Raw genomic sequence first — 280,051 nt, 5'->3', positions numbered from 1 at the left:
GTGTAGTAAAATTAAGTCAAGTGCAAACCACCCAGAAGGCTTCACTTACCTAATAATTCCCATGGCCCTTGCATTCAGGGTTGGCATCAAGATTCTGCATAGTTGGGCACCTGCTTGAGGGCACACTGACAAGAGCCCCCACGCCCACTCCTTCCCATCACTACTGAAAACCGCTTGTTCACCTATGTCTCACTCTCGGCTAGACAACAGTAGGAGTGTGAAGGAGGTACAGTAGATGCCACTGCCTACTGCCGCACTGCCTGTCAAGCAAGTGGGTGACAGTAATGAGGAAGAAGAGGAGCAGCAGATGACAATGCTAGTGAGAAGGGAGAGAGAAGTGTCTTAAACTGGGGCCCGGCCAGGGCCCACACACTAGACACATTTGAGGATACCAATATGGCTCAAGTGTGCAAGAACAATTTATGGATGGTAAATGCATGCAGAGAAAGCCAAAGAAAGCTTACATGTCCCTTAACTCTTGGTTCAGCCACTCTGGTTCCCAGGGGAGTGATGAGGTGCCGTTCCTTGGGGCTGGTTATCTGAGAAGGTGGTCACCTGCCCCGTCTCAGACGTGAATCTGTAACAGGCCAATTTGCTCAGGATTTAATAGAGCAAGCCTTGCTACGTTAGAAAACTGTCAGAAAGCGCACAAACTGCTCGCCCCCCACTTTACCAAGGCCGTTCTCCCTTGACAGCAAAATAAGTTTCTCACAGTACAGAAAGAAGCGTCCCTTATCAGAACAGGGGTCCCCAACCCCCGGGCCGCATACTGGTACCAGTCTGTGGCCTGTTAGGAACCGGGCCACAGCAAGGGTGTTGGAACCCCCTTACAGTGGGTCCACGGGGGGGGGAGGCGATCCGCCCCCCCCAGAATCCTCACTGGCCCTGGCCAGCCCCGCTCCGAGTCTGCGGAGCTGCCAGCTGGCTCCAGCAGCTGGCAGACTTCCGGCCACTGGGACACAAATGGTGTCCGTGCAGATGCCATTTGCATCCCTGTTCTTCAAGTAATAGGCTACGTAAATCTTTACATAGCCGATTACTTGAAGAACAGGGATGCAAATGGCGTCCGCTACGTGGACACCATTTCTGTCCCAGCGGCCGGAAGCCCACCAGCAACTGGAAGCTCCACAGACTCAGAGCGAGGCCGGCGAGGATTCCAAGGGGGGGCGGATCGCCTCCACACACCCCCGCGGACCCAAGGTAAGGGGGGTTCCCACACCCCTGCTGCGGCCCGGTCCCATCCCCCCCAGTCCGTGGAAAAATAGTTTTCCACGAGAACAGTCCCTGGTCCCAAAAAGGTTGGGGACTGCTGAGTTAGAAGGTACACAGTGTGAAGAGAGACTACTGTGCATTGTTTTAGCTTCTGTTAGGAGCAAAAAGTGTGGCCTTCACTGCATGTGAATACAGCTATGAGAACCATCGCTTAATTTTTGTAAACCGCCCAGAGAGCTTCGGCTATTGAGTGGTATAGAAAACAAACAAACAAACTCTAAAATCATGAAAATTGCCAACTTTCTAGCAAATCATTATGCTATTAAATACTGCATTAAATACTGCATATGATTCTGGGCAAATTCACACCTGAGTTCCTGTCGTTCTTCTGAAACCAAATCCAGTACACTCTACTCCTTGAATTTTCACAGATTCCTTATGCACTTGTCCATTAAACAATTAAAACAAATCATTTATGGTTAAGCTTGCTAGGTTACATACAAAGCAAAAAGACAAAGCAAGAAAATACCAATAACCAATGCAACAATGGAATAAAGCATAATACGTAGGATCTCAAATCCAACGTTACTCCAGTGTACAAATGTATCCCACCAGTGACTTATGGTAAAAGTTTACACTTGCTTAAACCATTTTAAAAATCTCATTCCCATCTCAATAGCATCACTTTAACACATGCAGAATCCATCAAGAAACATTCCGCTTAGCTTGCATTTTTTAATCTTGTGATGTAACTCTTACTGGTGCACACAGAAAGTTGGGCCTAAGCTACAATCCATGTTCAAACACATTAGCCAGTACACGACAATACAGACAGTCCCCCACCAAGACCCATTCCTGGCTGCCAATCACACGCAGTCGTTGCATCTTGATCCTTACAGGGGAGCCGCTGCTGCTGCTGTAGCTTTCGGTTGGCCTATAGGACCATGCGTCCAGCTGACCCAGATGACAGACATTCGATGATGAAGAGGAGTAAGAAAGTTTACGCCCCCACGTGGCAGGAACCACAGGCACAAATACAGGTATGAAGACACCTCTCTAGAGCAAAACAAAAAGTTACTGAGAACATTAAGCACATCATTCACATCTATGCAGTTTGCCTGATCCAAATCATTAGACTGTGACACTTCCAACCCCCAGGGAATGACTCAATAGATTGTACCCTCCCCATATGCTACCACCTCCTCCCACTTTGGGTGGCTAACTAGGGTAAAAAATCTGTACTTTCTGCCCCACGCACAACGTGAGTGCCTCTCCTGGTCTTGGGGCCCGCAATTACAAATTAGGGCTAGGGGCAAGGTACATACACACTCAAAGGGCATCTGGCTCCCCACAAGGACATTTGTTACACTGAAGTTCTATGTAGCAAAACACTATGGACAACCCCATCCAGGTCAGGGGCAGGTGTTCCCACTTTGATGTGTCGCTCTAGTAGTTCACTGTAGTCCTTCATGAGTACAATCTAAACTCCACATGGCCCCAGCTTGCCATCATGCCTTTGTCATCGACTCCAAAGGACACATCATCAGATACAGACATACAGAGCTCAAAAGGCAGTCTTGGCCATCTGAGGCAGCGTTCTTCATTCACCTCACTCAGATGGCCAGATCTCATTCCTGTCCTGGCTGAGATGTCTTCCACCCTGACAAGTCGGGATACCGCTTGGAAGGCTTCAGGATCAGGGTCTCATCTTCACTCCATTCATAATAAGGGCCGGTGGTATGGTTGGAGTTCCCCAACCCCTGGCCCTGCAGTCTGGGCTTACGTTTGTCTAAGCCATGCGCCTTCCAAAGTTCCAGCTATGCAGGGGTGGGTTTCCCATCAGTTTCACTCAGCAACAGTCCATCTTCAATCAGTGCCCCAAACACGTCTCTTCATGACACCTCTCACTTGCTCTCCTCTTCCTCCAGTTTAGTGGCTCTTGCCTGGGCCTGCCTTTCTTCCATGTCACGCGACTGTCCAAGCAACAAAACCACGTGTCTCGCCGGCTGTTTCAGGGCAGGCTCCCAGCGAGCCTCCTCTCAAATGTGGCAGCCCGCTACGCATGAGTCTGGACCTCGTGCCAGCTGTAAAGGCCGCCATGCAAGAGTCGCCATGTGCCGCAGTAACTGCCCGGCCTCTGCGGCACCACACCAGGCTGGGCTGCCCTCTCAGCCCTGTCCCACACACCAGGGTATTGTCCCTGCGCAGCAGTCGGAATCCCGTCAATCAGTGCCAGCATGGCGGGTTGACACCTCGAAGACTCCGATTAAGCGTGACAGCCCCCGTCTTCCGGAAATCTGCTGCGCCCAGGAACACGCCACGCGCTTCCCGTCCCCGCGCACAGGACAGCCAAACGCCTAGGGCCTCGTCAGGCAGCCGGCGGCCTTGCTTCGTCCGCTCTCGCATTTCAGGTCGAGACCCGCCCCCCCCCCCCCCCGCGCGGGGATTTTGCGCGCCAGGGCGCCCTCAGCTCTCCGAATCAGCGGGCGAGCTGGAGCAGCTGACCCTTCCGGCAAGCCCTCGTCTTCCCGCTCGGCCCGCTGTCCTCCCTCCCGCGAAGGCTGCCGGACGGTCCCGACTCCTTTCCCAGGCTCCCAGCCAGGCCGCGTGGCAGCAAGCGCCCGGACGCAGCTCGACGTAAGCGCAGTGCCAGGCCGCGGTGGCTCTAGCGAGCCCCATCCCCCGGCTCGCTGCTTCGGTTTCCACCGGCGACGCCCGGAGCGTCTGTGCGGGGCTGGAGCCCGGACTCCCCCCCGCCCCGCGCGCCCCCGCCCCGGCTCGCAGAGCCCCCGCCGCGTTGCCGAGACGTGCCCGCCCTGCTGGCGAGCCCCCGCAGCCGAGCCGCGGGCGGCAGCTCGCCGTTTTCGCAAATTAAGCCTTGCGCATGCTGGCCGGCTCTGTGCGGCCGGCCACTGTGCTCAAGATTCACTTTTTCGAAGAGGTTGCGGGGGGCGCGCGGCTGGGGGGGCCGATCCTTCCTCCCCATCCTGTCCCAGCTCCCGCGAAGGCAGCGGCGTGAGGGACGGAGGCGGGGGGGAAGCCCCTTCCGCCTTCCTCCTCCGGCCAAGCCGCTGCCCCCGCGCAGCTGGCCCGGGATGGGACGGGGGACAGGAGCTGGCCCGGGGCGGAGGGGCTCTCTCGGCAGCAGGCATGGGCAGGAAAGGCCCCGGCACCCCGCCTTCGCCGGGCTCGGCTGGGCGCGCTGGCGGGTCCGGAGCGGGACGCTTTGAAAGAACAGAGGCGGACACCGGAAAAGTCTCGGGCGGGGGTGCAGAATTTATTCTCGGTCGCTTGGGACACGCGTCCCCGCGCTCGGCGCGCGGATCCTGGACAGCATGAGGCTCGCTCGCCGAGCGGTTGCGGGGCGGGGGTCGTCGAGCCCCGCGCGGGTCGGCCCATCCCTCGCGTCAACGTCCGGGTCTCTGCTTTCCGCAGTCTCCAGCGCCTGGGCGAATTCACACCTGACTGCCCGCCACTCTTCCGGAACCAAATCCAGTCGAAGGGGTCCATTGACGGTGTCGGGCCCAAGGGCCCTACAAAACCTTCACCCTCTGCCGCCTGTGTTGGAAGCAAGCTGAACAGGTCAGCGCATTCTTCCCTCTTCGGCGGGAATTCCCAACTTTTGCGATGTAGCAAGAGTTAGAGCACGAGTTCGTCACACACTGTGATTTCGTGCCACAGGACCACACTGTTTTTGCTCGTTAAAAATAGCTTTTTATCAGTCTTAATAGCAGAAACGTCCTGGCACAGATGTTATAGAAGTCCTTAAACAGTAAGATCAATCTGCAGGCTGTGTCAGCAACGGCCATGCATATCCTGTACATCTTGGTGAATATGCTACTGAGCTCTACATGGTGTACGTTCAGAAGGGATAATATATCGGTGTTCAGATATGGCACATTTAGCCTGGCCGAGAATGCAGTGATGTCTTTGTACAGCATGTGCAGCCTGACGCATAGCAAGACCATGTCTGCCACAAACCTGGTGAATAGAATGAAGTTGGGAGGTAGCCAGACAAATCCAGTGACAAAGAAGACCAAAAGTACCCTCTTCCGTCTGTCGTCTAGATAGAAGAAGGCAACAGGGATGCCCGGGATGATGTCAGAGAAATTGACAAGTAACATGCCGAGGCTGATGTTAGCCATATCAGGAAGAAATTGCTATTGGGCCAGCACTAGTGAAACGTCCGTCTTCATAAATGTCACTGCCTCTTCTCCTTTCGTTTCTCTTAGTGTGATTATTTTCTACGATAAAGTTTAAATAGTCCCACTGGGCAAGGCCACACCCCTCTCTGTTAAAAACAACAGCCAATCAAAGCTCCAGAATTTATGTCGTACCACTTTCCCAGTCCGACGGAACAGTCTGAACCAATGAGCCAACCTTGTCCAAAGAGTGGCAATTGCTCAGCCCAGTACGCGTTAATGTATTCAGGCAGGAACATGCCCAGGCAGATGAACATGGTAATATGGGTTGTTAATATTAACAAAGCAGTAAATAATATGGCCAGTTTGGGAAACACAGTACTGTAGCGTGCATATAGATGTACATAATTTAAGCAGTGTGCCCACTGTGTTCACACACTGACCACATTTGACACATACAGACTATCGTCCCTCGTATTGGGCTCAAAGGGAATCCTCGTCTTCTGGTTCAGGGCAGAAGCTGGATTTGCAGAGTGCTGATTAGCCAGACCTTGTGTCAGTCGTGAAGCCACACCCTGACTCCTCAAAGCAGGGCTATGTCAACACAGATTTGCCACCTCTTATGTCAATCACAAGGCCATCTCCACCTTTGAGGATGAGTTATTAAATCATTTTAAAAAGTCGGGGGGGGGAATGAACCTGGGCAACAAATGGGACCTGCAGTAAAATGTTGCAATGTGTGCCATCCCCTAAAACAGGGATGGGGAATCTTTTTTGGCCCAAGGGACAAATTGATTCTGAGCAAGCATGTCAGGGGCCACATGCCTGCAGTGGGTGGGGGCACCCACCACTGCTGGCATGGAACCCTGGCTGCTTGTATGGACACACACACTCCGTCCATAGACATATACACCACACAAAAAGGCAGCAAAGTGCCATGGAGGGAGGGATCACCCTCTTCCTCCACGGGCTGCTTGCTGGCACTGCCTTTCCATGCGGCAAGCTGCCAAAGTGCCACACAGCACAGAAAGGCAATGAACTACCCATGGAGGGGGAAAGCCATGTCTCCTTCCATGAGCAGTTTGCTGCCTTTCCATGCTGTGCAGGGACAAAAGGAGCCCTTTCTGTGCTGTAGGGTGACAAAGGGGCTCCCATTACCACTGTGCAGCACAGAAAGGCAGTAAGAAAAGGGAGGGTCTAGGCAGTGAAGTGGCACCTAAGAAAGAGGCTGGCAGGCCGGATGGGGAGGCTCAGCAGGCCATATCTGGCCTGCAGGCCAGAGGTTCCCTATGCCTGCCCCAAGAGGAATGCTTTTGATCAGAGCTCCAGTCAGCCTGAAACAGGAACCTTGTGGTGCTGTTCAGGCCACTCAGGTTTTCCTGGTTTTGGTTGGAAAACTTGGTTTTCCACCCTTTTACCACCTCCATACATGCTGCTATTAATAAACGAGAGACTAAGGGCACAAGCCTATGCATAGTTAGATAGAAAAAAGTCCTACAACTCCCAGCATTCCCCAACCAGCCATGCTGGCTGGGGAATGCTGGGAGTTTTTATTCTATTTATTTATTTATTTCTATACCACCCAATAACCAAAGCTCTCTGGGCGGTTCACAAAAATTAAAACCCAACAGCACACAATGAAACAATTTAAAATATATAGAACATTATATGTTCTATCAAAACCACAATATAACAATATGTTATATAACAATATATAACAATATAATATATGTTCTATCAAAACCACAATATAACAATATCATTATATGTTCTATCAAAACCACAATATAACAATACAACCACAATAAAACCTAGCATCAGTGCAGGAGTTTAAAATACAGATTTAAAACAGCAAAGCTAAAAGTTTAGAAAGCTAAAATGCCTGGGAAAATAAAAAGGTCTTCACCTGGCGCCGAAAGGAATACAATGTAGGCGCCATGCGAACCTCACTAGGGAGCTCATTCCAGAGTTGGGGTGCCACAGCAGAAAAAGCCCTCCGCCTAGTAGCCATCCGCCTCACTTCCTTTGGCAGGGGCTCATGGAGAAGGGCCGCTGACGATGATCTTAAGGTCCGGGCAGGCACATATGGGAGGAGGCGATCCTTCAGAAAACCTGGCCCCAAGCCGTTAAGGGCTTTAAATGTTAATACCAGCACTTTGAATCGTGCCCGGAAATGGACTGGCAGCCAGTGCAGCTGAAAAAGTACTGGCGTAATATGAGCTTGCAGGCCAGTCCCTGTTAACAATCTTGCTGCCCTATTTTGGACCAGCTAAAGTTTCCGGACCGTTTTCAAAGGCAGCCCCACGTATAACGCATTGCAATAATCCAGACAGGAAGCTATCAGAGCAAGGACAACTGTAGCTAGGCTATCTCTGTCCAGATAAGGGCGTAGTTGGTATACCAGCCTAAGCTGATCAAAAGTGCTCCATTGTAGGACTTTTTTTCTATCTAAACATGCATAGGATTGCACCCTAATTCTTTATGACATACAGTACTCCTTATGTCATTATATAGGGATAACAATGTTAATAAAGACTTTAGTACAGTTCATTGATGTGTTACATATGACATTTCTTTAAAGAGCTTTTCTACACAAGGCATTTATTCTGCACTCATTATTCCTGACTCATGGTTGTTTACAGGTTCTTTAGACGATGTCATGACCCTCCAGTTTCACATCTGTTCTTAAAGAGCACTTTCAGCGAGTTTTTTTTAGAGCAGGGAAAACGTGGTATTATTTCTGAAAGCAAAAGAAAACACTTTTTCCGCTTATGTAATCATGCCACTCCACTATACCACAGTGCTGCCTAGAAGTTATGTAGGGGAAAAGCAGGAAAGAAAATGTTGTTCGTGTAGTGCTTGGATCTCAATTCTGCGATGAAACTGAAAGTAGATACAACGGATTAACAGCCTCGTGTAGAAAAGTGCAAAGATGTTTGACCAAAATGCTTGTACGTTAACATATTCCCACTACTGGTGAATCAATAGCCCTCTGGAATGACATCCTTGCTAACTTTGTTTGTTTGTTTGTTTGCAGTATTACCCCGTTCTTCAGCCAAAAAATGGCTCCCAGAGTGGCTTACAAAAATTAGTAATGAGGCAATCCCTGCCCTCAGGCTTACAATCAATTTATCGCACCAGGGTGAGGTGCCACCTACAAATAAGCTTAAACGTTGATTCTCTAATTCAACTTGGTGGTGTTCAATGGTTGTTTAGTCCACATCTGTTCCCAACTTGCTTCTGCTATCATGGCTGCATTAAACCATGCCCTAGGTGGCCCACCAGCTAATCCAGATCCCCACCTTTCAAATAATAAAAAAGAGTAAGTCTCTATCCCTTGTAGAACCCAAGATAGGAGACAAAATGTTCAGGCACTATTCTGTCCAAGTGTTCTGTGAGAAGCAAGCCTGCTACCGCCTCTTAGTGTGTTTGGCCAATAAAATCATGGCACAGCCATGATTTACATTTCAGGACCAGCAATAGTCCCAAAAGGATTGTGATCTGAAACTAGGGGATTTAACACCTACCCCTTTGTTTTGGTCAGACCTGTTGAGATTTAGACTTTCAGTGGCTTTTCCCCTTCACAACAGTGGGGGACCTATTAGAATGGTCCACCCTGCAGAGGTGAATAGATCCTTGTGGCTTTCAAAGGGCTCTGGGGGCTTTTCCAATTGGTATGACTGGTTATCCAGTTGAAGCCGTTTTTACTCTATAGGATATGCAGTTGACAAGGGCAGTTGATGTGATCGTACCCAAGCACGCTCTTCCTCTTAGCCCAGCAAATTAGCACTATGGTACTCCTTGGAACTGTGGGCAATGAAGCAAGTGGGATGTTGTCTGGAACATAAGTGGAGAAAGATTTGTCCGAATCTGACCGAAGACAGGTTAGAGAGCTCATTATCGAGCCTACCCTGTGGTGACAAGGGTGGCAAAGAAGTTCTTTTCCACCTCCATTTCATCTTCACAGTGTTGCCCAGCAGAGCTGTTTCAACTAGTGATGGGTTTATCATGATCTGAACCTGAGAGGAAGTTGTTCACACCCTCAATGGATTGCTATGATAAATTTGTAAAACACTTTGAAGGTAAAATAGCTGGTATCTGGTGTCCAGTGTTGCTATCTAGTCTGCTGGTGTGTTAGGGTTATTTTTAGGGAATTGCAGTTGGTGTGTGTGTGTGTGTGTGTACACGCACGTGCACATGCACATTAAGGACTGTACAGCAACCTGAAGGAAGGAGCGGGGTGAGATGTAGGCTACAATCCTGTACACACTTACCTGGAAGTAAGCCTCACTGAACTCAATGGCACTTGCATAGTAGACATGCATAGGGCTGTGCTGTTAATAAGGTTTCTTTGAGTTGATGTTCATGCAAAGATGGAGACATATGGGGGAAATGAGAAGCAAGAAGACATATTTTCATATTGGAATTTTTTTTAGCATGAAGGAGTTGGTGCCAGTCTTCAACACTTGGCTCTCTCCCCAGGGTCTCTATCAGATAAATGTTGAAGTGGGGTACTGGGTACATCTTGTCTCTGCTGTTGTTGTTCAGTCGTTAAGCCGTGCCTGACTCTTCGTGACCCCATGGATCATAGCACGCCAGGCCCTCCTGTCCTCCGCTCTCTCCCGGAGTGTGCTCAATTTCATATTCATTGCATCGGTGATGCTATCTAGCCATCTCATCCTCTGCCATCCCCTTCTCCTTTTGCCTTCAATCTTTCCCAGCATCAGGGTCTTTTCCAGGGAGTTTTCTCTTTGTATTAGGTGGCCAAAATATTTGAGCTTCAGCTTCAGTATCTGTCCTTCCAATGAGCAGTCAGGGTTGATTTCCTTTAGGATGACTGATTTGACCTCCTTGCAGTCCAGGGGACTCTTAAGAGTCTTCTCCAGCACCACAGTTCGAAAGCATCAATTCTTTGGAGCTCAGCCTTCCTTATAGTCCAGCTCTCACAGCCATATGTTACTACTGGGAAAACCATAGCTTTGATGGTGGGCACTCCCACACTGGAGGCGTTCAAGACGAGGCTGGACCGCCATCTGTCAGGGATGCTCTGACTTGGATTCCTGCATTGAGCAGGGGGTTGGACTCAATGGCCTTGTAGGCCCCTTCCAACCCTATTATTCTATGATTCTATGATTATACAGACCTTTGTCAGCAAGGTGATGTCTCTGCTTCTTACTATGCTGTCTAGGTTTGTCATAGCTTTCCACCCAAGGTGCAAGCATCTTTTAATTTCATGGCCACAGTCACCATCTGTGGTGATCTTGGAGCCCAAGAAAATAAAATCTGTCACTGCTTCAATTTCTGACCCTTCTATATGCCAGGAAGTGATGGGGCCAGATGCTATTACCTTAGTTTTTTTAATGTTGAGTTTCAAACTAGCTTTTGCACTCTCCACTTTCACCCTCAACAAGAGGTTCTTTAGATCCTCTTCACTTTCTGCCATTAGGGTGGTATCATCTGCGTATCTGAGGTTGTTGATAATTCTCCCAGCAATCTTAATTCCGACCTCTGATTCATCCAGCTTGGCATTTCTCATGATGTACTCTGCATATAAGTTAAATAAGCAGGGCGACAATATACAGCCTTGTCATACTCCTTTCCCAATTTTGAACCAATCGGTTGTTCCATGTCCGGTTCTTATTGTTGCTTCTTGACCCTCGTACAGGTTTCTCAGGAGACAGGTAAGGTGGTCTGGTACTCCCATCACTTTAAGAATTTGCCACAGTTTGTTGTGATCCACACAATCAAAGGATTTAGCGTAGTCAATGAAGCAGAAATAGACGTTTTTCTGGAATTCTCTTGCTTTCTCCATGATCCAGCGAATATTGGCGATTTGATCTCTAGTTCCTCTGCCTCTTCGGAACCCAGCTTGCACTTCTGGTAGTTCTCGGTTCACATACTGCTGAAGCCTAGCTTGTAGGATTTTGAGCATCACCTTGCTGGCACGTGAAATGTGCGCAATTGCACGGTAGTTTGAACACTCTTTGGTATTGCCCTTCTTTGGAATTGGAATGTAAACTGACCTTTTCCAGTCTTGTGGCCACTGTTGAGTGTTCCAAATGTGTTGGCATATTGAGTGCAGCACTTTAACAGCATCATCTGTTAGTGAACTAGTGAACTAAAATGGACAAGCATGGGCAAATTTAATTCAGGTGACCATTATATCTACTACTGTGGGCAAGAATCCCTTAGAAGAAATGGAGTAGCACTCATAGTCAATAAAAGGGTGGGAAAAGCAGTACTGGGGTACAATCTCAAAAATGATAGAATGATCTCACTACGAATCCAAGGCAAACCATTCAACATCACAGTAATTCATGTCTATGCCCCAACCATTGAGGCCAAACAAGCTGAGGTTGATCGGTTCTATGAAGACCTACAACACCTTCTAGAACTAACACCAAAAAAAGATGTCCTTTTCATCATAGGGGATTGGAATGCCAAAGTAGGAAGTCAAGAAATCACCAGGATAACAGGCAAGCATGGCCTTGGTGTACAAAATGAAGCAGGACAAAGGCTAATAGAGTATTGCCAAGAGAATACGCTGATCGTAGCAAACACTCTTTTCCAACAGCACAAGAGGCGACTCTAGACATGGACATCACCAGATGGTCAATATCGAAATCAGATTGATTATGTCCTTTGCAGCCAAAGATGGAGAAGCTCTATACAGTCAGTCAAAACAAGACCTGGAGCTGACTGTGGCTCAGTTCATGAGCTTCTTGTTGCAACATTTCGGCTGAAATTGAAGAATGTAGGGAAAACCACTAAACCATACAGGTATGACCTAAATCAAATCCCTTATGAATACACAGTGGAGGTGATGAACAGATTTAAGGGATTAGACCTGATAGACAGAGTGCCTGAGGAACTATGGACAGAGGTCCGTAACATTGTTCAGAAGGCAGCAACTCAATCCATCCCAAAGAAAAAGAAATGCAAGAAAGCCAAGTGGCTGTCTGATGAGGCTTTACAAATAGCTGAGGAAAGAAGGGAAGTGAAAAGCAAGGGAGAAAGGGGAAGATACAGTCAGGGCCAGAAATATTGGAACAAGGATAACTGTTTTGGCAGTTGGCCTCTGTACACCACCACATTGAAGATGAAAGGAAACACACCCAGATAGGAGCAAAGTCAGGACATTCAGCTGTCATTCAAGGGGTTTGACAAAAGTGGGGCACTAACCATTCAGGAAGGACAGCAAGTGGCATACACCGCCCGCCTCCCCCATCATTGGTGGCTCATAAGTAATGGAACGAATGGCTGACAAGCAGCTGCATGGCCAGGTGTGGCCTCTTTCCTGGGTGCCCCATGACCAATCAAGCAGAGAAAAGGCCTGGAGGTGGTTCTGAGTGTTACATTTGCATTTGGTAGCTGTTCACTGGAACTCCCAACATGAGGTCCAAAGAGGTGTCCATGCGAGTGAAGGAGGCCATCATTAGGCTGAGGAAACAACATAAACCCATCAGAGAGATAGCAAAAACAGTGGGAGTGGCCAACACAACAGTTTGGAACATCCTGAAAAAGAAGGAATTAACTGGCAAGCTCAGCAACAGCAAAAGGCCTGGAAGACCACGGAAGACAACTAAAGTGGATGACCGCAGAATGCTGCTCATGGTGAAGAGGAACCTTTTCACAACATCTAGCCAGGTCAAGAATGTTCTTGAGGAGGTAGGCATGTCATTGAGGAGGTAGGCATGTACAGTCAAGGGACGGCTTTATGAATGTAAATACGGAGGCTTCACAACAAGGTGCAAACCACTGATAACGCTCAAGAACAGACAGGCCAGATTAGCCTTTGCCAGCAAACACCTAAAAAAGCCTGCCCAGTTCCAGAATAAGATTCTTTGGACTGATGGAACCAAGATTAACTTGTACCAGAATGATGGGAAGAGAAAAGTATGGAGAAGGAAAGGAACAGCGCATGATTCAAAGCATACCACATCATCTGTCAAACATGGTGGAGGCAGTGTTATGGCATGGCCATGTATGGCTGCCAGTGGAACCGGGTCACTGGTGTTTATTGATGATCTGACTGCTGATAAAAGCAGCAGGATGAATTCTGAAGTGTATAGGGCTATACTTTCTGCTCAGATTCAGCCAAATGCTGCCAAACTGATAGGACGATGCTTCATATTGCAGATGGATAATGACCCAAAACATACAGCAAAAGCTACCCAAGAGTTTCTCAAGGCAAAGAAGTGGGATGTTCTTCAATGGCCAAGTCAGTCACCTGCTCTCAACACAATAGAGCATGCTTTTGACTTACTGAAGACAGGATTGAAGGCAGAAAGACCCACAAACAAGCAGCAGCTGAAGGCAGATGCAGTAAAGGCCTGGCAAAGCATCTCGAGGGAGGACACTCAGCATTTGGTCATATCCATGGGTTCCAGACTTCAGGCAGTCATTGACTGCAAAGGATTTTTCATCCAGGTATTAAAGGCGATCTTTAAGTTTGAAATTATGTGGGTTTGTTCCATTACTTATGGGCCACCAACGATGGGTGTGTGTGTATGCCACTGGCTGTCCTTCCTGATTAAACTCCAAAACTTGTGATTTTCAAAATGTGTTCTGAAGAGCCCTGGGGTGCCTTGGGAGCTTATCTGAGGTTCCTCAAAGAGAAGATCAGTAATGCCAGATGATTTACTTGAATGCTTGCTCACCACTGATCTTCATATACAGTGCACAGCCACAGGAGAAAGTTGGGTGTATTCTAGGAAGCAGACAGCTCGTGCAGGCAACAAGAGGTCCAATAGGCCTAGCCAACACTCTGCATAAATTGAATAGGAATTCTAGAACATGTTCCAGAATACACAAGGGGTTCTTTGATGGATACACCAATGGGAAAAGTGTTCTCTAAAGGTGGAAAGTTTGAGAACCATTGAGCAAGTGCTCCTGCCTCATCCATTTCCACCAGCTATTCTTCTCATTGTTGTAGTTCAGTTGTTAAGTCGTGTCCGACTCTTCATGACCCCATGGACCATAGCACGCCAGGCCTTCCTGTCCGCCGCTCTCTCCCGCAGCGTGCTCAAGTTCATATTCATTGCATCGGTGATGCTATCTAGCCATCTCATCCTCTGCCGTCCCCTTCTCCTTTTGCCTTCAATCTTTCCCAGCATCAGGGCCTTTTCCAGGGAGTTTTTTCTTTGTATTAGGTGGCCAAAATATTTGAGCTTCAGCTTCAGTATCTGTCCTTCCAATGAGCAGTCGGGGTTGATTTCCTTTAGGATGGACTGATTTGACCTCCTTGCAGTCCAGGGGACTCGTAAGAGTCTTCTCCAGCACCACAGTTCGAAAGCATCAATTCTTTGGCGCTCAGCCTTCCTTATAGTCCAGCTCTCACAGCCATATGTTACTACTGGGAAAACCATAGCTTTGATGGTGGGCACTCCCACACTGGAGGCGTTCAAGACGAGGCTGGACCGCCATCTGTCAGGGATGCTCTGACTTGGATTCCTGTATTGAGCAGGTGGTTGGACTCGATGGCCTTGTAGGCCCCTTCCAACCCTACTATTCTATGATTCTATGGTTATACTCTTCGGAACCCAGCTTGTACTTCTGGTAGTTCTCAGTTCACATACTGCTGAAGCCTAGCTTGTAGGATTTTGAGTATAGCCTTGCTGGCATGTGAAATGAGCACAATTGTACGGTAGTTTGAACACTCTTTGGCGTTGCCCTTCTTTGGAATTGGAATGTAAACTGACCTTTTCCAGTCTTGTGGCCACTGTTGAGTGTTCCAAATTTGTTGGCATATTGAGTGCAGCACTTTAACAGCATCACCTTGTAGGATTTTAAATAGCTCAGCTGGAATACTGTCATCTCCGCTAGCTTTGTTGTTAGTCATGCTTCCTAAGGCCCACTTGACTTCACTCTCTAGGATGTCTGGCTCCAGTTCAGTGACCGCACTATCATGGCTATCAGGGACATTCAGATCTTTCCTGTACAGTTCTTCTGTGTATTCTTTCCACCTCTTCTTAATCTCATCTGCTTCTGTTAGGTCCCTGCCTTCTTTGTCCTTTATCATGCCCGTCTTTGCACAAAACGTTCCCTTGAGATCTCCGATTTTCTTGAAAAGATCTCTAGTCTTTCCCATTCTATTGTTTTCCTCGATTTCTTTGCATTGTTCATTTAAGAAGGCCTTCTTGTCTCTCCTTGCTATTCTCTGGAACTCTGCATTCAGTTGGATATATTGTCCCCTTTCACCCTTGCTTTTCACTTCCCTTCTTTCGTCAGCTACTTGTAAAGCCTCATCAGACAGCCACTTGGCTTTCTTGCATTTCTTTTTCTTTGGGATGGATTTCGTTGCTGCCTCCTGAACAATGTTACGGACCTCCGTCCATAGTTCCTCAGGCACTCTGTCTATCGGGTCTAATCCCTTAAATCTATTCATCACCTCCACTGTGTATTCATAAGGGATTTGATTTAGGTCATACCTGTATGGTTTAGTGGTTTTCCCTACATTCTTCAATTTAAGCCAAAATTTTGCTTAAATGGAAGAAATGGAAGCAGTGACAGATTTTACTTTCTTGGGCTCCAAGATCACCGCAGACGGTGACTGTAGCCATGAAATTAAAAGACGCTTGCTCCTTGGGAGGAAAGCTATGGCAAACCTAGACAGCATAGTAAGAAGCAGAGACATCACCTTGCCGACAAAGGTCCGTCTAATCAAAGCTATGGTTTTCCCAGTAGCAACGTATGGCTGTGAGAGCTGGACTATAAGGAAGGCTGAGCGCCGAAGAATTGATGCTTTCGAACTGTGGTGCTGGAGAAGACTCTTACGAGTCCCCTGGACTGCAAGGAGGTCAAATCAGTCCATCCTAAAGGAAATCAACCCTGAGTGCTCATTGGAAGGACAGATACTGAAGCTGAAGCTCAAATATTCTGGCCACCTAATGCGAAGAGAAAACTCCCTGGAAAAGACCCTGATGCTGGGAAAGACTGAAGGCAAAAGGAGAAGGGGACGGCAGAGGATGAGATGGCTAGATAGCATCACGTATGCAATGAATATGAACCTGAGCACGCTCCGGGAGAGAGCGCAGGACAGGAGGGCCTGGCGTGCTGTGGTCCATGGGGTCACGAAGAGTCGGGCGCGGCGTAACGACTGAACAACAACCTGGGAGTCGCTAGTCTCCCAAGCGAGAAGGCGTCTCGCCGGCCCAGCAATTTCACATGTATCGCCGGCCCAACCTGGACTCGAAGGCTGATCTTAGTTCACGAACCGCGTGATCCGCAGTTCAGCTACTTTAGCGCTAACGCTCCGCCTAGATGGGCAGCTGCGCAAGCTAGACGCCTCCTCTCCTTCGCGGTCAGCAACGTGCTTGAAGGTTCCCCGTCTTCCGCTGTTGCCGAGCTCTGTCGCCGCGCGCTGGCGTTTAACGCCGCGAGGATCCCCCCCCCCTCTCCTCTCTCGCACGCACTCGCTCGCACACACCGCCGTGTTTAATCACTTTCTACGACCGTTCCTTTTAAAGCCGGGGTCAGTTAAAAGTAGGCGGCGCCTTTCTTCATAAAAACGAGACCACCGTCACGAACAGGATTCGAACCTGTGCGGGGAAACCCCATTGGATTTCGAGTCCAACGCCTTAACCACTCGGCCACCGTGACTCCCGGGCCAAGGCACCGCGGAGCTACAGCTAGACAGATTCATCTAACCGCTGGACAATTAGCAAGCGCGGGAAGAAGAAACCCGCTGCCGCGGATCCAGATCCTTCTTGGGAGGGGGAGGAGAATGGCGGCGCAAGCCTGTACCTCTAAGCCCGCTCTGCCCGCAGCCAAAAACAATGCAGCCTCTGGCCCTGCCCCATTCTTCCCCCCGTGGCGTTTATCTCCCTCTCTCCCGCACGACCTATTTCGCTGCCCCTCCGAGGGATCTTTCTCGCATAGCGATTAACTGAGACTCTATTTTCTACCTTCGCCCGCCCGCCCCCCTCACCCTTTATTGAACGTACTCCTTTCTCCCTAGCTCGTACTGATCGCTTCCCTCCACACAGGACTTGATTTTGTCTCCCTCGGGGGGGCTTAATGTGAATTGCGGGGTTCCAGATCTGTGGAACCGGCGTCAATGCCTATGTGAAACCATGCTGAAGCTCCCGAACATGTGCAGAGTTCCCGCTCTCTCACTAACGGGATTTTCAAGCGCCAGAAATGAAATGATGGGCAAGTTGCCACCTCTTTCTGGTGCCCCCTGAGAGACATCTAGACGTCTGGGATTAGCTTCTGTGGAGGCCATGGCATACAATAAGCCTTGGCATTTCCTAGTCTGGAAATTAGCCCGCCGCCGCCAGTGTCATAATCAGTGTTTCGTGCCCCTCAGGACACACTACTCAAGATCACTCAACAAACATCAGTTGCCTCTGGACATCCTTCAAACATGAGATTGAATTTCTAAGAACAGAGAACAGAGACCACTCCTCCGTCTGACAAGAGCTCTTCCCTAATATGTGATGAGTGGTTTTTCTGCTCATGCTCAGAGATGATGATGATTTATTACTGTTATTTTCACCTGCCAGAGTAGAGCTAATTCCTGGTAATGAGAATATGTGATCACACTCTTGTTATCTGGGCAACAGGACACGGACACACACACACACACACACACCCCTTATTAGGAACTCAGAATGAATTGAAGGTGCAATCCTACGCATGTTTCGACAGAAAACGTCCTACAGCTCCCAACATGCCCCAGTGTCTAAGCATGCATAGGATTGCGCCTTAAAGCTGTAATCCTATACCCACTTACCTGGGGGAAACCTCACTGAACTCAGTGGGACTTACATCTGCACACACATATATAGGATTGCAAGGTGAATGGCTTAAAGTCCTCACTTCATCCATAAGGCTGCAATGGAAAGGTGACAGGAAATCAGCTAAGGGCATTAGGAGGGTAACTTATATGTATTAAATAATCTTAACTAGGAGGGAGGCAATGTTTCTGGTGGAAAAGAGGTGCCAGTACTCAAGCCTGCAAGATCATATAGTGTTAAACCACTGGCCCTAAACAGAAAGAGGTTTGGGTTCCCAGCCTAAGCAAACACCAGAACTAGGGAGAGGAGTTTGTTTGTAAAACACCTAAAGTTTTTTAGGTGCTCTACAAAGATTAGAACAACACTGCAGGCTTACAGTCTAACAGACATGATACAGAAGGGGAAAGGAACAGGAAAGCAAGCAAATTCAGGCATAAACACTTCATAAAATCACACAAATGCCCGGTGGAATGGCCACGGAGGGAGACAGTTTGGGGAGAGGGGGAGTTAAATGGCAGTTGGTCCCAACCAAGCTAGAGAGAGTTGGCCTTACTGGCTCACATCTCCCCAGGGAGTTACCTCCACCCCAAATTCTATGGTGACCCCCACTCAGTCAACTTGTCAGATGCAGCTTGCCTTTTTTTAGCCTTTTTTTTTTTTTTTACTGGGGTGAATGAACCAGGAATGTATCTCCGGCTATTTCCAAACAACAACTACAGTTAAGGGTTCTTTGTCATTGGTGAACCAAATATTGTGTTCTGAATCAGTTTGTCTATTGCCTGATCACATGACGTTTTAAATGGCCTACGAAGCATATCACTTAAAGGAGCAACCCTGTGCAAGTTTAGGCAGAAAAAGTCCTACAACTCCCAGCATACCCCAGCCAACCATATTGCCTGGGGAATGTTGGGAGTTCTCGGGCTTTCTTCTGCCTAAACCTGCACAGGGTTGTGCCCTAAGGACCCAGACTGCTGGACGCACAAGGAGTGACTGAACGCAACGCATTCGAGAAGTTTATTTATGCAACAAGTTAATGTAGGTAACTTTAATTAAAATTTAGTGAAGCAGTCGTGATTGTGAAACTCAGTTCATTTGTTTTTTTACTAAATGCCAGATAGTCTCGAGTCCCTAATGGTGAAGGGTATAACCGTTCCGTTCCATGAAATTGAAATTACACACACACATATAAAACCCATTTCAGTTACTGTGGGAGACATCTCTTCTTTAATAATAATAAATGCTATTCTTGAATATATTATATTATAGTATAATATTATCATACATTATTGTTGTTGTTGTTGTTGATTTCCGGAAACGGGGGGTCCTCGGAGGCACGCTCGTTCCGACATCTCTCCCTCCCGCTCTTTCCACCATGGGCCGCAAAGTCGCTTGGTAATTGCGGGTTTTCGCCGGCAGGGGGCGTGTGGAGTCAGGCCGGCTGAGGCGAGGCTATTTTTCCCCCCAGCAGGGGTCGCTGCGCCTAAGTTGCCGGGCTGGGGAGGAGGGAGCGCGACCTGAGCGCGATGCCGCGCAGCGCGGAATAGTAGACGGCAGAGGGCGCTACGAGGGCCCTGGCAGCCGCGGCGGCGGCGTCGCACGGGGAGCGAGAGGGAGCGGGGCGAAGCAGCGCGGCCCAGGCCGGCGGCGCTGGGAAAATGGCGGTGCGGAAGAAGGACGGCGGCCCCAACGTCAAGTACTACGAGGCCTCGGACACCGTTAGCCAGTTCGACAGCGCGCGCGTCTGGCTGGGCAAGAACTACAAGAAGGTACCGGCCTGCCAGGCCCGGGCCTGCCTCTGCTCCACCCTGCCGTTTAGGCGACACCTTCGGGAAGCTCCCGGGGGAGGGAAAGGGCGCTTAGTCTCCTCGCCTGCCCCGCCGGCTCTCTTCTGCAGTGACCTGCCCGTTGCAAATGTGCTCAAGAGCCACCCACGCACCCCATGGTGCATTGCACACGTCGCCCCCGCTCCCACCTCACGAGCAAGACGGGCCTGGGTGTATTAGGGAGGGGCGGGTGTAAGGCGTTTCAAGATCGGAAGGGAGGGGGACACGCAGACCGAAGGGACCAGCATTTCCTCCCCCCATGGAGGTAGAGCGGTGGGGTGGGGCCAGTGTTAGAATTGGAGGGGTCTTTAAGACTGCGATCGAGAGCCACCCTCGGATATATGAAACGCGCCCTTTCACCCCGCTGACTCCATCCTCTAGCAGCGGGTTATCTTTTCAGCCAAAATAAATCGCAAATCATTTCAGTTTTCTCTCCTTTGACCCTCCGTAGCTCACTGACACCTTCCAGAAAAGCGGAATCCCATTTTGACAACTCTGACATCTCAGTTTGTTTTTCCTCCAGACCAGAGGGGTGATAGACTCCCTCTTTGACCTCTTGGTGGCTTGCTGGTTTCACCTGCTGCCCCATGCATGCCCCATTGTCCCTCGTCCTACATCCCACTAAGCATTTCTTCCTTCTTTCCTTCCTTCCCCATCCTTCTGCACAGATTCTTTCCTTTCTGGTCACTGAAACTTTCATTCATTGATACGTTAACTGACTTTGCATTTTTAATATTTTGTCTGAATTGCTCATCCACAGTTGACCTTAGTCATTCCTTTCCAATCTATTGTAACTGTTGTCTTTGGCCTGCTGAAAGGTACAGGATGTGAAGTCTTTGCCTTTTGGAAATAGGATGTGTTACGATGGTTGGGTTTTGTTTGTATTCCCCCAGGAGAGATTCTCAGCCACCCCCTTACTCTCCTTTGGGTGTCCTGCTTTGCTTTCATGTATCCGTTCTAATGTGAATTCCTGTCACTAGAAATAGGAAATGCTTTGTGTATTGCAGTTTAACCTCTTTACCTCATCCTTACAATAAGACAGTATTCAAGAAGAGATTCCCCACCCACCATGCTCAGCTCAGATTACTGTTTTCCCTCAACCCAGGTCATTTGCATGTTAGGTCCCCCTGCTCTTTTCAGCTTGCCTCTGTTAGGCCTCTGACCATAGTGGAGCCGAAGGCCTAGAAGCTGAAATGAACATTGATGGAATTTCTGCTGTAGATTCCCCCCCCCCACTGCTGCCCCCCCAGTATAGGAGGATGAACTCTGGTGTCTGTGGATAGATAACTTCTGGCTTGTGGGAAATGGGACACGTGCAGCCTTCTCCGTTGAAGGCACGTGGAGCAGAGCCTGATAGCTTTCCTGTGTTAGGGTCTCTGTTGTTTGCTGCTGCATCCTTTCTGAAGTAGTGTGGGCTTTGGTTCCCAGACTCTTACCTTTGACCTTCCAAGTGAGAGAGAGTAGCTGAGTCAACAGACAACCCTCTGTGTTTGGAGTGACAGCTTGTGACCTGATGTTCACCGCTTCCCTGCAAGTTCAAATCTCTTGCCAACCCCTTAGCTGTCTGCAACCAAAACTCAAGGATAACAACATTGAAGGGCTCTGTTTACAGGTCCCATAATATTAACAGAAAGCTAGCAATGTACAACTTATTTTTTATTTTGTTTGGATGCTGAGTTTTTTTAGACATAATTGAAATGATCCAGCTGCAAAAACTGAACTAAATGTTTATATACCTAGTTGGTACTTGTACACCAGACAAACTGAGGAGGTTTGCAGGGATGCCATTTAGGGATGATGGGAGGGATCCCCCCTCCCTAGTTTCTGGCCAACTCATTGCTTCATCAACTGAATGGCTGTAGCTATATACAGTTAAATGGGCCTCTGTACTAATTATGCATTAAATAGTCACAAATCCCTTTGCTTAAAAAAAGGGTGCCTGAGCCATGTTAATCTCGTATAACAGCCTTCCCCTTCAGATGTTTTGGACTCCAACTCTCATCAGCTCCAGCTAGCATAGCCAGTGGTAGAGTATGATGGGAGTTATAGTCCAAAACATCTGAAGGGCACTAGGTTGTGGAAGGCTGCTATATAATGTGTATTGTTATAAATACTGCTCTTTGTAAGGTATAACAAAGTAACCACAAGAAATGTGCTTTAAATACACTGCTTTAAACAGGCTACAATCCAGTGTGCCGTTACCTGGAAGTATGTATTTTTGAACACAGGGAGAGTTACTTCTGAGTAAAGATGTTGCAGATGTGTTGCGTGATTGTACTGTTCATCTTGAATATGTACAAGAGCAGGATTTTGTTGAGAATCTTCCTCACTCCCCCCAGATCTGAAATGGTATCCTTGCCCTTTGATGGGAGGGGAATAAAAAGATTTTACTCCCCCATTCACACATCAGTGCCCCAACTTGCCTAAGAGGATACAAGTTACAAGGGACAGGGCAGTAGACAAGGCAACTAAGAAGAAGCAGAATCTGAAAGCAGCAGGAGTGCAATAGCACAGCTCATCAGTTTCTGCAACCTTCCTACACCATGCATTCCATAGAAACGTTGTGCATAGAAGTTTATAATTGTGTAATTATCTATTATGACCTAGAGTTCTGAGCACTGAGATTCTAAAGAAATATTCAGCGAGTAACACTATGAACAAGATCAGATGAGTGGCAATTGTATCATATGAGGCCTGGAAAAGGGATGTAGTACTTTTTTGTCCACAACAGTGCTGCAGAATGATTTAAGAATATTGATGACAGTCTCATCTGTGTGCCACCTGAACTGATATACAATTAGCTTCCAAAAAGGCTGTGATCCTCTGGAGCTGGGAGTCTCATTGCCCTCATCTTAAAATACTTACTGGACCACTTTGAGCCCATGGGAAACAATGATCTGTTTGCAAGGTACCTAAATTCCTGCTAGTATAAACAAAACAAACTGGAAATAAAGAGAAATGGTTAGTGCTAGGGTGGTAGTTTAGTGATTTGCTTGGAAACTAAATGTTGCCTGTCACTATCCTATGCATGTTTACTCAGAAGTAAGTTCCATTGTGTCCAGTAGGGCTTACTCCCTTGTAAGTGTGTTTAGAATTGTATCTAATATATATAAATGCTAGAAAGGAAGATTATTTCTTCTTTGTGTTTTGGAACTGGATCTCTCTAGATGTGTTGTTTCTTCCTTCTGAGGAAGCATCTCTTTCACTGATGAGGCATTTATCCTGCGCTCATCGTCACCTACTCATGGTTGTTTATGGGTTCTTTAGACGATGATGTGACCCTCCAGGTTCGCATCTGTGTCTAACCAACTCTTTCAGCGAGTTTTTTTTTAGAGCAGGGAAAATGTAGCATTTAATTGTGAAAGCAAAAGAAAGCGCGGTTTCCTCTTGTGTATTTGTGCTATTCCGTTATACCACAGTGCCTCTTAGAGGTTATGTAGTGGAAAAGCAGGAAAAGAAATGCTCCTTATGTAGTGCTCGGAACTTAATTCTGTGACAAAACCGGAAGTTGATACAGCGAATTAACAGCATCATGTAGAAAAGCTCTGAGACTTGGAATCCACTTTTCAATTATTTTTTTATTTTATTTTATTTTATTTATTTCATTTCTATACCGCCCAATAGCCGAAGCTCTCTGGGCGGTTTTAATCCTAGCCTGCAAGTTAAAACCCATTTTAATTTTTTGTTGTTGTTGCTGTACATGCCTTTCTCCTTTTCTTTCCCCATTGCCTTTTTCTCTGTTCTTTCTCAGATACTGAAATACCTTCTTATTTCCCCAGGCACTTTAGTCTTTCAGTTTCTGTTTTTAAATATGTTGCTGCATTTTAAATCTTTGCACTGCTGCTAGGTTTTATTTTGGCTTTAATTTTTCATTTTGATTTTGTACTGTAGTTTTAAACGTTTATATTATGTCTTATTATGTTGTATTTTATGGTTTTAATTGTTGTGAACCTCCCAGAGAACTTCAGCTATGGGGCAGTATAGAAATGTAATAAATAAATAAAAGAAAAAAAATGGGGCTGGTGCTCCCAGTGTAACCCAGTTTAGGTCACTCAGGACAGTTGTGCTTGGTTGTGGTTTCAAGGAGCCCCTGGCAGGAGGCTCTGGGCAGGATTCTTCTAAAGCCTCAATCCTTTTTCCCACAGTACATCCAAGCAGAACCACCTACCAATAAGTCATTGTCCAGCCTAGTTGTGCAGCTGCTCCAGTTCCAAGAAGAGGTATTTGGAAAGCATGTCAGCAATGCACCGCTCACAAAGTTACCGGTGAGTGCCACAGCCTTCTTGATCTCTTTGTGGTAGAGGAAGAAAAAGATCTTCATTAGAATAGATTCTAATGTATAAGGAGCTGGCTTAAACAGAGCAGCCTAGTGTGATCAGTGGCTCAGGATCTTTGACAGAAATCTTCCTGCCCTTCTCCCTGAGAGCTATTCTACCTTATGCAGAATGCGGTAGTAGGCTGAGGGACTAGAATTCTGGAATTTGCCACTACATACTGCAGATGTATGGTATTTTTAAGTGCTTCCTTGTGTAAAAAGCTCCCTGCATATAGGGAAAGAGCACACAGAGGAGAGGGCTGAATTAAATCTTTCTAGCTGATATGCTAGTTTGCTACATGTGCTTTTTATTTAAGGAAGCCCTTACCTGTAGTCTGAGGTGGAACTGTCCGGAATTCTAACACCACAGCGTAGCACCTGATTCTACAGCTCTGAGATCTGGTAACTGGAGAACATGGGGATTTTATGCACAAACTTTGTGCCTTACTGGGTCGTCGTTCTTTGCAGGACTACATGGCACCCACTTGCCAATACAATCATGCAGTTTAGTGCTGGTGGGATTTTTCAGAACAATTAGGTTTAGGAGAAGAACACAGTAACTATTAATTACTGCATTCTCAGTGAACGCAGTTGTGTCAGGTTTTAATCCAAGCTGACGCTGACAGAAATTGCTCCTGGTGTACTTTTGGTAGTTCCGTTAAGCCAAGGGTGGGCAACTTCCGAGATTTGGGAGGCACCCCTCTGCTGCTGAGCTCTCAGGGATTCTGCTGAGCACCGAGGCATGTAGGGAGCCTCTGCACCTAGATTCCCAACAGAATGGGGCTCCTGTCGGGAGTCCCATTCTGCAGAGCGGGGGGCGCACATAAGGGGAGCCAACTCTGCAAGTCTTGTTTCCCTGCAGAATCAATGGGATTTTGGGCGTGGCGGCAGGGACCAGGTGGGGGCCAGGGTGATGGTACTCGTGTTGTCTACCCCTGCTAAGTCTTGGCAGGTTATAACAGCATAAAAACAACTTTTTATTTTGTTATAGAAATAGAAAACTATAGAATACAAAACATTTAAGGGGGCAACATTTACACCAAGGGTGGGGAATTACGTTGCCTGTAGTGCCCATCCCAAATGGCAATTAAGCATAAGAAAAAATCTTCCATTTGTGGTCATGTGCCTTGGTGGTGGGTGAGGGGAGGTTCCACAACTTCAATTTATACATAGTGTTTCATACATATAGATTAGCAGAAAAACAAATTACATTGATCACATCTACACAGTTATGCAAAATTCAGTGCAAGTATAATTTAAATCCACTTAAAATTTTTGGTGGCTAATCCAGTATCAGTTCATAACATCTTTGCTGCAGAGATACTATAATTTACTTTTGCTGATTCCCAAAAGATGCTTTCAATTCCTTAGCTACCAAGCAAAACAGTATTTGAATTTATTACATTGTCATTCATCCAAATAACATCTCTAATTAAGTGGCTGTGCTGGACTTTGCTGGACTTTGTGTTGTATTTTATGGTTTTAATTGTTGTGAACCTACCAGAGAGCTTCGGCTATTGGGTGGTATGGAAATGTAATAAATCAATAAAATAATAAAATAAATATTCCCTTTCTCTTTTTTGATAACAAGAGGAAGCTCTGTGGCCATGTTTTGGTCTTTCACTGGAAATATCAGACTCTTTCTTCAAGGTACTCTACTGTAACATGGGACTCTCATTATGTTTTCCATTGAAGTGGCAAACGTCTGAAGAAGGTGCAGCTGATATAACTCCTTACTTGGCTACCTCTGTCTCTTACAGATTAAATGCTTCTTAGATTTCAAAGCTGGTGGTGCCTTGTGTCACATTCTTGCAGCAGCCTATAAATTCAAGAGTGACCAAGGATGGTAAGCCCTCTCTTTACTGTTCTCACCACAACCCATGAAAGAGCAGGAACACATCCACAGGATAGGGGTTCTTGGTTTCATGTGGAAATGTATGAGTACCTGTTTAGTGCTTGTCAAGCAGATGTAATGTTGAATCTTGAAATAATACTGTGCGTGTGTGTGTGTGTTGCTAACACCAGCTTCTCTGCCCCCTATCCTTTCATTTTGTGGGAGGATGGGTTATAGAACAATGGCATGGTTTGTGTCTTGCTAGTAAACCTTCCTGAATGAACCTTCTTCCATTCCTCCCTCTACTGGCTAACAATACATGAAGTTGTATACAGTTTGTAAAGCACTGATGGTACTACGTCAGTGTCACTGCACAAGTAGTGCTGAATTGGGAGGAAGTGACTGCTGTTATATTTAATATCCAAGGCCATGACCCAGAGACAGTGCCCTGAATGGTGAATACAGTAGCCGTATAGTTATGAGTTCTTATATGAGTGAGTCTGTCTCCCAGAATGAATCTGGATCCACAGTGCTCTGTGGCCTTATTGAGTTCTCCATGCTCAGATATTAGGCTCCCCATCTTAGCCTATTTGTAAAACAGATTATCTATGAGGCGTGATCTGTGACTTTCATGAAAGTTGCTCTTCTCTTCCAATAAGGCGGCGCTTCGATTTCCAGAATCCATCACGGATGGACCGCAATGTGGAGATGTTCATGACCATCGAAAAATCTTTGGTGCAGGTAAAGTGACTTCCTTTTCCCTACCCCTGTATAGGAAACATTCCTTCTGGCCACCAGGTGTTAATTTGCGCCATGTGTTTCTTTCCCAGAACAATTGCCTTTCCCGACCTAACATCTATTTGCATCCAGACATTGACCCTAAATTGCAGGCTAAGCTGAAAGACATCATCAAACGACACCAGGTGGGTGACAGTGCAGAACAGCAGTTGCTCAGTATTGCAAGACTTTTCAGTGAGGTGTATATTGGTGAAAAGGTCTGAGCTAGTCATGTGCTTCCCCTTCATGGATCACTGCCTTGTTGTGGCGAAGGGGCTTGCGTAACTCAGTGAAGCCATAAGCTATGCCGTGCAGGGCCACCCAAGACGGACAGGTCATGGCAGAGAGTTCTGACAAAATGTGGTCCACTGGAGAAGGAAATGGCAACCCACTCCAGTATTCTTGCCAAGAAAACCCCATGGAATGTATCACAAGGCTAAAAGATATGACGCCGGAAGATGAGCCCCTCAGGTCGGAAGGTGTCCAATATGCTACTGGGGAAGAGCAGAGGGTATTTCCAAGTAGCGCCAGAAAGAGTGAAGCGGCTGGGCCAAACCCGAAAGGACACTCAGCTGTGGATGTGTCTGGCGGTGAAAAGAAAATCCGATGCTGTAAAGAACAATATTGTTTAGGAACCTGGAATGTCAGATCAATGAATCAAGGTAAGCTGGAGGTGGTCAAACATGAGATGGCAAGATTGAACATCGACATCTTGGGAATCAGCGAACTCAAATGGACAGGCATGGGCGAATTTAATTCAGGTGACCATCATATCTACTATTGTGGGCAAGAATCCCTTAGAAGAAATGGAGTAGCACTCATAGTCAACAAAAGGGTGGGAAAAGCAGTACTGGGGTACAATCTTAAAAATGATAGAATGATCTCAGTACGAATCCAAGGCAAACCATTCAACATCACAGTAATTCAAGTCTATGCCCCAACCACTGAGGCCGAAGAAGCTGAGGTTGATCTGTTCTATGAAGACCTACAACACCTTCTAGAACTAACACCAAAAAAAGATGTCCTCTTCATCATAGGGGATTGGAATGCTAAAGTAGGAAGTCAAGAAATCACCGGGATAACAGGCAGGCATGGCCTTGGTGTACAAAATGAAGCAGGGCAAAAGCTAATAGAGTTTTGCCAAGAGAACACGCTGATCATAGCAAACACTCTTTTCCAACAGCACAAGAGGCGACTCTACACATGGACGTCACCAGATGGTCAATATCGAAATCAGATTGATTATGTCCTTTGCAGCCAAAGATGGAGAAGCTCCATACAGTCAGTAAAAACAAGACCTGGAGCTGACTGTGGCTCAGATCATGAGCTGCTTCTTGCAAAATTTCGGCTTAAATTGAAGAACGTAGGGAAAGCCACTAAACCTTTCAGGTATGACCTAAATCATATCCCTGATGAATATACAGTGGAGGTGAGGAATAGATTTCAGGGATTAGACCTGATAGACAGAGTGCCTGAGGAACTATGGACGGAGGTCCGTAACATTGTTCAGGAGGCAGCAACGAAATCCGTCCCAAAGAAAAAGAAATGCAAGAAAGCCAAGTGGCTGTCTGATGAGGCTTTACAAGTAGCTCACGAAAGAAGGGAAGCGAAAAGCAAAGGAGAAAGGGGAAGATATACTCAACTGAATGCAGAGTTCCAGAGAATAGCAAGGAGAGACAAGAAGGCCTTCTTAAATGAGCAATGCAAAGAAATCGAGGAAAACAACAGAATGGGAAAGACTAGAGATCTCTTCAAGAAAATTGGAGATCTCAAGGGAACGTTTTGTGCAAAGACGGGCATGATAAAGGACAAAGAAGGCAGGGACCTAACAGAAGCAGAGGAGATTAAGAAGAGGTGGCAAGAATACACAGAAGAACTATACAGGAAAGATCTGAATGTCCCTGATAGCCATGATAATGCGGTCACTGAACTTGAGCCGGACATCCTCGAGAGTGAAGTCAAGTGGGCCTTAGGAAGCATTAGTAACAACAAAGCTAGCGGAGATGACAGTATTCCAGCCGAGCTATTTAAAATCCTAAAAGATGATGCTGTTAAAGTGCTGCATTCAATATGCCAACAAATCTGGAACACTCAACAGTGGCCACAAGACTGGAAAAGGTCAGTTTACATTCCAATTCCAAAGAAGGGCAACGCCAAAGAGTGTTCAAACTACCGCACCATTGCGCTCATTTCACATGCCAGCAAGGTGATGCTCAAAATCCTACAAGCTAGGCTTCAGCAGTATGCGAACCGAGAACTACCGGAAGTACAAGCTGGGTTTCGAAGAGGCAGAGGAACTAGAGATCAAATCGCCAACATTCGCTGCATCATGGAGAAAGCAAGAGAATTCCAGAAAAATGTCTATTTCTGCTTCATTGACTACGCTAAAGCCTTTGATTGTGTGGATCACAACAAACTGTGGCAAATTCTGAAAGTGATGGGAGTACCAGACCACCTTACCTGTCTCCTGAGAAACCTGTACGAGGGTCAAGAAGCAACAGTAAGAACCAGAGATGGAACAACCGATTGGTTCAAAATTGGGAAAGGAGTACGACAAGGCTGCATATTGTCACCCTGCTTATTTAACTTATATGCAGAGTACATCATGAGAAATGCCGGGTTGGATGAATCAGAGGTCGGAATTAAGATTGCCGGGAGAATTATCAACAACCTCCGATATGCAGACGATACCACCCTAATGGCAGAAAGTGAAGAGGATCTCAAGAGCCTCTTGTTGAGGGTGAAAGAGGAGAGTGCAAAAGCTGGTTTGAAACTCAACATTAAAAAAACTAAGATCATGTCATCTGGCCCTATCACTTCCTGGCATATAGAAGGGGAAGAAATGGAAGCAGTGACAGATTTTACTTTCTTGGGCTCCAAGATCACCGCAGACGGTGACTGTAGCCATGAAATTAAAAGACGCTTGCTCCTTGGGAGGAAAGCTATGGCAAACCTAGACAGCATAGTAAGAAGCAGAGACATCACCTTGCCAACAAAGGTCCGTCTAATCAAAGCTATGGTTTTCCCAGTAGTAATGTATGGCTGTGAGAGCTGGACTATAAGGAAGGCTGAGCGCCGAAGAATTGATGCTTTCGAACTGTGGTGCTGGAGAAGACTCTTACGAGTCCCCAGGACTGCAAGGAGGTCAAATCAGTCCATCCTAAAGGAAATCAGCCCTGAGTGCTCATTGGAAGGACAGATAATGAAGCTGAAGCTCCAATATTTTGGCCACCTAATGCGAAGAGAAAACTCCCTGGAAAAGACCCTGATGCTGGGAAAGACTGAAGGCAAAAGGAGAAGGGGACGGCAGAGGATGAGATGGCTAGATAGCATCACGGATGCAATGAATATGAACTTGAGCACGCTCCGGGAGAGAGCGCAGGACAGGAAGGCCTGGCGTGCTATGGTCCATGGGGTCACGAAGAGTCGGACACGACTGAACGACTGAACAACAACAACAAGTCATGTGCTTGTTTACTTTGGGATTAAGTATAATATAGCTGCACATCTGTTTACTTTCCAAGATGACTTACTCTGAAACAGCTGTTCCACAAGCAGTTTTCACTTGAGTAACTAGTTCTCCAGGAAAGGGCTCCAGGATATTTTCCTAATTGCTTAAAAAAATACATTAAAAAGAGTTTTTAAAAATAGACCTTGCTCTTAAAATGGCACATGATAATTCAGCGACCCCTTTAACTAATGCATCTCTGTAAGGAGGGGGGCATTTAAAACTTTTACCTAAGTCCCTGGAAAAACTAAAGCTGCCATTTGAGTCTACAGAGGCAGGTGTTTCACATCAGTGTACTGAAGAGCAATAAATTATTAGCTGCAGAGTAGGATGTCCTCTTAGATACAGAGGGTTCATATATGCAAAGCCTTTTCAAAGCTTGCAACCCAATCCTATGTTTACTCAGAAGTAAGTTCCACTGTGTTTAGTGCCGCTTATTCCCAGGTAAGCATACATATGATTGCAGTCTCTATGCGTTGTTAAAAAGAAGAGCTAAAATGTGAGTGAGAGTGGTGTCTCAGCACATTAATGGGACAGGGACTGCATACAGCATGTCTCTTTAGATGAGCAGGAGGCACCAAAGCGAGCATGAGCACTGAGAGTTAAAACACCACTTAACAATAAGGCGCTACGTAAGCGTGGGTGATTAACTGTTAGCAATTCAGCACTGTCACTATACATGGTAATTTACAAAGTGATATAAAACAAAAGGATGGACTCCTGCCCCAAGGAGGTCATAGTCTAAATGTTGAGAGGGGGGTGGGTGGGGGCAAGGGAAATAAAAGGATCAGTGTGAACAGTTGCAGTTAAGCATCCATAGGTTTTGTGGTGGTTGGGGAAGAGAATGGGTTAAGCCAAAGGCTTCATGGAAGGGGGGGATTTTTTTGGTGGGGAGGCAGAGGTGGTACCATGTTATCGGAGTTTCAAGAATGAGTCCCAACTATAACAAGCAGCAAAGGAGAATGAGCGGATCAAACCCAGACAGACTAGCCAAAGAGAAGGCAGGCCTAGACTGCTTACAGAATTAGATGCCTTTGCCAGACCGAAGTGCTCCTGATCTAGTAATGAGGATTTAACAGCTGTCTTAATTTATAAGCATCTCGAGTCTCTTGCTAATGTAGTTTGGGGTTTAACTGGATAAACAGACAAACTTGCCTGGATATCTTTCATTCTGTAACCTGCCTCATAATGAGGCAGACCTTCCTAGAAGATGGATGTTTTATGGTCTGGTCCTTGTATGCCCTTTTGATCTCTTTTCAGGGAACTGTAACTGAAGATAAGAGCAATGCTTCCCATATCGTCTTCCCTGTTCCTGGTAGCCTAGAGGAAGGTGAGACTTCAGTCTCTATTTTAGGCCAGTGCAATTGTGGTATTTTGGATTGTTGGATAATGCCACCCAGGATCGCAGTTAGACATGCTGCTGAACAGTTGGCAGAATGCAGTGCTGTTCATTGTTAGGCTTTGCAGGGACTTTTCCCCGTAGCTTTCTAGGGAAATGGCACATACACAATTGGAGTGAAAGCGATCACATTTAAAACAGCAGTGGTACAAAGGAGCTTGTTAAAATACAGGGAGAAGGACTGAGTTGTGGCGGAGAAGGAAAGTGAGATATTTATTCATCTATTAAAGCTAAATATGTAAAATATAGTAATTTCTATAGCACCTTTTCATGTTTAAAATACTTTATAATTTTTACTTTGCATATCCCAAAATGTACCATTCTTAGACAGAACACATTGTCCATATTACAATTATCCTTCTCTCCCTTCTGATATTTGTTAGCTACTTTTCTTCCGTTCTTTTGAGAAATGTCTCAAGACTCTTCTTTTTTTCATTTTGATCCTATTTCTAGCTTTTCATTTATATTTTTCATAACTCAGCAGCCTGTTTTATTAGAAAGCACACCCTGCAGGCAGAATCTGTCTGTGATTTTATTCTTAGAGAGTGCCCAGTAGACATAGAGAGCAATCCTGTCGCCACTAGACACTGTCTAGAGGGCTGTAGGATTTTTCGGTTTGCTGGCTCTGAGCTTGTAGACAGAGTGTGTAGCCCTCTGTGTGGTTTGCTTGAAGCTGTATGCGGCAAGGCTGAGATCAATTGTTCTTAAAGCTCGGAAATATTTCCTTCTTGTGAAACCAGGCAGTCCTGCTTGCATTATCCAAAAATAGGTTAGTACAATTCTATGTGTTTCTGGGTTTCTACTGTCCTCTCCTCCTTCCCTATGTCATTCAAGTGAGATAATTGAATGATTATCTCCCAGTCCATCTAACTGTGACTGTCTGCCTAGGTGCTCACTCTGGTCTACATCATGATTTCATTTTTATTTATTTAAAAGTTAATATTTTCCCCTTCAGCCATCCCCCTCATAAAATACGATAAAATACAAAATACAGTAGTAATTTTTTAAAAAAACTAAACAATAAAAGCAACAATTAAAATGCAAATTTTAAAAGCCTGTGACAATAACAAAGTTTTTGCCTGAAAGGACACCAGTGTAGATGCTAGTTAACTTTCCCTGGGGAGGGAATTCTGTGAACAGGACTCCACTACCAAGAAGAGGCTGTCTCCAGTTGCTACCTGCCTGTCCTCAGATAATGGGAGTGCCAATGGGAGAGCCTCTGAACATGACCTCAGGGCATAGGCAGGTTGATATGGGTGCAGCCATTCTTTCCTATTTAGAAGATCATATTTCACTTCCTTTAAAGGGACTCAAAGCAGCTTACAGTACCAAATGCAGTGTAATACAAATGATGTGACATAAGGCATTTTCAGTGTAAGCTGATATGGATAATAATCACTCTGCTTTTTCTTGTAGAGGAGTGGGTTCGGCCAATTATGAAGAGAGACAAACAGGTCCTTCTGCACTGGGGCTACTATCCTGACAGGTGAGCAGGACTTGGTGTTAGCATCATTCCTCCATAATCCTCTCAATTTAGGTATAGGAAGAGACATAGTTCTCCCTATAGCTTTTGTGGATTATAGTTCATGCTTTCAGTGTTTTTCCTCTGCGGTAGCCACTTTTTGTAATTAAAAGCTTAGTCTTTAGAATCTGAATTGGTTGAATCTTAATCTTTCCCTTTCTCTGATGGTGGGGTGTAAGTGAATTTGTGATTTATTTTCTGTGCACATATCTTGAGATTGGGTCTCGTATGCAGGTGAGTTTTGGAATTGACTCCTTAACCTCTACCTGCTTTTCTTCATAGTTATGACACCTGGATCCCAGCAAGTGAAATTGAAGCCCCTGTGGAGGATGCCCCCACACCAGAGAAACCCCGTAAGGTAAAGGATCGCCTTCATTTGATGATTAAGTATAGATGGAGCTTGGGGTTGGATCACTCCCAGCAACTATCATAGAAAGGTATTATCAAGCTTCATTGAATAGGTTATGTCCTCTAAGTTAGAGACATCCTTTGGCCCTGTTGCTCGTGACTGCTGTTTAGGACATGGAAGTGGGCTTTTTCTCGGTTCAAGGTGTCTAGTGATAGGCTTCTCTTTTCTTGACTCACAGGTTCATGCTAAGTGGATCCTGGACACAGACACTTTCAATGAGTGGATGAATGAAGAAGACTACGAGGTAAACGATGAGAAGAGCCCTGTCTCCCGTAGGAAGAAAATCTCTGCCAAGACTCTCACTGATGAGGTATGCCACTTTTGGAGAAGCTGTAAATCGTTCTGCAAGGGCATTGGGTCTAAGTAGCTTAAAAGGGGAAGGGGCAAAGAGACAATAAGTTGTTGCACCAGCTGTAAAATGTGAGTGAGGTATAAGGCAGGGGTGTGCAGAAAGTAGATTGTGATCCAGTATTCAACCACTGGCCTGTTTCTGGTGAACCATCTAGTGCTTGATGGCTGCTAGAATTCTTGCAGTGAATGTTGGACTACCTGGAGCTTGGTTGGATCCAGCAAAGCACTTCTTATAATTGTAAACAAGCGTATGTATTCAGGATCAGATGACATGGATTAGTTATGCCTTAGTTACTAAAAGATCGTGATGATGTAGTCTTGCTTTGTAAATTTAAAAAGCATCGGGGGAATGTAGGGATTCTATTAAAAGGGACAAAACCACACAATATTGTAGTCAGCTGACCTCTGATCTAGGCCTGAAGACTGGGAAATGGGAGTGGGTTCAATCTGAAATCATGCTCCTGACTCTGGTACTGTCTATGGCTCGGTCACCTTTGTTCTCTGCCTTAGTTTTCTTCTCATTAGAATTTTGGTGTATCTAGGATATCCCAAATGTTCTGGCTAGATACAGCTGCTGTACATCATCAAAAGCTCCCAGAACTTACCTATTGCTGAATTGTACTGTTTCAGGTGGGAGATTGAAGTCTGAATCCTCCTCCAGCTTAAAAAAAAAACTACCTGTGCATACAAAGCCAACCTGTTAACCTTCTAGTGGGAAAGCTAAGCTACACTGTCTTGTCATACAGTGAAGCAGGCAGAGTGGTACAGTCCAGCAATAGATGTGTGATAGGAGGCTGCTCACTGCTTTGTCTCTCTGACTGTTGAGATCCTGGTAACAGAGGCCTTCCAACTGTAAATCATTCATTATAGAGGGGGAGGAGCAGAACCATGAGAAATGTCCAGTCTGCTCCCTCGGCAGACACTGATCATCAGTACTTGCTGCTAATAAAGTTGCTGCCTTTCATCTCTCTAGGTTAACAGTCCTGACTCAGACAGACGGGACAAGAAAGGGGGAAACTATAAGAAAAGGAAGCGCTCTCCCTCCCCTTCACCTACTCCAGAAGCTAAGAAGAAGAATGCCAAGAAAGGGTGAGGACAGGCTCTTCTTGATTGCCTGGATATGAAGCAGCTCCAGCGCAGAGGGATACTGTGTGCGTTTGTGCACTTTTTGCCCTCTCTTTCTTATATTGCCTCATCTTATGTTGCCTTTGTAAGAAAGATAATTGCTTACAAAAGTCAGCACCGTTTTCTGCTGCCAGCCCTCTTGTCACATTCCTGAAGGCACAGCTTACTGGCAGAGGGTGGCCTGAAATAACCAGGCGCAAGGCCCTGCCTTTATCATGTCCACTACAAGTATTGGTTTAGCCAGCACTCCTGACCCCACTCCTTGTATGTCTGTATGTGGATTGGCCACATGAGTTCATCTTCCTTCTGGCACTTCCAGTTCAGTTTTCGTTAATTGGGGAATAAGTAGCCAGCTGCTTCCTTACCAGCACTATCACTTAAGGCACAAAAAGGGATTCTGCTTCCTTTCAGGTAAACAATGTTGATAAGAAGTGTCGATAATATCGGAGCGCCAACCAGGTGTTGTTAAGATTTGAATGCGATGGAGCTTAGGGTTTTCTGCTTGTGCTGGGGTGCCTCTAACAAGGCTTTTGGGATCTCTCCCTTTACCCCTCCCTTTACCCCTCCCTCCTCAGGCCTTCCACCCCCTACACCAAATCCAAGCGTGGCCATCGTGAGGAGGAGCAAGAAGACCTCACTAAAGACATGGATGAGCCTTCTCCTGTCCCCAATGTTGAAGAAGTCACGCTACCGAAAACAGGTCAGGACTGCATCCCACAGCCACTGTCCTTTCCCCTACTCCATACGTAAGGGTTGGTAGGTCAAGACTGTGCCCACTAGAGTCTCCACCGCAAGCAGTGGTACCTCAGTACTCTGTGCACCCATTTGGTGGATAAGGCAGGTGCACTAACAGGAAATCTGAACCTGCTGGGAGATGCTGCTATCATCTTCAGTGGCAGGGCAGAGGGGAAGACCGCTTAAGAGTTTCTCGTGCTAAAGTACTCCTTCCTTGTTCTCTCTTGCATAGTCAACACCAAGAAAGACTCTGAATCTGCTCCTGTGAAGGGTGGCACCATGACTGATTTGGGTAAGGGATCCTTTTTCCTTTGTAATCCTCTTCTTTGTAGGGGAATAAGGACATGCGCCTCAGTCTCCGCTGGCCACTGGGTAACAATATTAAGCAGTAAAGATCACTTGAGGAGCGTTACTTTTTTTCCTTGTCACACAAAAAGCAAAGGTAGCCGTGTTGGCCAAAAGCAAAATCCATGCTAGTGCACTACCTTTATTAGTCCAACCAAAAGATTACCCAAAACTTACAAGTTTTTGAGATCTCGAGATCTCTTTATCAGGCAAGGTGTTACAGAAAGCAGGTTGGCAGGGTACCTGACTTGATGCTGAAGTTATGGTGTCTTCATGAGCCTTATCTGAATGTCTGCAGACCCTTCAAAGTCAGATGTTTTCCTTCCCTCCTTTCTCCCAACCCCTACCAACCAACCAATCTGCTTTTTGTAATATCTGGAGACATCAAAAGCTTGCACATTTTTTGTGACCCTTTGGTTGGCCCAATAAAAGTTTTGGAATCTTTTTTTTTTGTAACTGGGGAAGAATCATGTGTGGGAGGGAAGCAAATCATAGTCTTGTAGGCTCTGAAAGGTGCACAAAAATCCCTTCATGACTTCGAGAGACTTGTGACTAGTATGTTGGGATGTTGGGCTGCTTCAGATGTGACATCTTTCCTGCAAGGGTGTACACTGGTGTAAAAGAAACTTGCATCCATTTTTATGTGTAAAGATGATGCAGGTGTTTGTTTTTGCCATGTGCATGCTTGTTTGGAACAGACTACCTGTTGCAGCTTCCAACTAGTGCAAGCCAGGTAAGTTAGACACTTGGGAAGCAGTCGCTATACTTCTCTTAACCAGGCTGAGCAGGTGTGAGTCAGATTTATGTGTCAGTCAACAGAGCTGGCAAATCCAGTAATATTAGCATATTATGCCTTGAAAACTCCAAAAGACAATAAGAGCTGCCAAATTGGAATAGTCACCAGAAGTTCTAGAGGGAGTCTACAAGGAGCCATAGGCTTATTGGCCAGAATCCAAAACGCCACATAGCTAGTTGTGTAAGCCCAAGGGGGCTTTAGACTTGTTTTTCTCAAATGAGAGCCTCCCGTGCCATATGGCAAATGGCTTTTAAAACCGGAGTGGTTCATAAGAAGTTTATTATGGGAATTAAAGAAAAAAAATCATTGTGATAATGCAAGCCCCTTGTGTAAGCTTAATCAGCAATTTGGATCCCAGCAATTATGTTCATCATATTTATTATTTACTGCATAAATTTATTAGTCACATTCTCTGTTTAAAAATAATTGCTTTGATGTACAACATAGATGAAAATATATATACAAAAGAGAATGCCACACTTACTTCCTGTTTTTGTCTGTTTCTTACTGTTTCTAGCACTCATAGGTTTATTTGTACATTATATTCATTGTTGTTGTTGTTCAGTCGTTAAGTCGTGTCCGACTCTTCGTGACCCCATGGACCACAGCACGCCAGGCCTTCCTGTCCTTCGCCCTCTCCCGGAGTGTGCTCAAGTTCATATTCATTGCATCGGTGATGCTATCTAGCCATCTCATCCTCTGCCGTCCCCTTCTCCTTTTGCCTTCAATCTTTCCCAGCATCAGGGTATTTTCCAGGGAGTTTTCTCTTTGTATTAGGTGGCCAAAATATTTGAGCTTTCTGCCATTAGGGTGGTTTCTCATGATGTACTCTGCATATAAATTAAATAAGCAGGGCGACAATATGCAGCCTTGTCGTACTCCTTTCCCAATTTTGAACCAATCGGTTGTTCCATGTCCAGTTCTTACTGTTGCTTCTTGACCCTCATACAGGTTTCTCAGGAGACAGGTAAGGTGGTCTGGTACTCCCATCTCTTTAAGAATTTTCCACAGTTTGCTGTGATCCACACAATCAAAGGCTTTAGCGTAGTCAATGAAGCAGAAATAGACGTTTTTCTGGAATTCTCTTGCTTTCTCCATAATCCAGCGAATGTTAGCAATTTGATCTCTAGTTCCTCTGCCTCTTCGAAATCCAGCTTGTACTTCCGGTAGTTCTCGGTTCACATACCGCTGAAGCCTAGCTTGTAGGATTTTGAGCATAACCTTGCTGGCATGTGAAATGAGCGCAATTGTACGGTAGTCTGAACACTCTTTGGCATTGCCCTTCTTTGGAATTGGAATGTAAACTGACTTTTTCCAGTCTTGTGGCCACTGTAGAGTGTTCCAAATTTGTTGGCATATTGAGCGCAGCACTTCAACAGCATCATCTTTTAGGATTTTAAATAGCTCAGCTGGAATACTGTCATCTCCGCTAGTTTTGTTGTTGGTCATGCTTCCTAAGGCCCACTTGACTTCACTCTCGAGGATGTCCGGCTCAAGTTCAGTGACCACACTGTCATGGCTATCAGGGACATTCAGATCTTTCCTGTATAGTTCTTCTGTGTATTCTTTCCACCTCTTCTTAATCTCATCTGCTTCTGCGAGGTCCCTGCCTTCTTTGTCCTTTATCATGCCCGTCTTTGCACAAAACGTTCCCTTGAGATCACCAATTTTCTTGAAAAGATCTCTAGTCTTTCCCATTCTATTGTTTTCCTCAATTTCTTTGCATTGTTCATTTAAGAAGGCCTTCTTGTCTCTCCTTGCTATTCTCTGGAACTCTGCATTCAGTTGGATATATCTTCCCCTTTCTCCTTTGCTTTTCGCTTCCCTTCTTTCCTCAGCTACTTGTAAAGCCTCCTCAGACAGCCACTTGGCTTTCTTGCATTTCTTTTTCTTTGGGATGGATTTCGTTGCTGCCTCCTGAACAATGTTACGGACCTCCGTCCATAGTTCCTCAGGCACTCTGTCTATCAGGTCTAATCCCTGAAATCTATTCCTCACCTCCACTGTATATTCATGTGGGATATGATTTAGGTCATACCTGAATGGTTTAGTGGTTTTCCCTACGTTCTTCAATTTAAGCCGAAATTTTGCAACAAGAAGCTCATGATCTGAGCCACAGTCAGCTCCAAGTCTTGTTTTGACTGACTGTATAGAGCTTCTCCATCTTTGGCTGCAAAGGACATAATCAATCTGATTTCGATATTGACCATCTGGTGATGTCCATGTGTAGAGTCGCCTCTTGTGCTGTTGGAAAAGAGTGTTTGCTATGATCAGCGTGTTCTCTTGGCAAAACTCTATTAGTCTTTGTCCTGCTTCATTTTGTACACCAAGGCCATGCTTGCCTGTTATCCCGGTGATTTCTTGACTTCCTACTTTAGCATTCCAATCCCCTATGAGGAAGAGGACATCTTTTTTGGGTGTTAGTTCTAGAAGGTGTTGTAGGTCTTCATAGAACCGATCAACCTCAGCTTCTTCAGCATCAGTGGTTGGGGCATAGACTTGAATTACTGTGATGTTGAATGGTTTGCCTTGGATTTGTACTGAGATCATTCTATCGTTTTTAAGATTGTACCCCGGTACTGCTTTTCCCACCCTTTTGTTGACTATGAGTGCTACTCCATTTCTTCTAAGGGATTATTGCCCACAATAGTAGATATGATGGTCACCTGAATTAAATTCGCCCATGCCTGTCCATTTTAGTTCGCTGATTCCCAAGATGTCGATGTTCAATCTTGCCATCTCATGTTTGACCACCTCCAGCTTACCTTGATTCATTGATCTTACATTCCAGGTTCCTAAACACCAAGGCCATGCTTGCCTGTTATCCCGGTGATTTCTTGACTTCCTACTTTAGCATTCCAATTCCCTATGATGAAAAGGACATCTTTTTTTGGTGTTAGTTCTAGAAGGAGTTGTAGGTAGAACCGATCAACCTCAGCTTCTTCGGCCTCAGTGGTTGGGGCATAGATTTGAATTACTGTGATATTGAATGGTTTGCCTTGGATTCGTACTGAGATCATTCTGTCATTTTTGAGATTGTACCCCAGTACTGCTTTTCCCACCTTTTTGTTGACTATGAGTGCTACTCCATTTCTTCTAAGGGATTCCTGCCCACTTTAGTAGATATAATGGTCACCTGAATTAAATTTGCCCATGCTTGTCCATTTTAGTTCGCTGATTCCCAAGATGTCGATGTTCAATCTTGCCATCTCATGTTTGACCACCTCCAGCTTACCTTGATTCATTGATCTGACATTCCAGGTTCCTAAACAATATTGTTCTTTACAGCATCGGACTTTCTTTTCACCACCAGACACGTCCACAGCTGAGTGTCCTTTCGGCTTTGGTCCAGCCGCTTCACTCTTTCTGGCACTACTTGGAAATTTCCTCTGCTCTTCCCCAGTAGTATATTGGACACCTTCTGACCTGAGGGGCTCATCTTCCGGCGTCATCTCTTTTAGCCTTGTGATACGTTCCATGGGGTTTTCTTGGCAAGACTACTGGAGTGGGTTGCCATTTCCTTCTCCAGTGGACCACATTTTGTCAGAACTCTCCACCATGACCTGTCCGTCTTGGGTGGCCCTGCACGGCATAGCATATGGCTTCACTGAGTTGCGCAAGCCCCTTCGCCACAACAAGGCAGTGATCCATGAAGGGGCCATTATATTTATAACTCCCATCTATGCCATATGCTCAGGATGGGTTACAGTATTTTAGCCAAAACTAGCTTTTAACCAAGGTATTGCCAGGAGGTTCAAGTTCTCAATAATTAATACAAGGTCTGAGCAGAAAGGAAACCAATAATAAATAATAATAAATTAAATGTTTTACAATATTTAGAGACCAAATAAAAGCCAGGAAATCTTGCTTTCCATCCAATAAAATATTCATATTACTGTTCCACCCTTGCCAAAACTGACTTGATACACATTTAGGTATATACATATACAGTAATCTCATAAGTATTCAACTCGTCCTTTGTCTTTGTTGTCTTCTTTAGGATGGGTGTTAATGGGCACATGGAGAATATAGAGGTTTCTTTTCCTGACTTGGGTTACCTATGCCATTTTTGTCTTTCAGATGAGCCAGAGGATGAGAGCATGGAGACTGCAGGCAAAGTGAGTAGGCAGGAGAGTTGCACTCTGTTACCTCTTGTTGTTCTTTTATCTCAGTGATGGGCAGAAGTAGATCTCCAGATGCTTTGGACTTCAATCCAGCATTCCTGAACATTGGCCCTGCTGGCAGGGGATTCTGGGAGTTGAAATCCCAAATATCTGGAGATCTGCGTTTTGCCCACCCCTGTCTTAACTCACGGAGCAATTCCATACTCCACGTGGGGAGATATGCCAGTGGAGGCTAGCTGAGTGAGCAGGAGGGGGAGGTGCCACTGCCTCCAAGCCCATCAGTCCCCCACACACACTGCTATTACTGTCCTGGCCTGAGGCCACATGTTGCAAAGTCAAAACCATGATTGAGCGGCATCCAGGATGGCGCGGGGTTGCCAGCCAGTCACTCCAGCAGGGCTCCTGTGTCTTGGACAGTGGCTGTACATACAGCAGTGCAATGTGTGCAATGTCCCTTAATGGCGCCAGCTCTGTGCTGGACACGCCTTCACCAGTTGCATAACCATCCATCATGAAGCTTGCAGGGGTACAGGAGTCTGCCTCTTACAAGTATGTTGTCAACCCCACGGAGGAGCATCCTGGTCATTGCTGCTGGTCATTGCACGGTCCTCCCTCATCATTAGTCAGCAGCTGGAGCTCACCATCCTTGAATCTGGGTGCACAGTAGATGTTTGTAAAGGAGTGAGAGAAAAGAGGGAGTGGTGCCACCTTAGTGCTCTGCCAGTGCTCATGCCTTAGCCTCCCTCCTTGCAGTGACTCATCCCTTCTCTCATAAGAATTGTAGTGAAATAATCTGTGCGTGGTGACAGCTTGCTCTGTTCTGTGCATCTGGGTTGTGACCCTGCAAGGCAAAAGTATGTTTGGCCAAGGGTGGAGGGATTGGAGTGGACCCCCTGGCCTTTGCCAACAGAGTGTGGGGGGTGAGTGCCTCCCCTGTGTGTGGGAGGCACTGACCTCATTTGCGGAATCACAGGGTGGTTAATAAGCCATGGTGGGTTGTTAATCACCCTGCACGTGCTGCCCAGTTTACATAATTACCCTCGCTGGGCCCTGCTTGTTGTGACATCTGAACCCAGTAAGGGTGGTTAGTTGGGGTGGTTAACAGATTGCCCAGAACCTATGGCCTGTTCTAGGATTGTGGGTTTGTTAACCACCCCACCCACCCACTCACCCTTGCCAGCTTCGGATGTCACAACAAGCCATGCCCAGCAAGGGTAATTCTATAAATCAGGCCAGCACACAACCAGCACGTGCAGCCTGGTTAACAAGCCACTATGGCTTATTAACCACCCTGAGTTCATGCGAACTGGCCCACTGCTTTTGGGGTGGGAGGTGGGAAAGGGTGTTAAAGTAGTCTGGTTCAGACAAGACACACTATTCACATGTAGCAAAGAGTGTAACAGTAGATGTGGGAAGGAGCTGCAAGCAGTTAGCAATTACAGCATGTGTTCCCCCTTCCTCTGCTTATCGGTTTGGGGTGCTTTGTCCTGGCACCTCCAGCTGGTGAAGTGGGGTTGGGGCTTGGGTTTTCTGTCTGTGTTCTGGAAGTGAGGTACCTGTTAGAGTTCTAAGTAGAGAATTGGTGGCAATGTGCTCAGGTTCCCCTGTGGGTTCTGAGGCTAGGCAGTCTTGTACAAAGTGCCCTTTGTCCATAGTTTCCCATCACCAGAGTTCTCCCTTGCGAGCTCTGTGTGTGTGACATGAGGCCAGAGAGAGAGAGGATGTGCATCATGGGGCTATCTTCTGACTTTGAATTTCTCTTTGTGGGGGATATATATTGGTAGTGGCGTGCTGTGATTGGGTGTTGAATTATGTCAGAGCCTATGCTCGGTCATAGCAAGGTAGGTAGATGGAACAGTCATTGGTCCAGAGTGGGTTTAAAACAAAAAGCACAAAACCTTCCCATTGGAGTCAGTGGGAGGGGATTTTTTTTGTGCAAAGTGTGGGGCTGGTGTAAAGTTCTGCCATCGACAGGAGCATGCCTGTAAATTGAAGGGGTATAGGATATGGTGTAAGTGTGCTCCTCTCCTCTTCTGCCCAGTGTCCCACTCACAATTCTGCCCTGTTTTAGCTGCCCTGCTGGTGTATCTGGGGTATTCCGCTGGTGTTATTTTCATGGTGGCAGTGTACCTCCCATACTGCCGGCATAGTGAGGCTTCCACCAAATCCTAAAGCCCCTCAGCCAGCGGATCTTGAGTGTAGGATTGTGCCCTCGGTGATTTTTATAGAAGCTTCATCTTAACTTTTCTGCTAGCTTGTCTGCTGTTTTCCTCCCAAGCATGCTAATATTCTTGTTCTTCTTTTCTCTTAGCCTAGTTTGGCCCCAGCAGAAGTGAACACAATTCTATTATGTCAGTGCTGAAAAGATACTGAAGAGCACCTCCTTGGAGGCTTGTGGCACCACCCATATATATCCATGTGCCTTAGTGTTCTCTCCAATAGTAAATCTCCCTTGATTCCTCCCTCATCACTTGGCAGTTTGTCTGTACACTTGCCTCCCATTATCCTCTTGAGTCGTGTACAGACAGGACTGTGAGCTCTTCAGTTCAAGGACTCGGGCTTTCTGAGCACTGCATGAATGAGTAATTCCATCCTAGGCTCCTCTTAAAATGAACCACCCAGAAAGCTTCGGCTGTTGGGCAGTATAGAAATGAAATAAATAAATACAATAAATAAAAAATAAATAAAGTTTAGGAACAGCAGTCAAAAGAAAATGATAGAGATCCATGCTGCCTATTCAGGAGACTTCTGGTTTCAGGATGAAGAGGAGAACAATGCTGGGAACAAAGGAGAGCAGACAAAGAACCCCGACCTGCATGAAGACAACGTGACCGAACAGACTCATCACATTATCATTCCCAGCTATGCAGCCTGGTTCGACTATAACAGGTGCTGGAGTGGTGCGGGAGAGCACTTCTCCCCACAGTTCCTCTCTCCTTCCAGCCTGCTCTAATGCTCCATTGTGCTTCCTCCACAGTGTCCATGCCATTGAGCGGAGAGCCCTCCCAGAGTTTTTCAATGGCAAGAACAAATCAAAGACTCCGGAAATGTAAGACTGCTCTTATAAATAGTGGCATCTGTACTGGGATAGCAAATATGGCACCCTTGTTCTTCTGGTAAGAGGAGAGTTGGTGGAAGTTTTTCCTTACTAGTCACTTAATCAATTTGAATAGAAATAAAGGTTCTGAACTGTCCTTTGTGGGTTTCATACTTATGAGAAAGAATAGGCTTGATCTTGTGGGAAAGCTTTAAAGGATGACATGAGTGGTTCTGAGTCTTTCCTTTTTTTTCCTGTCATATCCTAGCTACTTGGCATACCGCAATTTCATGATCGACACGTACCGGCTGAATCCACAGGAGTACCTTACCTCGACTGCCTGCCGTCGGAACCTGGCAGGGGATGTCTGTGCTATAATGAGGTACATTGAGAGACAGAATAGCTGAGCAAAACAAAAGGAATGTCTTTGGCATAGAGGATGACGGCTGTACTCTTGTTATTTTTTTTGTACAGCACTTAATGCAACAGGATTTTTTTCTCCAATTGCCAGTACAGTCACTGTATTTAATAGTAAAAACTGAATACACCATTGGTGCTAGAATTGATTGAACATGACCTTCAGGTCTATTGACAAAGGAACAAAAATTGTGGATTGTGCATCTTCCAGCTTGACCAAACTGATCTTCTGTATGTGGCTAATCAGGAGAAAATTGTATATTTGGCCCAGGGCTGTATTGTCTCTCCAAAGCAGAGAACAGAATTTGCCGCATGGCTAAAGTTGGTTTTGAACTCAGGATCCAACTCTGATCTTCTCTTGCAGAGTCCACGCTTTCCTAGAGCAATGGGGACTCATTAACTACCAAGTGGATGCAGAGAGCCGGCCAACCCCAATGGGACCACCACCTACATCTCATTTCCATGTTCTGGCTGACACTCCATCAGGATTGGTGCCGTTGCAGCCCAAAACACCCCAGGTAGAACAGGATGTTTTTTTCCAACCTGAGGAGAAAGTTAACATCCTTCTTTAATTTAGTTTATTTATTCTCATTTTTATAACTCACCTGACTTGAAGTCTCCAAGGAGTAGCTTACAAAATATATTGAAAACAAAATAAAAGCATACCCAAAATGTCAAAACGCTTACCAAAAATGTAAAAACGCTTGATAAAAGTGAATTAGTAGCCACATTAATCAGAGCAGTAGAAGCAGAATCATTGGGACAATCCAAAAGCTTTCCAAGGAATGGCTGCCTTGACTTGGAGTTTAAACGTCAATAAGGAAGGAACAAAGGGAACTTCTGAATAGAGAGGGAGTTCTACATTTGTGCATGCTAGGCTCACCTTGTTATCTTCAAATTATCCCTGCCGCCTCGGAAGATGCTTCATTCCTTTGTTTTCCCAACCTGAAATGTTGATCTAAATGAAGGGCTTAGAGCAGACTCTTGCTTCCTCTTCAGGGTCGTCAGAGCGATAGCGACACCAAGACTGGACGGAAGAGCAAGGAGATTGAGGACCTTGTCACAGAGACGGTGAAGGGGAAACCAGAGATGGTAGGAGAGTTTCTGGAGGGCACTGTAAATTGTCAGTGCTTGTGGGAACTAAGAGAGTGAGGCTGCATGGACTGTTTCCCATGGAGGACTAGAATTTCATACAGCGAAAGGCTGAGCTAGGCCAATCTGTTGAGCTTCTTGGGATGACTAAGAGGGGAATTGTCACATCTCCCACCTAGGGGGCTGTTAGATGTCATTGAATATAATTTCATCATAGGCTGGATAACCCTCTGAGATTTCATGGCTGGTGGTCAAGCAAGGCAAGTTTTACAAAGGCTTAAGAAAGGCAGGCATCTGGAGTTACTTGTCATGGAATGTTTAGACCCATCCCAAAAGTGGACAGGATACTATCCCAGAGGTTTGGTCTATGTATCTTCACAGTACACATGTAAGATTGCTCCCAACCATGGTGTAGTCTGTCCTCTAAATTGGCCACAAATAAGAGTCAGAGATTGGCATGTGTGTGTGTTACAGAAGGCCATGAGCTTTCAAGTCGTACTTCAGAGGTCTTGGGTTTAGGGCTTTCTTTACATCACATGATATCCATCCTTCTCTCTTCACAGCAAACCACAGCTTCCCAGCAAATGCTGAACTTCCCTGACAAGAGCAAGGAGAAGCCACCAGACATGCAAAACTTTGGACTTCGCACTGATATGTACACTAAGAAAAATGCTCCTTCCAAGGTAAAGGTTAGGGAGAAGGATTTTCTCATACATTCATCCAGGGAGGTATCAGTTCTAATGCACAGTCTCCCCATACAGAGCAAAGCTGCTGCCAGTGCTACTCGTGAGTGGACAGAGCAGGAGACATTGTTGCTGCTGGAGGTGAGTGGACAGAGAAGCTTTTGATTAACAGTAGATAGTAAACTGGCTTCTCACAGTTGCTACATTTTCTTTAGGGGACCCCCTCCCCCCATGCTTTTACTGTCAAATCTTCAACTTGTTTCCATTTTCATCAGCTAAAATGTCCTGGAAATCGAGTTGTTGTTTTTGCTATGTGGAAATTGTGTGTTGAATAAGAAGAAAACCAGGAATGAGTTGTTGGGTTTTTGTTGTCTCAAGCCATCACACGTGGATGTGTGTAGCACCAGCATCCAGATGACTGTGTTTGGGTCTAGAGTTGTGTGCTGTTTTTTCCAAGGAAGTTGGTTTGTTTTATATATGTATTTAAAATATTTCTGCACCGCCCTTCATCAAAAATTGATTCCAGGGCAGCTCACGGGAATGGTGTTCTTCCCAGCAGCATCTGTTTTAGATGCCCCTTTCACAAGATCTTGAAGATGAGAAGGACTTTGGTTATTTGATAATGGCTAGATTAAAAGTGTGTAGGATCTTTTTCCTTTCCTTTCAGCTTTGACATTGAGGGCCTATGCAGACAGAACACTTAACTATGGTTATGGAAAACAAACCATGATTAAGGGTTACACTGCATCTAGCTCAGTGGGTAGTCCACATGTTTTGCATAAAAATGGTCCTTAACTGGGAAAGACTGCTTCTTGAAACCCTGGAGAGCTGCTGGAAGTCATTATAGACCAGGAATTGGCAGAAAGTAGATTGGGATCTACAGGTATATCACTGGGTGATTTGCACTAGATTAGCAGGGGTTTCTGACTCCCAGTGTCAAGAACAACAGGCTTTCTTCTTCCCCCATCCCTTCTAAATTAGGCTGCTGACATGGAAGAAAGCTTGCAGGGAAAATCAGGAGTGTAATTTTGTGCAACAGACTGTGAGCTTAGCTGTGGTACTGAGAATGAATTCCTAGGCTGAGCATATGCTCAGAAGTACCCTGTTCTAAAAGTATGTTCTCAGCCACCATTTTGCACCTGGATCCAGTTAATGGACTTCAGGGTTCTTGTAAAAAACAAAGATCCCAGAAGCCTGATGTCTCCCCACTTCTGGCCTAGACAGTACTGAGCTAGATAGATCAGTCATCTGATTTGGGATTTGCCACAAACCAGGATGATAATCCATGGATTGAAGTGAATTTGAAACCATGGTTTGTGCTAGTCAGGGCTAAGTGTTAATATTTGTACTGAGCAAATTGTGCTTAAAAGTAGGTTCTCTGCTTGCAAGGTGACAATTAGGTCTCACTGGTGTCTCCCTATGCATGCTCTCTAGGGGCAGGGTTTGGCTCGGCAAGCTAAAACAAGATTTAACTACATAGGATCTTAACCAGGGTGATGGCATCAAACCATAGGTAGGGCTAACCTTAGTTAACTGTTACAACTGCACTGGCCTGGTTATTCAAAGGAAAATGGGCCTAGATATTTTTCCATCCTTTGCTCAGTTTTATTATTGGTAGCTTCTAATTAATACTCCTTTTAGTCACTTTCAAAAGCTTCAGGGACCTTCTGGCTCCATCCTCCTATCCCTCCTGCTCCCCCTTTTCTAGGCTGTGAGACTAATCTCCAGCCTTTCCTCACTGGCTAATATACATGCTTCAATTCTGCAGGTTATCGTCAGTTGGAGAGGAGAGCCAGTGGTGGTTGTTATTTGAAATTTGACAAACTATTCATAAAAATGCCTAAGACAGTATATGGAGTTAAGCATTTGAAGAGACTTCAGGGGTATGGCCGTGTTTGTCTCCTCCCCCCCCCCCCCCCTGTTTGCGCTTAGGCATCCACACACTCTGTGAAATGAGACATTAAATAGCACACTGTACAGACAATATTTTCTGAAGTTGAAGCTCACAGACATGCGCAAACACTGATTTAAAAACAACCCTAAACTTGGTTGCAGAATGCCAGTCTGAACACATCGCAAAAGGATGCTCAGGCTGAGTGCCTAAATAGCCTCAGATATGCGCATGCCAGCATTTCTCTTAACTGCTTTCTAGGCCCTGGAGATGTACAAGGATGACTGGAACAAGGTTTCTGAGCATGTTGGCAGCCGCACCCAGGATGAGTGTATTCTGCACTTCTTGCGTCTTCCCATTGAGGACCCTTACCTGGAGGACTCTGAGGCCTCCCTCGGCCCCCTAGCCTACCAACCCATTCCCTTCAGCCAGTCGGGCAACCCTGTTATGAGCACCGTGGCCTTCCTGGCTTCCGTGGTGGACCCCCGTGTGGCATCTGCAGCAGCCAAATCAGCCCTAGGTAATTAACTGGGACTCCCATGAGCATGGTGTACTCCTCCCACCATCCACAGATTGGCAAACCCCGATTCTGTAAGCAGAAGACATTGTATAAATTAAATTCATTCAGTTTCCAAGGTTATGAATTTAATAGAATCACAGTCTCTTTTGAGGTAAGGTCTTGGGGAAGGGAAGGATATTAAGACTGGGAAAGGGTGGGATTGTCAGGCAGGCTCTGGCCGCCATGGACAAAGTACAAGGTGCAAGGCATCATATCGCTACCCTACAGACTTGTGGAAATTCTGTCCATTCCACATCTTCTGAGACTTCACAGTGCTCTGTCCATATGTTATCAAGCTTTTCTCTACAGCAATAAGGACTAGAAACTTGGAGTTTTTAAAAACGAAAGCTGAGGATCTCAGGGTGCCGCATTCTGGGCCAGCATCCTGGGAACTAGTAAGGAGATTTCTTGCTGTTATGTATGATGTTATTGCACAGACAGAACTTAGACTGGAGACTCCAAAACACACCCTGTTTGTTTTTAGCATCATTCCCCCTCCCCCAAACATTTGGTTTGATGTCTCTCAAGTTTGCTACTTTGTGAAAGCCCAGCCACTGCTTCTCAAATGCCCCATCCCACAGTTACAACTCCTAAGGAGAGTAAGACCACTTCTCACAATGTAGCTCAAACCCAATGCCAGTATATGCTTCAGGGCTTTTTTCTTCATGGATTTTTGACAATCAGAACCTCCTTGCAGCATGTATTCATATTGAAACACCTGTCTGCAAATATTGCATGTTAATGTTTTTAGTGTGTGTGTTTTATAGGTACATGCTAAAAATCTAACGTATGAAGCAACCCAATGTATGTTGTCCCAAAGGTGTGGAAATCTTGATACCTGGAAAGTGCATCCACTGGCACTCAGTAACTGGGCCCAGATGTGATGTGGGTGTAGAGATGTAAAATTTCCAGAAATTTTGAGGCCATGGGAAAAGAACAGTTTTCTTCAGTTGGGGAATGGAAATTTGGGGGGAAATGGAAAAGTAAGCAACACTTATTTTTTTAGCCCTCAGATCTAAAATCACTTTATTGCTTTAAGACATCCTTCCCCAACCTGGTGCCCTCCAGATATTTTGGACTTCAGCTCCCGTCAGCCTCGGGCAGCATGGCTAATGGTCAGATATGCTGGCCATTGTAGTCCAAAACATCTGGAGGCCACCAGATTGGGGAGGGCTGCTTCCTGTACAGCAGCATTTCTGTTCCTAAAGTTATTTTATGTATAACTTGGTTTCCTCATAGAATTATCATTATACTTTAAAACTTTTAAAAGTAAACTCAGTTGGCAAATTTGTAATTATTGTCTAAATAAACTAGTACATTTAATGTACCAAACATGGTAATTTTATGAGCAAACCAAGATAAAAATATCATATTTTAGGTTCCTATTTAATGTCTGACCAGAGGGAACATCAGCAAGTAGTCCCTGAAACATCTAAGTCATCCTAGAAGCCAGAAGAAGAAGGAAGAACTGGAGGCAGAGGAATATCGGTGTACAGCATCTGTTCCTTTTTGTTAGGAGGATTAAGGAAATTCCTGAACCTGTTCCTGTTTATGGGATGGAGCTTAGGGAAATCTGATCTGAAGGAAAAGCTGTTGAGATTTTATTTAGTCAGGAAAGACTCCACTTAGGAATGTCTATCAGTAAAATATACTTTAAATTAAGAATTTTAATAAGAAATGAAATAAATAACTATGCTGGGAAGTTTACAAAGAGAATTAAAAATGTTTTCCCCATGGCTCATTATTTCCAGACATTTTATATTTCTAGTCTTTCTATAGAAGTGTTCTTATTACAATTTTTAGGAATTATTTTGGGCGGAATAAAGGCAGAGTAACAATATATAAACATTTTGTCTTAAATTCTGAAAGAAATTATTTCATTATCTAAAGCTGTTCAATTTTCAGAATAAAACGAAAATGGTCCTGGGGAAAAAAAACAGGAGGGGATTCCCCCCCCCCCAATTTTTCATTTTTTCCTGGGCCTTCACTTCTCTAGGTGGGTGTTTTAAATGAGATGCCAAAGCTGCTACAATCTGGTTAGATCCAGTTGTGCAGCTCCTGAGTCCTCAGGGGTCTCCTGCCCACCCCTCAGCCCCTTGTCACCTGCAGCTCTTGCCTGTCTCAGCCACTTCCTAGTGAGTCGGAGAGGTTGCTAGCCCTAGCACCTGCTCCTCTATGCCCATTCCACCCCTCTCCCTATATTTGTGTTGCACACACCATTTTGTCATCTGTTGCTCTGAAGAAAGCCTTTTGGCTGACTCTGAGGCTGTCTTCTGCAGAAGAGTTCTCCAAGATGAAGGAGGAGGTGCCCACAGCCTTGGTCGAAGCTCATGTTCGCAAGGTGGAGGAAGCTGCCAAGGTGACAGGCAAGGCAGACCCGGCGTTTGGTCTGGAGAGCAGCGGAATTGCAGGGACCACCTCCGATGAGCTGGAGAGAATAGGTGAGGGGGGCGAGCGGGGCGCCTTCCGCGCTTCAGCCCGCGAAGCGCCCTCGTTGGACCTCGCCCAGTGTGCGGCGGGGACTAAGAAGGGTGCCGAGACGCAGGAGACCAGAGCCGGCCTGGCTTCCGGCCTGGAGCTCTCACTCAATCGCCTGGCACAGGGTAAGGGATCCCCATCGTCTCTCCGACTAACCCCCCACCCTTTCAGACTGGGCAGAACAAGGGTTGGGGCAGATGGCTAAGACTTTTACCCTCTAGGAGGATATTGGCTGTTCCCCAAGTTGGAGCATGGGTTCTGGGGCCTTCCCTATCAGGGGGCCTCTGATTTTAAACTGGAACTGAACGGTGAGGGAAGGTGGAGGCTGGCATTTGGATCTTTTCCTCTGAAAGGAGCCCCAGTCCTGATCCTGCCTCAGGTCTGGAAAGCCAGCAGTCTGGAAAGAGCTCATAGGACCTTAATCCAGCGTGTCCCTCAGTTGTCGTTCTTTGTAAAGGTGCTTGGGACCAAATTCCACGCATCTCTTGGCCCCCTTGTTTCTTTTAGCGCATTCTTCCCCACCCCAATTTATTATTTCAATGCTTTTTTCCCTTTAGGGTGTGGGTGGGAGCCTTACTTGGAGACACTAATATTGCTCTCTCTCGTCTTGTCCTGTTTTTCTGCTTCTTGTTCAGAAGAAAGCTGCACAGATGAGAACCGAGCAGAACCACCACCACCCGAGGAGAAGAAAGAGGTGAAGGTGCGGGGGTGGTGGGAGTGGATGAACCATTCTGCAATAATGGGTCTAATTCAACCCCTGAAGGAGGGTTTATAGGGCATACATAGTTAGGGGAGGGAGAAAACTGAGGAATTGCCTCATAGGAAACTTGCCGGGTATGTAGAGCCAGATTGCACCATATCATAGAATGATAGAGTTGGAAGGGACCTCAGAGATCATCTAGTCCAACCCCCTGCTTACTGCAGGCTCTGCACTGCAGAGTGCAGCTAGAGTATCCCTTATAGATGGCCATCCAGCCTCTGCTTAAATATATCCTGTGAAGGAGAACCGACCTCCTCCTGAGGTAATCTGTTCCACTACTGAACAGCTCTCACTGTTAGGAAGTTTCTCCTGATGTTTTACCGAAATCTGCTTCCCTGCAATTTCCACCCTTTTGTTCCAGTCCTCCCCTCAGGAGCACCAGAGAACAAGTCTGCTCCATCTTCTGCATTGGCAGTATTTCAGATATTTGAATACTGCTAGCATGACCCCCATTATTTTTCTCTTCTCCAAGCTAAACATACCTAGCTCTTTCAACCATTCCTCATAGGACTTAGTTTCTAGGCCTCTCATCATCCTGGTTGCTGTTCTCTGGACTCCCTCCAACTTGTCAGTACCCTTCTTAAAATGGAGTGCTCAGAACTGGACACAGTGCTCCAAATATGTCCAGCTAAACAACTTACCCTTACTTCAAAGTTGTTCATTTTACTGATCTTCTAATGCAATATTTCCTGGTCTACTGTCCTGGCCACTAGAGTAATAACTATGCCCTGGTTCTGGGACTTTTCCAGCTGGGTCTTCTATAGCCTCAGGGTGTAGCTACTGGTCCTGCCCAGGGAAGAATCGTTTAGAGAAGCTAGAAAGCTATATTGGAATCAAGCCCTTCTCTCAATGCAGGAACAAAGAGAAGGATCCCTGGAGGAAGAGGTGAAGGAGAAACTTGGAGAGGTGCCTAGAAAAGAGGAGGATAAAGGCAAAGAGGCTGATGGCGAGAAGGAGATGGACAAGAGTGATGGGGACACCATGGGTGAGCACCACCTTCCAGGACATGGCAAGGCTTATGCCATACTAGTTCATTAGGAGCCTGAGTTGGGATGCTGTGGCCTCATGTCTCTCAAGTCTCAGCCAGCAGTATTTTGGATTCCAGTGCAATACAGCAGACCACTTGCCGCTGAGAGGCTTTGGGATCTAATTCTAGGTGGGTGGGGAGCTCTGCCATTGGAAATCAAGATGCTGTAATCAGTTGCATTGGTGGGTGTGAAGAGTCTTGGGATAGAAAACGAGTTAACGGGGCATACAATATTCAGCGGGTACTGAGAGATAAACATCCATTTGTGAGCTGCTGGCCAGCCTGCCTTCCCTCCCTCCCTGCCATTTCATCAGTGTCCGATCAGCCCCTGCTCATGTGAACAAAGATGCAATGATAAACTCTGGGCACTGGTGCATATTGTGCCACCTTCAAGCAACTTCCCATAATGTGTTCTCCTGTCTCTCAGCTGATGGAGAAAAGGAGAAGGAACCCAAGGAAGGTCAGGAAGAGGGACCCAAAGACCTTGCAGAGACTGAGGGCGAGCGGAAGACCAAGGTGGAGAGGGACATTGGCGAAGGGAACCTCTCCACTGCAGCAGCTGCTGCGTTGGCTGCTGCAGCAGTAAAAGCAAAGGTGAGCAGCCAGGGGAATTGCTGGATTCTGCTAGCTTCATAGGCCAGATTGAAGTGTGGGATTGCACCACTGGATCTATTGTGTGAGTTTCTCTCTTAAAAGAATAGGGGGCAAGTAAATTACTTTCGGGGGGGGGGGTTAATTACTAGACTGCTTTCCTATTTTAAAAATACACAAAGAGGCTCACAAAAGAGTCAAACAATATAAAAACAGATGTTGAAGCTAAAATAATAATAAAACTTCAAAACAGACTGATAAAACCTCAGTTAATATAATGAATATAAATGACATGACCATCTCCCAAGGCCTGATGTAACCTAGTTTGAGTCAGGAGGTCCCCAGTTTATATCCTCAACCTCAGTTTATATCAGTTCACTTGGTCTCTTTAGGGAAGCTACTGTCTCCCTCTGCCTCAGCCACTCATCTGCAATATGAAGATAATACTGACTTGCCTTACACTGTTGTGTTGCAAGGTTTAATAATGTGTGCTTTAAGTACTTTAAGCACCCAGCAAGTGTTTGCATTAGTTAGTTTGTTAGAGTTTTCATCTACCCTCTTCTTCTCTACAGCACTTGGCTGCAGTGGAAGAGCGTAAAATTAAGTCACTGGTTGCCTTGCTGGTGGAGACACAGATGAAGAAGCTTGAGATCAAGTTAAGGCACTTCGAGGAGCTGGAGACCATCATGGATCGGGAACGTGAGGCAGTGAGTATCATTGTGTCTTCACATTAGCATCATGTACTTGATGATCCTTGTGCTGGGCTGTAATTTTCTTTTTTGTGCATGTGTTTTGATTTTTTAAAAATTGGTTGTTATGAGAACTCCTGCTTGCATTTGGGGGCACCTTAGTCCATGTATAGTGACTATACATGGTCACTACACATGTATAGTGTATAGTCTTAGTCCATGTATAGTGACTGTTTATTTTGCAGTCTGACTGGTTAACAGCTACAGTTTTTCTTACTTGCAGCCAGGCGGTGGTCCATATTGCAGACCCAGAGAAGGGTCTGAAAGCACATGCTGCAGTTTCATGCTAAATCTAAGTAGCTTTGGGGCTGACCAATGCCGGAGAACCTTATGCTTATTTAGGTTTAATGAAGTCACAGCATAAGAACTTGGACTCTGGTGGTTGTGTCTGAGAGAGAAAAGAGAAGAAATGTGGAGAAGGAAAACACTATGTGATGAGGGGATTTAGTGGGGAGAACAGCCCTTCACAACCCTTTGCTGACCTCTCTGCAGCTCGAGTACCAGAGACAGCAGCTCCTGGCTGACCGACAGGCCTTCCACATGGAGCAGCTCAAGTATGCCGAGATGCGCGCTCGCCAGCAGCACTTCCAGCAGATGCACCAGCAGCAGCAGCCGCCGCCGCCGCCGCCATCTCTCCCCGTGGGCTCCCAGCCCCTTCCCTCTTCAGGGGCTCCCCTGGCCCCGGCTGCTCACTCCATGCCCATCTCCCAGACATCTGTGCCAGCGGCCAGCACCGTAGGACAGCCAAGCAGCATGGCTCAGACGGAGCAGATTGGGCAGCCAGTGGCAGCGCAGCCACAGCAGACAGTGGCCGGAGCTCCACAGACGGGCCCAGGTCAGGCTGCACAGCCTTCCGCAGGTTCCCATGGTAAGCAAGAGCAACTGTCCCTGTGGTCCGCTAAGGACAGAGACTCTGGCTCAGTGCTTGGGCCCAAGCGTTACATGCTGAAGGCTCCAGGGTCACTCTCTCAGTTCTCTGCTTAGCAGAGCTAGGGAGGATGAGCTAAACGGCCTCGGAGCATTGCTTCGCTCAGAATAGACAGTACTGGGACAGATGGATTCAAAGTCAGACTCTGCTTAAGGTGGCTTCATATGTTTATAAGTTCAGAGGGGCTTCAAACTGCCACTTAACATTAAACATCAGGGAATGTCTAATGGAACATGCCTGTAGTGAATCTTCCTGCCTTAGAGACTACAAGAGCGCAACATCAATCCACTGGTGGTGATTTACGTTTTTCGTTCAAAATGATGTGCTAAATTGGATCTTTCCAGTTGTGTGATTCTCAACAGATTAATAGTAGCTGTGTATGATGGCCACAGTAGGTCCCCTCTCCCCCACCATAGTAACACCATGGCTGTCTTCCAAATTGCTTCTTGGGATGAGAAGAGTTTGAGGGTGGCCACAAAAGGGCAGTACTTGAGTATGCCAAGAACCTCTCCATCCTTTACTTCCAGGCCTCCGACTGGAGAGATCTTATGCCCCCTCTACACTTCTGATTCCACCTTCATCTTGTCCCCCATCCAGGCAGCAGAGGATCAGATCACCAGTCTACTTCTGAGAGTGGGGTGGGAATCCCTGCAAAGACAGACCCAGCTCTTTATTTTGGCTGCCAAACATTCCAAGTGCGGAAGGCAGCGTTCCCAATCGCACGTCAAATGCGGCTAAAGGGAGTGCTGCTGTTTATACTAGTCTAATGTGGTGGGAGTCAAAAAGGAACAAGGGTCACTGTGGAGGATGATCCAGAATCCCCTGGTAGTGGGCTTAAGCCCTCTTCATACACTTGCCTCACCCCACCCCACACATTGACCTGGTTTGCACATCATGGTAAGTCACTGTGAGTAAATTCACCTGTGGGGCTCCAAGACGCACACTGGCTACCATTGTAAATATGCAGGCCACGGCCATGGATTGATCTAGGGTTATCCAAGCGTTATTTAACCCTCAAATGACCAATGATACCCAGGTTCACACAACACAGCAAGCTGTGGTGTGCCCCCGCCACAGCTTGTATATTCAGAATGGCAGCAGGCACATGTCTTGGAGCCCCGCAGGTGAATTAACCCATAATGGGTTATCGTGATGTGTGAACCAGCTCATTCACTCAAAGTTGGAGAGGGAAATGGGACTGCACCCAATCTTGTGGTGTGTGCTGTGCCCTGCCCCCACAACACACACACAATGCCTGAAAGGAAAGGCTGTGTACACATGTAGGCGCTTCACCCATTGGGAACGCTGCACGGTTGGGGTTCTTGGACATGTGGAAAGCCTGGGTGCATAGCCTCCTCTTTTTAGATGTCCTGCTGAATGCATGGACATCAAGGATGTGTTTGGAGATGGTGGGCTCAATCCCATTTCCATCCACACGCGCATCTTAAGTGTAAGTATGAGGGGAAGGGTTTTGCATGAACAGGGCTTTAGTGACTGCAGAAACCAGTAAATTGTGTGGTTCTGTTCTAAAGGACAGAGAAAAAGGTTTAGCTCTGAAAGATATGGGTTAAGGATTGGGTGTGCCAGGGTGGTCTAATGGCCTTGAACATCTGTGTCTTTCAGTCTGTCTGCAAAACAGGCTTAACGCTAGCCTACCCACCTCCCAGGAGATTGTGTGGATTAACATGGAAGAATGAGGCCCAGTCCATATTGTGCTACAGTGGCATTTGGAGCACTTCCCCATGGCATGCTCCCAAGCTGCGTTTGCATGGGAAAGAAACAAGTAATTTGTTCAGTACAAATATTACTGGAGCCACATACAACCAGATCTCGTTTCTGCAGTAGTGTATGAATTATTATTACCTTTAATTAATAATAATATTTATATACAACTTAATATAGAATAATCTCTAAGCAGTTAACATATGAATTGGGCCTGAGCTGTACACTGATTGATGAGTGTCTTTAAAATGTGGAGGTGGCAATAATGATGTAAGCGTCAGCCTTCTTATAGAGCTGGACATTTTTATTTCTTGGCAGAGCTTTCACATTTTTATGGGGTCCAGTGTTCTGTGTTTTGGTGGCAAGTCACCACAGTGAATGTTGGGATGATGCTGTTGTATTGGATGAGGTATCCAGCATCAGTCAATCTCTTGTGGATCACATGTTTGGCTTTAAGGCATCAAATATCGTTCCCAACATGGGATATGAGGGTGGATGAACTGAGCGTGCTGATTAGTCTATGCCTCCGAGAAGTTGAAGTACGTAGAACACATTATCTGATAACATGCTTAGGAGTCTGAAGCGATGGAATTGTGAAACCCCAGTGGATGCTAATGAATCATGTTAAGTCTTTGCTTGCCTGCATTAACTGTCACACTCAACTAGCTCTTTTTATTTGTCTCTCTCTCTGAAGCCCAGCCTCCGTTCCCCAGCCAGCAGCCATCATCCCAGATTCTCCCCGGGGCAGTCCCAACAACCGTTCACCCTGCCATGGCTGGTAATATCCCCTCGGCTCTGCCTTTTGGAATGCCTACCTCCATCCCATTTAGCATGGCTAGTAACGTAACAGACTCCATCGGCATTAACTTCCCTGCTAACACGCCCATCCATCCAGTGCATGGTAACCTTGCGTGCAGCATGGCTAATCCGCCCATCATCAACGTCTCTAGCACCCTGCACCCTTCTGCCGCCCCGCTGCCTCACGGTTCTGCAGCTGCCCAGAGCCCAGCTATTGTGGCTGCAATGCAGGGCAGCCTCCTTCCAAATGCTGGTCTTGGATCAGGTGAGAATTGACCCAGAGGTGATGGTGGGATGGGAGAGGGGGAGGGAGAGACATGGTTTCATATTAGAAACTCCAAGATGCCATGCAAGATTCATAGTTTCAGGGCTGCTTTATTGGACACATTGCAGGGGTTTTGCAACCTGGGTTCCCATGGCAAGATAAATGCATGACACTTCACAAAGGGGTGGTGTACATTCTTTGTTTTGTACGCGCACGCGCGCACACACACACACAGATGATGCCTACATTGGGAAAATGTCACGTGTGACGCGGCCCTTGTGTTTGTTGTACATCAACATGGAACCACACATAAGCTGCACAAATATATACTAGGACTAGTTGAGCTTTGAGTTGATAAACTGGCTAAACAAGCAGAAAGCACATGTACACGCACACGCACACGCACACCCATCAAACTATTCCTTAGAAAAGGAGTTCCAGTTTATTCTATAACATATTTATGTACCTTTTGCATTTAAAAGCACATTGTTAACTAACAGGGTCTTCGCTTCTCTGTTAGTTAAAGAGGACTCTTGCAGTTGGTTTAGGAGGCTGAAGAGAGAGGAACGAAGACTAGGAGCCTTAAGGAGTGAAAGGTAGTAGCCCTACCTGTGGACTACTGGAAGGGCCTCATTTGCTCTCCTAAGCTTTCAACAGAAGCTGCCTATGTTCTCAGAATTTCAGGGAACTGCCCATGAAACCCCCAAGGTGCCATTTACACTGCTGGCACTGTATAAATAATAAACATTTTCTCCATAACCTTGATGGATGGAAACTTGTTCTCCTTAAAAAACAATAATGTGATTCTGAGACTTACAGTGGAATTGCAGCATTTCATACTTTGTGCATAAGTGAGATGTTTTTCCACTGAGGATTCTTTAACAGTTATTTTTCTTCTTCCAAAGCATGAGTCAGAGTTGAAAAGAGCATGTACTGAGCTGATGCTTGAAAATGCCACTCCTGTGTATTGTGTGGCATGGCTTGCTTGTTTGAGCCATCTTGGTTTGTTTAATTACTTTCACTAGAGCCACACATAACATGTTGTGAGCCTTGCTTTTCCTTGCCTTCCATTTGTAGTCTATTGTCAACAATTTGAGTGAATCAGGCGTGTTAGATGTGTTCTCACTCAGCTGGAGGGCAGCACTAGATTTGTTGTTGTTCAGTCGTTCAGTCTTGTCCGACTCTTCGTGACCCCATGGACCATAGCACGCCAGGCCTTCCTGTCCTGCGCTCTCTCCCGGAGTGTGCTCAAGTTCATATTCATTGCATCCGTGATGCTATCTAGCCATCTCATCCTCTGCCGTCCCCTTCTCCTTTTGCCTTCAGTCTTTCCCAGCATCAGGGTCTTTTCCAGGGAGTTTTCTCTTCGCATTAGGTGGCCAAAATATTGGAGCTTCAGCTTCATTATCTGTCCTTCCAATGAGCAGTCAGGGTTGATTTCCTTTAGGATGGACTGATTTGACCTCCTTGCAGTCCAGGGGACTCGTAAGAGTCTTCTCCAGCACCACAGTTCGAAAGCATCAATTCTTCGGCGCTCAGCCTTCCTTATAGTCCAGCTCTCACAGCCATACATTACTACTGGGAAAACCATAGCTTTGATTAGACGGACCTTTGTCGGCAAGGTGATGTCTCTGCTTCTTACTATGCTGTCTAGGTTTGCCATAGCTTTCCTCCCAAGGAGCAAGCGTCTTTTAATTTCATGGCTACAGTCACCATCTGCGGTGATCTTGGAGCCCAAGAAAGTAAAATCTGTCACTGCTTCCATTTCTTCCCCTTCTATATGCCAGGAAGTGATAGGGCCAGATGCCATGATCTTAGTTTTGTTAATGTTGAGTTTCAAACCAGCTTTTGCACTCTCCTCTTTCACCCTCAACAAGAGGCTCTTGAGATCCTCTTCACTTTCTGCCATTAGGGTGGTATCGTCTGCATATCGGAGGTTGTTGATAATTCTCCCGGCAATCTTAATTCCGACCTCTGATTCATCCAATCCGGCATTTCTCATGATGTACTCTGCATATAAGTTAAATAAGCAGGGTGACAATATGCAGCCTTGTCGTACTCCTTACCCAATTTTGAACCAATCGGTTGTTCCATGTCTGGTTCTTACTGTTGCTTCTTGAACCTCGTACAGGTTTCTCAGGAGACAGGTAAGGTGGTCTGGTACTCCCATCACTTTAAGAATTTGCCACAGTTTGTTGTGATCCACACAATCAAAGGCTTTAGCGTAGTCAATGAAGCAGAAATAGACGTTTTTCTGGAATTCTCTTGCTTTCTCCATGATGCAGCGAATGTTGGCGATTTGATCTCTAGTTCCTCTGCCTCTTCGAAACCCAGCTTGTACTTCCGGTAGTTCTCGGTTCGCATACTGCTGAAGCCTAGCTTGTAGGATTTTGAGCATCACCTTGCTGGCATGTGAAATGAGCGCAATTGTGCGGTAGTTTGAACACTCTTTGGCGTTGCCCTTCTTTGGAATTGGAATGTAAACTGACCTTTTCCAGTCTTGTGGCCACTGTTGAGTGTTCCAGATTTGTTGGCATATTGAATGCAGCACTTTAACAGCATCATCTTTTAGGATTTTAAATAGCTCAGCTGGGAGACTGTCATCTCCGCTAGCTTTGTTGTTACTAATGCTTCCTAAGGCCCACTTGACTTCACTCTCGAGGATGTCCGGCTCAAGTTCAGTGACCGCACTATCATGGCTATCAGGGACATTCAGATCTTTCCTGTATAGTTCTTCTGTGTATTCTTGCCACCTCTTCTTAATCTCATCTGCTTCTGTTAGGTCCCTGCCTTCTTTGTCCTTTATCATGCCCGTCTTTGCACAAAACGTACCCTTGAGATCTCCAATTTTCTTGAAGAGATCTCTAGTCTTTCCCATTCTGTTGTTTTCCTCGATTTCTTTGCATTGTTCATTTAAGAAGGCCTTCTTGTCTCTCCTTGCTATTCTCTGGAACTCTGCATTCAGTTGGATATATCTTCCCCTTTCTCCCTTGCTTTTCGCTTCCCTTCTTTCATGAGCTACTTGTAAAGCCTCATCAGACAGCCACTTGGCTTTCTTGCATTTCTTTTTCTTTGGGACGGATTTTGTTGCTGCCTCCTGAACAATGTTACGGACCTCCGTCCATAGTTCCTCAGGCACTCTGTCTATCAGGTCTAATCCCTGAAATCTATTCCTCACCTCCACTGTATATTCATCAGGGATATGATTTAGGTCATACCTGAACGGTTTAGTGGTTTTTCCGACGTTCTTCAATTTAAGCCGAAATTTTGCAAGAAGCAGCTCATGATCTGAGCCACAGTCAGCTCCAGGTCTTGTTTTTACTGACTGTATGGAGCTTCTCCATCTTTGGCTGCAAAGGACATAATCAATCTTGATTTCGATATTGACCATCTGGTGACGTCCATGTGTAGAGTCGCCTCTTGTGCTGTTGGAAAAGAGTGTTTGCTATGATCAGCATGTTCTCTTGGCAAAACTCGATTAGCTTTTGTCCTGCTTCATTTTGTACACCAAGGCCATGCCTGCCTGTTATCCCGGTGATTTCTTGACTTCCTACTTTAGCATTCCAATCCCCTATGATGAAGAGGACATCTTTTTTTGGTGTTAGTTCTAGAAGGTGTTGTAGGTCTTCATAGAACCGATCAACCTCAGCTTCTTCGGCCTCAGTGGTTGGGGCATAGACTTGAATTACTGTGATGTTGAATGGTTTGCCTTGGATTCGTACTGAGATCATTCTATCATTTTTAAGATTGTACCCCAGTACTGCTTTTCCCACCCTTTTGTTGACTATGAGTGCTACTCCATTTCTTCTAAGGGATTCTTGCCCACAATAGTAGATATGATGGTCACCTGAATTAAATTCGCCCATGCCTGTCCATTTGAGTTCGCTGATTCCCAAGATGTCGATGTTCAATCTTGCCATCTCATGTTTGACCACCTCCAGCTTACCTTGATTCATTGATCTGACATTCCAGGTTCCTAAACAATATTGTTCTTTACAGCATCGGATTTTCTTTTCACCGCCAGACACATCCACAGCTGAGTGTCCTTTCGGCTTTGGCCCAGCCGCTTCACTCTTTCTGGCGCTACTTGGAAATACCCTCTGCTCTTCCCCAGTAGCATATTGGACACCTTCCGACCTGAGGGGCTCATCTTCCGGCGTCATCTCTTTTAGCCTTGTGATACGTTCCATGGGGTTTTCTTGGCAAGAATACTGGAGTGGGTTGCCATTTCCTTCTCCAGTGGACCACATTTTGTCAGAACTCTCTGCCATGACCTGTCCGTCTTGGGTGGCCCTGCACGGCATAGCTTATGGCTTCACTGAGTTACGCAAGCCCCTTCGCCACAACAAGGCAGTGATCCATGAAGGGGAGCACTAGATTACAATATGCTTTAATGGCAAACAATGACTTTATCATATCTGCTTTAGGAAGGCAAAGGGGTTATTGCACAGACAGAATGATTAACCCCTTTCTTTTCATAACATGCCACCAAGGAAACTGATAGCACATCAAGCACTGCTTTTGCTGCTTGTCAGTCTTTTGAGTGTTTTCCTTCAGGGTCTAGCTGAGATTGGCAAATTCAGGTGTTTCGAAGGATCTCTGCTCAGATTACATCCTTCAGAGTTAGAAGAAAATGCTTCCAAATTGGCAAGGGATCTAAACTCTTTCTTTTTGAAACTGATCTTACTGAGATTAGAGAGGGTGAGGCATTTGCCCATTGCTGTCCTCTGGCAAACTGAAATAACAGATGATGCTGGGATCAGACAGGGCAGCAGGCTAAAGTAGTTGCCTGGCAGGACAAGGTATTAGGGAGGTGATCCTGCTTTTCAGTCTTTCTAGCACAAAGGCTAGATGATTAGATTCCCCTCCACTGGCATGTTCTCCCAGTCTTGTTAATAAAGGAGCCCAAAACAACCATATCAGAATGTCCGTATTTATCACACAAAGAAAAAATAGCAATAGTAAGGCGCTACTTGTATCTGCAGTAGTGCACCCTTTGTTTCTCATCCAAACCTGCTGTAACCTGTCCCATTTCTCTCCCTTTCAACCCAGATCAAGGACCTTTGCTGCAACCGGACCCTATCACTCCCAGCCCCAGGACAGCCACACCAGTCCCACCCACACAGTGAGACGCTCTAAGCTGCTCTTCTTGGCACCTCCTGGATGAGCCCTCACCACTAGGAAGGACAGGAAACCCCAAATCGTGTTAAACATGGATTCTGTTTGGGTGGGTTTTTAAAAGGCTTAAAAACAGTGATCCAAAGCGGAAGAGGATTTGGCTCTATTGACTCCCTTCCCCTGTGTTTCTCTGCCCCATCCCGTGTCCCCCAACGCTTTTTTTGTATTCAGTCGTACCAAGACTTTTTATTTAAAGGTGTTTCTAATTGGTGGGGGCGGGGGGGGGGATCTATCTCCAAACAGCCACTGCTATTTATAGAGGGCTTTGATTTTAAACCTGGTTGAAAAGGGAGTTTAACTCCCCCTTGTATGTGTCTGTCTTGCTCTTTTTTTTAAAACAATAAAGAAAAAATTACAACAAAGGTTTCCCATCTCTCAAATGGGTGGGTGGGGATGTGTTATAGGGAGGAAGGTGTGTGGACATAGTGTTGTACCTGAGCTTTTTTTGTATGCTGATGCTTATTCAGGAAAAAATGTTTTCCAAAAAAGACAGAGATTAACTTTGTTCACAGCTAGATGCAAATTCCTTCAAAGCAGGCAGAACTAGAACTGGGGCAAGGGGAGTGAAGGAGTGAAGTATGGCATTATTTGCATAGCCTTGATTATGAAGCAAAGTCAATGAAGTAACTCACTTCTAGATAACCTGCATCTGCCAGAGAGCACGAACACTCATGGTAAGGCTAGTATTCCTTTCTAAACCTTTGCTACTTTATCCAGCCCTTTTATTTATGCAACTTGAGAAAGGCAGTAGATATCTCTGCTTTTATCACACTGCCCTATGCAAGGCATGTGGGGAACTCTCAACTGTGCCCTCCAGCTTTTTGCATTATATAAACCCAGCCTTACCTTCTGACCTTAGAATTCAGAAACCCAATCCATCACTGAAGAGGGGGAGATTATGTAATTTACCTCCAGGAAGGAGTAGGATATTTATTTAATTTGTATACCACCCAATAGCCGAAGCTCTCTGGGCGGTTCACAAAGATAAAACCACAAAAACACAACAGAAAATATGATATATAATAGATTAAGGGAGCAATCCTATGGCTGCTAGATGGCCTTCCCCCCACTTCCGCGCTGCCTTGGAGGCAGCGCAGAACAGCCCCATCCTCCATGCTCGCAAGAGGAGCACGGAGCGGCCAAAAAGCGTTCTGGGCCGGGGAGGACGGAAATGCCTGTATGACAAATCCAGTGTACGACACATCCAATGTGTCATACAGCAGCCTCCTCCCCTGCTCAGCCCTCCCACGGCTACACAGCTGCAATCGGCTGTCTAGCCAAAACTGCAAGGCAAGAGCAGCGTGGAGGGAACGATCCCCTCTGTGCTGCTTCTGCTCTGCTTTGGATAGGCGGTCACCTATGTGAATAGGATTGCACCCTAAAACTACAGAATAAAAATACAACCAGAGTAAAACTAGCAGTAGTGCAGATAAAATGCAACAGCAGATTTAAGACAGTAGAGCTAAAAAAATTGGAATGCTAAAATGCCTGGGAAAATAAAAAGGTCTTCACCTGGTGCTGGAAAGAGTACAACATAAGGGCCGGGCAAACCTCTCTAGGGAGTTCATTCCACAAACCGGGGTGCCACAGCAGAAAATGCTGCAGCATTCAGTCTCTGATGTAAATAGGTAACCTAGATCACCTAAATGTCTATCCAGTCTTCATGATCCAGACAAGTATGTGTAAGTGTTAAGTGAGTATTTGTACTATCTAAGGATTTATTTATGTGACTAAATTCCCCTCTTACCTTCACACCCTATTGGGAGGGCGTGTTGGAGGCGACAGCTCCTGTATCCCTTTGGTTCAGATTAAACATATCCAAACAATTTTGTTGCTGTTCCAATAATAGGCTCAAGATGATACATTACTACCCAGCATCCTACGAGGAAGATCACAGCAAGAGGCTCAAGTCTAGAGGATATCAAATGTTAAAAGATGTAGATAAACTAAAATGTTAAGGGATGTGCGAGGTAGTGGTTTGAAGCACCTACTTTGTTTTTATCCCTGCCTTTCTGCCAGATGGCATCTAAAAATAATCCAGGTTAAAATGATTAAGAGTTTGGATACATTGAAGAGAGACAGATTTTCTGACACTTCTCCTAACATAAAAAGTTTTATGTTCCATTGTATTTGCATGATAGTCCACATACAAGGTTCACACAAGATGTGACTGCACTTCATATATCTGTTTGCTAATGTGCTAGATGATGCATCTTGTATTTTTTTAGTTTTTACATTTTATGCAACTATTTTTATGTCTTTTTATTTCTTTTGTTTTTTATTTATGTACATGGATTTGTACATATCCATAGCAATAAATACATATGAATTGCATATATATGAAAATTAAACTTTCTAGCAGTTGCACATAAGCTTCAGGAAAAGCAGACCAGATATCCAAATAAGTAACCATTCAAAGGTGGTGTTTACATGCCATCCATTCAAATATTGAAAGCACTGTAAGGTCCTCAATTCATTGCATTATAGGAGGTGAGTGTTTATCTTTCCAGTGCTGTAATATCAGTCTTTTAGCAGTCGAAAGAGGGCGGAGAATCCATTTTTACTGGCCATTCATTCATTAAATTCCATGAAGCAGGGAAATAATTTAAAAGAGCATGTACAAACACAAATATTAAAGACTGTTCCAGTACAAAATTTATCTGCATAAAAACCTCCTCCCCCAAAGAAGCAACTATTGGACATTGCCAAAACTTAGGTTTAAAAGAAGCATTATCTGCATTGCACCATCAGCAATGAGCTGAATTAGACAATCCCATATTGTACAGATGTTGTGGTGTCCAATAGACATGAAATAAAGTTTTTTGCTGAATACGACACAATTCAAGATCCATAGATGCCAAAGCAGCAATCCACTGAGGAGGCAAAAGGGGACAATTCCCTATCCTATTCCAGTTTAAAGCCCTTAATATAATATGCATTCACCAATACCAAATATTTATAGATCTGAATTGGGGGTTGCTTTGCCTGACCAGCCTCAATAAGTGCTTCCAATAGCAATGAAGACTGATGTTGTAAAAGCGGGCAGGCCAAACCTGGATACTAACAAACAGTGGAGTTCCAAGTACTGCCATTCAGCCATAACTGGCATGTCGTATTTGGCATGCAGTTCAGAAAACAACACAAATTCACCATCGGCCCCCACCAGTTGATCCAAAGTAAAAATCATCTGTCCATGTATGCCACAAAAACATTTTCCTACCAATTTTTAGATCTGGATTGCTCCATAGAATCCATTTAGCATGAGAAAATGGATCAAAGTAACATGCCATTATACACCATACATCTCTTAACAGTAGAAACTGGGAGGAACTCCATCCATTATTTCATGCCTACAAACTAAGGCCATCCATTTAGAGACAGGAACCAGACAAGAAGATTCCAGAACTGACCAAGGTGGAAGGTACAATATAGGTGGGAAAGACCAAAATTCAGTACGAGTCAACAGATAAGCCCGATGACATAAAGCAAGATCCAGAAAACCAAATCCACCTTTAATTGGAAGTTGCATCCTTTTCAGAGATAATTGTGGTAAACCCACCCACCCCCCGCCCACCCCAATTTACAAAACGGAGCAGTGATTTTCTGAAAATGTTTGCCAGGTATAGATGAAAGAATCCCACATATCACATAAACAGTTGGAGGTACTGTGGCCAGCAGCTTGAATGGCTTTAAATGGGGGTTAGACAAATTCCTGGGGGAGAAGGCTATCAATGGCTATTAGGGTTGATGGCTATGTGCGACCTCCAGTACTGTTAGATAAAAAGGGGAGGTCATAAGTAGCTAGTGTAGCTAGTGACTCGGTCACGTAGGCATGACACGTGACAAATGAGTCAATTTAAACTGAGCATGTGCAGAGACAAAGGACTGATGGAGAAGTACTGAGCTGTTAGGGGTGGGTATAAAAAGGTTGGGCGCGCCATGTTCTGGGTCCAGACTGCTCTGCACCCGTTTTGCAAAACGATCAATAAAACTTTGTTGGCTCCACTGTCGCCTGCCTGGCCTCTCATTTGACCAGAAGCAAGAACTTTTTCTAACAATTTGGTGCCGTGACTCGGATCGTGCCTTCTGGGAAGCGTCCTCGTGCGTCGAGCCGAGGGGCCACGGTGGGGAAGTGGCCACTGGCGGTTAACTTATACTGCCTTCCCCTCCCTGGCGGCGGGGAGATGCTCGGGGACCAACGCCATTGTAAGGGAGACCGAGAGCACTCTTTTAAGGTACCGGCAGTGGATCCATGAGGCAGCTGGACGCAGCTGCGGGTGGAGTACTGAGACTTCAGGGTAAGTTGCAACTTACACTCGGGGAATTTGCGGGACAGTGGTGTGTGTGTCGAGATTTGTGTGAGATGCCTCTGGGCGAAGCGAGTGAGGAGCCCCGATTTGCATTTCCCTACCCCAGCGACGGACTGGGTCAGAGAGGAGCGAAGCGTATGAATTGTTGGCTGAAACCACTGCTGTCATGGGCGGATCCCACTCTAGGCCTGAAGAAAAGTCTCCAACACCCTTGGGATGTTGTTTGCGCAATTGGAATAAGTTTAAGCAAGATTATGGAACAAAAATGACGAAGGACAGTCTCCTTTGTACCCAGGAGTGGCCAGTATTGGAACCGCGATGGCCGCCCGAGGGGTCTTTTGATCCAAAAATTGTATCCGCTGTGCGTGTGATAGTTACCCAAAGGGGAAGTTGGGACCAGTTTCCTTACATCGACTCGTGGGCAACAAATGTGCCCTTAGAAGAAAAACCAGCAGCTTGGGTGGTAAAATGCATGTCTCTGGCCCTCCCTGTAATAACTACTAGAGTCATCAAAAAACAAAAGCCGCCGGCCGCCTTACCCACGGCACTGGAAGATCCATTACTTCCCCCACCCTATGGAACGGCCGTGTCAGGCGCCACGCGACCCCATCTGGTTGCTCCCCCTTTCCCCTCCTCAGAAAACTTGCTCAGCGAAGAAGTAAGGGATTGTGATCTCGTGACGGAAGGCCGTCATCGCCTTCAACAGCATGTGGAGACTATTGAGAGAGCCCTAAAGTCGATGGGGGGGGGGGAAGTGGGCCCATCTTACAAAAGGCAGATAGCCCAAAGAGTAGAGGGGAGAAGGGGGGCTCCACCTATAATTTGCGAAAGGATCCACAACCACCAACCAAACTGATGCTCCCCATAAGAGAGGTCCCAGATCCCACTGCTCAGCATCCCCAAGGGACTATGTTCATATATGTCCCTTTTACAACATCTGATTTGTACAATTGGAAGCAGTTCAACCCCTCTTTTGATGAGGATCCTGGGCCGCTCTTATCCTTAATGGAGAATGTGAGGCTTACTCACAACCCCACCTGGGATGACACTCAAATGTTACTGAATACTTGTTTTCTCAGTCAGAAACCTACTATTCTTGCTGGCGCGCATGCCAAGCTTAGGGAGGATCTCCCCCTAGCAACCGAAGATGAGATAGCAGTGGTGTTGCCTTTAGGACGGCCTGATTGGGGAGTGGCCACCGCTGCACAAAGGCAGAGGCATGCCGAGTACTTTCGGCTCATTTTAGCAGGCATGAGACAAGCCGCGCGAAAGGCCCCCAATTTACAAAAGGTTTTAACATTAAAACAAGATAAGAACGAGCCGCCTGCAGCTTTCCTTCAGAGATTGAGGGAAGCCTTTGGGAAATATACAGACATTGATCTGAGTGATCCCAATAATTTGAGAATTCTCACGACTCAGTTCGTGGGTAATAGTTGCCAAGACATTAGAAAGAAATTGCAAAAAGTTGAAGGAGGGTTGGCAGCGGACCTGGGAGTGTTAGTGGAAGTGGCCCAAAAGGTGTATGAGAGACATGAAGGAGAAGGAGAAGGAGAAGAAGAAGAAGAAGAAGAAGAAGAAAGTGCGTGAAAAACGGCAGGCAAAGCTTATGGCAGCTGTGTTTAAAGGGGAAGAAAAGAAAGGAGAAGGGAAAAGAGAGAAAGGAAGGAGAAAGGGGCCTCCCCTTGGGAAGGATCAGTGTGCCTTCTGCAAGAAAACTGGGCATTGGAAACGTGAATGTGAAGCATTGAAACAAAAAGAGAGGGATGACGCTGAGGGAGGAGCTCAGGGAGTCCTCCATGTTAGGGAAGGCTAGGACAGACCGGGGCCCGGCCCCCTCCTGGCCATAACAGAGGCTAGAAGGGATCCTATGGTCAGAATAAAGGTTGGGGACCGTCCTTACGATGCCCTCATAGACACAGGGGCCGCCCTGTCCATCCTCCCTCTTGCTCGGCCACCAGGGGGAACAGGAGGGGCTACCACCATAATGGGTGTTGAAGGGAAAGCCGCCCGGGTGCCCTTGTCCCAACCACTCCTCACAAAAGTTGGAAACACCCATTTAGAGCATGTGTTTATCTGTACCCCCTCTTGTCCGGTGGCATTATTAGGGAGGGACCTATTGGCTAAACTCCAACTCGAGATTGCATTTACCCCAGATGGGAAAATGGAGGTGCGGCTCCCCAAACAGCAGAGTAGCAATTATCAGATGGCACTCTTGAACGCCATACCAGAACCTCATGCAGAAAAGGGGGAAGAATGGAAACAGATAGAAAACCGAGTTAATCCCCTGGTTTGGGGTGGAGAAGGAGGGGCGGCCCGCAGCAAAACAGCCGCACCCTACAGAATACCTCTTAAACCAGGAGCCAGGCCAGTTCATGTGAAGCAGTACCCCCTATCGCAACAAGGAAAAATTGGACTGCAGCCAGTAATATCAAGACTGCAAGAAGAGGGACGCCTAATCGAGGTAATGTCCCCCTACAACACCCCCATCCTCGTGGGACTTGTGCAAGACCTCCGCCTCCTCAACCAGCAAATAGAAGCCCCCTACCCCGTGGTGCCAAACCCACACACTCTCTTGACAAAAATTCCAGAAAGCCATGAATGGTTTACTGTCATAGACCTGAAGGATGCTTTCTTCAGTATCCCCCTGCATCCAGACTCGAGGCCATTATTTGCCTTCCAATGGGAGGACCCAAGATGCGAGGCCAAGGTTCAACTAACATGGACAGTGATTCCCCAGGGACTTAACCTATTGCCTGTTGTCTTTGGCCAACAGCTTCAGAAGGATTTAGGGCCATGGATCCATCAACACCCTGAGATAAATCTCTTGCAGTATTGTGATGACCTCCTAATTTCGTCTCATACCAAGGACGAATGTCTAGAAGAGTCAATCTCCCTTCTAAATCATCTGGCCGAAGGAGGTTACAAGGTGTCCAGAGAAAAAGTGCAGCTAGTTCAACAAGTCGTGAAGTTTCTTGGATATCAACTAATGAAAGGAACACGAAGCTTGAGCCAAGACAGGGTCAAAGTTATCTGCACTTGCCCTGCTCCCTCCTCTCCTCGCGAGCTACGGGCCTACCTGGGACTGACTGGGTTCTGTCGATTATGGATCGCAGAGTATGGAGAAATAGCGTGACCATTATATGAGGCGCTGCAAAAGGACAAACTAAAGGAGTGGAGATGGACCAAAGAGATGAATAAGTCTTTCCTCAGTCTCAAAGCTGCCCTTGTGAATCCACCTGCCCTGGCTATACCGAACCCCAACCGGCCCTTTAGGCTTTATGTACATGAAAACAAGGGGATAGCTTCGGGGGTTCTCTGCCAGAAGAAAGGGCCGGCCTGGAGGCCTGTGGGATATTACTCCAAGGTCTTGGATGTTGTGGCAAAGGGCTGGCCGAGTTGCCTTCGAGCTGTGGCAGCTACAGCCCTAATCAACACAGAGGCAGAAAAGATGACTATGGGAGGACCCACTGAAATTTGGGTCCCCCACGGTGTGCCGCTGATCCTGGGATCCGGAGGAGGAAGCAAATTCCTCAACCCTGCCAGGCACTCCAGATATGAGATAAGCCTACTCCTGAATGAGAGCCTCACCTTTAAAGCATGTTCCAGCTTTAACATCGCTGCACTACTGCCAATACTCCAGAGCCACCCAACCATGATTGCCTTGAGATATTGGACTTAGATACAAAAGGCCGACCTGATCTAGAGGATGTGCCAATTGAAGGGGCTGAGGACTTGTTTGCTGACGGGTCCAGTTACATGCTAGATGGACAGTGGTATACAGGAGCAGCAGTCGTCACTCAAGACAAAAGCATACATGAAGAACGGCTACCGCCACATTTCTCCGCCCAGTCCACCAAATTGGTGGCCCTAACAAGAGCGCTCCAGGCCGTAAAAGGGAAGCGAGTTAATATCTACACTGACAGCAAAAATGCTTTTGCCATCGTACACGACCATGGGCAATTATGGAAGGAAAGAGGCTTCCTCACGGCTAATGGATCCCCAGTGGCCAACAGGGGCCTAATAGTAGATCTCCTCGATGCACTTCAACTGCCCCTACAAGTGGCCGTCATCCACATCCGAGCTCATGGAAAAGAGAAGGAGGACAGATGGAGAAAAGGAAATAAAAAAGCAGATGAGGCGGCAAAGAGGGCAGCCCGAGAGGGAGTTCAAGGGGTGTTCCTAGTCCTACCGGGGCAGGAGGACCCACCCACATATTCCTCCTCTGAGTTGCAGATGGCGCAGGAACACGGAGTATATCCTCGGGCCGATGGGTGGATCCAGATGACAGATGAAAGGTTACTTCTACCACAGACCTTGCAGAAGGCCGTCTTAGAACAGGTGCATCACTCCCTCGCACACCCAGGGGCCTCAGCTATGATTGAGTACTGTAAAAGACTGTTTGTGTCCCCAGGTTTGACAGTCCGCGCCCATCGGCTAGCATCAACTTGTGAGATCTGCCAGAAAACTAACCCTGCAAGATCGCCTCCTCCACACAAAGGGGGGAGGCCTTGGGCATATTATCCCTTCCAGAGGGTCCAGATTGATTTTGCTGATATGCCACCTTGCAGGGGTTACAGATACCTGCTTGTTATTGTGTGTCAAATGACAGGATGGATAGAGGCATTCCCATGTAAAAATTGCCAGGCAAAAACTGTAGTCTCCAAACTATTGCAAGAGGTAATACCACGGTTTTCTTTGCCCGAAACTATTGAGTCAGACCAGGGTTTGCACTTTACTTCCACCGTTACCCAAGGGTTGGCCCAAGCTCTGGGGATAGATTGGCATCTCCATTGCCCCTGGAGACCCCAGGCGAGAGGCCAAGTTGAAAGGGCCAACCGTAGCCTCAAGGAAACTTTAACTAAGCTCCAGAGAGGGGTTAGGCTCACACGGGTTGAGGCCTTGCCCGTTGCTCTGACAAAAGTTCGAAGGATGCCCAGAAAGGGGATAAAACTTTCTCCCTTTGAATTGTTTGGATTCCCCCCCCCCCCCGAGCCTGAGATTCAGGGGGATTGCCTATTGACAATCAAGGTATTCGTGTAATAGAGGCAGAAAATCCCGTACGCTGACAAGTGATCGGGAAAATGGAGTGGTTCTGGGTCCTAGCACTGCCTACCAATGGGGTAATGGGATCAAAGCAATCTTGTTGCCAGGAAGGGGGAAAAATAGTCTTCAGAACCTCTCTAGGGGCAGAATACTACAAATCCATGAAGTCTATCACTTGCTTAGGAAAGAAGGTTTTTGAGATACAATTGACCAAACCCTACATCTATTACACTGGTAGTCAGAGAAGCCAATTATCACTAGGGGCCAAAGTTTACCTCACTAAGGGAGGGCAGTGGGGATTAGATAAATGGAGCCCACCGCAGATCCATCAGACCATTAAGCAAGCTGTGCAGCAAGCCGGGTTAACCCCTGCAGCCCCACGTCCGCCGCCCTTAATAGAGGTCCCAGAGATAGAAGATCGCCCCTGGAAAGCCCGGCTTGGGCTTCAAGTGGCCCAAGATACTGACAATGTATGGTTAGAATGGGTAAAGTACACCGCCAAATCCTTGAACAAGTCTGATTGTTTAGTGTGCACAGCTGGGGGATCTGTCACCAAGGTATTGCCCTTCCCTTTAGGCTGGGATCAGCCCTCCCTCCTCACTTGTATAATCCGTTTGTTCCAGCACTCCAATGCATGGGGGGATAAAAGCTGCCAGAGCCTTAATAACCCCCCCCCCCCAAGAGGGAGGATCGCGTTGTACCTCCCGTGGCTTCCATAGAGGGATGGAACCATACTGGGTGCATCTCTCGGGCCCTTGAGGAAGATAGTATTTCATTAGGAAACCTCTCGACCTGTACCAACATCACCACGTTTGCTAATGACTCTTTGCTAATTCCCCGTGCTGATCTTTGGTGGTATTGCGGAGGCTCAGAACTCTTTGAGACCCTTCCCTCAAACTGGTCTGGAATCTGTGGACTGGTACAGCTTGCGGTCCCCTTCTCCATCGCCTTCCACCCGTCCCAGCAACCCACTAACTGCCGCCAAAGACGCAGCACAACCCCCTTTGACAATCAAATATACATAGATGCGATAGGAGTCCCGAGGGGGGGTCCCAGATGAATTCAAGGGAAGAAATCAAATAGCTGCAGGATTTGAATCCACCCTGTTTTGGTGGGCAATCATAAATAAAAACGTTGATTGGATTAACTATATTTACTACAATCAACAGCGATTCATAAACTACACCCGAGATGCCATAAAAGGACTAGCCGAGCAGCTAGACGCCACTAGTCAAATGGCTTGGGAAAATAGGCGTGTCCTTGATATGATTTTGGCAGAAAAAGGAGGGGGGTTGTGATGTTGGGCGGAAGGTGCTGCACCTTCATCCCTAATAACACCGCTCCTGATGGCACAGTGGCAAAAGCACTACAAGGTCTTACCACCCTATCTGAGGAACTGGCCGAAAATTCCAGGATCAGCAACCCGCTCATCATTTGGCTAGAAAAGTGATTCGGAAGATGGAAGCATTTGGCAGCTTCCGTCCTTATCTCATTGGTAGTAATGGTAGGAATCTTGGTGCTGTTTGGCTGTTGCATCATCCCATGTGCCAGAGGTCTGTCCCAAAGATTGATTGAAAGTGCTTTATCAAAACAAATGCTTCTACTATACGACACAGCCGAAACAACCAGCTAAGCACTCGGACCACCAAAAACCAAGCTGTGAGACATGAGTAAAGACTTAAAGGGGGGAGTGTGAAATAAAAAGGGGAGGTCATAAGTAGCTAGTGTAGCTAGTGACTCGGTCACGTAGGCATGACACGTGACAAATGAGTCAGCTTAAACTGAGAGCAGGTGCAGAGACAAAGAACAATGGGTCAGTTTAAACTGAGAGCAGGCGTAGAGACAAGAACAGTGAGTTTAAACTGAGAGCATGCGCAGAGACAAAGAACTGATGGAGAAGTACTGAGCTGTTAGGGGTGGGTATAAAAAGGTTGGGCGCGCCATGTTCTGGGTCCAGACTGCTCTGCACCCGTTTTGCAAAACGATCAATAAAACTTTGCCGCCTCCACTGTCGCCTGCCTGGCCTCTCATTTGACCGGAAGCAAGAACTTTTTCTAATAGTAACAAAGGCAGTATGCCTATGTACACCAGTTGCTGGGGAACGTGGCCAGGAGAGTGCTGTTGAACTCATGTCCTGCTAGTGGTTTCCTGACAGCTGGTTGGCCATTGTGTGAATGCAATGCTGGACTGGCTGGACCTTTGGTCTGATCCAGCATGGCTCTTCTTGTTCTTAGGTATAGTATTCATCTTAAGCGTACGCAGCTTTAAAGATGCCTATCTAAATCCCAAGATGCATCTTGTATGAATCCAAGCTATTTTGGCAGAAGTTAAGAGTGTCAAGGAAGAGGCCTCACAGGGCCAAAGGTGTGGTGGGAAAGAGTTAATTTTACTTTGAATAGTTAGATTGTGTTTTAGTGTTTTATGGTAGGAAGGGGTGGGATCCTGAAAGAAGATTTACAAGGCAGGCCACCTGGAGGGAGGAAGAGGGCATGCCAGGATCGAAGGCTCCAAGACAGAGGCCTTATCAGGGACTCAAGGTTGTAAACCACCTTGGCCTGCCAAGAGGCCAGCACAGCTGGAGAGGTGTGAAAAACCCAGCTCACCCTCCCTGAGGGAAGGCAGTGGGGAAGAAAGAGTGAGGAGCTGGGTTTGGAATAGGATTAAAAGAGACCAGCAGCCATTCTTCTTTGGTTTCCATCTGGGCCAAGTGGAAGGTGTTGGAGTGCTGGCATTGTTGGGTTATGTTGGGTTTCCAAGAGGGGAATTGGTACTTGGGGAAAATTTAAATTGTACTTTGTCCTACTTCTCTTCCCATTCCCTTGCCCCTTACTTGTAAATAAATATCTACCTCAAATTTATTGCTGCTATTACTTTCCTGGGTCAGTGCTAAATTCAGTGGCTACCGTCTCCTCCCCTGGGTGGGGAGGAGGTTGGGGTGTCGTCCCGGGCTTGGCTAAGCCAGCTTCAAGAGGAGGGGGCAGCGGAGATCCTGCCTTCCTTTACAAAGAGTTTGAATAAAAACAACTTTAAAGTCTAGTCCACAAAAGTTTATTCTGTAATAAATGTGTTGAGTCATGCGTCACCAGATGCATGAAGTTATATCCTCAGTTGACAGAGGTGTGCATCTCTGTGTGCACATCCATGCATGCGTGGATTGTACACGCATGGGTTTTTAAAGCCTAACGTAGTGTAAGGAGGGCAGCAGCAGTGAAAATCTATTAGCTGCTGATTGGGAAAAAATAGATTATCTCTGCCTGGGGAGGAAGCGGGTGGGCTGGATGGGGCACCACTGTGGCTCTTATCTGGCCCTCAGGCTCCCTGCCCCCACCCCTCAGCTGCTCTAGCAGTCCTGGTCTATACCAGAATATGGAGTTCCGTTACAGCTGTAGAACTTAGGCGGTAATAAATTTGTTACTCTCGATAAAGACTCTAAGGGCACAATCATAAGTAGATAGGCAGCCGCCTCCGACCGCCTATCCAAAGGCAGGAGAGGCATGGGGGGATCGTTCCCTCTGCGCCTCTCCTGCCTTGCTTTTTTTTGCTAGACAGCCGTTTTCAGCTGTCTAGTGGCGGGGGGGGGGGGGCGGCCAGGAGAGGAAACTGCGCGTACGACACATAGGATGTGTCGTATGTGCAGCTCCACTCTCTCCGCCCCGGAACGCCCCCCCCGCCCCTTTTCAGTCGCTCCACGCTCGTTTTCTGAGCGCGGAGGATTGGGCTTCTCCGCACTGCCTACGAGGCAGCGCAACAAGGGGGGAGGTCAGTTCTCCGGGAACCGACCTCGGAGCACAGGCTCCAAGGTCAGTTCCCAGAATAGACCATATCCTAGGGCCCGCTAAACCGTGTCTAGTGGCCATAGGATTGCTCTCTTAGTTTTTGCAGAAATGTAAACACAGATACCACACTGGAAATGCTTAAAATGTTGTGGTACTCCCACTTTGAATTTTAATATGGACAAAAGCTGTACCAACTTCATGAGGCATAGCTGGAATCTGTGTATCCTTCTAGGGATATAAACAATTACATGTTTAACTACTAAATGTTTAACTACTTGATTATATTCTATTTACATATGATAAAATCTAAACAATCCTTTAGAATAAAAGTTTAAATATGATAAAATCTAAAGCTTTTATTTTTTTTGAAGATGGGAGATAGTCAGATAGTCTTTCACTTCATGGTGTGACAAATTTACACTCAGGAAAATTCTGTTGAGCTTGAAACTGCACTTACAGTTATTTTGCAGTGGCTGGAATGGACTGTCCATTTCTCAGTTGCTAGTCACAGGAATCACTGTTGAAGCTGGGGCTGTGATGTACTCTGCACACAACTGTTTTCTGTGGAAACATTTCTAGGGATCAAGTATAGGGAGCCATTTTTTAAAACAGAACTGGTCCTCGTTGTAGCTTTCTTGCTTGCCTCGAAGGGGCTGTACCCTTAAACACAGCCTAAAAATTTAAAATAAAAATTAAATGAAAAGTATGGTTATTGCTCCCTTCCAGTTTTATCGGGTTCACACAGAGCGCAGGCCGGGTCTCACTGCTGCAACATACGCGTCAAATCTGTCATAGACAAGCTGCTAGTTGAGGGAAGCCTCTCTGCCATTACTGGGAGGAACCCCAGAACAGAGTCTGAAAAGTAGTGCACGAGGACACAGTTGTAGTGATTGGGCAGTGGCATCTGCAGTGCTGCCCTCTCCAAGCTGCTAAACGTAGCTACGCTTTTAGCAGGCGCTGCTGTGTGGCACACATGCCCTTGTGTAGCTGTCTTTATTTGGTACTGACACAGACACCTCCCCATATTGGGCTGATTATAACTATCTATGTAAGCAGGAAGTGTGCTTTCCTCTACATTTCCTATTGGGCAAGGCAATGCAGCCACTTCTTGAGTTAGGCCTCATCTGGAAAAGAGCTATCAAAATAAAGCAGACCTCTCTTCTATTCTTGCCAACCTATTAAAAAAGAATCTGTTGCAAGACAGAGGGAAAACACTGTTCTCTTGAAAAGCAAGGCAGGCTTTGGGGTTCTTCTTTGGCATGGAAAGAGCTCTCATTGTGCTCCAGAGAACGTTAATGTAAAAATTAGCATCTTAGTACTTGCTCAAGAACATCAAACAAATGGGTATTTTCATAGGTTCTGAAAAAGCAACTTCAAAAGGGAGGGGGAGCAGCTTTTCAGGGGAAGATGCTTATTTAAATAGTACTGTTGCTACAACAGCATTTTCTTTAATATGGTGAAATAAATGTGATGAACGCCTGAAATAACATTTAGTTTTCAGTGATGGGCACTCAGTTGTACCAATTCAGACGACAAGTGTAGGAGAGCACATGGCTAAATGCTCCCATCTACAAAAAAGAACACCCACACATTCAAAACTAGCTTAGGAGCACAACGCTAAGCTAGAATGCTTTTCTCCAACGTTTAGGTTTCTATGTGGATGTGTTTTGTTTTCTTTACTACGGCTTGCATTCAGTTGTGGTGTTCTGTCATCAGAATGGACTTTACGAGTAGATCACGTCACCCTTTACCCCCTGCAGCCCACCCTCTCCATATCTCCTCCAGAGGGCTCAGGGACCCTCTAGAGCAGATTTTGGGGGTGATGTGGGAGGAAGGATGGGAAGGGAAATTCCTGTTGCACAAGTGAAGGTCTGCTCCAGTAATGCTGGTTTTGGCCCTATGATTTAAAAACTGTTGCTCCTTTTTGTGATGCTCCTTTTAGCACCATGCCACCTGCAACTGTTAGCTTTGAATGACTGAAGACTGATTGTTACAACTAAGCTTGGCCTTGGCCTATTGCAAGGGCCAGAACCTTTTTGTATTGGTGGGCGCATTTGTAACAGAGTGCAATAGGCACTCTCAAAATGGCTGCCACAGGGTGAGGTTGCCCATTCACAAAAGCTCTGCCATGGTAGGCATGCGTGGTTATCAAACACCCCTTTCCGAGAAGGCAAACATTTTTTTAAATTAATATTTAAAAAAATAAGAGGAACCTGGTAGGCACTAAGAGCTGTCTGTGGGCACATTAATGTCCACAGGCACCACATTTGAGACCCCAGGCCTACTGGCTTCAACCCAACTGTCTTTGTAACCAACTTTTTGGTCCCACACTGTTTTTAGCTTAAGATTGCAGCCATTCTCAAAGAGTGCCTGGGCTATACTCTTCCAGGATTTTGGTTTCTATGGAGAAACAGTGCAAGACTGAGGGATATATAAGGTAAAAAAAATTATATGCATTGTAGTAATGAGCCAGCTCCCAGATCTGAAAATGTGAAGACTACACTACAGAAAAGGAGTTTGATTATATGGAGCAAACATCACCCTTGATGTTCAAATAGGAGATGGGTGGTATCAGTTAATAAAGTATGTACATCCTGCGCTTGTTGTATAGGCACAACCAGCCAGATGAATAGTATTCAGAATTGTACAAGAATCCAGCAAGAAACCATTTACTGCCTTCCACATCCTTTATTACTTTTTCCAGCAATGTGATTCAAAATACATCACTTATAAACTGCTACTGTGGTCACAAGAATAATCCTCCTTATAGCCATCTGAACTCCAGCAGCTTGTTTTTTAAAGAAAAGAAATAAAACAAGCCACACTAGCAAGACAGTTTTGGAACAGTTTATTAGAGCAATTGAGCGGGAGAAAGAGCTGAATGAACACTTCTGAAAATAAAGTGATGCGAGACATGCCAGCCAGGCACATGTTTGCTTCCCTCAACTTCTACTCGAATTCAGGTGCACCCTCAGATAACTTTTCTCTTCCTCACCCTCCAAGGACTAAACCAAGAGGTTGGAGAAGAGGGAATCAAAAGTAGTTTCATACACAGATAAAAAAGGCACAAACATTTTAAGGATAAATTGGAGGATGTTTTCACGGGAGAAGCTAGAAATGACCTTCAGCCGCTCAGAACCATCCGCACCAACTCTGTGGAGAGAAGATAGGTTGTGTGAAAAAAGCCACAGTTGAGAACAGGACACCAGGGCTAGGCTACTTCTACTGGGGGAAATGGGACCTGCCAGAACATGGGGATTCAGGGTTAACAAGAGACGTAAGTGTTAAGATTTGATAGTGGGTGAGCTCTCTCCACTATTGCTCAGAGGCAGCCCCCTGTGTAATAAGCTTCTATAGCAATATACCACATTGTAGACGAGCATTACGGAGGAACAGAACCAAAGCCCCAGCTTGCACCTACTGGCTGGGCTGTAGGCGACATAGCAGTGTCCCAATGACTATCAGCTGACAGAACACTAGAGTTCCAGCTATACAGATTCTTTGAAAGCAGAGGATTGCCTTTGGTCACAAAAAGAAAGGCCAACAGAAGACAACCTCATTCCCTCCCCACAACCCCACAGAGGTAGGGTTAAAAGCCATACCCTGTCAGAGCCAGTGCCCCAGATCACATACCATATTCCCCCTCTCCTGCGCCAGTATACAGGGGTTCTACCTACAACCCCACCCCACACAAATGTCCCACCCACATCCATTTTAAAAAACAATACCCTTCCAACATACACAAGTCAAAACTAAAGCAACAAGGAAATGAGAAGGCAACATTGGCAGAGGGGATTATGGCTGTTTCTAGAACTATTTGCCAGGCATTAGAGTTCTGGAGCTGATCCTACGAAGATGCTCTGCTTTTTGCAGAGGAGAAAAGTAGTTGGAGAGACACTCAGCTACAGCAGAGAAGGGACTCAGCTCTTCAGCTGAGCCTACCTAGGTAAAGAGAAGGGGAGGGGGAAAGGCAGGCAGGCAGCAGCCACAGCACAGGCCCCTAAAGAAAGACTGTCCAATTAACCTTCAGTTCAGGTAGAAATGTCCAGTGGATGACAGGATGAGGGCTATGAGAACTGGCCAGCTGCCGTGCTCCCTATACTCCTGAGCAGCTGAAGGAGGATTTGCTAAGACCTACTGGATCACAGTCCCATAATATTTCAATGCAACTATCTGTGGCATGCCACAGAACCAATTCTACCTTCACATTAACACTGGCAGGGAGAAAGTGTGCTTTTTCAAGGTTGCAGACTTAGCATGTGGAAAGTCTTGAGTTTTAGAAAGCGAAGTACTAGACCGTCTTGTTGTGAGAAAGAAGTGGTATATTGGAAGGGGCCTCTGGCCTCCCTCTCCTACTGCTCACCTATATTTGATCTCCATGCCAGCTTCTGCCTTCACTCCCCCTTTTTTGACCTCTGGGATCTCAATCCTATTGCGAAGTACTTTGAATGCATGCATTGGGGAAAGAACTACGTCACTAGGTAAGTTGAAGGAGATAGAATTCAGGTTGCGTAATTAATTTCCCTGTGCAGAACTCTGAAATACACCTCCTGACATACATACATACACATGCATGCGTGTGTATGCAAGTATGTATTTTGGGTCCCTTAGATCTACAGGGGACATGAAGCAATGGCTTGCCTCTTTAAGTAGTGAGGCCTGGAGGTGCACCTTCTCCGTGGTGGCAGCTGGACTCTGGAACAATCTGATTACATGGATGCATCTGGACATCTGTTGGCATTTTGTTAGTTAAAAATGTCACAGCCCTTTTTTCACCTCTCCTGTCTGTATCCCACATTACAGCTGGTTAGGATAGGTCAGTTATTGAGAGGGTGGGTGGGATTTGGGAGAGGGTGTTATGGGGAAAAAATTTGACTTTCAGACAGGCATTTTATGCTGGTTGAGAGCAACTGGAATTGATTTTCCTTTTCTGTTACAACTTAGTTGCAATGTATGTTAGTTTTAATACAAGGATTTTTGTCGTGTGTTTGTGCTGCACACCAGCCTTCCCCAACCTGGTGCCCTCCAGAAGTTTTGGACTACAACTCCCAGCATTCCTGACCATTGACCTGGCTGAGGCTGATGGGAGGTGAAGTCCAAAACATCTGGAGGGCACCATGTTGGGGAAGGCTGCTGTATTGGGGGGGGGAGAATATAGATTTAGAACTCACAGATTGGATGCAAGACCTGCCTTCCACACGAGAAAGGGATCTTCCTCGAGAAGAAGGGCTCAGCTTGCAGAAGGTCCCTCCACCTGATTTTTTGAAATCCTCCTCACGCCACAGCTCACTCCATAAATCAGGGTCACCTGACTTTGTGCTGTTTTCAGGGGGCTGGAGGGGCTGCCCTGGGAATTCCACTTCCACTAGCACAGCTGACCCGGCTCAAACCTGGATCCAACCCAAGACTTTATTCAGAGCCTTACATAGCTTCACTGTCTCAGGCTGGAGCCTCCTACCATGACCCCTCTCAGTAACTTCTCCTGTAAACCGAGACCAGATTATATCATCTTGGGGTGCTGGGGAGTGAGGGGAAAAGAGCACTTCTACCATGAAGACAACCAACTCTCGCTTGGAAACCATGATGGGCAAAAGGAGGACGAATGTCACAGCTTAAATTCCAAACTCTTCTTCAGCTGAGGCTACAGCAGCGTGTACACACAGGGACTGCAGGCAAAGTATCATTCCAGGTCAACACAAATGTGATCACGACAGACGCAATCCTATGTATGTCTGAACAGAAAAAAGTCCTAAAACTCCCAACATTCCCCAGCCAGCCATGCTGGGAGTCATAGAACTTTCTGTCTAAACATGCATGGGATTGCACCCTAAAGGCCTTAAGCATGGTTCACACCGTACCAGTGGCCCTACCATACAGGCTGTCTGTCTCCCTCTACAGGGAACTTTCCCTGAGATCACAAACACAGAGAGAAACATACCAGAAGCCTGGCTGATACAGCAACTGGATCTAGAATGCCAACATAGTCACAGAGACGGCTGCCACCGGAAAAAGCTGGGTATTGCCCAGTGTCAGGAATACGGTCTTGGGGCTATGGTGGTATTGAACAATTTACCTTGTTTTAAAATGCCGGCATTTCCCAAGGCCCATGTGACGCAGCAAGGGGGACCACTGACAGCCCCCTTGGCCATGCTGCTGGTCCTCTGCTGTTGTCACTTCCTCAGAAGAAGGCTGGGAGGCGAAGCAGCCAGACAAGAAGTAGGGAGCAAAGGCAGATGCTGCCTGCTCCTCTCCCTCCAGCAGCAAGGGGAATATGGCGCAATGTCAGAGGAGGGAGAAACCCAGGCAAATGGGCAGGGCAAATGGTAGGGGCCGGTTGTATTTAGCCAGGAGAAGAGAAGAGTGTGGGCCAGGGTAGACACAACACATGACAGCATTCTTCAAATACCTGAAGTGCTGTCACCTAGCAGAGAGGAAGTACTTATTTCCGGGTGCCTTAGAGGGCAGGACTATACCTAATGGGCTTAAATGATAGGAGGGCAGATTTCAGTTGAACATCAGGAGAAATGTCTGAATGGAAAGAGCACGTCAACAATGGAACTAATTACAGAGAGAGAGCTTGTGAGTGGGGCCAACTCTCTCTTGATGTAGTTCTTTCAGCAGAGGCTGGACGGCCATCTGTCCAACCTCTGGTGGAGAGGAGATGCTTCGCTCTGGGTTTCCTGCATCAAGCCAGGGGTGAATTAGACCGTAGACAAGGCCCCCTCCAACTCTATCATACCTGCTCCCTACTCCATCTTGGGAACTCTATAACGAGCTGACACAGAGATTATAACTCCTCAAAATTTGGTTTAAAAGTGCTGCTAGAAGTGCAGACACACAGACTTCCTAACGGCTTAGCTAGTTGTGCTTTTTCCTGGACAGCAATAAACTGGGGTCACATACTCATTTTCACATGCAACTGTGGGCCGAGTATGGAGAAGAGCCAAAAGAAAAGCATGTGTGGTGGGGCCCTCCCATTTACTAAGTGAGGAAGGTGGTGGTAGAGTGTCCCCACTCATCTACAGCAGCACCCCAAGCCCTGCCCCCACTCTAGACAACTGAAACACACAGAGATCTGGGTTCTTAGCCCTCACCACTCCAAGGCTTCAGCAGCATTTCCTCTCATGCTGCCACCCACGTCCCTACCCTGAGCACTGTTGTGAGGTTACACAGGCACAGTCTTGCTTTAACCAGTCAGAGCTGCCTCATCCCCAGCCACCCTTGCTTGGATTACGTATAGAGTCAGCTACATGCAGAGACATGCTGAAAGATGGGGAGAAATGAAGGAAGATGCTGAATAAGAGGGATGGAGAAAAAAACAGAATGCAAACAAAAATCGTCCTTTTTTTAGGTCAACAAAAAAAGGAGGCTGTTAAAAAAAAAAAAGGTAGGTTTGGAGGAGGCGTACCCCATTCGAATTCACCCTGATAAGATGTGTCTCACAAATGCTGTAGAAAGGAAGAAACATCAAAATTGATCAAGCAAATGAACAAACAAAACCAGACACATGGAACATAAACACACAACAGCCCACTTGAGGCTCATGTACATGTTACTGCAGCACTAGGACATCTTGTGGTCTTCACAGCACTTAGCTTCACAACTTGCTTGACACACACTAGTGCTACAGCACTTGCTGACAGGGAACGTTTGCTACAAGAGGCTCAAGTCGTCTACAGAACGGCTGGCCCAACACAAACAGAAAATTAGCCCCCCCCCCCCCATCACACTCTTTAGCAAGTGATCTGTAGACTTCCGTGACACAAAGCAATGGGATGCAGGCATGGCACATGTGAATGCATGCGTCTGTATAAAAAATGAGCAACAAGGACGGATCACTACAGGACAATTCAAGGACAGAAAGAGCATCTGCACAAATGTCGGCTCCTTGCCTCGGTGACTCCAGCCCACTGGCCTGCTCAACTGCAAGCCCACATATTGTTAAAGAGGATGGTCAGACAAGTACACTGCAGGACTTTAGATGAAGCTGCTTACAGCCGCAAATTCCGTAGTGAGGTGGTCTTGAGGAAATATGCATACCTACTAAAGGCACCATCCCTAACCGTTCCAATACCAGAGCTTTCCCCATCTATCTCCACGCAAAGATGTCAGCTCCCCTCAATGCAACAGAGCAATGCTCCATGCCCAGCGAACGGCCCTCTTCCTCACCTTCATAGTTAATGCAGCCGTTGCTGTCTTCATGGCCAGCCACAAGCATCTCTACTTCTTCCTCTGTCATTTTCTCCCCTGCAGGAAATGGAGGCAGGTTTAAAGAAGGCTTGCTGGCACCACAACAGAGACCTGGGCCATACTGCAAACACACAACAGAAGCAAAGTATTGACGACATGGATCCATGCAACACCCCACCCCCCACCCCAAACATAAATAAGCTGAAATGGTCACTACAAGGTTACTTGGGCAAGTGAGGGGAGCGGGGGAATTAAGATAGGCTAACAGTGTTGGAACAGCAATCTTTTCCCTGCAGCCCAGCTGGGCTTCCCGGAGCTCACGGGCTGCCGGAGAGCTGCATGCAGTGCCAGGTTGCCTATCCCTGCTTAGCCTATGGGAGAGGCAGATCTTTGTACACCCATCCCAGTAACAGGGTCAACATTAAGATGACAAGCTCACTTAGGATCACCAGGCCTTCTGTTCTCAACTGCAGCACGCATGGCCCCAGCAAGAGTACGCGGGGACTTATGCATCATGTTTCCCAGGCCTAGACAAGCCACAGTGGGCGCGAGGGGCCCACGTGATGACTGGGTGCTAGAAAGCCAACAGCTTTCATTCCAAAACAAAAGGGTGCCATGCTTAAAATGGAAGGAAGATGGATTTTAAAAAAATCCCGTATATCCTGCCGTTACATGGGGCTCCCAGCAGTCTCTAGTTTAAGAGATGACTAGGCCCACACATGCTTAGTTTCAGCAATGCTACAGCATCAAATTCTCGTAGACCATTCATTGTACCCTGCCCAGTCACACCCCCCCCCCCCAAAAAAAAGGGAAGAGAGATTTAAGCCTGCAATCTTGTATACACCTACCTGGCAGAAAGTCCCATTCAATACAATGGGACTTACTTCTGAGCAGACATGCCTAGGAGTGTGCTGTAAGAACTCTATTCTTTTATCCTAAATTCTGTAAGGAAAATATCATTGAGCAATTGGAGAAGTAAGATTTTTGGGGTTCTGTCACTGTAAGATCAGTCCCGTCTCCTCATTTTGAAGCAGCATATTCTTTGAAAAAATCATATGGGGACCAAGAAAACCAAGTATGAATTTCAGTTGCCAAATTGATAGTCAGGAAGCCACCTGAACATGAACTATAAACCAGCCGTACCTAGGGTGACAAGAACATGACGTATCTCCGCTCCCATGACTGTGCCGTTCCCCTCCTTGTCAAAGACCCTCAGCCCCTCCACATAATCCTCGAAACAGCCCTGATCCTTGTTCTTGGCAATGGTTTGCATCATGGGCAAGAACTGCTCAAAGCTCAGAGTCTTCATATTCATTTCTGGGGGGGAAGTACAAGAGGGGAGGTGGGGAAATGAAGTGTTAAAGACAGATGTTGCCACTAAGTTGGTCCCAGAGGTCAGGACAAGAAGCTTCTCTCTCTCTCTCTCTCTCTCTCTCTCTCTCTCAATCTCTCTCTCTCTTACAATTCCCATTTCTGGGCAGGCCTGCAAATTAAACTCATAGCTTAGTGGGATCTATACTTTATCAAGATCCTGCCCCAAGGTAATCCCAATTCTGCACAAAAGGAAAGCTGCATGTTATGGCCTGCAATGGGTTTGCTCATTTTGGAAGCAGTAGGCAAAGAGTAAGGAGTCAGGGACACCAAGGCCCCAACCATGCAGATTTTTGCCCATATGTTTTCAAGCCTAATGCCTGCAAAGTTTTGGAGTTTTTTTTTAATGAAAGCTGGGCTTCAAAGAACCATAGAATTGTAGGGTTGGAAGGGGTCTATAAGACCATCGAGTCCAACCCCCCGCTCAATGCAGGAAACCAACTCAAAGCATCCCTGCCAGAAGGATGACCAGCTTCATCTTGGCTTCATCAAGTTGTTGTGTTTGGCACCCAAAATATACCAAATGTGCATGGCTCATCTATAAAATCCACACAGCCCTCCTACAAACTCTGCCCTCTCTTTTGCTGCATGCCGATCAGGAGCCTTAGCATTCAAGAAAACAGCAGCACCTTTATCCCACCCCCACCACCCTCCACACCCCCGCAACAGGACAAGGGGCACTCACCATCACTCTTGGGGTTCCCCAGAACTTTCATGACTTCAGCATTGGTGGGATTCTGGCCCAGGGCTCTCATCACATCTCCGCACTGGCTGTACAGAATCTTGCCGTCTCCAGTTCTGTCGAAGAGCTGGAAAGCCTCCTTGAACTCTGCGGAGAGTCACAGCAGGCAAAGAGATAAGACCCAAAGCCCAAGCAAAGGGGACAGGTGGGGACACTCACACACACACACACACACAATTCCATATATGTATTTCAGCCACCAACAGATTGCACGTTAAGATCAGGAAGGATGCTCAGCCGGGACTAGAACCTCTGCGACTCACCGGCATGTTTTAAGGCTGCAATCCTATGCACGCTTCCCTAGAGGGAGCCCCCACTGAACACAGGGGAACTTGGTTCCAGGTAAAGCTGCCGTAAGATTCTGCTGTAAGTTTACAAAGCAAGAGTGCGTACTCAGGATCTATTCACATGAGAGCCAGCAGGCTGAAGATGTCAGGAGCGCCAGACTAAGCTCAGAGATCTAGGTTCAAATCCCCTCTCAGCCATGAAGTGACCCTGGGCTAGTCAGCCTCCTTCGGACTAACCTACCTCACAGGTTTGCTGTGAGGATTAAATCGGGGGTGGGGAGGAGAGAAACGTGTAGAGGGATAACTGCACTGTGCTGCATTCTTAAGCAAGAATGCAAACTCGGATTACAAGTGCCTTGCTGGATCATGTCAAGATCTACCTTGCTCAGCATTCTTTGCGAGAACCCCAGCACCCAGCATGTGCAGGATAGTCCAATGGAAACTGGCCAAGATCCACTAGACCACCCCTGCTTGAGAGAGGAGGAGCAGTGACAGAGGGCCTAGCAAGCAACAGAAGAACCAATGGACTTGCTAGAGGCCCCTAGAAGGGGAGATACCAGTAGTTGTCACTACTACTACTACTACATTTTACATCCCACTCTTCCTTCGTGTTGCTCAGGACAAGGCACACGGCTTCCCTACAACTGTACCCTCACAACCCTGTGAAGGCTGAGGCCAAGAATGACTGACCAGCTGTCACCCAGTGAGCTTCATGGCCAAATGAGATGGGAATCCTAGTCCCAGTCCAACACTCTAACCACTACACCATACCAGCTATTTTTGACAGAGGGAAGAATCAAGAGAAAGCAGATGAGCAACTCTGAGGCGTTCTTACAGTCTCTACCCCATGCAAGACAATCCTTAAAGGGAAGCTTATTCCTCACTATTATTCACCCAAGGGCTAGTTATTTTCGTGGCTGTGAAGGAGGAAGAACAGAAATTAACACCTTGCCGATTTCTATCAGTGGGAATGAGGTGCAGGGGGCGGGGCACTTGTACCCAGGACCCACTTTCTCCACAATCCCTTCTAAGAATCTGGTATTCAACCTGCCTACGACTGAATAATGATTTAGCTGCCTGTGACACAGTCTCTTATTTTCACTAGGCAGGATCTAGTTTCTCCTATTACTCAAAGCTGAAGAAACTGGAACCTTAAAGTAACCGGATCTGTGTAGAAAGACAAAGGCATCTCAAAATGTCCGAGATGTCGGGGAATGGCTGTAGACCTAAGATTTGGGGTTGGGTGGGGAAGAGAAGAGAGAATGTTGGTCTTGGTAGCATCTTAAAATTATTTAAGATCATGAGCTTCCATAGACTACAGCACACTTTGCCAGATGTTGCAGGAAAAATAAAGGGCAAATGCCTGCATTTTAGAAGAAAATGCCTCAGTAGAACCTTCACCTTACAATGATAATCTTAATTTCTTCCATCAGGTTGTCTGTGAATTCCTCTCTCATTAATCGCTGTTGAGACCACGTTTCACACAATTAAAGTATTTATGAGTTCTTGTTCAGCCTGCTCACACTCCTCCTGCCCACCTGGATTAATTCATTTGAGGATAACCACTTTGAGGTCCTTGATGGAATAGCCCAGAAGGCTGAAACATTCACCCATGAGTTTGTTGTTGTTGTTGTTGTTCAGTCCTTCAGTCATGTCCGACCCTTCGTGACCCCATGGCCTTCCTGTCCTGCGCTCTCTCCTGGAGCGTGCTCAAGTCCATTGCATCGGTGACGCTATCTAGCCATCTCATCCTCTGCCGTCCCCTTCTCCTTTCGCCTTCAGTCTTTCCCAGCATCAGGGTCTTTTCCAGAGAGTTTTCTCTTCGCATTAGGTGGCCAAAATATCTGAGCTTCAGCTTCAGTATCTGTCCTTCCAATGAGCACTCAGGGTCGATTTCCTTTAGGATTGACTGATTTGACCTCCTTGCAGTCCAGGGGACTCCTTCGCCACAACAAGGCAGTGATCCATGAAGGGGCATGAGTTTGTAGTATCCCTCTTTGTCAGATGTACTCTCAGTCACCACTTTCAAAAGGGAGCCAGCCTGGCCTATGTAAACGGCTGGACACTGCTCCCAAGATGTCATACAGAATATTCTTAACAGTTACATGAAGACACACCTTGGATGTTGTAGGCCACGTGGTTTGTTCCGTGGCTTATGTTCTAGCTTAAAATGCCATTTATGGCCATTTATGGTTGCAAGTCTTGTGCCTCAACGCCGGTGACCCAAAATAATTTGGATGCCATTAGCAGCAGTTTCAAGACAGGTCCCTGTCCAACTCTGTACACTATCATGCACCTCTCAACTACTGCTTCTCTCAGGGTGCATCACTCCCTAGGATGGGCTGTACTTAATGTAGAATTCATTGTAGTGGGGGTATAGGCATTCATCCTTCTGGTTGCCCCAAACCCTTGAGGCTTCAAGTGTTCCAGCTGAAAGCCCCTGTAGACTCACCACCTTCTCCCCATGCCCCCCACAACTCAGCTTGAGGCAGGTAGAGACAGCAGTGGGTATTCCCAATCTCAGCAAAGCATCTTTTCCCCCTATTAGGGGCCGAGGGCATCTGCTGCTGCCACCTGCCTCAAGGTACATGCTGGGAGGGAGCCTGCGGCAGTGGGGTTTGAGCAGAATAGAGGCAGGCACAGCCTCAACAATGCTTGCTAAAATTCAGACAGGGGGTTAAAATGGGAGCTGATGAGGAAAACATTAATCAGGATCAGCCATGAAGATGCTGACATGCTGCAGTGCCATGTGCATGCCCATGCCAGTGTCGTGGATTGAAAGTCTCACAGCGATTATCTCGTTCACAGGCGCCAATGATGCTTTTACTTGGCCACACATCCAATAACTGCTAATTTCTCTGGACATTCAGCTAAAGATGCTTGCGCATTAGTTGCCTCAAAGCCTCCAACCTAGCAGAAAGCACCAAGACATCATCCCTGCCTTTTAAATGCTGGCAAAGGTTTCCGTTGAGGTCATTCATACACACACACACACAGAGCAATCACACTAATACCATTTAAACTAACAGTAGGATCTCAGTTGTACCAGACAAGTATTATTTCAAGAAGTAATATGTGAACCAGGCATAAAAAACATTGCCCTGTTTGACCAAAGGTACTAGAGAGCAGAATCTAAACACTGCAACTTCTTTCAAGCTCATGCCCTTTCTAGGAACACAGGGCTTATACTGAGTCTTGGTCCCTCTAGCTTAGTACTGTCAACACTGACTGGCGGCACTGGCTCTCCAGTTTCAGGCAGGATTCTTTCCAGCCCTACCTGGAGATGCTAGGGATTGAACCTGGGACCTCCTGCATGCACAGCATGCACTCTAGCACTGAGCTACAGCCCTTTCTGGCCTATTCCACTTCCGTAAAATTGTACTTACAACCTCATTTATGTCACCCAAGGTCTCCACATGTGGGACATAAATATGTCAGCAGTACAGTGTCCAGAGTAGAGGGGAAATGAAGCAAGGAAGACACACCCTCACTGTAGCAACATCTTAGCTGGAGAGAAGCCCCGTTCAGACACTGCTTAGGTGGCAACACATCAGGGACAAATGGGACACACTTGGCAACACCACGCCCCATCGCATTCCCAACAGCCTGGCCCCACCGCCTGCCACATACTGGGGCAGAATGTCTGCAGCGGGGAGCCAGCTGGGCTTGTGAAACCTCCCTGCCTGATTTAGAACTGGGGAGCCTCCTCAGAGTAGAGCTGGCCCGCTGCTGCAGATGGTCACGTCCTTGTTTTCCCCCCACACCTCATGACATTGGTAACACATGAGCAGGGAGAATGTCTGAACGGGACTAGAGTTATTGAGGGGGACAACATCAAGAAAAAAAAAACATGGTAAGACAGTGGTAGACGATATGCTTATTTATTCAGGGAAATGAGTCTACGAGGACCACAATACCCCATCACCCTTCTAGAACAAAATCATCATAAAACTCTGGCCTCTGAGGTTCTAACATTCCTTTCATTTATTGTCTGTGGTATTTTATCAGATACATTCCTACACTGACTCAACTGTTTGAAGGTAGGGAGAGAAGATAGAAGCCAAATTCAAGTGTACTCCCTTTTTCTGGATTCTATTTTTAATTCCAGCATTGCTACCCACCCACCCCCAACCCCACTGTATGGATGAGAAGACATCCATTTTTTTATGAACACATGAAGCACCCTTATACCAACTCAGGCTATTACCCCATCCCAGGCATCCAGGCGGAGGGTGTTTCCTTGCACTGACACCCAATACCCATTAACTAGAGATGCCAGGGACTGAATCCAGGCCCTTATACTGACAGAAACCTATTGCTGAGCTATGGCCTCTCCCCATCTTGGAACATTTTTTCTGCAAGGCTACAAGGCTTAACGTGTACAACCAATCCAAGGGCGCAATCCTATGCATGTTTAGACAAAAATTAACCCTACAACTTCCAACATCCCCCAGACAGTATGGCTGCCTGGGGGATGCTGGGAGTTGTGGACTTATTTCTGTCTAAACGTACATAGGATTGCGCCTTAAAATGTAAACTCCCCCCCAAAAAACAGTTAGCCAGTGTGGTCAACAACAAGACAAGTCTCTACATTCTTTAATCAATTGTCATGCGGCAACACAAAACACACTGGCCCTCTCCTTCCTGTTCCAAGTTTGATGAAAAATTACTTCATGTCCACATCTAGCAGCAATGCCATACTGGAAGAGATGATACTTATGGCTTTTTCTTTTTTAACAATAATAGCCATAGGCAACACACACAGCAAGGTAAGCTAGAATTGCTGAGAATTCTGGTTTATCGGCAACAAGCAAGCGTGCACAACAATCGCTTCTGCTTGGCTCCTCTTGCAAGCAGGAGTGGCTACAGGAACCAGGAACTTACAAAGCACAGAGACCTCAGTGTAACATCTGAATCAAGGGTTTGTAGTTGATTTCCAGATCCTGGCTTGTTAGAGAAGCAGCAAGTCAGGATACAGGTTTGGATGCTACACTAAGCTTTCCACGGCTAGTAAGTTCCTGGTTACTGTAGCCGCTCCGGCAAGGAACCAAGCATAACTGATCAAGTAGCATGCACCAGCACACTTGCTCATGACCATAAGCCAGAATTCTCAGCAATTCTGTCTTACTGTTTTGTGCAAACACAGCCTGAGAGCGCTCAACAGAAGTGAGTTGTTACGATCCATCTTTTAAGACTGGGTCTTTCATAATACGGAGGAGGCTTAAATTTGTTTCTCTCTGAAGCCAATTTGGCTCTTACAGTAATGGAATATTCCTAGATAAGCTGAAAAATAAGATGACCAGTACTTCTTCAGTACAGAGAGTGGTACTTTTGTTACCTTGTAAAGTTACACTTGAGAGGCACGGTTCTCTCTTCTTCCAGAATACTCCCAAATCCACCTTTATTATAGTTTTGTAATATACGATTGCACCCAAGTGTGATGACTTGAGCAATTAAACGTCAGTAAATCAAAGACGACAAAAACGTTAACACTTTTTAAAAGTCAGGTTTATCTAAGTTTAAGAAATCCTAGATGCATTTGAGAGTAGTACTCTCAAAACATTTATGCACAAAACATGCCTGCATCTAGCATGATCTCGAGGAATAAAGCTTCAGGATGACCTCCCCAAAACCCTTTCCGAGCAATGCGCAATCGTTAACACTATTGGAGGTTTACTTCATTGGGGATGTGAACTGTAACGAGCCAGAGAACTCGATAGTTTTCCTCTGTTGCCCTTAACGCCTTTGAATTGCTGGACTCCCTTGCCGAGGAATCTATCCTCATTTGCTTTCCAAAGTCCGGGAAGCTGGCTGGAATGTACCAGTGCAGCAGCTTCCAACCCTGCCTGCTCAGAAATTAGTTTCTTGCCCATATAAGGAAACCAAGAGAATACAATCCCGGGCGCCCATCTTTGTTCATTTGAAATCTCCGAACAGAGGAGAGAGGGATTCAAAAAGTTGGAAGACAAAGATCCCCAGCCGCTTCCACAGGGTATGGGGGGAAACGCGTCTCCCTAATTCAACTAGATTCTGGGCGTTGACCACCAGCTACTGGGCTACAGGGGAAAAGGTAAGCGGCCATTTCCACCCGTCTTCTTCAATCACATCCTATTTTCGCACAACGCATAAACTGGGACTGGCCCTAGTGCTTGAAAAAGTTGCACGGGTTAATTCCTCTCCGGTTTCACACGCCCGCGCACACGGCGGCACTCCCTGATCCAGCTTTGAAAACGGAGAACCACACATAGCATTTGGCTGTGAAACTGACAATGGAGGCCGCTGGCAGGATCTGGGTGGGTTTAAGCCTTTCAGACGGCTTAAACCAGGAAATACATCATGCATGAGCCATGCGGGGGGGGGGGGGGAATCATACGAATTACCGCAGAGAACGGACAGGTCGGGGTGGGGGAAGGAAAGCCTAAAACTCACAACAACCAGCTCAAAAAGCCAAGAAAGAGAAGCCTAGTCTAACAAGGCAGAGTTAAATACAGACCTGCACGAATAAGAGGATGGGAGCATTAGGACAGGGCTAGGAAACGTGTTAGTAAGGCGGGGGTAGCTTTTTGCCCCCATACACTTAACTCACCATCGAGGAGCTGTAATCAAAAGTTGTGGGGTAAGTAGGAAGGAAAGAAAGGCTAGAAGAATCAAAGGAAGGAAAAAGAATCGTAAGCCCAAAGAGGCCACTAAGCTATTTAGGACTCCTATGATAAAACCTTAGAATAACGGGGGTGGGAGATCCTAAAGGAATGATGTGTCGTCGTGGTACTGGGTACCCCAACCCACTCCCCTTATCCAACCCAAATTCCTAGTCCCCAAAAGCGGGAGAGGGCGTGGAAAAGAGACAGGCACCTACCAACGATCTGATCTTCTGAGAAGTCACACTGTAAAACAAACAGAACCAGAAAGAAGCTGGTTACTTGTGGAAAAAGAAACAGCACCAAAAACGATCCAAGCGACACACACGAGCGTTTCTCGTTGCAAGAAACCGCTTCCAGCTCCTAATGTAGATCCTTATCTGGCTACCGGCTCCCCGCCTGTTCATCCTTCAAGGTGACCCGGGATCCTGCTAATAAGCAGCGGCCCTGCCCTAACCTCAGGTCCTTTGCTTGCTGGATCCTAACGCATCTCCCAGATCCCCTCTGCACCCTTCTGAAGTTTGTAGCCCAAGCCGCCTGCAAGGCACCCACCATTATTGCAGTCGCTGTAGGTCCTCCTGGCTCGGCGCTCGGGTGACTCGCTCCTTCCGCCCGGAACGTGTGCAAGCTCTTTCCGAAGCTGCCTCTGAGATCACCACAGGCACTGGCCGCCGATTGGCTGATGCAAAAATGGAGGGGAGGAGAGCAAACGAGCTCGCCATTGACGTTATGCTACATAGTTCCTATATTACACAGGAGAAAAGGGCGGGCGGAATTTTCCCCACCCTTCGCTCCTACGTCGAGTAAGTGAGGAAATCATACGCCCGTCTTTTGCCTATAGATGGGCGCTGGGATTAGAATCTCGCGTGCGGAGCCCTGTCGGCATTGAGGCCGCTCAAACCGGGCTGTTGCGTTGCATGCTGGGCAATGTAGTTTTAAAAAGCACAAATATCTGGCCTGGGTGGTCTGCAGTTCTGAGTTTAGTATGATTCCTCCTGCCTTCCCCAACATGGTGCCCTCCAGATGTCTTGGACTACAATTCCCAGCATCCCCAGCCAACATGCAGTGAAAAGAGCCAGGAGAAGGAGCAGCAGCCACCTCCGCTTGCCTATCCATTTCCACTGTGTGGGGAACCTCAGCCCTGGGGGCCAAATCAAGTTTTCTCCGGATGGCCACACTACCATCCCCAGGCCGCCACCACCACAGCTTTCCTTAACTCCTGATTGTTTGGTGGTTTTGTGGCCTTTGTGCAGTTTTTTCCCCTTTCTAAAAGGTTGAAATACCTCTCTTGAGGCTTAGGTACTGGCAGTAGGAACTTTTAAGCTACAATAGGCTGGTATTTTTTGTCTTTTACCCCTTCAGCCCCATCCCCTTTGCCTTTGGCTCCGCTCACCACTGGACTGCGGCCCCCAAGGACATATCTGAAATTGAATTTGGCCCTCAGACTGAAAGGTTCCTCACCCCTGCTCTGGGTGGTAGTAAGGATTGGGCCCAGAGGGAAAGAGCAAATGAATGGGCAGTGACAATAGCAGTGAGAAGAAAGGAAGCTCACTGGAGGTGTTTTGCCCATGGGCCCACCGAAACTTTGAACTGGCACTGACTTCATTGTTTCTCTGTTGGGTGGGAAGAGATTGTGCAGTCATAGCAAAATCCATTCATTTTAGAGGAGAGAACGTTGAAGACTTTAATTATTTCATTTCTATACCTCCCAATAGCCGAAGCTCTCTAGCTTACAGTATCTTTATCAAAATCAGTTTATTTACAGATGTGCAGATTGACCAGCAAGAGAAGAAAGAAAGAGGTCTCAAAGTCACATGAGTCCAGATCATAAGAACACAAGGACAGCCATGCTGAATCAAACCGAAGGCCTATCCAGTCCAGCATTCTGTTTACTAGAGTGGCCACTTGCACATCGCCAAAAAAGAGGATAGCAATTTGCATAATATTTGCCCATGCAAATTATATGCATAGGTACAAATTTAGGAATAATATTATTTAAATAGACACACAAGACATCTCACCGTAGTGGAGAAGACTGAGCAGCTGACCTGCTGTCCAGATGCTAAGTGTTGATGGGCACTTTCAAGGCCCTGCTCTCCCTCCTTATGGTTCTTTGACTTTAAACCAGACTTGGACTGGACATGCCATCAAATAGAGGACACCTTCTAACAGAGGACTGTCCTCAGCCAGCCCTCCAAAATACGGACTGTCCTCTGTAAAGCAGGACACCTGGCTACTGTAGCACAGTGGCCTACCAGCTGCCCATGGGAAGCCCACAAGCAGGACATGAGTGCAGTAGCACCCTTTTTACCTGTGTTCTGACCAACCCATATACAGAGGCATACTGCTGATGCTGGAGGTAATATATATTTTGTATTTATTATTTTGTATTATTTATTGTATTTATTCATGTTTAAGTTCTGAACTGAAAGTTTGTTTATAGGTTTATTTTAGTATTTTGATTGTTAGTTAGATAAATAAACACCAGTTTATTTTTCTCAAGCCTCGCTGCTTTCTCTGACAAGCATTTGATGTGGACCAGCCCAAGATATTTTGCTACCTGAGACACAGCAGCAAATGCTCCCCCACCCCACCCCCAGTCGAGGTGCATAGTACCCAAGGCCAGGCCAGTTATTTTGGCCCCTGAGGCAGAAAATCCCCAAAGTACCTCACCCCTCCCCTGGCTGTAAAAATACAATAGTTATTATTTAAATAATTAATAATTTGATGCCCTTACACAACTCCCCAAATCACCAGCTACCTCACTCTGCCTCAAAACGTTTGCGTCAAAGTTTGCAAACTTTGTCTCAAAGTTTGCTTCTCAGGCGCTCTTCATACCTGGCATTTTCTACCACTACAAACCGGGCCTTTTGATTCCAGATCCTTTCCGGGATTTATGCTGGCCCTGTATACAGGCATCTCTCATTGGGCGGAGCTGCACAGAACTATCAGGACGGAAGGGGGCTGCTGGCTCCATGCCCCCTCCCCTCCCCTGATCATTGGTTCCTGTAACATGAGCAGGAGAAAGCTTTTACCACACAACCCACAATCCACTCCATAGGTTGTAGAGTGTGATGTGAGAACCCAGACCATTGAGTTATTGAGGGGCTAAACAACCCAGCTGTTAACCATGGCTTGTTGAGTACAGGGAAAAGGAGCTCCCCAATGTCAATGTCAGGCCTGCACCATCTTGCCTATAGAGAAGACTTTTATGGTTCAAATGCTGATAATATTTACAAAACTAATTGGTCCATTTCACCTAGTTCAGTTTGTCACTGGGGAAGTAAGGTGGAGTGAAAACAGTTTTATTTTCTGTCAAGAGAGTCAGAGAGTGGCGGGAGAAATGAAAGCTGAGAACAGGGAACCTCAGCACTCCTTTAAAGATAGTTAGTTCCGAGAGACAGCCTAGTATGCCTGGATTTGCTGCTTCCTGAGGTGAGAATTATGGCAGCCATGCTGGTTCCAGGAAGTGGCCTGTAGTAGTGCTGTGAGAGAAAGCAGAGAGGCGAAAGAGGAGTCTGAAAACCCAGTATAAGAGTTCTGAACAAAACACAAGCATTTTGAGGTTCTGAAATTAGATTCCAAATTGATAAGCTGGCAACATTGCCTTGGTCTGCCTCTTTCCTCAAAAAAAAATCTGACAGAGATGACTTCCGGTTGGAATCGATGTCGCTCTGGCAGCTTCCCCACGGGTTCTCCATAGGAGCTTTCTCAAGCAGCTTTTTAAAAGGTTGAAAAACCTTTTCATCTCCCCCCGGGAATTAAAGGGGGGGGGCAAGGCAGCTCTGGATAACATCTTGGAGAAAAGTATCCCCCACGAGATAGTGGGGGAGTTGGATTCCAGGATTATCTCCCCAGAGCTTTACCAACACAAAAAGCTGTACTGAGACTCCTATTTCATAGGAGAAAACAGGGCTGACGTGTTCCATAATAATATATGCATTAAGAAATATCAGCAACTTCTGAGGGATGATTTAAGAAATGTTAACAATATTTCAGAACATCTGAGGACCTGTAAGATCTGTTTGAGAGAAACATGTCTGCGCCAAGGAGAAGAAAGGAGGTGGCATCAACTCCCCCCACACCCCATGTGTCAAAAGTTTCAAGAACAGAAGATATAGGGGAATTATTTACTCTGATAAAGACTTTATCTTTGCAATTTACAGAGCAAGCCAAAAGGTTGGATTTAATCCAAAATTCCTTCACCGCCTTGCAAGGAGCTGTAGATTTAATTAATGCGTCATGGCAAAAAATGGAGATGAAAATTAATGAGCTAGAAGACAGAGTGGCAGGAAATGAAACTACGACACAAATTTGTTTTAAAAATGCCTCTGACAGAATTTCTCAACTAGAGGCTTTCACGAGGAGATCCAATGTATGTATTATTGGGATTAAAAATCTGTCTAATGATGTAAAATTGCCTATCTTTGTGGCTAAACTTCTGCATGAGATACTCCCTATCCCATCTAATTATTTACTTGATACTGAGCAGCCATTTCGTGTGCCAAATGCTAAAGGGACTGATTACACGATCATAGTTCAATTTGCAAAAGTCTCCACAAAGAATTTGGCAAGAGAGGGTGGAAGCCTTTCCTGGAAACAAGATAAAGTTATGTTATTTCCAGACTATGTCAAACAGGTGGCGAATAAAAGAAGGTTTATCAAAGCAAAAAATATGGCAAAACAAATGAACTTACAATATTACTTAAAATATCCTGCTACACTTTGTATTGTGTCTGAAGGTCAGATGAACAAGTTTCAAAATCATGAAATGACGGAGGCATGGCTGAATGTAAAAATGTGCAAGAATTCTGTTACAACCCCATGAACTGGAATCTTTAAACAAGCTTCGTTAACTGTTTGTGTTGAGTCTACATGATCCAGGCTAGCTCAGAAGATAAATAATTATACATATATACGTTTACTCTCTTTCATCTTCCTTTTATTCTTGCTTTTCTTTATATTTTTTATTTCAAAATAGATAATATATCTAGTATAAAATATATTACTGACTGTTGAAGGTTTATATTAAGTTTTATTATTATATAACACTATATATATATTTATTAATAATAATATAGGCTTCTGGGAATGAATTGTAGTCCTGTTTCTTTGATATAAGATTGATGATATGATATTGAAATGTAAGGTTGTTTATTAAACTGTAAGATTGTTAAGGTTATAGATATAGTTTTTTAAATACAATGGCATCGGAGGCCGTGGGGGGTATTGGAGTTTAAACTTAATTCTTTAAAGGGGAGGGGGAGGGAAGGGGAAAGAATCTTTTTCTTTTTTCTTCACTTCCTTTTCTCCTCCCTTTTCCGCCCCCCCCCCTTCTCTCTTTGTTATTGTGGTGTCCTCATCAGAATATTGTATTGTTGGGAAATTGTAGTATTGATCAGGTTGTTGATAATGTTGGTATTTATTTCCTTTATAAAGATAAAATAAATAAAAATATATTTTAAAAAAATCTGACAGAGATGACTGTACATACTACAGTGCCTCTCTGAGCAATCTGTAGTTAGACACTCTGAATGTGAAGGACAGCAGCCTCTCCAGGGACTAAAAAGTCAGATCTTCAGAGACAGAAGTGCTAAATGCAAAGCATTTATGCAGCTCATATATCAGCAGGCCCAGCCATATATTAATGCCCTGTCTGCACTAATGAGTTCAAAGTATCCTCTACAGTGGGAATGGTGTAATTAAAAAAACTCTTGAATTTGACAGCTTGTCATCTGTCTGACCAAGGCCTGTTTTTATTCTGTCATCACCAGAAAGCAGGGGGATAGTAGGCCAAACAGGTGTTAACACATTGAATGGCTGTTTATTGAGGCAACAGAGAGATATTACATCCTGCTATAAAAATTCCAAGTCTGGTGGTAACTTTTCAAATGCAGATTTCCACTTGTCAGTGGAAAATTTAGGTAGCTTGTAACACTTAAATTGCAACACTTACAGACAGAGCCTAACCAGTTGTTTAAGAAGAGCCCCCCTTGATTCGAAAAGGACATACATATTTCCAAGTAAATATGCTTGGGGATGAGGACTAGCCACCTTGAATCTTGGGATGAGGGGAAAGACTCCATCTGTGCACCATGGGTAGAGTGTGTCTGTATCTGCCACATGTGTATGTGCACCAATGTGTTGACAATTGCCCTCCCTTCTTGAATCTCCAGGTATTTGTGGCTATTGAATGACAACAGCCGGGCAGATCGGAATACACACCTTCCTCCTGTACCAGTTTAAATATTTATTCTGAAAAGGGAGAGAGGATGGGCTAGATAAATAATTAGCAATTGAATTTGTTACTCTTCTTATATGGCCACTGCACACACTTTAAAAATATTATGATTATGATGTATAATTATTATTATGAGCTTGAGCACATGCCGGGAGAGAGCGGAGGACAGGAAGGCCTGGCGTGCTATGGTCCATGGGGTCACAAAGAGTCGGACACGACTTAACAACTGAACTACAACAAATAATTATTATTGTTCAAGTATCACAAATAGACAATATATACCAAAGAAAACAACATTTGGAGGGGTAGAATACAGGGAATATATGGAAGGGGTTGTAGTGGTGGTGTTTCAAGCCACTGAAAAAGAGGCAAATTAATGCAAGCAAAAATAAGCTACTAGGCATCAGTTTGAAGAAAAGCAGATTGAATAATCTTATGTGTGCATGTTGGTTGACAGTAAGTTCAAGTAGGGATAGAGAGTGCCAATCATCGCTCCATTGTCACATGGAAGGTGAAGATTTTTCCTTCTAATGTTGAACCACCAACTCTTTAGCCACCTTAGTGCACATATAATTAGTAGTTCACACCCTGGCAGAACCTTCTAACAGGGATATAGTTTAGCAATACATTTGTATTCTCATTGCATGTATTTCGAGGAATTAGCATATCATAAAAGAAGCTTGACTGGCAATTCAAGGATGATGTTGGAGTCTACTCTGTAGTGACCCACCAGGTGTCAAATGGGATAAAGTGAATTGAGGCTGGGTAAAAATATGGGTATAGCTTGTTCTCAAAGCCAGTTCCTATTGATACAGATTTACAGTAAAGACAAACATTCCCAAGATGAGGCATATAACAGCTATGCCCACCTATCGTCACCAAATACTATACTACATGGTGCAGACACTCAGGTTTATTAAAGGTGAAGGTCAGGTGTTTATACATTCATAAACTGGATAAGTTACAAGGACTGTCATTCTGTTGTTACCTATCGCAGTCCAGTGTGGTTTGGTACACAGTTATTCTCATGGTTGACGATCCCATTTTTATGTCTGTTTTCCTGCCTGTGAAATGGGCATACTGAGATTCTGTACATGTAATCTACTTAGGCCTGGGGTGGGCTGAAAATAGATCTCCAGATGTTTTGGACTTTAACTCCCAGCATTCCTGACCATTGGCCACGCTGGCAGGGGCTTCTGGGACTTAGTCCAAAATATCTGGAGATCTTCTGACTTTGGTACACTAACACCACATGCTGGGGAACCATGACTGGCCAAGGCACCATGGCACATGTCCAGTGCATGTTGGGGAACACACCTATTATTTATGCTTTATGTATATAAATAGTCAAACATGATTGTATGGGCAGTGAAATATGACTGCCTTGTAAAATGTGAATTGTTCTTGATCCCATGGAAGTCTGAGGGCCAAGCTACATGTCACATTCAAATGCATGTATTAAAATGTTGACAGCTGTTGCTTCTGGAGAAAAACAGCTTTGGGATAGAGCAATTTGGAATGGAGAAGGGGGAAGTAGTGGCTAACCCTTGCACTGCACACGGCTTTTCGACAGCAGGCCCCACAGTCACCTTTTTCTTGCGGGTCTCTTTACCCTCACAAACATGCATCTTGAGCCGGGGGGGGGGGGGAGTGCAGTGGATAAAGAAAGGTTAAGTAAACACATCTCACCATTTCTCTCTCCAAATCACTCTCTCTTGGAGCAAATGTTAGGGTTTTAATATATGGATTTGTGTATAAGGTATAGTTTGGTCCTGAGTAGACTAGAATTGTGGAGCCAACATGCATGGCATGTATAGCCCACATGGTAACACCTTTTCTAAGGCACGTCTCCTCCCAAATGTATCTGCCTGAATCTTTAGGTCACCTTCAGGGGTTCTCCTCCTGATGCCTCTGCCAGAGGAAGCTAGGTGGGTGGCTCAGTTGTGGCACCCCATCTATGGAATACCCTGCTTACTCGGTGCCTACATTGTTATCTTTTTGGCACCAAGTGAAGACATTTATTTTCTTCCAGGTATTTTAGATTGTACATTTTAGATTTAGTGGCTGCTTTTATACGTTTTGCATTGTATTTTTTCCTGTTCTGTTATTGTTGGTTGGGGGGTGGTTGTATTGTGTTTTTATTCTTTTAAATATTTCCTTTTTCAGAGACTTTCATGGACTTCCAGTTTTGTTCCAAGCATGTGGGGAAATTACGGGTTGACAGATCCTGCCTCTCACCCTGCTTTCCAAGGTGATTTGGAGCTTTCCAGCTATCACACAATTTCCCAACAGCTGGAGATTAGATAGGGCCTCCATACAATTAACCCCAGCACAAGGATGCTGATGACAACATAACAGACCAGAAACATCTGAAAACCAAAGACTTTATTGTCCAGAAAAAAATTGGATTGTGTTTGTGGAGTCAAACAATTCAGAGATTTATGTTTCTCATAGAGGCTGCTGGTGCCTCCTTCTGGCTCCATGGATGATCACTCACTGATGCTCCCACATTGCAGTAGAAATAAAGATTTCTTTGCAATCAACACTGGGGAAAAGAGATGGGTGGCACATGGTGTTTATTCAAAGGTACAAAAAAGGTCTTCTGACTCTGCTAGGGAGTGATGGACTGAGGAGTCTTGTCTGAAGGGAACAGCTGTTCAGCACCACCTTAAGAAGCTCTAGGGAGAAAAGAAGGCGTGTGTGATTCTCATGATCGTTAGTATCAAAGGTTGGCAAAAGTTGCTAAAAGGGAGTATGAAGTGGCTCTTCAGGCAAAAGAGCTCTAAAAAGGTGGTAGAACTCCTTGGTTGGCTGACCTGGTTTCATCAGCTATGTAATGCCAATCTTTGCAAACATTGGCACTAGAAAATTATAGCGACCTGATCCTATTTTAACATTGTATGCCTTGAAGAATACTGTATGTAGCTATTCAGGACAGAATCTGCAACCAGAGGAAGATGGTTTTCTACTTAAAAGGAAGTTTGTATTTTGAGGGTCCTATTCCCTCCAACCACTAGGTAATATCACACAATTTGGTTTCAATTTACTTTTTTGCCTACTGCACCAACCAAAATGAATCTCCAGCTTTGCTAACATAAAGACTGTAATGTTTTTCTTTACTTCTGCTCTCTGCTTTCACCCAGGACAAACACACAGGTAACAGCTGGCCTTTAGGTTTCCAGAAATGGGGGTCAGCCATTGCTTCTTTGTTTCAGAATCCTAGGTGTACCTGATATCCAGAGCATCTAGCAGTGACTATGTAATTCAGTCTGCAGATGGATGGCTCCTAGTGCTACCAAAAGACATTGTACAACTATTCTGTTTCCTCCTCCTCAACAGATTTTCCATGGTAAAGAAAAAGACAGATGAAGCAGTGGCAAAAGGTGGGAAGGTTACAAGACAACATCACCTAGACTCCTGTAAAATTCTGTGACTGAGGCAGGGCAGTTACACAATAAAAGCCCCATCTGGAAGCACCCCAGGGTCTAAAATGCAGAGTTCATGGCCACAACTTCTGGCTGATTATTGTACTTTTTTTGTCTTTCCCCTCATTCTCCGCTTTTGTACAACCTAGCCTAATGAAGTGTTCTGGAGACCTCAAAAGCTTGCGCACTATTTTGTGATATTTTGGTTGGCCCTAATAAAGGTATTGCCCAACTGTGGTTTTTGGAGTGTTTTCTCATGGACCAATATGACTAACTTTGCTTTTAATATCAATAAACACACCAGTAATTAACTTAAATCCTGGACTTTGCACACTTGGTAATAGTGAGCCTCCAGAACTACTTCACCCATCACATTTTGCCTAAAGAGGTGAGGGGAAAACATGGAAACACATACCTGGTGTACTCTTATGTGTGGAAAATGTTGTCTCTATTTTGTTGTGTGTTGTGCATGTGTTCGGAAGACACAGCATTCAGTGGGCAACCAAGATGTGATTGCTCCAAAATATCCCACACAACATGAAAATTGCAAAAGACACACTCAATATTGGAGAGGTTGCAGGGAAGGAAATGTTATTTGCTGAGGAAAAGACAGCAGCACACATCAGTCCACAAAATGAACTATGTTTGGAAATGCAGCACTTACTTGCTGACATAAGCTCAGCTTGCCATGATGTGTTTGACAAAAGCTGTGGGAGAGAAGGGAAAAAATGGTTAGGAAACTAAAATCAGCCCCCTCCTCCATTTTGGTCAAGCCAGTTGTCTCTTTTACATTATATTTTAAGGTAGCAGTCACCCCTTACCACCTCTTGTCCCCTTCATATTGATGCCTAGTTAGCTTTGCTGCAATGCTATTACCACACAGATCATTTTATTTCCTTTCATGTGGTAACTGGCCTGTATAAACTGTGGCAACAGCTAGCGTGATAACATGAAAACATCAGGAGACATGCCCCATCTTATCCCCATGCCTTTTCTTTGGGGCATTTTTAAAAACATATCACTTCTAGAATTTATGTGCCCACATTTACTTTCCACTAAAAATCAGGAGTTACCTGACTGCTATTACTAGACAACTGTGGCCTCTACATCACTAACAGTGGGCAGTTAAACCCACTATTAATCCACATCATGTTGCACAGTCATCTACACATGAAAATTGCAACATGCAAAGCCCAGCAAGCACAATGTTTGGTACAAATGAGATATACAACCTTGCAACGTGTAGAATTTCATCACCACATTTTCTGGTGCGACAGGAAATGTCTGTTGTTTCATAGAATCATAGAATAGTAGGGTTGGAAGGGGCCTACAAGCCCATCGAGTCCAACCCCCTGCTTAATGCAGGAATCCAAGTCAAAGCATCCCTGACAAGTGGCTGTCTAGCCTCATCTTGAATGCCTCCAGTGTGGGAGAGCCCACCACCTCCCTAGCTAATTGGTTCCATTGTCGTATTGTTTTAACAGTCAGGAAGTTTTTCCTGATATTCAGCCGGAATCTGGCTTCCTGTAACTTGAGCCCATTATTCTGTGTCCTGCACTCTGGGGTGATCGAGAAGAGACCCTGGCCTTCCTCTCTGTGACAACCTTTCAAGAACTGGAAGAGCATTGTCATATCTCCCCTCAGTCTTCTCAAGGCTAAACATGCCCAGTTCTTTCAGTCTCTCCTTATAGGGCTTTGTTTCCAGTCCCCTGATCATCTTCATTGCCCTCCTCTGAACCCTCTCCAGTTTGTCTGCATCCTTCTTAAAGTGTGGTGCCCAGAACTGGACACAGTACTCCAGATGAGGCCTAACCAGTGCTGAGTAGAAGGGAACTAGTACTTCACATGACTTGGAAGCTATACTTCTACTAATGCAACCCAAAATAGCATTTGCCTTTTTTGCAGTTTCTATTGAATCAAGCTAAACTAGACACTTTGCTGGTGAGTGTTCTAACACATGGCCTACTGGACCACACACCTGCTGATGAATAAACAGTCCCAGCCTCTCACCTTCATAATTAATGCAGCCGTTGGCATCTTCATGCCCAGATAATAGGTTGTCCACTTCTTCTTCAGTCATTTTCTCACCTGAAAAATACAAAAAGAAAGGAAGAAGAGGGGCCAGGTTCTCTATATCAATATCTCCCCTCATCCCTCCCATGCTGAGCTGGCCAATGAACATGACCTGTTCTTGGGCTGAGTGAATCAATCTTGGGATAAACAGACCAACTTGCATCAGAGTGAACTAACATTACGACTTTCAGAACAGGTCACTTTTAAACAGAAATGTAAAAGCTACTGAAGCTACAGAGTACTTCAAGTTGCATATTGTGCTGACTTAACTCATAAATAATTTATATGAAATCACACTGGTTTTTGTACAGGAGATGGTTTAATGTAAATGGCATCTAAAATCAAATCCAATTTTGAGATACTTGCTCATAGACTGTATTTATTAAATTATAATGAATTCCAGTTGAGCATTAAAACAAAACCTTGGATGTGTTGTATTTTTATGCGTAGATAGGTGTGTGTGTGTGTGTGTGTGTGTGTGTGTTGAATTTCAATTGGGGAGAGCTGGGTTCAAACCCCTGTCTTTTGTGAAGCTCACAAGGTGAGATTGGTTCACTATTTCCCAGTCTAGACAAGTGGCAGCAAAGTTACCCCTTCATTTGTGGCCTTTTCAGTACCAGACTGAAAATCTGTCTTGATTATGATGAATGAATGAGTGCAACAACCCCCTGCAACAAAGCCATCCTCTCTGTAGCAAGGCTACTCCGCCATAGATTAACAGGGAAGGGACATTGCACTCTTGATGCTAGAATGGGGCTAGTGTTAGCATCAAGGGGAAATCAGGATTTAAAACACTACCTGCAAGAGAAGGCCCTGAGACTACCTCAAGCTTCCCAGTTCGTTTATGAATAAAGACATATTCCTAATGTGGATTCAGTGCAACGCTGTCCATTGGCTAGTTTAGTGCCTCCCTAGCTTGTGTCAATTGAGGAGGGTAATTGGGGTGATAGCTATGGTGAGAAAGGGATCTTTCTCTTTTGGGATCCGGGATCTGTTTGGGATCTGGGCTGTGGCAATCTTTCTCCATATGAAATGTGGAGCCGCCCAGGCCTTCTAATGCCCAGCTGATGAGAATGTTCTGCCTTTTCATTTGGCAGGGGCAATGCTTACCAAGAGTAGCAAGGACATGGCGCAATTCTGCTCCCATAACGGTGCCATTCCCCTCTTTGTCAAAGACCCTCAGCCCCTCCACGTAGTCTTCGTAAGTGCCTTGATCTTTGTTCTTGGCAATGGTCTGCAACATGGGCAAGAATTCTTCAAACTCCACCCGTTTGGAATTCAGCTCTGTCAAGGGTGCAAAAGGAGGAGAAACAGGTTCTAAGTGCTGCTTTCCACACAACACTTTTCACCCCACACACCCTGAGACCTCAGAAAGATGTGTCCTTTGTGTATTCCATGCAGGCAGAACTGTTTCACTATAAAAGTGACCTGGAATAACCTGTATTTTGCATATGAAAATAGCATCTGGTTTCAGAGAAAAACACAGGCTCAGAACTGGAGGAGGTAGGCCAGACTTAAGGCATTTTTCACCCATGTGGCTTAAAGCTGTTTTTGCTTCAGCTGGGTTTGTATAATGCAAATGTAAAGTCTACATTCTACATTGGGTAGAATGCTTAGCACAAATGTTCTTGTCCCATTTAATAATAAACAGTGAGAAGAAGTGGGACCTGCAACAAACTCTGCAGCGTGGAGCGCTCCTGTTTAGTGTTCCAGTCATGGCCTCCTCCAGGACACGCCATTCCGCCTCCCACCCCAAACAGTCACCCAGTGTTCCATGGTCACATGCTCAGTCCTCATTGGGTTGTTCCCCCCCCCCCTTAGCGTTTCCCCTCTCCCTGGTTTTTTTGTACCTCTGAGACTGCTGATCTCTCCCTCTTCTGCATGGATGGTGCCATTTTGGCTATATAAGCAATGGCACTCATGCCTGAATGTCAGGAATTATAAATCTCAAAAACCATTTAAGCTTCACATGTGAAAATGCCCTTCCAATAATCAGGTGGTGCAGTTTATGTGGTCCACACAGCTTCTTGTCTCTGTTCCCCTTACTTCTGTAATTTTTCACCATCCCAGCCCTTTGAAACCCAAATAATTAAAACAAAAATCCTAGACGCAGATTAAATTATACAAATCCACTTAATCTCCATAACTCCTTCTCTGTGCATGATTAAGGAGTTTGTATAGTGGATAGTGCACACAGCTCTAGCTATAAACCTCTCTTCCCAATCATATTGTCAACCTTTCTACACATTCTGACAAATATAAATTGTACTTAAGGAACTTCTTCTACCCATTTACTAAGTGATGTTGCAGGCACTTAGTAGGCCCATCTAGATGTGGCTGCATAGCTCTAAGCTTACTACCTTTTTTACTGGCTCCTGCTCTTGTAACTTCAGCAGCAGCTTGATCTACAGATATTAGCTTATTTCCATGCCTTAAAAGCATGGCTTGGTGATTTCTGCAGATCAAGTGCTGTTAAAGGCACAAGGACAGGACAAGCTATTTTTTTTCTGGTCAGTTGGCAAGCCTGCATAGCTCGTATTATCCAGGTTTATCAGAACTACAAACACGATATTTTCTTAAATGAACCTGAATTCCATTCTGTAATTCCTTGAATCTGGAATCTAGTGCCCTCAAGTGGTCATATGGTAACTTTCCTTACATGTAACTTTCCCTGCAGAGGCAACTCACCATCAGGCTTGGGGTGTCCCAGGACTTTCATGATCTCAGCATTAGTAGGATTCTGGCCCAGGGCCCTCATCAGATCCCCGCACTGGCTCAACTGGATTTTGCCATCACCGACCCGATCAAAGAGCCCAAAGGCCTCCTTGTAATCTAGGGAGATCATCAGACTGAACTTTTAATGTGGTTGTTTTGGGATGAGGTCTCAGAACTAGAGAGCTGAGGGAGCCTAGGTTTTGGGGGGATAATGTATCAAGCTCGTCACGCTGGCTGTCAACAAGATGATTCATATAATCCCAAGAAACTGGACACTGCCATTTGAAAGGTCTGCTTAACCTGCCCAGTTTCTATCACTCATCATAGCCACTATGAAGGGAGGGACCTTCCTACCAAAGGGCAAGCTCTGATTCAGGATAGGTATCTAAAGAGAACACGATGGAGATCATAGAGGGCTGGGCTATTCTTGCTCTTAATGGAAGAGAGATCTCAGTAACCCTTCCAAAGGGGCATCACCTTGCTCTTTGCCGGGTTTTAGTTGCTGAGGCATCCATTTGTATATTTAGACAGCACCCCTAATCCCATAGCAACCTTGGATAGCACATAGGCATTCCTAATCAGGCACACAGAGCTGCACTACTCAGATGAGATACCCAAACCCTAATTGTTCTATTAATTGGGCTAATGGAGCATTCCTTCAACTTCCTACAGAAGGCTTTAATGGTAATGGCAACTAAAAGTGCAAAATAGTTAAATCAGGGGCCTATCAATTATCACTTTTGTCATTCTTTTATTTATTTGAAATATTTATATTTTCCTTCTCACAGTGTTTAAGGCAGCTTATACAATATAGTACTTGACATATGGGATAGTTAGGTGAGCATGGATGGGCTCTCAAAGGTCATGCCTAAGTTACTAATATAAGTGTAAACAGTTCCAGGTTTACTAACTGTCATTGCTCCCAGCCAAGGAACCTGAGTAAATTATAGCGCACTTTAGTACTTTTCTGGCAGATAAGACATTTTTACAAAATAGTTCTGTGAAGCAGCCAAGAAAGCCTTTACAGTAAAACCGGTTTCAACCCTATTTAAATTTGTGATGGGGATGCAGCTTAGCAAAAAGTTCTAAGCAACTCACCAAAACTGTGATTTCCTCTTTGTTCTTTAGGAAAGCTATGGCAGCTTAACTGATTTCAGATTATAATATAAATTATGAACTCAGAGTGAGGCCTGTTACTTACAGCAAAAACTAAAAGGGCCCTGTGGTACCTTAAAGACGAACAGATCTACTGCAGCATAACTTTGTAGGACTCTTTTTTTCCTACACCATAAAAGTGTATGCCTCAATAAATCTGTTCGTCTTTAAGGAGTAACAGTTCTCTGTTGCTGCTGCTACTGATGTTGCTGTTGTTCAGAAGTGTCACCTAATGAACAAGTCTTGCAGAAAATATAAAGCTGCTTCTCATAAGCTATTGTGCATCTCAGTACAAACAGCAGAGTACAAAGTATTCATACGTAGAACACATGTATAAAAATAAATACAATTAAACATGTATTAAAATGGCAGCTTTTCTTTTCAAACCAGAGATGGCAACTTGAAAAGAAGCAGGCCTGGAAAAGGATAAGACCCTTGCTATAGTTTGGAGGGGAAAGCATGATTCATACATGCACATACCCTTCATACTTGATATAATGCCAATATATTTTGTACTCAGGTATCCATTTTCTGTACCCGAGTACAAAATATGTTGGAGGAAGTGGACTTTGAAATCCTTGGCTTCCAGGCTCACGAAGAACTTTATCTTCATGATAAAGATTGATAAAAATTGACAAAAATAAAGATTGATCTTCCATCATGCAATTCACAGCCATTCCACTTTCATGAATAAATCTTGTTGCCAACCAACAACACCACCAAACCTCATTTGGTGAGTTTCCCTAATTGTGGGTTTCCCGCAGGCAGCTTGTTGCCAATTGTGTGAACAGACTGCTGGACTAGATAGTCCCTTGGTCTGATCCAGCAGGTCTGTTCATATGTTCTTATTTAATATTGTGACTGGCCACATCCCTCTTAAACATTTTGAAATGGCTGAATCTAGGCCCCAAAGGGAACCAGTTGCCAAGGGTGACAGCAGGGCACCTATGCCTTTAACAGTTGAGTGGAAGAGAACCTTGCAGTAGGTGCAAGGGTTCTCATCTCTCCATGACGATCTGCTGAAATGGCTCCCTCTACACAACCATTAAAGGTATCAAAGCCATGCCCTCCTATGCATCAGGTTTCCTCAGATGAACCTTTCCCCTTCTGGTCGTGTTTCCTTCTTCCTTGTGGCTAAAGGCCTCCAAAATGGCACCCAGAGGAAGATAATAACTTGTCATTCAGTGGAGGAACTGGCAATAGAATGCATGTATGGATGGACCTGTGAGATCAACGCTCACCTGCAAGAAGCTAAAACAGAGAAGTGACTACTGGGTGAGCAGGTGGGGCAGAAAGGACAATTACAAGTATTGTTTGCTCTGTGTGAAGCTAGAACTGGAGGAATTCTAGGAGGAAGCCAGGGCAGAAAGGAATTGTGCAACTGTCCAAGAGGATACCTGGGACGGCACGTGTCCAGTTTTTTTTACACCAGTGACCCCATTCCCATGGTTTATGCTGTTGGACTAGAAGAAGCTGTTAGTCCTCACTGCCCCTTCCACCCATAATGTAATACTTTAAAATACTACAGTAATACTACAGAAATTTAGATATGTTATCACACTCCAAGTTTCCCTGCTCTCAAAGTAGCAGCAGATTAAATGAAGCAGGGGTGGAGAAACTTAAAGTGCGGTGACATCATGTTGTGCTTTTTGTAGTATTAAATCTTATGGGGGCAGAAAAGAAGGAGGAGATAGGGGGCTAGTGCTTATGCCCATAAAATCTATTTCTGGCCTTAGAAACCAATAAGGTTGGGAATAACAAATAAACACAAACACCAAAATGCACACACAGTGGTAGTTTTGTTAGAGCTGAATGTAGCAGCGAATCGTATGAAAGTTTGCCTCCAGGCAGCTCATGTGCCTACCCCCCACCCTCTGGAAAGGCAGATCCATATGTGTTTGGCCAATTATAAGTAACCAACTTACCTTCCAATTGTTCCTTAGAGAATTCAATCTGGAAAGAGAAAGGACAGTGATTAGACATTGTGTCAGCCACAGAAAAGGGTGACCATTTTTGAAGTGAGAGAAAAAATGATATCAAATTGCTCAAGACCAAATTGTTGATGGCAATGCAAAGTTCAAAGAAAATCTTTAGGACTCTCAGAACTCTTCTTTAGGCAGAGATAAATGACCTCAGAAGATCATAAAGCTATGATGTATATTTTGTCTTGTTTTGACACTGGTCCATTCAACTTTCTGTGAACAATTGTGTGAAGGATGAACAATTTGTTTAGGACTGAAAGTCATATTGGGCATTTTTGTCATTGCATTTTTCAAATATACCTATTCAGTCCATCAGAGCTAGGAATTTGCTGATCTTGTTTTTAATTAAACTTGGGATTCTTAGGACATTAATTGGATTCCTCAAGTCAAATTCAATATTGTGTCACGACGTACGTTACCCACTAAATTATGTGAACCCAAAAACATAGGATGAGGAGGAAGAGGAGAATGTTTAGTGTGCTAGCCTGCTCTGCGAGGCTTATGAAAGGTAACAGCTATTGATTCCATTCCTCCTTCTCCCCATGCTCTTGTGAGGTACTTAATGGAGGCAGGGAGTATTTTTTCCAAGGTTATGCAGTGTATCCATGGCTTTGCTGGAGAAGGCCCCTGCCTTTGGTGGAAATGTTGACATCCAATGCAAGGGGGGGGGGGAGGACCAACTTTGTCAAAAATCTACTTCTCCAGAGCCCTAACCCTTCCCTATTTCTTGCGGCAATGGGACCAACAAGATGGTGCTGAGTATGCATTTCCTAGAGTAGTTGTTGCTTTATGGAAAACTCCCACCAATACATTGATCTGAAGTAAGGTATTTTCTCAAACTATGTAAGATTGTCGTGAACAAATTAACTGGATTTTTAGCGTCGCTGTCTGTTTTGGTTGTTACATTGCTGATACACACTTTGGATTTCCAGTACTATTCTTCTATGACTAGGTACTCCAAATTTTACCTGGACCTTTTGGTTTATTTTGTGGCCTATGGGCAGTACAAATTACCCCTGTAGGTTACGTGGGGTCAACAACAGTGCAACATTCCCTTGTCCTTCTTAAGAGCTGCAGGTTGCCATGGAGATAATCGGTGACCTTGCTGTTTAATTCTTGACCTCTCCCTAAGGATGGGGTTGTATCAGGCTGGATGATGGGGGACTCCTTCTGTCTTGTGACTGAAGACTGAGACATGCTGGAATCAAGGAGATATTTAGTGAGCCAGTATCAGCAGGAGGTTTCTAGGACTGGAATCTAGATCAGGTTTAAATAAGGACTAGCTTTTTCCTCCCTATGATCATTCTCCTTATTGGAGCCCCTACTTCACTGTTTCAGGAATCCTTTAGCATTACCAGGACGTGGCTGTTGACTGAACGCCCCAATCCTCCCGCAACTTGATCCTCTCAGTCTCAGAAGGTGGCATCCCAGCAAACCAGTGCCATGGAAGTTGGATTGAAATAACTGTTCCCTGTAAAAAGAGGGATATGGTAATCCCACCCCTGCTTGTGACCACCTGTCCCTGTCCTGGCTTTCTGAGAATGCAGGCCAAATACCAGGCTTTTGCACCCTGCTGTTCAGACCTGTCGTTAAAATAACAGGAGACCTTTCCAGGCTAAATTTATCTTGCCCCTCTAACCCGCTAACCTTAGCTTGCTGCCCTTCCCAGTCGCCATTGTCTAATACAAAAGGCCTGGCTAATACGGGGAAATTGGTTTTCTTTCCTGACAAGCCCTAGAATTATCACAGCTGCCTAGAAGCAGCACTAAGAATAGAAGCAGGGGTCCTGGCTTTCCATGAATCGAAAGGCCTTGAGGTCTAGTGTGGTGCAGAAGCCAGGAAATGGGGTCTGAGTGTGAAATAGGGCAGAATAATCACAGGAAGCAGTATTGCTTCCTGCTTTCTGCTTTATTCTGTGTTAGGCCACATTTGGAGTACTGTGTCCAGTTCTGGACACCCCATTTTCAGAAGAACAGCTGGAGTGAGCCCAGAGAAGGGCAACCAGGATGGTGAGGGATCTGGAAATTCCTATGAGGAATGGTTGAAAAGAGCTGGGTATGTTTAGCCTGGAGAAGAGAAGAATAAGGGGAGTCACGATAGCAGTCTTCAGACATCTGAAAGGTGTTTCAGATGCCATGCAGAAGATGGAGCAGACTTGTTCTCTGGTGCTCGTGAGGGCAGGACTAGAATCAATGGGTGGAAATTGCAGGGAAGCAGATTTCAGCTAAACATTAGGAGAAACGTCCTAACGTCCTAACAATGAGAGCTGTTCTGTTCAGCAGTGGAACAGATCACCTCCGGAGGAGGTCGGTTCGCAGGAGATATTTAAGCAGAGGCTGGAGGGCCATCTGTCAGGGATGTTGCAGCTGTTGTAACTGCACCTGCAGTTCAGAGCCTGCCTTGAGCAGGGGGTTGGACTAGATAATTTCCAAGGTACCTTCCAACTCTATTATTCTATGAAAGACCTAAGTTCAAGTCTCTGCTTAGCTATCATGCTCATTGTAGCTCTTGGCCTATCTTATGAGGCTCCCAAATTATTAGATGTTCCTGTTTAACTGGTATGTTGCTATTGGCTCCTTCTCTGTGCCTCAGTTTCTGTTAGAGTTGCCATCTTTTTCTGTCAGCTGTCTCTGTCCTTAAGGGCTGCATGACAGACAGAAATCCAGCAGACATCTGTATTTTAATTCTTCATCCTTATGCTTCAGCTGCTTTACTCTAGCTGTTCCACAAGCATATCAGTGATAAACTTAGAATTATAGTTATGGTATTTATTTCTTTAGTGATCTTGCTATATTATTATGTATGTTCTTTTTTATGTTGCCTTCATTTTTTAAAAAACATTATTTCAAAATGAAATAAAAGTTCATGGGGTGTGGGAAAGAAACCCCGCAGGACCAGATAAATTGAAATTAAATCCTATAAGAATTATTGTTTTATTTCAGACCTCCATGCCTGGAGAAGACATTCCCAAAGTTCTAAAGCCTGCATGCACTTTTGACTACTTCGAGGAAGAGAGATTTTTCATATTTGATTTCCACTAGAGTTAGCTAGGCAAATTAAACAAGATGAAGTTCTCACAAAATGCAAAACTGAATATGGAAATTCAGTAATGAACAACAACAAAAATCAGATTAGACTAACACATTCCAAAAGCACTATTCAATTTGCATCTAATTAACACCCACTTCATTCCTTGCTGTTCATGAGAGAGGTTGATGAGCTTGCAGAGATGGGATGGAAATAATGCCATAGCAGGGGGCTGCCAGCTGTTTCAGTGTCCTACACAGGTATGGGTTGTCTGGTGGCTATATAATTATGGTGTGTGCATGAACATAGTCAAGCACGGTCTTCATCTGTCTCAAGCTGCCAAGCCCTTGTAAGCTCAGTTTTATTTTGGCTTTGGCTCTTTCTGAACTCCTTGCTAGGGACAAGCTTCAAGGGTGCTAGACATGTTAGTGTGAAGTATATCATGCAAGGCTAGAGGCAGATGAAAAGGTCTTCCCCCCATCCCCCCAAAGAGTTGGCAGCATGCAAGAGGAATCTCTGTTCATGCTATGTACATTCATTCCTCCACCTGCCTTTGGTAAAAAGGTTTTGTATTGTTTCCAAAACCTGCAAAATCTGTTTGACCAAAAATGACCAACACAAGAAAGAAACATGTTGTATACACCATAGAAAGTGATGCCTCTCACAAACCATTTTCAGCACTCTTAAAAATATTGTCTGAAGATATTATTCAAGCCCACACATCTTTGTTACTCTGACTTGGGTCAAAGGAGAAGTAGGTGGAACAGGTTTATATTCAGCTTCTAAAATTATATCTGCCTTTGTTGATGAGTATTTAACTACTTCTTCCCATTAATATGACAAATTCATATTAGAGTACTGCCAATTATATGTAAATGTATACCCTCCCCATGTCCTCTTGCTACACCCTGTTATACCCCTCTCTCCAGCCCTTAGTTAGTGATGATAAAAATAGCTCTACAAAGCAATCAGTGAATCCAGTAAAGTTGTTTTAACTGTTGTATGTTTTAATTCTATTGCAAGTTGCCTTGAATATTTTTTTGACAAAGTCATCTAATAAAATAATAATAATAATAATAATAATAATAATTATACCACCATAGGGAACATCCTTAGATCCAGAGAAAAGAACCTGGGTTGCTGGGTCCTACCGCCACACACAACCCACTTCCTTCCCAAAGAAAGAAACAGATTCCCGACATCCTCTCCCTTCACCCCAGCCTCACTCACCACCACTTTGGAGAGGTCAATTGGAGGCTCCTTGGGTTTCTCTGGTGCTGATGGTGGCGCTGGTGCTGTTTCTGGTGCTTTGGCTTTTGCTGCCGGGGTCCCTGGCTTTGCCAGAGCTGGTTTAGCTGCTGGCTTGGCAGGTGGGGCTACTGGCCGCTTCACTGGGGCATCCTTCTTGGGGGGCATGCTGCTCTGCGTCTCCTACTGGGAATAAAGCAGAGGGCCACTCAGCACATGCAGGCAGGATCCCCAGCTCAGGCTGGCTCTGCCCTGTGGCAGTTTAAATAGCGCTGTAGATACAGTGATGTCAGCCCAAGAGGAATCGCTGGGTATGGAGTGGGAATGCATCTAAAAATGGGAGCACAGTCACCTTCAGCAATGCTAGTTCCTCCCTCCATTCAAGACAGAGAGATCTCAAAGGGCTTTGCTAAAGCTAAGCATCCTCTCTGAACAGCCAAGCCTCGGACATGCCTTTATGGCACCAGGCCAGCCAGCTCGCTCAGCAAATCCTCTGGCCCTCCGCACCAGTCATATGGGCTAGCAGAAGGAAAACGGGGGAGGGATTCTCCTTCTGTTCACATTGCAGCCAGGATGGATTAACTGTTATTCTAAGTAAGCTACGGTGGAGGGTCCAGTCTATGCTGGGGACCTACTATGGCATAATTATCCTGGAGTTCCTCCAATGCAGACTGTGTCGATCCTTCTACTTGCACTGGGCTCTTTCTTGGCAACTCAGAATATGGGGATTGCTCCCTTATCAAACAACAGAGGTTGGAAAAAGTGGCGATATTTTAGAATCCTTGAAGCCTGATTAGCCTAATAAACATGATGTTTTGTGTTCTGCTCTAGATTCAAGGGCAAAACTGAGGAGAGAAGAACTGGGTTGGGTGGAAACGATTTGGAGATACTATGGCTAGGCTACATAAAAAAGCTTTACATTGACTAATTGCATGATTCTTTGGATCCTGGCCTGTGTGTGTAAGGAGCGCTGCATTTGGGTGTGTCCCCTTCTGTGTGTACATATTAGCAGAGGTGGCAACACTGAATAGAACTGTGCCTGATTCTAGAAAACAGTTCAGCATAGACCCCTGAGCCCCTTCTTTTGTTCTGGTGTTGCAGCACTTCAGCTTGGGAGAGTTTGGGGAAAACAGATGGAAAGAGAGGGTGGTTAAAACAAAAAAGGATCTCCCCAAACTGGGGAATGGGCATTAAAATGGCAAGTGTGGTTCAACTTAAACAAGGGTAAAGTGATGCACGCTGGGGCAAAAAAATCCGAAATCACATAAATGCTGATCACACCTGAACTAGCGGTGACTGACCAAGAAAGAGATCTTCAGGTTGTGGGGGATAGCTCAATGAGGCGTTTATCAGGTGCTTGTCATTCCCTGCTCGAAGTTTGTTTTAGAGCAGGGAATATGCAGCATTTAATTGTGAAAGTGAAAGAAAGCATGATTTCCTCTTGTATATTTGTGCTATTCTGCTATATCACAGTAGCATCTAGAGGTTATTCAGTGGAAAAGCAGGAAAGGAAATGTTCCACGTGTAGTGCTGGAATCTCAGTTCTGTGATGAAACTGAAAATAGATTGTTGTTGTTGTTGTTCAGTCGTTCAGTCGTGTCCGACTCTTCGTGACCCCATGGACCATAGCACGCCAGGCCTTCCTGTCCTGCGCTCTCTCCCGGAGTGTGCTCAAGTTCATATTCATTGCATCCGTGATGCTATCTAGCCATCTCATCCTCTGCCGTCCCCTTCTCCTTTGGCCTTCAGTCTTTCCCAGCATCAGGGTCTTTTCCAGGGAGTTTTCTCTTCGCATTAGGTGGCCAAAATATTGGAGCTTCAGCTTCATTATCTGTCCTTCCAATGAGCACTCAGGGTTGATTTCCTTTAGGATGGACTGATTTGACCTCCTTGCAGTCCAGGGGACTCGTAAGAGTCTTCTCCAGCACCACAGTTCGAAAGCATCAATTCTTCGGCGCTCAGCCTTCCTTATAGTCCAGCTCTCACAGCCATACATTACTACTGGGAAAACCATAGCTTTGATTAGACGGACCTTTGTCGGCAAGGTGATGTCTCTGCTTCTTACTATGCTGTCTAGGTTGGCCATAGCTTTCCTCCCAAGGAGCAAGCGTCTTTTAATTTCATGGCTACAGTCACCGTCTGCGGTGATCTTGGAGCCCAAGAAAGTAAAATCTGTCACTGCTTCCATTTCTTCCCCTTCTATATGCCAGGAAGTGATGGGGCCAGATGCCATGATCTTCGTTTTTTTAATGTTGAGTTTCAAACCAGCTTTTGCACTCTCCTCTTTCACCCTCAACAAGAGGCTCTTGAGATCCTCTTCGCTTTCTGCCATTAGGGTGGTATCGTCTGCATATCGGAGGTTGTTGATAATTCTCCCGGCAATCTTAATTCCGACCTCTGATTCATCCAACCCAGCATTTCTCATGATGTACTCTGCATATAAGTTAAATAAGCAGGGTGACAATATGCAGCCTTGTCGTACTCCTTTCCCAATTTTGAACCAATCGGTTGTTCCATGTCTGGTTCTTACTGTTGCTTCTTGACCCTCGTACAGGTTTCTCAGGAGACAGGTAAGGTGGTCTGGTACTCCCATCACTTTCAGAATTTGCCACAGTTTGTTGTGATCCACACAATCAAAGGCTTTAGCGTAGTCAATGAAGCAGAAATAGACGTTTTTCTGGAATTCTCTGGCTTTCTCCATGATGCAGCGAATGTTGGCGATTTGATCTCTAGTTCCTCTGCCTCTTCGAAACCCAGCTTGTACTTCCGGTAGTTCTCGGTTCGCATACTGCTGAAGCCTAGCTTGTAGGATTTTGAGCATCACCTTGCTGGCATGTGAAATGAGCGCAATGGTGCGGTAGTTTGAACACTCTTTGGCGTTGCCCTTCTTTGGAATTGGAATGTAAACTGACCTTTTCCAGTCTTGTGGCCATTGTTGAGTGTTCCAGATTTGTTGGCATATTGAATGCAGCACTTTAACAGCATCATCTTTTAGGATTTTAAATAGCTCGGCTGGAATACTGTCATCTCCGCTAGCTTTGTTGTTACTAATGCTTCCTAAGGCCCACTTGACTTCACTCTCGAGGATGTCCGGCTCAAGTTCAGTGAGCGCACTATCATGGCTATCAGGGACATTCAGATCTTTCCTGTATAGTTCTTCTGTGTATTCTTGCCACCTCTTCTTAATCTCATCTGCTTCTGTTAGGTCCCTGCCTTCTTTGTCCTTTATCATGCCCGTCTTTGCACAAAACGTTCCCTTGAGATCTCCAATTTTCTTGAAGAGATCTCTAGTCTTTCCCATTCTGTTGTTTTCCTCGATTTCTTTGCATTGTTCATTTAAGAAGGCCTTCTTGTCTCTCCTTGCTATTCTCTGGAACTCTGCATTCAGTTGGGTATATCTTCCCCTTTCTCCCTTGCTTTTCGCTTCCCTTCTTTCCTCAGCTACTTGTAAAGCCTCATCAGACAGCCACTTTGCTTTCTTGCATTTCTTTTTCTTTGGGATGGATTGAGTTGCTGCCTCCTGAACAATGTTACGGACCTCCGTCCATAGTTCCTCAGGCACTCTGTCTATCAGGTCTAATCCCTGAAATCTATTCCTCACCTCCACTGTATATTCATCAGGGATATATTTTAGGTCATACCTGAAAGGTTTAGTGGTTTTCCCGACGTTCTTCAATTTAAGCCGAAATTTTGCAAGAAGCAGCTCATGATCTGAGCCACAGTCAGCTCCAGGTCTTGTTTTTACTGACTGTATGGAGCTTCTCCATCTTTGGCTGCAAAGGACATAATCAATCTGATTTCGATATTGACCATCTGGTGACGTCCATGTGTAGAGTCGCCTCTTGTGCTGTTGGAAAAGAGTGTTTGCTATGATCAGCATGTTCTCTTGGCAAAACTCTATTAGCTTTTGTCCTGCTTCATTTTGTACACCAAGGCCATGCCTGCCTGTTATCCCGGTGATTTCTTGACTTCCTACTTTAGCATTCCAATCCCCTATGATGAAGAGGACATCTTTTTTTGGTGTTAGTTCTAGAAGGTGTTGTAGGTCTTCATAGAACCGATCAACCTCAGCTTCTTCGGCCTCAGTGGTTGGGGCATAGACTTGAATTACTGTGATGTTGAATGGTTTGCCTTGGATTCGTACTGAGATCATTCTATCATTTTTAAGATTGTACCCCAGTACTGCTTTTCCCACCCTTTTGTTGACTATGAGTGCTACTCCATTTCTTCTAAGGGATTCTTGCCCACAATAGTAGATATGATGGTCACCTGAATTAAATTCACCCATGCCTGTCCATTTTAGTTCGCTGATTCCCAAGATGTCGATGTTCAATCTTGCCATCTCATGTTTGACCACCTCCAGCTTACCTTGATTCATTGATCTGACATTCCAGGTTCCTAAACAATATTGTTCTTTACAGCATCGGATTTTCTTTTCACCGCCAGACACATCCACAGCTGAGTGTCCTTTCGGGTTTGGCCCAGCCGCTTCACTCTTTCTGGCGCTACTTGGAAATACCCTCTGCTCTTCCCCAGTAGCATATTGGACACCTTCCGACCTGAGGGGCTCATCTTCCGGCGTCATCTCTTTTAGCCTTGTGATACGTTCCATGGGGTTTTCTTGGCAAGAATACTGGAGTGGGTTGCCATTTCCTTCTCCAGTGGACCACATTTTGTCAGAACTCTCTGCCATGACCTGTCCGTCTTGGGTGGCCCTGCACGGCATAGCTTATGGCTTCACTGAGTTACGCAAGCCCCTTCGCCACAACAAGGCAGTGATCCATGAAGGGGTGAAAATAGATACAGTGGATTAACAGCCTCGTGTAGAAAAGCTCTGAATGGAAGATAATTCATGTCGCTCAAACAAAGGGTCTGAAGCAACTGGCCAGAGATTTTGCTGCGAATGGAATGAACAGCTCTAGAAGATGCTCAGGGCTCATATATTGAGGTAGGCTCAGGGCTCTTCTGTGCTTACAGTACTGCTCAGTAATGTTTTAGTGTTGGGCTGGGTGCCTGATGCTATTAAAGACAAAATTCAAAGCAGGTCGCCATTTCAAAACAAAGGCCTCACCTCAGCTTAACTTCCCATTCTAATAATTTTAGTCAGCATGTATTTGCTGGGGGTAAACATCTGTCACGTTCATCTCCCAGAAGTGGTTTCAGTGAGATGCAAAGTCACAGGTGCAGATATTAGGGGAGGTTAATGAGGATCCTCAACTAATGCTAGGATTATTATTTTTTAAATGTCGCCCTTAACATTCCACACAGCCAAAGCCTGGCTTGGCAACTTGCTTGTTTCCCACTCCCGCTAGGACTTTAGCGGTAAGGTTACACTTAGGGAAAACAGATTATTCAGCTGCAATTCCACAGGAGCCTAGAAAAAGTGCAGAATGTGGGGCTGGCTGCGGAATTCAGCTTTCTGAGAATCTGAATTCATTTTAATAAATGACGTTTCTAGCCCTTGTGGCTGTGAACATGTGCTTGAAACTGTATAAGCAATGCCTGCTGAAATATTAGAAGCAAAACTGGTGGCTGAATAAGATAACTAGTGGTTGGGTGAGGGGTTCCAGTGACCAGCCCAGCATCTCCCGTCATGGATAGCAAAACCAGAGTGTTTTTATTGGTGTTGAAAAATAGTAAAAACTGCAGAATGGACCAAATGTGCATTATTTATTATTTGCATCATCATCATCATCAAATTATGATTACATAATAATTGTAATTATATAATTATCATATAATAATTATAATTATATAATAATAATTATAGAGGTTGTAGAATTCAGCTTTTTTGGTGCAGAAATAGAAATATATTATTTTTTTTAGCATGGAGAACACCTAAGCCTGACCATTAGCTGCTCCTGTCATATGTTATATGGGACAAGCCCAGGTTTAGGCAGTGCAAAACACTGGTGGCTAACAGTCTGAGCCAGTCTTCCCCAATCTAATGCCCCCCAGATGGGTTGGACTACAACTCCCAACCAGTATGGCCAATTCCCATGCTGGTGGGGAATGATGGGAGTTACAGTCCAACACATCCGGAGGACACCAGCTTGTGAAAAGCTGCAATTCCCTAGTCCAGATGTCATCTCAGCCATGAACTTCCTGGGCCATGTTTCCACAAAAATGGAAGGGCAAAACAAACGAAGGAATAACGGAGTTTTCATGAAATCAGCATGGCTCCATGAAGGACTGCACTGCACCATTATAAATCCCTGACAGAAACAAACTTCTAGGTGGGGTGGGGGGATTGGAAGTGAATGTCACCAGATTGGCAGGGGCTGCTCAACCAATAGGAGAGGCTCCGCCCTCCAGGTACTACTCCCCTTAATGGCAATCTTGGGAACAAGCCTCATTGGCTGCAACGGGATTTACTTCTGAGTGGACTTCCCAGATCAATGCCCCATTTTGCCCATTTTTTCCCCTTTCCCTCTAAATACCAGGCTACCGCATTAGCAGGCACCCCTGAATTAAATGGGCTATCGCACGATAGTGCAAATGTGTGATAGTGCATTTTTGGGGACAAACTTCACTGACTACAACAGGAGTTAGCAGGTGCCCCTGAACTAATGCATTAATGCGCTATCGCGCATTAGTGCAAATGCATGTTACTGCCATTTTGTGATAGAGCCAAGATATTGACATGGAGGGCATGTGCCTTAGCATGTAATATACGAAAGCTGAACTATGAAGCTTGTGAAAGGGGACCGAAGGACACAAAGGAATATTAGCCATGGATCCTACCTAGTAGTTCTGGGGAAGCGACCTGAGAATGAGATAAAACTTATTTTCAGGCTGTAGTGAGATCACTTGCTAGCCCATGATAGCATGCTTATATGCACTAGTGATCTTGCGCTTATTTTCAATGTATTTTTTTTTTAGTTGGTCTCTCGGCATCCTTCTCCAAAATGGCGTTGAAACTTCCAGAAAACAGGGAGGGAACACTCAGTGAGGCCACAGGCCAGTGAGCGACATGCCCCCATGGGCAGGACTATGAGACCAACGCAAGTGCGGGTGATGGAACACACCCCAAGAAGACCGTAACCAAGCCAAAGTAAAGAGGAAAAGTCGGACTATAACCAGTCTCAGAAGAACTGGTTTTTCTGCGATAAACTCCAGGACACCTGCTGGATGGCTACGATGTGCGACCTCAACATGCAGCCAGGCTGGAGTAAATCACCGGTAGAAACACACCCCTGGTTGGCCTTATGCAAGCCACTGTTCACTCAGCCGTTGGGTCAACGGCTCCAGCAAAATGGGGATAATAATACTGGCCTATCGTACAGGATTTCTGAGAGTATATATACTATGTGCTTTGGACATTTGAAATGTGCTGTATTTATTATGTTATTAGTAAATGCCATCAGGAAGAGAAAATACAGCCTAGTCAAGGAAAAAGACTCCATTGACTTGCCAAACCATACACCTTCCAGAATTCCAGATGTTGCTTTGTCCTTAGGCAACATATCATGTTTACATTGCTACCTCACTACAGATGTCACTGCATCTGCTTGGTGACCAGGAATATAACTTGAAACAAGTTCGAGCTAAATCAAGCAAGTAAATTCCCACAAATGGGTACCTGCTGTATCCAAATCACGAGGCTGAGAGAGTGCCAATGAAACACTTCCCAACTCTCAGATGCCAGCTGCAGACACATTATCCTCTAGCCCAAGCTAACAAAAGAGCTGAGGAGTGACCAGGCAGCTGAGAAGCACAAGGCAGGCCTGCCGCCTCAGTGTTAAGGAGGGGTTGATTGATGGCTCCAGTTGTCCTGCCAGAATTACCTCCCCTGCATTCCAGGCAACGCTGTGTTACAACTTTATTAGAAGAGGAGATTGGAGCATTTGCTGACATCTCTCACTGTTCTTCCCTTCAAGCAGATTTGTGTGTGTGAGAATAAGAATAGTGGTAGTAAGTGATAACAGTAAGAACCACAACCACTGAAAAACTTCCCTTTGCGGACCTAGTTGGCAGTTGCGTAACATCCCCTGCTGTTACTGATGTGCAGCTGATGCATATACAGAACTTTGAAGGACAATTCCTGGAAATTCACATCTGCATAGGCATGGAAATGTCCCTTCTTCCTAATAGGCTGGCTCTGGTTTCAGGATTTGGGTGGCTCTTAGACAAGGCATTCACCGTGGGCTCCCTTAGCCAAAAAGAGGTAGTTCTCACATTGCCTCTGACCGTCTTGGGTGCTCCACACAAAAAGAATGGTAGTGCAGCTGTTTCGGTCATCATGGGCCTTTTGCCAATCTTGGGCACCTGGCAAATACCTGAGCTCACCACCTTCTAGAACTGTCCTTGTGACCTAATAGGGAACACAACTTCTACATACACTTTTAGATCCCGAAGCAGAAGTTTAAAGGCCTTGGTGGATTTGAGAGGGGCCAATTAGAAACAGGTCAGGAATCAGTATATATTGGTTTTCTCAGGCTGTATACAGAGAGAGCGAGAGAGACGGAGCACGCCAGCAAAAATTTCTCCTCACTCAGCTTTTTCCTGTCTGAAGCATGGGTATAACCGATATGTAGAGACTGGGTGCTTCCAGATGGAGGGCACCTAACACTACCGGTCAGAAGGCATTGTTTAGATAGCCTGTCTTTTTCTCCTTATGGGATTTTCCGTAGTAAGAAAAATGATTGAAGAAGCAACAGGAAAACATGGGAATGTCATGGAGGGCAGATGACGATGTCTAGACCCTAAGTAAAATTCCATGAAAAAGCGCCAGGGTGACGGCACAATAAAAGCCTAATTTGGAAGCACCCACTGTCTGTTGCTTCAGGAACGGTACAATTACATCAGCAATATTCATGCAAATACAGCATGTGTAGTAAATCTCCCACATGTGTGCGCACACACGCAGATGCGCACACTCTCTCTTCCCAAGTATCAGCAGCATCGCAGAGGGTGAACTTCACCTTAATACAGGACTTTGGAGCCTTCTCAAGTCTGATAATTGTTGCTAAGGTTACCAAGAAGAGGTGACTGTAGGAGCCCAGGGTCAGCCAAGTATCTTGTACCGCTGGACTGGAAACATGGAGGAGCCTCCAAGAGTTGGAGCCTAGCTAGTTGTGTTGGGATACGTTATCTTGGAGAAGTGGATCTTCAGAGTAACCATAAAAAGGGCTCATGTTTATTCTGGCAAGGTTCTTACAAAGGAACAGTCCAGGAGCAGCGGGTATGTATCTCTTTTTAATGGGCAGACTTCCTCCTTCCTTAGAGAACAGGAATTAAGTCACCTGTTTTGACTTCACAGCAGCAGAAAAGGACACGTGCATTATCTGTTATGCACATCAGAGGGTTTGTAGCAATCCCAGTTAGCTAAGGCACAGACATACTGTTCCCACAGGGAAACTGCTACGTACTATTTTAAACTGTATCAAATGTACTTACAAAAAAAATTGGACAGTTCCTAGGTAGGGATAGGAACTGTCCTATCAGTGGGAAAATGAATTCTGATTATGCTTTTAGAGACAAATATGGGTTACATACTAAAATGGGTTTCGTAACAAGTTTCCTTGGCTATAAAACAAGACTGGCGAGATAGAAGCATATTTGAAATTTAGCATGGAGTTGCTGTGCTACATCAGGCTGTTCAGTTGTGCACCATCCTGTCTTTTTTGATGAAGAGCAGTTAACCACTCCATAACAAGGTGTAGCAATTGCTATGTGTAGGTCACAGACTGAAGCATCCCCATGGTGCCAGCATTTTTGTTAGACAAAAATGCTATTTGTCCCAGGCATTGGGACAGTGTTGTGTAGTGGCTAGAGTGTTGGACTGGGACCAAGATGTGGGTTCTAGTCCCCGCTCGGCCATGAAGCTCACTGGGTGACTTTGGGCCAGTCACTGATTCTCAGCCTAACCTACCTCACAGGCCTCTTGTGAGGATAAAATGGAGAGGAGAAGGACCATGTTCCTTGGAAGAGGAAGAAAGGTGAAATATAAATGTAATAAAGAAAAACATCAGTGTGTGCTCAGGTGGAAGGAGATACGCACGGCAGCAATGGAAATGCCAGGGCAAGCCTTAGCAGCCTTTTTGCTGCCTAAAATAAGCCCACTCGCTTTCAGTGTGCACTTGGTCCTCCAATCCCAGCCCCTCACGGAAAAGCCACTATTTCTGGGAGGCCCACTGAGGCCTGTTTTGAATTGAGTGGCCTATTTCCATCATAGTGGGTCATTATAAGATCTGTGAACCATTAAGAATTGGTGCCTGGGTTTTCTTTTCCCTCCCCATCCTTTTTTTCTTTTGTGTTGTGTCTCTTTAAGATTGCAAGCCTGGGGGCAGGCCTGTTTTTATTAATCTGAAAGCCTCTCTGGGATCCTTACTGGATGAATAGTGAGTGGGGTATAAATCCTAATAATGCTAGCACTAATAATAATGGATTATCTTTGGCTATCTTCTCTGGGTGCCACTGCTGCCCACAATGGTGCGACGGGTGGCTGGAAAAGCCTCCTCCGTAGTCGGCACCATCTATAGCATGTCCTTGCGAGGGAGATCTGCCTGACATCTTCATTGTAAAGGTTTACATGCCAGGTTAAGATCTTCCTCTTAAAGCAGGCATTTAATCTTTAATCAAGCAACAGATTAAAGATTAAATGCTTGCTTTAAGAGGAAGGTCTGAACTTGGCATCTAAGGGTGCAATCCTATGCAGACAGGTGTCTGCCTCCGAATTCGGAGGCAACCACCTATCCAATGCAGGGCAGGAGCACGGAGGGGATAATTCCCTCCACGCTTCTCTTGCCCTGCATTTTTGGCAAGACAGCCAATTTCGGGAGGGCAGAGTGGGGGAGGAGGCTGCTGGATGACACATAAGATGTGTCGTACTGGCATTTCCGCCCTCCCAGCCCAGGAATGCCCCATTTTGGCCACTCCATGCTCCTCTTGCAAGCGCAGAGCATGGGGTCTTGGAAGGGGGTTGTTTTCCTGGAAAACCAGATATCCTATGGCTGTCTAGCCGCTGACTAACAGCCACAGAATTGCTACCTAAATGTATTAATTTTACTGGTGGCTCCTCAATGTTTTTAATGTCTCTAACATTTAATATTGTATTATTTTGACATTTTGATTGTATTTTTGGTTAACTGCCTTGTTGTTTGGTTTTATGATTGTATAATACTCCGAGTGCACTTGCCAGTTGGGCGGTGTATAAATCCAAAATAAATAAATAAAAGTAGTAATGTTGGAGGTGCCTGAAACATAGATGTCTATGTGCACATTGCAGGTGAAGTGTCTTTGTACCATTCCCACAACTGCCAACAATTTAATAACATGTGCCCCTGCTCCGCCTTGCATTAATAACATGCGAGTGAGTAGATGGAAAAACAAAATATTTCATCCAAGATGATGCCATATGCACCTTAGGTAGGCATGTGCGCCCTAGAGCAGTTATGGTCCCTGACAAGTGTCACAAACCTGCCTTAAATCGTACTCACCTTCACCCTGCTACATCAGAACACAATATGTATGAAGTGCCAGTGCACACGGGGCAGGAGGCAGCCCAACAAGTGAGGAAGGTTGTGTACTGGGGACCTGTGCAGAGCCAGCCTTGGTTTGCTCACAGTCAAGATTTTAGGACACCATCACCAGGAAGCAGCATCCCAACAGGAAGCATGTGGTGTGGCCTTATTGCCAGTAATTCTATCAGCCCCTGTTTTTTGACCCTCATTGTCCAAATGTGCACGCAAGCAGTCCAATCTTGAAGGTGCACTTTGAGCATTGCTGTCGCAGAACCTCAAGAAGACTGGGGTGTGTATTTGCTTTCCCATCAAGTTTTTGTTTCCTGGGGTGGTGGCGGCAGTGCTGCAAATAAAACCTAACGCAAAGTCACATTTTCCTCCTCTCTTTATTTGCTACAACAAATTACAGTGGCTGCTACGAGAGGCGCAGGTGCCAGAAACACACTCTTACAGTAAAGCCTGCTTCAGGAAAAGCACGAATTGGAGCTTTGATTTGGCATGGAAGGCAGCAAGTGATTGAGCTCCTTACAGGCACACTCAGCTTCCCCTGTCAAGAACCTCTTGAGGGAGCAGAGCCAGATTCCATGAGGAGGTGGTTTTGCTGTGTCAAACACATTCGCTACAGTCATACACATAGAAATAAGAGGCTAAAAAGAACTTTTATAAATAGTTCTCAAATAATAGTTTTGGCTGCTTCAGAAATGAGCGAGCGAGCGAGCATGTGTGTGTATAGAACAAAAAAGGAGAGAGAGAGAGAGAGAAAATCAGAGTTCCTGTGTTCTGTCTCCAGCTATTATGGGGTGTGTGTGTGTGTGTGTGTATAGAACAAAAAAGGAGAGAGAGAGAGAAAATCAGAGTTCCTGTGTTCTGTCTCCAGCTATTATGGGGGGGGGGGTGAAAGAGAGAGACAGACAGACAGACAGGCAGACAGACAGACAGAGGTGGGATTGCTGGACAGTGGAAGTTCAGCTAGTGCAGCAAAGAAATGCTCTTGGTCTATATTTTGGGAAGGGTAGAAGCATGTCCTGCCTCTTCCACCTGCTCCAGATTAGAAGGTCTGGAAAGGCAGAAGAAATCTACAGTCACTATGATGCATCTATCAGAATTTAGCTTCCTGAGGGCTTATCTGCATGATTATTTTGTAAATCAGTAAAGCGATGTGATTCTTTCTCATAGCAACACTATAGACAACAAACCTCCACAAAAACAAAAACAAAACTCAGTGCAGCTGCCAGATAACACCATCAGGGGAAGTCCATGCTGCCCACATGTCTCTAGAAGGCGCCCCCATCAAGCGCAGTACAAGGAAGAATAGCTTGGGGATGAGGGAAAGGCAATGAAATGGTGCCTTTACCATGGGAGTCTGTTTTAAAAGCACTTGTCCCGCACCCCCCAAAATAACAGCACTGCAAGTTTACAAGCAGTGATTTACTGGTCTGGAAAACAAGGTTTTTTTAATGTATGGAAAAGCTCCAGAGGCTCAAAAACTTTAAAAGTTCTTCAAGCTAGCAGAGAAAACCTTAAAATCATGCCTATGGTGTAAGTTCAGAGGACACCACCATGTGTACGTAGGGGGCAGGGGGACTTCTGGCCTTATATAACTTTGTGACTTTTGCCCCTTGAAGCAAATCTCCTCTCCCAAAACTTTCATGTCTGTCCTTCCCCTCACCCTGCAAAATAGATTCAAAGTCAGTTAAAATGCAAATATTGCAAGTTAGTCTGTATACAGGTAGATAAATTCTGCATATTTGTAAATCTGATTTGGAGCACGGAATTGGTATTTCCTTGCTACAGAATACACACAGCCCTAGAACTTGGTGCAGGAGGGTGAGGTGCAGGAGGTTTCTTTTCCACGCACCAGTTCCCAGACTGGAGTGCAAGAAGGCACCAAACAACATTCATCTTTTCATTTAAAAAAAGCAATGAAAGTGGCACAAATAAAGGTATTGCAAGAAGGCAGGCTGTCAATTTGGATTAGCAGCACAAGAAGCCTAAACAAGGAGCCATAATCAGAAGAAACAGGTTATGCGTGGTGGGGTGATCATGAGCTGCTGCCAGGAGTTTGCAAAATGTCAGGATAGGGGCACTGTGCCACTTGAGACATCAGCTACATGCACAGAGGTCAGTGTCATGGATTCCCCAGTAGTGGGAATAAAATTAAAAGTTGCAAATAAAAATTGCTTGGCCACTGCACCATCCCCACACCTGCATTTAAATCCTTCTATTCAAAATGGCAAAATGCCATTTATAAAAGCCGCATTACCAAGAGAACTAGGGCAGAATCCCAATCACTTTTCCCAGCTGAACAATCTGTGGGCAGGGATACATAATGTTCCCTTTCCAGATAAAAGATGGTAAATGGCCCACTTCGGGGACACCAAGTGGAAATGGTTCCACTTCCTCTTCAAGTGTGGAACACTTTATTTCAAAGGAGATTTCCCCACTGTTACTATCGGGAAAGTATTTGGTCCCTCCAGGCTGGTCTCCTTGTACCTTTCCAGCTAACACCTCACCCTAGGCTCAGTTTGCTCCTGGGCTTTTTAGCTTCTTCTCCAGTGGCTGCTGAAAGCTTTAGCTCACAGCATCTGCAGGCCTGTAAGGAAATTCATCCTCAGCCAAAGGATGAAAAAGGCCCACTTCTTTGGTCAATAAAAAGGCAGCATGCGGTTTGCAGTGTTGAGAGAAGCGCACAGGGTGAATGCAGGACGTGAATCCCCCACCCCATCTCCTCCAAACCCTGCTCTGGAGTCGCTTCTCTAACCCTATCAGCTTCACGTTGAAAAAGAAGGTTCTAGAAACACAACACTATGATTGCTGAAAAACAAAACACTGAAAAGCCCATCCGGCAGGGGTGAGCTTGGAATCCTGCGGTGGAGGGTGGTGGCAACGGCGTTCACGCCAGCAACTCAACTCCTTGGATGGCGACGTTTTGAGAAAGGAGGCACCGTGGAGACTAGGAGCTGGTTTTGTCGTCTTTTAAATCGTACCTGCAAGATAAGGAGAGCCTTTTTGGACCTTTATGACATAAAACAACCTAACAGCAGTAGATCCCAGGCAGTGAGGTGAGACTCCACCCACAAAAGGAGGTGTGGACAGTTGCTGGGAGAAGCATAAATTCTCCGGACTTCCCGCTGTGCAGCTTCTCGCTGTGATCGGGAGAGGAGGGGGTGGCATGCCAAATGACCCTGAAGGTGGAGGCAAATTCTGGCATTTGTATGTTTTGGAATGCACCCTAAAAGGAACCTCATTCACATCCCTGAAGCTCCTTTCCCTTGGATCCACATGTCCAAATGCCACAGGCATCATCTCTTGCCTTGTCATACATAGGGATGGTCAATAATATCTAATCGTAAACCGGGGAAATGCAGTACAACAAACATTTGAGGCAGTGTGGTAAGGCATCTCTTGTCCAACATCTTCCAGATGCCCTGCTTGTCCAACATGTTCTGCTTGGCAGGGAGGGGCTGGCCCACCAGAATAACATGCCTAATACTGCAAGGTGCTCATGTGCAACATGGCTCCCACCATCTTCTCACCTCCCCTGGCTTGCTCTGTAATGCTAGAAGGAAGTCTGAATCAGGACACTGCAGGTTGCTACCATTATTCAGGCGCATGGATTGTGATGCGATCAGTATCAATTTGTTCTAATCACAGAATCAATGTGTGTGTTTTTTAATAATTGTGGCTTCGAAACCTTATTATGTGTGTATTTTGTTTTTATGCTTTGAGGGTACTCTAGAGAATGCAACTCAAGACATTTTATGAATGAATAAGTATGTACATCCAGCCTGGACTGTGAGTTCAAAAAACAGTTTTACAAACGGGGAGCATTCACAGTGGAGTGGGGTGGATGGGAAGGGGTGGGTGAATGAGGGAAACAGAGGAATATTACAGTTCCAGGACTAGAATACTTCATTGTTCCTGGGTCAGAGAAAACCCCTGCAGTTCTCTATTCCATGTAGCAAGGATTTGCTCAATAGGGGTGATCTAGAAGCCCCACTGGCATATAGAATGATCTGCTCTCACACCCAAGTCTCAAGAATGAGACAATCCCAATTTAGAATCAAGATTTCCCCCCACTATGTCATGGCCCCTGAATCCAGTGTCCCACAGTGCCCTAAGGAAGACTCAAGTGATGACGGGGTTCAAGTTGCTTTCCCCAGGGGAGATCCTTTGGTATCTTTGCCCATGCCTCTCTACCAGTGGACATGTGCCTATTACCACCTCCATCTTCTCAGCCTCACAGAAGCAAAAGGATACAAAACCAGTTCAGGGCCCTTTAAGGAACACAGTCAACTCCCCCCGAGGAGGGGAGGCCTAATCCTGAACAGCCATCCATAAGGCTTCATGCAGCTACAGCGCTCTGCTGAGGCAACAACTCCCTGTTACGTTGAATGAGGGAAAAAGCTCCAGACCGTCTAAGCTCACAGGCAGCTGTCTGGGGGCCTGATTCCGTTCACCTGAACCTGGGTGCTCTACGCTACCATTCCCTGATGTGCCTTTGGTTGCTTCCAGACGGAGGGCTCCTGGCGCTACCTGTCAGAAGGCTGTGCAGCAATTCTGTCTTTTTTTTCCTTAACGGATTTTCCACCATAAGAAAGAAAGACAGAGGAAGTTGTGGGGGATGGACGGACGGACATGGGAGGGTTATGTGTGGCAGGTAACGATGTCTGGACCCCGTGTAAAATCCTGTAAATGAGGCAGGGTGTCAGTGCAATAAGAACCACGTCTGGAGCACCCTTTACTTATTGTGATCTTCCTGGATGCAACTCTACCCAATAGGACCTTACAAGATGTGCTGTGACTGTATGGGCAGGAGGCCCTGTTACTGCCCTTTCCTTGATGGGCCCTCGCTCACCAAGGCTGTGCGTAATGAGCTTTCCCCAAATTAAGTCCAGCCCTGCTTCCTGGGCCTTTGCAAAACAGGATGCACTATGAGAAGACTCCCCAGCCCAGATAGCAAAACCGTCTCTGCCAGTTCACTGATTCTCCAACATACACGAAGGGGAAGAAAAACTGAAACTGGCTTGGCCATTTTTTCCCTGTACACCTGCTCCTCCTATACTCACCATTGTGCCGCACCTTGGGTCAGGTCCTTCTGCGAGAGGTCAATGTGCACCTGGGAGGCAAAAACACAGAGGAGGCAGGCAGTCATGTGCTTGCTCCTCTCCAGCAAGGAGCCCACTTGCTGTCAAAGCTAAACGCACAGCAGCAGCACCAGCAGCAACCCCCCACTACCTTTCCAATCGGCTCCCCTCGGGACATGAAAGAGACGCTGTTTTTGATGTAGGCCTCCAGCTTCCTTCGTTGGGCTTCTTCCAATGATAGATCCCATTCAAACCTGTTGCAATTTTATTGTATTGTCTTAATTACTGTTGCTTTTGGAATATGCCTGCTTTTAAAAAAATATATTGTGCCTTGGGATCCCTTGTGGATGAAAGGTGACTCAGAATTTTTTACAAAATAAATAAAGGGTAAATCTCAGGGGTCATTTACCACACATATGAGCCCATATTGCTTTATCTTTTTGTACCCAGGATAGTGACATCATGGTAAAAGTGTGAATTTCCCCTCACTGCAGTAATTCAAGCTTATGGTTGGAACATAGAATCTAATCTGTGTTGGTGAATCCAAGTGTGGAAACAGGGAGTAATAGCTAACTTGGAATTAATTAACCCAATATAAAAGGATCTAATCTCATGGGTAGACCGTGGTAATGGCTAAGCTCCTTCAGTGTTTGAAGACTTTAGGGTGCAATCCTAACAGATCTGCCCTTGATACTCATAAGTTGCCGAACTCGGAAGGCTCAGGAATGCCGAGTGGGAGTCGCGGCAGAGGCGGTCCTTGCCTCTGCCATGCCTCCCGCTCTGCAATTTAGCTAGATAGGCTTTTTCACCCATCTAGCTGAGGCTTCAGGGAGGGGGAGGGAAAGAAGCTGGGGGGGCTTGGGGATATGGAGTAGGATGTCCCCTCCCCTCCCACCGGCACGCCCCTTTCCCCTTCTCTCTGAGGTTGACTTTGCAACCTTGGAGAGGAAGCCAGCGCGGATTCGGAGGGAGCTTGGATTTCTAGGTCCGAGCACCATCTCCAACCTCGGATCCAGAAATCTGAACTATCCTATGGCCCCCCAGATTCTTTCTAGGGGCCACAGGATTGCTCTCTTCATGAACAGTAAGACAGCCCTTATTTTGAAAACAAAAGCTGGATCTGATTATTCACTTTATACCAGTGGCAGTTCTAGCTCCATGGAGTCTCCCGCTCCCCGGTCTGGTCCCTATAGTGGCATTTTCAGGCACCCACCCACCTACATGCAATTGCAGCCTCCCTTACTTCTCATTGAACTCAGGATTAAGAGTCTTCTTCCGCACCGTAGTCTTTCTCTTGGTGACACGGGATTTGTCAGGCAGGAGGATCAGAGAGACATAGGGGTCAGGACTATCTTTGGTGCTTGACTTCAGGTTCCTGGAATGGGAGCAAAGGGGTGATTATTAGAGAGGGCGGCAAAATGTAGTGCTGCCAAGTGAACAGCAAGGAGGCATTCTAAGACAAGACTGGCACAGGAAGGTTAAACTGTGGACATCATGCGTGGCAAGAGAAGCTGATCAGGTTCTTCAAAAGACAGTATCTCACTAGTGAAACAAGTCCCTTCCTTCCACACCTATTAACATGTACTCTTTTATCATATATATATATATATATATATATATATATATATATATTTAAAAGTAAACTTTGTTAGCATCTGACTGCTTCCACACTGCACCACTCATATGTAGGAGCATTCCTGTGGCCCTTCCAGCTGTGCTTCACCATTTTGGGTTCAGAACTATTGAAAATATGAGTGCCAAGGGAAATGTCTGGATAAACCCTCAGCAGGGTTTACTTACTGTAGGGGTGTGGAACCTCTTTCAGCCCGAGGGCCGAATTCCATTTTGGAAAAGCTCTTGGGGGCCACATCCCAGTGGTGGGTGGGGGCTGAGGGCAAAAGGTAGCAGAGCCTCAAAGACCAGAAATATCCAAAATACAACCACATTTTAAAGCTCTTCCTGCCAGCAACTGAGGCTTGGGAGGGGCCTTTCAACCTTTGAGAATGGGGTGGGCGGGAACCACAAAAAAGCTGGGAAAGCACCAAATGACTGGGGGTTGGGGGAAAGGGGGGGCAGGGGCGGGGCCTTGTGGGGAGCCCCAGAGGGTGGGGCGGGGCCCCCAGCTGGGCTGAATTTGGCCCCTGGGGCTGAGGCCCTACACCTGACTTCCTGTATTTTCTATTGCCACAGAGAGCCCGGTGGTAGAAACCAAAAAGAGGATACATGCTGACAAGCACTTAAAGCAAACACCCTCTTGCAGACGGGGGGAAAGAATCCAGCAAGGTGGCTGAGAATTGCCCCCCCTTTTCTATCTCCAGTCAAGAAAATGTAAGCACCCCTTCCTGAGGCTCATGCCAAGCTGTCCCTTCAGATCCTTCCTCCTTGAACCAGTGGAGGCTGGTGGCTCCAATGTCATATAGCTCCTTTATTTATGTATTTATTTAGTTATTTTATTTACAGTATTTATATACCGCTCCATGTCTAGAATAGATTTTGAAGCAATGAACACAAGAGATAAAAGAGTAAAAGGATGAAAAGATTAAAACACCAGATTAAAATTATGCTATTTTTTTTTTTAAAAAGAATACCAATCAAAACTGTGAGTGGTCAATTACGGAATGCCTCCTGGAACAGTGCTGCAGTCAATTACGGAATGCCTCCTGGAACAGTGCTGCGTTCAGGAGGCACTGGAAGCAGCACAGTGTTGGTGGCTTTAGAGTTCAGACTGGTTCTGACTGAAACCCGGAGTGTATTCACCGCCCCACTGACATCGGAGCCACCAACCTCCACCAACCCAAACAAAACAAACCTTCCACCATCCTACGGCCATTACCTGCAGGCATGTATGATGGCAATAAGTTTGCGTGCATCCATGTTGTACCAGACAGTGAGGTGCAGTTGGCCCAGGGGTGAGTCTGACAGCTCCAAATTACTGCAATACCGGGAGACATAACCAGAGATGAGCCTTAAGAAGTTACAGCAGCACGTGGGGTTGGGACAAGGAAGGGGTAGGATATTTTTAGACACTTTTTGGTAGCACGTGCAGCTAGAGGAAGGAAATGTGATGAAATTAGGAATATTTAGAGTAACACGGAGATGGAAAGGAAGGTGCAAGTTTTTAAGATCTGCATGAATTAAAGGCAAGAGTACATGTTTTCCATGTTGAACCCACAGATGCAACGGGGAGTTAATGTAGTGTATAGCTGTGACAGCGGAATGCATCAGCAATGAGAAGTATGTTAGGTAGTGGTAGCTACCTATACACAACAGCAATGAGGGAGGGCTGGAAAGCAAGACCATCGAGAGCTTTTCTGCAGCTCGTATTGCTGCAGGGGAAGGGAGTAAACTTGCTGGTTTTCCCAAAGCCCAGATGAGCACTGTGCTGCAAGACATACAGCAAAGGAGCGCTCATCTTTTGAAGTAGTAAATATATTACGTACATAAACAGCAAGCGTTGTCTGTCCCTTTCTGGCAAAAAGCTCCAAGACCACTCAACCGATCTGCATCAACAAGATGTTATTCAAAAGCCCACAGTGTACTGACTTCAATTCCATCACCTGACCCTAGACTTCACAAGTCAGATTCTAGTCTCCCTCCCTTCTAAAAAGTTCCCTTACTGTAGGCTGGGAAAGCCCTCTGTGACATCAGAGAAGCAAGGCCAGTAGCAGCCACAGAGGCTGTAACCACTACCAGTGCCCCCCCCCGCCCCCCCAACACAAGGCCACCAGGAGATCAGAGCAGATCAAGAGAAATAGGGCAAGCGGAGAGGATAGAGATCAGGAGTCAAGTGTCCAGATGAAGAGGAGGGGAGAGACGGACTGTCAGGAAACGGGCTCAATGACACTCAGTCAATCATACTGCTGCATCCTCTGTCAGTATTAAATAAATGTTTAACACATACAAAATGGCTCTAGTGACAGTGAGGAGTCATATATCTCTCAGCACCATTCATGGCACAGGCAATAGGTGACCAGCACACTCGGCGGCCAACACACTTGTGCAACCACCTTCCACAGTACAATGAAAACATGATGGCTGCTCTATCTGAGGGAAGAAGAGCATTTCCTCAGATACAAAACACTGGACTTTGAATGCTCTGAAAAAGCGATGTCCTTGCAACACAGGCACCACGTTAAGGGAAGAGGCATTGGCCTGGTGCAAGAAGGGACTAAGGGGCACGCATTTACTGTGCACGAACGAGATTGTGTGGAACAGTCAGCTATTTCAGTATCAATCTGCCTGCCTGGGCTCTGCATTCCATAAGGGGACCTTCCTTACCTGCTGGCGTGCGGTACGCGCTGGCGCAGCTCCTGGGTGGAGCCAGTCTCCCCATCCTCCCTGATATACAGCTCCGTCTCGGATCCCTTCTGGGAGCTCTCGTCATTCTCGTCACCTGCCACACCGTGAAAAGCCTCCACCCCAGAGTGCTGAGAGATCAGGAGCTGCAGGACAGGGGCGAGGTGGTCAGACCGTGTGACACTGTAACCCAGAGTGGCTCCTCCCCACAACCCCACTTACCCCAAGTTGCACTCGCATCAGGACCTGGGAGGCAGGACCAGAGTTGCTGAGTTGGAACCAGCGGTCGAGCACGAGTCCCTCTTCCCCCAGTAGCTGTGACAGTGGGAGTGACAGCACACCCAGCACGTGCCCATCGTCTTTCACCTGTGGGAATACCAAATCAACATTTCACAGGGGAAGCGGGCAGAAGGGAGTAGGGTCACAGGAAGCGTGGCCAAGAACAATATCTCTCTTGCTTTGTCAGCTTTTAAGCCGGGGTAGGCAACCTGTGGCCCTTGGCTTACGTTCATGTGGCCCTCAGCCTAATTTCAAAAGCCCTCTGCTTGTGATCAGTTCAGACCTCTGGCAAGAGCGATCTGTTCCTTCCCTGGTGGCCTGTTGCATGGGAATGAGGGAGAGAGAGAAAAGGGGAAAGCAGAAAGAAAGGAGTGACCCACTCACTTTTGGACCTTGACAGAAAAAAAGGTTGCCAGTCCAGTTTTAGACTACAAAGGGGCAGTCCCTTTATAGTGCAAAGAGTCCTACTGAGCCGCAATCACCTAGAGCAACTGTGGCTTCTGCTGTTTGCAGATTAACACGGAGTAGGCCCTCCACAATATGGGCAAGCATTGTGAGCCCAGTCGACTTGGGAAAAGGCATGGCTCAGAAGAGATGGTGGGAAAGGAACAGTGAGAGATTGGCTTGGGTGTGCGCGCACGCGTGTGCGAGTTCTACCTGTAACTCCAAGGATTCTGCATGGGGCCGCTTGATAAGGAAGGAGAATGCTTCATCCCACACTGGTTCTGCAGTTTGAGCGGAGACCTGAAAGCAGAGACAGAGGCCATGACAAAATCCTTCAACATTTGGAAAACCCAGAAAAAAAGAAAATGCCACAGTTAAGAGGTTTATGTAATGTTTTCTATAGGGCATCTTAAGAAATCTGTGCAGACAGTTGCATTCAAACAAAAGGAAGAACAACTCAGTCCCACTAAATGTGGGAGAACCAAGAGTGGCTTCAAACCTACTCTAGATCTGTCTGTCTTGGGTTTGAGTTATAAGGACAATGGATTAATGAAGCTATTCTTCTCATCGATATAATAATTTACACTCTACCTGTGGGTTGATCTATTTATGTCAACCTTCATTTTCATTATTGTCCCTGATGAACATCTATCTACAGCTCTGAAAGCACTGGGTGTCCAAACATTTCTTACAATGGGTTGTATCCAGTTAATTTAAGTTCCACTTGTTTCAATAGGTCTATTCTAAGTAGGACTAACATGGGATACTACCCAATAAATCTACCTTGGCACTCAATTACTGGCTATGGCTACATACAAATGTACCTCAGAAACAGGAGTTACTGCAATCCTCTCCCCCATGGGATAAGCTCAGCTTACTCCCGCCTTTGCAATGCATTTGACAGATGTCCTTACTAGCAATTTGAGTACTGATTCAGTCATCTGTCTTGCACCTCCTCACATGCTTCAGGGGGGCTGTCTTGATTTTTTAAATGGGCCACATGAGCATTTATTCAATTAAATGCTTATTCATCACCTCATTTTGGTGCTTCTCTGACTTTCTGAAGCAGGACCCACCTGTAAGCCTACTCAGCCTTTTGGGACCCACTTGTAAACTAATTCCCCTTTTTGAGCCCTAGGGTGCTTCCAGATGGAGGGTTCCTATTACTAACAGTCAGAAGGCATTGAGCAGCTATTCTGCCTTTTCTTCTTTAACTGATTTTTTTTCTGGAGGAAGCGATGGGAAAAAACAGAAAGGCTACAAATGGAAGACAATGTTGTCAGGACCCCCAGAAAAATTATGTGAATGAGGCAATGCAATTGCACAATAAAAACTTTGTCTGGAAGCATCCCTACTTTCCTTGTCTACAAGAGAAAATGCAACAATATCAGATCAGTAGTTAACTCTGAACACATTTATATTTTTTATTTTAACACTAATATAGGTGTGCATGCATGCGTGCGCACGCATGTGTAGTATGTATTTAAAGGGGCCACACAACAGTAATGGTGTGCTGTTGGCCCAGTAAAATAAATGAAGGGGAAAAAGGGCCCTCATTGTGTAAGCAAGCTAAGAACACATCAGGATCCACTTTTGTGTCATGACCCACAGTTTGAGAAGCACTACCTTAAAAAAAATCAAGTTGAAAACTTCTCCAAGAAGGAGGGTTTGTGGTATCACAGGCACCAGCCAATCCCCACTGTGCACAGTCAGTTTCTGCTGCAGAAATGCTGAACCATTTCTCCCTGAGCTTGATCCTGGAGGGAGGATTTGTCGGAACAAAATGTGCAGAGTGCCTCTCAATGACTGCTCAAATGTTGTGCATTTCACATACACTATCTCTCATAGGTGGAGTTATCAATTAAATGTATAACGCAGTGTGGATAATACATTTCTTTTTAATACTTGTATTGTGGAGGTTAATTTCCATGTATAAAACCATTTACAAAAATTAACAGAACAAACATAAAAGCGTTGAGCACCATTTTTGCTGGGAAGGTGGGATATATATTTAATAAATAAATACAAATAAATAGTATCCCATTACAGCATTTTCAAATAACCTGAAATACACTTAATCTTAATTCTTAATTTCTATGTTGCTAATTTCAGAACAGCCCTGATGTGTTGAGTGCCTTTCTGGTAAATAAAACATGAGGATCAACATATAAATAACAAACATTTTGGGGCTTAATTTGGAAAGAAAATCTATTTTCCAGCCACAGAGTGGCAAAAAAGTCCTCACCCCTTAAATAAGTGTGTGTGTTTTCATGTGCCCCCCTTGCTATGCTACAATCTACACATCTTGTTGGTTGTTCTTTTTATTGTTCCACTTCTTAGCCAGTTACCTTAGACTGCCTTGTCCTCCCACCCACCCCACATCCTGATCCAAAATAAGGATTCATCACCTGTTGCAACTTGATCCTTTCCCTCAAGAAATATGTTTTTCCTCACATACCATTACCTTGGTTTTATAGGAGACACCGTGGACAGAGAGACTGATGTAAGGACTTGGAGGTTTTGAACCCTTCCGCAGCTGGTGAAGTGAGCAAGAGAGAGAGAACAGCTGAGTCTGGTTTTGTAGATATCAACAAGAAGCACTGTTAAATAAACCCTATTCAGGTGTTCCTGGAAACATGTTGTTTAAATACACAAGGAGGGGAATCCCTCCAGTCCCTTCCCCCTCCATCATTGCCCTGTATGCATGGGGGGGAGGTGACTGTCTGAAGAGGAGAACTCCCTCTATCCATGGGGGCTCTCCATGCAATCCAGAATGCATATGTACGGAGCAGCACAGCTGTGAACTACCATACGATTTTTAAACCTTCATTGCTGTGCACTGTCAAAGGTACACATGCAGTCAGTGGACATGAAAAGAAAAACAGAAAAAGGAAACTGAAACAGGGGCATACCCTCCCATTTCCCCCATAAGAGCTATAGTGAAGCTTGTGTCATGCACTCATGCTACAACCCAAATGAAAGAACATGTGTGACCTTTCAAACTCCTCCTCCTTATCCCACTATGCATTAGTGTGTGGCATTTGATAGTGTTATAAACATGGTGGATACTGTGTTGTATTCATCAGTGTGTGCCCCCCCCGGGCAACGATTGCACTCTGAAAAAATACCGGTATGGCAGTGCCTCACACATGAAAGGGGCTCTAGTGTAGAACCTCCCTAGGTCCCTCCTAGTCCCTGATTGAGGAGAGAGTTCTTTAGCCTGCCCAAGGAGCAATCAGCAGCCTCATGTTCCTGGCAATGGTTTATCTATCTCCAATAGCCTCTGAAAGAGGAACATTATCAGGGCTGGCCCTACCATTAGGCAGAGTGAAGCAGTTGCCTCAGGCAGCAGATGCTGCAAGGTGGCAGCAAGTTGTTGGAGGAGAGACCTGCATGCCATGCAACCTGCCCGTCACCCCCTAACTTGGCCTGCTGCTTTCAGGTGCAGTGGAAGATGCTGTCCCCATCATCAGTGTTAGAGACAAATTCATCTGCCAGTCCAGTCAGCTTTTGTGCGTGGAATGGGAGGGGGTACCATCTTGTTCTTTGCCTCAAACAGAAAATGTCTTGGGCTGGCCCTGAACAGCATGATATGGCAGGGAGCGGGGATTTGGATCACCACTCACCGGCAGGTCAGCTGCCCTGTCAAGGAAGACAGACAGCAGGGCAGATGACAGTTCCTCACTCTTTGGTGTCTGGATCAAGCTGTTCACCATCAGTATCTGTGTAAAGGAGCAAACAGTTAGGACTGTGTTTAGACACAGTGCAACATAGTCTGCCCACCATCAGAGAACGCTTGGGAGAAAGACACTGGATGGACTTATTTATTCAAAACGTTACTTTCAAAACCATGATTATCCCATAATAGTTTGGTAATCTGCATTCATCATATGATGACTCATCACAAGGTGGCCTTTCATCTCCAAAAAGAGGCGGCCACCAGTGGGAGGATTCCAGGCGATGATCACATGAATTGGTCACGAAGCGGCTGTTCAAATCCACCCACCATCGCAGCAACAGCAACCAGGGTGAGGATTCCTCTTGGCCTTGTTCGTCTGACCGGACACATGCGCTCTTTTGGAAGCCCACGGACTATGGGTGTCCTATGTTCCCTCCCCCAGCTCCAACATCCCCCAGTCTGGACCTACAGCTCCCAATGGTCTGAGCTCCAGATCTCTCTTTGACCTGACTGAAAAAGTAGTTTCATTTATGCCTCTGTGACACAGGAGTTAGGAGACAACGTGGTTTTGTTTCCGGTTTCCTCCATGACTTTAAAAAGATATCACAAAAACAGAGAGGAGAAAATATAAACCCACCCTCATGGCATGAAATTTTAGGAATGGCCCAACCCGAGATTGTCGGGAAGGCTTGTGTTGTTTTCAACATTCACGCAGCATCTAAAACAGGGGTGGGCAACTTGTTGCCCTCCAGATATTTTGACCCACATCATCCCTCACCATTGCCTATGCTGGTGAGGGCTGATGGGAATTGCAGGAGGGCCACAAATTGCCTACTCCTGATCTAGGTATTTTGCCCACTTCATAAATTAACAACCTCCTCCCCTCAACCAACCCCAGAGGGCAGCTCTCCCGATGACCCCCATTACCTGCTCCAGCTCAGCAGCACTGAGCGTGGGGGGCAGACACTCCAGCTTCACATGGAGCCGTCCTGATTTCACATCCTCTAGGGGGAGCCACTGAAACAGGAAGAAGGGGGGGGAGTAAGACCAGCATAGTTGCAAATCGGTATCTTCTCCCTACCCTCTCCAGAGCCGCTAGCAGATTCATCTTACCTCATCAACAAACCTGTTGCTTAGCACCCGTCTCAGAGGGATCTTGCACCTGAGTGGTGGGGGTTTGAGGGAAAGAGGTGTGGGAGAAAGGACACTCCATTAAGCCAATGCCTTCCTTTCTACCACATGCCCTGCCACAAAAACAATTAACTGGGTGGGGAACATGGGCAGGAGGGTGCTGTTTTACTCATGTCCTGCTTGTGGTTTCCCATGGGCAGCTGGTTGGCCACTGTGTGAACAGAATGCTGGACTAGATTGACCCTTGGCCTGATCCAGCACAGCTCTTCTTATGTTCTTATGATTGTCCTGGAGGAGACACTACACCACAGCGCCAAATCTTAGCCCTTCCCCACCACCATAAGGTAGTTCACAAGTCCTTCAGAGGTACCAGGAACTACTAACAATGACAGGAGAATGGCGGTGTAAATTTGTAGCCCAATAACATTTTATTCGGGGAGATCCTGGGTGGGTTTTGCACAAGGTTAAGGTTCCTACTAATGGCTAAAGGTATTCATTTGTTTTATTATTATTAATTTATTATTATTATTATTTATTAACATTTATATAATGCCTTATCTGCTAAAACGGTTGTGTACGTCAATTTAATCAGCCACGAAGGGCAACGGTCCAGTACACAGATAGTGGCCTTCAACCCTCCAGATACCATACATTTGGAGTCACAGTGGAGTTTTCCTCCAGTCTAGACTGTCTCATGAACCTGGAGTCATTTGACTACCCAGGCAGCGTGAAGCTTGGCTCACTTCCTTAGGCCTGGAGGCACCTGCTCTCTTTGCCTGTGGCACACTGTAGAATGGATTTTATGGGTTTAGCCTTGCAGCACAAGGCTGGATCTGGTGGTATTTTGGTTCTATCCAGTTTTATGATTCTATACATCCAGTCCTATGATGCTATGAAGCCACAACCAAGCTCTCCGTAGGTAATGGAGGCTAGAACAAAGGGCAGCTCAGATTCAGAGGCCCTGGTCCTCAAGAGTGCAGTGGTAGAAGATGAACACATGCCGAACTTACCTTCCCAGGAAGTCATCCTTGTCAACATCTTTGTCATATAAGTCAAACTCCACCTCCTGTCCTGGGATGTTATTCACAATAACCTGGAGGATGTAAAAAAAAAAAAAAGTGGGTTATTGTACAGAGTGACACAGCCCAGTAGCACAGACCTAGGGATGGGCTTTAGTGGATTGCGAGTAAAAGCCAAGGCTTGGTTTGATCTCAGCTCTGGAACTTGACCTGGTGTATTCAGCCAGCAATGGGGAAGGAGAGGTGGGGAACCTTGTCTCCTGGATTCTGTCCTCACCACTTTGAGCAGAGAAAGGGCATAGGCAGGGCTTCATATTTATCTAATTAATGAATTAGATCAGATCAGCCTTCCCTAACCTGGTGCCTTCCAGGTGTGTTCGACTACAACTCTCATTACGCCAGCCATGGGAAGGCTAGATTAGATTAACTAGTTAAAAACCTTTCAATAGATTAAAAAGATAACCCCTCCCTATTATTGGGCAGCAGATATTTTAAACTATTGTTTTTATGTCTTTACTGAGGGGTCAAGTTCATGCAATTAGGTTCATAAGTTGAAGAGGGCGGGTGTTGACTGAGAGAAAAAGGAATGCTTTATTGATCCATTACCCATTCTGCCCTGCTAATTGAAGGGATTTCTTAAGTGACATCTACCTTTCATTTCGTGTGTGAGAGTTAAATTGTTTATTTGGTCCATATTGGGAGTTAGTGGGGGCCTTCTTTCTACTGAGCTGCAGTTAGGCTCTATAGCTTCCCGTTCTGGGGCCTTTTAGGAAAACATGTCCCAAACGCTCCGTCTGATCTGTGAGTGTGTCTCCCGGTGATTTGCAAACTTCTATATGCATAGAACTGTGTATATGCAACTGGTAGCGAGAAGTGAAATACTTTGGAACTACCTGGCATTAAGCACATATTCTGTACAGAAACAAGGCAAACTCTTGAACAGACCATATTTAGGTTTCCCACAGTCTGTACCGTTGTAGAGATACTGAGATGCACAATGCTCTGCTGTGGACTTGGCCCAGCACCCATCTACACTGCAAGCACATTCATTCATTCATTCCATTTATATCCCACCTTTTTTCTCCTTGCAAGGAACCCAAGGTGGCTTTTACATGCTCCTCCGCTCCATTTTATCCTCACAACCACCTTGCGAGGTAGGTTAGGCTGAGGGTCACTAGCAGTCAAGGCTGGGAAGTCCAATGGAGCTCAGTGTAATACGGGGTGGAGTGCTGGCACCCTCACCTCATAGATCTCGCTCCAGCGGGGGTTGAGATCCTCCTTGATGACGCGACTGCGGAACTTCTGACCCCCTAAGCGCACTTTGACGTAAGGGTCCGACTTGCCCTTGATCATCCCACCCATGAAGTTATCTTTGGCAATGAGATTCTCAGCTTCCAGCAGATGAATGCGAATTACACTCTGAGGGAGGAGTTAGGCAAGAGGAGGTTTAGTGCATCTGACGTATCGACAATCCTCATCCTAGACAACAATGGGTCTCCACCTAGTTTCTCTGGGGTCCCCAAACCATCCTGGGTCTTTAACCAGAGCAACACAACATTCTCCAGCACAGGAGTGGGGAGGGAAATCAATGGAGGTAGCACTTAGGGGGCATGGCTTCTGTAATACATTTAATTTTGCTGCAATCAATCAGAATTTGGTTAAAACCCAAAAGGACCACACTAGACCCGATGTAAGGGATCCATGAACAGGATTTCTGACATTTCTTAAAAGTGTTCAAAGTATTTTATTTAGTTCTTAAGATCTGTCTCCTGCCTTTCAAAAAAATTTCCTACGGCAGCTAACATAATAATAAGGATGTCAGTACTGCAGTAATAAAACGTAAGTAAATACAACTTATAAAAACTGAAGCAGCAATAGAAGACAGTAAAACAACAGACCGTAATCAAAGATAAAAACTTCCACCTGAAATGCTTGGGAAAATAAAAAGTCTTTGGTGCTGAAATGATGACAAAGTAGGTGCAGGGAGAGCACGCGGCAAGTGGGACACTACCGAGAAGGCCCCGTCTCTGGTTGCCACCCACTGTAACTATGAGGGCAACGGTAGCCAAAGAAGAGCCACCTCAGCACACAGGCAGGCTTGTATGGAATCAGGTTGTCCTTAAGGTTCCCTGGTTGCAAACGATAAAGGCCTTTAAAGGTAAGCACTAGCACAGGGGTGTCGAACCTGTTTCAGCCCAAAGGCTGAATTCTATTTTGGAGAAGCTCCTGCAGTCTGCATTCCAGTGGTGGGCAGGACCCAAAGCAAAATGCAACAAAAATACCAGGATATGTTAGCTTAAAGCAATTCCTGCCAGTCACTAAGCCTTAGGAGAGGCATTTCAACCCTTTAGAATGGTGGGAGGGAGGACGGAGGACTGCACAAATGCTGGGGAACCACCAAACAATCGGTGGTTGGGGGAAATGGGGTGGGGCCACCTGGGACCTCAGTTGGGCTGGAATGGGTATCTGGGCCTGAGGTTCTGTATCCCTGCACCAGCACCCTGAATTAGGCCAGGAAAAAGACCCAATGTGTGTGTATGTGTGTGACTCTGTGTGTGTGTGTGTGTGTGTGTGTGTGTGAGAGAGAGAGAGAGAGAGAGAGAGAGAGAGAGAGAGACACCACTATTGTCTTCATGCCCCTGTCAGAAACAGGACAGTGGGCTACATGGACCTTTGGTCTGATCCAGGGTGCCAGCCAGATGCCTGCAGGAAGCTTATGTTTTTATTTTTCGCAACAGCAAAATTATTTATGTTTTCATGGCAGCTGGGAGAAGGTTATTTTGGGGTCAGTTAAGAAGTGGCATTGGGCCCACTATATAAATAGTGTAATTGGAAATGGCTGTAATTGGAAATAGCGTAATTGGAAATTGGATCCAATGTCTATCAGCTTTGGGGGTAAAACCTGGAAGACTGTGAATTAGAGATTCCAACCCTGTTGTGTTTCTGAGCACGATGTGTAATGTTGTTTTGACAAGTTGCGAATTGTTCGGCCCTTTGGTATTGATTCCAGCTTAATCACAGTCGTGCGTTTGTAACTTTACAATCCATAAACCAAGAATAAAAACAAAGTCAGGTCTGCACTTGAATCTGAACTGGTAGTTTAGAAGGGCCCCCCTTATCTCGATGCTACAGTGTAACCAAGAATGCTCCAACTGGTCTTGCATGGCTGCTACACGGGCACAACATCAAAGGGGGCTGACCTTACCTCCGTGCCAAACGCAGCATCTGGGCTGGCCTTGGTGGGCCGCGGGGGCCTGTCAACGCTGCTGCCAATATAGGTGCTCTCGGTGACATTCAGATGTCCTGGGGGGCACGGCCGGGGGTTGATGCAAACTTCAGGGGCATCCAGATACAAGATCTACAGGAATAGTAACATGCAATGGAGGGTCGGGTTAGGAAGCCAAATCAAAGAGTAGCTTAGAGAGCATTGGCCTGTAAAGGGAAGCTGACTGAACACAACTGCAGGGCTGTAACACCTTCCTCGCATTAGCCAAGGGAGCCCTGGCTGCCAACTCGGCCACATAGCAGAGGTGGCACATGAAGCTAGCACAGCTGGCCTCAGACTAGCAGCTGCATCGCTGCTGATCCAAAAGGCACATCCCAGGATCTCCTGCCATGGGTTGCCCAGCTCGTGCTGGCTAACCTGGCCTCTTTTCTGAATCACGAGCCCCTCAGGAAACTCCATGGGTCTTCCTTGCTGCCTGATCTTTGACACCAGCTGAACTTGGTATAACAGGCCCGGTTTAAGCCCTGGTTTCCAGACCTGTGTTAACAACTCTGTTTCTTCACCGGTTCCTGCTCTGGACCCACCAGATCACTGTAGATCAAGGATGGGCAACTTATGGCCCTCCAGATTTTGCTGGGCTGCAACTCTCATCAGCACAGCCAATGGTGAGGCATGGTGGGCGTGGCAGTCCAACAACATCTGGAAGGCCCCAAGTTCCTCACCCCTGCTGTAGATGCGTGACTGCAGGAATTCCCTGAATCCTGATAACCCTCAGGAAACTCCAAGGGCCTTCCTTGCTGCCTGCTCTTTGACAAGGACTTTGATGGGACTTGTCACTGATGGAGCTGGACCGGCACACAATGTCAGGAAGGATGTTGGGGCACAACTCTCAGACCCTCAGTGGGTGCAGAAAAACTGAAAGTTGCACCCCAGTATCTTCTGCAACCCTGAAAGGGATCCCAGGGCAGTATCTTCTCCTAGAGGTACACTCAAGTTCCTTGTATAGCCAGCCCAGCCTTAAACCCAGGTGTCTGACACAAAAGACCAAAAGCTACATACAATGGCAGGAGAGATACGCTATATAGTCCTGTGCTTTTGCATGCCCAGTCTTAACCAGAAGGAAACAAACATAAAGAAACATCTTTATGCTGGGCATGAGAAAAGGTCCCTAACTATATGATGCGGGAGATTCATGATTTGATCTCCCAATGTCTTTTTCTAAAAGCAACTGCTGGGGTGGGGAGGAACTTAGAGTGGGTCTGTGACACCAGGACAGGGTTAACCCTTTTCCTGACTTGCATCCCCGCCCAAGCTGTTAGCTGCGGGCTAACCTTCCTGTATTCCCCTCTGTGGCTAATAACAGCACTGAGTGGGGTGATTTGCTCTGGATAGAGGGAAGGATTAGGACAACAGCCCTCCCGGAACAGGTGCTTTTACAAAAAGGAAAAGCTACCAGGAGATTCAGTCATGGATCTCTCCCATGTCATGGAACCTGGCCTTGAGACTCTGCTAGGGTTTAATGCAGCAACAGAAAACAAGATCCAACAAAATGGATTGGACCCCATATAGGTTACCAAAAAGTGATGGGGTAGACAAGCAAAGTATTTTCTGTTTGTTTTTATTCCTCTGTAAACCACTTTGGGATTTGTTTCAAGTGAGAGGCACTATATAAATACTGTTAATAAATAATCAGTACATTTTATTACAAAGAGGTTTACTCTTCCACTGCGTTTCAGACCACATATCAGTCCTTCTTTAGGGGAATTCTGTGTAACCCAATTCAACAGTACTGGTTCTTCAATCTCCAGCCTCCTGTGCTAGGGTTGGAGATTGAAGAACAAGCAGTATCGAACTCAGTTACACAGAATTCCCCTGAAGAAGGACTGATAAGTAGTCCAAAACTCATTGGAACAGTAAATCCTTTTGGAATGAAATATGTTTTTGTCTACCCCATTGCTAGAATGAAATACTTGTTTTTGTCTACCCCATTGCTTTTCAGCGTCTAATGCCCCATTTCAAGTCATCTCAAACTATATTTCTGTTAGCATAAAAGGAGGTTCCTTTTTTTTTTTTTTTTAAACCTCCTCTCTCTTCCTGCCTCTCATGTTCCTGAGGAGAGTTCCCACCACAGGGAGAAGGGAAGGAGACAAAGGTGAGGAGGGCACAAGAAGGGGAAGATTTCTCTGTGCCGCCTTTCTTTCTAACCCTAACGAAGATTTTTTTGTGGTGCGGAAGGGAAGCAGAACAGGGACAACCTGTTGGCAAAATAGTGGGGGTGGGGAGAGAAAGCAACCTTGCCTCTACCCCCATGCAAAATAGCAAGCCTGTAGAAAAATGGCAAGCCTTTGTGTATCTTTTCCCTCCTCTTTCGTGAAAAAGGAGTTTTTAAGTGGGCTTGAAAAATGAATAGAAAATCTTGTTTTATTGCATTTTTAAAAAAATAAAAGCCACTGAGCACTAATTATTGAACTGGGGTGGAAGGGGGAGAGGATAATTAATGTCATTGTCATCAGAGGCACGTCAAGTCCTTAAACACACAAAGTCCCAACCCCGCAAGCCTTATACCCGCATAACGAGTTTCATGCAGACGCGGCTGTTGGGTCCAGAGTTCTCCAACTGGAACCACTGATCCAGTGTCAGATTGTCAGCACTCAAAATGCGGGACAGCCGGATTGTGAGGGAGCCCAAGTTGGTCTGACGGTTGTCGTCTTTGACCTGCAGGCATTCAAAGAGGAATTTTTGTTACTGCCTGTGTGGGCAGCAAGACAGAAAGCCTTTGGATGAGGCAGAAAAGCCTACCTGTATGTCAATGTCCTCAGTGGTTGGGTCTTGCAGGAAGAAACGGAAGGCATCATCCCAGACTGGGGAGACAGTATTATAAACAACCTGGCAGGGAAACAAAAGAAAGGAATGACTATGGAGCAGTAGTGATGACTCTGAGAGCCAGAGTGGTGTAGGGGCTACAGTGTTGGACTGGGAGTCAGGAGATCCGGGTTCTAGTCCTCACTCGGCCATGGAAGCTCACTGGGTGACTCTGGGCCAGTCACAGACTCTCAGCCCAACCTACCTCACAGGGTTGTTGTTGTGAGGATAAAATGGAGAAGAGGATTATGTACGCTGCCTTGGATTCCTTGAGGAAAAGGCGGGATATAAATGGAATGAATGAATGAATGAATGAATGAATGAATGAAATAGCGCTCTCTACATGGAGGGTCAGAAACAGCACCTCCTTCTGTGGGACATCCATCATCCAAGCACCAGACTTCCCGAAGCTGCTACGTAAAAATGGAGGGGAGGGAGCAGCCAGACACCCATCTGTCAAGTGCAGACCTACATCTGGCTGAGAACTGCTCCAGCAAGCCATTCTCAAATTCTTGCCATCAGGAGGAGTGGAGATAACAGCCAGAACCACTACCGCCACCCCCCCTCCATCCTGCCTGTGATACAGGTCTCCATTCAGCAAGAACTATTGATATTGGATGTTACCATATTGAAGGAAAGCAAGACGAAACCTACCAAGCACCTTCGCATTGCTAACCCAGTTCTGACTATTATATACACCCCACCCACCCCACATGGTTACCAGCAGAGGTATCTGGTGGGCAACTACTAACAGGCAAGAATGAATTAAATCAAGCTCTTACCCTGCTCTCCCGGGTGACATCTTGGATGGAGAGCTGTACCATAGGGTTAGGCTCCTTACTGGATTTCTTCAGCTGTTAAAGAGGGAGGAGAGAGAAATAATTCACAGAGTGCTTATGCAGGAACACTATAACCCTGAATAGGTTTCGCCCAGTGCTGGGGTTTCCAACGTGATGCCCATGGGCGCCTCTCTTGGCAGCACCATCTTTATTTGGATTCAAAAGAGTGGTTTTGTGTTCTAGAGCTCGGATCCCACCTCTGGTTTATACATAGGTTCTTGGGCAAGTTACTTTTCTTTTAGTTTCACCAGCTTGAGTTCTGGGAAATGAGGGTTTTGTGAGCCATGACACTCTCTCAAAATTCCAAATGTGCTTACCAACAATGTATCTAAGAGAGAGAAAGAGAGACAACGAACGTTGTCCTCTTGGGCTATGAAAGGACTCAACGGAACCTCTAATTCCCTGGTTGAATTAAGCAAAGGCTAAAGGGCTACTAACACCGTCTCTACCCTCCTACATGAGCTGACATGAACAGGCATAGTGCTCGTTCACCTTCACAGTGCTTAGTGTGACATGTGAGCATGGCCTGTCTCTCAGCTTCTACAGCAGAAAGCAGCTGAGGTGCCATTTCAGCCTCCCAGCTGTTACCACTTTGATCCCCACAGCTGTTATTTTGTAAAGTGCCATGGACATTGCCAGTACTATATAAATAATAACCGCCTCCTAGAAAGTACCTTCTATGTACAAATTTGGACAGCAAGGGCAAATACATTTCCATTCAGGAGGCTGATGTGAAGGGGGGGTTAATTAGTTGATGTTGTTTATTTATTTTGATTGTGTTTTTAATTTATTTGTTTTTATGCTACGTTTTCATTAATATTTTACTTTTCATCTGGATTTTATTGTTAGCCGCCTTGAGTGCCATTTTTTGGCAGGAAGGGATATTAAATCAATCAATCAATAAATGGAGAAGTACGTGCTTGGTGGCCCTCTCACATCTGTGTGTAATTCTCTTCCCCCAAACCTGAACAGCTTCTAAAAGCAGGGAAGTAGGGCCATTGAGCAGTTCGAGACTTGGGGCTGTGGCAGAGTCTACACCGTACCCCCTTTCGTTTCTGAGGAACTTCTGTGTCGGTATCTTTTTCCACACACAACTGCTGCTCTGTGGTCACACATTAATGAATCCAGTGCCGTATCCGCCGTGTTTATAACATGAACAAATGTCACACACGAGTGCGCTGTGTTGTAACCATGGGAGAAGTAGGAGGAGTTTGAAAGTTCATGTCTGCTTTATCATTTGTGTTTATAATGTGAGCAGCTGCCACAAGCCACAGCATAGCACTGTGACTGCAGGAGACACTGGTGGTCATGTTGCCTTTTTTTTACATGTGCACCTGCATGTGCAAGAATGCAGGTTTTAAAATAAAAAATGTGTGCTTATTCCCAGCTGTGCAGGTGTGCACTGAAAATGAGCCTCCCCCCAACCACAAAATGGCTGATCAACCATTCCCATCTTCGAAGGAGAGGAGATGAAGGACCAACATGGATTTCCTGTGCACAAATCCCTTCCCCTTGCCTGAGGTCAAAGGTGAAAGTGGGGAAAAATGTTGTAAAACCAGTTCTACAGCTTTGAAGCTACTTCTACCTGTAAGAGTTTTAATGTCACTAGACTGGAATACACATGACTCACCAGTAAACAGAAACACCAATCACTGCGGGAGCGAGGCGGGGGGGGGGGTATAAAAGTTGTCTAGGAAAAAAAGGACTATTGAGAGGGAAAGAGCATCAGGACAATGGGTGGAAGGGTATCTCAAGTGTCACACAAGTGAGCCAGATGTTGCAGCACCAATAAAATAACCTAGTGTAGATTAGCCCTGTGTCTCTAAAGGTGGGTTGGAAGGAAAGGCCGTCTTTCATATTTTCATCTTCAGCAAATTTGGGAATATGTGATACTTGTTGCTTCAGGAACACTAATGACTCGGAGGGGAAAAATCTTAACAACGTCAAGGTCCATCAATAAGGAAACAGGCTAATATTTTAAAATATATATTATTTAGAAGAAGGTTTTAATCGTTTTTACCCACACCAGCGCCTTTGGATAGGGCAAAGTAAGAAATTTAAGCGTACACCCAGCCCTGGCTACAAGAAGGGATCATGAAGTGACCTTTAGTGAGATCAAGAAGTCTGTATCAGGAGGGTTTCTTCTGACTACTCACCGGGAGTTCTTGTGCCCTGTCCAGATAGACTACCAAGATGGCTGCTGAGGGGGGCTCTGGCTTGGAGAAGATAGTTTTGTTCCACTGAAGAACCTTCATGTAGCATGCAGTAAGTAAAACCAGCATTAAATCAGCTGCAACATTTCTTCCCAAGGTATCACCCTGCAGGATATCTACACACACACACACAAACGCTAACCGTGGCTCACAGCTCACTCTCAATGGGAGAAATTTCTTCAAGCCACACCTGTTCTTTCCATCTCTCTTTTTCTGATCTGCTCACTTGACCAGGGTGGGCAACATGTGGCCCTCCAGATGTTTTGGCCTATGATTCCCAACAACCCTAGCCAGCATAGCCCATAGTGAGGATTGATGGAAGTTGTAGGCCAAAACATCTGGAGGGCCACAAGTTGCCCACCTTGCCATAGGAGCTCAGTTCATGCTAAAGGTCTGGTTGCTGAGGCTGTCCCCAGGTCAACTCCCCACCCTAATGTCTCCCAAGTCACTTTCCCACTGAATCCTGTTTGCCTTGTAGATATGGAATGACATGCCTTGGACTCTGAATTTGCAATCCTTGGTCAGGAGTCCATCCAGAGTTAGTGTCCAATCCCCATATAATGCTCTTTCTTTGAGGAAGCTCTCATCTAAGGAGGCACCTTGTAGAAAGCACTGTGGAGGGCTCACTCCCCAGTCCTTGGCATCTCCAGTTAAAAAGGACCTCAGGTAACAGGGTGGGGGAAAACTTCTGCCTGAGACCTTGAAGAGCTGCTGCCAATCTGGGCAGGCAAGACTGGCCATCGACTTGTTTTCAGACGGAGAGCAGGGACTCAGATGCAGCCAGCTCCAGAGACATCCATGAACTGCATTCACCCCAAACGTTACACTCACCTGATCCAGCTTGGAGGCATCGGACATAAGCGTGTGCCACTCCAGGCGCAAATGCACGCGAGCCCGGCCGCCATCTTGCAATGGGAACCACTGCCAGGAAGGAGAGGAAGAGAATGAGGAATGCAGGGCCCATCTGTGAATCCAAGGGTCCTTTACATTAAGCCAAGGAGCACTCCCTCTAATCATCTTGCCCAGCAATGTAAGATACGTCTTCTCTGCCCCATAAAACATGGATTTTCTGCTGTTTACAACCAGCCCAATCTAGGCTTCCTCTGCCACCCCACTCCGTCCCACCACTGCTCTCTTGAAACCTCTTTACCAAAGTATGAGGAATCTCGATTCTTCACTGTGCCCCAGAGGTCACAAATACTTGTTTCCTTGCAGCCACTTGGAAACCACATTCAAATGCCATCCTGTTGTCCAGCTCCAAGTCTGAAGCCAGCCCTGTTCTCTCCTCAGTACCCACCTCCTCCAGCACGCGAGCCTTGAACACCTCCCCAAAGTCCAGCTTCATCCTGAGAAAAGAAAGAAGGTGGTGACATTGGCATATCCCATTCCCAGGATTCCAGGCAACAGCACCCAGGTGGAGCAGACTGAGCGACGCTCGTCCATACAGATTTCATCACATCTCCCCCTCACTAAGAATTCCAACTTCCAGAGCTGGGGATGAAAACATTGACCCTTGGATCAGCCTCTTAACTGCCCCTGCCTCTCTCAGCACCAGAAAATCCTCTCAGTACCAGAAAAAGGACAGTAAAGTTCCAGCTTCCAACTCCTCAGCTACTCACCCAACTAGGCCTCACTCCCTCTGCTAGAGTTGGAAACAGAACCCAGCCTCTCACCTGCCCAAGAAGTCATCCTGATCGGGGTCCTTGTCAAACAGCTCCACCTCCAGTTCCTGCCCCGGTACCTCGTGCACAATGAACTGTGGGGATAGTGAGGTGGGGGGTCAGAGCAGACACCGCCTATTGTGTAGGCCGGAGGGGCCCTCTTCAGACAGAGAAAGGAAAGGAATGACAGTTGCAATGTGTGAAGAGGAAAAGCTAAGCCAGGAGGGAAGGACAGAAAGGAAGCTGAGCATGCCCCCTAAATCTCAAGTTACCACCTCATACATCTCATTCCCAATTACCTCATACATCTCATTCCACTTGGGGTTGAGGTCTTCATCAATGACTTTGCTGGTGAAGACCTGGGTTCCCACACGCACAATGGCATATGGGTCTGACTTGCCCTCAATCATCCCCTTGATGTACTTATCCTTGGACTGCAGGTCCTTGGCCTCCATCAGATAGACACGGACAACACCCTGGAAGGGAGAGGACGGAAGGTGCATCAGCTACAGGGCTCTGACCCACGAAGTAATGCCCCTCCTGGCCACAATGTCTGCCTTACCCTGGGAATCGGGGAACGGAGCTGAGCTGCTTCGTGGAGATCAGGGACCAACGGGATGAGCAGGCGGTTGGGGAGAACCAAGAAAGAGGCAATGGAGTCCATGATCATTGTGTCAGACAGTGAGCTGCAGAAGAAAGCCTTCTGTTTTACAAGACAATATATTCCACCCTGTCACAATCTCCTGCACACACGTGTCACCTCAGCCAACTCTGTGGCAACCATGCATCCCTCCAATCCCCCAGAATGCCTTTCTGCCCTACTGCACCCCAGAAAGTTCCCCTTGAGCAAGCTCCAGTTGCCTCCAACAAATTTCTCTTCAAGTTTGCTGTTTTGCTTCAGTCTGTAAAACCCTCCCACCCTTGTCCCTCTTACACACTCAGCTCCTCTGTTACTTCCAAGAGAAAAAACACCTTGGCCTGAAAATCTGGGGGCACAGAAACCTCTATACCACTTAATAGTCTTGATTCATGTCTCACCCTTATTACCCAAGCAGCTATTTTGATCGAGGAAGCAAATAAGAGAACCATTTTCTCCTCGTTCTCCTCTCATAATCCTGCAAAAGTTTAAAGCCAACCATAAGATGCGTACTTTACCTCAGTCCAGGGATGTCCAAGAGGTTGGTCATTCCAGTCCAGTTAATGTCCAGGGTCTGGGAAAGAAGAGGCATGTGATTTAGAGCTAGTCACAGAAATGCTGGATAGGGAGAGGAGATTAGGGTGGGAGAGAGATCAGGACTAAAAGTATCTTATAGTTCTCCTCATCACATGTTGTGCCAGGCTGCTACGGGGTCTCCCAAAATTACTTGGGAGACTTGCAGCTGAAGAATTTAATAATAAGGGCCTTTACAGTGGTGGTGCCCCAGTTGTAGAATGCCCTTCCCAGAGAGGCTTGTCTGGTGCCTACATAGAGATGTAAAATTTCCAAAAATTTTGAGGAAAAAACCCGTATTTTCCCCATTTTTTTCTGACCCCCCCCCCCTAAATTTTTGGGAAAAACTGAAAACTAAGCAATACTTATTTTAAAACTTTTAAAAGTAAACTCAGGTAGTAAATTTGTAATTATTGTCTGAATAGATTAGAACTACATTAAATGACTGCTACAGCATCAGAAACACAGGACTCTATAGAACAAAACCTAAGCTGTCAAGAATGCGTATTTACTGTCAAGTGCACAATGGTGACACTACTCACATGTTGGGAAACTGAGCATAAATGTCTCAGGAAAATATACTTTAGATCAATAATTTTAATAAGCAATGAAAGAAATAACTACGCTGGGAATCTTATAGAGAAGATTAAAAAACATTTTTCCCCATGGCTTTATTATTTCTAGACATTTTACATCTCCAGTCTTTCTAGAAAAGTGTTCTTATTATATAGTTTTAGACATCATTTTTGGGAGATTTATATTGTTACCCAGCTTAAAGGCTGGGTAACAATATAAATACTTTGTCTAAAATTCTAAAAGAAAATATTTCATAATCCCAAGTTGTTCAATTTTTCCAATTTTTCAGGAAAAAACAAAAATGGTCCTTGAGAAAAAAAGTTTCCCCCCTGAATTTTCCGGGGGGGTTTTCCAGGCCTTCACATCCCTATGACTACATTGTTTTTTCCAGCACCAGGTGAAGATTATTATTATTATTATTTTTAATCCCAGGCTTTTTATTCTGTCAGTTTTGTTTTAAAATATGTTATTGTGTTTACATCGCTCCTAGCTTTTACTCCAGTTTGTCCTTTGTTTTTACTCTGTTTTAAAGGCTTTCTTTTTTATCATGTTGTACTTCGAGGGTTTTAATGTTTGTGAACCATCCAGACAGCTTTGGCTATTGAACACTATAGAAAGGCAACTTTCCCAAACTGGTTTTAATAAGAGGCTGTGCCAATTGCAAATCAAGGATTCTCTAAATTGCTTCACAAATGCATGGGCATCACTTGATTTCTCTGCACTTGAATGACTGGCACCTTGATGGGTGAACTGGCTTGACTGAAAAGCATCGTGTTTAACGCGATGTGCAACAATATGAAAGTTCTGTCTTGTGCTGTTGTATCTGTGGCTGCCTATCTACACGTCAGCCATCACCTCATGCTGCAGGGGTGAGCATGTGGGTATGCACACCAGCCCTGTATATCCTCCAGGAAAGAGGGATTGGCAAGACATTGGGAACTACCTGTAAGAAGGCTTAAGAAATCAGACAGAATTCTCAGATCAGTGGGGAGCTTCACAGGAGCATGATCCCAATATAGATAAGTGAGTAGGGAATGTAGTAGGTGGAACAGCAGCCTAAATCCCTGTTGGTTTACAGCAGGGATAAGCAACTTGGTGACCTCCAGATCTTTTGAACTCCCACAATCCCAGACCACTGGCCATACTGGCTGGGGTTTATGGGAGTTGTAGTCCAAAACACCTACAGCTTGCCTCTAAACCTCTGCTTTACAGCAGTGCTTGAATTACCAGGCACGGGTAATTACCATTCTGTGCTACTGTTTTTAGAAGGCTGTAGGGGAGAGACATGAATTATTTGTCTAAATTTGGGAGGAGTGGGGGATGAGGCTTGTGGATTTCATTAAGGGTCACCCCTAGTTTCCCCCCCTCAATTTCAGCCCTGGTCTACAGTTTCAGAGTGGCAAGCCTGCTCAAAACAGTCTCCCTGGGCAAGCCTGCTGAGCAACAGTCTCTCTTCTTCTCCCAAATCCTTCTAGCCTGTAAATGTGTGACTGTACACATTTCTAGAGCTTCTCCTTCATCAGCAATCATCTGCCTAAGCCAGAGGGTGGAGCACATGCTCAGAATCATATGCAGATTAACCATCTCTTCATGCTTTTTAATCACACTTTTGTACATAAGAGGTGGATAGGTTTTGCTCATGCTCAGCATCTCTTATTGCTTGCCCACAGAACTGCAATGTACACAGAGCCCTGTTGATGCTACATCCTTCCTGAGAATTTTAGCTCTGTGTGTGTGTGTGTCTATATGGCAAGTCTCTGGTCCTTATGACTGCAAAGATATGCTTGAAAACTGTGTGTGAATGCCTGCCAAAATCTCAGATGCCCCCAAAGTGGCTGTTCAAAATTTCCAGTTGTTAGGGATGGGGCTTCAATATCCAGTGTAGCTCAGTGGCCCTTCCCACAGCTATCAAAACCAGAGAAATATTCAAATCTACCTAATCTATACAGGGGTGCACAGAAAGGTTCCCTTCCACTCATGGTAGAAGTGTTGCAGAATTTCACCTTTTTTAGCACAGAGCACACATGCTTATCTGCCTTCAGAGGGATTTTTTTTAGCCTTCCTCTGTACGTAGCTCCACCACTTGGCCCACTTCCTTGAGTCACATGCAGCCATTTGCTCTGCACTGCACTTGGTTGGTTTCCTGTCTTTTCTCATGATGACATACATTGGTCTGAATTCCATGGCTTGATGGGGTGGGGCAGAGAAAAATATAGGTAGGATCTAACTTTGCAACTGAGAGGCAAAACCTTGATGGGCTTTGGGGCGCTTTGAACTCTTATGGTTTTACAAGCTAAGGTACTTCTAATCTACACAAGTAATTGAACGTATGATACCAAGAAGAGATAGTTCCTCTGACCTTCCCCTTTCCACTTCTTGGCTCCGTTTTTCTTTTACATAATCAGCCTGTGGATTGGGCCAATGTTTTGTAGCACTTATGTGGAGCATAGCGATATTAGATACCTTAACGAATAGAATAGGCTATTCTGTTGATGAATGCAAGAGAGTGATGGGCATATATCCTCAGCAAACACATGGAGAGGGGCAAAATGAACACTGACAGACATTTGCTGTGTCCCTTCAACCCCACATGGGACAGACTGGGGCTGACTAAGCCAATTTGACTCACAGCACACAACATTGCAACTGGGCCTCTACCTGCCAGCTTCAACGTGCTTCGATCTCAGGCTTCATAGGGTACTGATAGGAAGAGGAGAAATTGCAAGAGTAAAGAAGGGATTCAAAAGTCAGGAAGAGCAGGGAAGGAGGTAAGAGTTCGTGTGTGTTGCTGTGGCAGAAACAGATCTAGCCTGACTGGCTGGCCATTTGGGAAGAGGAGACACATGGGATGTGGCAGAATACTTACTGGACGGCGAATGAAGAACATGGTGAGCGCCCCTACAATTGGGACGTCGCCAATGAGGGGCTCCAGGATGACCCGCAGCATGCCGTGGAGCTGAGAGAAAGGGAGAAGATGGAGACCTGATTCCCAGTCAATGCTGTTTTCATTCCTGTGCTCTGAAGCAAGCACAGGATACAAATGCAAGGGGATCTGGTCCACGTGCTGTTCCTACCATGTCACCAGTGACGTCTCCTTGACAAGGAGTTAAGGGGGCCATGTCTCTTTGACAAGCAGTAGGGGGCACCTATCACATCCCACCCAGCATGGCTGCAGGCTTATGTAGGAAGTGCAGGAGGTGGAGGAGAGGGAGGGCATTTGTCTCAACAGATGATCTTTTGAAGGGAAGGGACACCAAACCATTTCTCCTTTCGATGACCAAGAGTAGATCACCATGCTGGCTGGGGAAGATGGGAGTTGTAACCCAACACATCTGGAGGGCACGAAGTTGGGAAAGCCTGGTCTAAACCATTACTTAGATCTCAGTCTAGATTCACCTTACCTGCATGCCTTTCACCCCGGCCTTACAGAAAAACTTCTTCACTTCCACGTCAATCTGGACATCACCCACATAGCTGTTACTCAGGGAGAGGGGAGAAAGACAGCAGCATGAGGTTCCCAGGATCAAAAAAACCCCATAAGACAGAGCAAGGACAAAACACCAAGGGCCCAAAGGAGCAGTTCCTTCTTCACCTCCACCTGTCTGGATAGCTTTTTCAGGGGTTGCTGAAATAGTGTGTCCTCCCTCAAGGGGGTGGGGTTTATCCATAGCGGACATCCAGCATGACCAATGAATGGTGGAGGCAATGGCTTGGTTTGCACATAAGGACAACCCAAAGTATGAGTTGACTATGGGTTGTCATTGAATCATGAGCTGTCATTATGTGTGAACACTATGGTTTAACTATGGGTTATCTACAAACAATCCAGGAAGAGAACCCATGGTTTGTGGTTGGGTTGTGAACTCGGGGTTGTTTGTGGTTAACAACCCATAGCTACACGATGGAGCAGGGTTCAACCTGTACTCTGGGTTGTCATTACGTGTGAACCAGGTCAATTGTCTCTGCTCTGCACAGGGAGAAGCGCTGCCTTCACTCAAAGCAGATTACAGCAGGCCCACCGCCCAGCCTTTGTCTCCCCTTGCAGATAGTTTGCCTCTTCCAAGGAAAGCCAGCCAGTTAAAGGGCCAGGCTGGGTTGCACCACAGGAAAGGAAGTCACCTTTCCCACTGCAATGCAGCTCAGCCTCCTCCGTGCAGGACAAAACTTGCCCTCACAGTGTGTACTCTTCCAGGAAAGAGTGGAGAGCACACCCAACGACCACCATGCAGTTTGTCAACATGACAAGTATTTTGCTAGTTATTCAATCAAGGGTGATTGGGTTTTGCCTGCTCTACTCTGATATATGGAACTTAACCCAGCAGCATAACAAACTTAAAACTCACCTAATGTTTAGATCCAGCAAGATCTGCTTCTTGTTCAGGCCAGTGTGAACCTTAACTCCAATTACCTTGAGAGGCTGGAAGTAGAAGCACCATCATTACTAAAAAAAAAATGTTTTAAATGGGAGGCACTGCTCCCCAACCCCAAAAGTTTCATTAATGTGCTGAGGCAACCAATTCCTTGACTGTGCATGGATCTCAAAGCTTTGCACAGATCTCAAGCTCTGCCTCCGTCTCTGGGGTAACTCTTTGAACCCTTGCCCAGTTCCGAGATGCAGCCACCTCTTAAGGTAAGTGAGCAGAGCCTCAGGCCCATGGGCCAAATCCGGCCTTCCAGAGTTATCAATCTGACCGTCTGGGATAACCCAGATGGCCCCACCCCCTTCTCCTAACTCCACCTCCTTTCTCCACGCACCAATTGTTTCGTGGTTTCCTGGCTTTTGTGCATTTTTTCCCCATGCTAAAAGATTGAAATGCCTCTCCTAAAGCTTAGTTACTGATGACGATGGTGGCTTACAGCACAATCCTGTAAACTTCTACTCGGAAGTTGGTCCCTTTGAATTCAATGGCACTCATTTCCAGGTACATACACTGTGCCTGTATGCACCTGTCCATCTTTTAAGATCAGAGGCCCTGCCTGCTGGCCCACTACCAAGATCAGTAAAGGTGGTGAGCACCAGAGATAGGGCCTTCTAAGCAATTACCTCTGCCCTGTGGTCTTCCCTCCTAAGATATGGCTGGCCCCATTTATGGCTGATTTTAAGGGTTTTTTAAAAACCTCATTTGTTCTCCCTGGCTTTTAATTGAAAACTTTTACGTTATTTCCTGCTATCGGGAATTCTGAAACGGTGTTTTATTGAAAATTGTTTTATTGAAAATTGGTTATATTTAATAAGATTTGATTTAAAAGACTTCAATTTAAAACAATTTGTATTGTTATTCTGCCATAAGCTGCCTTGGGAAGACTATGGTCTTGAACAGCAGCTAAGAAATGGATTAAATAATAATAAAATAATTAAAAAGTGTATACAGCATTGCAGTCTTAACTGCTGTTCTTATTGCTTTATTACTGAGTCATATTTATGGTTTTGTATTTTACAAATTGTCACTATTTATTGTGAGGTGCCTTGAGAGTACACTTCAGTGTAAAAAGGTAGAATAGAAGTTACTGAAATGAATATCTTTTACTTCTGGATGCTGATAGCGTTTAGAGAAGGTACAAAGCTCTGGAGTCCTGAGACAGACTGATGACACTTGACAGGGGACTACATAGCGGTGGCAGTCTGAGAGGGACAAGCGTGTGTTACTGTGGGTGGCTGGTTTAGGCTGCCCCCTTATATTCTGACTGAATATACTTCCACTGGCCATTACCTTCTCTCCCATGTCAACCTTGGTGAAGGTGAAGGTTTGCAGATGGGTGTTGGAGCCCCGGATGCTTGGAGCAATGTTCTCCACCAGCAGCTTCTCCATGTACTGGCCAAAGAAAGGCCAGGCCTGGGCCAGAATCTACCATGGAGTGAGAGAGAAAGCCATGTTAGTACTGCCATACAACCTTGGCTGAGGAGGAGCAGCTGAGCCTACTTCTTCTCACCTTGTTGAGCCATTCAGCTTTCTCAACATCTGGGAAGCTGACCTAGAAAGAAAAAGAAATATGGCTGAGCTTCATCAATGAGCGACCCAACAGAAGTGGGCTCCTGGAGACACTCCCCACCCCCAACACACAAACCTCCACCATTCTTGCAAGCCAAGCGTGGGGAACCTGTGGCCTTCCAGATGTTGTCAAACTACAACTCCCATAATTCCTGACCACTGGCCATGCTGGCTAGGGCTGATGGGACTTGGAGCCCAAGAAGATCTGGCGGGCTACATGTTTCCCACCCTTGCTGCAAGATGTATTCAGAAAAAGGAGCTGGTGTATTCTGCATATCTGCAATTTTACTATATTAGACAGCCTGTATGGCAGGGGTGGGCAACTTGCAGTCTACAATGCCCATCAGCCCCAGCCAGCATAGCCAATGGTGAGGGAAGATGGGAGCTGTAGGTTGAAACATCTGGAGGGCCACAAGTTGCCCAGCCCTGCTTATGGTAGAGGACAGAGCCGCCTTCCCCGAATAGGTGCCCTCCAGACGTGTTGGGCTACAACTCTGATCAACCTCAGCCTGCACTACCATTGGCTGGGAATGATAGAGGAGTTCTGGTCCAACACATCTGGAGGGCACAGGCTGGGGAAGACTGGGATAGACTGTCATACATGGCATGGAGAGGCTGGGGTTCAAATCCCTGTGTAGCCACGAAACTGACTCAGTGACTGTGGCCAAGTCACCATCCTTCTGCCTGAACTCACAATCACACAGGATTGTGGCAAGGATAAAATGGGATATCATCTGCATTGCCCTGAGCGCCTTCAAGGAATGAATTACAAACATGACCAACGAAGGAGGAGAATTTGGTATCTGGGGCAGGACGAGGCCTCCTAAAATTCCCAGCAATGGTCTGTGTGTTTTTTAAACCAAGTGGCAGAATTCAGAGCTGGGTGTGGAATGACAAACCACACGATAGCTACACTATTTCCAAGCATGTGCCTTAAGTCTCCCCAACGCTGACAACAGGTTGAGCAACACTGGCTTATGAACATTGAAGATGATTGCTAAGGCTGCAATCCTAAACACACTTTACCTGGGGATTACATCTCAGCATACATGTGCAGGTTTGCGGTGTTAGTGACTTTGGACCATCTATCACACCGGGTCCTCTTTAGCACACACAACCAAACCCTATGAGGTGCAAAGGGCTGGCGTTACTTGATTATAGAAGCCTTTCTGCAAACACCTGGAGCCTTAGGACCCATGGACAAACAGCAAGGTTATCAGGGATAGATAAGATTGTGACCATAGGCTGCAGATTGGAGGCTGAACTCCAAGGGGACCATGGGTCTGGGCCTCAGATCCTTGCAACATAGAGACAAGTGCAGCTTAGTCATCCTCTGCCACTGGATCAGCTGTTTGGTGAAGCAAATTTCTCTTTGCCTTGTGCTTTCTTACTGTCTGCTGAGAATGGGGTGGGGTGGGGGAAGAGGAGAGGCTGCAAGAGATATTTTGTAACTGGTGACATGAGAAAAGCAGCTGATCTTTTTCAATATTCTAGGCCACAGTTCGCTCGTTCTCTCTCTTACACACACACACACACTCATCATATTCCACAGGAATCAAGCTACTGATAGGGTGAGCAGCCTTTTTAGTTTTGGACAGAATGCCAGTACTCTGGGAAGAGCCATGAGTCTGTAGGTGTTCATGTCTCACACATTACAAAAAACCAATTTGGAAGTCAATTGTTTATATGGAAAAGGTGAAAACCCAGTGACTAAACTGTTACATGGAACAATCTTACATGTACGAAGCTGCCCACACATTAAGGCAATAACTGGAACCCTCTTATGGGTCCCACCGAAGAGCAGCCTGTTTAGCTGGGATCAGGAGAGGAGGGACTTCCCACTAGTCACACAAGGGCTTTGGAAGTCCCATTTGAGGGAGATTCACCTTGCCGCCTCTCTTATGACCTTCTGCCAGATAGCAAAGACTTTTTTTTTTTTTAAAGAAGGGTGATGACAACTGCAAGCCCTATTTTAATATTTTCCACCTATATCGATCTTTGTTAACGCTGATGTCGTTCTGCTGTTGTTTTTATTGATCATTTTAACTGTCTTGCATGGCTTGTTTTTATGATGCCCCTGCTATTAAGGATGATGTCCTGTTCTGCTGTTCTAGGCTTGTTTGTTTAGATTTTATAATTTTTATCTGCAATGTTTTTTATTGCATTTGAATTTCTTAGCCACCTTGAACTTTTGAAGCAAGGAAAAGTGAAGCAGCACAAGTGAAGCATACAAGAAGTCAAATGGAGTATAAATACCTAAAATTAGCTGCCTTGGATTCCACCTCCCCATCTCCCCCAAATAAGTATAAATGTCAGCCTTTTCCAACCTGGTGCCTTCCAAAAGTGTTGGACTGCACCTCCCACAATTCCCAGCCAGTGTGGAAGGTTAGGGAAAGCTGATATATTTAGAAATGCAATGGAAGGAAGAGGTAACATCAATAATCCAAGCACACATATGTGTGTGAGAGAGTGAATGCATATGTACACACCCACGTGAACACGATAACAAACTGAGAATTCATTTAGGCTGCAATGCAATCCGATACATACTTTCCTGGGAGTAAGTCCCACTGAACTCAGTGGGACTTCCTTCTGAGTAGACATGCAGAGGACTGCACAGTTATTCACCCAAATTGCTCTTCCCCACTCCCCAAACTTGGAATTTAGAGAGATGACAGCTCCTAATTCACAATGGTTCATATTGGACAGAACAATTTGGCACTCGTATGGGTGGGTGATATTTTGGGATGCTGTAATGGATATATCACAAGACAAGTGCAACTTCACAGAACGTTTTTGGATGAGGTGAGATTATGAGAAAAGATACGGATACATCTGAGATATGCTTGCAGGAGAATAAGAAAAAATACAAGGTTCAGGTCTGAATCAGTATCAGGAGTTGCACATGTACACACACACACACACACACGCACGCACGCATTTGCAATATGTTGCCCATGGAGGAAATTTCTTTAAGGATACCGCCTCTTCCAAACTCTATAACTACCACACAAACATGAGGCCAGAGGCCAGTGTCTTGTTAACAGCCTTAAAAAAGGTATCCGCCCCCCCCCCCCATTTTTCTCAGACTGTGAAGAAAAGTTTTAAAATGCATGAACAATGTTGTATTTGGTGAAATCTCAAGATGCCAGGGTGGAGATAAGCAGGAATTCCAGAGTTGCAGTATGCGTGTGGAAGATGCAGGCCATGCGCCTTAAGAGCATAAGAGCTGTGCTGGATCAGCCCAAAGGCCTATTTGATCCAGCATTCTGTTCCCACACTGGCCAGATGCTCCAATGGGAATCCCACAACAGGACTGGAGCTTAATATCACCCTCCTGCTCACATTCCCCATCAACTGGCATTCAGAGGCATACTTGCTGGGATACCGGAAGTAATACGCAGCCATCTGACTAATAGCCATTGATAGCCATATCCTCCACGAATTTGTCTAATCCCCTTTTGAAGCAGTCTAAGTTGCTGGCCGTCACTACATCTTCTGGTAGCAAATTCCATAGTTCAACTATGCGATGTGTGCAGAAGCTTTGCATTCACTGTGTGCCTCCCTTATGGTTCTATGCTTTTCCATTGTGCCTGTCCCCTAAGAGTTTGGCCTTAACTCCTTCTTGCTTTCATTTTCCTCAGAAGTTTCTATTTTAAAAAATTCTGTTTTTTTAGCTCAGGAAGCACATATCTCTGTCTACTGCTCAAGCAAAATGGTAGTTTCAGGAAAAGAAGATCAAACAAGCAGATGGTGTCCTTTCCCCCCACTTCCACACATGTAAAAAGATACTGCGCAAAATGGTAAAAATGGAAGTTTTCTTGACCACGGCCACCAAAGGACAAGGATATATAAGCCTAACATTGCGAAGATTCATTTCATTGTTCCACAATTGTAACAATATTAGAGCATTGTGAGAATGCAGGATCCCTATTTATGAAAGGCTGGGAAAAAAAGGTTTTAAAAAGTTAGATGCATTAAGGCTGCCTCAAGCTGAGAGAGGAGAAATAATGAGATGATGCCAGGAATGGATGAGAAACCAGGTGCAGGAAAGTGGCATTGGCGAGATGCAAATTCCCTGGGGCAACGCCACCTACGCCCACTCACTTATGCTTCTGCATTCCTGTGATGTACCTGGCTCATCACAGCTGACTTCCTGCAGTTAAGTTGCTATGGTAACAAACAAATACAGTGATGCCTTGGTACAGATGGGGCAGGAACCAGAGCCCCACCACCCTAGTCACAATAAGTTAAAACAAAACACACAGTTAAAATGAAAGTGACCAGGTTTTCCCCCTATAACAGGCCAGATTTCTTCTGCCCCAGCATACACTTGAGATTATATCCTAGAACTAGGGCTCATGGCCTAGAACAGGGCTAGCCAGCCCTTTGGCTCATGAACCACACATGGCTTCCAAACAGTTGAAGGAAATGGGCAAACTATAAAAATAAACCACTGTGGCGAGATGGTACAATGCCCCTGAAGCAGGTGGGTTGAGTCACTTGTCCAGCTTTATCTGGAGACATCTGCTTTACTGGCTTCTTGAACTGATGGCCCTTGTTCCTTTCTGCTCTCTGCTCGTGGTATAACACACTGTGGTCCTTGTGAGTCAGGACTGATGTGTGGAAGATCCAGCCTCAAGTTCAAACCGTTGGCCTGGAACATGACTCATGTTTATTCAGCATTTACATTCCTCCCTGGCCCAGATGCTCTGGGCTGTTTACCTAAGTTTTGCACCATTAAGAGGGACAACAGCAACCAATGATGCAATAGAGCTCTGCCCTAAACATTCCACAAGCATTAAAGCAAGCAGTGCCCTCATGGAGCAGCTGCCAGCGGTGATGTGGTTTTGGGTAGGAAGGGACAGGCCCAATCTCCCAGGAGTAACTGGTCGTCCAGACACTGCATGGGGTTCCACGTTGCTCTTCCCCTTGTTTTTGAAGCCGCAGAGCAATGAACAATTGTGGTGGAATTAAGAGTGAGCAAGCACTCTCTATTGTAGGGTCAACACACTGCTAGGTGCTACTGGCTGTGTTCGCACAAAATGCTAAACCAGAATTCTTCAGAATCTTGGTTTATCGCTCATGAGCAAGCGAGCTCTTGCATGCTGCACAATCGCTCCCACTAGGCTCCTCCTGCAAGTGGAAGAAGCCATGAAATTAACCAGGAACGTACCAGGGTGGAAAAGCTTAATGTTACCTCTGAACCTGGACCCTGACTTGTGGTTCCTCTAAGAAGCCTGGATTTCGAAGCCAACTACAGACCTTGGCTTCAGACCCCGGCTTGTTACAGGGGTGACAAGCCAGAAGTCATAGTTTGGAAATAATGATCAATCTTTCCCGCTCTGGTAAGTTTCTGGTTAGTTTAGTCCAGGGGTATAGAACCTCAGGCCCAGGGGCCAAATCTGGCTCTCTGGAGGTCCCAATCCAGCTTTCCAGGGTTTCCAGAAGGCCTCTCTCCCAACCACCTGGCAGTTTCCTGGCTTTTGTGCATTTTTTCCCCATTCTAAAAGCTTGAAGCGCCTTTCCTAAGGCTTACTGACTGGTAGTAAGAGCTTTAAGCTAAAATATCCTGGTATTTTTTGCCCCACCTCATTTGACTTCAGCACCGCCCACCACTGGAATGTGGCCCCCAGGACTTTCTCCAAAATGGAATTTGGCCCTCAGATTGAAAGAGGTTCCGCACTCCTGGTTTAGCCACTCCCACTTGCAGGAACTATTGGGCAGATGCACAAGCATGCTTACTCATGAACAATAAGCCTGGATTCCGACTCAGTATTTTCTGCAAGCTCAGCTGTTCAGAAGCATTACCTTCCCTGAACAAAGCGCTCATCATTTGTATTAGAGAGATAAGAGTCAGACAGACTTGGGCAGGGATTAGGAATACAACCCAATAGCTGCATTATTATTTTTCTCTTTAAATAGCGCTCATACCAAATCCTGAACTGCTTTCTGAACTCAATTTTTTAAAACGCAGCTTGAGAGGTTGATGAAACGGGTATTACTGGGGAGGGTGTGTGTGGAATCATATGCATGCGTTTCCCTTGGGATCATAAACAGGAGGGGTTGTGGTTCAATGGGAAAGGTCCTGAGTTCAATTCCCCACATCCCCACTTCAATAAGGACCTCAGGGAGTGTGGCTTCATGAAACACCCTTGCATAAAATGTATCTATTTTATAAACGCTGTGAATTGCTTTGAGAAGTCCAGTCAAAAAGGAGGATCTAAATCTTTGGAATCTGTTATTGTTGTTGTTGTTCAGTCATTCAGTCGTGTCCGACTCTTCGTGACCCCATGGACCATAGCATGCCAGGCCTTCCTGTCCTGCGCTCTCTCCCGGAGCGTGCTCAAGTTCATATTCATTGCATCGGTGACGCTATCTAGCCATCTCATCCTCTGCCGTCCCCTTCTCCTTTCGCCTTCAGTCCTTCCCAGCATCAGGGTCTTTTCCAGAGAGTTTTCTCTTCGCATTAGGCGGCCAAAATATTTGAGCTTCAGCTTCAGTATCTGTCCTTCCAATGAGCAGTCAGGGTCGATTTCCTTTAGGATGGACTGATTTGACCTCCTTGCAGTCCAGGGGACTCGTAAGAGTCTTCTCCAGCACCACAGTTCGAAAGCATCAATTCTTCGGCGCTCAGCCTTCCTTATAGTCCAGCTCTCACAGCCATACATTACTACTGGGAAAACCATAGCTTTGATTAGACGGACCTTTGTCGGCAAGGTGATGTCTCTGCTTCTTACTATGCTGTCTAGGTTTGCCATAGTTTTCCTCCCAAGGAGCAAGCGTCTTTTAATTTCATGGCTACAGTCACCGTCTGCGGTGATCTTGGAGACCAAGAAAGTAAGATCTGTCACTGCTTCCATTTCTTCCCCTTCTATATGCCAGGAAGTGATGGAGCCAGATGCCATGATCTTCGTTTTTTGAATGTTGAGTTTCAAACCAGCTTTTGCACTCTCCTCTTTCACCCTCAACAAGAGGCTCTTGAGATCCTCTTCGCTTTCTGCCATTAGGGTGGTATCGTCTGCATATCGGAGGTTGCTGATAATTCTCCCAGCAATCTTAATTCCGACCTCTGATTCATCCAACCCAGCATTTCTCATGATGTGCTCTGCATATAAGTTAAATAAGCAGGGTGACAATATGCAGCCTTGTCGTATTCCTTTCCCAATTTTGAACCACTCAGTTGTTCCATGTCTCGTTCTTACTGTTGCTTCTTGACACTTGTACAGGTTTCTCAGGAGACAGGTAAGGTGGTCTGGTACACCCATCACTTTAAGAATTTGCCACAGTATGTTGTGATCCACACAATCAAAGGCTTTAGCGTAGTCAATGAAGCAGAAATAGATGTTTTTCAGGAATTCTCTTGCTTTCTCCACGATGCAGCGAATGTTGGCGATTTGATCTCTAGTTCCTCTGCCTCTTCGAAACCCAGCTTGTACTTCCGGTAGTTCTCAGTTCGCATACTGCTGAAGCCTAGCTTGTAGGATTTTGCTGGCATGTGAAATGAGCGCAACTGTGCAGTAGTTTGAACACTCTTTGGCGTTGCCCTTCTTTGGAATTGGAATGTAAACTGACCTTTTCCAGTCTTGCGGCCATTGTTGAGTGTGCCAAATTTGTTGGCATATTGAATGCAGCACTTTAACAGCATCATCTTTTAGGATTTTAAATAGCTCAGCTAGAATACTGTCATCTCCGCTAGCTTTGTTATTAGTCATGCTTCCTAAGGCCCACTTGACTTCACTCTCGAGGATGTCCGGCTCAAGTTCAGTGACCGCTCTATCATGGCTATCAGGGACATTCAGATCTTTCCTGTATAGGTCTTCTGTGTATTCTTGCCACCTCTTCTTAATCTCATCTGCATCTGTTAGGTCCCTGCCTTCTTTGTCCTTTATCATGCCCGTCTTTGCACAAAACGTTCCCTTGAGATCACCAATTTTCTTGAAAAGATCTCTAGTCTTTCCCATTCTGTTATTTTCCTCGATTTCTTTGCATTGTTCATTTAAGAAGGCCTTCTTGTCTCTCCTTGCTATTCTCTGGAACTCTGCATTCAGTTGGATATATCTTCCCCTTTCTCCCTTGCTTTTCGCTTCCCTTCTTTCCTCAGCTACTTGTAAAGCCTCATCAGACAGCCACTTGGCTTTCTTGCATTTCTTTTTCTTTGGGATGGATTTCGTTGCTGCCTCCTGAACAATGTTATGGACCTCCGTCCATAGTTCCTCAGGCACTCTGTCTATCAGGTCTAATCCCTGAAATCTATTCCTCACCTCCACTGTATATTCATAAGGGATATGATTTAGGTCATACCTGAATGGTTTAGTGGTTTTCCCTACGTTCTTCAATTTAAGCCAAAATTTTGCAACAAGAAGCTCATGATCTGAGCCACAGTCAGCTCCAGGTCTTGTTTTGACTGACTGTATAGAGCTTCTCCATCTTTGGCTGCAAAGGACATAATCAATCTGATATTGATATTGACCATCTAGTGATGTCCACGTGTAGAGTCGTCTCTTGTGCTGTTGGAAAAGAGTGTTTGCTATGATCAGCGTGTTCTCTTGGCAAAACTCTATTAGCTTTTGTCCTGCTTCATTTTGTACACCAAGGCCATGCCTGCCTGTTATCCCAGTGATTTCTTGACTTCCTACTTTAGCATTCCAATCCCCTATGATGAAGAGGACATCTTTTTTGGGTGTTAGTTCTAGAAGGTGTTGTAGGTCTTCATAGAAATGATCAACCTCAGCTTCTTCGGCATCAATGGTTGGGGCATAGACTTGAATTACTGTGATGTTGAATGGTTTGCCTTGGATTCATACTGAGATCATTCTATCATTTTTAAGATTGTACCCCAGTACTGCTTTTCCCACCCTTTTGTTGACTATGAGTGCTACGCCATTTCTTCTAAGGGATTCTTGCCCACAATAGTAGATATGATGGTCACCTGAATTAAATTCGCCCATGCCTGTCCATTTTAGTTTGCTGATTCCCAAGATGTCGATGTTCAATCTTGCCATCTCATGTTTGACCACCTCCAGCTTACCTTGATTCATTGATCTGACATTCCAGGTTCCTAAACAATATTGTTCTTTACAGCACTGGATTTTCTTTTCACCACCAGACACATCCACAGCTGAGTGTCCTTTTGGCTTTGGCCCAGCCGCTTCACTCTTTCTGGCGCTACTTGGAAATACCCTCTGCTCTTCCCCAGTAGTATATTGGACACCTTCCGACCTGAGGGGCTCATCTTCCGGTGTCATCTCTTTTAGCCTTGTGTTACGTTCCATGGGGTTTTCTTGGCAAGAATACTGGAGTGGGTTGCCATTTCCTTCTCCAGTGGACCACATTTTGTCAGAATTCTCTGCCATGACCTGTCTGTCTTGGGTGGCCCTGCACGGCATAGCTTATGGCTTCACTGAGTTACGCAAGCCCCTTCACCACAACAAGGCAGTGATCCATGAAGGGGATCATTGGAGATCCCCTTCATGGAGAGCTACTGTTTGTCAAAGTAGTCGGGACTGGGCTAGATGGCCCAGTGGTATAACTCTGCATGAGGCAGCTTCATATGTGCCCTCTTCTCCTTAGGCTGGTTCACAAAACCCACTAAGGCACAGTTGAGCAGGAAGGAGCCAGCACAAGCCTCAGGCCCATGCCCCTCCTCCCGCGTGGCCAGCAGGGCCATTTCAGCAACTTTTGCCCCGCTTTCCCTGAATCTTGGCTTGTCGTGTCATCTAGATCAGGGATCGTGGTTTATAACGAACTCTGTTAGTTTAGCGAGTCCGCTTCGGAAGCAATGGGTAGAAGTTCTGAAACTAACCAGAGCTCATTATAAACCGCAATCCCTAGTGTGAATGATGCAACAAGATGAGATTCAGGGGAAATGGGAGGAAAAGCTACCAAAGCCCTTTGGCCGACTGCACAGAAGGGGAGAGCGCCCAAGCACAAGGTTTGCAGTCACTCCTTCCTGCCTCTGCACACCCTGCTAAACGGGGATGGGGAAACTCTGGTCCATCGGCTGCACAGGGCCCCTGAGGATTCCCCATCGGGCCTGCGAGCGCCTGCTGTTATCTTCAATCAGAGATAAGAGGGCATTTAAAGGGAATTAACCTTTCAGTGCTCTACAAAGAACCAAGCTGTGCTTCCTGGGCAAGAGGGCCGTTCCAAAGAACATGGAGGATAAGGCTATCAATGGCTACTAGTCATGATGGCTATGCATTACCTCCAGTATCAGAGGCAGCGTGTGTTTGCATCCCCACTGCTGGGGAACACAACCAGCAGGGTGCTGCTGCATTCGTGGCCTATTTGTGGGCTTCCCACAGGCATCTGCCCGGCCACTGTGTGAACGGAATGCTGGACTAGATGGACCCTTAATCTGATCCAGCGGGGCTCTTCTGATGTGAAGTGAGGTGTGTATTTCACAGGCACGACAGCTGCAGCAAAGAACTGAGGCGTGCACTGTTTCTTACCACTGAGCATTTATTTGATTTGTGCCCTGCTTTTCAACCAAGAAAAATGGCACCAAGGGAGCCTTGCTTAGAACTGAGCTGTGGTTTGGAAGCTTGGTAAGAAAATGTCCAAATTGGTAAGAATTATACCCACTTTTTCTGTCCTTGGCCCCAGCCTCGCCCTTAACCTCACCCACACTACCGGAATGCAGCCCCCAAGAACATTCCCCAATTGGAATTTGGCCCCCAGGCCAAAAAAGATTCGACACCTCTGCGCTAAGCCATGGTTTAGCGTGACGTGAGGAGGGTGGTGCTGTTTTAGAAAAGCTGTCCCTTTTGTCCATCAGAGGCAGCTGCTTTTCTCCATCCAGCAGAATAGGCTCTCATGTCTGTGCAGGCTGGCCAGTTCCACAGAAAACCAGCTCCTCTGCATACAACAGCCACTCCAGAGATTAGCTTGTTCTCTCTAACAATGTGAGGAATATCCAGAGCAGCGGCAGTCAACAGACTCCTTTATCCTCAAGACAAAGGGCTCTATGTCTACAGAGGAATGGAAGAAAGCCACAGATGTAGGCCGGGGTGGATCCAGCAGTCCTGGCTCCCTAAGCCGGAACAGGCCTTCTCTTAGCAGCTGTTTCGCTTCCTCTCCTCTGAGGGAAACAGTAAAAAGGGGGCACAGACACCAAGAACAGAAAAGCTGTTTACAGTACTGCTTGTTGTAAGAGAGCTAAACACCCTGCTGCTGACAGACAACCAAGGACAGATGATGCATCTGTAGCTCCAAGGCAAAGTCTGCATCACTGTTCAAGCCCTTAATGTTTATTTCTTAATACCACACTATTTGCTGCTGGGTGCTTTATTCACCCGGTTTACTCACATCCTCCTCCCATAATAACCAGGCCTGTTCTTTCTATTGGATGTGTATGGGGGGAGGGGGGTGCTGCTGAAGGGGAAATCACCTGCTGTTTTGCTTTTAAACTGCACCAGATTTGCATGCGGCCAGACACGTGCCACTTTTCGACACAGCTGAGCTTGCAGAGGGTGTATAAAACCTAGAAGGAATAAGGAGGGAGGGCACAGAATGTTGAAAATATGGCTGGGCAGGGGATTGCAAAAGAGGCATTATGTGCACAAGATCAAGGGAAGGGGGAAAAGAATAGTACAGGGCGGAGGTCCTTTAGTAAAGATTGCAAAACATTTATTTTTAGGAATCTGTAAAAAATACTGATAAAAGCAGGAAAGGGAGATACAAGGGGTGGGATGGAAGGAGCTGCAAATATTTGCCCAAATGATCCTTGAGAGCAAAGGAGCCTCTTTTGCAGCAACAGACTGGCACTTAGAGCACAATTCGCCAAGATGTTCTGTTGTACACACTCTACTGAAATGAACAGGACCAAAGTACGAGGCACTCTGGTATAAGCCCCATTCATTTCAAGAGGAGCGCAGGAGAATTTTCCCAGGGTATCCTATCCATATTTTGGATTTTCATGTCAAGCCCCAGATTATAAACACAAGACAAAGTTATTAGGTACTGTGCAAGAGAGGCACTGATGGGCATTCCAGGGAACCTTCTGTTCTCCATCCCCAGCACACAGATATTAAACTAAGCACATTCCAAGAGCTTTTTCATCATACAGCTCTCCCATAAGCAGTGGGGGAAGCAACACCCCTAGAAATCAAAGCCCTGCCCAGGTAGAATTTAATTATTCTGTGGCAATTTTCCTCACACCCTCATTCCACACCTGCATCCTGGACCATGATTGTAACTCATTCCTCAGGATTGGGCATTCTTTGTGTCTGCCGCATGTAGAATATTTAATTATTTTGAAGTGAGTGGACCCATAAATCCATGCACATAGTTAATCCTGGGATAACAATACCCATACACTTGTTTACATGCTCAAGAGGCAAAATCAGAGACCGTAGTGAGTTGAAAGAGCATTGACAGCCCCTGGGAAGATCAGAAGCTTTTGATACACTTCTAATGCGCTCTGGTATAATTCACTCCATGTAAAACAGCAGGTCTTTTTTCCTCTGCTTAGAATTCACAGTACCATAGAGAAACACAGCGACCTGTGACTGAAGACGACAAGTCAACAGGTGGCTGTGGCTGAGCAACCTTGAAATGCCTTGTTCACATAGGCAGGGGGTTATTACCTCAGGATAACAACCTCCATGCTCAGGTTCCTATATTGCAGCAGCAACAGGCCAGCAAAGAGCAAGCATGTCCCACCATCCCCCTCTCTCCCCCCGGCAGTTGACATTAATTATGAAGTGGGCCCTCCATGCCGAAGCCCAAATGCGAATGCACATCTTTCCCCTGGAAAAAGGGGAGAGAATTCTATCAATTCTCTGCCTGCGATCTCAGCCACCAATGCAGAATGACTACTAAACAGCCTTCCCTAACTGGGTGCCCTCCAGATCCTTGGGACTACAATTCCCATCATGCTGGCTGGGGATATGGGAACTGTAGAACAAAGAGTCTGGAGGGCACCAGGTTTTTTGGGGGGGGGAGGTCTGGCTTACTTTGTACATGAGAACATCTGATTTGTGTGGGGGGGGCAAGGGCTGGACAAGACTTCTGCTTCTTGACCGCATGAAAAGGAATGCTGCTGCCAGTAATCTATGAATTAAGGCCAACTCCTAAGCATGTTACGAAAACCACAGATAAGAATCAAGAGCAAGCAGCAGCCCAGAGGGAAGTAGATGGTTATATCAAGCTGAGAGAAGGAGAGTGTGTGCATGGGGGGGAGTATGTGAATGTATATGCCTTGCACCCCCAATGGATTGTATCCAAGGTTCATCTAACTTAAGTCCCATTCATTTCAATGGGTCTACTAAAGATTAACAATAGATACAACCTAACATGTCCCCTTATTTCAACTGCTATATCATTTTCAAGGTTAGAATACACGAACCTGATTCCAGTCACTACCTTGGAGAATTCGTGGCCACTGAGCAGAGATATATTAAAATCATTTTAAGGCGCAGATGCATTTTGAACTGCCCACCGACTATGGAAAACATAAAAGACAATCCTAGGGAATATTTGACTGGGAAGGTTACATTTTTCTAAATTTAAAAAAAAAATCCCTCAAAGCCATATTTACACAAGCTGTGTCAGTTCCAAGTCTCTGGGGTGGGGGGTGGGGGGTGGGGGGAAATGGCTTGTGCAAGATGCCTTTAGGGGCCGCCTCTCTTCGAGTAGCCCACCTCCACTGCATTACTGTTGCTGCTCCCCATCCTTGTGGACTGTTGCTGCCACTTGCCTCATCCTCGTGGACCCAATCTGCAACACCCCCTCGCCGGAGGGGGCAAGAATGTAGAGGCTGCTGCTGCTGCTGTTTGTTCCTTCTCACTGCTCACTTGCTTATAGGCAATAAATGAACAGGTAGTGACAGAGAAGATGGGGCTCCTGCGGTTGACAGTAAGACCTCTGCAGGGACACAGCCCCATGCCTGCTGCCCCAAAATGCCAATGCCTAATGCCAGCCCTGTCCACAAGCTTGCATATCCCACTTCTTTCAAGGGCTACAGCAGAACCCATAGATCCAGTTACTTTGCCCAACCTGCTTGACCCTCACATGCTCCTTGAAAAATTCTGCTGGGAGCTCTCAGCGGCTCAGATGGGAAGTGGTTACCACAGAGCCCAGCAAGATAAAGGGAGGGGTGTTTTCACTTGTTTCAGAGCACCTGATTAACTAACATGTGATTCTGATTCGACAGGAGGTTAAGGCTGAAAGCACACAGAGATACAGAGATGGAGGACGGGCCATCTGTTCCCGAGAAAGGAAACCAAGCAACCCGCAGGCACAGCAAAAGCAAGCAGGATGGGGCAGGGGCAGGGGCAGGGCCAGGCCACTGAACTGTTGCGAATGGAGTCCATGCCCTACAATACATACCTCCAGCTGCACACTTCAGGGGAAGATCAGAAGCAGCAGGCAAGATATTTCTCAAGGAAGTTTGTTCATTACTGATCTTCTCATGGAGCTGTGACAGAGGGGGGAAACGTGTGTTTAACCAGCTACTGATGGAGTGTAACTCCCATCATCCCTCACCATTAGCTGTGCTGGCAAGGGGTGATGGGAGTTGCAGTGCAACCAACATCTGGAAGGCCACAAGTTCCCCACCTCTGTCACAGAGGAACCCTCAACAAGCTTCCAAAAATCACAGGGTTCCGTAGAATACAGCCTGAAAAAACAATGCTGTAGTATGTCATAAGCAGAGGCCAAGACCAGACTCACATGTATCAACTTCTATCCCCGCACCATTTCCAAATTCACCACAGAGCAGTCCCAGACTTTCTGATGAGAGTGATGGGTTGCATTGTGCATGGGCTTCTGAGCATAAGCCTGTGCTGATGGAGTTGCAGAGGGGTGGGGAGGCGACTTTTACCGGTTCCCCCTTCGGCCCCCTGTGCTGTTCTGTAGCGTCTCACAACCAGAGAAGATTTTCAGGGGGCACGGGGTCTACTGCAGGAAGAGTTGGCAAAAATGGCCTCCCTCTTCTGTTAGCAGAGACCTCAATTGGATTAGAAGGCTTTCTGTGAACAGAAGGCACAGCTGGCTGGATACAACCCAATATAATTACCTTACGCACCAGATGTGGCAACCAGTTCAGCGGGGATAACCCAATCGAACATAAATGTATGGAAGTTCAATGCGTAACTGCGGGGCACTTGATGACAGTTTACAAAGGCTTTTAGCTCTGCCTCAAGTGGGTAAAGAGACAGAAAGAAAGCACTGGGCAGATCCGCTTCCAAATCTGCTGAGCTTGTTCCAGGACTAAATAACTTCTCGAAATGTTTGCCTTTCTAAAAGAAGAAGATGAGCTGAACGCACAGACGGCCTCAGAGGTTAACAAACCTGGCTGGGATTCAGGCCAGCAAACTTCCATTCTCAGCTCTCTGCCTGCATCACTTAAGGCCAGCACGCCCGCACTGTCCCAGGGTGGTGCATGCAACATGATAGGAGCCACGCAAGGAACCCTGCCTGCATTTTTTGGTCTCTCATCATATGCTTGTGCCGCTCCCTACCACAAATATCACAGCAGCAGATGCTCGACTGCTCTGATGTAGCAGGAAGGCATCTGTTTTTTCGGAGGCTTCAGCTGTGACGCAACCCCCAACGATTTAAAGCACCAGATATACAGCATGAGTGGACCCAACCGATGAATTAGATTAGCGGACAGAAAGCAACTGCCTTGCTCACAGCGCTTTGTTCAAAGGTGGTGGTGGTAGAGATCATGAAATTTTAAAACTGCATGGTGCCCCGGATCAAGGAAGTCAAAATGACTTGACCAACCCGTGATGGACAGCTAACAAGAAAATAGCAAACAACAAGCAGACAGCAAACAACCTGGTGCCCTCCAGATGTTTTGAATTATAGCTCCCAGCAGTCCTAGCCAACATGGGGAAGGTCATTTCTCTGACATCCTCAGTTCCTTACATTTTTAAGATGTAAGTCAGATTTCTTAAGTCTATTTACCCCAATCCATCAATGAAAAGAGAGACACAGAGAAGTGAACATGTTACACTGCAGCCCTGTGCAACAAAGCCCCTATGGTTCTTTCTTCCTGGAAAGGTCCCTCCTAGGGGCAACTTGTATTGAAGAAGCAATGGGGGTCCTTAACCCATCCCCTGTCACTCCCTCCCCACCCAGATGCTTTTATCCCCAAGATCCAGAGCGCTGGCAGGGTAAAAACTGCTGTGTGTGGGAGAAGAGTTTAATGAGAAGGGGGACTTGCGGGGGGGGGGGTGTTAAGCCATCCCTCCTGCTCCTTCTCTGATGCCATTGACCTCCTCAGAAGTGGGCACTGGGCCTTCCTTACACAGAGGCAATATAATGCCCTGATTCAAGACCAGCCCTTCTATAAGCTGTGCTGCCGCCCCCCCATCCTATCCATCACTGGGCATACAGGCCCTCTGGACTGTCCGCCTCATGCCATCCACCCTATTCAAGAGAGAAAAGGCCGGGGCAGAGCTTGAGAGTGCCTGAGGCTGCTGCTGGCTACTGCCTCGGAGGCCTACCACCACTTTGCCCGTGGCAAAAATACTCTTTGAAGCTTAAACAGTATTTTTGCTTCTTCAGCAAAGCTCCTAGTGGTACTCCTAGGGTTCTCTGGGGCCATTTCTCCCCGTCGTCACCCCAGTGCCTTGTTCTGAGGGAGGACTCTACATTAAGAGGTGGGGTCCTTCCTCAGAGTGCAACACTGTGGGGCAAGATGGCCTGAGAATGCTTTTGGGAGCGACTGCACTGTCACAGCAAAAACTGGAGGAAGCCAGCAGGCCAGTGCTCCACAGACAGGGGCAGTCACGGCATTTGCTGATCCACCTTAGGTGGCAAATGTCTTGAGCCAGCCCTGAACTGGCTAAACCCAACTGAACTAGGAAAAAAGGAGAAATGCAAACTTGCGTGCACATTCCTAAGGATGTGTAGCCTTCCTGACCTAATCAATAAGTACAAAAACACACACACATCCCACCACCCCTCACACGTACACAAATGTGCCAATGAAGCAAATGTGTCAATGAAGCACACGGCCTACCCAAAGGGCCCTGACCTACTCACAATTTAATTACTTCCAGACCTGTGGAAGCAGTAGGGTCATACTACATGTTATTTAAGAGGTGTAGCTTGCAGCTATGTCTTAATTTAATCTTTTTACAGTTGGGAGTCCAATTTTTATTGGGAACCTCATACAGGTAGGTTAAACCCTTACCTCCCCAGCCACCATTTTACTGATAATTGCCCCGCATGTAGCTATGGGGTTTGGAAAAAAAAGCTGGCGGGGGGGGGGGGGCTATTATCAGCAAATCACAGCTGGTGAAGAAAACATTAAGCCTTACATCCTCACACAGGAGGGTCCCCAGAAAAAAACCTGATACCCCTCCCCCAACTGTAAAAACATAAAGATGTAGCAGCTAGCTACGCCTTTTTAGTAATGTGTAGTTTAGTTTGACCCACAGGTAAGTTGTGATCCCAACAACATTGTGTAAAAGCACTACTCAGGCCTGCTTCAGGCCAATCCAGTGATCACTCATAAAGCCATGCAAAATGCTTTTTTTTTTAGGAAGGCATTTAGCATGCCTTATTGTAGCAGTGCTTCAGCGGATCGTATTATTGGATCTTTTACCCTGAATTCTCAAGGTCTGTGTCACATTATTTAATTAATGTTTGCATAATGGAGCACATTACAGTTTGTAAGCCACCTTGAGCTATTTCATAAGCCACGGTATACATTAAATACACAAATAATTAAACCTACATGGGTCGCAGATGCCCTGAAACACATTACCCAGGCAACGGAAGCCCCTATTTTAACTGGAAGCCTTTTGGAGACTGCACCAAGCCCTTTGTGTAGCACATGGCACAATGAAACCCTAGAATGTGGTAGGCATCATCATAAGTCAAACAATGCCAAGATCTGATTCTATACAACAGGATGCGAGTACAACATTTTCATATGTTTCATCTAACAGTATACTAGTCCCAGTAAGCCCAGCTCACACTAACATGGACATAATTTTTTTCTCTCTCTTTTTTTTTTTTAAGGTCAGCCACAACCTGAAGTCCTTAGCTCAAAATATGTTTAAAACACTGGGAAGATACCAGACTAGCTTATATTTAGAAGCTCCCTTTTACTCCATGCCCCGCGTATTACACCCACAGATCTTAACTGTGTGGCTGCAAAATGAACAGAAGCAACAGCATTTCCTATACAAGAGAAAACAGAGTGGGTAGTAAGTGGTGAGTCAGGCAAAAGCATTCCCCAAATACCACTGCTGTTAAGCCTGCCAAAAAAGACTGCGGCACACAGAGCCAGGCTAAGGGCCCCTTTTTTCCTATACTTTGAGGCCTTTACACTGCAGAGATTTTGGATTAACTTGCAGACACCTAATTGGATCTAAATTGCCACCCTCGCCAGATAGCACACTTGATAACAGCCACATGTTTGGTTACCTGTGGCGAGAATAGCCTCTGGGTAATCTGGCCCAGAAATCTGGCCCCGTTGTCCTTTCCGACGCTTTCATTCTTTCTCTTATTTCTTGATTTGCACCCCACCTTTCTACCAAGGCACTCAAGGCAGCTTACAGCCATAAATAAAATTTGATTAAAATAATAAAACAAATACATTAAAACTCAATTAAAAACACAACAACAGAATAAAAACAGAATCCAACCCAATAGACCTGCTTGCACGGCGAAGGCCTGCTGGAATAAAAAGATCTTTGCCTGCTGGCGGAAGGAGAGCAGAGGGGGAGCAAACCTAGCCGCCTTCTTCAGGGAGTTCCATAGCCTGGAAGCGGCTGCCGAAAAGACCCTCTCTTGGGTCGCCATGAAACACATATCTGAAGGTGATAGCAGAGAAGGGCCTCTCCCAAAGATCTTAGACCCGGGCAGTCTCATATGGGAGAAGGTGGTCTTTCAGGTGCCTGGTCCTAAACTGTGTAGGGCTTTATAGGTCATAACCAGCATTCCGAATTCTGCTTGGAAACAGACCTGTAGCCAGTGAAGCTGTTGTAACAAGGGAGTCGCGTGCTCCCTGTAATTAGCCCCAGTCAGCAGTTTGGCCACAGCATTCTGGACAGCTGAAGTTCCCAAACGGTTTTCAAAGGCAGCCCCACGTAGAGCATGTTACAGTGGTCCAAATGGGATGTAACCAAGGCATGTGTGACCATGGACAGACCAGACATCTCTAGGAATGGGCACAGTTGGTGTACTAGCCTCAGCTGCACAAGCATACTCCAGGCCACCACCAAAACCTGGACATCCAGGTTCAGGGCTAAATCCAGGAGAACACCTGAAATGCAAGCCTGAGTCTTCAGGGGGAATGTAGCTCCACCCAGCATAGGTTGAATCCCTATTCCCTGACCTGCCTTTTGACAGTTCTGTGCCGCACACAAAAAACCTGATTAATATAAGTATATGTGGGCAGACAAGCACATAAAAAGGTTATGAGCTAATACATTTCGGGGACATTCTTAATACATGTTTTAGATATTCTAGACTCACCCCACTGAGGGCAAAGGAAGTGGCTGCTCGGGGCAGGGGGGCTCGCACTCCCTGCCTCCAACTGGGAGCAGCAGCAGAGGAGGAGGATATCCCAGGTCACCTGAGGGAGGACAAGAGTCCGAAAGGCAGCCTGACTTAGTGCCACCATCTCCAGTCAGTCCCTTGCTCACTTCCACAGCCTTGGTCACATTCCCTCTGTACATGCACGGGAATTGAAATAATGACATCTTCATTATTTTTATTTGTATTTTAATGTATTTTTCCCCTGGAATTTGGCGCCCCACTTAACTTGGCGCCCTAGGTGACCATCTAGTTTGCCTATTTGGATGGGCTGCCCTGGTCCAGAGCAGTGAATCATGGAGACGCACAACAGGCACTCTCTGCTGTAGGTGGGCGCTTTGGGCTCTCAGGAGTCTTCAACACTTGCAGTAACACTGCTTTGTCATGACACGCTAGCAGATAAAGCATGGCACATGGTTTAGGGCTTACCGCTCTTCAGATTCTGCAGTTATGTGCAGTAGCACATAGCCTAGTGGCTTTGTCCTGGACTGGGGAGATGTAGGTCCAAAAATCCAGCTAAGTGGGTCATTTTGGACAGATTGTGCTAATCCCAGCTCAGAAGGAAGGTACATCAGAGAAAGGATGCTGTCACCTCTGCAGAGAGGCTTGCTGCCTCTCTGGATAAGACTGTTAACGCAGAGAACTCTGTGTATGGCTGCTGCAGTAGCAGCTCATTGTCCTGCCTGTCTTATTTTGCAAAACCAGCTCTCCCCACCCCACTCACTAGTAAAATGTACCAACGTCTTACTCTCTGGTTTAAATACTCAGAATTCTAGGTGACTTGACTACTTCCTTTTTACTGCAAAGGTTCAAATGTGACCCTATCATCTCTCCTTCCTCTCCAAAAAACATTGCAGAGAGAAGGCTAAAGGTCATCAGCCTAAAAATGCACAAGCCATTTTGCACATCTTTTCAGTAAGAGGCATACTAATGGAGGTCCAGGATTTCTCACATGCATACAACTCCAATAGGATCATTGCAGGAGAGAGGGGAGAGCCACAAGTCGCTGCCACCCTAGCTACTCCTGGTTCAGTGAACTCAGGTTGCAGCATCTCAAAGAGGAAGGGGGTGTACGAGCCAGAGGAATGTAGCAGTTTGTTGGGCAGGGGAAGAAGGAGATAGCCAAGTAGAAATTGAACAACACAAGAGACGGTATAAGAGTTATGCGAACAGAGAACCAGCAACAGAGGGGGATCTAGGGATCAGACCCAGTGAGGGTTTGGGGGGGGGGAGTTGAGTCAAATTAGAAACCAAGCATGTTTTAATCAAGTTTGAGAAATGGGTGTCAAGCTTCAATCCTGTGCATACCTTAGATGGAAGTGAATCCCACCGAAATCAGTGGAACTTACTTCCAAGAAAACAGGTTGGGCTGCACAACACCATTATGCTAAAGGAGGAGAGCCAGTGTGGTATAGTGGCTAGAGTGTTGGGCTGGGAGTCAGGAAATCTGGGTTCTAGTCCCGACTCAGTCATGGAAGCTCACTGGGTGACTTTGGGCCAGTCCCAGACTCTTAGCCCAGCCTACCTCACAAAGTTGTTGTTGTGAGGATAAAATGGAGAGGAGGAGGATTATGTATGTCGCCTTGGGTTCCTTAAGGAGGAAAAAAGGTGGGATATAAATGTAAAAAATAAAATAAATAAACCACACTCAGTGGCAGAGCACCTGCTTTGCAGTCAGAAAGCCCCAAGTTCAATCTCTGGCATCTCTACCTAAAAGGATCAAGTAAATGGCAATGGGAATGACCTATTTTTCCCAGAGACCCTGGAAAGCAGGTCACAGCAGATAATACTGGACTGGATGAAACAACAGTTTGACTCAGTATAAAGCAGCTTTCTATGTTCCTAAAGACAGTTAAACTAAAATCAAGTCACTTACTTCTGGGAGTAAAACTTAGCATAAGTGGTTTGAAGATTCCAAATGTTCGAACTGCAACTTAAAGGCCTTAAAGAAGAAAGCTAGCCAAGTGTAGCAGTTCTGGGAATCTGCGTCCAAACTTAGGAATCCGATGTCATCAGTGCAGCGACGAGCAAAAGCAAAACTCTCCATTTATGGCAAGCAATTAATCGTTTATTTTCCACAGTTGAGTGTGCGTGCGAATGGCATCGGTCTTCACACTTACAGCCAACTGTCTAAAGACTTTTTCCTTTCTTCTAAAAACTCAGACAAAAACTGATCTGCCCTTTTTTGCAAATATTTGTGCAGAGTTTGTTTTAAGGGGGTGGGGTTGGACCCTTTGTTTCATCTTTGCCTGGGTTAAGCAGATTAGATCACAGAGTCACGATTTTAAAACAACAACCACTGTATTTAAATTATTGCATGGCATACCATCTCAATCTTGATTTGCATGCCACATTGAGGTTTTGCCTCCAGTGGTGTTAACTGTAACAAGTTTAGATCCTCTGTACTCACTGATACTGTCTGATAGCTCTCTTGCCATTACCACTGTCTTAGTTTGAGCATTTTTTTCTTATTATCTGACAAACTGAAACAGGAGGGCTTAAGCAATAGGAGCACACTGACAGTTTCATTATAAAACCCATTTCAAGGGCAAAATCTTTCAAGGTACTTGGCACATGGCGTTTCTTCCTACTGAAAGCCACCATCAAAATGGATAGATCTATTCCATCCCTTTAGTGTACTGCACCCTCAGCAAGATATCAATATATATCCACCAAGGCATTGTGGTCTTAACAGTTTCAGAGTCAGCAGCTCCACGTTGCCTGTCCTTTTTAGCCCTTGGGGTTGTCATGCTCCAATAGAGCAACCTCCTCATTTCCAGGGCTCCAAATATTCCACAAATCCAAGCAAGCATTTTAAAAAGGGGGAGAATGTTATCTGTCCTGCATCTAACAACTTGAGAATCTCAGATGTCTTTCTTTAAAAAAAAAAAAAAATCACGTTTTTATTCCTTATGGCTATGTAGTTTAAAATACATAGGCAATGTCTGGTGAAATCTTTACATCCAGAATGACCAGGCTTTGGAACTCCTTGTCTTTCCGTATGACTAAGGGCCAAAACTATCATTATTTTAAATCTATATCTAGCAGCTATGTCTCCCCCCCCTGCCATTTTGACTCTAGAGCAGGTGCAGGGGCCCAATCCAGATCTGGACCCTAGCGTGGGAGGTAGGGGGAGCTTTTAAGATCTGGATTGAGGGCCCTACACCTACTCTAGAGTAAAAATGAAAACTATGTAGCCATTAGTTACAGATTTAAAGTCATGACCTGGTTCGCACATAACAGCCCATGTTTTAAACAACCCATGGGCTGGCGGAGATGAACAGGAGGGAGCATGCTGCCTCCCGTATACCCGCCAGTTCCACTTTTACCCAACAACCTATGACCGGCCCATTTGTAGATTGTTGAGTGTGACAGGCAAACCCAGACCAATGGAATGTTTAGGGGGCTAAACAATCCAGCGGTTAACCCTGTAACGAACCACAGGTTAACCACTGGGTTGTTGAGCCCCTAAACAATCCAGTGTTCCTATGACCTGGCTGATCACAGGTTGTTGACTAAAAGCAGACGTGGCTGCTGTTCTCTCCCCTCTCTCTCTTGTTTAATCCATGGACTGTTGTTACATGCGAACTGGCCCAATGTCTGTTTTGGCCCCAACAGAGGCAAAACTACATAAAGTACATAATTTGTACACCTCGCGGATTTTAGTTTTTCTTGACATGAAATTCAGATTGCCTTGGCAGAGAGGGGGATTTCCAAGAACAAAACACCCCACAGTTGTGCCCATAACCATACCAGCCTCTGTTAAGAAGAACTGTGAGTTACCTCCTCCCCACATGTTTATGTGCTTGAGTCAACAAGCTGCTATAAGGTCCTAGACTTTGGACCAAGAAGTGCTTGCTTACATCCCACAGCTGCTGCAGCCCTTTACATCCCTACAGAATAAGGTCCTCTGTTGCTGCTAAGCAACAGAGCTACACGCATGACGCCAGGCTGTGCGGCGAAAGATTACACTTCCCTATGTGCTGCTGCAGCAGGAGTGCTGCAGGCCCCTTGTAAGAGCACTACCTCATGCAGGGCCCTAACAGCAAGGCCATTTCTGGGTAAAATCCAACACAAGTCCTACTTAGAGTAGGTCCACTGAAATCCCATTATTTTCAATGGGTCTACTCCAAGTAGGCCTTATGTCGGATTTTACCCTCTATATTTTTCATCAGCCACAAGACACTGGGACAGGGGAAGCGGGAGAGAAAGAGGCGAGAGCCCTGGTCACAACAGATCTAAGCATACAACAGTATCTCCAGTCATAACCTCCTTTATCTTATTTTACTCCACCTGTCACATAAGAAGGAAATGTAGATTATCAGGAGCTTGGACTAAACATAAGATCAGACCGTTGGAAGCTGATCAACCAAAACATCCTGGAGAGGATTTTGTTTTTCAAGTTAAGCTGCAACATGGGAAACCAGACAGAGACAAAGGACCAGCTAGCTGACCAGCAATGAGAAGCATGAGAGATCTGTTAGGCCAATCTTAACCAACCTGGCACCCTCCAGATGTTTTCAGCTACTACTCTCATAATCCCCAGCCAGCATGGCTAATGACCAACCTGGTTGGCGATGGTGGCAGTTGTAGTCTAACACATCTGGAAAGCACAAGGTTGGGGAAGGCTGTATTAAACACTTGACTATTAGATAACATCCAATTAGGGATATTCAAGCCATAAGTTAACATTAAATGGGTGGGTGCAGCAAAAACAGCAGCAACGTATTTAATTCTACCTTCCAGCTCTAAGATTCAGGGCAACTTATCAGTGCATTTCCTATCCCACATCATGGCCATCTGTTGATGGGGATGGGAAACCACAAATGCCCTGAAGTTTAGGACATCAAAAAGCTGTCCTAGATAGTACAGAGAGGGAACTTGGAATTAAACATGTGGTTGCTGTTTTCAGTGGCAGTTATACATTCAATGCGCTGTGTAATTCCTGCTCCAGTGCAACTAAAAAAATGCATTTAGGACAAGCCAGTATGCACTTCAGCCATATTAGTGCTAAATTGGGCAGCGAGACCAGCAATGTGTGATCCTCAGAATCACCAAGATTGTACCTCCTGGAGCAATGCAGAGCTTGCAGTTTGCACACAAGTCTCAGGCTACATTTAACCAAGGGCAAGTTCACATGTCCCCTTCATGGATCACTGCCTTGTTGTGGCGAAGGGGCTTGCGTAACTCAGTGAAGCCATAAGCTATGCCGTGCAGGGCCACCCAAGACGGACAGGTCATGGCAGAGAGTTCTGACAAAATGTGGTCCACTGGAGAAGGAAATGGCAACCCACTCCAGTAGTCTTGCCAAGAAAACCCCATGGAACGTATCACAAGGCTAAAAGAGATGACGCTGGAAGATGAGCCCCTCAGGTCGGAAGGTGTCCAATATGCTACTGGGGAAGAGCAGAGGGTATTTCCAAGTAGCGCCAGAAAGAGTGAAGCGGCTGGGCCAAAGCCGAAAGGACACTCAGCTGTGGATGTGTCTGGTGGTGAAAAGAAAATCCGATGCTGTAAAGAACAATATTGTTTAGGAACCTGGAATGTCAGATCAATGAATCAAGGTAAGCTGGAGGTGGTCAAACATGAGATGGCAAGATTGAACATCGACATCTTGGGAATCAGTGAACTAAAATGGACAGGCATGGGCGAATTTAATTCAGGTGACCATCATATCTACTATTGTGGGCAAGAATCCCTTAGAAGAAATGGAGTAGCACTCATAGTCAACAAAAGGGTGGGAAAAGCAGTACTGGGGTACAATCTTAAAAATGATAGAATGATCTCAGTATGAATCCAAGGCAAACCATTCAACATCACAGTAATTCAAGTCTATGCCCCAACCACTGAGGCCGAAGAAGCTGAGGTTGATCAGTTCTATGAAGACCTACAACACCTTCTAGAACTAACACCAAAAAAAGACGTCCTCTTCATCATAGGGGATTGGAATGCTAAAGTAGGAAGTCAAGAAATCACCGGGATAACAGGCAGGCATGGCCTTGGTGTCTCATCCTCTGCCGTCCCCTTCTCCTCTTGCCTTCAGTCTTTCCCAGCATCAGGGTCTTTTCCAGGGAGTTTTCTCTTCGCATTAGATGGCCAAAATATTTGAGCTTCAGCTTCAGTATCTGTCCTTCCAATGACCAGTCCGGGTTGATTTCCTTTAGGATGGACTGATTTGACCTCCTTGCAGTCCAGGGGACTCATAGAAGCTGAGGTTGATCAGTTCTATGAAGACCTACAACACCTTCTAGAACTAACACCCAAAAAAGATGTCCTCTTCATCATAGGGGATTGGAATGCTAAAGTAGGAAGTCAAGAAATCACCGGGATAACAGGCAAGCATGGCCTTGGTGTACAAAATGAAGCAGGACAAAGGCTAATAGAGTTTTGCCAAGAGAACACGCAGATCATGGCATCTGGCCCCATCACTTCCTGGCATATAGAAGGGGAAGAAATGGAAGCAGTGACAGATCTTACTTTCTTGGGCTCCAAGATCACCGCAGACGGTGACTGTAGCCATGAAATTAAAAGACGCTTGCTCCTTGGGAGGAAAGCTATGGCCAACCTAGACAGCATAGTAAGAAGCAGAGACATCACCTTGCCGACAAAGGTCCGTCTAATCAAAGCTATGGTTTTCCCAGTAGTAATGTATGGATGTGAGAGCTGGACTATAAGGAAGGCTGAGCGCCGAAGAATTGATGCTTTCGAACTGTGGTGCTGGAGAAGACTCCTACGAGTCCCCTGGACTGCAAGGAGGTCAAATCAGTCCATCCTAAAGGAAATCAACCCTGAGTGCTCATTGGAAGGACAGATAATGAAGGTGAAGCTCCAATATTTTGGCCACCTAATGCGAAGAGAAAACTCCCTGGAAAAGACCCTGATGCTGGGAAAGACTGAAGGCAAAAGGAGAAGGGGACGGCAGAGGATGAGATGGCTAGATAGCATCACCGATGCAATGAATATGAACTTGAGCACGCTCCGGGAGAGAGCGCAGGACAGGAAGGCCTGGCGTGCTATGGTCCATGGGGTCACGAAGAGTCGGACACGACTGAACGACTGAACAACAACAAGTTCACATGTTCCATTTCACCACAGAGGTAAACTTTCACATTCCATCATTGTCTCCCTTTGGCAGCTAATTGCCTGAGGAGACAATTATTTTCCGCATGAACTATCTGCAATACCTGTCTTGCATGCCCAGGTTATCATGTAACAGCCGCAATTATCGTATGGAAAATGACAGGGTTGTAGCCAATGGTGTCATTCTGCCAGCAGAAGGGAAACCGCTGGCAGAATGGACTTCTCCTCCCCTCTGCAGTCCCCCATGCCCCCAAATCTGCTCTGGAGGACCGGGGGACCTTCCGGAGCAGATTTGGGGGCCACACATGGGGAGTAGAGGACAGGGATGTCCTGTTACACTAATGGGGTTCTGTTTGTGCGGTTATCTCCAGGCCATGGAGCTCATCCTAAATGAGGATGCTACAAGCCCAGCTACAGAGCTGAATGATACTACTATTCTCAGCATCCAAATACTCGGGCTCTTTGCATATCCACTGGCAACATGTCAGTGCTCAAACCTGCAAAGAGTTACACTCAGTGAAAGGCTTAAAACATGGAGCTCCATTAGAAAACAAAGGGATGGTCCTTTTTGGCACATAGGTTAATTAATAGTTTGCTTGGCCTTCTTCTGCTGCCCTGTAGCATTTTGCTTTTGGGCCACAGAAATGGAGATTGGTCTAATGTTACTTTATCACACCCAAATCAATGCTAGCTAAGGTGACTGAAAGGTGTAGAGAGATGCATTTCTCCTTTTAAGGATACAGCTAATAACAGATGCAAGGAGATTCTGGCAAAAAGCTATATGCCTACTGTTTTCCTCCTTTCCAATCCAGATATTCTTGTCCCTTAGGGGGTCGCTTGTTTAACTCTTCCCTAGTAAGGAACAGGGATGATGCCAAGATTTTTTTTATGAAAGCTGCTGGTGGAAGGATGGGGTGTTTGGGTGGAAGGATAGGAAAGAGCACACATTCTCCAGGAAGGGTATCTATACATGCTAAGAAGTCACTGCAGAGAGAAAAAGGGTGGAAGACAAAGCTGGAAAACCTAATGGGATTCCCTCAAGGGATATATGGTCCCAGAAGGAAGTTGTTGGGAGGACAAAATATGGAAATATGGTATCAAATGATGGATTAAATGTTATGCATTCAAGAGGAGAGCATCAGAGATGAAAGGGAGGAAAATATACCATGAGGATATTAACACTTGCAAGTCACAGGGGGATACTAAAACGCAGCAACTGCTCTGCAAGCAGCTGTGCATGGACCTCTTTCCCCAAGCCGCAGCCATTAGCAATATGGTGCAAGCTTCTTCCTTTCTTCCCCGGACCCCCAGTGTAATTTCATTTGCCCCTTTATGTAAAGCATAGAAAATTACAGAATGATGGTGCCAAACTCCCTTCTAGACCAAACAGCTGGAGGGATACCAGAGGAAGAAGTCAGGGTTTAAGGCCAAAGGGCCTTACTACAGCATAATTATAGCTAGCAATACATATTGTTCAGAGCACTTTACATGCATTATCCTGCTGTAATCCTTACAAATAACTCTGCAAGGAAAGCCAGTATTATTCCATTTGGGGTGTGGCCTGAGGCTAATGGCTTGCCTTGGTACTCTGCAAATAAAGAAGGAAAGGGGAAGCAAAAACCTGGGAAGCTAGAAGAAGCAAGGAGGTTCATCCACAGACAGAATGAGGGGGCAGGCAGGAACTAATGGAGTTAGAGTCAAAAGGAAGGAGTGCAATGGTACATCCCAAGGGTAGGCAACCTGGTTTCCTCCAGATGATCTGGACTACAACTCCAAAAATCTCTGACCATGCTGACTGGGACTGATGGGAGCGAAAGTACAAAACATCTGGAGGGAACCAGGTTGCCGACCCCAGTGTATACTCAAGATCACTTCACTGAGGTTAACAGACACTTGCCTGATCCCCTGTGGTAAGCAAGGAAGGTCTCGGGGCAGTCTGAGGGCACATAATGCAGCTCCAAAACAGTCTGGTTCTGAGACCATCTGAGAATCCCACGGATGCCGCCTTGAGTCCCAAGATGGAAGAATGGTGAGGCAGGAATCTATTAAATAAATAGCCTCCAAGTGGTCCAGCAGGGAAGCTTTAGGAAGTCAGATTTTAATTATGATTTTGGCCACAAAAAACCCAACATATGCATTTGTGGACAGGCAGGAAAACAAACGAGCGGCATTATCCAATGTTAGTCCTTCACAGAGTTGACCCATTGAACTGAACTGGATTTAAATTGGTCATGACTAGCTTAAGTCTCATTCATTTTAATGGGTCTGCTCTACATAGGACTAACTCTGGATACTATCCATGTTTTTTAGTGGATAAGTAACTTTCATGGGCTTGTTCCTATGGCTGCATTGGATCACCACCCTCAGCCTAGCTGGGTTACATAGACTGGACAAACATCTCTCTTTCAAGGAAGTATTTGCAGCAGGAGAACGCTGAAATCCAAGTAAGCAGCCAGCCAGCCATGCATGCGAAACCAGGAACGGGGAGTCATTCACGAAGATCGCATCCAGAGTAAGAGGGGTCGAGCGTGTGCATGCGACGACGGTTCAAACCTCGGTGTCCGAAAGTCGTCTTAGTTAGCTGCACACACAACCCAGGCAGGAACTAAAGGGATCGTGGGAAAGGCGCATCCTGCTACACAGGGCCATTCTGCGCTTACACCTCACTAAAACCGGGAAGGGAAGGGGCGAGTCGCTCTTACCCAGGCGGGCAGCTCGCTCTGACCCAGGCTTCGGCCCAGACTCGTGGCGCTCACGGCCGTCTCTCCGTCGCCCAGGAGCAACCCTGCCGCCCGCAGCGATCGCTCCTTGCCCATCCGCCGGCCCCGCCAGCCCATGTAAAGAGCCACGCCGGCCACCACGAAGCCCAGGCTGAGCCCCGCCCGACCCGCCAGGTACACGGGCAGCAACCACAGCAAGCGCCGCCCGATCGCGCCCAGCGCCGCCAGGGCTTCCGCAGACCCGATGCCCCCCGGCAAACGCGAGCCGGAGGGCGCCTGCGGGCCCGGATCCGGCGGCGGCGCCGCAGCTCCCTGCTCCGGGCCCTGCTCCATGGCGGCGGGCCGACCGGACAACCACAGCCCCCGAGCCTCGCACACTGCGGCGAAGCCAGCGACTCCGACCTCGCGCGGCTGTTGCGGTCATGGACCGAGGAGGCGCGGCGCGATTGAAACCACGTCTCTACCCAGCCGCTGATTGGAGGAGGGGGTTGCAAGGGCGGAGCTAACGGCGAGGCAAGCCGCGCTCTCCGCATCCTTGGATTGGACGAGATCCAAGGAGGAGGAGCCGGAAGGACAGCGAAGCTGCGCCCCTCGCGTTCTGATTGGGCAGCTGCCCTACCGGGACAATGAAACTAAGCAACGGCTAAAGCCCTGCCTCTCTTTTTTCTTCTCCTGTTGGTTCCAACTTGGAGCGATCCGGATGGGCGGACCACCGCAGGCAAATAACTCTCCTCGTTCTTTGACGGGTCAGCTGGCTCTTGAGGGAGGGGCGGGGCACTTTTGCAACGCTTCTGCGCTCGTAGCCTCAGGGGATCTTTTGAGTGGAGCTCTGTGGGTCGGTCGGTCGGTCGGTTTCTTTCTATACCGCCCCAAAGCTGAAGCCTTTTGGGCGGTTTGCAACAATTGTGGTGATTAGTATTATTAATTTGTTGTTCAGTCGTCCAGTCGTGTCCGACTCTTCGTGACCCCATGGACCACAGCACACCAGGCCTTCCTGTCCTCCGCTCTCTCCCAGAGTGTGCTCAAGTCCATATTCATTGCATCGGTGAGGTGATGCTATCTAGCCGTCTCATCCTCTGCCGTCCCCTTCTCCTCTTGCCTTCAGTCTTTCCCAGCATCAGGGTCTTTTCCAGGGAGTTTTCTCTTCGCATTAGATGGCCAAAATATTTGAGCTTCAGCTTCAGTATCTGTCCTTCCAATGACCAGTCCGGGTTGATTTCCTTTAGGATGGACTGATTTGACCTCCTTGCAGTCCAGGGGACTCATAGAAGCTGAGGTTGATCAGTTCTATGAAGACCTACAACACCTTCTAGAACTAACACCCAAAAAAGATGTCCTCTTCATCATAGGGGATTGGAATGCTAAAGTAGGAAGTCAAGAAATCACCGGGATAACAGGCAAGCATGGCCTTGGTGTACAAAATGAAGCAGGACAAAGGCTAATAGAGTTTTGCCAAGAGAACACGCTGATCATAGCAAACACTCTTTTCCAACAGCACAAGAGACGACTCTACACATGGACATCACCAGATGGTCAATATCGAAATCAGATTGATTATGTCCTTTGCAGCCAAAGATGGAGAAGCTCTATACAGTCAGTCAAAACAAGACCTGGAGCTGACTGTGGCTCAGATCATGGGCTTCTTGTTGCAAAATAGCTTAAATTGAAGAACGTAGGGAAAACCACTAAACCATTCAGGTATGACCTAAATCATATCCCTGATGAATATACAGTGGAGGTGACGAATAGATTTCAGGGATTAGACCTGATAGACAGAGTGCCTGAGGAACTATGGACAGAGGTCCGTAACATTGTTCAGGAGGCAGCAACGAAATCCATCCCAAAGAAAAAGAAATGCAAGAAAGCAAAGTGGCTGTCTGATGAGGCTTTACAAGTAGCTGAGGAAAGAAGGGAAGTGAAAAGCAAGGGAGAAAGGGGAAGATATATCCAACTGAATGCAGAGTTCCAGAGAATAGCAAGGAGAGACAAGAAGGCCTTCTTAAATGAACAATGCAAAGAAATCAAGGAAAACAACAGAATGGGAAAGACTAGAGATCTTTTCAAGAAAATTGGAGATCTCAAGGGAACGTTTTGTGCAAAGACGGGCATGATAAAGGACAAAGAAGGCAGGGACCTAACAGAAGCAGATGAGATTAAGAAGAGGTGGCAAGAATACACAGAAGAACTATACAGGAAAGATCTGAATGTCCCTGAAAGCCATGATAGTGTGGTCACTGAACTTGAGCCGGACATCCTCGAGAGTGAAGTCAAATGGGCCTTAGGAAGCATGACTAACAACAAAGCTAGCGGAGATGACAGTATTCCAGCCGAGCTATTTAAAATCCTAAAAGATGATGCTGTTAAAGTGCTGCACTCAATATGCCAACAAATCTGGAACACTCAACAGTGGCCACAAGACTGGAAAAGGTCAGTTTACATTCCAGTTCCAAAGAAGGGCAACGCCAAAGAGTGTTCAAACTACTGCACAATTGTGCTCATTTCACATGCCAGCAAGGTGATGCTCAAAATCCTACAATCTAGGCTTCAGCAGTATGTGAACCGAGAACTACCGGAAGTACAAGCTGGATTTCGAAGAGGCAGAGGAACTAGAGATCAAATTGCTAACATTCGCTGGATTATGGAGAAAGCAAGAGAATTCCAGAAAAAGTCTATTTCTGCTTCATTGACTACTCTAAAGCCTTTGATTGTGTGGATCACAACATACTGTGGCAAATTCTTAAAGTGATGGGAGTACCAGACCACCTTACCTGTCTCCTGAGAAACCTGTACGAGGGTCAAGAAGCAACAGTAAGAACCAGACATGGAACAACCGATTGGTTCAAAATTGGGAAAGGAGTACGACAAGGTTGCGTATTGTCACCCTGCTTATTTAACTTATATGCAGAGTACATCATGAGAAACGCCGGGTTGGATGAATCACAGGTCAGACTTAAGATTGCTGGGAGAATTATCAACAACCTCTGATATGCAGACGATACCACCCTAATGGCAGAAAGCGAAGAGGATCTCAAGAGCCTCTTGTTGAGGGTGAAAGAGGACCCTCTTTCCAGCAAAAGCTGGAAACCAGCAAAAGCTGGAAACCAGCAAAAGCTGGAAACCAGCAAAAGCTGGTTTGAAACTCAACATTAAAAAAACTAAGATCATGGCATCTGGCCCCATCATTTCCTGGCATATAGAGGGGGAAGAAATGGAAGCAGTGACAGATTTTACTTTCTTGGGCTCCAAGATCACCACAGACGGTGACTGTAGCCATGAAATTAAAAGACGCTTGCTCCTTGGGAGGAAAGCTATGGCACACCTAGACAGCATAGTAAGAAGCAGAGACATCACCTTGCCGACAAAGGTCCGTATAATCAAAGCTATGGTTTTCCCAGTAGTAATGTATGGCTGTGAGAGCTGGACTATAAGGAAGGCTGAGCGCCGAAGAATTGATGCGTTCGAACTGTGGTGCTGGAGAAGACTCTTACGAGTCCCCTGGACTGCAAGGAGGTCAAATCAGTCCATACTAAAGGAAATCAACCCTGAGTGCTCATTGGAAGGACAGATACTGAAGCTGAAATATTTTGGCCACCTAATGCGAAGAGAAAACTCTCTGGAAAAGACCCTGATGCTGGGAAAGACTGAAGGCAAAAGGAGAAGGGGATGACAGAGGATGAGATGGCTAGATGGCATCACCGATGCAATGAATATGAACTTGAGCACACTCCGGGAGAGAGCTCAGGACAGGAAGGCCTGGCGTGCTATGGTCCATGGGGTCACGAAGAGTCGGACACGACTGAACAACAAGTAGATATAATGGTCACCTGAATTAAATTCGCCCATGCCTGTCCATTTTAGTTCGCTGATTCCCAAGATGTCGATGTTCAATCTTGCCATCTCATGTTTGACCCCCTCCAGCTTACCTTGATTCATTGATCTGACATTCCAGGTTCCTAAACAATATTGTTCTTTACAGCATCAGACTTTCTTTTCACCACCAGACACATCCACAGCTGAGTGTCCTTTCGGCTTTGGCCCAGCCGCTTCACTCTTTCTGGCGCTACTTGGAAATTCCCTCTGCTCTTCCCCAGTAGTATATTGGACACCTTCCGACCTGAGGGGCTCATCTTCCGGCATCATATCTTTTAGCCTTGTGATACGTTCCATGGGGTTTTCTTGGCTAGAATACAGGAGTGGGTTGCCATTTCCTTCTCCAGTGGACCACATTTTGTCAGAACTCTCCACCATGACCTTTCTGCCTGGGGTGGCCCTGCACAGCATAGCTTATGGCTTCACTGAGTTATAAATAGTATTAATACTATTTATAATAATAATGGATAATAATGTATGGTGCTAGTTTTATTGTTGGTCTTTGCTGTTGCTTTTACTGCTGTTTTATGGTGTTTATGTTTTTATCATTTTTAATATTTTAACTGTTTTTATGTGTTTTGTTGCTGTGAGCCTCCTTGGGAGGGCTTCTGCTCTGAAAGGAGGCCAACAAATTTTCCTAAACAAATAATGGTTTATTGTGTTGGTGGGGGTGAGGCGATTTGATCATATCATGACTATACTGCACCAGTTGCACTGCTTAATGGTGTGTTTCCGAGCCAATTTAAAGTGCTGGTTTTTACCTTTCAAGCCTTAAACAGTTTGGGACCAGTTTACTTGAAGGACCGCCTTCACCCATATCAGCCTGCCTGCACCTTAAGATCAGCAAGAGAGGCCCTTCTTATTTGCTCACTTGTGAGGGCAGTTAGGCAGGCAACCACATGAGAGGGCTTTTTCTGCAGTGGCCCCACACCTCTGGAACAAATTGCCATTGGGGGGTTTGCCAGGCCCCACCATTGCTGGCTTTTGGGAAGGCCCTGAAAACTGAGGACTTTCCCTGATTGTTTTATCAGACTGGGTTGTAGGTGCAATTTTGTGTTGTATGTTTTGTCTTATGCTGTTATTTGTTGTTTTTTAGAATGTTTGCTGCTGTTAATGTTTTTGCTGTTTTTATTACTGCATCAGTTTTTATTATGTGAGTTTAACTGCTGCCTTGGGAGGACTCCTGCTCTGAAAGGGGGCCAGTAAATATTTTAAATAAACAGATAAATAAACTGTGAATTTTTAATGATTTTCCAGCATAAAAATCTTCCTCCCCTCTTCCCGGAAACTGACAAGGGAACAGATTTCCAGGAATCTTCACAAACTGCAAGACTGTCAATGGCTGCTGCCACCACCATCCCTCTCCAAAAGATGGTGTGAAGTAATCACTTTAAGAGTATAAGAAGAGCCCTGCTGGATCAGACCAAGGCTCCATCTGGTCCAGCATTCTGTTCACACGGTGCCCAACCAGCTGCCTGTCAAAAACCCACAAGTAGGACATGAGGACAATAGCACCCTCGCAGTTGTGTTCCCACAGCAACTGGTGTACATAGGCACACTTCCTCTGACACTGGAGGTAGCATGTAGCCATCAGGACTAGTAGCCTTTGATAAGTCTTCTCCATTAATTTGTCTAATCCCCTTTTAAAGCCATCCATATTGGTGACCATCACTACATCTTGTGGTAGTGAATTCTATAGTGTAACTATGTGCTGTGTGAAGAAGTACTTTTACCACTTTGATGGTAACATTCTGGTGTCCTCTTGACCTGTGCCCTTAACTCTAGTGAATTATTCTGATGGATTCCATAGACCATCTGCAAGTTCAAGGGTTGAATGAATGTCAAATTTTTAAAAAAGAGAGCAACAATTTAGCTTTTATTAGGATAAAGCCAGCGCTGCTTGCCTATCTGCAACTCTGGTTACATTTCCCCTTCTTTCCCATTACTCCCGCACCAACTACTGTGTCATTTCCTCACTTGTCTCCTACTTACTGAAACACACACACACAGCTGAATTCCCAAGGCTGTGGGATTTATCTCTTTGAAACAGTGTTTTATAGATAGTTATAGTCCTAACTATCAGAGAAGATTTGTAGCACATCTTCCTGCTCCACTGAGCAGGGTTTAATTTAAGCCAGGGCATTCAGGCTCTGAAAACATCAGTAACAAATCAGCTCCCTGAGCATGTAAGAGCTGCTTTCCCTTACTACTAAGCAAGCATGGGCAGGCCACAAACACTGGAGAAGAACGCATCTAAAACAGAAGGCAGAAGATTCTCCAAAACAAATGAACCTTTCTCTGCATCTTTCCTTTAATCCCCTGCCACCTCTGAAACTTAACTAATCCAGCATCAGCATCTGGTTTTACTGTTCATCATTAGGTGCCTACTGCCCCCATCACCATGACTATTGTGGAACGGAGAGGGGGCAGAGCCAGTTGTCCTCACCTGACACTCTGGAGGGGGCAGAGCCAGTTGTCCTCACCTGACACTCTGCCAATTAAAATGCTGCTTCTGTAAGGACAATACTTATTAAGGCTCTCACCTCCCAGCCCAAGCATTGTAGTCCTCAAGAAATACACATTAGAATAAGATCAACGGGAAGTACAAACCGTAGCTTTTGTGGTTTGCTACCAAAATCAATTCAAATAGTTGCAGAACAGTTACACAGAAGGTACGGAGCTAAATAAGGCTGTGGTTTGTTAATGCTCAGCCAAAGTTCTGCATTGTCATTGCTATTGAAAGAGCACAATAAGAGGGAAGATATTTTATTTGCCGTCTGGTCACCCTGTGAATCAGGAACAACTGTTTGCCTGGTCCTTTTTCTGCAGAACAAGGCACGCCCAAGCCCATTCAAATCAGTACAATTAGAGGTGCTTAACTCTGCATAGGGTCGGACTGTGAACTTAATCCAGTCTTGTCAGTTTTCCTTCCTCAGCACATGCATGCAGTTTTCATCCTGCTCTTGGCAGAAGGAAATTTCTCTCTCTGCTTCTGCATTAATTTATTAGATTTCTCAGAAGCTTATCTTGTTAGAAGCATTTCTGGCAACAGAGTAGCAGTGACAAGACATCTGCCCTTCCTTTGCTGAATAGTTGCCACAGGAAGAGCAAAGGAACTTTTAATACACAGCTGCCAGCCAAGGCCAGCTTGGCTTAACTGTTTTATTGGTTAGCCCTCCCCTCTCCAGAACACTTTTCATGAGAATACTTTATGATGAGGCCATTCACAGAAGTGTTAAAGGTTCTTGTCACTAAAAACGAGAGTATTGCCAGAGGTGTGTGCTTTGTGTTATAATAATGCTTCGTTAATTATTTTTTAAAAACTCGACTGGCCCAAGGCCATTTGCTGCCTCAGGCAAAGAACAAGATGGCGGCCCTCCTCATTCCATGTATAGAAGCTGATGGGACTGGCAGTTGAATCTTATTTCAACACTGGGGATGGGATATCATCCTCCATTACACCTGAAGCAGCAACCTAGTTTAGGAGGTGTAGGCCAGCTTGTGTGACATACATAACTCTGTCCTCCAACAGAAGGGAACAGCCAGGGAGTTTAGGAAGACCAGTCTGGAGGCTGCTGCTGCTGCCTTCCCTCTCCCTGCTCCTTCAGTAGCTGCTACCTGAGATTATTGTCTTACTCTGGGCCAGTAAAGTGAAGTGGGCTCTACTGGCCCATTCCAAGGCTGCTCCTGAGGTGTGCAAGGAGTAGTGCCTTGTTTAAAAGCAGAATCGGACTTTTGAGAGACTTCCAGGAGGCTTCTGGGAGTGCAATTCTGTTTTCAAGCAAGATGTGGTCTCTCCATGCACCTTTTCTTCCAAAACCGCTGCTTTTTATGCTGCCACTGCTGAGGCAGAAAATGCAGCAAAAGCAGGGGAGGTTACGAAATGGCTGGGGTGGAGCTCAATGTGACCATGTATTGCCCACCCGCTTTTTAAAAAATTATCTGCAGAAAACAAGTTTATATAAAATTACTAACAGTGTAATTCTATACATGTCTACTTAGAAGGAAGCCCCATTGGGTTCAATGGGGCTTACTCCCAGCAAAGTAAGTATAGGATCGCAGCCTAAATAAGCTTCTCGTCCTCTTACTATGCTTTGCTAAGAAAGTGCATCTTGACTCTTAAAACTGGCATCCCGCCTCCCTGAAAATTATCCATAAGATGCTTTGTTCATAAACCTTTCCCTCCCTGTTAAAATTTATGAGACTAACAGAAAACCTATTAAATTGCCATATGGTTAGCTTATTTAACTGTTGTTGTCCTACATTGTACTATAACTTGTCCTGGGGAACTAATCTGCATTAATTGAGCCTGAATTGTGTACCCAAGGGACCATCTACATGGCGCCGACTTGGTCCTTTGCATCGTCGGAGCTGCGCAGCTCCTGCGCTGCAGATGCTCAACCAGCAAGATATACAGGGCGAGTTACTGCGCAGTTTCGCTGCGAGAAACTCCGCTGTGCCCTCCCTCACCCCAAAGTATTTCCAGCTTTAGATATGCAAAGGCACGACGGGTGGCCTTGTTGATAGTTGAAATTTCTCCTCTGCTGGCCGATGGGTCTTTGCGAGTGTTTTGCTGACACTGAGGTTTCCTTGCAGAGAAACAGTATGCCAAAAAGCTATTGGACCATGGCGAGCAGGAATTCCCTTCCCAATTGCGCGGTGGGTAGCAAGCAAGCAACAAACAGGAATTTGACAGATATATGCAAGACAGTGACACAAAGTCCTGGTCCGCGTTGAAATCAATGGGAAATCTCCCTTCCCCCTCCCCCCAGCTTGGATTTGCAACCATAGTGATTCCTTTAGCTGGTATGATTGGCATGTGTCTCTGTCAACCCTCAGACTTTAGAAAGAAAGATAAAGAGAAGATTTCTGAGGGAGAAGGGGCAAAATGCTTTAAAATTAGGGGCACAGTGAAGGAAGTCCACCACCCCTTTTTTAAAATGTAAGTGATGGCCCTTCCAAGTTTGGTTTGGTTTATTTGCTGCCCAAATTAAAAGCAGCCATGCTGGACCAATGGAGCTGCACAGGGAGGAGTGGGGAGGAGGAAGGCGTCACACAGTTACCGCCCACGCCATGCCCACCGCAAACCGCGATGTCACCCTGAGGGTTAGACAGTGCACCCTGCTGCGGTGGACCCACAGCAGCTGAAAAGTTTGCAGCAAAACACCACCTTGGAAATCTGCATTTTGCAGGCAGAAACCACGGAAGGCTGCAAAGTGGCGAGTGCATCATCTGTGCTGAGTAACCTCGCCTCACACCCGCCCTGGAGTAAGAGCCAGGTGTAGATGGGCCCCTAGCCTTCTATGCTACCCCCCCCCCCATCTTTGGAACCACTGATCCGGGTCTGCCAGAATCATATCGAAAATGGCATACAAAAATAGTAGTGCCTGCTGAGATATTGAACAGCTATAACCTGAAAGTACTGAGCAGAACCAGCAGTGTATACATGACCTGTGCTTTTAAAATTCTGTGCCAAGAAAATGGGATTCTGCAACCTCCTTACAAGTGAGGCAGGCTTGTAGACATTATTCTGTGTTTGCTAACCATATGGAGAATCTAAGAACTATGCAGAGTATTGAAGCCCACATCCTGCCCTACTTTGAATTATTACTCAACCTCCTTGTTGAGGTTTCGAGATTTCCCAGCTATCTTGTCTTCACGGCTATAAGGAATAGACATCGTGCTCCTTTAAATGCTTAAGAAGAAAGAACTGAGATACTCAGGATGCTGAATAAATATGTCAGTACTAAAAGTCTGTGCTTGCACAGAATACTTACAACAACCTCCCCCAGGCTGGATCGGATTACATCCACCTTTCTGTTAGTAGCCTCCCAGTTTAAGCATAAAATGCAACAGGCTAACATGGAACGAAGTCAGCTTTACATGACTAAATACTCAGGCTTTCTTCACATGGAGCTTTTATCCTGCTATTGAGATGGCTCTCTCACAGAAGTTTGCAGGCTCTTTAGATGATGCTGTGAACCTTCGGGGTGTCTCTTGCACTAAATGCCTTTTGTTTTAAATGCAGGATTTTAGGGTGGTGTAGAGATGCTCTCAGTCACGGGTGAAAGCTTGTTCCCGCAAGGCTCTCAATCCAGCCGTTCGCAAATACCGTCCAAGTCTGAAGAGCCATGGTGCCACCTAGTGGCAGAGGGACGTATTACCAGACTGCCCACTAGTTACCGGTGGTAACTGTCTGAGTAATTAATTAGGATTTCTAAACCATCCTGTTTCTTGTGTTCAGGGAGGGTAACAGTTCCCAACCATCAATAGTCACGTCTGAGTGGGGCTTTTGCCCTCTAGCTCGTTGGATCCAGCTTTGGAAATGGACTGGGTTACTAAACATCTATGTCCTATGTAGAGTTAGGCCTATTTATTTCCATGGGCTTTATCTGCATAATTATGCATGGGATCAAGCACTGGACAACATACATTAGCTTTTTAGTCAGATTGAGGCTGCAATCTTATATACACTTATCTGGGAGTAAGTCCCATTGACTAAAATGTGACTTATTTCTGAGTAGACATGTATAGGATTGCAGTGATAGAAATATATTATTTTATGTTGGATTTTCAAAGTATAGGATTACACCCTAAACCAAAAGATTGTTTGGCCCCAAGAATTTTCCACAGGCGTATTTTTTAAAGTGGGGTTGTATTTTAGCTGATGTTAGTGCTGCTGCTACAGATTTGTTGATTTTGTCTGATTTCAGTTTTGATCTCATATTATTTAAATTTATTTGTTTTGGGTTTTTTTTTAAAGTATAATGACCTTTTATGAAAATGTGATAAATACATTTACCATAAGTTAGACTCCATGATAGAAGAGCAACTGATACTTATTTTTTCCAAATACACTGTTTATTAGTTACTGGAATATTATGCTGTGTTTAATATTACAGACATACTGACTGAAAAAATAAAATCTGAGAATATTCTATGCAATTCCAGTCTTATTACTATTAATAAGACTGTGAAACTACTATAAAAAGTAAAATTAAACTTTTTTAAACAATGAAGAAACCGTATTATGCATTGATTACAGCAATCGGATTAAATACATCCATATAGCGTTGTTCAACTTTCATGTTCTTATTGATTCCAAATATTTGAATTGAATGACTGGATGCATTATGGCCATGCCTTCTTTCCTCACCCACTGGCTTATTTCCTGATGCTGTTTGCCTGTTTCAAAAATATATTTCCAAACCATAAGGGCTGGAAATTTACTTTAAAAATAAAAATAGAGATTCCCAGGCATCTGCTTCAGTTAGTCTGCATGAAATTCTGGTCATATGGAATTGCAAAAAATTAATTGTCACAGTACATATACCCACACTACATATTATTAATATTATTATTAATTAATATCAATTAATATCAATTAATATTAATATATATTAATTCAGCTGCTATGGCTCCTTCCAAAGCATCCTGAGGCATTCTCTATTAGAGACTGCAGAACTACAATTCTGAGGATTCCCTGTTAGAGGGAGAATGTCTTAAACCAGTTCAGTAAGGCTGTAGTGTGGACACAGAGTTGGAAAGGACCTGAAGGCCATCTTGTTTTTCTTCCTAACATAAAGCAAGACCATCCATACACTAGCTCTACTTGTGTAATTCAGATTTTGTGTATCGGGAGCAAAGAGATGAGCGCACCACGGAAAAATATGCCTGTGCAGCAAACAATTGCACAACGCACCATTGCAGAGACGTTGCCCTGGTTTTGCACATAACAGAAGCCACTGTGGGTGAATTTCCTGACAGGATTTCTTGTTGTGGCAGCGCCCGCCATTTTGAATATTCGAGCTGTGGCAGGCAGGGGTGAAGGGGCAGCATGGTTTGTCATTATGTGCGAACCTGTTGAGGGTGGGTTCTTGGGGTGGTTGACAAGCCACCCAGAACCCATGGGCTGTTTTAGGGTTGCAGGTGACTTATCAACCACTCTAACAACCCACCCTCGACGGGTTTGCACATAATGACAAGCTATGGTGTTCCCCCACCGCAGCTCGAATATTCAGAATGGTGGGTGCTGCTGCAACAAGAAGCCCCATAGGGAAGTTCACCCACAGTAGCTTCTTGTTATGTGTGAACTGGGCCAGTGGGTGCTTCTAGATGGAGGGCTTTGAGCACTAACAATCAAAAGGCAGTGTGCAGCTATTCCATCTTTTTTTCCTTAATGGATTTTTTTCTGGTAAGAAAAAAGTCAAAATAAGTGTGCGTGGGAGGGCTACAAATGGAAGAAGTCATGGTCTCAACCCCCCTCCCTATAAAATTCTGTGAATGAGGCAGGGCAACTGCACAATAAAAGTCTCATCTGGAAGCACCCAGTGAGGACTAAAGCAAATATAAACGGAAATTATTTAATTGTCTCAAGGCATGTTTACTGTATTACCCACAATGCACATTACCCATGCGAGAGAAGGAATATATCAAGTAAGGTTGGGCTGGGGGGAGCAATTTAAGATTCCCCCTGTCTGCTTTGCCCCAGAAGTGAAGTTTCCAATGACTCAAATAGCACAGAAAAGCCAGATGTGATAGGTACAAGTTCCATGCCAACCCCATCCCATGCTGGCATGTTCCCTCCATCAATGACGGATTGGTCCCATGGTGAGGAAATCTGAGCCACAGAGTTCCGTGCCTGGTGACTGGCTTCCTCTGCTCGCACAGAGATGAATGCCTCAGCCAAGCTACGCCCGTCCAGAGAAGGCGTTCTAGAAGGCATCAACCGCAGCCGCCAGTGTGGCCATCACAGCCTCCAGATGCTCCGGGTAGACATAGGCCACGAGGCCTCCTTGGTTGGCCCAGCGCTCAGCACCCACAGAGCCCTCCACGGGCTTGTGGTAGGTTAGTTCAGGCAGCCGTTTGCGTCGACCAGCATGCCACGCCTGCAAGGCCTCTGACAGATCGACGATGCCTCCCCCGAGGGCCCGCAGGATGGCGTGGGGGCCGCAGGAGTCCCACTTGAAGGTGCTGCCCTCCGAGAGCACATAAGCATCCGCAAGGCCCAGGGCCACACACAGCATCTTGTACCCGGCTCCCGAGGCAAAGCAGAGCTGCTCGCCGTAGAGAGGAGCCAGAGCCTTCTGCAGCCCTACTTTCTCGTTGCTGCTCAGCACCACGCGCGGGGAAGCCTGTAGCTGGGGCTGGCTTAGTGAGCTCAGGTTGGTGCCTCCATAGGAGATACCCCAGTGATATTTGCTCTGCCACCTGTAGAAGAAAAAAGAAGGGAGAAGTCAGGGAAGGCTGGCTCAGAAAAGCCGCCGCCGCGTGGCGTTCATAGGACTTGGGTGAAAGAGCAGCGTGGCGGCCACGCTTCCCGCCCATGACAAAGCTGGAAGGAAGATGGCTGGGATGGCTCTCAGTGCTGCGTGAGTGGAGAGCACAACTCCGAGGCAGCAGTGCATGATGCACTGGAACAAACGACGTCATGGGAGTAGGTGGAGGGAGGGATACCTTTGGGGTGGGAAACGTGTATTGGAGCCAGCTCTGGGATTTGTTTTATAGTCAGTCTGTTTGTGAGCTGGACTCTTTCTATGTGGAAAGTTACGGTCCACTCCTTGGGTCTAGCAAAAATGTCTGCAGTGGCGTAGTTGGTGTGCTCAGGTCTCCGCTGGATGGGCTCCATGTGCAGACATGTTCTAGATCAGGGATATATAACTCCAGGCTTCCATACTTAGGCCCAGTGGAAGTGAAAAATGACAACTTCTCCAGAGCAAAGATGAATATAAACAATGCCTCACGGTAGTGAGCTTGTGCCAAGCCTGGGTTGTATACTACATTAGTGCTACTTAGAGCAGATACAACCCCTGGTCCCACTTTTAAAAATTATTTATTATTATATTTACATCCAAATTTTTTCCTCTTGCAAGGAACCCAAGGCAGCTTACATGATCCTTCTCCTCTCCATTTTATCCTCACAACAATTCTGTCGGGTGGGTTAGGCTGAGAGTCAGCAACTGGCCCAAAGTCACCTAGTGAACCTCATGGCCGAGTGGGGACTAGACCCCGGGTCTCCCGAGTCCCGGTCTAACACTTGGACCTCTACACCACACGGGCTGTCAGTGTGGCCCCCTTCCATCTGCATGCATGGCGATGTCTCTGTAATACAAGGGGAGGATTACAGGCTAAGCCAACCTGGCTCACACGTGCAAGAGTGTCCCGTGGGTGCCATGATTACCGGTGTGCTGGCAGTGCTTCCTGGAAGAAGGGCTCATTGATGATGCCTAGGACGGGTTTGCCTGAGTGACGGTCGTATGCTCCTATCAGCACCAGTGCAGAGTGGAGCCCTGATGGGTAGATGCCATCCACAGGCGCTACGTTGCCACACCCACGGATGTACTGATTGGTGGAATCTGAGGAGAGAGAACCCATGAAACAGAACTTCCCTCACCCAGGCTCCATAGCTGCAGAGCAAGTGTCAGGGCGCTCCCTGCTGGATGAACTGGGGTTTTCCATACAGGCAGTGGAGGGGCCGTAGCTCAAACAGAAGGTCCCTGGTTCCATCTCTGGCATCTTGAGGATTAGGTAACAGGCGAAGGGGAAAGACTCCCAGTCTGGCAGAATCACAGCCCAGTGGTAGAGCCAGCGCTTTACACAGAGAAGGCCCAAGGGTTCAATCCCTGGAATCTCCAAAAGGGCATTTCACACATGATTCAGCAACAAACCTGAGTTTACCAGCAAGTGCACACCTGACTTGAAGCTTCAGTCAATCACCATTCCCTGACAAGTATGCCTGTATGATACGTGCCTCCAAACATCTCCTCTGTTGCATTCAGAAGTTATGTATTTAGGGTCAGATTTGAAGATTTATTTGATCTGAAGATAGATTTCAAGATTTATTGAAGGGTACCTAACAAATATGGTGTGTGAAGGGACTCAAATAAACTGAGGCACCAGGGCTGAGAAAAGATGTCTGCCTGAGAGATGAAGGCACTGCTGTCAGAGCAGATACTACTCGGCTTGATAGACCCATAGGGGCTGTTCACACAACACGCTAACTCACACTCAATGGCTGAGAGTGGGCTGTTTTGAACCGTGGGTTGTTTGTTGAACTGTGGTTTAGCATGCTGTCTAAATGCAGCACGTTTTCCCACAGGGTGGGTGATCATGTTGTCTGAATGCAGCTGGGTTGGCTTGTTAACCATGCAGTGTGACTCGTTAACCACCTTGAACAATCCAACAACAAATCGTGGGTTCTCAAGGTGGCTTGTTTGAGACACCCTGGCTGTGTTCAGGCAACACGCTAACCCATGGTTCAACAAACAACACACAGTTCAAAACAATCCACACTCAACCACTGACTGTGGGTTAGCATGCTGTGTGAACAGCCCCGTAGTCTGATTTATTAGAAAGGCAGATGATGATCCTCTCTTATATCACCCAACCCACAAGCCCAGCACTCATCCTCTGGAAGTTGAAGAAAGGATCAACAGAGTCTAAACCAGCCTTCCCAACCTGGCACCCTCCCAATGTGTTGGATTACAGATCCCATCACCCCAGCCAACATGGCTGGGGGTGATGGGATCCATCCATCCATCCAGCACATCGGGAGGGCGCCGGGTTGGAGAAGGCTGGTCAAAGCTCACATTTCCCGGTGCTCTCTAGTGCCCAACACAGCTGCCTCTCTTGCCGCATTACTCACCTATGGGGTCAATCCACACAGCCAGGCTCTCTGTGGAGATCCTCACGTCGGCAACATCATCCAGCACTGGGTCTGAAAGCGCCACCTCCTGGTGGATAGCAGCAGCCAACAACTCAGCTGCTGTCTGATTCCGGTCCAGGACTTTTTGCAGCAGAGCAGCTGTTTCCTCTTGGGTGGGACAAACCTGAACCACCACGGTCTCCCCTAGAAGGCAAGTAAAGTTCAGTGGGCTAGAGGGCCCTTCCCTATACTCTTGCATGGGAAAGAGTATAGCTCCCTTGAGACTAGGAGAAACTGCTGCCTATGGGCTGGATCTGAGCTTTATTCGGTCCAGTGGTCCTATCTCTAAGGAAGAGAAGCAGCGACTCCCCTTGTGTTTATCCATCTTGTGAAAATTGCTCATGTGCATTTCGGGAAGGCAGAGAAACACTTCCAGTTTGGTTCTTGAGACTGAAGACTATTGCTTTAGGCCATGCTCTCTGTTCACATGGGTCAACAGTGAGGCCCAGCATGCCTAGTCCACGCTCGTGCCTAAACAGAGAGTGCCTCGAGAACTTTCCCCCAAATCCTTTGCAATGCACAAGGGGCTCCTCAGCAGACAAGCTGATGGGGATAGAGAGCAGAGTCCCTTGAAGTAGGACATTTGAAGGGAACAAAGCAGGCCCAGGGAAGTTCAGTATAGTATTTTGCTGAAGAAATGCGGGGTGGGGGGAATAGCTTGATGAATAAATAGAGGGGCCATTTCAGGCACCAAGTACGTCAGCGTACGCAGAGGTGGATGACAACAGAATCAGTAGCCAATGCAGCATAAGGCTGAGACAGAGGGCCAAGGATTTGACAGAGGACAGACTGATACTTTTCCCTCTCCCCACCACTCAAAGGCAGCATCACTCACCAAGGCCATTTTCAAATTTGTTGGACTCCTCACCACGAATATGATCTTGTAGTTCCGGAAACTGGTAGCAGCAACAATAGGAAAGGGAAAGGAAAGGAGAGAGAAATGGTGTTGAACCGGGGATGGGGACAAGAGAAAGAATGCGGCTTAGTCATGCTAATTAGTCTGATTCAGGATGTGGCTAATTTTGGTTCACCAATTCTGCAATACCCCATCCTGGAATGATCCATTGGATCAAAAGGAGACAGCTGTGTATCAGGTCAATCCCAGCCAGAACTTGTGTCCCCCAAATGGCAACTCATTCTGAGTTGAGCAAAGGCTGAAAGGGCAACCTGATTTGTGCATAATGCTTACCCATGTCTTATTTAACCTATTGGTTATTGAAATCTGGGTTGTCTTTATTTATGAACCATGGTTTGTTAATCACAAAAATCCAGAAAGAGAACTCATGGTTTGTTGTTGGGTTGTGAACTCTGGGTTCTTTAAATAATGGGTTGTCATTATTTGTGAACCCAGAACTGTGGGTTGTTTTGCCAAGCTACAGAGGCAACAGGCAAGAAACGTATAAAAAAACCAGCTGCTCTACATGCTAATACTACGGCGCTGCAAAGGCATTTGGGATACTAGGAGGGAGTGGATGAAGGAAGAGGGAAACAAACAACCCAGGGATTGAGAAAACAAACAACAGTTTTTTCAATTGTCTCCCAGACAAACCCTGGATAGAGCAACAAACCATGGGTTAAATTAACCACATGCATTATGTGCAAACCAGGTCTGTGTGCAGAGTAAATCCCATATACTAGGCAAAGGGCTTTTTGTTCCCCGCTGGGAAGAAGGCCACAGTCTCTTTCTATTATGTGTCCTGGATCCTCCAGGAGGCCGGCCAAGGATTCCCTCTCCCCCAACCCCACGTGAACAGCAACAGAGGCTCTCTAGGAGTTCTCCCTTTATGCACCTCAGCTACTCACTCCCATAGGACTGCATCTCATAAAAGAAGGAGTAGCTGAAGTACACAAAGGGAGAGCTCTCCCAGGGTCAGAGCCACTGTTGCTGTGTTCACACTGGAATGAGTGGCCCAAGGAGACCTCTGCCAGTAAAAAGGTTGAGGCAGTGTCAGCCTCTCAGTCAATCCAAGCCCAGGAGAGACCTCTTCGGAGGGGGAGGACTGGGATTTCTCAGCAAGCCCCACTCCCACAGAAGACATGGGGCAGCCTGAGGAGTCTTACTGCAGGGATGCCTTGCCTGAGGTCCCCCACAACCCCTTTGATGCCACCCCAAGCCCTGCTGTGGTTTCTGACCCTCCCCCCTCACCTCACAGCTTACTAGGGCATTGGGCCAGTTGGGACATGGAGTGTCTGCCTGCCACTATAAAACCCTCTTACCCAGGGCTTACTCAGGAGGAAGGATCTAGTCGGGAGGGAGGGTCTACTTGTAAGGAGGAAGACCCAGCTGAAGCCACTGAGGAAGCAGACCCAGCTATAATGCTAAGCCAAGAACTGTCTGTATACAAACCCTCAATCTTCTCCCAGAACTTCGCTGGGTTATCACCTTCTGTTGAGTTCTTTACTGCAGCTGGATGCAGAACAGGGGCAGCTTTGGGACCAGGGGCTAGCTATGGCAGTGACCAGATAGAATCCCCAATGTGTCCCTGGAATGCTCTCTTTTTGCCTCTTACCACTGGCAGAGCACTACCAGGAGAGCAGCCAGTCAGGGGAGGACCTCCCTCTCTCCCTATGTAGGGGGAGGTCTGTAGTATCCTATGTCCCCGGGACACCTGTGCAGGTACTGGAGAATTGCACCTTTATGCATTTATTTAAAGCATTTATGCCACAGGCAAGGAACTTGTGGCTGTCTGGAGGCTGTTGGACTGCAACTCCCATAATCCCCAACCATTGGCTATGCTGGTTGAGGCTGCTGGGATGTGGGGTCCAGCGACATCCAGAGGGCCACAGGTTCCCCACTCCTGATATCAGTGTGCAGTAGTGGCAGTAATTCTTCTTATTCCAGCAGTTGGAGGATGAAAGGACATGGCGGCTACATGGTTGATCCTGCTTTTGCAGCTCCCAAAGGTAAAGCAGCTTCTCCACCATCACCAGTTCCAGCTCAGTTCTAGGTGCTGATGCTGTTGCAATCTAGGGCAAGTGGAGCAGCTGCTTCAAGCTCGGGAGGGGGGGAGGAAGAGAGCACTGCTACCCCCACCCAGAGGCAGAGGGTGCTGCTCCTCTAAGCATCTAGCCTGATTCCCGGTCCAAAGCTGCTCTGCCACGCCTTGCTCTGTTTCCTGCTGCGACAGAAGGCCCTCCACCCAGCAGTACCTCCTTTCCCACATCGTGCTTGATGACCTCTTGGATGAGCACGTCTGCCAAGGTCTTGAAGTCCTGCAGGAACTTCTTGTTCTTGTCCGCCCCTCTCTTCTCCTCAATGAGCAAGCTGAAGAGCGCCTCCTCCTGGCGACACAGCTGCGCAATGCAAGCTGCCTTCTCCGAGGCAGCCAGCAGGCTCCTCAGAAGAGCTGCCATGGTCTAGGATGGGGGAGAGAGGAAGGGCAATGCTGTGATGGAGAACGACTCGGGGAATCGGGAGGCAAGAGCCCCGTTCCCTCGTCCTAAACCCAGCAGAGCCTGGCACCTCCGATTTCAGTGGGGCGGTGAATCAACACTGGGTTTCAGTCAGAACCAGTCAGAACTTTGAAGGAGTTACCAAGGTGTGGAACCCATTTTGGGGATAGGGTTCAGCACTTTGAATAGCTCTTTTAGAGTTCTGACTGGTTTAGGCTGAAACCCAGAGCGGATTCAAGGCCCTGCTGAAATAGGACCCACCAGCCTCCACTGCCTAAACCCCATCCTGACTGATTAGCTACAAAACCTGGAGCCCGAAAAGAGAAGGCAGAGGACTACTGGGTTCCTTTCCTGTCTCCTGGGGTGTATTGAGATCAGGGAGGGCCCCAGATTCAAACCTCACCATGCCCACAAAACTCGCTGAGTGACCTGGGGAGAGCCACTCGCTTGCAGCCTAAGCAACCTCAAAGGATTGTTGCAAGGAGGGGGATCTGGGGTGGGGGTGCATGTGGAGAACCTTCCCCAAGGAAGGGCAGGATGAAAACATGAATAAATAAGGCTACACACCCACACTCATGGGAAGAATGAACAAAGTGGGACTTATTTCCAAGTAAATCTGCATAGGAATGCACAGCAAGGGTACCAGCACACACACACACACACACACACATACGAGGATGCCCAGAAAACTTGTTTCTATGCTGCTGTTTAATTCCTTCAGTGTAACATATTTAGCCAGCTTAGGGAGCAATTCTATGCAAGTTTAGACAGGAAAAAGTCCTATAACTCCCAGCATTCCCTAGCCAGCATGGCTGGGTATGGAATGCTGGGAGTTGTAGGACTTGTTTTGTCTAAACATGCATAGGGTTGTGCCTTTAAAAAGAAAAGAATCAGAATGCTACAATGGGACTTATTTAAGGGAGAGAGAGAAACAGTGCAATCCTATGCATATTTACTCAACATCCGAGTAAGCATGCATTACACAGCACTGAAGGAAGGAAATATAGCGCACAAACTTTTATGCCGTAAACTGCTTCAAGATCCCTTTTTAGATATAATCAAGCAGTGTATAAACTGATAAAATAAAAAATACGGAGCATATACTTTCTACCAAGGGGAGCTGGAGAAGTTTGCAGCAGAACGCCAGACTGCTCCTTCCCACCCCTTCAAAGGAAGGGGACTAGAATTGGGTCTAGTGAATGACAGCAGGGGCCCTGGGATTTTTGACCTGGCTTCTCTATGCAGATGGCAACGATGGACAGTAATGTGGTGGTTTGCTGGGAGCCTTAAAAGCCTTTCACCAGTGTTTCCTGCTATTAGCATCTCAGGCCTGGAGATGCACAGAGATTCAGTGGCAAAAGATGCATTGTGCCCAGTAAGTATCCTGGCGCTTCTCTTTTGCTTCTCAAACGAAATCCCATCATAAAAAGCTGTGAAAGAACTGTGAGCTCCATTCAGTTCTGGTACCGGAACAAATTCCTGGGCTTGGAATTCCTTAATTCTAGGCGCATGTCTTTTACATCAGGAAATGTAGAAGTTCCCCAAGCCTGCTTTAGCACTTCAGGGCGTAATCCTATGCATGCTTAGACAGAAAAAAAGTCATATAACCCCCAGCATTCCCCAACCAGCATGCTGGCTTAAGCCCCTAAGCGGGCATTTCATAGACCATGCTACCCTGTATATACGTCATATCCAAACTTTCCTCCAAGGAGCTCATTTTCCCTGTTTACCTTCCCAACAGCCCTGTGAGGTAGGTTAGGCCGAGAGGCAGCGACTGGCCTCAGGGCGCTTCGTGGCTGAGCGACATTTCCAGCCTGGCGCTCTCCAGTCCAAGTGCAGCACTCTGTAACCACTACACCCTCCCAAGCGCCACCCTTTCGTGCTGTTTGGGGAGCGCCTGGCTTGGGATGGGAGATGTACTCGGCGCCTCCCTTCACTCTGCACATCCGCTGGGCCCCAAATAAGCTCCCACTCGCTCCCACCGTGCCACGTCACGTTAACGCCGCCCCCGCCGGACCAGAAACCTTTCCACGCCGCGCTTTTCTGCTCCCGCGCCCCACCCCGCTGTTTCCGTTCCCGGGCAAGGCAGGGCGGGACGGGGCGGTTCGGAAAGGCGAGCGGGACCCCCGGGGACCCCGGCGATCCTTCACGCGCCGCCCTCCGCTGGCGCTCGGGCCAAGCTAGGAGGCAGCGGGGGCGGGGGAGCCACCGCGCCCGGGAATCTAACGCGCACCCCCGCTCCTTTCTCTGCCGCGCTCTCACCCACCGGATCGTCTTCAGTTGGGCACTCGACGCAGGTCTAGCGACGTCCGGCCCGTGCACAACCGCCAGCGCCGGCTGTATTTCAGATCGAGGCTCATTGATTGTGCGCGCCCTGGTTAAACCCTTCCAGGCAAGGAGGCAGGTTCCCACAGCTGTCCTGACCTGCAACATGTGATTCTACGTTCTGCCCCTCGTCTGGGCGTGGAAACATCAGGCGACGCAGCGCTCAGCTCAGTCCGCGCTCCCCAAATTTAGCGGAGTCGCGGTTTCCTCTGGAGTTTTGGTTTCTTCTGTAGTAACGTTGGAGGCATATTTCACTCTTACGCCCCAAGCCGGCTCCTTTATAGAGCGTACATGAGCATTTATAGAATGTACAAGAGGCCCCGGCTTGTGTCTTTGCCCGAGTCACTGATTCCCCCACCCAGCCCACCCACGCTTCCTGAAGAAGGCCAGCCCGGAGCACTCGTTCATGCAGAGATGCAACAGGCAGCCTCCTCTGAGGGGAGGTTATTTTGCCGTATCTGCATTGAGTGACTGAGGGTGGAATCCTTTGCGTGGCTGGCTGGGGAATGCTGGGAGTTGTAGGACTTCTTTCTGTCAAAACATACGTAGGATTGCACCTTGAATGATCCAGTCATGCCCAATGCAGAGATACAGTGGTATTAAACTCCTGCTCCCTCACCCCATCCCCACCAGGTCCCAGCTGATGGGAAAGAGGGAGGGCAAGGCCAGAGCAGTCATACAGGAACGGTATCGGATAATTGATAATTTAATAATTATTGCCTTTGATAATTTAATAGATGTATTTATCATGACCCACCATTTGCAAATTACTGGCAGGCCCTGGACTGCAAGGAGGTCAAATCAGTCCATCCTAAAGGAAATCAACCCTGAGTGCTCCTTGGAAGGACAGATACTGAAGCTGAAGCTCAAATATTTTGGCCACCTAATGCGAAGAGAAAACTCTCTGGAAAAGACCCTGATGCTGGGAAAGACTGAAGGCAAAAGGAGAAGGGGACGGCAGAGGATGAGATGGCTAGATAGCATCACCGATGCAATGCATATGGACTTGAGCACTCTCCGGGAGACAGCGGAGGACAGGAAGGCCTGGCGTGCTATGGTCCATGGGGTCACGAAGGGTCGGACACGACTGAACGACTGAACAACAACAAGCCCAATCCTATGCAGATTTTCTCAAAAGAAAGTCCCATTGTGTTCAGTGGGGGGGTTTACTCATGCATAAATATGCACAAGACTGCAGACTTACCATGCAATCCTATGCATGCCTATTCAGAAGTAAGTCCTATTTCATTATTCCGATGCCTGCCTGAAAGTAACTCCTTGTAAAGAAAAAGCTACTGCTCCTCCTCCTCTGTACTACCACCACCATCATCATCCCTAACATTTCAAGGGGCCAAACAAAAAACAAAAGTGCAACCCTAGGCTTGTTTGTTCAGAAATAAGTCCCACTGTGTTCAGTGGGACTTACTCTCTAGTAATTTAGGAGGTTAGCCCAAACAACAACACAGGCCTTGTCATCAAGTTTACAGTCTAGGTCAGGGGTCCCCAACCTTTTTGGACCTGCGGGCACATGTGGGAATTTGAGATCATGCTGTGGGCACCACCACAAAATGCCTAATCAGTGGATCGCCACTTTGGTGTCTACCTGTCACGTCTATGGACAGGCTGCGTCTTATTCCACAGAAACCTTTGAGTCTGCTGAACACCGCAAAGTCTCTTTAATAATGGATTGTCTAATTTCGCTAATTGCTGGTGGTACAATACAGCTAGTGCTTCTTTTAAACATTTGTTTGGTAATGTCCAGTAGTTGCTTCTTTTGAGGAAGAGGTTATAACACAGATAAATTTTGTACTGGAACAGTCTTTAATATTCACTAATGTACATGCTCTTTTAAATTATTTACCTGCTTCATGGAAATAAACAAATGGTCAGCGTAAATAGATTCTTTGCACCTTTTTGGCAGCTAAAAGACTGATATTACAACATTGGAAGGGTAAACACTCATCTCCAATAGTGCAATGGACTGAGGACCTTACAACGCTATCAATATATGAACGGGTGGCATATAGATGCCACCTTCAAATGGATACTTATTTGGATATTTGGTCCACTTTTGTCGAACCTCATGTATAATTGCTAGAAAGCTGTATGCATTTCATATGAATCCATGTATGTATGTTTTAAAAAATAAAAAAGCTTTTTTTTTTTTCAAATGGGCACCACGTTGGGGATCCATTTGTGGGCACCATTGGAGGTGCCTGTGGGTGCCATGGCTCCCATGGGAGCTGCATTGGGGACCCCTGGTTTAGGTATATCCTAATCCCAAATTGGTTGCACTGGTTTTGTTTACTCTTACAGGAGAGGTATTCTGTAGGAACAGACAAAGGCACTCTAGGACGGAGTGCACCCCAAGACAGGCAGTCTACGCACAAAGACACTCTCGGTCAGTAATTTCACAAGCTTCTCAATGCTGAAGTTGGTTCCAAGTTCCTTAATTGCAGTGCTCAGATCCTAATTCAATTCAAAGTGCCAGATACAGCCTGTATGAGGAATTACCAGCACAATCCTATATATATCTACTCAGAATTAAGTTCTATTGAGTTCAATGTGGCTTACTTTGGCTCAGTCTTGTCTTGAAAGAGGGTCTATGACCCCCTTGGCAAAGGCGAAGTACAGGCTGAAGGAGCAGGATTGCAGCTTGAGACCGACAGGCATATGGTCAAGGAACACCTAATTACTCTGAATGAGTTCAAATCTCCAGGGCCAGATGAAACGCATCCTAGAGTAATAAAGGAACTGGCAGAAGAACTCTCAGAACCGCTGTCTATTCTCTTTGAGAAATCATGGAGGACGGGGGAAGTGCCAGATGACTGGAGGAGGGCTAACGTTGTCCCTATCTTCAAAAAGGGTAAAAAGGAGGAACCTGGGAACTACAGACCAGTCAGTCTGACATCAATCCCTGGGAAAATTCTGGAGCAGATGATAAAGCAACCCATCTGTAAGCACCTTGAAAACAATGCAGTGATTACTTGAAGCCAACAAGAATTTGTCAAGAACAAATCCTGCCAGATGAATCTGATCTCATTTTTTGATCAGGTAACCTCCCTTGTGGATTGTGGGAATGCTGTGGACATAATATACCTCGACTTCTGCAAAGTTTTTGACAAAGTGCCCCATGATGTCCTCATGAACAAACTAGCTCAAAGTGGGCTAGATTAAACAACTATCAGGTGGATCCACAGTTGGCTACAGAATTGGACTCAAACAGTGCTTATCAATGGGATCTTCTCAAACTGGGGAGAGGTAACGAGCGGGGTACTGCAAGGCTCAGTCCTGGGCCCAGTGCTTGTCAACATTTTTATTAATGACTTGGAGGAGGAGGTGCAGGGAATGCTGATCAAATTTGCAGATGACAGAAAACTGGGCAGGATAGCTAATACCCTGGAAGACAGAAACAGAAAACAACAGAATGACATGTAATAGGGATAAATGCCAAGTTCTGCACCTAGGAAAAAGAAACCAAATGCACAGTTACAAGATGGGGGATATTTGGCGCAACAATACTACAAGCAAGAAGGATCTTGGAATTGTTGTAGATCACAAGCTGAATATGAGCCAACAATGTGAAGTGGCTGCAAAAAAGGCAAATGCTCTTTTGGGCTGCATTACTAGAAGTATAGCTTCCAAATCACATGAAGTACTAGTTCTCCTCTACTCAGCACTGGTTAGGCCTCATCTTGAATACTGTGTCCAGTTCTGGGCACCACACTTTAAGAAGAATGCGGACAAACTGGAGAGAGTTCAGAGGAGGGCAACAAAGATGATCAGGGGACTGGAAACAAAGCCCTGTGATAAGAGACTGAAAGAACTGGGCATGTTTAGCCTTGAGAAGAGAAGACTGAGGGGAGATAGGATAGCGCTCTTCAAGTACTTGAAAGGCTGTCACAGAGAGGAAGGCCAGGATCTCTTCTTGATCATCCTAGAATGCAGGACACAGAATAATGAGCTCAAGGTACAGGAAGCCAGATTCCAGCTGAACAGCAGGAAAAATTTCCTGACTGTGAGTGTGAGAGCAATACGACAATGGAACCATTACCTAGGGAGGTGTTGGGCTCTCCCACACTGGAGGCATTCAAGATGAAGCTGGATAGCCACTTGCCAGGGATGCTTTGACTTGGATTCCTGCATTGAGCAGGGGGTTGGACTCTACAGTCTTATAGGCCCCTTCCAACGCTACTGTTCTCTGATTCTACTCCCAGGTAAGTGGGATAGGATTGCAGCCTAAGATTTAAATAGGTCTACACAGAGTTGCTGTATACTGTGGCTCCAAAGCTCTGTTTATATGCAAATCCCAGGCAGGTCAGGTGCCTCATCCCTTACAGTGGAATAGGAAAACTTCATAGGAGTGTGTAGACATGACAAGGTAAGCCATTTTTACTCATATTCCTATATCCATGGAATTTCCAAATCTGGCTTGTGCAGTCAGATGTTGCTACCACGTCTTGGCACAGCACGTGGTCACTCTGATTATACTGGGATCCTTCCAGTGAGTGAACTTCACTCAGTCCCCCTTTGTCACTGTCCATTCTCTACGTCATTCCACTGTCTGATGCAAGAAGTCGGGAGACAGTAGAGTATCCACTGAAAAGTCGTAGCTAACTCTTAAACTAAATTTAGAGAATCGCAACAGTCCTTCTACTCTTTTCTTTAAGATGCTGGGATCTTTGCTCTCATTCATATTGCTGAAACTTCAGAAGTATAGACAGAAAGGTTAGAAATGCGTTGAATGTGTTGTCCTATGGTCCACCACCCACAAGAAACAGAAAAAAGTCGAGTTATATACACTCTCATTTCCTTTCCTATTTAAGCACTTCTGCATGTGGAGCAGGGGCGTAATGCAATCGCTGTATCTCCAATTTCTATGCTGTCCTGTCCTAGTGATGGTGTAAAAGCTGGAATGGAATGGGCCAGAATGGCCTCTTTATATTAAAGAGGCCGAAACACTTGAGAACAATGTTTTAGGACTAAAACCCTTGCAATATTATATTACTATTAACCCCATAATGCCCAGAACACATCCAGAATGGAATGGTCTGGAATGGGTACTTCTGACTGGGTGAAATCAACCAAACTCACCAGTCACACATAACTCCGTGGCAGGGATGCAATAAGCCACAAAACATCCACAGAAACCATGTTCCAATACCTGTTCCGGGCAATAGTCTGCATTGAAGAAAAAAGGCCTGGAACGGCAACTTCTGAGTGATCCAAATCAACCAAACTCACCAGTCAAACCAGACAAGATGGGACTGATGTAATAAGGTCCGAAACTTCCACAGAAACTACATTTTAATAGTTGTTTGGGCCACAGTCCATATAATGTTGGACAAATATAATGTTGGTTGGTTTAATAGTAGACAAATTTACTTTGGCTATTGGGCAGTATAAAAATAAATAAAAATTTTTGATTTGATTATGACTACATAATTTCAGGCAAGCCTAGGTTGCTTTATTCCCATGTAGGATTATAATATTATGCATCTTGTTCATTTGCTTATAAGATGTACCCCAGAAACTAAATACCCATTCATTACATCACAGCAGGGGCTACAAGGAGCAAAATCCCGGTGTGCACCAAAAAGGGGGTGGCACAAATAAACCCTTGGAAATTTGCAGGATTGGGACCAAACTTCACATGCAGCCTCTCCTAGTCCAGAGGCACCTGATACACCATCAAAACCCTGCACAATTACCCCAGAGGACGGAAAATCCCCGGTGCAACAAATAGAGGATGCCTGCAAGGAGCAGAGCAGCAGCTATCTCAAACACTCTTGCCACGCAACTCTGTAGGTAACCAAAATAAACCATGGTGACCACCAGATGACACACTAACTCACGATGGGTTAAATAACCCCTAATGCAGACTGTGGGTTAGCAGAGTGAGTTATTTCAGCCAAATAAGCCATTATGGGTTACAAAATTCCTGACAGATGACAGGATAATCTACAGTGGGTTAAGTAAGCCATTGTGGCTTCTTTAACCCATCATAGGTATTGTGCTGTCTGAACCCAGTCTTTACCTCATACCTCTGGTAACATAATATTTAATTGCTACATTTATATCTCACCTGCCTTCAAGAAGTTCATGGTGAAATATAGTGGTCCCCCTAATTTTGTTCTTGCAACAACCCCGTGTGGTCGGTTAGGCTGAGCGATGTGAATGGCCAAAGGTGACTGTAAGCCTCAGGAGCGAGTGGGACTCCCCCATCCTAATCTGATATTTTAAGCACTAAACCACACCACACCTATGGGCTTCTGCTGGAAATGGTCATGGCAGATCTTCCCCCTGGATTCTTAGAAGTTTCATGATTAACTGTATCAGTTCCATCTACTAAAATGACAGTGGTGTATTTGATTAATTTCATTCACTCCGAAGTTGCCATTCTAAACTATTTGTGGCTCATTTTGCTCACTTGGAAGTTACCGTTCTGAACTATTTTGCACAATTGGCACTATAGCCCGGAATGGCTACTGACATGTGGTTTCTGTGGAGGTTTTGGAGCTTATTATATCTGTCCCATCTAGTAATGTGTGACTGGTGAGTTCCGTTAATTTGACTCACTTGGAAGTTGCTGTTCTGGCCTATTTTGCGCAATACACACTATGGCCTGGAATGGCTATTGAAACGTGGTTTCCATGGAAGTTTTGGAGCTTATTATATCTGTCCCATCTAGCAGTGTGTGACTGGTGAGTTTGGTTGATTTGGCTCACTTGGAAGTTGCTGTTCCAGGCCATTCTGTTCTGTTCGGATGTGTTCTGGGCGTTATGGGGTAATAATAAAAAAATATTGCAACAGTTTTAGTCCTAAAATAGTGTTCTCAAGTGTTTCTAACATATGCCACTACTTTTGGCATGCTTTTTTTTTTTTTTAATATAAAGGGGTTGTTCTGGCCCACTCCATTCTGGCTTTTACACCATCCCCTAATTCTGTGTATGGATCATTCATGGAGGTATAAAAAGCTGCCACTGGCCACGCATAGAAGAACTTAAATCCATAATTGGTCTTGATGCTCATAGGACAGTGTCACTTGATTTCTTTGCATTTCTATACTGAAAACTCCATACAACCCCCCTATGACTGGAAATTAGTGTCAAAAATCATTAGGCGGGAAGTGCCAATAAAGATGGTTGTTGTTGTTGTTCAGTCGTGTCTGACTCTTCGTGACCCCATGGACCATAGCACGCCAGGCCTTCCTGTCCTGCGCTCTCTCCCGGAGCGTGCTCAAGTTCATATTCATTGCATCGGTGATGCTATCTAGCCATCTCATCCTCTGCCGTCCCCTTCTCCTTTTGCCTTCAGTCTTTCCCAGCATCGGGGTCTTTTCCAGGGAGTTTTCTCTTCGCATTAGGTGGCCAAAATATTTGAGCTTCAGCTTCAGTATCTGTCCTTCCAATGAGCACTCAGGGTTGATTTCCTTCAGGATTGACTGATCTGACCTCCCTGCAGTCCAGGGGACTGGTAAATAAAGATGGTGTGTAACCCTAATTTCTTCTATACGAAGTTGCTCACAGACGTTTAACTAAAAATCCGAAGTGTCTATTTAGCGTCATTGCCTTAGAGTTGGGCTAAAGTTACCATAGCGAGGGTTATAATTCAACTGTTTGAAGGCGGGACTTCCTGGGTTGTTGTGTGTCCCCCCCCCCCAGCCCATAGGAAAACAGTGGAAAAACCAAGGATAATGGTGTAGTTTGGATTAAGCAGCAACGATGTCCTCTCCTTCCGCAAGCAGACTCTAACGTCGCAGTCCTGTGTCTCGCTGGACTCAATGGATCTTACTGGGCTGAAAGACAGGAATTAATTCTCTAAGGGTTGGCTGGGGCATGCTGGAATCTGTAGGCCTTTTTTTCTGCCTAAACAGGCATAGGATTGCACCTTAAGGCTATACTTCTCTACCCAATTACCTGGGAGAAAGCCCCATTGAACTCAGCGCGACTTACTTCTGAGTAGACATGTACAGGATTGCGCTGTAGTTCTCTGTCTAACTCAGCTCTTAGTTCATGTTAAAATGACAACAATAATAACGTGCAAACTGATTTTCCGTTTTTATATTGCAGATAAACTGGCAGCCAGGCTGACTGCGGGTTACTCTAATCTAGTCTAATCACTGAGTATGATCCGTATATTAAATTACAGAAAGACCCTCTTCTAGTACCTACGCGTGAGACAGAGACCTTTTCTAAAAATTCTATTCACTTCCGTTGACGAGCTCTCCCTTACTGGCGGAAGTGAGGGCAGCGATGCGTCGAGGCGGAAGTTCAGGTTTACGGTGGGGCGGCAACCCTTCTCCGAGCGCGGGGGGCGGCGACGGGGATAATGGAGGCGGTAAGTAGAAAGAGGCTCGGAGGCTCCCTTGACGACCGCCCCCTTCCCCACCCCGCTGAACCACCAGATCTACTGTCACTTCTTATACTGGATTTCCCTTTCCTTTGATGATCTCACCTTTAATAGAGAGCAGTGCCCCCCCCCCCAGTAAGGGCTTTATGGGAGGGGGGATTTTAAGGGAGTGGGGTGTGGGTTTTCGGGCCCTGCCAGTTGTCTCAGCCTTGGGCTAGGTAGCATTTATAAAACTCTTTAGGGTATTAAAGGTGCTCTTCATACATGATCTTTGTTGTTGATTATCCCCATATATGGCAGATGGCGGGGCTGAGGCGTCGTGATCATGGCTTGTTCCTGATCTCCCGCGTGGATGTTACTGCAGCCAGCTAATCCTGCAAATAGGGTATTTGCTTTAGTAGTATAGTGTCCGAGCTGGGCATACATGAAAGATTGCAGCAGCTGTTATTAGCAGAACACCTTCAAGATGCAGTTTTTCAAATAACGGAGGCAGCTGCTGCAGACTTCCTTGAGTACCTAGTTCAGATCAAGAAAGAAACGGAAGATCTTTCTGCCTAGAGTGTATTCATGGCAGAACTGCTCAGATCTGGAGACTTCCTGATTTCACAGGTCACTTTTTTAGGGTGCAATCCTATGCATGTTTAGACAGAGAAACGGCCTACAACTCCCAGCATTCCCCAGCCAGCCATGCTGGTTGGGGAATGCTGGGAGTTGTAGGGCTTTTCTTTGTCTAAACATGCATAGGATTGTTCCCTTAACCAGTACAGTACACATACCCATTTTCTTTTCTGTACTGGATAAATAACTCTTGTGTTCAAAATTGCCAATACAGATCAGGAATGCCAACTATTTAAATATATTTTAGAAGTGGGGCTCTTCATTCTTACCACTTAATCACCCTGATTTGTGGGTGTAAAGGGTAGTTAGCACGTTAATTCAGTTTGCATTTAGTAATCTTGATTGTGTTTCATAAGGTGCTGGGGTCTCTAGTGTCTCTTTTAGTGAGCTTAGTTTACATAGTCCTTCCCTTTCTGCAAGGAGCTCAAAACAATGTACATGGAGGTTGTCCCCTAACCAGTGGGGTAGGTGTGGCTGAGTGACTGGCCTGAGATTGCTGAGTGAGGATTTGAATCCAGGCCTCAGGAGAGGAGGTCCTGTGGTTGTCTTCAGCTGGGGTCTATTCCCCCACCCCACCCCTTCTCTGTCAAACATAATGTGGACAGCTTCTGTTCTCTTTTTCTGAATAGCAGTTCCCCACTATTGGGATTTCTCAGACCTTCTTAGAGCCATTCTGAGGCAACAGGCATTTGTCACTCAAATTGCAGGCCCCTTTTTTAGAAAAGGGGCTCATTACGTAGAGGGATCCTGTTTTGCTTCCTCTGTCAGACTCAGACCTCTGCTGGGTAGTTTTGAAATGGCTTATTTGCATCTGACTGTCCTGGGTTTCGTTAGGATAGTTATGTTTGGTACAAGCTATGATATCCAGCTAGTTTTAAAAAGAGAAAGCAGTGTCCCTGGCACAGCTATCCTCAAAAGCACTGTGGAGTTAGTGAATTGATAGGTGTGTTTTTATGTGTATTATATATGATAATAATTAGCATTTTACAGCACTTTTCCTGAGTGCCCAAGGCACTTGATGTACATTATCCTAGTAATTCTTACAACAAGGTAATGTTATTCCCATATTACAGATGGGGAAACCGAGGGCCTTGCCTAAGGCTGCCAGATAAATTTATGACTGAAGTGAGATTTCAGCTAGGGACTACCTGGCTCACACTACCTTGGAGTCAAGTCTCTGCCTATTTTCTTTCTCACTGCTCGTTCTGAGACAGGTTGCTCTGTAACGTGAGGTTGCCGTGCTGTGCCAATGTCAGATGTAACTTCACCCTACTTTTTAAAAGGGAGCACTCCCTTGATCACCTATAGAAGTGTCTCTTATGCTTTCCTTTGTAAAACTGCCCTCTTAAGTGACAGCCATTGCACCTTGCTCTTTGGCCAGCCCAGCTTGGCCTTGTGGCTGCTGTTGAGATCTGGAGCCATGTATTTTGTACCCAAGCAACTCTAAATGCCACACCAAGGTACTTCCAAATGAGGAATCTATTATTTTTTAATTAATAAAACATTTTGTCAAAATTATAATATGCCAAAATATTCATATTTATTGCTGGTAATTTCTGTAGCACACCTAGGCCTTTCTTTATACAGCTATGGTTCAGGGGATCCTTGTCTGGTCATGAGCCCCTGAGCGTCCGCCGTTGAATCCTCGTTCACTGCAGGAGATTCAGGGGTGGGGGGCACTCTCAGTTCAGGCAAGGCATTGGCCCAGTCTTCTTAGGCGTCATGCTTCCCCTGTGTGAACACCAACGTGTGCTTCAGGAGGCACCCAATACTCACATGGGGCTATTCATTGCAGGAGGAAGATTGGTAGTGGGTGGGCAAGCTGTCTTTCGGAGAAACTTGCCCTCACTATTGATCTTCTCAATGAGGACCCCTTGGAACACAATTTGAAAACTACCCATCTGTCATCTGCAGGAAAGAGTCTGTAGGCATATGCTGATATTTAGGGACGTTGAATCGTAGGTAACTGTGTTTCTCAGTGGATCTGTGGTCTTCCCACCAGTGATAAGGGCCTGGCTATTGTGCACAAGGTCACTTATCCTAGGATGGAAGGCATGGAAGAAGGTGTGCTCCCATGTAACTGGGTACAGGATTACAGGTTACCTTTGCTGCTGCATACCCTGTCTGGGAGGGAAGAGCAGAACCCACTGTTGCTCTCCCCCCCCCCCCAAATTCTGATCAACCATTGTGGCTGTCTCAGCAAAGAAGTTGTTTATCACTTGCTGTGGCAACCACCACCTCAACAGCAGCTGTTGCCAGCACAAATAACTTTGTTGCCAATGTAACACCAATGTTCAAAAAGGGATCCAGGAAATTACAGGCTGATTAGCTTAATGTCTGTTCTGGGTAAATTGGTTGAAGGCATTATTAAAGATAGAATTAGTAAGCATATAGATGGACAAGCCCTGCTGAAAAAGAATCAACATGGCTTCCGTAAAGGTAAGTCCTGTCTCACTAACCTTTTAGAGTTCTTTGAGAGTGTCAGTAAACATGCAGGCGGGGGTGATCCGGTGGACATTGTTTACTTGGACTTCCAAAAGGCTTTTGACAAAGTGCATCACCAAAGACTCTTGAGCGAACGTAGCACTTACGGAATAAGAGACAGGTCCCCTTATGGATCAGTAACTGGTTAAAGAACAGAAAGCAGAGAGTAGGAATAAATGGTAAATTCTCCCAATGGGGGCCGCGGTGGCTTAGTGGTTAAGACGCTGAACTGCAGACTGGAAGGTCGGCAGGACAGCAGTTCGAGACCCGAGTGCTGCGTGACGGAGTGAGCTCCCGTCTTCAGTCCCAGCTTCTGCCATCCTAGCAGTTCAAAAGCAAGAAATTGCAAGTAGATAAATAGGGAGGGAAGTAAATAGTGGGGTCCCACAGGGATCTGTATTGGAACCAATGCTTTTCAACCTGTTCATAAATAATCTGGAATTAGGAGTGAGCAGTGAAGTGGCCAAGTTTGCGGATGACACCACATTATTTAGGGTGGTTAAACAAAAAGAGATTGTGAAGCGCTCCAAAAGATTCTCTCCAAACTGGGAGAATGGGCATCTAAATGGCAAATGCGGTCCAGTGTAAGCAAGGTAAAGTGATGCACATTGGGGCAAAAAATCCTAACTTCAAGTATAACCTGATGGGATCTGAGCTTGCGGTGACTGACCAAGAAAGAGATCTTGGGGTTGTGGTGGACAGCTCGATGAAGATGTCAGTCCAGTGTGCAGCTGCTGTAAAAAAGGCAAACTCCATCTTAGGCATAATTAGAAAAGGAATTGAGAATAAAACTGCCAATATCATATCATACTGTCCTTATACAAATCTATGGTCAATTGCACTTGGAATACTGTGTACAGTTCTGGTCACACATAAAAAAAAAAATATTGTAGAGCTGGAAAAAGTGCAGAAAAGGGAAACTAAGGGCACAATCCTATGCATGTTTAGACAGAGAAAAGGCCTACAACTCCCAGGAATGCTGGGAATTGTAGGACTCCTTTCTGTCTAAACATGCATAGGATTGCGCCCAAAAATGATCAAGGGGTTGGAGCATCTCAGGTGGGATGAGCACAGCAGGTGGGATTGTTTAGCTTGGAAAAAGGAGTGTAAGGTGAGACATGATAGAGGTGTACAAAATTATGCATGGTGTGGACAATGTGGATAGGGAGACATATTAAAACTAGAATAATACTAAAACCTAGGGTCATCCTATGAAGTTGATTGGTGGGAGATTCAAGGCAGTTAAAAGGAAGGACCTATTCACACAGCGCATAGTTAAACCTATGGAATTCGCTACTACAGGATATATTGTTGTCCACCAATTTGGATGGCTTTAAAAGGGGGTTAGACAAATTCCTTGAGGAGAAGACTATCAGTGACTACTTGGCTTGATGGCTATGTGCTACCTCCAGTACCAGAGGCAATGAACTTATGTACACCAGTTGCTGGGGAACATGGGTGGGAGGGTGCTGTTGTGCTCATGCCCTGCTTGTGGGTTCCTGGTTGACAGCTGGCTGGCCATTGTGTGAACAGAATGCTGGACTAGATAAAACCTTCGTCTGATCCAGCAGGGCTCTTCTTATGTTGCAAAGATAGCCTCAGCTGCTGAGAACTTCGTGCATGGGTGGGGTATGGTGGATTGCGCAGCAGTGGTTTTTCCTTCTTTCTCCCAGAGAGTGTGAGACAGGTGGAAGGCATGGTGCTATGCACTGTTAGATGAACGTAACCCCACTTGAACTCAATGGGGCTTCTGAGTAAACAGGCATGGGACTGGGTTGAGGTCAAGCCTATCTGTCTGTCATGCCCCATCCACCTCTAGTTCCCTGCTCCCAATTACAACAGGCTGGCTGTCCTCCTTTAAAGGCTTTAGAACTAGTGAGGCCTGGCTACTGACAGAAGACAGCTTTATGTATGACATAAATAGAGAGTGAGAGGCAGCCGGCTGCTTAAACTGTCCTCAGGCGTTTGGTGCACTATGGCCTGAATGCTGCGGTGTCATAAAATACTCTGCCCTCCGGCTTACCTTCAACTCAAGATAACATTGTGCTGTTTCTAGTGAGGCTTCATTTTTTAAAAAATCTGCCCTATTATTTGGAAGCATGGTTTTAATCAATCAAAGGGGTTTTAAGCAGTCGATCTAACCTCTTAATTGCCCTTCTTTACTGTCTTAATTTGAATAATTCTGGCTGCAGGGTACACCTTGCTTGCCTTGTTGTGGAATCTGTGGGATAAACAAATGGCCCAGTTCACATGTCACTACAACCCAAGGGTTTTTTAAAAAAAATTCTGGGTGGGTGTGAGCAATCAAACATGCTGGGGCATGCCACCCAATTGCTCCCACTATGAGCAGGAGTGGCTAAACAGTCCAGGGATGGTCCATTTCTGGGTTGTTTGTCTTGATGTATGAACCAGGAACTCTGGCTTGTCTCTTCCTCAACAAGCCAGAGAAATAACCCAACAACAAACTGAAATAACCTAACATCAAGAAATTACCCAACAGCAAACTCTGGCTTGTCAGAGGAGAGACACGCCAGAGCTCCTGGTTTGTGCATCACAGCAAAACCCAGGGATTGGGCATTGTGCATCACCATATTCACAACAACCCCTCCCTGCTTTTTTAACTGGTTGTTAAATGGACAATGAACTGGGTCAATGGAGTAGCTGATTTTTTTTCTTGGTGTGCTCAGCCGTGTCCTGGAAGAGGAGGCCGTTATAAGCCTGCTCCACTTGTTTTCTGGTAGGTACTGCCAGTGCTTGAAATTTTGGCTAGAGGCGTCTTCTGCACGAACTATGTCAAGCTAAATTCTGCAGTTATTTTGCAAATTCTGACTTCTGCAAAGTCTTTAAGGAGCCTTTGGAAAGTGGGGCTTTTCTCAAGTGCACTATCTCTACCTGGTGATCAGTTAGGGCGATCAGTTTTTAAAAATCCAGTTAGGGCACAGTCCTATGCATGTTTAGACAGAAAACAGTCCGCATGCTGGCTGGGAAATGCTGGGAGTTGTAGGACTGTTTTCTGTCTAAACATGCATAGGATTACGCCCTTAGTTATGCTTCAGAGCCTGCCTCCTATGTGATATTTCCGCTGTTTGCTGCTCGTGAGCAGAAGCTTGGTGCCTCTTAGCCTGTGACCTTCGCCTTCCTAATCCCCATTCTTATTTATATCCCCTGTGATGCCTCCTGCATTGCATGACACACAAGCTGGCGTGCAACTACAGCAGGAGTGACAGACACTCCTAGATGCCTGCAGGCAGAGAGCAAGCACAGGAAATGCTCTTACATGGGTGTTAGTGTAGCAGGCAGAGGTTCAAGGACTTTGCTGTTTGGGTGTGGTGGTAGGTGGTGCCGTTGTAGCGGGCCTGGTAAAACAACACATAGATTTACCGGTACTGCTCGCACTATGTGAGATTGCAAGTCTGCCAATAGCAGCCTTCCCCAGCCTGCTGCCCCTCCAGATGTATTGGACTGCAATTCCCATCATTCCCAGGCAATTGGAAAGCCTGGCTTATAGTATTTGAAGCTTCTTCCTGTAAAAACCAAAGTGGGGGTTGTTATGTACACTTGGATGCTCTCGCAGAGAGTGTGCTCAGTTAAAGCGTCCCTGTGCCTAGGAACCTGAAAGGGGAGCGTGTGTTGTAAGTGCATGAAATGTATGCGGGCTTAATGGGAGGGAGTTTAAATGAAATTCATAATGAGTTTACATGAGGTCTGGAAAGAAAAAAAGATAGTGATCTGTTTTTGAACTTGCACCTGCACTCGTCCCATTCACAAAGGATAGTGAACTTCTGTATTCTTAGGGGGAACAACTGCCTGAGGACGTGACATGAGTTCTGCCAACAAACTAACCCTTCATAGGTGGTCAAGTTCCACCATAAAGTGGATGTCAACTAACACTAAGGGTTTTACAATTATGAAGAACTTGTAGCCAGTAGTGCAAACCCCAAAGAGATACTTAACATTACAGAATGGATGGAATCTCTCTGTCTCTCACACGAAAACATTATTTTCTTTTCTTTGCATGTGAAGCTATGGGCAACCATTTTAGCACCTTGAGTAGTGTTTGATAGCGTGCCAGAGGCCAGATGAAATTGTCTTGCGGTGCTCACACCTGGCCTGCAGGCTGCAAGTTGTTCGTTCAGCCCTGTCCTACAGTATGAAGTTTTGTTACAGATCGATAGTGATGTAATGTTTAGATTGTATGTAGATAATCTGTCCATGTATATGATATGTGTGAAAAAGACACTTTAAAAAACAGTTTTTTAGGAAAACTATTGGGAAACTTGAATGCTGACATAAATGTTGTACTTCTTGGAAATGTATGGACTACACTGCCACTCGTGGAGGAATTTGGCACACATCTGATTCCTATGATAATTCTGCTCAGTACGAATTCACATACAAATGCATTTCTAAGCACTTGCTTGTACCTGCAAAGAGGGCTGGTGGTTTTAATTTCAGCCAGCAATCTGCTTGAGGGCCTTGCTTTTCTGGTTTAACTTGGTGTTTGCAGTGTCATCCAGAGGCTCTGTACGAGTGAACCAAACGTCTTTCTGCAGCAATCTTGACTTGGAGCTAAGTTTAAATTCCACCGTGCTTTTGGTTTGCTTTGCTTAGCCTAGCCTAGCTTTTCCAGGCTTCCCCTTTGCTGTGGGATCAAGGCCCTTTCCTGTTCAACATTATCGACCTCTCTAGGCAAGTGTATGTTTGGTAGTGACTTCCCAACTTGGAAGGAACTGACAGCTGGGCTGTGTCATTCCCTGGAAACAATGCAAGCCGTCATGGGAACCCAATGAACTGTTTGTGGGAGAGGGGACAGAAGTCATATAGGGCACAATTCTGTCCGTCCATCTGTTGGGAAGGAGCCTGAGTAGGAGTCTGATCGTCAGCTTTTCCCAGTGTGATGTTCAAGTGCCTTGGCTATAGGGAGGTGGGATTTCTGAGTTGGAGGTCCTATTGGATGGTGAAGGGATAGCCAAAAGCTTTGTCCCGGGTCAGCTGTTCTGGCTCATTGTGGGGCGCGTAGTATTCTGCGGTTCTTCCGAGAAGCGTGGGGTGTACGTGCACGTGGGTTTTCTCCATCCATTCTTCAGAACAATCCTGTGAAGTAGGTTACGCTGACTAATCGTGACAAGCTGAGCTCCATGGATGGACAGGAGTGCTGAAACTGGTCTCCCTGGTCGAAGTCCCACTCCCTGGCCCCCACAGTGCACCATTTGTCCCTGGGCTGTCTGTCCAGCTGAGAGGACAGAAAACCAGATGTCCAACTTTACCCCTGTTCCTTTTCTTTCTGAGGTGCTGATATTCTCACTGCAGTGGAACTTCCCCCAAGATCTCACTTGCTTGTGAGTGTCCGTCTTCAGCACTGAGAGCTTTGGCGTGTTGGGGTGGGGCGTGTGCCTTCGCTTAGATCCAGAGTGATTCCCAGTCTGACTGCTGGCATTTATGTGCCTCTTTTGTGTGTGTATATGTAATACGTGTATGAGAGATTTTTTAGATAGTGAATATTCGGGCTGGAATGTTTAGCTGATTAGTCAGATTATTCAGTGTACGTTCTTTGGAATCAATGAAAAAAGTGCCCTTTTGCAAAATGGACAACAGATTTTGAACTGTTTTTGAAGTACTTATGAAAATAGTGGGTGGCAAGGCATTCATCCCCTTCTCTCTCTTTCTCTCTCTGGAAGGGGTGCTTCTCTTACAATGCCTCCTGAAACATATGGGGGCACTATCTAAAAACAGAACATGCTTCTCCCCGCTCCCCCAGCGGCTATTCATAAGCTATGCAAACATATCCAGATTTAGTCAATTAATGAATCCAAACCTATACTATTTAGAATGTCTTTACTTAGCAGCCCTAGTTCTCATTCATTACATTCCAGGGGATGGTATAGCACAGCCTTTCTTAACCTGGTGCCCTCCAGATGTGTTGGACTACAACTTCTATCCTCCCTAGCCAACATGGCCATTAGCCATGCTGGCTGGGGAGGATGGAAGTTGTAGTCCATTGGCCATGCTGGCTGGGGAGGATGGATGTTGTAGTCCAACACAACTGGAGGGCACCAGGTTAGGTGAGGCTGGTATAGGACGTCAGAAGGGTCATTTGCTGTAGCAAGGCATCTACCTGATCTCTCATTTCTCTCTTTGTTTTTGTTTTCTTGCAGGGCACCATTCCTGAGAGTGGGCTGGAGAAAAGTCTGCCCTTGTCAGAAGGTGAGTGACGCTGTTGGGGCTGAGGCAAGCAGAATGATCTGGGGCAGTCTTTCCCAACCTCAGGCCCCAGATGTTGTTGGGTCCCCATCATCCCTGTCCATTGGCCGTGCTGGCTGGGGATGATGGGAGGTACACTCCAACAGCACCTGAGGACCTAAGGTTGGGAAAGGCTAGGTTGCTTAGCAGAGTCTTTGGGTTGCTTAGTAGAGGATGGTCTCGCTCTCTTGATGGTGGAACTGTGAAAATATGCGTTTGAGATATGTCTTTGGAGGGCTCTGCCCAGAGTGCCCTCTGTGAGTGTCTTACTGGACTGTGAAAGAGAGAGCAGGGCACTGTTGCTTAGATAAGAGAAGAACTGGCAAGAGAAACTCCTGCAGTTTCTTGCTTTCTTCAGACCACGGTGCTAGTGAGTGCTGGCAGGAGGGTCCAGGCCGTTCCTCATGCCCAGAGGGCCACAGGAGTTGATGAGTGGATTTGTATGTGCCTGACCTTGGGGATTCCCCTGGGTGTCGCCTTCTCTGTCTGGATTTTACAGCTAACTCTCTTTTACACCCTGGATCTCACTGGAGCTTGACCTTTTGTCTCCATCCCTCAGTCTAACGCCCATCCCCTCCAGTCAGTCACACTAGGCTATCTGACCTTACATAACTGCTGGGGGAGCAACCAACCAACAAGCGTAGAGAGTTTCCCCACTGCGTCTGCTGGGCAAGCCCAAATAACTTCTTCCCGCCCAAAGTGGATATCTGAGCAATTCGGAGCAGAAACGACAGACTTTTTGGAACACAAATCCTGTCCATTCCACAGCCCTGCTCTTCCTATACTCGTTGCTTCTGTCCTCTGTACTAAGGTTTCCCAAGGGAGTGCCTCAGATCCTCTTGTTTGGGAGTGTGGCCTCACTTGTCCGGAACAATCTCAGCCTCCAGCTTGTCAGAACAAATAACTTAGTCTTTCTGGCTGTGAGGATAAGCTTGAAAACGCGATGGGAAGTTTCTGGTGAGATCCTTGAAGCCAGAGGAGGGCTAACCAGGAGGGCTAAGCCAGAGGAGGGCTAATCTGTTTTTTTTTTAAATGTTTTAATTGTTTTAATTATGGGGTTTTATTCTTTTGTTGTTCATCGCTCCAAAATCTTTGATGTGGAGCGGTATATAAATATTGTAAATAAATAAAATAAATAAAAAATAACCAGGACTTGCAGTGATTGGGTGAGGCTTCAGAGTTCTGAATAATTCCTTGGTTTCCTTGATGGGTTGAAACAGGGGAATAAACTGTGCAAAATGCAAGCAAAGATATGTAGATTTGCTTGATTTCCATTCCTTATATGCAGGTCAGACTTTTTAAAAAGCATGAAATATATGGCCCTGGAAATAATAGAATTGCTGCTATATTGTAAGGTCCTTGGGGCAGGGGTCTTCTCTCTCTCTCTCTCTCCCCCCCTCCCATTATTATTTTGTAAAGTGCCATGTACAATGATGATGTTCTATAAAGAATAAATATTAATTGGAAGAGCAAGAGAGCTTGAAGTTCACCATTCTAACCCTGAAATCAATGGGACTTCCTTTCTCCGTCCATGTGCCACTGCATCTTAAATAATTTGCCTACTTTGCCTTCCTGCAGTTTGAGGTCTGACATGTGTATTGACAATTGTTCATAACGCCCTTGAATTTGTTTCCCACAACAGATGGGGATTCCAGCAGCGGCATCTACAGTGGCTTCATGAAGTCGCATCGCTGCTACGACCTCATCCCAACAAGCTCCAAGCTTGTTGTGTTCGACACTTCCCTGCAGGTGGGTAGTGTCCTGCTTTGGAGGGCGGCAGAGGAGTGACCTCCAGCAGGCCGGGCTTCCTGAGTGAATCCCCATCTCCTCTAATAGTAGGGCAGCAAAATGGGGCCACCTAAAGACCAGAGGGAGGTTTCTGCCTATCTGGGGTAACTTCCTGGTAGGCAGCAAAATATGAGTTTGTAGGGGAAAAAAAAGGAACGGTGGTGTGTGTGCGTATGTGCTACTGTCATGTTGTGATGGAACCCCAGCTGCACGAGGGCAGAGTTGTAGGCACAAGCCATTGGTAGGTTCGGGAGGCAAGTGGCCTGGTGCCTCCTTCCCTGTAGCCTAGCACCAGATGGAGGGAGGAGACCCCCCCCCCCTCTGGGATTGGAGGTGTGCCCTGTCAGGCACACATCCCCTGACCCCAGTTCTCTCACCCCCGCCCCCCCCCCCCTTAAGCCATTAGTCTGCACTTTCACAGCTTGAACAGGTTTCCTGAAATCCAAGCTAACCCTCACCAGGACTGTTTACACTGCCAACCTGTGACCCTCCAGCTGTTGTTGGACTACAACTCCCACCATGCCTGACCATCGGCCAGGCTGGCTAGAGCTAAGGGGAGTTGGACCTCAACAACATCTGAAGCGCCTCAGGTTCCCCAGCCCTTGCTTAGAGATATATAGGGAGGGACAGCAAAAGGTGCACATCACCTGACCATAATTCTTCTCTCTCCCCAGCGCCCCCCCCTCCAGCCCGATGAAGGATTCTTTAATCTGTCAGAGTTTCTGCTGCCACAACAGGGCATCCTCCAATCCTAATTAATCCCACCCTGAGGATTCCTTAAACTGTGAAGGGGGCAGAGTCTCTTAACAGCATAAGGTATTCTTGAATGAGGGATCCCCCAAACCCAATTTCTCCCTGAACTGTCCCATACATTGCAGGGAGGGAGAAGGTAAAACCAGCACACACACTATCACACACACACACACACACACACACACCACTGTACTATTCAAGTTCCTCTTTAATTTGGATGACCATCTTGGAATGTATATTTATATGTGTGTGATGTTTAAACACTAATAGAGGAAATGGTAATTTTTGGCACTGTTAAATTGTTCACATATGGCTCTTACAATATGTAGCGGCAATGTAACAGGGCAATTAGTTGTTGGAAGATGGGGATGTTGTTGTTCAGTCGTTAAGTCGTGTCTGACTCTTCGTCACCCCATGGACCATAGCACACCAGGCTTTCCTGTCCTCCGCTCTCTCCCGGAGTGTGCTCAAGTTCATATTCACTGCATCAGTGGTGCTATCTAGCCATCTCATCCTCTGCCGTCCCCTTCTCCTTTTGCCTTCAATCTTTCCCAGCATCAGGGTCTTTTCCAGGGAGTTTTCTCTTTGCATTAGGTGGCCATAATATTTGAGCTTCAACTTCAGTATCTGTCCTTCCAATGAGCACTCAGGGTTGATTTCTTTTAGGATTGACTGATTTGAACTCCTTGCAGTCCAGGGGACTCGTAAGAGTCTTCTCCAGCACCACAGTTCGAAAGCATCAATTCTTCGGCGCTCAGCCTTCCATATAGTCCAGCTCTCACAGCCATACATTACTACTGGGAAAACCATAGCTTTGATTAGACGGACCTTTGTCGGCAAGGTGATGCCTCTGCTTCTTACTATGCTGTCTAGGTGTGCCATAGCTTTCCTCCCAAGGAGCAAGCGTCTTTTAATTTCATGGCTACAGTCACCATCTGTGGTGATCTTGGAGCCCAAGAAAATAAAATCTGTCACTGCTTCCATTTCTTCCTCTTCCATATGCCAGGAAGTGATGGGGCCAGATGCCATGATCTTCGTTTTTTTAATGTTGAGTTTCAAACCAGCTTTTGCACTCTGCACTTTCATCCCCAACAAGAGGCTCTTTAGATCCTCTTCACTTTCTGCCATAAGGGTGGTATCGTCTGCGTATCTGAGGTTGTTGATAATTCTCCCAGCAATCTTAATTCCGACCTGTGATTCATCCAACCCGGCGTTTCTCATGATGTACTCTGCATATAAGTTAAATAAGCAGGGCGACAATATGCAGCCTTGTCGTACTCCTTTCCCAATTTTGAACCAATCAGTTGCTCCATGTGCGGTTCTTACTGTTGCTTCTTGGCCCTTGTACAAGTTTTTCAGGAGACAGGTAAGGTGGTCTGGTACGCCCATCTCTTTAAGACTTTGCCACAGTTTGTTGTGATCCACACAATCAAAGGCTTTAGCATAGTCAATGAAGCAGAAATAGACGTTTTTCTGGAATTCTCTTGCTTTCTCCATGATCCAGCGAATGTTGGCGATTTGATCTCTAGTTCCTCTGCCTCTTCGAAACCCAGCTTGTACTTCTGGTAGTTCTCGGTTCACATACTGCTGAAGCCTAGCTTGTAGGATTTTGAGCATAACCTTCCTGGCATGTGAAATGAGCGCAATTGTACAGTAGTTTGAACACTCTTTGGCATTGCCCTTTTTTGGAATTGGAATGTAAACTGACCTTTTCCAGTCTTGTGGCCACTGTTGAGTGTTCCAAATTTGTTGGCATATTGAGTGCAGCACTTTAATAGCATCATCTTTTAGGATTTTAAATAGCTCAGCTGGAATTCTGTCATCTCCGCTAGCTTTGTTGTTAGTAATGCTTCCTAAGGCCCACTTGACTTCACTCTCTGGGATGTCGGGCTCAAGTTCAGTGAGCACACTATCATGGGTATCAGGGACATTCAGATCTTTCCTATATAGTTCCTCTGTGTATTCTTTCCACCTCTTCTTAATCTCATCTGCTTTTGTTAGGTCCCTGCCTTCTTTGTCCTTTATCATGCCCATCTTTGCACAAAACGTTCCCTTGAGATCTCCGATTTTCTTGAAGAGATCTCTAGTCTTTCCCATTCTGTTGTTTTCCTTGATTTCTTTGCATTGTTCATTTAAGAAAGCCTTCTTGTCTCTCCTTACTATTCTCTGGAACTCTGCATTCAGTTGGGTATATCTTCCCCTTTCTCTCTTGCTTTTCGCTTCCCTTCTTTTCTTAGCTACTTGTAAAGCCTCATCAGACAGCCACTTTGCTTTCTTGCATTTCTTTTTCTTTGGGATGGATTGAGTTGCTGCCTCCTGAACAGTGTTACGGACCTCTGTCCATAGTTCCTCAGGCACTCTGTCTATCAGGTCTAATCCCTTAAATCTATTCCTCACCTCCACTGTATATTCATAAGGGATATGATTTAGGTCATACCTGAATGGTTTAGTGGTTTTCCCTATGTTCTTCAATTTCAGCCGAAATTTTGCAACAAGAAGCTCATGATCTGAGCCACAGTCAGCTCCAGGTCTTGTTTTGACTGACTGTATGGAGCTTCTCCATCTTTGGCTGCAAAGCACATCATCAATCTGTTTTCGATATTGACCATCTAGTGATGTCCATGTGTAGAGTCGCCTCTTGTGCTGTTGGAAAAGTGTGTTTGCTATGATCAGCGTGTTCTCTTGGCAAAACTCTTTGTCCTGCTTCATTTTATACACCAAGGCCATGCTTGCCTGTTATCCTGGTGATTTCTTGACTACCTACTTTAGCATTCCAATCCCCTATGATGAAAAGGACATCTTTTTTTGGTGTTAGTTCTAGAAGATGTTGTAGGTCTTCATAGAACCGATCAACCTCAGCTTCTTCGGCCTCAGTGGTTGGGGCATAGACTTGAATTACTGTGATGTTGAATGGTTTGCCTTGGATTCGTACTGAGATCATTCTATCGTTTTTGAGATTGTACCCCAGTACTGCTTTTCCCACCCTTTTATTGACTATGAATGCTACTCCATTTCTTCTAAGGGATTCTTTCCCACAGTAGTAGACAATAATGGTCACCTGAATTAAATTTGCCCATGCTTGTCCATTTTAGTTCACTGATTCCCAAGATGTCGATGTTCAATCTTGCCATCTCATGTTTGACCACGTCCAACTTACCTTGATTCATTGATCTGACATTCCAGGTTCCTAAACAATATTGTTCTTTACAGCATCGGACTTTCTTTTCACCACCAGACACATCCACAGCTGAGTGTCCTTTCGGCTTTGGCCCAGCCGCTTCACTTTTTCTGGCGCTACTTGGAAATTCCCTCTGCTCTTCCCCAGTAGTATATTGCACACCTTCTGACCTGAGGGGCTCATCTTCCGGCGTCATATCTTTTAGCCTTGTGATACGTTCCATGGGGTTTTCTTGGCAAGACTACTGGAGTGGGTTGCCATTTCCTTCTCCAGTGGACCACATTTTGTCAGAACTCTCCGCCATGACCTGTCCGTCTTGGGTGGCCCTGCACGGCATAGCATATGGCTTCACTGAGTTACGCAAGCCCCTTTGCCAGAAGGCAGTGATCCATGAAGGGGGAAGATGGGGATAAGTATGCTAAATGAGATTTCTCACTTACACTTGATACCAGATCACTACGCTGGTAAAGTCGTTCATACCCATTTTGACTCCAGGTCAAGGGTCAGTGTTGTGGAGATACTTAACCCAATGGATATGCCTTTTACTTTAGATGTTGATTATTTGAAACTGCTATGAACACTTTGATGGTAAGGATGTTCATTTTTGTATTTTGTTCTATTATTTTGTCTGATTAGCATGCATTTATTTGTATCTGTTCACATAAGAAAATAGTACTGGCCCCTGAACCCAAGTAGGGTAGTGCTAAACTGCTTGGGGCTGGGTTCAATTAGAGTACAAATGTATGCAAGATAAGAAGGGAGCGACCCATTCAATACAATAGTCGGTTGTGATATTTCATGTTTACTTCTGGATTCTGCTTAGAAAAATGGCAGAACTACTGCTGCTCTTTCCATTTCATGGCCTATGTGCACCTGACAAAGCAGATCATAGTTCCTCAAAACTTGTGCTACAATAACAGTGTTAGTCTCAAAGGTGCCACAGGATGCTTGGTGGCTTTTGTGAACACAGCTACCCCTTTGGAATTCTTGAAAGAGGCTTTGGTGCTCTTGCTCCTTCCTTTAACTCCTTTCTCAGTAAGCAGAGGAGTTGGAAGCATGTTAAGCATATGCTAAACTGAAAGAGCTGCATTGGGTTGCATCTGTGTAAATGTCCCCACTGTGTAAATGTCCTCTGTCCCTTTTTCTGGCTTGTAGGTAAAGAAAGCCTTCTTTGCATTAGTAACCAATGGCGTGCGGGCCGCCCCACTCTGGGACAGCAAGACGCAGAGCTTTGTGGGTAAGCATCTCTTCTTGTCTTTTCTCTCTTCCTCCTACCACATCGCCTGCTGGCTAGAACTGATCCATTTCCACCCCTTCTTTGCCTGGTAGGAATGCTCACGATCACAGACTTCATCAACATCCTGCATCGCTACTACAAGTCAGCCATGGTAAGTACACCCGGAGCATCCCCTTCCGTTTGTGTTGTGCCTGTAGATTTGCATGATTGTGACTGGAATGTAGTCTCTAATGCAGACTTGTCAGCTGCCATGGTACCCTGACAATCTGAGTTTTCTAAGAGCAAGTTTCTAGCTCTCACTTGTAGAAGAAAATTTAAAAGTGTATGAGAAAAATATGCAGATGAGTGAAGGTTTTGCTTGGAACTTTAAGTAGTTCAGGAGCGACAGTTTGTTAAGTCAGTAAACTCAATCACACAGGTTCCCAGGGAGGCAAACAGTGCAGGATAGAATACAATAATAAAACTTAAAAACGTACAATAGATTCAATACAAAATTCAATAATGAGACACCACAGTAGTGAGCTCTTCATTCATCATATCTCTCAACATCTCAACATCAAAGTCTAAAATGGAGGTCAGTTGGGGACTAAATAGTGAGTGGATGCGCTCCCTGCTATCCAGTCGAAGGTGGATGCACCTAACCCAGTGGATATGCAGACTTGGACTGGGAAAGATCTGGGAGCAGCTCGTGCCTCCCATGGCAACCGTTCAGTCTTAAAGAGGCTCACTCCACACTTTGGAACCCAGAGCTCTAGTCAACTGGATCATGGCCCTGATATTACCAGAGTGGCATCTTTCATCCCCGGGGAATTAAACCCCACCCCCCCGGGTCAGAGCAAGTGAGAGCCCCCACAGTCACAGGCGCGGGTGGATGGGTGACGCTTTCGTGGTGTTAATACCTTGCACTGTTGCCTGTGTGTCCAGGTGCAGATCTACGAACTGGAGGAGCACAAGATTGAGACGTGGCGAGGTAAGGAGAAGGATGGTGATGTTGGGGCCAAGCGAATACGGGGTGCTTCTTGTGAGCCCACGCTGGAAGAATGCATTGAGTGTTTCCAGTTGACACTTAAGAGGGCAGCAGAGGAGGAGAAGTAGTTGCTGCATGGGGCAAAGTGCTTCTCCTGCTTTCTGATTGCATACCCAGCTTTAGCGCCTCTTGCCCTGGCCAGCAGGAGGAGCTGCAGGCTCCCCTTCCTCCCCAAGCACTCTCTGTGTGCTTTCTCCTGTCTTCCTCGAATTGGTGCAATTGGGTGACTGAGTCTTTTTGTCCCACGCAGAAGTCTACCTGCAAGACTCCTTCAAGCCGCTGGTCTGCATTTCACCCAGTGCCAGGTAGGAGGCTCTGCAATATGGGCATGTGTGCGCCTCCATGTCTACACATTTGTAGTGCTGCTGAGCTGCTGCTTCCTGCCAGTCTTTGCATCTGGCAGGTGCCTAATTTTCCCCTGCCCAAGCCCTCGCCAGTTCTTCAGACATCTCTTGCCCCTATAGCAGCCCTCCCCGACCTGGTGCCCTCCAGATGTGTTGGACTGCCACTCTTAGCATTCCCATGCTGGCTGGGAATGATGGGAATTGCAGTCCAACACATCCAGAGGGTGCCAGGTTGGGGAGGGCTGCCCTATAGCGATTGAGACTCTTGTACTGTGGTGGTCCCTTTCACCGACCCCATCTGACCTTCTTTCCTGCTCCAACCCCTCTGAGCTACTCAAGCCCAGTGTTGCAAGTGGTCACAAAAGACCAATGACTGGTACTATTCTGTATCCATGCCCAGAAGGCCATACTGTCAGGGTTAGATGTACTATATACATCCATGTGATATCTAGACATTGTATCCTGCCAATCTTGGCTTTTCTTTTATAAGCCACATTTCTTGCCCTTTTGGTTATGGACAGAAGCTTGGAAATTAAAAATGTCTAGGGAAGGTTCACCAACAGGGGGGCAGAGGTTTCAGTGCCCTACACAGTTCTTCCCTAGTTTCTGTTCCCAAATCTTTGCCCCAATAGGTATCCATCCCCACTTTCATGCTCATTCCTTGCCACAACATTCTTTGAAAGCCTAAAGACGTTGTCACTTAGAAACAAATATTAATTAGGAGATATTGACCTGGTTCGCACATCATGGTAAGCCAGGGTTCTGGAGGAACCCTGGCTTATTAGATATGAGCATTGTACTCATATTCGCTGCCCGATTGCTCCCACTGGGTTATTTCTCTGGCTTGTCACCTGAGAGAGCTGAACCCAGCAATCCTTGCTGCCTGGCATTGGATTTGACCACCTCCCAGACTTGAAGATAGATCCAGGAATCCCAGCTGTACCCCCACCCCCTGCCATGAACTTTACACTCACCCCTTGTGGAGCTAGGGAGAGACTCCGGTCCCCTGAGTGTCCTTGTTGCTTCTTGGTTGTGATGTACTCCCCGCCCCCCTTTGTGACTTCCAGCCTGTTTGATGCCGTCACCTCTTTGATCCGGAACAAGATCCACCGGCTGCCAGTCATCGACCCTGACTCAGGGAACACGCTGTACATCCTGACGCACAAGCGCATCCTCAAGTTCCTCAAGCTTTTTGTGAGTGCCCCTCAGTCCAGGCCTGTGTGACCCTATCTCTTTGGCATTGCTAAGCGTTTCATCCCTGACTTTCTGCCCCAGAGCTGTTTGGGCATCCCTGTGAGATGCCGTCTTGTTCCTTTTTCCCACAGAGCCCCCAGTGGTTATAAAAAATGACCTCTTGTTGTCCTGCAGATTGCAGAGTTCCCCAAGCCAGAATTCATGTCCAAAACCCTGGAGGAGCTGAAGATCGGCACCTACGAAAACATTGCAATGGTCCACACCAACACCCCTATCTATGTTGCGCTGGGCATCTTTGTACAACACCGGGTCTCTGCGTTGCCTGTGGTGGATGATTCAGGTGAGGGGCGGTGCTGTGGAGCTAAAGGGGGGAGTGGAGCAAATGCAGGAACCCCTCAGAGAAGATACCCTTCCTGACCCTAATGGGCTATGAAGGGGGCACTGGAACAGAAGCTGCAACGATACCCATCATACTTTATTCAGCTGGTGGTAATGGCTCATGCTGGTGATTCTCAGAGACTGGTTTACAGTACATTCCACTGATAAATAAGTAGTCCTTGAACCCTGACTTTCCCCCCTTCTCTGTGTGTGTGTGTGTGTGTGTGTGCGCGCGCGCGCGCACGCGCATGTGTGATATCCTTTCCTTTGGGGTATTGGAGACTGCAATGCTCACACGTTTATCCCGTGAGTCTCCCTCTGCAATAAATGAGACACCTGGACCAATAGGACATGAGTCCAGGTGTCCCATTTATCTGAGATATAGATCAGCTTCCACTAAAGGCAAGACTTTTTTTGCAGGAGAATGCTCACCCCTGCGAGGCCTACGTGGCTCTTTCTCTGTTGGCTTTTAGGGAGCACATGGAAACTTCCTTATCCCATCAGGCTTTGGGGTGGGGGAGGAAATTTCTAAACCGCTGTGCTGCTTTGTCTGCTGCTAGACTTTGACATCTGTAGAAGCGTTGTGGATTTTTTTTTAACATATTGTACTGATATTTTGTTCTGATGACTATCTGCTACCTCCAGTATCAGAGGCAGTATGCTGATTCACCCCAGTTGCTGGGGAACATGACCAGGAGGGTGCTATTCCACTCATGTCCTCATGTTTCCCACAGGCAGCTGGTTGGCCACTATGTGAACAGAATGCTGGACTAGTTGGACCCTTGGTCTGATCCAGCAGGGCTGTTCTTACGTTTTAAATTTTTATTATTTGGGATGTTTTCCCTTGGCCGTTTTTAGATTAGAAATTTTTGTGACTGCCTTGTATGCCTACTTTTGGAAAAGTGGGGATACACATATTAAGTAATAAATGTTCATGTTCAGGATCCTGCTGCCATGTATGGGACCAGAAAGGAATTGCCATTCCTGCCAAATGGCCCCAAGTCTCCCCACTGCCTTCCCCAGTTGAGTGTGGGTTGGTATGCTTGTGAGAACCATCTCGAACTGTTGATCCTGTAAGCAACCTTTTGCAACGCATCCACTTTTGCAATGCTTCCAGTTTGAAGTACTACCCCATTTCAAATTGTGTGGGGTATGGCCAGTGCATTGATCATTCCATCTTCCTCCCAACTAAGGACCTTTCCTAATCTTGGGGTGAGGAAGTAACTAGATTGTTGTGGCTGTCTCACAAATTCCTGTCTGTCTCTTTCAGGTCGCGTTGTAGATATTTACTCCAAGTTCGATGTTATTGTGAGTATGTCCCCAGTCCTTGATAAGGCATTGCCCATTGCATTATGGGAATAAATTCAGCTTTGCTTGTAGGCTCTTTGGCTCACCCAAGCTTTTCATGAGGTCCCCTCTTGGCTTATCCAGCTCAAGACCTTACTATCGTATGAGCAGGACTGCTTATACTGACTGCCCCGTCCCCAGAGCATATAAAATTTGTCACCACAGAAATGCAAATCTTGCTAATGTACATAATATATTTTATAGAAATGTAATTAATTTGCATAACTGATCTTCTTAATATAGGCATTACATTATGTCCACATTTATTTATTTTTTATTAATCAAAATAGTTAGGAAACTTTGCATGTGATAAGTCCCTTGTGGCTTGTATCACTGGCATTGTTGATTCAAACTCTAGTGCAACCTTGGTCCAGTCAGTTCATGTTTGGGCTAAAGTTCGAACCTGCAGAACTTCCTTGTTCATGAACCACTGTGTAAGAACAGTTTTTGTGGATAGAAATAAAGGAAGAAGTAGTCATGTAGGCTAGCAGAGGAACAGAAATTCCTGAAGGACAGGTACTAAGACATTGAGCATAAAAGCCATGACCCCCGCAAGACTGGCGCTGTTTAAACCAGGGGTGTAAATTCAGTTACTTCTGCGTTGTGTCTTCCCCCAGCAGAGATGAGCTGTTGGGTGGCATGGGCATGTACTCCAATAAAATTGGGCTGCTGGAATGTTGCTCAGGATCTGACTGAGGTCAAGAAGAAAATTTCCTCTCCTCCAGGAATGGGGCTTGGAGAACACCTCTGCGGGCTGGATGGAGAAACTCTGTAGGCCGGAGGTTCCCTGTCCTTGCTGTAGGCAGACCTGGTGGATTCACACTTAACAGACTGGTGTAGAATTATCCGCCCACTTGCTGCCCAGGGAGAGCAGGCATTGGAGTCCAGCTATGCCGACAGATCTGCTCACCTCCTTGTCTCCCTGTGACCAGAACCTGGCAGCAGAGAAAACATACAACAACCTGGATGTGACGGTGACCAAGGCGCTGCAGCATCGCTCACAGTACTTCGAGGGTGTGCTCAAGTGTTACAAGCATGACACTCTGGAGACAATAATCAACCGGCTGGTGGAGGCAGAGGTATTTATTCCCCTCTTCTCTAACTGGTACTCATTTCAGTAGGGCAGGGAGGAGGAACATGTGGCCTTCCAGATGATGTTGGGCTGCAACTCCCAGCACCCCTCACCATTAGCTATGCTGGTTAGGGCTGACAAAAAGTTGCAGTCCAGCAACATCTGGGGGGCCACACGTTCCCCATGCCTGTGATAGGGGGAGGGGGACTTCAGTGGCAAGACAGGCTGAGGGGGACTAGTTTGGGATAGAGTATTAATACATGCAAGCTTTGAGCTGGGGGTTTTTCCCCTCAGGAAATAGCCAAGATGAAATTGAAAATTAAATAGACATTTTGGTCTCTCTCGTGGAGATATTAAAATTAAGGTACTTCTGCATCAGCTGAAATGTGTTGCACACACACTGACACCTGGTCACACCTAACAATTGGACAGTTATTTTGGCCTTGCTTAAAACTTGGGACATGAGAACTACTTCAAAATAGCAACTGGCACTCAAGTAGGGAGCAAGACAAGCCCCACACATGAAGGAGTGGAGGAATATGGGAGTTCCCTCCCCACACACTTTAACAGTCTTTAGATTATGGGCTGGGCATTTGTAGTGGAAGTCAGGAACATATCTATGTTTGTTGGTACTAATGCAAAATTCTAGATATATTTCTTGAGTTCCACCGCATTCTAGTTCTGTACTAGTACTAACAAACATACTGCATCTTGATCTTTCTATCATAACATGTTCTATTTTAGCTAACGGTGGGTATACATGAACTTTTTCAAAATAATAGCAATTGACTTTCACTGGCCAGTTACAAATCCTACAGTAGTAAGGGCTCGTCTCTGCAGTGGTTCCGCCAGTGCCAACATGTGCACAGTGACCCTGGCAGGCTGCTTTATGACTGGCCTGCCAGGCATCTTGGTTGGCTCCCTTTGCCCTTTCCATCACAAAGCTGCATTTATTGGCTAGTGAAACAAAGCCTTTATAGATACCTTATTCAGGTTGATGAGGACCCAAAGGTCCTGACAATCTCAGGTGCCCTTGACTTGCTTCTCAAGGGATTTTGTGCACACTAGTGTGATTGTCTCTGAAGGATGGCATTCTCATTTCCATAGAGCAACTTGAGAGAATTATGAATGGCCTGAGAGTGTCGGCAAAGGCTTGGGGTGGGGTGAGCACTAAAATGCAGAGTTTCTCGTTCATGCAGACAATGGGGATGTTCATGTCTGGGTATCATCGTGGGACTGACCATCACTGAACCTTGGTTGTGTAAAACAAGCTGTCACAACCCTTTTCTGTAACCAACAGGTTCATCGGCTGGTTGTGGTGGATGAAAGCAATGTGGTGAAGGGCATCGTATCCCTCTCGGATATTCTGCAGGCCCTGGTATTGCCTGGTGGTCAAAGCCCTGAACTGCAGGAAGACTGAACCTCCCATCATGGGCCGGAAGCGCAGCACAGCTGTCCTTTCTGCGTCGCTCTTTTGGCAGAACAGTTGCAGCATGAGGGAGGCTGTGCAGCCCAGTTACAAGCCAACCCCCCATGGGACAAATTACCTTGGTCTTTCCCACCAAACCAGGCTGTGTGTGACCACCACCCCCTCCACCATTTCAGTTGCAAAGGAGCCCTGAGATCTGCTGTTACCTGGCAGTGCATACATTGATTTAGTCCTCAGGGTGCAGCCTCGGCTGGGTAATACTGGCCATAGTTGGGTGGGAGGGAGTTGGGACAGGCTCCCTGGCGGAGCATGAAGTAAATGTGTGTGGAAGGGGCCACATAAAAATTCCAAAAACAAAACAACAAAACCCCCAGGAATATGCAGCTCTGGGGACATCTGATCTACAGCATGTTAAAAACAAAAAGGAGGCACCTGGCAACTCTCAAGTGGGTGACCTGTGTGTGCGCGTGCGTGCGTGCACACCCCTGCAGCTTTGCATGCCATGTGTGTATATAAGGAAGAAGTGTCTGAGAGAGTGAGGAAATCTCCACCCTAGTGCCACTTGGAACTTCCACCAAGCAATATCCTTTCCTTCACAGCCTTCCTGGGCGGTGTCTTACCTGATACAGAGTTCCCGTCACCTGCTCTGTCCTTCCCAGCAGCAGAGCCAAACCTCATTCTGTAGGTTCCCTAATGGAACATACCTGATCTTCCCAGGAGCCGAAAATCCTTTTCTGGGTTGTGGGGGGTGGGACAGTGTTCAGCTGAACAGAGCATTTGAATACTTGTTCTGTATAGGGGGAGCCTCATTAGTTCCCCCTCTACCTTGGTCTGAAATATCTTGTTTCAGTCTTGTCCATCAGTTTAGCAGTGGGAGGACTGCAGTTGGTCCTGTGTCTGTGTCTTACTAGAGGAAAATGCTCTTGTCCATAAACTCCAGTCTCACCTTTGACACAGGATTATGAATATTTTTGAGAATCGGCACCTAGTTTCCCCTACCAAACCAGAGGCAGAAGTGTAACCACCCACCCGCTCACACACTCTGCAAGAGTCTTTCCTGCCATAAATCTCACCTCTTTTGCACATTCCTACAACCCCATGTAAATTGTACAACATGTATTTTTGTAAAGCCATGTTTCCTACCTAATTCTCCGTCCACACTTCCAGTTTTTTGGGACTGGGTCTCCATGCGCCACCTCACCTGGGTCTTGAGAGAAAGGGAGTGTGCATGTGTGTGTTTTTTAATTATTTCAAGTACATGCAGGGGATGCTCCTGGGGCCCTTCCCCCTGTGTGGTGTCAACTATTACTTGTTTCGTTGAGATTCTGTACTTAATAAAAATCAAAATGTCACATTTCAGCTTGTGTTGTTTTAAGAGTGAATGAGCCTTGGCAAACAATATGGAGGGTGAGCGAGGAGGGTGGGTTCCCCTCAGGAGATGAGAGCAATTCCCTGATCAAGGGAACTGCAATTTTAGGGTGTTCATCTTCTTGAGTTAAGGCAAGAAACAAAATGTCAACTCTCCTTTTTCATTTAAAGTAGCACAGGCAAGAGTGTCCCCCTTCTCTTGGGATTTCTTGGCCTGATCTGACAGTTTTGAGAGCCAACGGCCCAGCTGATATTCCCGCCCCCCGTGGGGCTGGTTTTTGCAACTCCAAGGCGTGTGTGTGTGTGTGTGTGTGTGTGTGTACGTACTTTGAAATGTGCCATGGAGGTACTTAGAGCCCTGATACTTCTCTTCATTACGTATTTGCCCCTCCAAAATGTGCACCATTATGTAAACTGCTTGTCTTTATTTTGTCTATATCAAGAGTTTGATTTCTTCCACCTTTATTCTCTAGCAGCCTTCCCCGACATGGTGCCCTCCAGAAGTTTTTGATTACAGATTCCATAATCTCTGATCATTAGCCATGCTAGCCTGGGCTGATGGGAGCTGTAGTCCAAAATATCTGGGAAGCTGGGGGAAGGCTGTTCTGCACTCTTGTTTTTCAGACTGTGTTCTAGGAAACTCTTGAGCATCAGAGGATGGGAAGACCAGTAATGATAATAAGTTTCCCTGAATGCTCGCTACTACTTTTCTTTACCTAATGTGCAACTATAACCTTTGTGTTACAGTGTGCACACACTCTGTTTACATGGGGCAGTGGTGAAGCCCCAAAAGCCTGGCCACAGCCCCTTGTCAATGTTTTGTGAAAGCATTAGAAACCACCCCCCACCCCCCATCTTTTGCAATGTGTATGGCTTTCTCGGCAGATAAGTGAATGTGGAAAGGGTTGCTTGAAGAGGAGTGTGAAAACCACTGTTCTACACAACTAGTTCTAGTCCAAAATGTATTACCTGTATCTATTTCAGGTGTCACTACTTGTTTAGTTTATACACACACACACACACACACCCCTTCTGGGGAGAATTTGTGGGTGGGTGGAGGCTGGAGAGGAAAAAGTCCTGTTGCATGAGTAGAGGTCTGTTCAACATTGGATTCCATTCCCATACTGCTCTTCAGTCATACTTCCACAGTGATTTATATAAAAATAAAACAATCAAAATGAGAAATATGAAGAAGCCAGATGAGTACAATAAAGCAGTACTTCCTCTGCTAGCGAAATGTCAGTTGTGCCCCATTAGGTGCCATATAAGAAGGGGCAGTGTTGTGTGTTCAATAGCCAAGTAAAATTGCTAGCAGTACTTCACCCCTCTTAAAGGCTAGGGTTGATTCACTTTTGTGGGGCTGGGATGAGAAGCTCACACCTACAACTCTGACTGGTAATTCTTGGAAACTTTGATCCCCAAGGATTTTCCGATTTGAGAGGCTCCACCCTATCTCTGTGTAGTTTCCAAGCCTCCTTTCTAGCAAAGGTGGCTGGTCGTCTCTTCTTGCTCTTTTCCTCATTCCAAGGCCTGCGTCTCCGCCTGTGTCCTGGTCACTCCTCTTCCCTCACAATTACCCTCAGGGCCAGGAATGTGCTGATCCAAGCATCACTGCCCAGTCACCAAATCCCTGTTTGTTCTGCCTGTGCCTTTTAAAAAGGTGGAAATCCCCCAGGCACCCAGCTGGAGCCATGGGAGGTGATGGCATCTCCTGCAAGTAAAAGGGGGACAGCAGTTGGGATGAGGCAGATGCTCAGGAATGGGGTGCTCCAACACAGAGCAAGCCAAAACAACCATGAGTGAAGGTGAAATTAAACGAGAAAGAGGCCAGGTGTGGTGGTGTCCAGTGAGTCTTTCAGAGTGGTTTATTTGGTTGAAGTTGGGACCCTTGAGTTGGGACTTCTGGGTGGAAGCAAGTAGTGGGTGACTGTGTTTTAACTTCAGGCTGTGGGAAGAGAGTGGGCCGTAATGCGTTGTCATGGTAATGTGGTATGAGGGCAATTGTCACTGGGAGCTTGGATTCTGTTCTGCTGCTCAGCTTTCCACATACCCAGCACCTGAGACAGCAGAATTTCCTTCCTTCCCCTGTGACTTCTCTTCCCTTTCTCCTGCTAGTTTGCGTGACAAGAAAACCTTCCATTTGAGGGTCTGGTCTGAAGCCCCTGGCAGGACTCAGGGCAGTCAGTCCACATCTTCATGTCAGGCGCCATTGTTTTATTTTGTTTACATTTGGTGAGGCCTGGTGCCTCTGCAACCAGTTGGCAACCAATAAAGTGCTTTGGGGTTGGGGGGAAGGTCTGCCACACCCATAAAGTTGCATGAGAGGGTTTTACCCTAAAGGCAGCCTAAAAATACTTTTAAATAAATAAATAATCAATCCTGTGTAGTTTGGGACAATCCATTACTTGGTTGCGCAGGGTGTGAAAATATCTGAAGTCATGCAGTGCCAGTTTCAGGTTTCTGAGGGCTGTTGGGCTAGGCTCCCCCTCACAGTGATCTACACTCTCACTGTTATTGTCACCAGCTGCTATTGCTCCTCATCCTCTTTCTCACCATTGCTATCGCTTGCTTGACAAGCAGAGAGCCAGGGAGCTAGCAGGCCGTGGCATCTGCTGTTCCTCCTTTCCTCCACCACCATTGTCTGCGCCAGAGGCAGATGAGCAAGCAGGTTGTAATGGTGGAAGAGGAGGAGCAACCCCAGGGGGCTCTTGTCAGTGGGCCCCTGCTGGGGTCTGGGCCCTTGGCAAATGCCCAACCACGCTTACCCTTGGTGCTGGCCCTGAGGCCATGCCTCACCTCAGATTGGAGTTTACCGAAGGAAATAGGGCAAGGACACTGAATGGGATAGGAGTGTGGCGATGAATGATGGTGATAGCAGTGATGGTCATACGCTTGTCTGTGTACAAGAATTAGAAGGTTATGTAAAAGGGAGGACTGTTGCCTTGCGATCCGAGGCTGATGGGCCAGGGATGTGGAATGTGCTACCGCCTGGCTGGAAGCAACTCACATGAAAGCATTGTCGCTACCACTGAGCAAACTATGTGAAGGCAGGCTTCCACTAGAGATATGCATTGGTATTCCACCAACTCCCAGATTCTGTCCTATGCTCATGCAGCTACTTCTAGTCCTGATCCTCCACTAACCCCCCTCGCCCCATAATTGCTGATACAGCACATTCCCTACAGGGTGGGAGTAGGACAAGCAGGGGAGGATGGTTAGGGCTGCACCCATCGGTTGGAACTACTTTGGCTTTACATGCTCTGTGTCTGAAGCTGACAGAGAACAGGACTGGACTGGTTTGTGAAGCAGGTAACAGCCTAGAGTCTCTGGGCTGCTGATGTAGATCTATCTTGGGTAATGTCAGAGAACTGGGAAATCAGTAGCAATGGACAAACGGAGCAGATCTGGGAGCAGATTCAGCGCTGATTAGATAGCAATGAGGAACGTGATGCTGTGCGAGACAAGGGTGGATTTTCACATCAGTGTTGCAAAGCTGTGGTGCTGTTTAATAGGTACAGGACATGATTCCTTTGGTACTGCAAGGGCGATTCAGGTGTGGAAGCACATTTTTACTCCAGGTTCACCTTGGGTTTGGTCCATGCAAGGAAATGGGTGCCACGTGTGATCAAATGCCCTATGTTAATCATCTGGACCTTTGCACACGAGCCCCCTTTATGGATTTGGTCTGCAAATTATCCACTATGCAACTGGTGGGATATTGGGCCTGCCTGCCTGCTAAACATTTGGGTTTTTTGCAGGTGGCAGTGGATGTACTAGATCAAAACTAAATCTAGATACTCCCTTTTCTTCAACTGATTATCAGTGTGGTCAGATTGTTGGTGTATACAAAATGTGTATGTAATAATGAAGTACTGATTTGGCTGGCTGGCAAACACTGTATCTGTTTCAGGACTGACTCTCTCACATATGATGCTTTGAATGCTGAAAACAGTTTTTGGAGCGTGGGCTACTGTGTGACAATGTAAATGCAAATCTGTGTTTGTGAGAGAGAGAGAGAAAGAGAAAGAGAAAGAGAAAGAGAAAGAGAGGGAGAGGGAGATGCTTGCTAGGAAAAAGAGAAATGTACAGCTTGCAGTTAATAGTTGGAATATTTTTGGATGGGGCATGCCACTAGATCTCATGCAAGCAGCTGCAGCCACTCACTCATTTTGTTTCTTGCCTGCATACTAACAAATTGTTTTTCCCATCACCACCTCTCTGTGCAAAAACTAGCGTGTGTCTTTGCCTCTGTCATATTTTGGAAAGTTTGCAAGACTAGTGCAGAAGCACAAAACAGATGAGGGACTAAGATGGGGGTATATACACAATGTGTTTGAACTGGGGGCACTGTCCCATGTTTCAGGCTTGTTTGGGCAGAAATTCTTGGCAAAGATACAAGCTGGCTATATATACACAATAGGTTAGCACACAGGAGTCTTTTCTTGGTGTCAGGAGGAGCTGTGTTTGACATGTACCAGAGATTTAAACTGGGTGAGTTTAAAATTTTGGTAAACTAAGCATTTTCTTTGTGGCCCAGAGGCTCAATTAAGGCTGCCACTTTTTTTTTTTATTTGTTTGTTTGTTTGTTTAGTATCCCACCTTTCTTCCATCATACAACTAAAAGTAGCACTGACCAGACCTACTTAGCTTCAGCAAGGTGGCCCTCATGTGCCTTCAGACCATACCCTTTTTCTTACTAGCCCTGCTGTTGTCCTTCAACCACAGCCTGACCCACAGAAATTTAACAAGTCAGTTCTCCATGTCAGGAAAAATGTAGACCCTTTCCCCCTTTGGGATAGTCACTGGCCTTTTGGAACCTGGGTTAGGGCTGCTTCCAGAATGCTGGGATGGGAGCAAAAGGCTGCAGCGTCTCATCTCCCCCCCACCCCCATCCCCAATAATAAATGGGGTTGTGTCACTGGCAGCTCTGCTAACCACCCCCATTGTTGCCATCCGTTGCCAATGCAGTTGCCATGCTGGCGCTCAGTTGCTAGGTTTCACTTGGAGCTGGCGTGGGAGTTGTACCGAACTCTCTCATTTACTGGGAAACTTGCACGGGGGGGGGGGGGGAGGGAAAGACTGCATTTACCCGGGTAGGCTAGAGTGAGGGGTGGATACCTTTTCCTTTAATGTAGTGGCGTGGAGGCCGGGAGAGAGAGGACCAGGCTCCATCGGAATGGACACGAGTTAGTGCCGCCAGCTACCTGAAGAGCATGTCTGAGCTAGGGATGCAGCAAGGAGGGAACCTGCATTTGCCTCTTGCTCCCTCTCTACCTTATTAAGCTCACTCCCACTCCTCACTTGAGTTTGCCAGATTCTACAGGCTCTTGTGCTTCCTTAATAGATGGGATTTGGTTTGGGCAAGTTCACCTTCTTGTGCTGCAGTGATAGGAGATGGTGCATGTATCAGCAATTTCCTGCTCCACCACTGTTAAACATCCTGGAGTCCAGTGCCAGGTTTTGAGGGCCCTTGGGCAAGATGGGGTATCTTCCCCAAGAACCCTCAAAACCTGGCACTGGGCTCCGTGGAGTCCCCTCCCCTGTTGCCCATTTGCTTGCTGTCCCTTTGAGCTCAATCAGCATCACCTCCCAGAGGGGCAAGGGAAGGACAAAGTATGCTGAGCTTACTGCTCTTTCTCCTTGCTCCTTCTACTGCTCCCTCAGACAGGGCAAGTAAAGAGGCAACAACAGCAAGGACGAGATGCAGCAGAGCTGGGAAGTTTCAGGGACTGGCAGCGGGGCTCTCTCTCTCTCTCTCTCTCTCCCCACCAGCCACATGCCAATGCCCTTGCCCATAGCTGCTTCTCCACCTCCTCTGCCAGCCAGCTTGCCAGCTTCCCCCCCAGGTAATGTGTGTATTCCATTCAGCCAAAGAGAGCATGAGGTCATCCAGTGTGAAGCTGAATACTGTAGTACTAGGGGTAAAGGTGTCCCCAACCAGTCGTGTCCGACTCTAGGGGGTGATGCTCATCTCAATTTCTAAGCTGAAGAGCCAGCGCTGTCCGAAGATGCTTCCATGCTCATGTGGCCAGCATGACTGAACACCCAGGTGCATGGAATGCTGTTACCTTTCCCGCTGAAGCGGTACCTATTTATCTACTTGCAATTTCTTGCTTTCTAACTACTAGGACCCTCTGGACCCCGGTTGTGCATAGAATCTGGCAGTCTTGCCCATCCAAGATATGGTGCACCTTGCCCTGTTCCTGCTGGGTCTTGGAAAATTGTGCAGAGCGTTTTCACTTTTGCGCCCCGCTAATTGGGGACAGCCCAAGGTGTTTTTGATGCCTGAGGCAGAAGATCCAAATGGTGATTAAATATGTAATAATAAATTAAACAATTAACATTTTGCTACCTTTTAATGGAGACCCCAAACTGTGTCCCCTGGGGTGGGCTGCCTTATCCTGCCTAACAGCTAGTAACTAGCGAGGAACACAGGAAGCTGCCTTATACTGGTCCATTTAGCTCAGTATCATCGACACTGACTGGCAGCAACGGCTCTCCAGGGATTCAGGCAGGGTCTTGCCCAACTCTACCTGGAGATGCTGGGGACTGAACATGGGATCTTCTGCATGCAAAGGATGTGTTCTGCCACTCAGCTGTGGCCAGCCCCAGTGAGCTGGCACGACACATACGGGGTTAGTGATTGCTGAGTATTGCATGGAAGCCCTTTATAGAAATGTTACTGGAAGTAGGCTCTAGTGCAGTGGTGGGCAATTTGTGGCCCTCCAGATGTTTTGGCTTACACCTCCCATCATCTTTCACCATTGGCTATGCTGGCTAGGGCCGATAGGAGTTGTAGTCCAAAACGTCTGGAGGACCTCAGATTGCCGACCCCTGCTCTAGTGACACAGACAGGGCAGTAGAGTCCTGGCAGAAAGTAGAGTGTAGCAAGAGATGCACTCATGTCTCTTGGTATCCCTGTTGCACTTAGCAGTGTAGCTAGGCATAGGGCAGCAGGAAAGAGGAGCAATCAAGCTTTGGCCCCCTCACCACCTGCCGAGTGTGAACGCAGTGTGCACACATGCTTTTTTCTCCTTAGGAATTTTCATCTCCCAGTATTCCAAAGTGCCACTCTCAGTATCCATTTAATATCACAGCTACAGCTACTGATGTGGTAGGAAGCTGAAACGTTTAGCTCTAATATATTTTGAAATATATTCTCTGTCATTAGTCTACCTTTCTTATTTATGTTAAGACTGACTGCAACCATAGTGGATCCAGAGCCTCCTTGTTGCGTTGCTGTTGTGCTGCTTTACAGCAACCTCTGTACTCTCTCTCTCTCTCTCTTATATACCACCCTTCCTAATTATTTATCCCAAGCCTGTGTGCAGTGAAAATTAAAACACAATCAAATATACAGTAAGAGAAATAAAATCAATTACAATTAAAACAGGAGAGTGAAAAATTGTGTTTCCTGTGCTTAAAATGCAACTTCCTTCCCAACATTTACAAAACAACCCATTAAATTGCCTGAGGGAATTGCCTGTCACCTAAAAAGATAACATAAAGGAAGCATTTAAGAGTTGGTTTTTTCTTGATCATAATACATCACTGGGCAGAAATGTGACCTATGTGAAGGAGGCAGGGGAGGGTCGGGATAGGTACCGGCCTAGGCATGAGGCAATGCATGGAAGCCATGCATGCATATTCCATGTATGAAAAACTGGCTTGGTGTAGCAATTATCTTTGCAATATGTGTCCTTGTGTGCTGTCGTGTTCTTGTGTAGCTGTTGCTGTGTAACTGTTCTTGCAGCAGCTTGTGGTGGCAGAGGTGCTGTGTGTGTGGTCTCTATATAAGAACAGTGTGTAGCAATGCGAGAGCTTCTTAGTGGGCGTAGCTGCTTGCCTGATGTGCCTTTGCATTATGCATGTGTGTGTACGTCCACGTGTCTCTGTCTCTCTCTTTTCTTCAGCTTCACCTGTGGCCACTTGTCCACGAGTACCTTGCTTATTGAGTGTTCCCCACTTTGTGTTGAGCTGCTAGCAGTTATCAATCTCTACCTGCACAAGGCACTTGCCTGTCATGTGCTGCATGTGGTGTGTGGGTGTAATGCACTCCCAGCCTTTCTCTGTCGGCGCTGCCGTGGGCTCTGGCGGCTGCTAGATGTCCCGGCAACCGGGACGATGTTTGAACGTTTGAGTCCAGGAGATGCCAGGCGGCTCCGTGTTTGCGAGAGAACAAATCTGCTCTTGGTTGAATTTAACACAGTCTCTTGTTCCAGCCGGAGTACCATGGAAGCGGGGCCGTGGACTGGACAAAGCTACAGTTCCCCCTGGATGTACCACAGTGTGGCTGGGCAGTACACGTGAGTCTGCGGGATTCTTTTGAAAGGATTCTGAGCAGCAGAGGGCTATTTTAGCAAAACTCCAGCAGAGGGGGCTTAGGGGTTGGGATCATGGAGGTTCAGTGGCAGTGCTGGTGGTGGTGGTAAAGATTTGATTGGGGGATGTTGGTTCGTTGAAAGTAATGGATGGAACTAGGATCCAAAATGCTAGGAGTTTGGTAACATTTCTTAGAGCACCTTCTTTAATGGCTTAAAAAGCTCTCACATTCTTTATCCCAGCCATCCTTACAAAAGCCATGAATAGCAAGCTAGTGTAGTATTATCCCCATAGTACAGTCTGGATGGTTAAAGCTGGGTGGCTAAAGCATAGCTGAGCTGAGATTTGACCTAGGGACTTGGTTGCTCATAGCACATGTTCTTAACTGCTACACTACAGTTGCTCTGGTACAGAAGGGCTCCTGGTAGGTCAGCTTGGACTGATGGTTGGGTTTGGACCAGTGTTTTAATTTCTAAAAAGAGAAATGTTAAGGCTCAACGATGCTTCAAAGTAATAACCTAAATGAAACCCCCACCCCCATGAGTTTCCTTAAAACTCGTGGGGGTGGGGAATGGGGCTGCAGAAGATTACATGGGGAAGGTGGCAAGGCATTATTCTGCACATGCTCAGGTGTACTGTTCTATACATCATCTGAGGATAAGCCCTGGGCAGTGGGTTCAAGAGCTATGCACAGGTTTGGATGTGGGAGACCTACCCAGGTTCAGATCATTACTAGGCTAATAGGCAACCCTGGACAAGTTGTCATTATCTGCTGCACCTCCTCTCTGTGGTTCAGCTCGCTGCTATAAGAATTTACACCAGTTTGTGCACTCAGAAAGTTCTGCAGGAGATATAGTAATAAATCAGTCTAAGGGTTATTTCCTAACCCACACTAGCAAGGTGGAAGTGTTCGTTTTGCACTGAGAACTAAAAAATTCAGGATTCTGGAAATTTACAATTACTGTATGTAAATTTATATAGGGGTATTGTCAGACTGTGACACACGCTCACTGTGCCTACTGATGCTCAGTTGCCTTGCCTTCTCTTGAAGAGGTAGCAGCTGTAAAGATGGGAGCAACGACTCTATCTTCCAACTGAAATGTGCTGGCTGAATATGGAGAGATGGATAGGACCGAAGGGCACCAAGAAAGCTGGTGTAATCCAAGTGCTGGGCTAGCTGAGAGGTGCTGAGCCGCTTTGTAGAGCCGGTGAGAGTAGGAACAGGAAGACTGCAGGGCATTGGCAAACTGTGCATGCAAAAGAGAAAATACTTGGTGGTCTCTGAGACATGATTATTAATGGGTATCTAAGGCTGATGTAGGAACAGGATAATGCTGGACAGGAGGCATAGTGGTGCTGAGGAGAGCTGAGGTGTCATCAGTGCAAGCTGTGAGCCAGGAAGTCACTGGTTCAAATTTCACCTCAGTCATGACCTCCTTGCATTCTGCAAACATGGTTGCCTCACCCCTGCCCCCTGCAGTCAGTGAATAATAACACCACCCTACTTTTCACAATTGTTGTAAGGATTACAGAGATATATGAAGTGCTTTGAAGACTAAAAGGTGATATATAAGAATAAATGCTAAATTCTTATTATGTTGCTATCCCAGCGGGGCGACACCAAAGCATCCTTTAGGAGGGTCAGTTCACACCTTGTGCAGCGAATACGTTCACCACGTAGACATACCAGAGTTCACAGTGGTAAACATCATAACCCATTAAGTGAAACTCACATTTGTGGGCACTACAGGACAGACATTAGAGGACAGGTTTGGGGGCACCATTGTTCCATACTGTTTTGATCTGAAGCATAAACTACATGTTATGTGTTTGGGGTCAGTCTAAATTACCTACAGGGGTCCTTTGTAATTTAGTACTGAGTACAAAGAGAATGAGGATTTTCCCCCCAACAACTCTGACTCTTGAAATGGTAACCTTTGTCCTACAGGGTCTAAGGGGGCAGGAGAAAATGAATCTGGGGGAAGGCTGAATCTTAGGGGATCTCTACACCTCAAGTTTATTGCGCATTCATGATTGCTCACTCACTGAATTGTGCGGGTCCATTACATGACGCTGTCGTTGTCCAGTCATTATTCCACTATTTACTCCCACCTATCCTGTGTTTTCCTCAAATGGAAAAAAATCGGTCTTTTTCCAGATATGCGCAAATGGAGCGCCATGTCCTCCCCGTGCATTTCTCCCCTAGCGTGAATGAAGCGCTGAGTGTGGTTGTTGGGGGCGTGTCATGATGCTGAAGGTGGTGACAAAGGTCTGATGGGCGTTCAGCCTTCCCACTCCTGCGCCATTTTGGCTCCTCGCCATTTTCAGCCTGCCTGTTCAAAACAGAGCGGCAGAGCAGCAGCAGGGGGCGGGGCGGCAGAGCGAGCGGCAGAGGGGCTGAGCGTCAGGGACTGGCCAAAAGCATGGAAGAGGGAGGCGGGACCCGGGGAGATCGGGCGGGGGCTGTCCACGTGTCTGTCCCCATCCACCAGTAATGTGCAAGGGGAGGGAAAGGGGCAGGAACCCAGGAGCAAGTATCGCTGAACCTGGAGTGTGTGTAATGCCTCTTCACGGAAACATAACGCTATGGGAACGGCCATCTACAGAGAAGGAAGTGTGTGTAAAGGGAACCAGTTGTGATCCTGCATTTAAAACGGAAGTGGAAAGCCCCATTTTAAATGCAGGATTTTAGGCCGGTGTAGAAATCCCCTCAGACAAAGGGAAAGCAGCTTCTGCCTTGCAGATGAAGATAGGAAGCAAGGTTTGCTTGGAGTTGTGATGTTGCAGGCCTTCAACCTGAGCATGGTGTAAATAAACCTTTATGAAAGAAACACCACAAATCTCCAGTGCCCTCCTTCCAGGAAACTGAACTGTGTAAGCGCTGAAGCCCCTGCAAGCTCTCCCCTCTCAGGACTGGGGTGTGGGGCGTAACATACATCTCTATAGTACAAGCTACATGTTATCTCAGCAAATGTATGGTCCCAACGCCACATTTGCCAAGATAATAGCAGAGGCCACTTACAGGGGAGGATTAGGAGGAAAGGGAGCTGCTTAATCCGTCCCACACCCACCAATTCTCCTCAGCAAATGGCCACTGCACCCCCACCATTTGCATTACTAGGAAAAATGGAGGTTGGGAGCCCAGTGGAGTGGCCAGGTGTCCTCTTTCATAGAAGACAGCCCTGTATTTGAAGGGCTGCCAGAGGACACTCCTCTGTTTGAAGGGTTGTCCAGTCCAAGTCCAGTTTAAAGATAAAAAACCGTTAAGTACTGTTGCCCATCAATACTTACCACCTGGACAGCATGCAGAACAGGCAGGCATACAGGTCACCTGGGCCCAGTCTTCCACAGTATGGGGGGATGTACTGTATTTCTTTTTAAATTATAATAATGATTTCTAAATTTGCAACTATATATATTCATTAGCATATGCACATGTTATGCAAATCACTGTCCTCTTTTTTGGTGATGCATTTCCTCTCTTTTGGCCATTCAGATAAGTGGCCATCAGTTATATAACTTTAGACTCTGGAATTAATGGTTTCACAGGGCCCCACTCTTTCGATGATACCGTATATTACTTCTCTTCCTTCCAAATGTGGTCAGCCAGCCCCTGCTGTCTTTCAGAACCCTCCTGCTTGTTCTGCTCAGAGGGGCCTTGGACATTTGCCCCAAAGTCCTGTTCTGATAGCACCACTGTTCAGAGCCCTGTATTTTCCTGATTTCATCTAGGATGGCTCCTCTTCTCCTCTCAGACCTCAAATTAATAATGCTGCTTGTCAGTCAAGATGAAGGTTGAAGGACTGGATTAGATTTCTCTACCATTTTACACACCACACTGTTGTCCTTCCTTTCACTGGAGCCTACCTTAAATAAAAGCAACAGCATTGTTGGTTGGCAACTAAAGAGATAACCTGAGTCCACTGCAGGAGACTTGAGTGGTGCTCAGATATTTCCAGTGCACTTTGAATGAAAACAAGGTGCTTTGTAAATAGCTTCAGAGGGAATGTAGATGTCTGCTAGAAAGCCTTAATAGCTGCCACACAGGAACTTCAGTGCAGAGAAAAAACAGAAGGAACCAAATAAGCTTCTTTTAACTGGAGTGGGAGTTCCATGACAGTAGCTTCCAGGCAGGGCTTTTATTCTGCAATCGCCCTTCATCATTCACAGAATTTTGCAGGGGTCCAGTTGAGGTCATTTTCAATTTGCAAACCTCCTGTGTTTTCCCACTGCTTCTTTGGTCTTCTTTTCTTACCAGAAAAGAAGACCAAAGAAGCTTTTCTTACCAGAAAAGAACCCATCCAGGAGAAAAAGACAAAATAGCTGCACAGTGCCTTTTGATTGGTACTGCTAGGAGCCATCCATCTGGAAGTACCCTGTGTTGGATTAGGAGTTGGGGGGAGAAAGTGGAGAGAGAACTTGAGGAAGGCCTGTAGCTCAGGGCCAGACAAGACATGAGGTCGTTGTGCAGTTTGGCATTGCCTAGCTGTTTTTTGTTAAACGGCTAGCTGGCATGGGGACTCCCAAGCCAAATTGGGACCATGGTGTGGCAGGAGGGGGACTTTAACCCTTTGTTCCTGCCGCAGTCCTGGAGAGAATGCCTGCTCTTCGCAACGTGCGGAAAGTGAGCTCCCATGGACACCAGTGGGAGATTTCCTCCCATCGCAGATGGCAGGTTCAGGGGCGGAGCATTCTGGTCAGGGCCATGGCAGGGGCAAAGTTTTAAGGCCCCGCTCCCCCTACAGTCCTGATCCAGTTTGGCGCCATGCTGGCTATTTGTTTTTTAAAGGTTAGCTCCGTAGCCAAGCTGTGTGACAAATGTCCCCATCTAGGCTGGACTTCAGTGGTAGAGCACTGAAATCCTGAAGAGCTCCTGCCAGTCATTGAGTAGAGAGACAATACTGAGCTAGATGGACCAGTGGTGTAAGGCAGTTTCCTGCATTCCTAACTTAGAGCTTTTCTAGTCAAGGCTGTTAATCCACTACTTTTGGTTTTGTCGCAGAATTGAGATCCAAGCACTACACAAAGAGTGTTTCCTGTTCTGCAATTCTGCTACATTACCTCTAGGTGGAACTGTGGTATAGTGGAATAGCACAAATACACAAGTGGAAAAGCTTTTTCTTTCACTTTTACAAATAAATACTGCATTTTCCCTGCTCTAAAAAACCTCACAGGCACAGAAGAAACTGGAGGATCACAACATCATCTGAATAACCCATAAACAACCATGACTAGGGAATGATGAGCACACAATAAATGCCTTCTCCCATTCTTAATTACCCAATTTAGGGTAGCCAGGTGTCCTACTTTACAGAGGACAGTCCTCTGTTTTGGAGGGCTTGCACGGGACAATCCTCTATTTAAAGGTGTCCTCTATTTGATGGGCTGCCCAGTCTAAGTCTGGTTCAAAGTCAAAGAACCATGAGAGGGAGAACAGGGAGGGGCCTTGAAGTTGCCCATCAGCAGTTAGCACCGCGACAGCAGACTGAGCAAACACACATACCACCTGGTCAGTCTTCTCCACTATGGTGAGATGTCTTGTATCTCTTTTTAAATAATGGTTTTATATTTAAATGTATGTATATCTAAACCTATACTTATAAATAAACCGATGCAAACATTATGCAAATTGGGCTCATCTTTTTTGGTGATGCATTTCCTCTTTGTTGGTGATGTATAAGTGGCTACCCCATGGCACTGAGTCTGAGCTAGAATTTAAGAAATATAAACAACTTATGAGGGGTAAAAGAGACTGGAGGGCCAGAGCCATCTAAAAATGGGCTAAAGCTGCCTTTGGCGCTTGATAGCTGTTTCACAGTGGGATGTCAAACATGTGCTTCTATTCAGACCTGTGGCCTTTCCGCTGGACTGACCAGCTACATTTCTGTCCTTTGCAGGCTCTTGGAGAAGCAACTCGTATCCGATTATTCTCCCTGCCGACGTCGTCCTGGCCCCCGTGTATTGCAGGATTCAACCAACTGGCACGATGGCCAGCTCCCACCCCGTTGGGGCCTGCTAAGGCAGGAGGGCCACTGGCTTTCAGGGAAGGAGCTGAGCAGGGCAGCATCTTCCCCGAAGGCCCGAAGGCAGCAGAGCCCCACTTATGACGGGCTGCATCCAGTCTGCAGGAGGGACATGACCTGGGGAGCCGGCCACACACCCAAGGAAGGTTCGAAAGGCCCCGCTGGAGGTTCTGCTGCAAACGGCAGGTGGAATCCCAGAGCCCCTGCCGAGAGCAAGGGTGATCTTCCTGCCCGGGCCCCTCCAAGCTATGAAGCCCACATGCTCTTGCGCCTCCGGGCGGGGCAGGGCCCCCGCAAGGAAAACTGGCCACGCCCCCCACCCTATATTGCCCCCCCGTCCTATGAGGCAGCCCACCGCACAGTCCAGCCCCAGCAGCGGGTGTGCAGGGAAGCCTCAGCAGTGAAGCAGATCCAGATGGAAGCCCCCAGGAGCTGCCGGGAGACGGAGAGAGTAGGGGCCTGTGAGCCAGGACCTTTAACTCACAGTCCTGGGAGGAAGTCAGGGAGATGCCGGGCTAAAATACCAGGTGGCTGGAGCTACCTCTCAGGAGCCAGGACATGGGGTGGCCCAAGGGTGCGGTCAGAGAGAGCAGAGTCCTCCTGTGGCTTGGTGCCTGGCTGGGGCATGAGCCCCCAACACCACAGTCACACCCTGCCCAGGGTCAAGAAGAGGAATCCAGGGATGCCAGTACCAGCGCCCTGCCATGCCCTCCCAAACGGTCCCTCCCAGCATATGCTCCCTGTTGGCTGGGGCTTTAGCCATGCAGCTGGTTGGCCTGGAGCCCTGGGGAACGGGCACAGAGCAGGAGATGAGCCTAGCAGAGACCTCTTGCCCAAGTGGAAGGAGCCGAGTCAGGCCAGGGAGCCCCGACGGAGCCAGGCCGCTTGGTCTAAGCCGAGGCCACAGAGGTGGGGGGGTCTGTTTGTAATTGATGCCACGTGTGTGGTGATCCAAGCCCACTACATCCCTCCCCCCCGAACAGAGCACGTCCGCTACTTAGGCCAGGGGGGGCCACCAGACAAGGTCAACGCTGCTGTGTCCCCTTGCTCTCCGGCCCCTGCCTCCATGGAGGAGCGAGCTGCTCGCATCCTGGGCCTCTCCCTGAGTGAACTGGGGTTCCCAGAGGCAGGAGGGAAAGGGAAAGCCTTGGGGCCTGGGAGCCCTGGGCACGAGGTTGGGGAGAGCGGTGCACCAGATGTGACTGTATCTGGGGGTGTCTGTGGAACAGAGCAGCCTGGAGGGGCTCATTCTGCCCCCGCCAGCCCCAGGAAACCCTTACTAGCTCCAGCCCCCAGCAATGTCCAGGCTGGGCCTCCAGAGCAAGGCCTGGGCTCCCCTGACAAGAGGGGAACAGCAGTTCCTTGCTGGGAAGGGGGCTGCCTTCCGCAAGGTGAAGAAGTGCCAGTGTTTCCTGCGCAAAGCAGATCCTACGCCTGGGATCTGAAGGAAGCCATGTCGCGGATCCGCCGGCACACAGCACCGGATTCGGACACAGATGAAGAGCTGGAGATAGAGTGCCAGCCTGCCTGTGGGAGACCGGCGCGGAGAGGGCAGCTGAACAAAGGGGCTCTCTCCTGCAGCAGCAGCAGCAGCCTCGACAGCAGCAGTTCCAGTGCCACGGTGGTGTCCGGGCCTGCCACGCTTGCACTAAGCAATGGACCCGAGGAGGCGACTGGCTCAGAGCCAGCTGTGAGTGGGACAGAGGCCAAACTGGGCCAAATAGTGCCGTAAGGACCCTGAAGATGGATGAGAAGAGACTGTGAAGCTACGTCAGACCCTTGCCCAGCCCCCTACCCCACTCTCCCAAGTGCCTGGTATCCCAGTGCCTCTGCCTCTGCCCACCCGTCCTTGCCACAAGTTCCATGGCACTAGTGTGTGTTCGGGGCTGTGAGTTGGGGAAAGAGATATACATAGTTGTAGGCTTCTCACATCAGTGTTCTGCGTGTGCTTGTAGCATAACAGCTAAGAGTAGAACCTCCATGTTCAGAGGCATTAAAACCTCCGTTCATTAGATGCTAGGGGCAATCCACAGAGAGGATACTAGCCATTGCCATAATACTCTTTAATGCTGAGTCTCCCTGGAGTCTCCTTGCCTGGCCTTAGCTGGAGATGAGAGCGCTGCTGGGAGAGAGAGCAGGGGACCGTTGGTCTTACCTAGAAGGCAATTCTTACATAGCAGGGATATTTGCAGCGGACAATAAAGCTGCCTAGACCTTTTCTCCTTCTCTGTGTCCATACAATTATCGCAAGAATATGTGTGTGTGCTGGGCATTCGGGAATGTTGCTGTAGGTTATATTAATAATATTGGATAGAAATAATAATAAAATACTCTCAGCCAAAGAAGGTGGGTGATGCATTCTCAATTTTGTCATTCTTGTCAGGCTGCCTAGTTTGGCCATGTTTGTATCAGACCATTTGATTATGCCCAGCGGTGCCTCTTAACGCCCAAAAGAAACTGAGATAAAATCCAAACACCAATGCTTAAGGATAGGATTAATATAAGATTATATTACCATTCCTGTGATGGTGTTCATTGTTCTGTGAACTACTGGCATGGCACTTAATTTACAGTGCAATCCTACATATGGCTTCATATGGCTACTCAGATGTTAGCCCATTGTATTCAATGGGACTTACCCCCAGGTAAGTGTGTATAGGATTGCAGCCTAAGAATATTCTCCTTCTTTTTTTAAAGACATAAATAGCCATTCTACTCCATAAGAAGAAAGCTGTAGTAGGGCACTGCCCTTATTAGGGCCAATTCAGTTGCCTCAAAAGTAGTGAGCAAGCTTTTGAGTTCTTCAGAACTCTTTAGGCTGGTGGATGTTAAGCAAAGTAGGAGGTGGACAGGAGAGGAAAAGCTGGGCATGATGTCAAAAGGTCATTATGCTTCTGACATGCATGATTGAGCATGGCGTACTATTTAAAGCAGGGCTTTCCTACACAAGGAAAAGTCAACCATATATCTACTCCCCATAAGAGTCAACCTGCAAGTGGTTTAACCACCTGCTGTAACCACTTGCTTTCTTATCCTCTGTTTTAAACAATTAATGATTGCATGATTCCCTGCTCTGGCTTGGCCTCCTTCCAGTCAGCTTCCAGTGGGGGCTTTTCTACATGAGGCAGTTTTCGTGTGCTCATCATTCCCTACTCACAGTTTTTTGTGAGTACTTTAGAGGATATCATGACCCTCTAGTTTTGCTTCTGTGTTTAAAGAGCACTTTTGGCGAGTTTTTTTTGAAACAGGGAAAGTGTGGTTCTTAATTGTGAAACGGAAAGAAAACATTTCTTTTACTAGTGTATTTCCACTATTCCACTATACCACATTGCAACCTACAGGTTATGTAGTAGAAAAGCAGGAAAGGGAACGCTCGTTTTGTAATGCCTGGGAACCTTTCTACAAAAGGCTGTTAATCGGATATATCTACTTTAGGTTCATTGCAGAATTCATATCCGAGCACTACACAAGGAGTATTTCCTTTCCTGCTTCTCTGCTACATAACCTCTAGGTGGCACTGTGGTATAGTCAAATAGTGCCAATACACAAGAGGAAATTGTGCTTTCTTTCACATTGACAATTAAATGCCACATTTTCCCTGTTCTAAAAACGAAATGCTGAAAGTGCTGGTTAAGACAGGCTGAATGAATTGAAAAAATGAGAATTTGTTAGACATAAAAGGTGCCTAACGCAGCTTAGCTCTATCCATCTCTCTTCCCTGATTAACCCCCCCCACACACACACACACACATAGAGGATTAAAAACTAAAATGTGAAAACTCTGTATGCCCTTCTGGGACTGCAGCATCAAGTAAAAACCCTTGCTTCCTCCTTTATCTCATAAACTGCGAACACATGTGTCCATCTGACCTCCTCTTTTCTTCCAAAGCCCACCGTACACATTTTAAAAATACAAACATGCACACCATTCACCCTGTATTGCCAGCTCCAAAATAATCAGCAGTGGGGCAGTGCATTCTGTACGGTAGCCTTCCCCAACTCGGTGCCCTCCAGATGTGGTGAACTACAACCCCATCATTCCCAGCCAACACGGACAATGGGAGTTGCAGTCAAAACACATCTGGAGGGCACCAGGTTGTGGAAGGAGGCTGTAGGAACTAGGCCAGGGGTGGACAACTTGTGGCCAGCCAGGTATTTTGGCCTACAACTCCCATCATCCCTCTCCATTGACTGCTGGCTGGGGCTGATGGGAGTTGTAGGCCAAAATATCTCGGAGGGCCATAAGTTGCCCACCCTTTTATCAGGCAGACACCTGCAAGAATGCCTATTTGCTGAAGAAGGGCTGCATATGGGATGAGAGCTGGAGTGTTGTGGATGATGGTATTTGTGGTGGGTACTTAAGCACCCCAATTCCCCCTCTTGTCCTCTGCAAACTTCTTCCCCTTTTGCTGTGTTGAAAGCAAGGGTGGCTGGATCATTCCCGGTAAGGCATAGATCATTCCCTAGAACCCTTCAGCAGTGGCTTTTTTTTTTGTGGAATCTATTTTTATTTTATTTTTTATAAATGAAATAAACACTACCAACAACATAATCAGAATCTTCAGTTTCCAACATTCAGAACCCTTCAGCAGTGGCCTGAGTGCTGTATTCCCCAGCACAGAGGCATGTGACATGGACTGAAGACAGCTATATCCCTTCAGCAAAAGCGTTCCAACTAGGCTCCGATTGCTTCAAAAAGGAACATCGGACTGCAGCTTAGGGTCATGCTGAGGGGTCTGCTACCACAAAGGTTTCATCCACTGGTGACTTCAAATGTGACACAGCAGTATCCTGACACAGCAGGTGGTGTCTTGAGTGCTGACTCTTTCCACAAAGTGTGGCTGGTGTCATAAACCTACTTCTTAATAGCCCTATCTTATTATATTTTAGATTTTTCTTGACACGAGCTTTAAAAGCATTTTTTTGCACAAGAGTCACAGCAAGGACAAAATATGTAAATCAACAGAACCCAGAGGTTTATGCTTTTTTAAAAAACACCACTGGATGGCAGTCAATGCCCACTCTTCTCTTTTGCCTGCAACGCACATTTTTTAAAATTTTGTTTGGAATTATAACATAACAAAAGAAATAATTATAATTATAATTTTGTTATGTTATAATTATAACATAACAAAAGAAAAAATGGACAGAGGGGTGGAACCACTACCACCACCACCAAAATAAAAAAAAGTATATCTATTTACAATAATTAATCACAGCACCATTAATGATGGAGAGAGAGAGAGAAGATTCAACACATCTGTTTCAAATATATACATTAATATAAGCAGCCCATATATCTAAATAAGCATCCAGATGAAATTGATGACTGCAAGGATATACATTCAAATGCAACAAGAGCAGTAAGATCTTCAGACCACTGAATGATCAGTCGTGGATGCATGTCCATCTCTCTTTGCAACTGTTAGGGCTCTCAAAGACCACTTTTGCTGTCCATCTCTTAATTCCCACATCACGGGAATATAATTTAAAAGTGCATCTACAATGATCACATATTTTTGAAGAACAAAATTTATATGACCAATGACTTGAAAAAAAAGAATGCCTCTACAAGGCATGCCCGCATCATATGTCTCAATGAGGCATTATCCTCATTATATCACCAGCATCTGGCAGAGCGACCCAGTTCTTCACAAGCTTCTGTGGTGTCCAATATACATGAAACATCATTTTTTGTTGAATCAGCCTCAATTTTAAATCTGCAGAAATTGTACATATGGAGGCTAGAGTAACTTTCCATTGATTATGCTATATAGAGCATTCTGATTCCCTGTTCCATTCCTCTCTAACATTCTGAACACCTGCCTTATTTCTTTCCAAAAGACACTTATAAACACCTATTGTAGGCTTAATTCCTTCAACAGTATAGGTGGTGCTGAAGCACTCATCGCTGATGTTGTTCAGTCGTTAAGTCGTGTCTGACTCTTTGTGACCCCATGGACCATAGCACGCCAGGCCTTCCTGTCCTGCGCTCTCTCCTGGAGTGTGCTCAAGTTCATATGCATTGCATCGGTGATGCTATCTAGCCATCTCATCCTCTGCCGTCCCCTTCTCCTTTTGCCTTCAATCTTTCCCAGCATCAGGGTCTTTTCCAGGGAGTTTTCTCTTCACATTAGGTGGCCAAAATATTTCAGCTTCAGTATCTGTCCTTCCAATGAGCACTCAGGGTTCCTTTAGGATGGACTGATTTGACCTCCTTGCAGTCCAGGGGACTCGTAAGAGTCTTCTCCAGCACCACAGTTCGAAAGCATCAATTCTTCGGCGCTCAGCCTTCCTTATAATCCAGCTCTCACAGCCATACGTTGCTACTGGGAAAACCATAGCTTTGATTAGACGGACCTTTGTCGGCAAGGTGATGTCTCTGCTTCTTACTATGCTGTCTAGGTTTGCCATAGCTTTCCTCCCAAGAAGCAAGCGTCTTTTAATTTCATGGCTACAGTCACCGTCTGCGGTGATCTAGGAGCCCAAGAGAATAAAATCTGTCACTGCTTCCATTTCTTCCCCTTCTATATGCCAGGAAGTGATGGGGCCAGATGCCATGACCTTAGTTTTTTTAATGTTGAGTTTCAAACCAGCTTTTGCACTCTCCACTTTCATCCTCAACAAGAGGCTCTTTAGATCCTCTTCACTTTCTCCCATTAGGGTGGTATCGTCTGCATATCGGAGGTTGTTGATAATTCTCCCGGCACTCTTAATTCCGACCTGTGATTCATCTAACCCGGCATTTCTCATGATGTACTCTGCATATAAGTTAAATAAGTAGGGCGACAATATGCAGCCTTGTCGTACTCCTTTCCCAATTTTGAACCAATCGGTTGTTCCACGTCCGGTTCTAACTGTTGCTTCTTCGCCCTCATACAGGTGTCTCAGGAGACAGATAAGGTGGTCTGGTACTCCCATCTCTTTAAGAATTTGCCAGAGTTTGTTGTGATCCACACAATCAAAGGCTTTAGCGTAGTCAATGAAGCAGAAATAGACGTTTTTCTGGAATTCTCTTGCTTTCTCCATGATCCAGTGAATGTTGGCGATTTGATCTCTAGTTCCTCTGCCTCTTTGGAACCCAGCTTGTACTTCCGGTAGTTCTCGGTTCACATACTGCTGAAGCCTAGCTTGTAGGATTTTGAGCATCACCTTGCTGGCATGTGAAATGAGCGCAATTGTGCAGTAGTCTGAACACTCTTTGGCATTGCCTTTCTTTGGAATTGGAATGTAAACTGACCTTTTCCAGTCTTGTGGCCACTGTTGAGTGTTCCAAATTTGCTGGCATATTGAGTGCAGCACTTCAACAGCATCATCTTTTAGGATTTTAAATAGCTCAGCTAGAATACTGTCATCTCCGCTAGCTTTGTTGTTAGTAATGCTTCCTAAGGCCCACTTGACTTCACTCTCGAGGATGTCCGGCTCAAGTTCAGTGACCACACTATCATGGCTTTCAGGGACATTCAGATCTTTCCTGTATAGTTCTTCTGTGTATTCTTTCCACTTCTTCTTAATCTCATCTGCTTCTGTTAGGTCCCTGCCTTCTTTGTCCTTTATCATGCCCGTCTTTGCACAAAACGTTCTTTTGAGATCTCCGGTTTTCTTGAAAAGATCTCTAGTCTTTCCCATTCTATTGTTTTCCTCGATTTCTTTGCATTGTTCATTTAAGAAGGCCTTCTTGTCTCTCCTTGCTATTCTCTGGAAATTTGCATTCAGTTGGATATATCTTCCCCTTTCTCCTTTGCTTTTCACTTCCCTTCTTTCCTCAGCTACTTGTAAAGCCTCATCAGACAGCCACTTGGCTTTCTTGCATTTCTTTTCCTTTGGGATGGATTTAGTTGCTGCCTCCTAAACAATATTATGGACCTCCGTCCATAGTTCCTCAGGCACTCTGTCTATCAGGTCTAATCCCTTAAATCTATTCATCACCTCCACTGTATATTCATAAGGGATATGATTTAGGTCATACCTGAATGGTTTAGTGGTTTTCCCTACGTTCTTCAATTTAAGCCAAAATTTTGCAAGAAGCAGCTCATGATCTGAGCCACAGTCAGCTCCAGGTCTTGTTTTGACTGACTGTATAGAGCTTCTCCATCTTTGGCTGCAAAGGACATAATCAATCTGATTTCAATATTGACCATCTAGTGATGTCCACGTGTAGAGTCGCTGCTTGTGCTGTTGGAAAAGAGTGTTTGCTATGATCAGCGTGTTCTCTTGGCAAAACTCTATTAGCCTTTGTCCTGCTTCATTTTGTACACCAAGGCCATGCTTGCCTGTTATCCCAGTGATTTCCTGACTTCCTACTTTAGCATTCCAATCCCCTATGATGAAAAGGACATCTTGTCTTGGTGTTAGTTCTAGAAGGTGTTGTAGGTCTTCAGAGAACTGATCAACCTCAGCTTCTTCAGCCTCAGTGGTTGGGGCATAGACTTGAATTACTGTGATGTTGAATGGTTTGCCTTGGATTCATACTGAGATCATTCTATCGTTTTTGAGATTGTACCCCAGTACTGCTTTTCCCACCCTTTTATTGACTATGAGTGCTACTCCATTTCTTCTAAGGGATTCTTGCCCACAGTAGTAGATATAATGGTCACCTGAATTAAATTTGCCCATGCTTGTCCATTTTAGTTTGCTGATTCCCAAGATGTCGATGTTCAATCTTGCCATCTCATGTTTGACCACCTCCAGCTTACCTTGATTCATTGATCTTACATTCCAGGTTCCTAAACAATATTGTTCTTTACAGCATCGGATTTTATTTTCACCACACATCCACAGCTGAGTGTCCTTTTGGCTTTGGCCCAGCCGCTTCACTCTTTCTGGCGCTACTTGGAAATTCCCTCTGCTCTTCCCCAGTAGTATATTGGACACCTTCCGACCTGAGGGGCTCATCTTCCGGTGTCATCTCTTTTAGCCTTATGATACGTTCCATGGGGTTTTCTTGGCAAGAATACTGGAGTGGGTTGCCATTTCCTTCTCCAGTGGACCACATTTTGTCAGAACTCTCCGCCATGACCTGTCCGTCTTGGGTGGCCCTGCACGGCATAGCTTATGGCTTCACTGAGTTACGCAAGCTCCTTCGCCAAAACAAGGCAGTGATCCATGAAGGGGCATCGCTGATGGCCCATATATAAACACCAAATGGTGCTGTAATTGAATCTATTGCCACCCAACACTAGATGGTAAGCGATACCTTAGCCACAATACTGAAAATGGTAAAAACTCAACATCCGATTCTGCTGACTGATCAAACGTATACATTGCACTATCAATCCAATTCCTCTACAAAAAAGGCTGTTTCTCTTTTTTCAAATCAGGATTCCCCCATAAAATTAATTTAGCAATAGAGTATGGATCAAACTGCATTTGATGAGACATTATATGCCATGCCTCTGTAGCCACTGAACTTGCAAGTGGAGCCATTCCTTTCTTTTTAATGTGCCTGTATCCTAGTGCCTTTCAGCCAAAAAGAGATGTCAAATAAGCTGACTCCAAAACAACCCATGGAGGACTATCAAAGAAAAAAGATATCTTCCAATCCTTGGTTGTTGTTGTTGTTCAGTCATTCAGCACTAAACCACACCACACCTATGGGCTTCTGCTGGAAATGGTCATGGCAGATCTTCCCCCTGGATTCTTAGAAGTTTCATGATTAACTGTATCAGTTCCATCTACTAAAATGACAGTGGTGTATTTGATTAATTTCATTCACTCCGAAGTTGCCATTCTAAACTATTTGTGGCTCATTTTGCTCACTTGGAAGTTACCGTTCTGAACTATTTTGCACAATTGGCACTATAGCCCGGAATGGCTACTGACATGTGGTTTCTGTGGAGGTTTTGGAGCTTATTATATCTGTCCCATCTAGTAATGTGTGACTGGTGAGTTCCGTTAATTTGACTCACTTGGAAGTTGCTGTTCTGGCCTATTTTGCGCAATACACACTATGGCCTGGAATGGCTATTGAAACGTGGTTTCCATGGAAGTTTTGGAGCTTATTATATCTGTCCCATCTAGCAGTGTGTGACTGGTGAGTTTGGTTGATTTGGCTCACTTGGAAGTTGCTGTTCCAGGCCATTCCGTTCTGTTCGGATGTGTTCTGGGCGTTATGGGGTAATAATAAAAAAATATTGCAACAGTTTTAGTCCTAAAATAGTGTTCTCAAGTGTTTCTAACATATGCCACTACTTTTGGCATGCTTTTTTTTTTTTTTAATATAAAGGGGTTGTTCTGGCCCACTCCATTCTGGCTTTTACACCATCCCCTAATTCTGTGTATGGATCATTCATGGAGGTATAAAAAGCTGCCACTGGCCACGCATAGAAGAACTTAAATCCATAATTGGTCTTGATGCTCATAGGACAGTGTCACTTGATTTCTTTGCATTTCTATACTGAAAACTCCATACAACCCCCCTATGACTGGAAATTAGTGTCAAAAATCATTAGGCGGGAAGTGCCAATAAAGATGGTTGTTGTTGTTGTTCAGTCGTGTCTGACTCTTCGTGACCCCATGGACCATAGCACGCCAGGCCTTCCTGTCCTGCGCTCTCTCCCGGAGCGTGCTCAAGTTCATATTCATTGCATCGGTGATGCTATCTAGCCATCTCATCCTCTGCCGTCCCCTTCTGCCCAATCCTTGGTACAAGATGACAAGTAAGTGTTATGATACAAATTAAGGGCACAATCCTATGCCCACTAGTCAGTGGCTAGACGGCACAGGATATGTCGGTTCCCAGGGAACTGACCTTGGAGCCCACACACTGAGGTTGGTTCCCTGAGAACTGACCTTCACTCCCTCCCGTGTTGCCTTGTAGGCAGCATGGAATGGCCCCGCTCTTGGTGCTTGGAAGAGGAGCACAGAGCAGCAAAAACGGGGCATTCCTGGGGGCATGCCAGGGCAGGGAATTCAGAAATCCCGCATGACACATCCAACGTGTTGTCTGGCCGCTGCTTCCCACCCTCCGACTTCCCACAGCTAGACAGCTGAAATTGGCTGTCTAGCCACAAATGCAGGGCAGCTGGAGCTTGGAGGGGACGATCCCCTCCGCGCTTCTCCTGCCCTGCACTGGGTAGGTGGTCGCCTCCGAGTTCAGAGGCAGCCACCTATCCTGGTAGGATTGCTCCCTAAGAAATGAAAAATTAAGTCCTCCCTCCCTAATTGACAACTGCATCATCTTAAGCGGAAACTGGAGAGGAGAACCTCCACCCACCCCAATAAACTTTCAAAATGTTGCATAGAGTTTTTGAAAGTACAATTGGGGAATATATAAAGGAATATTACGCAACACATAAATTACCCATGGTAACACATTTATCTCAAGTATATTAACCTTACTCCAAGTAAGCGATGCCCATCTTTCCAAATCAAGATATATTTTCCCCAGCAATGCATTTACATTCAGTTTAATCATTTCAGAAATATCTCTAGGCACCTGTATTCCAAGATACATTATAACTCTTGGGTGCCAGCAGAATTGCCATTTAGCAGTATGAGAACCAAGAACTACTGGAAGTACAAGCTGGGTTTCGAAGAGGCAGAGGAACTAGAGATCAAATCGCCAACATTCGCTGCATCATGGAGAAAGCAAAAGAATCCCAGAAAAACATCTATTTCTGCTTCATTTACTATGCTAAAGCCTTTGATTGTGTGGATCACAACATACTGTGGCAAATTCTTAAAGTGATGGGAGTACCAGACCACCTTACCTGTCTCCTGAGAAACCTGTACGAGGGTCAAGAAGCAACAGTAAGAACCAGACATGGAACAACAGAGTGGTTCAAAATTGGGAAAGGAGTACGACAAGGCTGCATATTGTCACCCTGCTTATTTAACTTATATGCAGAGTACATCATGAAAAATGCCGGGTTGGATGAATCAGAGGTCGGAATTAAGATTGCTGGGAGAATTATCAACAACCTCAGATACGCAGACGATACCACCCTAATGGCAGAAAGCGAGGATGGATCTCAAGAGCCTCTTGTTGAGGGTGAAAGTGGAGAGTGCAAAAGCTGGTTTGAAACTCAACATTAAAAAAACGAAGATCATGGCATCTGGCCCCATCACTTCCTGGCATATAGAAGGGGAAGAAATGGAAGCAGTGACAGATTTTACTTTCTTGGGCTCCAAGATCACCGCAGACGGTGACTGTAGCCATGAAATTAAAAGACGCTTGCTCCTTGGGAGGAAAGCTATGGCAAACCTAGACAGCATAGTAAGAAGCAGAGACATCACCTTGCCGACAAAGGTCCGTCTAATCAAAGCTATGGTTTTCCCAGTAGTAATGTATGGCTGTGAGAGCTGGACTATAACGAAGGCTGAGTGCCGAAGAATCGATGCTTTCGAACTGTGGTGCTGGAGAAGACTCTTACGAGTCCCCTGGACTGCAAGGAGGTCAAATCAGTCAATCGTAAAGGAAATCAACCCTGAGTGCTCATTGGAAGGACAGATACTGAAGCTGAAGCTGAAATATTTTGGCCACCTAATGCGAAGAGAAAACTCTCTGGAAAAGACCTTGATGCTGGGAAAGACTGAGGGCAAAAGGAGAAGGGGACGGCAGAGAATGAGATGGCTAGATAGCATCACCGATGCAATGAATATGAACTTGAGCACACTCCGGGAGAGAGCGCAGGACAGGAAGGCCTGGCGTGCTATGGTCCATGGGGTCACAAAGAGTCGGACACGACTGAACAACAACAACAACAACAACTACGTCAGGTAATGTAATACTACCTACTGCCGTTAATTCAGATTTTGACCACTTGACAGTATAACCGGAAAGTATACAAAAGGTATCAATTAACCTTATTAATTTTGGTACAGAAAACTCTAACCTGCTGATAAATAACAACTAATCATATGTATATAAAGCTTTCTTGTATTCAACCTGCTCATGCACAAAACCATAATCTTCTCTGCTCCGCCTAATTGCACATGCCAAGGGTTCCAAGCACAAATCAAATATCAAGGGAGAAAGAGGACTTGTGCTCCTCTCTAAACAAAAAAAGAAACTTGAAAGAATTCAGTTTGTCATCACTCATGACACCGGAGAGAGATATAAAATTCTAATCCACCTTAAAAATGTCTGCGGAAAGCCAAAGTTTTCCAAAGTCACCAACATAAACTGCCAATGTAATTTGTCAAATACTTTCTCAGCATCAAGTGAAATAATTGCATCCTAATCCATTCTTTTAGCTTTCAAAGCAATCTGATCTATACCTTACAGACATCCATTCTGTATTGTCTTCCATTTTATATTCAAGTTTGGCCAACTGAAGTTAACCTAAATTACACAAAAAGCAGACAATAGGATTATGCAGTGCAAAGTGGTAGCCTGAAATAAGAAAATAGTTGACTACTGTTAATAGGGCAATGCTCTGGAATCGTGAGGCCCAAACTATTGAAGCTTGCAGCCTCAGAGCCTGCTTTCTGTTAAAAATAGAAAATGTTGGAGAAAAGATATACACAGCTGTGTGTAGTATGTAGCTTGGGGCTTGGTATACATGTGACAGAGAGCTGATTTCCAAATGTTTCCTTTTTCATATGGTTTCTAGTGTAAATGTACATCTAAAAAAAAGCAACGTGTAATGAGGGCCAAGTCTGTTCACAGGCTTTTCTGGAGCTTCCAAAACCTGCAAAGCCTCCTTGTCCGTACAGTGGGGAATTTTGGGGTGTGTGTGCATAGGGGGGGAATACCACAATGCTGTCAAGTCTCCAACAGACTTGCTGTTGCTTTGGGTAGCACATTCCAGAAGAGGGCGCCATTCTCCTGCCTCCAGCCCTGATGCTATTATCCCGACTTCCACTCCAGTGAAGGGCTGTTTTTTTGCTTCAGGTGTGAAAATGTCGAAGGCCAGCTATGGTGGTGGCAGTTATGGGACTCTGGCGACTGACTCATCAAGCAAGGGGATGTGAGCAACTTCCCATCTGGAACAGCCACCACCACGGCTGAATCATCCTGCTTGTCTGGGGGTCCCAGCAGGAAGGATCCCCCCATGGAAAGACAACAAACCGCACAGAGAGCATGGCCAATTTGCACATTATTTAAAACCAGCTCAGCCTCCTCCTCCCAGCGACCCTGTCATTATCCCAATGACACGAGGTCTGCAGAGTTCACGGAGAGCCAGAAGCCTGGGCTCCTTGGTCACAAACCCTGGACACCCTTTGGCCACCAGAGACGAGAGAACAGAACTGAGAAATCGTTGGCATACATTCTTCTCCAAGTATTCAAAAGAAACCCCAGGCGTTTTTTGGCTCCCGACCCTATTTGAACCCACCTAGGAGACAAATGGTGACCTGGGGCATGGTAGTGTGTGTGCCACAAGAGAACTGTTACATCTGTCATGGGAAACTATCTATCTATCTATCTATCTATCTATCTATCTATCTATCTATCTAATCTATCTATCTATCTATCTATCTATCTATCTATCTATCTATCTAATCTCACTTTAAAGCCTCCAGTGAGACCAAACTGCACCTCATTCACTGTATACATTTAGACACCAGATTAAGTCCTTCCTCTTCCAGCAGGCGTTTTGTTCTGATTATTAACTTTTTGCTGGCTCTTTAATATTTTTAATGTCTATAATCTTTTAATATTTTTATGATGTTGATATTTTCATTGTTGTATTTATTCTTTTGGTTGTTATTTTATGGTTGCTTTTGCATTTTTTCGATTGCAGACTGCCCCAATGGCATTTGCAGGTTGGGCGGTATATACTTTTAATAAAGAAATAAATGTAGGTGGAGGTTGCCCATGATATCTCTGCATGATCCACTCTTCCTGCCTCCCAATCTCTGCCCAAGGCCAGGTAGTTCTGACACATTCTCTGCATCAGATCGTTCAACCACTTCTAATGCAGAGAGCTGCAGGAGGATTATTATCCACCATCAGGTGGGGCATCCTCCCCACTCCAATCACTACTGAATAAGGAGTATTAGGTGTACCTAAACCTCCCACCTCCCCCAGTTTAGGCCTGTATATGTATATCTTGATATAGCAGCAAATGAGGTAGGAGATGTTCTGTCCTTCCATTTGCCATAGAAGCCAAGGGGGCTGGAGAAAAGCTCCCTCCTCTGTGCCCAGCATAGAAATGTAGCTCATCTTCCATCCTTTGGACAAATTCCTGGAGGATAAGTCTAATGATGACTACTAGTCCTGATGGCTCTATGCTCCCTCCAGTATCAGAGGCAGTATGCCTATGTACAGCAGTTGCTGGGGAATGTGGGCGGGAGGGTGCTGTTGCCCTCATGTCCTGATTGTGGGTTTCCTGTGGACAGCTGGTTGGCCACTGTATGAACACTGTGTGAACAGAATGCTGGACTAGAAGGACCCTTGATCTGATCCAGCAGGGCTTTTTTTTTAATGTTCTTATGTTCTTTGCCAGTCCCCAACAGGCTAGTAAAACAACTTGTGGGCTCATTTACAAAGCTAACCGAGCCTAATCTATTCTACCTGTCCTGACTCTCAGGTAAAAGATCTTTCCCATACCAGCTACCTCAATTCCCTTACTAAAAAACTGGCAATGCTGTGGATTGAACCCAGGACTTTTTGCAGATAAAGCATGTGATCCACTGCTAAACCACAGCTCCATCCAGTACCACAATATTTGTACGACAGCCAGGTCTCATCTTCCAGGGTTATGTTCTGTGATGCACGATGTGTGTGTGTAGAGTCTGAATGCTTTACTCAAAACGGTATAAACTGGCCCAAGGGAACCAGAACTAGGGTGACTACTAGCGCAGTGCTGCCGGCGGCAGCAGCACAGCTGTTGCTGCTGCAGCCACCGCCACTACAAAGCACAGCTTGGCAGCTTACGCTTTATAGCTTTCCTGTGTAACTGTGGCTGCAGCCACCTTTGCTGGGGAGGAAGGGGTGGGTGGGATAATCAGGGATTTCAGTATTTTCAGTCCACAGCTCAGTTATGGAGCCCATATTTTTGCAAACAGAAGGTCTCAGATTCAGTATCTGGCACCTCCAGTTGAAAAGAAGATTCTCAGGCTGTGCCTGGGACTTTGGAGAATTGCTATCAGTTGGAATTGACAGCACTGGGCTAGACAGATGGAGCTGATTTTACTACCAGTCTGACCTGGCAGAAGGCAGCTGCCAATATCTACATCTACATCTATATCTATCATCTATGTCTATCTATGTACACACAGATATTTGTCCTAATGACAGTATTGCCCAACGGTGGATTTGGGGTTTCTTTTCTCATGGACCGTCACAGTTATCTTTATTTATTTATATTCCTATGTAGTATCTAGAGTACTACTATTACAATTAGTAGCAGTGTTGCTACTTAGTTAGCATCATCATCATCAATTAATGCTTGTTTAGGGGATGGAATACTTAGCCTGTACCTTTTGAACTCTCTTAGCCTTTTCTTAATCCCCCACCCTATTTGCCACAAGGGGGATGCTCCTGGCTTCTCCCTTGATGCTCCCATTGCCTTCTCCTTGCCCTGACCAATGCCCCTTCCGTGGCTGGGTGTCCCATTTCCCCAGCACATGCAGTATCACAAATTCCGGGCAGGGGTGAGCTCTGAGTCATCCTGGTAAATATAGCCTCTGATGCTGCTCACACGTCCTTTTTTAAGGCAGCTGTGCCCGCAAGCAACAGAAGCCTGCCCATTGCATTATTATCCCTCTCATGCACCCTAACGACCCCCCTGGTCCAGAGGGCAGCCCAAACCTGCGCACCCTGCCCTGCAAATTACAGGCGCTCTGGACTCACGGGCGGACTATTTCAGGACCACAAAGCAGCCTTTCCCTGTTACTTCTTAAAGGAACCATGTCCGATTGAACAAACACATACATCCTTCAGAAATCTTTTAAATCAAGAGGCCTGGAGCTCTTCTCCTCCTCCCTGCACCTTCTCAGTTTTCCATCTTTGGTGTCACAGACTCCAGGACCTCTCCTAGCTAGGGTTGTCAATTTTTTTTGTCTCGTGCTCCTATGCCTTTAACCAGGAGATTGAGCTTGATGTGCAGGCATGAGCCAGTGCTCATTTTTTTAATTTCCATGTTGATTTCTGCAGATCAAAGCTCCCGTTAAAAAGGTACAGGAGCAGCCCAGGGCAATGTAGGGTTGGCAACCAACAATAACTCCGCACAGTTGCTTCCAAAAGGCTGATGGAGGTTGTTTCTTGGCAAAATGAGAAAAATGCCATCGTGAGATACAAAATCTTCAACACCCCAATGGCCTCCTCATGACTGGCATTCTTCTTGCAGGCGAGTAGAGACAATTTCTGCATGTGTACCCACATGTATTCATGTCAAGGTGATTGGCGGCAGCAGAGAGGGCACAGCTAGGAGAATGCGTTTGGCTGTGCCTAAAGTACAAACTAAAATGCTGTTCTTATCACAGCTTTCCAGAAGGCATTTGCTTTGTAGTGGTGATGTGTCTTCTGCTAGATTGGAAAACTCACACTGCAAGTGTGGGGCCAGACGTCTGAATACTCCATGCTGTACAACAAGCCTCTTTTGTATCTTCTCTGTAAGGAGGACCCAGAAACAAGGCTTGGAATGCAAACATCTTCACTTTATTTCCAGATTCTTAGGGTGCAATCCTATGCATGTTTAGACAGAGAAAAGGCCTACAACTCCCAGCATTCCCCAGACAGCCATGCTGGCTGGGGAATGCTGGGAATTGTAGGCCTTTCCTCTGTTTAAACATGCATAGGATTGCGCCCTTATTTACCATGGTGTTTCCCCCCCTTCCATTAACTTCCTCCTTCTTTTTCTTCTTCCTCTCTCTCTTCTCCTCTCTCCCTCTTTTTCTACCAGGATCCGCAATGGACAAACCTTTCAACAACGCAAAACAAGCAAGTGCCTATAAGCATAAAGATACAACAGCCTTCTTGCACATTTGAACTACAACAGTACCAGAGAGAAGGCCAATGAAGGATCTTGTCTCTGCCATGAAACTTTTGCATACGGAGAGAGTTTCAAACATTCAGCCCTCCAACTGGAAATGGTATAGCTCTGCAACAGATATGCCATGTGGAGTTCTGGCTGTGTAACCCAGTTCTGAATTAGGCACTGGGACTGATCCAGCAGGCCACAGGTAATGGCCAGCCCAGCTGCATCTCCTCCACTTACAACATAAGAAGTCAGTCAGGCACCAATGGACCCTGCCAAATCTCTGTACCTCCTTTCTTCTGTGTAAGAAGCATCAGTTTCTACTAGACCTTGCTGGTAGAACACAGAGCATGTTTCTGCTTATACCTGCTATAGTGTTAAAGAGGGGGCATATAGTACACCACCATGATCCTTGGATGCTTCCAGACAAGTTATCTGTTATTGCAACATCACCCTGCCTCTCACTCATAGAATTTTATTTGTGGTTTTAATTTTTGTGAACTGCCCAGAGAGCTTTGGCTATTGGGCGGCATAGAAACAATCAAACAAACAAACAAATATTTGGGGTGGGGTTCCAGATGTGGTCGCCTTCCACTTGTAACCCTCCAAGGCCATTTCCATTTTTTTTTAACCGCAGAAAATCCGTTATGGAGAAAAAAGCGGAATGGCTGTACAATGCCTTCTAACTGGTAGCGCTAGGAGCCCTCTGTCTGGGAGCACCCTTAAGCAGGACCTATAGAGCGATCTCTGATCTAAAAGTTCCTCTTTTTACTAGGTTCTCCTGCCACAGACACGGCACTGCAAAGGATCAGAACACTTTTCACGTCTCTTTCTTTATAACCAGCACCATGATCTAAAATTACAGTGTAATTTTGCAAAATGTTAACTATTTACACTAAAGTCATCTGATGAATTCTGTGATAAAGTTGACAAGAATTATAGATCAAGTCAGTTTGGGGGAAGTCGCAACAGCCTAACTCTATTCTCACTTATTTTGCTTCCTCCCTACAGACCCCCTGTGAAGTGGGCTTCCCTTTACAGGCAGACTTGACAGACACTGACTTCTTGTTGTATTGGGAAGTTCTGGAGGCAAGCCCTCTTCCTCTGGAGAAGTCCATCAGATGTCTCTACAAAGTAAAATCTTGAGGGTGCTTCCACATTAGCCACTTGGTGTGAAATTGCCATGATTAGTTTATTCACTTTTTATGGGGCATCATCCAGTCACCTTCCTGTATTTTTCTTGCAGCTCTGCCATATTTTCTTAGATTAAAGAAAGTCTAACTTTTTTATTTTAGAAAAACGGAAGAGTAGTGCAGTCACTGCAGGTGTAGATGGTCTTAGTGCTACACTTCCATCTTTTTAAAGGGTCCCCACCCCCACCCCCCAAAAACACAGTGATGTTTCAGGCAGGTGAACCTATTGCCACTTAGCACACATTCACTATTACCTTTTCAGCTGGTGCTATTTTAGCACTGCTTAATTTTCAAATTTTTAATTTTAATTACCAAACTTTTAATTAGTGCTAAAATGTTTTTCCAGCTATTAAAAATATAACAATTTTAGTTAAATAATGCTTAAATGAAGGAGTGTTATAGCATCTTAGCATTATAACACTAATTAAAAAAAGATTTTAAAAAAATGGACCCATGCTGCTACTTTATTTTATTTTAGCTACTTGGATTATTTTTTTAATTAAACATTTCTGATCCACACTCCCAATCCAAAATAGTTCATGAGTAATAATGGAAAATCATGCTTAAATGAAGTAGTGTTTAGTTCTGATTAAATAATTGTGGTCAGATTTTTTTTTAAATGCCTGCTCAGGTGAATTGAACCTTCCTCTTCCTCACCCACAGCAGCTGTCTCAGGCCACTGGTGTGAACAGGACATAGTGGGATGTGCACACAGAAAAGTGCAATACTCCCAATAGAGTTGAAATCAATCCTGCTTGTAGGTTACATTGGAAGAGCCAGATGTTCTTACCTAGTGTTAACTTAGGCAACATTTTGACTCTGCGACTGTTCTTAAAGTTTTGTTGTTGTCTGACTTAAATTCTGCATCCTTACTTTGAAACACCTTTAAGTTGAGTCACTTTGGGTTAAGTTGCATTGGAGTTAGTGGCAGAGACTTCCTCAGCCTTCTTCCCATGAGAAGTTCTACTGGAGAGAGTCCTGCTGTCAGAGGTGTTGACTGAGATACCAGAAGTGCTTTATATGGGCCCTTTGATTATTTTTTTTGGAGTAATCTCTTAAAAGTCTACCACTCTCTCTACCTCTCCATTGCTTTGTGGAAAATGTAGGCGGCTAGTATGGTGCTCAAAATCACAATCTTGCTCAAACTCCATGAACATTGCAGAAGTAAATTAAGGCCCATTATCAGAAATTAGAACGCTTAGGGGCCCATATCCTCCAAATATTGGCTTTAGTTTCTGAATTACCTGTGTGGGTGTTGTCTCCCGCATCATGGCATGCATCTAGAAAGGGAATCAACTACAGCTATATCTGTATGTTTCCAGAAAAACAAATCCATTCCTACATCCTGCTATGGTCTGTCTGGTAATTGGATGGTAAATAAAGGTTCTAGAGATTGAGTTCTCTCTTTATTACATACTTCAAAGCCCCCAGTTACTAAGTCTGAATCTGGCTGCTTAGGTCAGGGCCAACATGCAGATTGCTGAGCTCTTACACTGTGCATAGTTATATTGTGGTGTCATGTATTTAAGGAGCATCTTTTCCCAAAGTGGTGTGGAGGCCACAATGTGTTGTCCTTTCATAAGAATACCATATTCCATATGTAGATTACTGTATTGCGCTCATTTCACATGCCAGCAAGGTGATGCTCAAAATCCTACAAGCTAGACTTCAGCAGTATGTGAACCGAGAACTACCGGAAGTACAAGC

The 280,051-nt window shown here is 46.1% G+C and overlaps 8 protein-coding genes and 1 non-coding gene across 52 annotated transcripts; 4 read left to right on the top strand and 5 right to left on the bottom strand.

The window, feature by feature from the left end:
• Window positions 1–1,879: 1,879 nt before the first annotated feature.
• On the top strand, window positions 1,880–5,838 carry LOC146353681 (uncharacterized). 2 transcript variants are annotated; one of them, XM_084837059.1, is made up of 3 exons: window positions 1,880–3,849; window positions 4,648–4,794; window positions 5,280–5,838. In XM_084837059.1, the coding sequence occupies exons 1-3, from the start codon at window positions 3,275–3,277 to the stop codon at window positions 5,281–5,283; spliced, it is 726 nt and encodes a 241-aa protein (XP_084693185.1). In that variant the 5' UTR covers window positions 1,880–3,274; the 3' UTR covers window positions 5,284–5,838. The 2 variants fall into 2 exon arrangements, with proteins under 2 accessions (XP_084693185.1, XP_084693184.1); XM_084837058.1 differs by having other exon boundaries at window positions 4,648–5,428.
• Window positions 5,839–16,873: 11,035 nt separating this feature from the next.
• TRNAS-CGA (transfer RNA serine (anticodon CGA)) lies at window positions 16,874–16,955 on the bottom strand. The gene has a single exon. It is a non-coding gene; the product is annotated as a tRNA-Ser (tRNA).
• A 2,730-nt stretch (window positions 16,956–19,685) lies between these two features.
• SMARCC2 (SWI/SNF related BAF chromatin remodeling complex subunit C2) lies at window positions 19,686–64,467 on the top strand. 38 transcript variants are annotated; one of them, XM_084837052.1, is made up of 29 exons: window positions 19,686–19,860; window positions 24,063–24,182; window positions 25,993–26,078; window positions 26,726–26,807; window positions 26,897–26,989; window positions 31,612–31,681; window positions 33,167–33,236; window positions 33,555–33,630; window positions 33,860–33,991; window positions 35,006–35,121; window positions 35,733–35,857; window positions 36,125–36,184; window positions 41,114–41,151; window positions 43,916–44,046; window positions 44,135–44,206; window positions 44,463–44,576; window positions 44,976–45,129; window positions 45,611–45,703; window positions 46,267–46,386; window positions 46,465–46,527; window positions 48,539–48,797; window positions 51,116–51,277; window positions 51,953–52,008; window positions 52,930–53,059; window positions 53,529–53,695; window positions 54,265–54,399; window positions 54,934–55,309; window positions 57,786–57,869; window positions 63,207–64,467. In XM_084837052.1, the coding sequence occupies exons 1-29, from the start codon at window positions 19,750–19,752 to the stop codon at window positions 63,281–63,283; spliced, it is 3,372 nt and encodes a 1,123-aa protein (XP_084693178.1). In that variant the 5' UTR covers window positions 19,686–19,749; the 3' UTR covers window positions 63,284–64,467. The 38 variants fall into 38 exon arrangements, with proteins under 38 accessions (XP_084693178.1, XP_084693175.1, XP_084693177.1 ...); XM_084837049.1 differs by having other exon boundaries at window positions 51,953–52,014; XM_084837051.1 differs by having other exon boundaries at window positions 51,950–52,008.
• Window positions 64,468–79,293: 14,826 nt separating this feature from the next.
• Window positions 79,294–100,959, bottom strand: MYL6 (myosin light chain 6). Its single transcript, XM_084829767.1, has 7 exons — window positions 100,919–100,959; window positions 94,242–94,368; window positions 93,908–93,935; window positions 86,708–86,851; window positions 85,795–85,968; window positions 84,631–84,708; window positions 79,294–79,614 (listed from the first exon to the last, which is right to left on the bottom strand). Exons 1-7 carry the CDS (start codon window positions 100,957–100,959, stop codon window positions 79,586–79,588), a joined length of 621 nt encoding a protein of 206 aa, XP_084685893.1. The 3' UTR covers window positions 79,294–79,585.
• On the bottom strand, window positions 100,159–116,266 carry MYL6B (myosin light chain 6B). Of its 3 annotated transcripts, none has more exons than XM_084837014.1 (8): window positions 116,191–116,266; window positions 115,538–115,741; window positions 111,224–111,251; window positions 108,117–108,260; window positions 106,539–106,712; window positions 105,366–105,443; window positions 104,020–104,062; window positions 100,159–102,608 (listed from the first exon to the last, which is right to left on the bottom strand). In XM_084837014.1, exons 2-7 carry the CDS (start codon window positions 115,721–115,723, stop codon window positions 104,034–104,036), a joined length of 639 nt encoding a protein of 212 aa, XP_084693140.1. In that variant the 5' UTR covers window positions 115,724–115,741; window positions 116,191–116,266; the 3' UTR covers window positions 100,159–102,608; window positions 104,020–104,033. The 3 variants fall into 3 exon arrangements, with proteins under 3 accessions (XP_084693140.1, XP_084693139.1, XP_084693141.1); XM_084837013.1 differs by lacking the exon at window positions 116,191–116,266 and adding an exon at window positions 115,908–115,953; XM_084837015.1 differs by lacking the exon at window positions 116,191–116,266 and adding an exon at window positions 115,908–115,953 and having other exon boundaries at window positions 115,538–115,738.
• An 11,121-nt stretch (window positions 116,267–127,387) lies between these two features.
• ESYT1 (extended synaptotagmin 1) lies at window positions 127,388–191,260 on the bottom strand. Its single transcript, XM_084837012.1, has 31 exons — window positions 190,821–191,260; window positions 161,474–161,515; window positions 161,254–161,388; window positions 159,886–159,959; window positions 158,944–159,016; window positions 158,409–158,498; window positions 154,912–154,967; window positions 154,319–154,442; window positions 154,056–154,232; window positions 153,769–153,851; window positions 153,393–153,441; window positions 152,927–153,016; window positions 152,039–152,131; window positions 149,826–149,897; window positions 148,981–149,067; window positions 148,747–148,896; window positions 146,161–146,313; window positions 144,198–144,374; window positions 142,947–143,029; window positions 141,919–141,967; window positions 141,733–141,822; window positions 140,753–140,848; window positions 139,591–139,662; window positions 137,340–137,426; window positions 136,626–136,769; window positions 136,386–136,549; window positions 134,941–135,039; window positions 133,351–133,482; window positions 132,259–132,361; window positions 132,090–132,139; window positions 127,388–130,007 (listed from the first exon to the last, which is right to left on the bottom strand). Exons 1-31 carry the CDS (start codon window positions 191,169–191,171, stop codon window positions 129,974–129,976), a joined length of 3,279 nt encoding a protein of 1,092 aa, XP_084693138.1. The 5' UTR covers window positions 191,172–191,260; the 3' UTR covers window positions 127,388–129,973.
• Window positions 191,261–202,882: 11,622 nt separating this feature from the next.
• Window positions 202,883–212,224, bottom strand: INPP1 (inositol polyphosphate-1-phosphatase). Of its 2 annotated transcripts, none has more exons than XM_084837008.1 (6): window positions 212,072–212,224; window positions 209,563–209,769; window positions 207,248–207,308; window positions 206,353–206,556; window positions 204,889–205,063; window positions 202,883–203,918 (listed from the first exon to the last, which is right to left on the bottom strand). In XM_084837008.1, the coding sequence occupies exons 2-6, from the start codon at window positions 209,764–209,766 to the stop codon at window positions 203,423–203,425; spliced, it is 1,140 nt and encodes a 379-aa protein (XP_084693134.1). In that variant the 5' UTR covers window positions 209,767–209,769; window positions 212,072–212,224; the 3' UTR covers window positions 202,883–203,422. The 2 variants fall into 2 exon arrangements, with proteins under 2 accessions (XP_084693134.1, XP_084693133.1); XM_084837007.1 differs by lacking the exon at window positions 212,072–212,224 and adding an exon at window positions 211,536–211,839 and having other exon boundaries at window positions 202,902–203,918.
• An 8,217-nt stretch (window positions 212,225–220,441) lies between these two features.
• Window positions 220,442–244,931, top strand: PRKAG1 (protein kinase AMP-activated non-catalytic subunit gamma 1). 3 transcript variants are annotated; one of them, XM_084837009.1, is made up of 13 exons: window positions 220,442–220,470; window positions 228,874–228,923; window positions 229,740–229,788; window positions 231,467–231,573; window positions 236,699–236,780; window positions 236,873–236,931; window positions 237,705–237,750; window positions 238,058–238,112; window positions 239,219–239,345; window positions 239,520–239,685; window positions 240,994–241,031; window positions 242,003–242,149; window positions 243,443–244,931. In XM_084837009.1, exons 4-13 carry the CDS (start codon window positions 231,502–231,504, stop codon window positions 243,560–243,562), a joined length of 912 nt encoding a protein of 303 aa, XP_084693135.1. In that variant the 5' UTR covers window positions 220,442–220,470; window positions 228,874–228,923; window positions 229,740–229,788; window positions 231,467–231,501; the 3' UTR covers window positions 243,563–244,931. The 3 variants fall into 3 exon arrangements, with proteins under 3 accessions (XP_084693135.1, XP_084693136.1, XP_084693137.1); XM_084837010.1 differs by lacking the exon at window positions 228,874–228,923 and adding an exon at window positions 220,783–220,867; XM_084837011.1 differs by lacking the exon at window positions 228,874–228,923.
• An 8,237-nt stretch (window positions 244,932–253,168) lies between these two features.
• On the top strand, window positions 253,169–261,016 carry DDN (dendrin). Its single transcript, XM_084829766.1, has 2 exons — window positions 253,169–253,245; window positions 259,159–261,016. Exons 1-2 carry the CDS (start codon window positions 253,172–253,174, stop codon window positions 261,014–261,016), a joined length of 1,932 nt encoding a protein of 643 aa, XP_084685892.1. The 5' UTR covers window positions 253,169–253,171.
• The last annotated feature ends 19,035 nt before the right edge of the window (window positions 261,017–280,051 follow it).

The sequence above is a fragment of the Heloderma suspectum genome, chromosome 2 (genome assembly GCF_057233095.1).
Source record: "Heloderma suspectum isolate Gila_16-S chromosome 2, 16-S_ref, whole genome shotgun sequence".
Taxonomy (NCBI): Eukaryota; Metazoa; Chordata; class Lepidosauria; order Squamata; family Helodermatidae; genus Heloderma; species Heloderma suspectum.
The sequence above is the reverse complement of the archived record's forward strand: the minus strand, read 5'-3'. Positions and strand labels throughout refer to the sequence as shown.

Bases quoted from the DNA above. Each gene is read 5' to 3' on its own strand.
- SMARCC2 (XM_084837016.1), top strand. From the start codon at position 19,750: ATGGCGGTGCGGAAGAAGGACGGCGGCCCCAACGTCAAGTACTACGAG. The intron at 35,858-36,124 runs GTCAGGACTGCA...TCTCTTGCATAG, and splicing joins AGTCACGCTACCGAAAACAG to TCAACACCAAGAAAGACTCT. The intron at 46,528-48,538 runs GTGAGTGGACAG...ACTGCTTTCTAG, and splicing joins AGACATTGTTGCTGCTGGAG to GCCCTGGAGATGTACAAGGA.
- PRKAG1 (XM_084837010.1), top strand. From the start codon at position 220,835: ATGTTACTGCAGCCAGCTAATCCTGCAAATAGG. The intron at 238,113-239,218 runs GTAGGAGGCTCT...TGTGACTTCCAG, and splicing joins TGCATTTCACCCAGTGCCAG to CCTGTTTGATGCCGTCACCT. The intron at 239,686-240,993 runs GTGAGGGGCGGT...TGTCTCTTTCAG, and splicing joins GCCTGTGGTGGATGATTCAG to GTCGCGTTGTAGATATTTAC.
- MYL6B (XM_084837014.1), bottom strand. From the start codon at position 115,723: ATGCCCCCCAAGAAGGATGCCCCAGTGAAGCGGCCAGTAGCCCCACCT. The intron at 111,252-115,537 runs GTGAGTGAGGCT...TTCTCTTTCCAG, and splicing joins TTGACCTCTCCAAAGTGGTG to ATTGAATTCTCTAAGGAACA. The intron at 105,444-106,538 runs GTAAGCATTGCC...TGTATTTTTCAG, and splicing joins CCATGTCCTTGCTACTCTTG to GTGAGAAAATGACTGAAGAA.
- ESYT1 (XM_084837012.1), bottom strand. From the start codon at position 191,171: ATGGAGCAGGGCCCGGAGCAGGGAGCTGCGGCGCCGCCGCCGGATCCG. The intron at 153,017-153,392 runs GTGGGTACTGAG...CCTTCCTGGCAG, and splicing joins AGGCTCGCGTGCTGGAGGAG to TGGTTCCCATTGCAAGATGG. The intron at 152,132-152,926 runs GTGAGTGTAACG...TGCTACATGAAG, and splicing joins ATGCCTCCAAGCTGGATCAG to GTTCTTCAGTGGAACAAAAC.
- INPP1 (XM_084837007.1), bottom strand. From the start codon at position 211,751: ATGTGCAGAGTGAAGGGAGGCGCCGAGTACATCTCCCATCCCAAGCCA. The intron at 206,557-207,247 runs GTGAGTGATGCT...CTTGCCTTCTAG, and splicing joins CAAATTTGAAAATGGCCTTG to GGGAGACCGTGGTGGTTCAG. The intron at 205,064-206,352 runs GTGAGTAATGCG...CTCTCTCCTCAG, and splicing joins TGTGTGGATTGACCCCATAG to ATTCCACCAATCAGTACATC.
- DDN (XM_084829766.1), top strand. From the start codon at position 253,172: ATGGAAGCGGGGCCGTGGACTGGACAAAGCTACAGTTCCCCCTGGATG. The intron at 253,246-259,158 runs GTGAGTCTGCGG...TGTCCTTTGCAG, and splicing joins AGTGTGGCTGGGCAGTACAC to GCTCTTGGAGAAGCAACTCG.
- LOC146353681 (XM_084837058.1), top strand. From the start codon at position 3,275: ATGAGTCTGGACCTCGTGCCAGCTGTAAAGGCCGCCATGCAAGAGTCG. The intron at 3,850-4,647 runs GTAAGCGCAGTG...TGCTTTCCGCAG, and splicing joins GCGCCCGGACGCAGCTCGAC to TCTCCAGCGCCTGGGCGAAT.
- MYL6 (XM_084829767.1), bottom strand. From the start codon at position 100,959: ATGAGAATAACTGTGTACCAAACCACACTGGACTGCGATAG. The intron at 94,369-100,918 runs GTAACAACAGAA...TTTTTGCATCAG, and splicing joins ACCACACTGGACTGCGATAG to CCAATCGGCGGCCAGTGCCT. The intron at 84,709-85,794 runs GTACGGCTGGTT...CATTTCCTGCAG, and splicing joins TCATGTTCTTGTCACCCTAG to GGGAGAAAATGACAGAGGAA.